At 50.3% G+C, this 243,793-nt stretch overlaps 52 non-coding genes and 4 pseudogenes across 52 annotated transcripts; all 56 read right to left on the reverse strand.

Annotated features, from left to right (window-relative positions):
• Positions 1-50,721: 50,721 nt before the first annotated feature.
• On the reverse strand, positions 50,722-50,862 carry LOC138496611 (U4 spliceosomal RNA). The gene has a single exon (XR_011278107.1). It is a non-coding gene; the product is annotated as a U4 spliceosomal RNA (small nuclear RNA).
• A 3,508-nt stretch (positions 50,863-54,370) lies between these two features.
• On the reverse strand, positions 54,371-54,511 carry LOC138496293 (U4 spliceosomal RNA). The gene has a single exon (XR_011277819.1). It is a non-coding gene; the product is annotated as a U4 spliceosomal RNA (small nuclear RNA).
• Positions 54,512-58,019: 3,508 nt separating this feature from the next.
• On the reverse strand, positions 58,020-58,160 carry LOC138496295 (U4 spliceosomal RNA). The gene has a single exon (XR_011277820.1). It is a non-coding gene; the product is annotated as a U4 spliceosomal RNA (small nuclear RNA).
• A 3,508-nt stretch (positions 58,161-61,668) lies between these two features.
• LOC138496296 (U4 spliceosomal RNA) lies at positions 61,669-61,809 on the reverse strand. The gene has a single exon (XR_011277821.1). It is a non-coding gene; the product is annotated as a U4 spliceosomal RNA (small nuclear RNA).
• Positions 61,810-65,317: 3,508 nt separating this feature from the next.
• Positions 65,318-65,458, reverse strand: LOC138496612 (U4 spliceosomal RNA). The gene has a single exon (XR_011278108.1). It is a non-coding gene; the product is annotated as a U4 spliceosomal RNA (small nuclear RNA).
• Positions 65,459-68,966: 3,508 nt separating this feature from the next.
• LOC138496297 (U4 spliceosomal RNA) lies at positions 68,967-69,107 on the reverse strand. The gene has a single exon (XR_011277822.1). It is a non-coding gene; the product is annotated as a U4 spliceosomal RNA (small nuclear RNA).
• A 3,508-nt stretch (positions 69,108-72,615) lies between these two features.
• LOC138496298 (U4 spliceosomal RNA) lies at positions 72,616-72,756 on the reverse strand. The gene has a single exon (XR_011277823.1). It is a non-coding gene; the product is annotated as a U4 spliceosomal RNA (small nuclear RNA).
• A 3,508-nt stretch (positions 72,757-76,264) lies between these two features.
• LOC138496299 (U4 spliceosomal RNA) lies at positions 76,265-76,405 on the reverse strand. Its single transcript, XR_011277824.1, has one exon. It is a non-coding gene; the product is annotated as a U4 spliceosomal RNA (small nuclear RNA).
• A 3,508-nt stretch (positions 76,406-79,913) lies between these two features.
• Positions 79,914-80,054, reverse strand: LOC138496301 (U4 spliceosomal RNA). The gene has a single exon (XR_011277826.1). It is a non-coding gene; the product is annotated as a U4 spliceosomal RNA (small nuclear RNA).
• A 3,900-nt stretch (positions 80,055-83,954) lies between these two features.
• On the reverse strand, positions 83,955-84,095 carry LOC138496653 (U4 spliceosomal RNA). The gene has a single exon (XR_011278145.1). It is a non-coding gene; the product is annotated as a U4 spliceosomal RNA (small nuclear RNA).
• A 3,508-nt stretch (positions 84,096-87,603) lies between these two features.
• LOC138496682 (U4 spliceosomal RNA) lies at positions 87,604-87,744 on the reverse strand. The gene has a single exon (XR_011278171.1). It is a non-coding gene; the product is annotated as a U4 spliceosomal RNA (small nuclear RNA).
• A 3,508-nt stretch (positions 87,745-91,252) lies between these two features.
• On the reverse strand, positions 91,253-91,393 carry LOC138496302 (U4 spliceosomal RNA). Its single transcript, XR_011277827.1, has one exon. It is a non-coding gene; the product is annotated as a U4 spliceosomal RNA (small nuclear RNA).
• A 3,508-nt stretch (positions 91,394-94,901) lies between these two features.
• LOC138496749 (U4 spliceosomal RNA) lies at positions 94,902-95,042 on the reverse strand. The gene has a single exon (XR_011278232.1). It is a non-coding gene; the product is annotated as a U4 spliceosomal RNA (small nuclear RNA).
• Positions 95,043-98,550: 3,508 nt separating this feature from the next.
• On the reverse strand, positions 98,551-98,691 carry LOC138496303 (U4 spliceosomal RNA). The gene has a single exon (XR_011277828.1). It is a non-coding gene; the product is annotated as a U4 spliceosomal RNA (small nuclear RNA).
• A 3,508-nt stretch (positions 98,692-102,199) lies between these two features.
• Positions 102,200-102,340, reverse strand: LOC138496304 (U4 spliceosomal RNA). Its single transcript, XR_011277829.1, has one exon. It is a non-coding gene; the product is annotated as a U4 spliceosomal RNA (small nuclear RNA).
• Positions 102,341-105,846: 3,506 nt separating this feature from the next.
• On the reverse strand, positions 105,847-105,987 carry LOC138496307 (U4 spliceosomal RNA). Its single transcript, XR_011277830.1, has one exon. It is a non-coding gene; the product is annotated as a U4 spliceosomal RNA (small nuclear RNA).
• Positions 105,988-109,495: 3,508 nt separating this feature from the next.
• LOC138496308 (U4 spliceosomal RNA) lies at positions 109,496-109,636 on the reverse strand. The gene has a single exon (XR_011277831.1). It is a non-coding gene; the product is annotated as a U4 spliceosomal RNA (small nuclear RNA).
• A 3,508-nt stretch (positions 109,637-113,144) lies between these two features.
• On the reverse strand, positions 113,145-113,285 carry LOC138496309 (U4 spliceosomal RNA). The gene has a single exon (XR_011277832.1). It is a non-coding gene; the product is annotated as a U4 spliceosomal RNA (small nuclear RNA).
• A 3,507-nt stretch (positions 113,286-116,792) lies between these two features.
• On the reverse strand, positions 116,793-116,917 carry LOC138496822 (U4 spliceosomal RNA; annotated as a pseudogene).
• Positions 116,918-120,425: 3,508 nt separating this feature from the next.
• LOC138496716 (U4 spliceosomal RNA) lies at positions 120,426-120,566 on the reverse strand. The gene has a single exon (XR_011278202.1). It is a non-coding gene; the product is annotated as a U4 spliceosomal RNA (small nuclear RNA).
• Positions 120,567-124,074: 3,508 nt separating this feature from the next.
• On the reverse strand, positions 124,075-124,215 carry LOC138496718 (U4 spliceosomal RNA). The gene has a single exon (XR_011278204.1). It is a non-coding gene; the product is annotated as a U4 spliceosomal RNA (small nuclear RNA).
• A 3,508-nt stretch (positions 124,216-127,723) lies between these two features.
• On the reverse strand, positions 127,724-127,864 carry LOC138496633 (U4 spliceosomal RNA). The gene has a single exon (XR_011278127.1). It is a non-coding gene; the product is annotated as a U4 spliceosomal RNA (small nuclear RNA).
• A 3,508-nt stretch (positions 127,865-131,372) lies between these two features.
• Positions 131,373-131,513, reverse strand: LOC138496310 (U4 spliceosomal RNA). The gene has a single exon (XR_011277833.1). It is a non-coding gene; the product is annotated as a U4 spliceosomal RNA (small nuclear RNA).
• Positions 131,514-135,021: 3,508 nt separating this feature from the next.
• LOC138496311 (U4 spliceosomal RNA) lies at positions 135,022-135,162 on the reverse strand. The gene has a single exon (XR_011277834.1). It is a non-coding gene; the product is annotated as a U4 spliceosomal RNA (small nuclear RNA).
• Positions 135,163-138,670: 3,508 nt separating this feature from the next.
• LOC138496634 (U4 spliceosomal RNA) lies at positions 138,671-138,811 on the reverse strand. Its single transcript, XR_011278128.1, has one exon. It is a non-coding gene; the product is annotated as a U4 spliceosomal RNA (small nuclear RNA).
• Positions 138,812-142,319: 3,508 nt separating this feature from the next.
• LOC138496312 (U4 spliceosomal RNA) lies at positions 142,320-142,460 on the reverse strand. Its single transcript, XR_011277835.1, has one exon. It is a non-coding gene; the product is annotated as a U4 spliceosomal RNA (small nuclear RNA).
• Positions 142,461-145,968: 3,508 nt separating this feature from the next.
• Positions 145,969-146,109, reverse strand: LOC138496314 (U4 spliceosomal RNA). The gene has a single exon (XR_011277837.1). It is a non-coding gene; the product is annotated as a U4 spliceosomal RNA (small nuclear RNA).
• Positions 146,110-149,617: 3,508 nt separating this feature from the next.
• LOC138496315 (U4 spliceosomal RNA) lies at positions 149,618-149,758 on the reverse strand. The gene has a single exon (XR_011277838.1). It is a non-coding gene; the product is annotated as a U4 spliceosomal RNA (small nuclear RNA).
• A 3,508-nt stretch (positions 149,759-153,266) lies between these two features.
• Positions 153,267-153,407, reverse strand: LOC138496623 (U4 spliceosomal RNA). The gene has a single exon (XR_011278118.1). It is a non-coding gene; the product is annotated as a U4 spliceosomal RNA (small nuclear RNA).
• Positions 153,408-156,914: 3,507 nt separating this feature from the next.
• Positions 156,915-157,055, reverse strand: LOC138496316 (U4 spliceosomal RNA). Its single transcript, XR_011277839.1, has one exon. It is a non-coding gene; the product is annotated as a U4 spliceosomal RNA (small nuclear RNA).
• A 3,505-nt stretch (positions 157,056-160,560) lies between these two features.
• LOC138496645 (U4 spliceosomal RNA) lies at positions 160,561-160,701 on the reverse strand. The gene has a single exon (XR_011278138.1). It is a non-coding gene; the product is annotated as a U4 spliceosomal RNA (small nuclear RNA).
• A 3,508-nt stretch (positions 160,702-164,209) lies between these two features.
• Positions 164,210-164,350, reverse strand: LOC138496318 (U4 spliceosomal RNA). Its single transcript, XR_011277840.1, has one exon. It is a non-coding gene; the product is annotated as a U4 spliceosomal RNA (small nuclear RNA).
• Positions 164,351-167,855: 3,505 nt separating this feature from the next.
• Positions 167,856-167,996, reverse strand: LOC138496319 (U4 spliceosomal RNA). Its single transcript, XR_011277841.1, has one exon. It is a non-coding gene; the product is annotated as a U4 spliceosomal RNA (small nuclear RNA).
• Positions 167,997-171,504: 3,508 nt separating this feature from the next.
• On the reverse strand, positions 171,505-171,645 carry LOC138496320 (U4 spliceosomal RNA). Its single transcript, XR_011277842.1, has one exon. It is a non-coding gene; the product is annotated as a U4 spliceosomal RNA (small nuclear RNA).
• A 3,508-nt stretch (positions 171,646-175,153) lies between these two features.
• Positions 175,154-175,294, reverse strand: LOC138496286 (U4 spliceosomal RNA). The gene has a single exon (XR_011277812.1). It is a non-coding gene; the product is annotated as a U4 spliceosomal RNA (small nuclear RNA).
• Positions 175,295-178,813: 3,519 nt separating this feature from the next.
• On the reverse strand, positions 178,814-178,954 carry LOC138496736 (U4 spliceosomal RNA). Its single transcript, XR_011278220.1, has one exon. It is a non-coding gene; the product is annotated as a U4 spliceosomal RNA (small nuclear RNA).
• Positions 178,955-182,462: 3,508 nt separating this feature from the next.
• On the reverse strand, positions 182,463-182,603 carry LOC138496626 (U4 spliceosomal RNA). Its single transcript, XR_011278120.1, has one exon. It is a non-coding gene; the product is annotated as a U4 spliceosomal RNA (small nuclear RNA).
• Positions 182,604-186,111: 3,508 nt separating this feature from the next.
• On the reverse strand, positions 186,112-186,252 carry LOC138496659 (U4 spliceosomal RNA). The gene has a single exon (XR_011278150.1). It is a non-coding gene; the product is annotated as a U4 spliceosomal RNA (small nuclear RNA).
• Positions 186,253-189,731: 3,479 nt separating this feature from the next.
• LOC138496613 (U4 spliceosomal RNA) lies at positions 189,732-189,872 on the reverse strand. Its single transcript, XR_011278109.1, has one exon. It is a non-coding gene; the product is annotated as a U4 spliceosomal RNA (small nuclear RNA).
• Positions 189,873-193,379: 3,507 nt separating this feature from the next.
• LOC138496321 (U4 spliceosomal RNA) lies at positions 193,380-193,520 on the reverse strand. Its single transcript, XR_011277843.1, has one exon. It is a non-coding gene; the product is annotated as a U4 spliceosomal RNA (small nuclear RNA).
• A 3,508-nt stretch (positions 193,521-197,028) lies between these two features.
• Positions 197,029-197,169, reverse strand: LOC138496322 (U4 spliceosomal RNA). Its single transcript, XR_011277844.1, has one exon. It is a non-coding gene; the product is annotated as a U4 spliceosomal RNA (small nuclear RNA).
• A 3,508-nt stretch (positions 197,170-200,677) lies between these two features.
• On the reverse strand, positions 200,678-200,818 carry LOC138496267 (U4 spliceosomal RNA). The gene has a single exon (XR_011277795.1). It is a non-coding gene; the product is annotated as a U4 spliceosomal RNA (small nuclear RNA).
• Positions 200,819-204,325: 3,507 nt separating this feature from the next.
• Positions 204,326-204,466, reverse strand: LOC138496731 (U4 spliceosomal RNA). Its single transcript, XR_011278216.1, has one exon. It is a non-coding gene; the product is annotated as a U4 spliceosomal RNA (small nuclear RNA).
• A 3,508-nt stretch (positions 204,467-207,974) lies between these two features.
• On the reverse strand, positions 207,975-208,115 carry LOC138496323 (U4 spliceosomal RNA). Its single transcript, XR_011277845.1, has one exon. It is a non-coding gene; the product is annotated as a U4 spliceosomal RNA (small nuclear RNA).
• Positions 208,116-211,623: 3,508 nt separating this feature from the next.
• LOC138496324 (U4 spliceosomal RNA) lies at positions 211,624-211,764 on the reverse strand. The gene has a single exon (XR_011277846.1). It is a non-coding gene; the product is annotated as a U4 spliceosomal RNA (small nuclear RNA).
• A 3,508-nt stretch (positions 211,765-215,272) lies between these two features.
• Positions 215,273-215,413, reverse strand: LOC138496800 (U4 spliceosomal RNA). The gene has a single exon (XR_011278279.1). It is a non-coding gene; the product is annotated as a U4 spliceosomal RNA (small nuclear RNA).
• A 297-nt stretch (positions 215,414-215,710) lies between these two features.
• Positions 215,711-215,862, reverse strand: LOC138496817 (U4 spliceosomal RNA; annotated as a pseudogene).
• A 3,508-nt stretch (positions 215,863-219,370) lies between these two features.
• Positions 219,371-219,511, reverse strand: LOC138496704 (U4 spliceosomal RNA). Its single transcript, XR_011278191.1, has one exon. It is a non-coding gene; the product is annotated as a U4 spliceosomal RNA (small nuclear RNA).
• A 3,508-nt stretch (positions 219,512-223,019) lies between these two features.
• On the reverse strand, positions 223,020-223,160 carry LOC138496743 (U4 spliceosomal RNA). Its single transcript, XR_011278227.1, has one exon. It is a non-coding gene; the product is annotated as a U4 spliceosomal RNA (small nuclear RNA).
• A 3,508-nt stretch (positions 223,161-226,668) lies between these two features.
• On the reverse strand, positions 226,669-226,809 carry LOC138496750 (U4 spliceosomal RNA). Its single transcript, XR_011278233.1, has one exon. It is a non-coding gene; the product is annotated as a U4 spliceosomal RNA (small nuclear RNA).
• Positions 226,810-227,106: 297 nt separating this feature from the next.
• LOC138496818 (U4 spliceosomal RNA) lies at positions 227,107-227,258 on the reverse strand (annotated as a pseudogene).
• A 3,507-nt stretch (positions 227,259-230,765) lies between these two features.
• On the reverse strand, positions 230,766-230,906 carry LOC138496326 (U4 spliceosomal RNA). Its single transcript, XR_011277848.1, has one exon. It is a non-coding gene; the product is annotated as a U4 spliceosomal RNA (small nuclear RNA).
• Positions 230,907-234,414: 3,508 nt separating this feature from the next.
• On the reverse strand, positions 234,415-234,555 carry LOC138496327 (U4 spliceosomal RNA). Its single transcript, XR_011277849.1, has one exon. It is a non-coding gene; the product is annotated as a U4 spliceosomal RNA (small nuclear RNA).
• Positions 234,556-238,063: 3,508 nt separating this feature from the next.
• On the reverse strand, positions 238,064-238,204 carry LOC138496802 (U4 spliceosomal RNA). The gene has a single exon (XR_011278280.1). It is a non-coding gene; the product is annotated as a U4 spliceosomal RNA (small nuclear RNA).
• Positions 238,205-238,501: 297 nt separating this feature from the next.
• Positions 238,502-238,653, reverse strand: LOC138496819 (U4 spliceosomal RNA; annotated as a pseudogene).
• Positions 238,654-242,161: 3,508 nt separating this feature from the next.
• LOC138496287 (U4 spliceosomal RNA) lies at positions 242,162-242,302 on the reverse strand. Its single transcript, XR_011277813.1, has one exon. It is a non-coding gene; the product is annotated as a U4 spliceosomal RNA (small nuclear RNA).
• Positions 242,303-243,793: the final 1,491 nt, after the last annotated feature.

Raw genomic sequence — 243,793 nt, forward strand, 5'->3', positions numbered from 1 at the left:
TGCTACCACGCTTTGTGGGACCGTACAAGATCGCCAAGGTGTTGAATCCAGTGGCTGTACGTTTGAATCTACCCTCGCATTGGAGAGTACATCCAGTGTTTCACGTCTCCTTAGTGAAACCATTCATAGCCGGAACTCGGCTACCTGTTCGGCCTGTGGCTCTTTCTGTGAGAGGTTCCGAAGAGTACGAAGTACAGGCGATACTAGACATGAGAATGCGTGCAGGGGTTCCACATTACCTCATCGATTGGAATGGTTACGGTCCAGAGGACCGCTCCTGGGAACCACTCGCTAACATCCATGCTCCCGCTCTTCTGCGCCGGTTCCACGATTCCAGGGGGGTGGCGCGCCCTTTGGGGGATGGCACTGTCATGCCTGCCAGGTCCTCCCATGCTCGTGCTCAGCACCCTACACGTACAGCCCAGAGATCAGCCAGACCATTTTATACTCGGTGGCGACTCTGGGGGAAGATTCCTGGCAAACGCCTTCATTCCCGCTAATTCATTGTCAGACTTCCTTATCTTCTGCCTTTTTGCGAACGGGCGGACATTCCTTATCAAGCATACCGCGCATACCATTTACCTTACCAGTTGCATTCCACAGGTATGCGCGAGTATCACATGACTGGACGTCATCGCGCTACTCACGCATTCTCGTCAGCTGACTCGTATTTAAACGGAAGCCTCCCGCTAATCGGCGCTTCTGATCGTTGTTCTTTGATCTTCATTCCGGAGCTCGGTTTCTACCTTGCTTCTAAGCAGTTTCCAAACTGCTTTTTCCTTTTGCTACCAGCCGGACCCGCGCTGCTATTTTTGGCGGTTTCCTGAACTGCTCTTTCCTTACTGCCAGCCAGATCTGCGCTGTTATACACGGCAGTTTTCAGACTGCTTTTCCCTTGCTACCAGCCGGACCCGCGTTGCAAGTCTCGGCTAGAACCCCAGCTAACCTGACGCCACGTTCCTCTGGCTCCTCGCAGCAACACCCTGCGGTTCATACCGCTATCTTCAGCTGGTTTTTCTATTCTCCACATCTGGATTTCGGATCCATCTCAAACCTCTAAAGGGCTCTGCCAGTCCCAGCCTATCCTGGACCTTCCTGTTCTAGGAATACCTTTTCCCATCCAGACCTCCATCCAACTACTTTCTACAAGGATAGTGCACGGAACTTTATGGACGCTATCCGGTGTGCACAAACCCGTCCCTAGTGCGGCCCTCGTTCCGTTCGGGTTAGTTACCTTACTATCTTCCCTTTTTCCCTTCGTTGGTTTTTACTTTCGGATTTGTATTCCTGGAACTCAGTCTTCAGTCCACACAAACTACAGGTTAGTGTGTCCTTAATCTTAATCTAACCCATACATAGTAATTAGGTCATTTGACTAGTGACTAAAACTTATTATTCTTTATCCAGCAGACTGGTGGTATCCATCCCATATCTGGCCCTTTCCACTAATTACTCTCTCAGGCTGTGTTTTGTTTATCAATAGTCTGAGAGTGGCATTGGTTGGAAGGTTTTCAATCATCAAACTCATCTCCTTAGAAGTCACCCGGAATAGCCGATTGTGAGAAGTCCTCCGGGAACTCAACTTGTATCCTTTTTTGTACATCTGAGTATCCTTTTGGTGTTGTGCTAGCGTTCTAACTCTGTGATTGTAACAGACCCTTTTGGTGTTGTGCTAGCGTTCTAAGTCTGTAACTGTAACAGAATATCTAAGTCTGTGATTGTAACACAGAAGATGTTATGACATTACACCTGATGTGAGTGAAAGTATGGTGGTGATGATGAGTGTGTCTGATAGTTATAACAAACTGTCTAAAACTTAGTTAATGGAGATTCAAGGGGAAGCGCCGCAGGATGAGAAAGACCTGTGGACGTGGAGAGGGTGTTCTTTAAACCCTTCCGAAGCACTGTGGCAACAAGACAGCACTGGTAAACCGGTGATGGCTGTAGCCTTATTAAAGGTGGCGTTGTAACAGCTACACTACCATGCGCATGTCACTAGAGAGATCCTCGCTGCAACAATTGAAGCGGAATGGTTTGTACCGAATTTGGTAGAACACGTTGCATTTTACATAGTAAACTTTATCATATGTCAAAAGTTTACTGCTGGGCACACGCTGCATACAGTTACAGGAGTTATCCCAAGACCTAATGGTCCTTTTCAGCATTTACATATCGACTATGTCAACATGCTGCAACTCTGTAATGGATATAGATATATGATTGTGGTAGGTAGTATGTCCCTTTTCACGGTGGATTGAAGCTGGTCCGTGTACACACCCAGATTCCACCTGTGCAACAACATTTCTAGTACGAGAAGTGTTTCCTAGAAGGGGAATTTGTGAAGTATTGAGATCAGATAATGGCCCTCATTTTGTTGATGAATCTTTGAACAGATAAGCTTGTTGCTTATCATAAAGCACACATTTTCATCAACTTATCACCCGCAAGTGAACCAGGTCTGTTAGAGACTCAATGGCTTGCTTAAGGAAAGAATAGCCAAATTGAAGTTCACCTTGAAAAAAGGATGGGTGCATTACCTACCACTGGCATTGTATGCGTTGAGAAATCAGCCAGGTTCCTACCACCATCTTAAACCCCTCACACCTCCATCTAGAACTAGAAGTGATGCGGAGTCGACAGCAGAATTGTTAGGAAAGGAGTTACGTGATTACTTAACATGTTTGAATACAAGTATCTCTGTCATTTCAGATCAGCTCAAACGGACCAGGTGTAGGGCTCAGAACACAGATAGAGACAATTCAACAACCGGATCTGAAGAACTTCGTCTTCCCAAACTTTTCCCTGGTGATGCGATCTTGATCCGGAACTTTACGCGCAAATGGCAAAAAACACGCTTTAATGGCCCGTTCATTGTGGAAGATGTAACACTGTCAGCAGTAAAGGTTATCGGAAGACGTGTGTGGATATTTCTCAGAGATGTGAAGATCTATGCTGGAGAAACCCCTTCATCCCCACCCCTGTTGGAAGCAAGCATTGGGGAAGAACCTCAGCATGTGCAGACTAGATCTATGACGAGGGAGAAGGATACAGAAGCTATTGAATAAATAGATAAAGAGTACTTTGGACTGTGGCTTGTTTCGGGACACTCTTTTCAGCTACTAAAAAAGGAGTGATAGAAAGCTATTTGTTCTTGTGCCAAAGGAGCTTGCTAACATTGGACTGAGACATGTTTAAGTCTTGATCCGGAAGGAAAGAATGCCAGATTTGGATTTCCTTTTTGATGGCTGGAAGAGGGAACAGTTCCCGATTCCTTTCTCACTGAGTGCCTTTTCGGAGGTGCCCCTTGTGGTGCCTAATGACAACATTCATCGGATCACCCTTGCTGTTTTTATCTACATTCTTCATTCTTGCTCTGCATTGGTGGGGAGAACTTTTGACATTCCTAATTTCCTGCAAGATCCTAAGTCTGGTCCAATCGTGAGGAGATTGCTTGCAGCCATAATAGAGCAAGTTCTCCAGCTTCCTGAGTACAGTGAGGAAAACACACATGCATAAATCTGATGATAATGCGCATAGACTGGTCGGCATGGTATTTTACTACCCGATTGAGGAAGGCCCGTATCTTGCGAGCCCATGGATAAGGGAAGCAGGAGTGACATATGTGAGTCAAGGACCCCAAGCAGCAAACACATACACAAGACAAGCTTGAAGGGCCCAGCTGGAACAGACACTGGATGCTTTCAAAAGCCACAAAGCACCACACCGTCACATGAAAGCACAATAGACTAGCAATTTTAAACTATATTAACTAATTACACTAACTATGAAAAACCTACTTTACCTATTTAAACTAACTATCAAACAGAAACTTAACTAACTCAACTAAAAGAAAAATCAAAAATGGCCACATACGACCCAGGGGGGGGGGGCACCCAGGAGGGGGGAGGTACAGGGTGCTGCTCAACACCCACATGCGATGATGCTGAAGAAAAAAAAACCCTCCATGGGCTCAACGCCTGCACAGCCCGACCTATGTGGGAGATAGATTGTCGCCCGAGTCTGGCTCTTCCTGGAAAGGAGGACGTGGCACAGGAGCATGACCACGCCTAGCCGCAGCTTGCCCCTCGTCGGCAGCAGGTCTGCCAGACGGGTGAGCCTGGTTCTGTGTGGTGATGACATGTAGGTCTGCATGCAGAACCTCCCGTGATACACGTGCTTCCTCTTGCAAGGTAGCACGTGTAACACGGAGTTCCTCCTGCAAGGCCTGGCTTGACAACTGCTGCACCTCCCGGCAAGCATGTAGCTCAGCCGAGATGGTACGCTCAAGCTGTGCAAACATCTCCTCTGCCCGCTCCCTCTGGGACATCAGAAGGACACCCAGGGTGGATCTGAGGGAAGCATACTCCTCCCTCAGGGCCTTCATGTGTGCCTCTGCGTGAGCAGCAATTGCTTGACGCAGAGACAACATTTCAGCCTGGCGTGCCCTGTCTGAGGCTGCCATGCCCAGCCTGAGCAAGCGGGCCGTGGACCGTGCCGCCTGCTGCTGGAGAAGCACCTGCCTAGCAGGGGGAGCACAGATTGGGCCACACGCTCCATGCTCTCAGCGATGTTTTCCATTGCTGCCCCCTGCCGTTCAGAATGGGCACTCATGTCTTGCTCCCACTCAGTATACTGTGGTTGCGCGCGGCGACCACATTGCTGGGCTTGACCCCTGCGGACCCAAGGACTGTGTGTCCTCGTTGTGTTGGCACCGCCCGCGGCTGCACGACTACATGCCCCCGTCGACGTGATTTCCCAGGCACATCAGTGACTGGTGTGGAGGGTGACCCTGCGTCCCGATCCACCACGGGCGGAGGTACCAAGACTTTCTGACCCCTCAGTGCAGGTGTCACGGACAGAGGAGTGTCCACATCAGAATCACTCACCCCTGACATATGGACCTGATGCTCATCCAACTCGACATGGTCGTCAGAGTGTTCTTCAGGGCTGGACTCATAGGCAGCCAGAGACAAGATGGACTGTAGCACTTGGGGGTTTTCTTGGCCTACCACCCCATGACCCCAACTTGTGCCGGGTTGTTGTAGTGAGAACAACCCTGTGCCTGGCATGACAACACCATCCTCCGGCTCCATTGCGTCATCATCTGAAAAATAGAGAGAAAAAAGGTCACTACACATGTTAGAAGCACACAACACATACACACACTGACAACAAACACATCAGGCAGACATGTGACACACAAAATAGAACCTGGCATGCATGCTGGGTCAACTTGAATTTGCTTCTGTGATTAGACCTGTTGAAAGGTGGCAGTTTGCACTGAAGTGGGTCTATGCAGTGCAGCGAATATGTATGTTACTCACTACCTACATGTACAAGGACTCCGCGGTGTGTGTCAGAAAATGTGAAGGCAGTGCAAGGTCAACTTCAGGCATCACCTGCAATGTGCATTCAATGGGTAGCATATCTACAAGCAAAGCACCCCTCCACCCAAGTGCAAAAGCAGGGATGCCTAGCATGGTATCAAAAGGCTGAGCCTAGACCTGTGTATTGACAGACAGTGTTGACTAGCATCAACAGCTTCATGTGAGTCAAGTGACAACACTGCAAATGATGATGGGACAGTAAGCAGGACACATGATGAAACCTGTGGAGTCCACCCACGTGTGAAGAAGACACTACACCCGTTGGACAGAGTCATTGGCCTTTAAACAGGCTGAGGCCTGTGACCCTCACAGATTGTCAGACCCTAAACATGTGTGCAACGCAGTACTGAGACACAGTTGACATGGGAAGGCAGATGAAATGCCATGCAATTTAGGTCATCCTGGACTTGTATTACAGTCATCATCCAGTCATGGACACATATGGGCATGCGTGGAATGCACATGGGGCATGAATGGGCACTCATGTCCCTACGGGGCATCTGACCTCTGCACAGTCCAAGTGAGACACCCTGATTCAAGTACTAAGGATGTACCACAATGGATATGTCTGGCAGATTGGCCGCTGGATGTTAGCATGTACACAGGAGGCATGAACAGGGAAGTACCCAACGGCAATATTGTAGCAGACCAGTGCTAAGGTGGAATTGGGGTGCAGAGCAGGGGGTTGAGGGGCAAGGGAGCATGCCTACATTGGGTACCCCTTTGCAGGCAGAGTACACATGCATGTCAGTCATGCTATGCATAGTTCCTGGGCTGAGAGGAAGCTCACCCCACGCTACATGCAGAAGTGCCAGTGAGCTGGAACATGTACCGGAGGGGCAAACTGGTAACCAGCATGTGAGTAGGATGCAAAAGTGGTGATGTGGACAGTCCCCGTCTGCTCCACATGTCCACCTTCCAGCAGAGTAGACATGCATCAGAGAAGCATTGCATTACTCACACATCATAACCATGTACACGTGACATGTAGTGGCAGTCATGCACATCACATCACACAAGTAAAACACACACGTCCTCCACAAACACACATCAACACTCACTGGACTGTGCATCAAAGTCCGGCATCTCTCCCACTCCTTCGACCGATTCTGATGGTATGAACTCCGCAACGAGTGACTCATGCGGAGTGAGGTCTTCCTCCTCCGGTGCAGAGTCAAGTTGTAATTTGAGGCACGCTTAGCCTTAGCGCTGCGTTTGAGGTCATTCCAACGCTTTTTGCACTCTTGCGCCGTGCGCACCTCATGGCCGAATGCACTCACATGTTCCGCAACTTGCTTCCAGTGGGTATCACGGTGGGCAGCAGTAGTATGACAATTGGCACCCACTAGCATGTCACTGCTGTGGTCCCGCACGTAGTCCATGAGGTAGTCCAGTTCCTGGCTGCAGAAAGGCTTCTTCCTTGACGTGCAGGAGGTTGTGGCTTTGTGTGGGGTCCCAGCCTGTGCTGCAGGTGCAACCTTCCTCCTCTTGGATTGTGGCGCAGACCCTGGCAGGCTGATGCCGCCCTGATCAGCATGGCCAGTGGGACCGGTGGATTGAGCCAACGGAGTGGCAGGTGGAGGGACGACCAAAGGCCTGACTTGCGTCAGTGGCAGCTGGGTGCCCTCTAATGGACCCTGCGCAGCAACATCCGCTGTGGCAGGGTCATTGACCGCGACTGTCCTGGTTGGCAGACTCACAACCGGGGTGTTGTTGGGTGCATCTTCCGCTGCACTTGCCAACACCTGGCTGTTCGGTGCAGCAGATGACATTACTGCCCCACGGACACGTGTCTTGGTAAAGGGCAGTGCTGCGTGCCCCTACGTTTTCCCTCCGGGCCTGTTGGAAATCTTCCAAGGGCTCTTCAATTGCCAATGCAGCCTGCGCTTGCAGACCCTGAGCCTGGGTGGTGGTGTCCACAGCTGCACCTGCAGCTACCACTACCCTTGGGCCCGTGGCAGTCGATGAAGCGGACTGCCGGGTCACACGGGCGCCAGTGCCAGATGCAGAAGCTGCATCTCCCAGAACCACAGGGGGTGGTGGCATGACTGCACCGACACATGGCACAACATCGTGCTCAAGTGGCGCACCCCTGCCTCTTCCCCCTCTGCGGCCACCCTGGACACCCTGGAGTCCCCCTACTCCCTGGTCACCCCTGCCATGTCCCTGACCACGCCTGCCACGAGGAGTACGCCCAGCTGATGCGCCCCTCACCTTTGGTGGCCTCCCAACCATGGCACAGATGGAGTAGTGCCGGCACAGATGGAGTAGTGCCAATGGGAGGTGTACACCACAATTGCCCTGGGCAATTGGGTGAAGGGGGTGTGATGCAAGATGTTAACAGCCCCCCTGCACCTGCAAGGCTGTAGGTGACCCCGGTGATGTAGTGACGGGTCACGCTACGCTCAGGCACCCCAAAACTGCAGTAAAACCGTGCACGCAACCCTGCAGCCTACGTGCGTGGAATCAACCTCCCACAGTACGCGGTGGCACCCAGTAACACGAAAAACGCGTACGCGTGGGACACGCAGGCTACTACGACCTCGAAAACGGGTGCGATACACAGGGGCACCCGCAGTGGGAAAAATAGCGTGCGCGACTCACCGTCTGACTAGCGCGATGCAGAAAAACACGCGTAGCCAATACCCCCGCCAAAAGAAGAGATACGTCCTCGATCGCTGTGAAGATGTGATGGCGCGCGAAACTACACGAAGCAGCTACACACGTCGGTCTCCATGAAAGGCACGTACAGTGAACTGCTGGCCCCGCTCACCTTTAATCCGTGCTGAGGGAAACGCCCACGCGCGTCACGTCACTTACGCGCGTAGGCCCTTTCCTCGGATTACACGCATTCACACGCGGACGTGCATTTTTTTCACGCGCGCTGAACCACTATGCCCACGTCACGAGGGAAACGCCCGTGCGCGTACACGCTTACGCGCTAAGGGCCTTTGGTCCAATGAAAACGTGTACATGTGCTGACGCGCTTACGCGCTAAAGGCCTTTCCTCCAATTACACACTGACGTGCAATTTTTTCACGTGCCAAATCACTCCGTATCAAGCTGGCCACGCAAAAACACACGGAAGACCACGCTCCTGCCCAGAAGGCCGAATTACTGCCCGCCAGAGCCCCGAGCACGTTCCCACCTGCAATCTGCTGCTGGCTGACTGCCTGCTGCCCACGTGCCCTGCCATTTGCTGCCTGCACGTCAGCCAGGGGTGCAGTTGCTGTGACCATCCCTGCTGGAACTGAAGACTCCCGACTGGGATTCCATCGCTCCACAGCCCAGCCCCAGGACCCAGTTGCCCACCCACTCCTGCCTCTGGGGTTGCCATGTCCAGCAGAACACCATCGGGCAGCACTGGCAAACCCCAGCCAGAGAGGCAGACAGCCAGCAGTTTCAGTGCCAGGGAAGTTGGTGTCCTGGTGGAGAAAGTCCTGGGGTAGTATGATGCCCTCTTTGGAAGTTCCCGCACTGACAATGAAGGACGGACCAATATCTGGATGGACATTGTGACTGCCATCAATGCGGAGGGGGTGGCAGTCCGCGACTTACATCATGTCAAGAAGCGCTGGGAGGACTTCAGGTCCAGGACCCGCAACAAGGCTCGGCGCCTCGCAAAGGCAACGGATGCCGAGGGGCGCCGGGGCCAGCTGTCGGACCACCAAATGAGGGTCCTGGACCGCATATGCCCAGCGCTCTACGTCCAGATCCTTGAGAGGCAGACCCGTCTGGAGTCGAGCGGTAACTGTACATGCAGAGTGATTGGACGCTGTGCGTGTCGTGGTGTGCCAGTAGTGTGCAGGTTGCACATGTGTTTTCGTAGGGCCATGTAGGGATGTGTATGAACATGGGCGTGAGGCTGCCACATGTGTGTCCTCTCATGTGTGAGACACATTGATGGTGTATGTGTTGGTAAGCATGCTGGACAAATGCAGGTGTGGGAGCACGCATGTTTGAATTTCTGTGTATGTACATTGGCATGGTTGTGGCATGGATGGTGGTTCCTAATGCATGTATCTGCACTGTGTACATGTGCATGTGTGTGTACTTGACAAGTGTGCAACTGTGATGCAACATGGATGCATGCGACACTGATATGTAGAAGGCTGAATGGCGGATCTGACATGTATGGCGATCTCATCACTGCAACAGTTGGACGAGATGTAGACATGCATGTAAGTGTGGTGGCCTGTGTGCATGTCTACTGCACTCCCTGTGTTTCATGTGATGTCTGGCTCACCTTTGGATGCTCATGCTGTTGTATGTGTATGGATGGTGCTGCCTGTTGTGATATGGCTGTGGAATTGCTCATGTGTGTGAGTTGAAATGACATGTGTGTTGGGGATTGTGATACCATGTCTGAAGTTTGACACTGCCACTCATGTGCAACTGTCATGTGTGTTTCAGTCCATTGTACAGTGCCCTGATGCCTGTGTCCTATCTCTCCCTGTCTGCAGCGTCAACTGATGAAGAGGGCGGAGAGGGTGCTGTGGAGCACAGCGGCAGGGATCACACAGCCAGCCAGAGACGCAGGCCTGGCTCCCCTCCCAGGTTGTCATCTCGTCAGGGAGTGAGGAGTTTGGTGCCGCGTCCCAGGCTGCAGCTGCCGAGGGTAGGTCCAAGAGGCGGAGGTCGGAGTTGGACTCCTCGGCAGCAGAAGGGGCAGCTGAGACCTCACAGGGTCCGACGGAGGAAGATGGCACGGAGTCATCCAGGTTGGTGGGGGGTTTGGTGGAGGAGGAGGCGTGCAAGGGATAGACACGGGGTCTGGAGGTGGGGATTCCACTGGTGCTAGTGGTGCAGTGCAGGGTCAGGGACAGGAGGCAGCACAGGCCACCGCGGAGGTGCCTGTGTGTAATCCTGTGACTGCATCATCCTGCACCAGCAGGGATGCCTACGTCCAGACCCGTTTTCAGGGAGGGGATCCACTTACAACAACTGGCCTTCCTCTCCCTGCGGACGTGGCTATCCGGGATTGGGTTGAGCCTGTCCTGAGTGGGATGGCGTTGTGTCAACGGGGCATGCAAGGTGACCTACAGTGTTTTCGTGAGGACACTGCATGTCATCTTGAATGCCTCGTTGAACGCGTAGACCTACTGGGACAGCTCACCAGGGCCGGATTCCTCCGTTTGCTGGACCTTGTTCCGACCCCCTCCTCACCTGAACCCCCTATGCATCAGTCGTCCTCCATGCCATCTTCCCATCCATGTATCACCTGGGTATCCTGTGGAGCTGCCTCTGACCCTGCGGCCAGGCTGGTGGAGGACAAATCCCTGCCACAGTCGGGAGTCGGACGTCCAGCAGGGATGGCCACATCAACAACTGCACCCCAGCTGGAGGAGGATGTGCAGGCAGCAAGAGCCAGGGCACAGGCAGAGGCACAGCAGCAGCAGCAACAAGGTGGGAGCCATGATGGCTCGGCCCTTCAACATCGGAGGGGCAGGCATCGGCCAGAGGGCAGGAGGACCCAGGACTGGAAGTGTCTTCCGTGTGGCAGCGGTTAGGCCATGCTATAGATGCGGAGCGGCGGCGGGCGGAAGAGGCGCGGCTCACCATGGTCAGGGCGGAATTCTCCATGCGTCGGGCGTTGAGGCAGGCAGAGTGCCTCGAGGCAACTCGCAGGGAGTTGGAACAGGCCATGAGTGCCTCCCTGCGAGACCTCGGGGCCAGGGCAGAGTCCCGCCTCCGGGACATGGGGTTCGATGATGCCCTGGCCCAGGACACCACAGAGTGAGCTGCAGGACTTGCCCGCCGCCATTGTATATAGTTAGATAGTGTTAGGTTTCCTTTCCTTTTCTTTTTTATTTTGGTTGCGCTTGGACAATGCACCACGTTTTTGTATATAGCTTTTTATTAGGTAGTATTTTTGGTAGGTTTCATTTCATCAGTTGGGCTCATGGACCCTGGATTGTTCATTTGTACATAGTTCACCATTGGATTTTTCACATTTTTTTTATTTTCACCATGGAGCAATGGATTTCACTTTCTTTTTTCCCTTGGATTTGCTTTGTTGGACTGTGACTTTGGACACCATTTCTTTTGGATTTCTTTGGATTATGATTTCTTGTTTTTTATTCTTTTACGGACATGCAGCATTACTTTAATTATTCCCATTGTTGTGTGTTTTTTTTAAATTACATTCATGTTGTGTTTAATACATTTTTTTCTTCATACTCCAATGTGTGGTATTATCTCATTGGTTTCATGCATGTCATGATATGGGTTTTCACATTCACTTGCACCCATTGTGTGTGTGTGACGGACATGTGTTCATTTACATACTTGCCTTTGGGGTTGTATCACGTAATGCCTTTTCTATGAGGGTGGATGCAATACTTGGTTGGGTCTTTGGGCTGGGGAGGCTGGCCAAAAGGGCCATGATTGAGGATTGTCATGACGTGGTGGCAGGGGGACATGAGTGGGACATGAGTGGGGGCCTGCTGGCAGGTGCCCCGCACTGCTGGGGGGTGGGGGTGCAGGGGGACATGAGATGGACATGAGTAGGGGCCTGCTGGCAGGTGCCCCGCACTGCTGGGGGGTGGGGGTGCAGGGGGACATGTGTGGGACAGGAGTGGGGGCCTGCTGGCAGGAGCCCTGCACTGCTGGGGGGTGGGGGTGCAGGGGAACATGAGTGGGGGCCTGCTGGCAGGTGCCCCGCACTGCTGGGGGTTGGGGATGCAGGGGGACATGAGTGGGACATGAGTGGGGGCCTGCTGGCAGGTGCCCCGCACTGCTGGGGGGTGGGGGTGCAGGGGGACATGGGTGGGACATGGGTGGGGGCCTGCTGGCAGGTGCCCGCACTGCTGAGGTGTGGGGGTGCAGGGGGACATGAGTGGGGGCCTGCTGGCAGGTGCCCCGCACTGCTGGGGGGTGGGGGTGCGGGGGGCATGTGTGGGAAATGAGTGGGGGCCTGCTGGCAGGTGCCCTGCACTGCTGGGGGGTGGGGGTGCAGGGGGACATGAGTGGGGGCCTGCTGGCAGGTGCCCCGGAGTGCTGGGGGGTGGGGTTGCAGGGGGACATGAGTGGGATATGAGTGGGGGCCTGCTGGCAGGTGCCCCGTACTGCTGGGGGATGGGGGTGCAGGGGACATGTGTGGGACATGAGTGTGGGCCTGTTGGCAGGTGCCCCGCACTGCTGGGGGGTGGGGGTGCAGGGGGACATGTGTGGGACATGAGTGGGGGCCTGCTGGCAGGTGCCCTGCACTTCTGGGGGGTGGGGGTGCAGGGGGACATGTGTGGGACATGAGTGGGGGCATGCTGGCAGTTGCCCCACACTGCTGGGGGGTGGGGGTGCAGGGGGACATGTGTGGGACATGAGTGGGGGCCTGCTGGCAGTTGCCCCACACTGCTGGGGGGTGGGGGTGCAGGGGGACATGAGTGGGGGCCTGCTGGCAGGTGCCCCACACTGCTGGGGGGTGGGGGTGCAGGGGGACATGAGTGGGGGCCTGCTGGCAGGTGCCCCGCACTGCTGGGGGGTGGGGGTGCAGGGGGACATGTGTGGGACATGAGTGGGGGCCTGCTGGCAGGTGCCCTGCACTTCTGGGGGGTGGGGGTGCAGGGGGACATGTGTGGGACATGAGTGGGGGCATGCTGGCAGTTGCCCCACACTGCTGGGGGGTGGGGGTGCAGGGGGACATGTGTGGGACATGAGTGGGGGCCTGCTGGCAGTTGCCCCACACTGCTGGGGGGTGGGGGTGCAGGGGGACATGAGTGGGGGCCTGCTGGCAGGTGCCCCACACTGCTGGGGGGTGGGGGTGCAGGGGGACATGTGTGGGACATGAGTGGGGGCCTGCTGGCAGTTGCCCCACACTGCTGGGGGGTGGGGGTGCAGGGGGACATGAGTTGGTGGTCAGTAGTGCAAGCTGACATGTGGCTTGGCTGGGGGGCATGCCCATAGTGGATGGGCTGCCTGCGGGACATGACCAGGGGTGCAGGGCAGTTTCCTGTGGTGTGGGCTGCCTGCAGGGGCCGTGCAGGTTGTAGAGGGTACACCTGGGAGGACCCACACTGCCAATTCACGTGTGAAACTTCCCGCGAACCCCAGTAATACACGTACCCCACTCACACAGGCCCTTTCGCGTGTGAAACTTCCCGCGAACCCCAGTAATACACGTACCCCACTCGCACAGGGCCAATCGCATGTGAAACTTCCTGCGAACCCCAGTAATACACGTACCCCACTCGCACAGGGCCAATCGCGTGTGAAACTTCCCACGCACCCCAGTAATACACGTACCCCACTCGCACAGGCCTTTTCGCGTGTGAAACTTCCCGCGAACCCCAGTAATACACGTACCCCACTCGCACAGGCCCTTTCGTGTGTGGAACTTCCCGTGAACCCCAGTAATACACGTACCCCACTCACACAGGGCCAATCACGTGTGAAACTTCCTGCAAACCCCAGTAATACACGTACCCCACTCGCACAGGCCCTTTCGGGTGTGGAACTTCCCGCGAACCCCAATAATACACGTACCCCACACGCACAGACCCTTTCGCGTGTGGAACTTCCCGTGAACCCCAGTAATACACATACCCCACTCGCACAGGCCCTTTCACGTGTGGAACGTCCCGCGAACCCCAGTAATACACGTACCCCACTCGCACAGGGCCAATCGCGTGTGAAACTTCCCGCGAACCCCAGTGATACACGTACCCCAGTCGCACAGGCCCTTACGCGTGTGGAACTTCCCGCAAACCCCAGTAATACACTTACCCCACTCGCACAGGGCCAATCGCGTGTGAAACTTTCCGCGAACCCCAGTAATTCATGTACCCCACTCGCTCAGGCCCTTTCGTGTGTGAAACTTCCCGCAAAACCCAGTAATACACATACCCCACTCGCACAGGGCCAATCGCGTGTGTAACTTCCTGCGAACCCCAGTAATACACGTTCCCCGCTTGCCGTGCTGGTACAGGGTTAGCGCAGCCCTTTGCGCTGGATTGGGGATTTTGATGGCTTTTCCCTGCGCAAGGGGAGTTCTTGGGGGCGTAACTGGCACTGCTGCAGGGTCGCTGCGCCACTGTGCACCACAGCTGGTTTTGGTAGCTAAAATCCATGAATACGCTGAGCGCGGAAATGGATTTTAGCTCACGCGGCTGGCGCAGACAAGTCGCACGCGCACACTGTGCGCCAGCCGCGTGCGCCACTTGTGCGCTAAATTCTATGAATTACCCCCACTGAGTCTACTGACAAATGTTTCTATGGTTGCTCCAGAAAGAAAGAAGTATGCTGACATACATCATGAAATGATTATAGAGGCTCATAAGAAAAGGATGAGACAAGAGAAGTGCTAGGGAGGATGATCCTGAGTTAAATGATTACTTGGACAGTACAGCACATTTGGGGAATAACTTATGGTATCAGCATATGAAAGAAATCAGCATATGAAAGAAGTGGGTAGGAGAAAGAAGTGGGTAGGAGACCTCAAAGGAGGAATGTTTTGTATCTCCACTCCTGCCTTATAGCATGGGGAAGTCTAAATCTTCATAGCTATTGAAATAGATGTCCACACAGCACATTGTCTATCACACATAGCACTCTGCTGTACAAGAGGTCAGTTCATGGGTCGAATAGCCTATTTCAAATAGGCAACTGAATGGACAGATCTAGATGAACATGATTATGTGCAAGACACAAAGACAAGAGACAGGGCGCATACCAAGAATTATGTGATCATATATGAACAGCCTGGTGTGAAAGGAGCTGGAATCAGATGGGAAGTAAACAGAAGACGTGAGAGTCCAGGAAAATCAGCAGAAGAAATTCATAATTGGAAGAACAGAGGTCAGATGCAGATTTGGGGATCAGTGTTTTCACCAGACGGATGTGAAGAAGGAGTGGTCATTTACAGAGCCTGGGTGATAATTGGTCGCCCTGAACTGACTATTGGCATCGTTTAACATGGATGCAAGCCTCTATGGCCGAGACTTGCCAAGCTACTGACATGGGTAGAGAATAGAGGAGGACCTTTGCAGATAGTACCTTTGGAAAGTGCAAAGCTGTGCTTCAGAAACAACGGCACAAGAAAAGTTGCAGAGAATCAGAACTGTGGGCGAATCTTTGACATACCAGAAATGAAAATTGGAACAGCAGTGATAATGGATTACTACTGGGCTTGTGGATCCAGAGTTTATATGAAGCTACCACAGAATTGGGGAGGACTTTGCTCAATAGTAAATGTCCATGTTCCAGCATTGGTGATTCCTAAGAGTGACTTCAACCTTGACAGTTTCCCGAAAGAAGATGCTCACCTGAAGAAGAAGAGATCTGTGGAGCTGATAAGTAGAATGAAGAGAGAGAACTATTTCTCAGCAAAGTCAATAGAAGCGTTTGATTCTATTCCATATGAACACAGGCTATTCAGCCAGACCAGATTACCAGATGGGAATTGCTGCAAACAATCAACACTACCATAAAGGGATTCAATGCTATCAGGGAAGAGCTGAGAGCCATACGACTGATGACTCTTCAGAACAGATACGTCTTGGATATGATCAGAGCTATGGATGGAGGTGTTTGGGCAAAAATCGGGGAATCATGTTGCACATTCATACCTTCTCATGATGACGAGAATGGCACCTTGACAGAGGCCATAGAGATGCTGACGAAGCTACATGTCCAGATTTTAGATGAAGTGGAAGACATTGCTGATGACAGTTGGTTTGGGTTGCTCTTTTCCTGGGTTCCACAATGGATGGCAGATATTTTCAAGTTTCTTGGAGCCCCGATACTGCTGGTGTTGCTTGGATTTTGTGTGATTAGGATAATAATATCACAATGTAAGAAGACTGTGAAGAAAGCTATAGGGATGAAAATCATGATTGATGTTGAATCAGTGTGGAAAGCCAAATATCTAACAGATGACGAAATCAGAGATTTCTTGAAAAGCAGTGTTCATGCACTTGAGGGAACGAAGTTCCTGTATCCGAAGAACCATAAGAAATATTTGGGAAGATGGATCTATTGCAGTCCAAGGGGACAATGCATGCTCATGACGTGCAATAAAGATGAGCATGTGAAATCAGCTGGATGCCTAAAAGGAGTAATCAAGATATGGGTCCCGAAGAAGCAGTTCTTCAGACAAGGATATCTAGATGTGAAAGACTAGGGGAGAGTGGTTGATAGATCACTCAGCGGGGGGAGTGTAGAGAAGGAACCAAGTGCCCCCACCTCAACCATCTCGCCCATATTGCCTATATGTTGGGGACCAGAGTGTGAAACACTTGGAGTACCAGTGAGAATACTGATACCAAGGAGAATCCTGGAAGCAAGGTTCCCATTAAGAAAGCCATACCAGCATACGAGACAGTATGATGACCATTTGAATGAAATCCCAGAAGAAGCAGAACAGATGAATGGAAAAGCAGATTGGTGATGCCACACGAAGCCTAGAGAGATGCAGACAAGAGAATGTATATGTTCTACAAGGCATCAAGAAAGCATCAAAGATAAGTGACATCTCGGGCACGAGATGAAGAAACTTATGCTACAGAAAAGATAAAGATATTAAGTTATTTTACACATGTACAGATGCAAAGAAACGCAAGCAGACAAAGTATTCTTGAGGCTAGCTATGTAGTGAATAGATTGCGGCATGCGCCAACATATACATAAATAGGAGCAAGTAAAGTGTGGATGATTTCACTACATGTTATAGCAGTGCTAGACCAGAGAAGGAAGGCCTTTTCCAGTGTGTCGCAGTTGAAAAGCAATAGAAATACAGAAGTGAATCTCAGAAGGGCAAGGTTGGATCAACCCCAAGAAGCCAAGGTCGTATCGAGCTAAGAGGAGCAGAAAGTAGTTACAATTGTGTGAAAGAATGAAACTCCTGTTCAGAAGACATGGACGAAAGCAAGGAAGACGTCAGAGGTCTATAAAACAATAGTATTTTAAATGCTCCAGAGCTTGAATTTGTGGTCTTCAGTCACGTGGAGGGATGAAACTGGACAAACATGACAAACCACACCTACGCAGGGAGGCACAGCGTGCCTCCACTCCCCTGGATTCTCCAGAGAAAAGAACATTTCCAAGGCTGAGTTCAAAGCCTCAGGCTACTGAGGTGATGATAGATGATATCCTTATTGGTGGGAAACAAGGGTTATGACCAGCTCACCGGCATCTGTAAGTCCAGCCTGCGTGCTGCTAACGTAGGTGGAAAAGTACTGACGGATGTAAGAAAGCCAACCAATTGTAGGGGGCCGCATAATTAAGGGTCCTATAGTTTGTGTAACCAATGGGACAACGTACATTTAGTGACGTTCATAGTGATATATTTGAGGGGAGGGTTTAGTTGCCCCACCTGATGTTAAGGAACATATCACTGTCTTATACTAGTATGGAACGTATGCCTAGATGTTCCCTCTTATCCAATCACTCTTTTCAATACTTTTTTGTAGTTTGCCACGTAGGATGACATTAGTAAATGCGTAGGTCAATGTCATCAATCACGAGTTTTCACTATAAATATGATGTTTTTATGAAAATCATTGAGACTATGCGGTGGGACTTCTGTTGATGATGTCCATTGTACTCCCTGTTTTAGCCAATTGCATTAAAACAGTCAACTTTGCAAACTTCTTGAATCGTTTCGGGTTTGCATGGTTGGGCGGCTATGGTAATTAAAATTGTTGGACCTGGGGGATTGGCTCGAACCCCCAACCTTGCAGGTACAAGTCACAATACTTACTGACTGTGTCACAGAGACTGGCTTGGAAATGAGTGTACAGCAAGCTATGTTATATCAATTAGAGCAAACGCCTGTTTTGAATTAACATGGCAAGATTCACAGACAAAACTGCACAAATGAGATCATGTACACTTTATAGAAAGGAGAAGTGCTGGAAATATGATTGGGTGGTGGTTGTGGGGGCATGTTGGGGGTTGGGCGGTAATTGGTGGGCTGCGATGGGGTAGTCCCTCTTTTATGTTGTTGGTCTTCCCGGTTTTTCGTTTTGGAAATCTGGTCACCCTATGTTTGAGTATCTTCTGCATGCCCTTTCACCTCATAGTATTGCCACCTCGTCTCAGAGGGCTGGGTCGGCTGTCCCAGTTAAAATGTTTGGTCAGAAAGAAACAAATCTCCGATATAGTTCAAGCAATTCAAACAGTAGCTGCGCCACACTTTCCGCGTGCATTTTCCACCGAAGTGCGTCCCAGTGCGGCACGCCACCTTTACCACGGCCTAATGCGGCTCTGGCTCATCTTTGGAAACCAAACCTTGCCAACGCAAAATAAAGCCTCCTGATATCACTATCCAATCCAGCGAAGTCGTCATCTGAATGAGCGGCCAAACGCCAACATTTGAAAGGCTGGTTCATCTTCCTCAAATGTTGAGTGATACCTCCGGGTCTCCAGCATGTGACTGGAGTGACGCAATGCCAATACCAAATACATACAAAGTTAGCTGTTTCATATATTGTATTAGAAAATGCTCGAGGTTATTATTGTCCCTGGAGGCTAACTCAGGAGCAACGTGCTCACCTTAGAAGCAAAACAACAGGAAGCAACACAGGTTCGATCACCAGGTTCGGGTATTTAAATGCATTATAAATACGCAGCTAAGACAAAATTATGCAACTAAAAATAATCATAACGTAACAAATAACACTAAATTGTTTTGTGGGATTAACATATGCAAGTAAGGTCTGGCTTATCATCACAAAACAGAAAGACTGTGGGCCTCATCACGAGTTGGGCGGTAACGCCAGCGCTAATACCCCTACTGCCAAACCCCCTAGCGCTATTAGTGCCGGATGACGGGTTTGGCGGAACGGTTATTGCCTATTCCCCATTGGGCCCATTCGGGAATTCCTCATTCCCCATTGGGCCCAATTGGGAAAATTTACGCTATTACTGCGGCCGGATTTCCCGCCGTCGGTAAACGTGCCGAAAATTGACAAATTTGCGGCAGATTTCTCCCCAGCTCACAGCTGAGGGGAAATCCGCCAAGGTCATGATCTGGCAGACCCTTAAATGCTGCCGTAATAGCGCTACCGCCGCATTTAAGGGTTACCGCCAAACTCGTGATGAGGTCCTGTGTTTCCCTTTCCAAGATGCGTTAAAATGGGCACGAAAGAAGACATTTACATAAAACCGCTTGTGTTTACGTGACGTCTCTCTTATTTTATGAACCGCCAGGCTGGAGGATTTCTGGTGCTTTAGGGGGCTGTGGAATTTAGAGGATAACAAAACACCAGCTAACTTGGGGCACCAGTGGTCATTAACCAGCTCCATGGGGGGGCACACCTCCTCCACATTAGCAATTGTAATGTCTTAATAGATAAGCATTTGCAGGGCTGGTGTGAACTCTGTGCTGCAAATGGTCCTGAAGGGGTTGGAGTGTTCACGCCCTTGCATAGCCTTTGCGTTTGCCTTAAGGCAGTGCCTCTCGGTCATCCGATTTAACCAGTTTCATAGTTTGTGCTGTTGCGACCAATGAAATGGAATTCCTTTAAATTTACCTTATTTTCGTTACTTGCCAATGTGTGTTCAAAGCATGCGCTTTGAGGGATGTCTCCAGCAAATCCCTGCACCTACGCATGTGAATCTATAGATTCCTTAGTAGTTCTAGAGGCCGGTGTCACACATGTTTCCCAGTGGCCCCTGTGTTGCTTGACCTGGGAATCAGGGGCGTTGCTAGGGGGGGGCTAACGGGGCTATAGCCCCTGATCTTTTGGTTGTAGCCCCGGATAGAATCTCAGGAGCTACAGCCAAAAGACTAGCTAGCCCCCAGTCCCTACTGTTCCGACATCAGCGTAGCCCCGGGTCTTTTCCAGACCTAGCAACTCCCCTGCTGGGAATTGAGGGCCAGGATCACACAGTGTTATGAAGTGCAGCAGCTGGGAGTGGGTCACTGGTCACATGGGTCACTCAGGTGTACTTTGCACAGGTCTCCCTGACTTTATGGAGTGACTCACTAGTCTGTGGATCTCTACCATCGCCCTCCTGCTGCATGGAGCGGTTGCGCCTCCCCCTCAAACCTGAGCCGCTCACAGCTCGGCATGTCACAAGCACATAATTACCAGTAACAATGGGGCCAGAAGACTGCCAGTGCGGGGACACGGGTTTCAGGGCCGAGGGAGAGGCCCGAAACAAAATCTGGTGTTTACACCCTCCCGAGTGCCACACAACACTCAGAGTGATGTACCTATCCCATTTAGACAAACAACTTGGAAGTGTATATTTAAACAGCTGTCGCTTAAATAAACAGATAGCGTGACAAGACTTTAGTGGAAGGGTCAATGCTTTAATATATGTGTAATGGGTTAATGGTCAGATTATCTTCCAGGGCACATAGAAAGTCTCAAGGCTGGTCTCAACAATACATGCCTGGATTGCCACTGTGAAAATATTTTCATTTTTGGTGTGCCTAAAGCCGGACTTGTGGCTTCTAAACACACTGGCCCTCATTACGACCCTGGCGGAGTGGGTTTACGCCAGCGGTATTCGCGGCGGACCCTTCCGCCCTACTACGAGTTCCCGTAGCGCCATGGAGCGGTTTCCGCCTGGTTTTTCCGGGCGGAGAAATCCATGGCGCTACGGGACCTTGTTGTTAATTACGCCACCGTATTTTACGGTGGCGTAATTAACGCCTTCCCCACTCCCATTATACCCTATGGGGCAAAAATGGGAATGGGGAAGGGTAAAATGGGGAATGGGGATTTACCGCCCCGCCAAGGTCGGAATGGGGCGGTAAATCCGCCAACCCCCATGGCGGTATCGGCAGCTTTCCGCCGTGCTCCATGGTGCATATTGCACCACGATCTCCGCCAGGGTCGTAATGAGGGCCACTGTATTGTAGCATAAAAATGCATTTATAATAGTGTTGTGATTGCTCCTTTTGTGTTTCAGTGCATTGCTAGAGCGAGAAGGCTAAAGACAGGGAACTACCAAAAGGAACACTTGAAAGTACAAGTAGACACTTCCCACTTTCTTCTCAAAGTGTGTTTTTCATTTACAAAGTGTTTTCTTGGCTACATAACTTTATTTATTAAGAAGGCAACTATTCGGTTCTATATTCAGCTTCGGCCGAATACTTGTCCAACTATTCAGTATTCGGCCGAATACTTAAATCTACTATTGGGAACACCCCTACTTCTGTGGCACCTCCCTGTAGGCGAACATAAGGCATGGCAGGAGAATATCCCATTTTCTCCTCAGGTGCTTTTCCAAACCACCTAACCTACCATGCCTTTCGGGGTCTTGTTGAACTGTTAAACAAGCCCATTTGTTTGTGGACAGAAGGATGTAGAGAACCGGTAGGTGACTCCACACTCTTCCCACATAGCCTTCATATACGCAGATGTGAAGTTTGATCCCCTGTCAGAAACAACTTTCTTAGGGAACTCAACACAAGAGAATATCCCAATCAGAGCCTTTACAACCGTGAGGGCTTTGATGCTCCTCAAAGGGACATCCTCAGGGTACCTTGTGGCGTGGTCTACCACCACCAGGATTATCTGTTCCATGAGCTGGTTTGAGGATCTAAAGGACACACAACATCCAAGCCTATTCTCTTGAAAGGCCACATAACCACGGGTAGTGGATATAAGGGGGCACCACCTGACTTGCCATAAGCAGGACCGGACAGGACTGGACAAATTCCTTAACTTTTACGCTGAACTGTGGCCAGTAAAAGTGTGCAGACAACCGGTCCGATGTACTTAGTCACTCCCAGGTGACCTGCTAAAGAAATGTGTTGAGCCAAATCCAAAAATAACTTTCTGTGGTCTTGGGGAATCACTGACTTTCTGGTGACCTCGCAATCAGAGTCTTTCCGCTCACTGTAAAGGTGTCCATCCTCTCAGTACACTTGGAACAGGCCAGTGGCCTCCCCTTGACCTGCTCCTCCGCCTACTTCTGCAGGCCCACCAGAGTGGGGCACTCTTTCTGGGCGTTTAAGAAGTCAGTCTGATCTGAGACCCAGCTGATGCAAACTCATCTAGCTTGGGCAGACCCTTTAGATCTGTGCTCACCTGGTCCTCCACCTCAGGTTCTTACGCTGCGCCAGGCAACTCTGAAGTCACTGAGTCCTCTACTAACAAAGTAGGGTCCTCAGGAGAAGGTGACTCAGCAGTCTGTGGAACTGGACCATGGGCAACCGGCCACGCTGGTACCTCCAACAAGCCCTTCTGAAGCACTTGAGGCCTTTAGGCTCTGAGAGTGTTCAATCTGGTGACGTCTATGGCCCTCGATCGGGTAGCTGCTGCAAATATCTTGGTATCAGGAAGGTCATTACCCAGAAAATATGGAACAGGGATGGAGTCTTTCACCGCTACACTTTACTTTACTTTACTTTATAGCATTTGTAATGTGCAACCAAGGGACCCAGGGGCCTACGGGCGAACAATCGGGAAACAAACAAATACAAATGAACGGAACTTATAGCAAAAGCCTAAACCAACAAAGTGTTTGTTTAGATGGATTGAAGAGGAGAACTAATAGAATAACAATGTTTTCTAATTTTATTCTGAAGACTTCTGTTGATTTAGTTTTTCTTAGGTCAAGCGGAAGGGCATTCCAAGCCCTTGCAGCCGCTTTAACAAATGCCCCTTTCATTGCTTTACTGGAGTTACATGCAGGTATCTTCAATTGATGCGTGTTGTTAGGTCTAAGAGATCTGGCATTAGATTTCTCAGAGAGCAGCTCCTTCAAGTAAGCCGGCATGGGTCCAACACGACATTTGTGAGTGACTAGAAGCAAGCGAAACTGTACCCTGGATTCCGCCAGTAACCAATGCAAACTCTGTCTAGCCTCCGACACGTGATCTCTCCATTAAAGGCATTTAACCACTCTGACAGCACTGTTCTGGATCACCTATAGACAGTTACATTCACATTTCGAAATGCCAATCAGAAAACTACTACAATAATCAATCTTCGATGCTACAATGGCCCCTGCGATTATATCGGCATTCTTATGAGAAGTAAATGGCCGGAGGTGGGCTAGCAATTTTATGTAGTAGGCTGAAGAGGAGACCAGACTACTAACCTGCGCCTTCATATTTAGATTCTGGTCAAGTACTATGCCGAGGGTTTTCACTTTCTTTTTAGTGGCAATGTTGCAATCTGCAATCGAAAAGCATTCATAAGTTGGTCCTAACTTCTTTATCTTATTCTGTGTGCCAACTATCATAAGTTCCGTCTTTTCTTTATTTAATGCCAGGACATTCTGCAGCATCCAAGTTTGTATATGGTCATATACCTTATTTATGGTTAATTCATCCTCTCCATGTAATCCTGTCAGAGGGATGACACATTGAGTGTCATCCGCAAAATTTGTGAAAGCAACGCCATTCTGCTCCAAGAGATCAAAGAAGGGCACCGTAAAAATATTATTGAGGGGGTGGAGGGGACATGCAAGCACCCAGGGGGATGCCATAAGCCCAAATGTTTGCCATTGCCTCCGCCTGTACACTATACACTCTGCACTGTCCATCACTCAGTGGAGGTGATCCACTGTGCGGTGCTACCTGAAAAATGTGCCACTTCCTTCAACCTAGTGATTTGAATGGAGTGATCAACCAGATCGGAAGCCGCGGATAGATCTAATAACATGAGGAGCGAGGTCTGGCCTTTGTCCATAGAGTCAAGTAACTTCGATTTCAGTTCTAGAAGCGCTGTTTCTGTCCTGTGACCCTGTCTAAACCCAGATTGGTATTTATTTAGGATCGGATGTCTATTCACGCGGGCCGAAATTTGAACATAGGCCACACGATCCTAGATATTTAGAAAGAAAGGTGTATTCGTAATGGAGAGTAGTTCATAGCTCTTTTAGGACATAATCCTGGTTTCTTCAGAGGAGGGGTTATCGAAGCCCTATTAATCCCCACCGGGACATGATTTTCTAAAAAACAACGTGCTGGGTCATTTGACCTCACCAGTTGAACTCTGCTATCAACAAGTGGCACTTACTGTTTCCGTCAAACCCACTGATGCTATAAGTCTGGCCCATCAATATACTGGGCTGGCTGTACCCACTGACGGGTGACAGCAGTGAGTCTAGCCGCGGTGCCTCGGACTGCAGGAGTTTTGTGTCCATTGATATACACATGTTCTAAATAGAGATGAGTATTATTTGGTACTGGCATCTCTTCTGGAGACCCGGTACCGTTCCCACTCAGTGTGAACAATCTATATTCGGCCACTCCTTGGTCTAGTGGGTAGTCTTACTTTAGGAGGGGCACAGTAATGATGGCCTACTACACGAGTCCAACATTCACTATGCCTTGCTGGGTGATACCTTGCGAGCAGGATCCCCTTTCCTATGTCCCAGCTCCTTACACACGAAACAACCTTTGGGTGGTGAGAACGCAGGCGTCTCAGTGTTAGGGGTGCCTGCTCTCTTCATTTCGGGGTGTACGGCTGAACTAAAGTATTGGGATTTCCCTTCTTTCTTTGGGGGGCCTGACTTCGAAGAGGATTTGGTTGGACCTTTGGACTTCCCATTCTTATTAACATTTTTGTCTGAAGATTTCTCTTCCAGTTTGGGTGCGCTCACCTGACCCTTTTTCTGGACTTGAGTACTCACAAACCTGTCGGCAGCCTTTGCAAGCTCCATAGGGTCTGGGATAGTCTTGTTCACAAGATGCTGGTGTAGGTCAACCTCACAATTCTTCAATACATGCTCATACAAAATCAAACTGTACATCCCATTAAAGGTGTCAATTTTGTTACCAGCCACCCACCCACCCACCCGCTCAGATATTTCAATGACAAGTGTGTGAACGCTTCAAATGTCTGCCCACTTTTCCTTCCTAGCTCTCAGAATCTCTTGAGATACTGTTCAGGGGCTTTACAGAACTTCCTGAGGAGAGCCACCTTCATGCTCTCATATACGGGCCTTTCCTCAAGAATTAATTGAAGAATTGCATCAGTCCCTGGTGTCGGTAAGCGACTCATCAGGGCTGCACCCCACAGTACCTCGTCCATCTCCTGTAGCTAAAAAGCAAGCTTGAGCATTTCAAACCAGTCAAATATATCCTTCCCCATTTCATGATCCTGCACTACATTTCTGGGGATGTGGCGCCAGGGTTTATGCCAGGCATCTTGGTTAGAGAAAATACTGCTGATTTTGCTAGAGGTGGATCTGTTGGCCTCCTTCTTCTCGTCGAGTGCCAGTCTGCGCAGCTCTATGGCGCCCTGTCCTGCTACATTGGGACCTTGTCCTGCTGTTTTTGTTGCTCCAGCACTAGTCTCCTCTCTTGCAACAGGAGCTTTCTAGAAGCTATACTATTAACAGCCGGGACAAGTACTAAGCCACTTAGAGACTGTGCCGAGACCTAGCACCTGTGAGGTGCTGCAGTAGCCCCTGACTTCCATGACACTCTTGAGTGTTGAGAAACCATGCTTGCCCCCCATCAGGATGTTTGGTGAGAAACACTACTCATGATGTCTTCCTCGTCATCTTCCACTACCCTTCCCGGAAGGTCTTCTTCATTCTTTAACAAGTAGTCTAACCTGTCCCCTGGGATCTTCTCCCTTAACTTTAGTGCTGTTTGGAAGTCCCCTCTCTTGACGTAGGATGCGCAGGATATCCTTGCTTATGCCTTTCACAGTCCCTATGGCAAGATCCATGATTATTTAACAATACCTAGTATAAAAACAAAGAAATATCTAGGCTGAGTACCACAAAAGGAAATACACCAATCACGGGCTAAAAAGATTCACAGATCTTTATTCTGTACAGTTACAAAGAAACACAGATAGCTATCTGGCTGTCGACACCCCACAATGAGTGCCAGTCTGTCAAAGAGAGGAGAGAGAGTGCTGGACATTAGAAACATTTGTGCTTTTATACAATTCTGAGTAATATTGTCCAACCTCTCTACTTGTTAATAATTCGTGGTCTAGAATTCGTGCCTAGTTCACATACAGCTTATACAATAATATGCAAAGGATTACATAGGTTTGCATTTCCATGAAGACACAATGACGATGTATGTTCTCAAATCCTGCAGCAAGCACTGTTTGTTGTCTCCTCACAATTGCATTCAGCCTGTGTCCACGCTCAAGGTTTGCTTTATATTGTCCCAATGTTTATACAAGGATGAGGATTGTGTGTGCAGACAATACTTAGATGACAGTTCATATGGAGTGCAAGGTCTCTTTACCCAGTCTAAACAGCCGGGTCTTGGACAGACTAAACATTAACAGAACTCAAAGGTCAGGAGGCTTGGTTGCAAGCTGAAAACATAGTCCACCATTTTAGAATGAAGAACACATGAGTAGAAATCAAAATGGCGGCTGAATCTTTAAATGGCTGCGAAGTTAACCCAAAAATCGGACCTTTGCAATGCTGTTTTCCATGTAAAGCGATTGGGTTTAGGCCAATATAAATTCTAAGGAGGCACTATATAATTACCGTTTGACACTAGCTGTGTCTAAACATTGCCTGCAACAGTGCCTTTATCGTTGAGTGATGAATCTGTGCACAAGGCTCCAACTCGATCCGATCGCCTGCTCCAATGTGACGAATCAACTTCAGGGGCACCAGTGGTCCACTGATGAATATCGGTTTCTAAAGGATCAATCAGCCCCACACCTCTAGTACACCAGAATGAATCCGAACAGATTGGAAACACCAGCACATTTTAAACCTCCTTGTCCAGTTTTGGTAGCGTAGACAGAACGGCAGGCTTATCTCTGAAAGGTTGTGGATTGTTGGTTAGCTGCAACACAGCAAAAATACAATTACCCAGTGATAAAAGGGACTGTCCAGTCAAGGTTGTATACAAATACGTATTTTATTATTATCAAAACAGACAGTTCTAGCACACTATAAAATACAACCTTCCCTGTAAAGGAATGCAGAGGACAGACAGTTTCAACGAAGGAAAAGGGATGCACTCTGGATACTGACAGGAGATCAGTCATTATAGTAATTAATCACAATAGTTCAAGGATACTTGGTTTCAACAATAAGGGAGCAAATGGGTCGTAAAATGTCACTAGGGGCCTTCAGAGAAGGACGAGGGGGACAGAACTACAATGTACCTTGTGCTGTATGTGTTTTTGGTGCTCGACAGGGTAGAGTCAGTTTCAGGGTGCTTTGCACCTTCTGTGACAGAGTTCAAGACAGGAGGGCCCCTTTGGTTAATGAAGCTCTCTGTTGTTCTTGATTAAAGCGCCAGGTCTCCTTTGTAGCTGCGGCAAGACCAGACTTTCTGGCTCCACCACACCCCATACTCATACCTTCTGAGGGTTCCACCTCCAGGGATGACTACTGTAAACATGCAGTCCCAGACATCACATTTCACCGTCAATCGATACTGAGTGCGGGAGCTGGCATCAGGTTGACACAGTTGCATATGAAAGGTGTTGAGGTTTCATGTCTCCATTGTTAGTCCCTGCAGCCAGGCCCCATGTGGGCATGTTTGAATTAAACTCTGATTAGTATACACATGCTGCCACCAGCTACAGGGCTCAACAAAAGGACAGGGTGGATCTATGGAACCTTTGTTAGTTAATTAGGTTGGCCTTGGTAGGGGGTAGGTTTGGCCCTCCCACTTCTGGAGAGGTATTATGTACTCCACCTGTCAGATCCCAACTAATTATGACAGGGGGGCCTGCGTCTGTACGCTGTGTCCACCCAGAGTACACAGGTCTGTGCGTATGTTGTGCGGTGAACATAGGAAAATGTGTGCAGATTAGCCCCACACATTTTCCTGAGGCTGATCTACCATCATTCAATTTCATTTAAAAAAATTTAAAAAAGCCCAGACGAGCACACACCCACCGTGTGGATGGTTGAATTCTTCACACTCGCTTCATACAACTCCAAAAAATTCTACACCACCAACCTGGACCCTCCTCGGTCCACACCAATACAATAACAAAGTCAAAAAATAACAACAAAAACTACTCTCTCGTTCCCACAACCCTCTTATGTCGGGCAGGGAGATCCCAGGCCCACTTAACTTAATATACAGAGCCTTTGCCCTTCTTCCTTTTTCTCTTTAAAGATATAGCTCTATCTTCTTCCCCCAAATGTTAAGGATCATGTTACTCCATCAGCCTCTTAATCCATATATTAATAAAAAAGATATTAAAAAACCAAACCGCCATGTGGTCTTTCTACTACACACTCAACACTCCATTGCTGCGTCACCTCATCCTTCCACACTCCTCAATAATAACGCTTATTCCCTTGTACCCCTCCCCATGTTGTTTTCTCCTGCAAAAGGTGTACTTACATCTGCCTGTTCTCCCGAGCTCCTCCGTCATGGGTTCCCATCAACGGCCTGTACAATCTGGGAGCAGGCCCTTGCTCCAAAGAAAAGACAGGCAGTCTGTCAACATGGCTCCTGTAAACCACTCCAGGTTGTGCACATAGGGATTGGTCACTGCAGGTGGTGCGGCCCGTCCGGAGGTGTGGCCAGGAATCTTCCGTCTCTACAGAAAATCTGGATTCACGTTGGGGTCAACAAATTCTGTAGGGCAGACCGCCAGGTTCCTCCACAGGGTTAGGTGCTACTGATAGGATGGGGCACAATAAGGTAGTCTGTGGGCTGTCCTATTGTGGTTATAGTGATTGTCCATTGCCAGTATAAGGGTTCCCATAATGGTCAGCCCTCCCATTCGTGTTACCGGTACCACCGCTGTCGTGTCATTGGCTGTTGTATGTCATCTTGTAATTGTGTCAGTTGTTGTACTGTCTGGATGTGTTGTTGTAGTTGGATGCCCCTTGTTCTTGTTGATGTTGTATCTGTGGCTGGGGCATGCCTTGTGGTTGTACCATGGGTGGTTGTCCTAGCTGTGTCATGATCTCTGCTTCCAAAAGGCCAGGACTTACTCAACTCCCTTGGAAGCAGACCCATAACCCAGGTTCCGAGTGCCAGCCAGTCCCAATTGGGACCTTTTGGACCCTGTCCTGGCGCCAGTGGCGCCAGGCTCATAAATATGCCCAGTCCCAGCGCTGCAAGCGCCGGGCTCATAATGCTTGGGTGGACTTACCTGCAGCAGACCATGCTGCTTACTTACCTGCCAGTTGAACCCCTGATCCTCTTCTGTTTGGGACTACTTTTCCTGTTGGGTGGGGCAGGAGCCACTCCCTAGGTTCAGAACACTGGAACTCTTCTGGAAAGCAGGAACTCTTTTCTTACCTAGGCGTGGCTGTGGAAGGAGACACCTAAGCACTACAGGAGGCTATTTAAACCACACCCGATGGATGAATCTTGCTTTGCGTTATTCTGCATCCTCTGCAGCAGAACGCTCATCGTGTCTTCTGCATCTGATCCTGGGCCTAAAGGAAAAAGGCTTACCATCCTGAATCCAGTCTTCAGCAACATCTATAAAGACAAGAAAGAACAGGTTAGCACTACGGTCTTCAGTGACAGCGCATCTCTTACCTGGTCCATCGGCTGTCATCAACGCCTCGCGCAGTATTCCTGCATCTGAAAGACAAAAGCTTACCAACTCTTCGCACGCTCCGGAGGCCTTCGGCGCTGCATCCCGCATCTGTAAGACAAAAGAAGGTGCGTTTAAAGACATTGGGTAACGTTCAATACTCACGTGCCATTACTCCATCCACGCCGAACTTAGTGGGCATTCCGGCATCCTTCAGCAGCTCCGAACTGGTACCTGCAAAATAAAAGGACAGTTAGTGCGCATCGTGAAGCAAGCAACAAGCGCTTACTTACGCGCTTCCAGGCGCTTCTATTCCGCATACGGGTCCATCCTCAACTCACTTCAGCCAGTCAACCGCCATCGCCGGAACCCTGCAAAATAAGAGACAGCATTACAAAAGACTTTTAAAGACATTTGAAATATTCGGAACTCACCGTTCGTGAAGTAAACGACGGACAGCAGTCCTCTGAAGTCAAGAGGCCTGCGCTACCTATCCAGTGAAGAAACTGGTTACAGCACCCTGCCCCGAGGCAGATGGAGAGCTTGGCGTTCACTTACCTAAGGTGAGAGCGTTAACCTTTGGGGTTCTACAGGAGAGGAGAAAAGGAAAGAGATAGGGACACCCCAATAACCCCAGTTCATTAATCCCATATTTTCTATCTGCAGACATCTTACTCTTCGAGTCAGGCATACAGTGCACAGAGGTCCAGCCCAAAGAGCCAACCGGGTGGTGCACATCACTTTTGAAGATACGGAAGTCGCCCAGTCAAGACCGGCGCCTCTGCGAGAATCAGATGAGCATTACAGAACGCAAAACCTACCGCAAAACTCTTGCCCAGGCGCTATGGAAACCTCGGATACCGACCACCTAGGCCGGTTACTTGGGGAACTAAGGGCAGAAGTGCATGCAGCTCGTCAGGAAACGAATGCTCTAAGAAGGGAACTAATTATTTCCAAGGAGCGAACAGACGATCTTGCTAGACAATTGCTACAGTCACAAGCCGGACAGACCCCGTTACCCACATTAGGGGCAAATCTTCCTTCAACATCCCCTATGAATCCAGTGCAGATCAACCTACCTGGGAATGTACCTCTGGCTCCGCCCGAACGATTTTCTGGTGACCCAAAGAGGTTTGCAGTATTTATCAATCAGTGCCGGTTGCATTTCTTATGCCGGCCAGCAGCCTTTCCAACTGATCAAGCTAAAGTAGCTTTTGTGCTTTCGTACCTTAGTGGCAATGCGGCAGACTGGTCCATCCCTCTAGTTAATCAAGATGATCCGGTTCTCCATGATTTTCAAGCCTTTCAGCTTAGTATGGAAAAACTGTTCGCAAGACATTCACAGGGGCAGGCCTTGGACAATGAGCTTCTTTCGTTGCAACAGGGTAATCAAGACCTTTTGGCTTATATTGCATCTTTCAACAGACTAATAGTGGAAACTCAATGGCCTGAGGACAAAAGGATTACGCTGTTTTATAGAGGTCTACGTGGAGAGCTCAAAGACGTTTTAGCCCAAGTAGTGAATCCCCCACAAGACTGTTCGGATTATATAGACTTAGTCGTTCAAATAGATCACAGACTGCAGAACAGGAAGGCCGATCGTTCCAAGTTTGATGCTCGAGTATTTTCCAAACCACCAACTCCTTCCAAAGGAGTAGACTCCGGGGAACCCATACAAATAGGGGGCCTGAAAGGACCACTAACACAAAAGGAGCGGGAAAGGAGAAAACAGTTGCAATTATGCCTCTATTGCGGAAACTCAGGGCACTTTCTTCGAGACTGTCCGGTGAAACCTGCCAAGAAGGCGGTAGGAGCTGCAGTTACCCAGGTCACAAACTCTGAGCAGGGAAACAACCTTGCCCGACAAGAATAGAGGTCCTCTTGCCGAGCGTTAAAACCAGGTCCGTGACCTCGCATTTCGTGATACCTATGGTCCTCATTAGCCCTGATCATCCAGATCGATTACATGCGATTGAAGCTTACGTCGACAGCGGTGCCATCGGCAATTATGTGGATCAGGAAATGGTTTTGAGGATGAATCTAACTCTTTGTCCCAAGGCTGTAAAGGACGTCATTACTACGGTGGATGGTACGGAGATAGCCTCCGGACCAGTAACGCATACCACTCAAGAAGTGACGCTAGTAAGTCAAGATGGACACCATGGGCCTCATTACAACTCAGGCGTTAAGGGTTAACGCCACCGTTAACCCTTAATGCCTGATTCTGATTTTAACGCCTGCTTTTAGCAGGCGTTAAAATCCATGGCGCTAACCTGCCATGGTGCTAATTACGCCGCCGTAATTTACGGCAGCGTAATTAGCGCCTTCCCCACTCCCATTATGCCCTATGGGGCAGAAATGGGAATGGGGAAGGGAAAATGGGAAATGGGGATTTACCGCCCCACTCACCTTGGAATGGGGCGGTAAATCCGCCATCCACCATGGTGTAAACAGAGTTTACACCATGGTGGTAAAGTTGGTGCACTTAGCACCAAGGTTGTAATGAGGCCCCATGAGAAGATCGTGTTCGATGTGATCAAGGCCCCTCAGTTCCAGATTATTCTAGGGATACCTTGGTTAGAAAAACACAATCCTCGGATCGATTGGCGAGCAAGAACGGTTCAGTTCCCAGAATGTGTCTCTACTTGTCACCCTCCACCTGGTGTTGCTCTAGCAGCAATTTCTTCGGAGACTCTCCAGTTACCTCCCGAATACCTAGAATTCCAAGATGTTTTCCGGAAGGATCAGGCTAACTCTCTACCTCCTCATAGGTCCTATGACTGCCAGATAGACCTGATACCTGGATCTACTCCTCCGTGTAGCAGAATTTATGCCCTCACCGAGCCTGAGAACCTTCACCTCCGACAATACCTGGATCAATACCTAGCGAATGGGTTTATTCGTCCTTCTAAGTCCCCTGCTTCTTCAGCTTTGTTCTTCGTTCCAAAAAAGAAGGGGACCTTAGAACTTGTATAGATTACCGCACCCTGAACCAGATCACCGTTAAGAATAGATATCCGTTACCTTTAATCCCTGAACTCCTGGACCAAGTCAGAAGAGCATGCATATATACAAAGCTGGATCTTAGAGGAGCCTACCACTTGGTACGAGTAAAAGAGGGCGATGAATGGAAGACGGCCTTCCGCACCAAGTATGGGCTATTTGAATATCAGGTCATGCCCTTCGGGCTTTGCAATGCCCCGACCGCCTTTCAATATTTTATGAACGATGTCCTCAGAGAACTCATAGATGTATGTGTTGTCGTTTACATTGACGACATCCTCGTTTATTCTTCATCGGAATCTGAACATCGGAAACACGTGAAAATGGTCCTCGAGAGGTTGCGTCAACACAGACTTTTCGCTAAGTTGGAAAAATGTGTTTTCAACGTGACTGAAGTTGAATTCTTGGGATTCATATTATCACCTAGCGGAGTGCGTATGGATTCAAGGAAGGTCGATGCAATTCTCAAATGGCCATCACCATCCTCCGTAAAAGGGGTTCAAAGCATGTTAGGCTTCGCCAACTTTTACCGCAGGTTTATCCCCGAATTCTCTCGAATAGTCCAGCCCATCACCGCCTTGTTAAAGAAAAACAAACGTTTTGAATGGTCTACTGAGGCGGAACAAGCTTTCCAGAATTTGAAGACAAAGTTTATCTCTGCACCAATTCTAAAACATCCTCGCCCCGAACTCCCCTACATCGTTGAAACTGATGCTTCGAGCCTTGCCATGGGGGCAGTTCTATCACAGAAGGACCCAGTAACCAATCAGTTACATCCCGTGGCATTCTGGTCTCGCAAATTCTCGCCTCCTGAGATCAATTACACTATTACTGATAAGGAACTTCTGGCTATCAAGTCTGCCTTTAAGGCTTGGTGGCATTATCTTCTGGGGGCCCGACACACCGTTACTGTGATTACGGATCACCGAAACCTGCAATATCTGAAGACCGCAAAAGCCCAATCCTCTAGACAACTCCGTTGGGCACTATTCTTTGCCGAGTTTGACTTCATAATTACCTATCGACCTGGTACAAAAAACGGTAAAGCTGATGCCCTTTCTCGGATGGGAGTGGAGGAACACTTGACCAACCCTAAACTTGTACCTATCATTCCCGAACAAAGAATTCTGGGTGTAATAACCACACAATCCATAGAGGAAATTAAGGATAAAACCAGGCAACTTATAACTCCAGCAGAAATACAGAATTGGCATCTGCAGGGAAAGGACTTTGCAGTAAAGGACAACTTATTGTATTTCCAAGAACGATTATACCTGCCCAGCACAGATTTACAGAAAAAGGTGATCTCTTGTTATCACGAGTCTCTAATGGAAGGACATCCCGGTATGGCCAAAACCTCAGAAAAGATCAAGCGCTACTTCTGGTGGCCGTCTTGGAAAAAAGATATCAGAGACTTTATAATGTCCTGTGGAGTATGCGCCCAAAACAAAAGTCAAAAGGAAAGACCAGCCAGCCTCTTACGCCCTATTGACATACCACCTCGCCCTTGGCATACGCTTTCTATGGACTTCATCACCGACCTACCTCCATGCTCCGGATACAATACGATCCTGGTAATCGTGGACTTATTCTCCAAGATGGCGCATTTCATTCCACTCAAAGGCTTGCCAACAGCAACAACTCTGGCCCGAGAATTTCTCGAAAACATTGTCCGACTGCACGGTTTTCCTTCAGTGCTAATTTCGGATCGAGGTAGTCAATTCATTTCTCATTTTTGGCGAAGTTGTTGTCGGTCGGCTCAAATTGATGTGAGATTATCGACCAGTCACCACCCTCAAACCGACGGACAAACCGAGAGGACCAATCAAACTCTGGAACAGTATTTACGCTGCATGCTGCAACAAACTGAAAAAACTTGGAAAGATATCCTTTGGATAGCCGAATATGCCTACAACAACTCTGTCCACTCAGGAACTGGGAAAACCCTGTTTTTTCTTTTATATGGCTGTCACCCTCAAACCTCAGAGTTGGATCCACCCCAAGATCTTGGAACACCAGCAGTAGACTACCTGCACTCTACAATCACCCAAGCTTTTAAGGAAGCCGTTTCTCACCTTCAAAGGGCTAAGGAACAATACAAGAAAGGAGCAGATCAACATCGGAAGGAAGCCCCCCAATATCAAGTAGGAGATCAAGTCTGGTTATCCACCAAATATCTACCTCTAAAAGGACCACACACATTCAACCCAAGATACCTTGGTCCCTATTCCATCACTACCATAGTAAACCCAGTAGCGGTCAAGTTGGACTTGCCCCCTCACATGAAGATACATCCGGTCTTCCACGTCTCTCTTTTAAAACCCGTGCAACCTCAAACCCGACTAACTAAATCCCCAAAACCTTTCCTAGTTGATGGAGAACTCGAGTTTGAAGTCAAAAGCATCCTGGACTCCAAGATCTCCAAATCTAAGCTATTTTACCTAATTGACTGGAAAGGCTACGGCCCTCAAGAAAGATCCTGGGAACCTGCAGAATATGTCCACGCTCCTCGTCTAATCAAAAGATTTCATCAAACATTTCCTGACAAGCCAAAACCCCCGGGGAAGTCCGGTTTGGGAGGGGCCTTGAGGGGGGGTACTGTCATGATCTCTGCTTCCAAAAGGCCAGGACTACCTCAACTCCCTTGGAAGCAGACCCATAACCCAGGTTCCGAGTGCCAGCCAGTCCCAATTGGGACCTTTTGGACCCTGTCCTGGCGCCAGTGGCGCCAGGCTCATAAATATGCCCAGTCCCAGCACTGCAAGCGCCAGGCTCATAATGCTTGGGTGGACTTACCTGCAGCAGACCATGCTGCTTACTTACCTGTCAGTTGAACCCCTGATCCTCTTCTGTTTGGGACTACTTTTCCTGTTGGGTGGGGCAGGAGCCACTCCCTAGGTTCAGAACACTGGAACTCTTCTGGAAAGCAGGAACTCTTTTCTTACCTAGGCGTGGCTGTGGAAGGAGACACCTAAGCACTACAGGAGGCTATTTAAACCACACCCGATGGATGAATCTTGCTTTACGTTATTCTGCATCCTCTGCAGCAGAACGCTCATCGTGTCTTCCGCATCTGATCCTGGGCCTAAAGGAAAAAGGCTTAACATCCTGAATCCAGTCTTCAGCAACATCTATAAAGACAAGAAAGAACAGGTTAGCACTACGGTCTTCAGTGACAGCGCATCTCTTACCTGGTCCATCGGCTGTCATCAACGCCTTGCGCAGCATTCCTGCATCTGAAAGACAAAAGCTTACCAACTCTTCGCACGCTCCGGAGGCCTTCGGCGCTGCATCCCGCATCTGTAAGACAAAAGAAGGTGCGTTTAAAGACATTGGGTAACGTTCAATACTCACGTGCCATTACTCCATCCACGCTGAACTCAGTGGGCATTCCGGCATCCTTCAGCAGCTCCGAACTGGTACCTGCAAAATAAAAGGACAGTTAGTGCGCATCGTGAAGCAAGCAACAAGCGCTTACTTTCGCGCTTCCAGGCGCTTCTATTCCGCATACGGGTCCATCCTCAACTCACTTCAGCCAGTCAACCGCCATCGCCGGAACCCTGCAAAATAAGAGACAGCATTACAAAAGACTTTTAAAGACATTTGAAATATTCGGAACTCACCGTTCGTGAAGTAAACGACGGACAGCAGTCCTCTGAAGTCAAGAGGCCTGCGCTACCTATCCAGTGAAGAAACTGGTTACAGCACCCTGCCCCGAGGCAGATGGAGAGCTCGGCGTTCACTTACCTAAGGCGAGAGCGTTAACCTTTGGGGTTCTACAGGAGAGGAGAAAAGGAAAGAGATAGGGACACCCCAATAACCCCAGTTCATTAATCCCATATTTTCTATCTGCAGACATCTTACTCTTCGAGTCAGGCATACAGTGCACAGAGGTCCAGCCCAAAGAGCCAACCGGGTGGTGCACATCACTTTTGAAGATACGGTAGTCGCCCAGTCAAGACCGGCGCCTCTGCGAGAATCAGGTGAGCGTTACAGCTGCTGGTAATACCCATTCTGACCACCTTGGTAGTTCTGTGGCCCTTGCTTTCCCCACCTTTGTTGTGCTGCTCTGTACCTGCACGTGCGGGACATGTGAACTATTAATCCCCATGTCCAACATTGGGGTGGTTCTCGTGCTTGCTATGGGAATCATCCTCCTCCCTCTCCTTGGCTTTGCCATCCCTGTTGTGGGTAACCCCGGAACCCTCCTCCTGGGTAGTGTGCTGGTGGCCCAAATCCCTGCCCCCTTTTTCCCCCTCCTCTTCCTCTGCAGTTCTGTTGGTACCCATCCATACCCATATACCCCCCCCCCATCTGTGGTTGGTACTGCTATGCTGTGTTGTATTGTGGCAACTGCTGTGACCATTGCTGTTGTAGTTGTGGTTGTGGTAATTGTTGTTGTATTTGCAGTTGCAGTAGTTTTTGGGGTTGGGACACTGCTGTTTGGGTTGGTGGTGCAGGGCTTGTTATTAGTGCTCCTTCTAGGGCGTATTTTTACAGTTTCTTCTGTACTAATTTGGTCTCATCTGCTTTCCTGTCTTCCGCCTTCTGTTTCATCTTTTCCTGCCATAACCTACAATGGTGTACTATTGTTAGTTGTATTTCTGACCATGCTTTGGCCTCCATTCCCACTAATTTCTTGAGTTGCCTTTGCAAAGATTCAGGCAACCCTTGGATCAGGATGTGATAGAAGATAGCCAGTGTTCTGTCCCACGGCTCCTGAGTTTCAAGGCACCAAAGCTCTTGAATCTCTTGAATGTAATTGACGGGATCTTCGTCATCACGCATCTTGCGTGACGTATTTGCCCCTATGTCTGATGTGTCAGGTTATTGTATCCTTAGGGCCTGCCATACCACGTGCCTGCAATTCTAAAATGGGGATTCGTCATGTGTAGTGTTCTGTGTTGTTACCCCGGGAATACTGCCCTCTTCCAAATGTCAACTGCTGCGTCACCCAGTATGGACACTAGTAGCCCATTCATGTCCCCCACTGCCAGTCTGTGTCCTGCTGTCTGCTTTTCCATTTCATATATCCATTTTCATGCCCCTCCACTCAGTGAAGGCAACCTATTCTTAACGTTCTCCCTGTCTGCGTGCTTCTGTTGTTGTCGCTTCCTCTGTAGTTGTGTCAGTGTGTGGTCCCCGGTTCTTTTCATCTTGAGTCCTGCACTCCCATGACATAGCTGTGCCTGTTCATGTAATGTACAATTTGCTTAGCCATTCCTTACCTATACCATTGCTAGCTTTGCCTTCCTCACTGTAAAATCCATCTGAGAACATTAGTTTGCGTGGTATTGGGTATCACACTGCTACACTTTCAAAATCAATGTTTGTAAGGTTTGCCTCTTTCATATCTTGTTTTCCTTTTGCGCTCTGCTGTACGGACCCTGCCTGAGGCACTCCAGCGGTTCCCACGCTACTCCCTGTGTGTCCTGTCGGTATTCATCTAGGTTGGTGCTCTTCCCCTTCGTCTTCCCTACCCTGTGTCCTATCTATTTCTTCCATTACTTCTTTGTGTATCCTCCGTAGCGCTTACTCGTCCTCTTCTCTCTTACTTCGCGCTTCCTCTGTCATTGCTAACCTTAACTCCTTCAGCCTGCTTTCCTCGTATTTCCGGGTGCTGTCCAGCAATATCTTCCGTCTTCAGAATACCATTTCTCATTCAACCTCAACCCTTTCTTTCTCTAATGTTCTACGCCCCTTTGCTTCCGTACTTACCTTACTCGAATCTCTCGTTGTTATCCTCTCCATCACCTCCCGTTCCCTCCTTTCGTTTTCCACTTTTCTCACCTTTCTAATGCTAGCTGCTCCTCCCGTTCCCATTTCTTCTGTTCCAACTGGTTCACCAACGCGTTCCTTTTCTCCTTCAGCTCCGCTATCCTCGCTTCCAGTTTTGCCTACTCCTCCTCCCGTAATTGCTCTTTTCCCATGTCTTTCGTCTGCCTGCATTCACATCCTTTCCCCAATTCTAATTCCTTTATTGCTACTGTTGTCCCTTCTGGTTCTCCCGTGGTGGTCCCTTGTAACTTCAATAGCACTTGCGCTGCTATCCACTCATCTGGGCCTATCCCTGCGAATTCGCTGTTCGCCTGCCTCAGCCCTTCTTCTTAGACGTCTGGGCTACCTACTTCTACCCGTGTGGCGTGTGCCTTCGGGGCGTACAGGGGTGGTTTGTATGTGTGCTTTGAGTAGCCTTCGGCTGCAGTTAATTCTCAGGGTTCCGTAGCTTCTTTTAGTTCCCTAATCGGCTATAATCCCTGTTCCTCCTCCTCATCCACATCATCCGTCCCCTTCCTCCTTTTTTGCCTCCTGTAAATTCAACATTCCGTGGTAATGCCCCTGGAACATTCTCCATAGTTCAAATATTTCCAGGCAGCTTGCTAATTTCTTTCCCTTGTATGTGTTGTGTACGTATGTCTGTAGTGATTGCAAGGTACCCCTTCAGAAACTGCCGTTAGGCGGCCATGGTATTGATGATTTCCCTTCCATACCCTTAGTCCATTCTACACTGTACTTCACTATTTTATCTCGATAATTAGGCAATGTTTTGCAAAGGTGTTGGATTGGGGTCAGTACCATCCCGGGCACCCCGTATGATGCTCCTCCCCAGTGGTACATCATTGTCATTTACTCATATGTTTTACCTGACCTCGAAATGAGGTTTTCGATTTTCTGCTGTGGAGAGAAAAAAAATCTTTGTTATGCAGTTCAATGTTCAATTAGTGCTGTGTGTGGCTTTTAACAGCCACACATCTTGCGAGGCGTACTCTTGTACCGCCCTACTTCTTAATGAGCTGTCGCTGACAGGCATGCTCCCCCAAAGTCTATATCTTATGCAGTATAATCCACTGTCATGGGCATTGTCGCCTCCCGGCAAGCCCCTTCAATGTGTCCGGCCCCCTGCGTCTGTACACCAGTGCATCGTATCCTGGTACCACACCACCTTTACTGGGCTGCTGCTGATCGGCACGCTCCTTGACTACGTGCCAGAGCTGTCCGTGCTGTTGGCAATCCACATGCTTTGTAATTTGAGTGCTGAGTCGCGAGTTCTGCATCTGCTAATCACGCACTGTCCTATGCAATGGCATATGGATGAGGTCACCAAGCTAAATCTTCATGCTAACATTTCATGCACGTATCATACACATACGCCCACCCTTTCAATTTTACATCCAAAAATCCCCACAGCTGTCTTCCCACCTCCCCTGGAGTGGAGTATGCATCATCAATCCCCTCTTATTTTTATAGGTGTACTGCACCCGTTGCGTTGCCTGATGTGTGATACGCTTCCTATACCGGAAACTTAACCAGTCACCTATCTTCTGCAATCTTTAAGATAGTCACAACTAATTTATACAGGAATTCGACATCTATTGACCGAGCTAAACCACTCAATTAATAGGAAAACCCTCTATTGACTGAGCTGAAATACTCAATTAATAGGAAAGCCACATCTATTCACCAAACTACAATGTTGGTTCATACGAAAGCCATACTTCTCCCCCTACACATGTGTTCACTGTCCAGACCTGTCGGCGCAACAACCTTTCTATTTCCTGGGGATCCAATGTCCCGCCCCCAAGATGCTATCCTGAACAAGAAGGAACTACCTCCGCTACGTTCCCTTTACTTGTACACATGACAATCACCATCTTGGTTCCGAACATTATGATAATGTGATAGCACCCTCTAACCTACACACACATTCTCCCCCCACACAATATGTTGTTGCTCGTTGTGCGGACCACACTTACATTTAGGTGCACATCTACAGGCGCTGGGTCCCCTCCCACTTGGCTCGCATCGCTTCTTCTGGACCCCGTGCGGACACTCGACAACCGCGGGCGGAATACATTTTAAAATTCGGCTCCCGACGGCCAATCTCTGGTTGCGCTGTCCGGTGGTGTCGCAATTATGTGAGGGTCCAGCAGTCCGCCGAGGTCCAACGGCAGAGGGGGCCGCACCTTGCCAGGCTGGTGTTGCAAGCGATCTTGCCGGAGTCTCAGGAGCGCATCTCAGCAGTGCTTCCAACTTGTTAGGGTAGATTCTGGGGTCGGCAGAGCCATACCTAGGGTCTGCGGACCTCCAGCTCGCGGAGGGCCCTAACTCCCTCCAACGTCCCAAATAAGTCGAGGTCCACACAAGGATAACTGCCGTTTTATTATATCAAACGTGCAGGGGGAACATACTAGGCATCAAGTTTCATCCAAGCACGTCTCAACAATTTCAGGATCGCAGGCCCTTTTTGTACACTTGTGATGTCACAATTGTCGTCACTTACCAAAATCCTTCCCCGAACCTAACGCCACACTGGGTTGGCTCCCAGAGTGGTAGGTCCAGTATGGAGACGTATAAGGTGCCGTGTTATTGGTGGGCACGCTGTCAGGTTGTATACTTGGTTCATCCCTAAAAATTGCTACCTGAGAATTGTTACATTGGAACCCCTGATGATTGGCTGGAGATTCCGTCCGCCAGCCCCTGTCCCCCAGTGTACTGATTGGTCAGGCTGCGGGCCCCCAAGCCTGGGACCAATGTCGTTCCAGCCAGCGAGACACCTGCTCTCGTATACTATGTATCAACACGATGCAACTATGTGACAGTGTGTAACAATGAGGTCTTTGCTAATGCCATGAGAGCAGTCCAGTCCCAGCGCATATTGTAGGTGGATTGTTGCAGTTATGTGGCAAGGTTCAATCTCAGATGTGGGATGGCTGCATCTTCCCAGCTTCCAGGTCTGGCATCATGTTAGGTCGGCCGGATCACGTGTGAGGAGACCGCTAGGGAAGTCAAATTACTTCTATTTGATTTGTATTTTAGCTGGAGGTGTCCTGTTCTGTAGCTGGGCTCATCGTGGCACTGTGAGTGAGTAATGTTAATTGCAACATTATGGCCTTGGCGGTGACAGTCCCTGCCAGGACTATTCTGCTCGCTCAGTAGCTTGCAGGGTCGAGATCTCTGCAAGAGGAGTTTGAGTGTGCTGGATTGATCTGAGGCCTACATAAACTCTGGTTATACTTCCAATATGATTGCTGAAGTTTAAAAGCATGCAGTGGGTGGTCAGGTTCCTTGAGTGTTCCTGTCTATCCATAGAGTAAATAGAGAATAGCATCTGCAAGCATATACACAAGCTCTTCTGGCATCTTGCGTTTCTGCAGTGCGATAACGGCCTATGTGAAAAATAAACGTGCAGACAGGATGTGTGTCACTGTCCTCTAGCTCATAGAACTGTACGCATATGTTCTTCGTGTGGATTGGTGTGTGAGTGTCCTGATTGTGCCTATTGCACATGTGCTTCCTATCTAATGCGGCTACGTCGTCATGGAGTCTCTAACGACCTGCAACATGGTCTGTGGGGACGTCAATCGAGTTGGTCCATGTAATCGTCTCCATCTCGGTCTTGGTTGTCGTTGGTTGTGTTGGCCAGGGGGCAAAGCACATTCATATTTTCCCTCTTCAGACCCCTGGGGGAACCCCATAGGTAGAGAGTGAGATAGAGGAAAGGAAGGACCCAAGTTGGACCTCCTGGGAGCGTCGATCAGAGAGGAATGAGGTCAGCCAGGCCAGGGCCTGATCGGTGATACCCAGGTCATCACGGAGATGATTAAGCAGGTTGGCATGGTTGACCGTGTCAAAGGCAGAAGTGAGATCGAGTAAGATGAGGACAGAGGGGTGATTAGCATCAAGTTTAGAGGGCAGGTCTTCACAAATGTTCAGGAGAGCAGTTTCAGTGCTTCTGGCTGCTCTGAAGCCAGACTGATGGTCATGGAGACAACCAACAGATTCCGTGTGGAAATTAAGCGGGGAGATAATTGTATCGGGCCGGACAGGAATCATGGGCAGGTAGCAGGCCTTCATATTTGGCCGGCTTTGCCTACCAGCAGATGAATAAAGCTGGATAAAAGATATCTTCTGGCCAATAACATAGGCCATTGGTGAGGGCTTGGCAAGAGACTGCGCTTCAGTCTAGTTATCCCAGCACAGCATCAGATCTGGTTATAGAAGAGGTTGTTGTTGCAGTGGGGGAAGGGTGCATCCTTGCCCCTCGGAGCAGCAGCAAACCAGATGTCATCTGGGAGGCTCTGATGATGTTGGTAGCTCTTTGGGTGTAAAGAAAGGATTATGGGAGTAAACATGCGAATGAGCAGGCTGCATTCTGTCCTCTCTTCCCGTTAGCATGATAGGTGGCCTATTGGCAAGTGACCCCGCCTTCCTGAGAGATGTCTGGGCCGACCGTTGCCAAGGCAACATGGGAGAGGCTTGAGAATGCAAAGAGCCATTGGAGGATTGCACAGGAGCCAGGACAGCATCGAGAAATGGGCTCCTTTGGGGACAGGTGAAGTGATGCTCCACCAGGACGACCAGCTGTTTCTGCAGTGCAGCCAGGGCATTGACAAGAAGTGAATCCATTTGTCTCTGAGCGTTCCAACTGTTGCCCAAACCATTAAAATTTCGATACATTTCCATGCCATCACGCACCCAGTGGTAGAAATGGAAAAAATGTAAAGGGGATCCCACAAGGGCCAGGGGTGGGGGTGGAGGTCCGAGGGGGCGGAGTTCTGAGGAGGTGGAGTTAGCAGTGGGACTCCGCTCAAAGGAAATGTTCAAAATAATAGTTTTAAAATGATGCAGTTTCTTTCATGTTGCTTCTTTCCAAACTCCCCACTGAAAATCAATTCCACTTTAAATCACTTCTTTGGCAGTGGTGCACCTAAATTAATGTAGGTCATGCAGTTATTTTTTGCATATTAAGGGATACATAACCCGCTCTACAGTAGAAGGCTACCAGGGTAGCTCAGCAGGTTGATAGACAGTTGCTAAAATGTTATATATTCAAAACGTGTTAATCGTGTGACATTTTGGAAGTCCTTATAAAAAACAAAACAAGTGCTATCAAATTATAAAATGTGTTTGGCCATGGGATGGGCTGGGCTGGTCGATGGGTTTGACTGGGGATGGGATGGGTTGCTTATATTTAGGGAAGAAGTAGGGGATATTTTTGCCCATGTAGTGGAAATCAAAATGTGGCACCAGTGAACCCACAGTTGAATTTCCTAATAACTGTCAGCACAACCGAAGCATTGTCTTTATATATTTATTTGTTGTTCGCTTGTTAGGCGCTTATAACAGGAAGTTTTTGAGGGGGTCTCAAACCCTCCCCCAAGATGACGTATGCCACCCACTGAAGCAGCCTCACAGACCATACCTGGATGGCATCACCAAAGTAATCATGAAAAGGCAACATGGCTGAACACACCCGCAGAGACATTAGCCAGGTGCAAAACAACACATATGAACTGCTTGCTGACACTGCAAAAGCTGTACCGTATACCTAGGGCACCAGTCTTGGGAGGATAGCTCAGTGGCAACATGCTTGCCTTGGAAGCAAGACGACACGGAGCAACACAGGTTCGAACCTATTAAGCACGTTATAAATAACCCATCATACCATATCATATCAAGGGCCTTTTAAGATGAGGTAGTAATACTTTGTGATGGATGGGGATGCAGAATTTACTCAAACATCAATAATCAGACCGACTCAGGAAGTTGGCAAAAGTTAGTCTGATTTATTTGCAATTGTCTAAAACAGGAAATTACAACGGACATCAACAGACGTTGGCTTGATTTCTCTTAGTCAACACATTGTATGGAAAACACGGCTTTTATAGTGAAAACTTGTCAGCACTGATGTCACCCTACGTGGCAAAGTACAAAAACGTATTTGGCAAAGTGATAGGCTTAAAGGGAACATCTAAGTATACATTCCATAGTTGACAGGTATAGTGATTGGGTCTCTAACATCAGGTGGGCAACTAAGCCCTCCTCTAGTACATGTCATCTATATTGTCACAAATGACATGACGTCTTATTGGTTATACAAACTATAGGGCTCTCTGTTACATGGCACTCTATAATTGGTTGTCACTCTCGTACCCCTATGTAATATACCAAACACGCTAGCAGCACGCAGGCTGGTACTCCAGGTGCTCTTGGGCTGGTCTTGACCATAGCTTCCCATCCAATTAGTCTGACATCCATCAACACTCTTGCAGTCTGCCAGTCAATTGAGCTTTGAACTTGGCCTTGTACATGTCCTCTGTGCCTGAGAATAAAAGGGAGTATAGGCATAGTGTGTCTCTTGGTTGCGGTGTAGCTCGACCCAATGTCTATTTTCATATGACCATGTGACTGGAGACCACGTTTCGGAGCTTTTTGCTGTATTAAGTACTAATAAATGATGAACCTCTAACGTCTTCAGTGTTTTTCCACCCCACCTCAGACAGGGGTTTGTTCTCTTCTCACGTTTGTAACAACTGAATGAACACCCAGGCTCACGGTGGCCTTGACTTCTTTGTGCTGGGCCAGCCAAGCCTTTCTTGACTTCTCCTCCGCCATTAGCTATATTCTAACTGTGCCACACTGAAATACTGTCTTTTTCATGGGGTCAGGCTCTGCTAAAGCGCGTTGTGGAACATCCATATCACATACATTCCTATGTGTATACATTAGTGCATCGCCACAATCTATTCACTACGTAGCCAGCCTTAAGATTACTTTGTCTGCTTGCGTTACTGCGTCTGTAAAATTGTAAAATGACTTAGCATTTTCTTCATCATTTCTGTAGCATGAGCATCTTCATCTGGAGGCCGAAATGTTGCTCATCTTCAACACCTTCTCTTCAAATCCTATACAATGTCTATGTGCTTCAGCCTCTTGCCTCTTTTCTGGGTGAGTCAGCTCTGCTTTTCATGACATCACCAGTCTTCTTTTTCATTAATTTTCACACTTCTTCCGGGACTTTGTCCAAGAAGCCATCATATATTCGTGAATGCATATAAGGTTTCCTCAGTGGATACCTTGTTTCCATGATTTTCTGTGGTACAGGCATCTTCACTGGTACTGCACGTGTCTCCATTTCCGATTCCCAACATATAGGCAACATGGTGGCAGAGATTTTGGTGGGTATATTTGGCTCCTTTTCTACAAAGCTATTATCAGCAAAATGGAAGCCACAGCTGCATTGAAAAGAATTGGGAAGGATCAAAACACAGGGCTGAGACCTGATACACTGACTTTTCTGAGAGATGCGAAACAGGTCTGGCAGCATGTTCAGCCCTACCAAGGACACTCAGGAGGAGGGCTTGAGTCATATGAAAAGATACAGCACCTGCAAGGACAAAACGGCTGAAATCCCTCATAAATGCCAGCAAAGAAAATCATGTTTAAGGTTCCTGGACACGTGACCTGGAGCTGGGAAACAAAGCCCATTCAGACAGATAAGGTCGTTCCCATCAACTTGAAGACAGAAGATGAAAAAAAGCAACACAACATGAAGGTGGAGAATTAAGTGTCCTTGCTCAAGGTCTGGGAGGTCAGAGGGGTGAAACAATAGTGTGAAGCAGGCAGTGCTCTGAGCTCACCTTCCCCACCCATAATTTTTGCTCACATGCTGGTAAACTTCCTAAACTGACAAGGCTTGCACTGACTTGGGGTGGTGCCAGGTGGAGCTCCCAGATCCAGCCTGACCAATCAAATTATCGGTCCCTTATAGACTATAATTATGCCTACACTGTTCACCCAATCCCATTTTGCCTAACAGCAAGAAATGTATATTTTGGCTGTGAGGTCAGAGCAGCTTAAAATCTCACTGCCAGCCTGTAATGAGCTGAGAGTACATTTGGAGCTGTGGAATCTGTGACCGTATCCCTGCTTGTACTAAATAAAGCAGCAATTTCTCACATTTCTGGACTCCTCCATTTCTGGCCATGAAGGGATTTCCCTTGAGCCTATTTCTGTTTATCTAACTACAATTCAAGGTAAATACTGTTTCAACGTGCCCACAGGGCAACAGAGAGGGAACATGGTAGAGAAATACTGTAGAAAACACAGGAATATAACATACATTTGGAAGAAAAAAAACTACTATGCCTTGTGAGTATTCAACAAGTGCAAGTGCAGCAAGGAAGAGGGCAGTGGGGGACAGTGCTGGGGTGTCCGTGCTCGTGGGAGAGTCAACGATGAAGTGCAGGGTATGGTAAGTGCTACACAGCATGGCGCGGCAAAAGGTGTAGGAGTGCAAGCCTCCAGGGAGGAGGGAGTCAAAGGCAGTGGCTGAGCTGGCATGGACCAAAGTCTTGGTGAGAGCGAGAATGTCATGCTCAGTGTCTTGAAGAAGGCGGCAGGTGACAGCAGAGTGTTTTTTGGCTCAGCGGGCGATAAGGGTCGCCAGGTGGAGGAGCTCTCTCTCTTGGAAGGTTTTCTAAGGTGGAGTACAGGGGCTTGGTATGTCAGTCAGGGGGGGCAGAGAGAGTGGTAAGGGGCGAGGCAGGAGAAGTAAGGAAGTTAATGATTGTTGGCAGAAGCCGGTCAGAGAGAAGGAGGTTGGGTTGAGGACCCAGAACCAGGATGGTGCCAATGTGGCAGACATTAATGATGCAACTTGAGGATGAGAAGTCGGCCAAGAGGACTTCCCACTTTGTGCCACCGTAAATGCGAGAGGAAATGAAGGGGGAGAGAGTATAGATGAGATGGGTAGTCCATAGATCTGGTGAGGGGACAGACAAGAGGATATCAGTGAAGACCTCTCTGGAAGATGGACTGACATAGGTGACTAAAATGGGAAGGGCAGTGTTTGCAGTCAGGATGTTTTTTTTGTGCGTTTTCCTTCCAGATTTTGTGGGAGAAGGAGGATAGGTGATAGTGTAGCAGTTTGAGAAGATAGGAGAGATTGAGAGTGCCATAGCAGTGGCAGAGGAAAAAAGAGAGAAAGGAGAGTAAGAAGAGGAGGCTGCATTGCACAATCCTGGCTGTATTCAAAGGCCTATTAGTTAAGGGGCAGAATGCAAGGCAATAGGTGGCTACAGGATACCCTGTTTTTTTTAAGTAAGTTGAAATGAATACAGTGCACACAGGGATGAAGCTGCAAAGCAAACCACCTAGATCTGATTTTAAAATTGAGTCCAGTGGATGCAGTGCACTGCACACAGGGATGCAGATGTAGAGCACAGTATGGAGGAACACAGAATGTTATGTGTTAGTAGGCAGGCTAAGGGTGAGTGCAAGAGAGGATCGGAAAAGTTAGACAATAGGTGATAGGAAGACCAGTCTATGGATTATCAGCCATCAATCATGAGAGGAGCAGAAAGAAGTGTGCAGATGACGCCGACCAAGTTTCAGAGGATGCAGGTTGATTGGCAGAAAGTTGCATTGTGGCATGTAAGGAGGCAAGGGTGTGGGGGCCCTCCCATGCCCTGTCAGGCCCGGACAGGCACAGACAGGGCCTTCGTCGTGGGGCCGGCTTACAGCCTGCCGGCAACAGATTGGCTCCTTAAAGGAATTTTGCACCAATCAGAAATGGTGCATCAGCATCGTCATAGAAAACCCTGGAGGCTTGTTGTAGCTGAAGAAAGGGGCATCCATGAAAGCGAGGGTGTTGTGAGGAATTGGACCATCCGCACGGGGAGTGTGCGCTCCGCCTGGGCTGGTTTGATACTTTTAAAAAAGAAATGGAATGTTGGTAGGTAAACCTCCTGGAAATGTGTGGGGCTATCCCGCACACATTTCCCAATGGACACTGCACAACAAACACATAGTCAAGTGCACTCTGGGGGACACAGTCTACCGGTGCGGTCCTCCTGTCACATTTAGCTGCAATGTGACAGCCATGGGTACATCAAAGCATCTCTGAAGGGGGAAGGCAACGCCTTCCTCCGGCCCTGGTCAGCCTACTTAAAATAGCAAAGGCTCCATCGATATGCCCTGCCTATTGTTAGGTTCTCTCTGATGGCAGCGCATACTGATGAGAGTTAAGTGAAGCAGGCCTGCCAAGAGGCCTGTTCACAGAACTAACACAGGGCAGGAAACCCCAACACCTTTTTCATATGCAATGTGTCAGCTTGAAGCTAGCTCCCACCCCTCTGTATGAAGGCCATTGAATGTCATGTGTGGAACAACTGTTTACAGTAGGCAACCGCTGCAGGGCCACCCCCTTTCAGAGGGAAGATATATGTGATTTGATGCAGACAGTCTGTTCTCGAGCTCAATTAACCAGAGAGCCACTTTGATCCACAGGAGACAGGAAGATGGGTGCGGCTTAGTAGTACATGTTGTCACCCCTTACCTTTCCTGTTGCAAAGCACTCTGGTCATGACCTTACGCATGACAGAAGATTGGTGGTGGGGACCCAGGATTGGGTCTTTAAGGTAGGCTTAGCATGCTCCAATCACTGGGGCCCATTTGGCTTTAAAAGAGGGCTGAGCCCCTCACTGAGCAGATCATCCGACGACTTCAAAAGGAGTACGAAGAAGGACTCATTCAGACCCTCGGTGATGGTACAGTCTGCCTCACAGCTTCCGCCAGTGAAGGAAGTCCAGGATTTCCAAGAGGGAAGCAAAATACCTCCCAAAACATCTCCCAGGGAACAGAGGGAGATACCCGACTCAGAGGATCCATCAAGCAGCACCAGAACCGGTACCCAGCCAGCACACAGCGTGCCCTGCTAGGTTAAGCCAGCAAGCTTCCTAGGTGGGAAGTGCCAGAGAGTCTCTGAACAAAGGACAAGGCCGTTGCCGGCAAACACTCTTCTCAGCTTTGGGTCGGCCGCCTTAAACGTCGACCCAAGCATTGAGAAGAAGCTCGGAGGAGTGCCACAACAAGCATCAACCAGCGTCCATCTTTTAAGGACTTTTTCGAAGCAGTCGAGCTCTCAAACTGCGACCGGCTGCACCACTGTGGCTGTTCTCACGCTGCAGTCACTAAAGCCGTCTGAGAACCCTCGACCAGCGTTCCAGATCCACCAACCAGCACACAGACAACGATTCTTCACCCCGAGCCGCCGGGTAGGGCAGCCTGCAGCCGTCCGCCCAGCCTCGCTTACCAAACTGCCTGCCAACTGATATCCGCATCTGTCGTCCCTCTTGAACTCTGTCGCCGGAGCTACAAAGCATGCTGGAAGCCACTCGATGCTGTCGAGTACCAAGATCATCTCAAACACCAGTTACATTGTGGTTCTGTCCCCCTGGTCCTTCTCCGAAGGCCCTTAGTGACATTTACGACCTCTTGCTCCCTTGCTGCTGCAACCAAATAACCTTGAACAGTTCAGACTGATTGCTTTACCGACTGCACTCCTGTCAGTATCCAGAGTGCATCCCTCTCCTTTGTGAAACTGTCTGTCCCCTGTTTTCCTTTATAGGGTGGGTTGTATTTTGTAGTGTGTTAGAACTGTCTGTTGTATTAATACTAAAGTAGATATTTGTATACAACCTTGACTGGACAGTCCCTTTTATCAGTGGGTCACAATAGTTTTTTCGCTCTGTTGCAACTAACCAGCCTGACGTTCCGTCCACTGTTCGGACCCCTTCCGGTGTACTAGAGGTGTGGGACTGATTGATGGTCTAGAAAGCGATATTCCTCCCTGGACCACTAGTGCCCCGGAAGTTGATGCGTCACACCAAGAGAGGTCGGGTTGTTGACTCCACGTGAATATGTGTCTATAGAATGCATGGGGACAGAAATGCCCTTTTGCCTCTCTTGGGAAGACTGAGATGGTGAGCGAAGGCCAAAGGTAAAGCGACCCCTCTGCTGCGGTTGGCTTCAGTGGCAGCCAGACCTCCCTGAGTAACCATCCAACAATCTGATGACTTTCGCAAGAGCAGATGTGGCAAAGAGGATCGAAGGCAGACAGGTCACTGTCTGCTAGGTTCTGAAAGCTCATGGTTTTCATGTCGTGAGATCAGGAAGGCAGCGAGACAACTGAGGCGCTTAATGCACCTGCTGCATGGTCACGGTTCCATAGACTTCGCTGCGCCGCTTGGAGTTTACGAATGCGCTAGCTTCTGGAAGTAAACCCCTTTGTTGAGGGTAGGCCACGAGAGAACAAAGAATAGAAGGGATGGGTTCCGAAAAACACACCCCTCTTGCTAGGTCTTCTCCAGTGGAGTAAAAGCGTCATTGTCTCCTTTTCAAACAAATCGGTTCAGCCTCCGTAGAGACTGTCAAAAATTACCAATTCCAGCTATATTTCAAGCTGTTATGGCGGGGTATTGGGTAAAGTTTTCAATAAGCAATAATCGCGCCTCGGTTAAACCTCATGAGCTACGATACTGCCACTGCGCAAAGCTAAAGCACCTGACCCAGAGGCCCGTGCGCCCCGGGAATGGATTCACATTTAACTTGCACTGATCCCAGCAAGCTCCATCCTGAGCATCCTTTGTCAAACTCATAAAACCGCCTGGATTCCAGTGCCGAGATTTGTTGAGGTGAACACCTGTATCATCTTGCGCTCACCAAACTGACAGCAAATATAGTAGCAAGGTATGCATAGGATTCTGGGAGTAAACATGCAAATGAGCAGGCTGCTACCTGTGCGCTCTTTCCCTTAGCATGATCGGTGGCCTGTTGGCAAGTGACCCCGCCCTCCTGAGAGATTATTGGGCAGGCCGCTGCCAAGGCAACATGGGAGAGGCTTGAGAATGCAACGAGCCATTGGAGGATTGCACAGGAGCGAGGACAGCATCGAGAAATTGGCTCCTTTGGGGACAGGTGAAGTCATGCTCCACCAGGACGACCATCTGTTTCTGCAGTGCAGCCAGGACATTGACAAGAAGTGAATCAATTTGTCTCTGAGCGTTCCAACTGTTGACCAAACCATTACAATTTCGATACATTTCCATGCCATCACATACCTACCTGTTTGTGATAATTGCACTTGTCCTTGAAAATAGACCCGATTTTGCAGGGGACTCTGGGAAAAGTGAAAAGGTCCTATGTAATTCACGTCTTGTACCCTGTCTCATAGGGCGGACCCTGCAATTCTACTTCCACTCCACTGCCAAAAATGAAGCGGCCTTGCCCTGTTCAGGCTTTTTGCTGTAGCCCCTGGGCCTTTGCAGAGCCATCTGCTTAGTGTGGCTCTGCCACTGAGGTCAGAAGAGAACATTTAGCCTGAGAAACGGCTGTCTGTGTGTGCAGCTTGGAGAAGACACTGTTGCCATGGGAAAGACATGCCTGTTTGCTGTGCAAATGAAGTGCAGACACAGACAGAAGAGACCACTTGACTGGTAGGAATTGAAGAACCTGACCAAGAGTGAGGAATTAGACCATCCGCACGGGGGGTGTGCGCTCCGCCTGGGCTGGTTTGATACTTTTAAAAAAGAAATGGAATGTTGGTAGGTAAACCTCCTGGAAATGTGTGGGGCTATCCCGCACACATTTCCCAATGGACACTGCACAACAAACACATAGTCAAGTGCACTCTGGGGGACACAGTCTACCGGTGCGGTCCTCCTGTCACATTTAGCTGCAATGTGACAGCCATGGGTACATCAAAGCATCTCTGAAGGGGGAAGGCAACGCCTTCCTCCAGCCCTGGTCAGCCTACTTAAAATAGCAAAGGCTCCATCGATATGCCCTGCCTATTGTTAGGTTCTCTCTGATGGCAGCGCATACTGATGAGAGTTAAGTGAAGCAGGCCTGCCAAGAGGCCTGTTCACAGAACTAACACAGGGCAGGAAACCCCAACACCTTTTTCATATGCAATGTGTCAGCTTGAAGCTAGCTCCCACCCCTCTGTATGAAGGCCATTGAATGTCATGTGTGGAACAACTGTTTACAGTAGGCAACCGCTGCAGGGCCACCCCCTTTCAGAGGGAAGATATATGTGATTTGATGCAGACAGTCTGTTCTCGAGCTCAATTAACCAGAGAGCCACTTTGATCCACAGGAGACAGGAAGATGGGTGCGGCTTAGTAGTACATGTTGTCACCCCTTACCTTTCCTGTTGCAAAGCACTCTGGTCATGACCTTACGCATGACAGAAGATTGGTGGTGGGGACCCAAGATTGGGTCTTTAAGGTAGGCTTAGCATGCTCCAATCACTGGGGCCCATTTGGCTTTAAAAGAGGGCTGAGCCCCTCACTGAGCAGATCATCCGACGACTTCAAAAGGAGTACGAAGAAGGACTCATTCGGACCCTCGGTGATGGTACAGTCTGCCTCACGGCTTCCGCCAGTGAAGGAAGTCCAGGATTTCCAAGAGGGAAGCAAAATACCTCCCAAAACATCTCCCAGGGAACAGAGGGAGATACCCGACTCAGAGGATCCATGAAGCAGCACCAGAACCGGTACCCAGCCAGCACACAGCGTGCCCTGCTAGGTTAAGCCAGCAAGCTTCCTAGGTGGGAAGTGCCAGAGAGTCTCTGAACAAAGGACAAGGCAGTTGCCGGCAAACACTCTTCTCAGCTTTGGGTCGGCCGCCTTAAACGTCGACCCAAGCATTGAGAAGAAGCTCGGAGGAGTGCCACAACAAGCATCAACCAGCGTCCATCTTTTAAGGACTTTTTCGAAGCAGTCGAGCTCTCAAACTGCGACCGGCTGCACCACTGTGGCTGTTCTCACGCTGCAGTCACTAAAGCCGTCTGAGAACCCTCGACCAGCATTCCAGATCCACCAACCAGCACACAGACAACGATTCTTCACCCCGAGCCGCCGGGTAGGGCAGCCTGCAGCGGTCCGCCCAGCCTTGCTTACCAAACTGCCTGCCAACTGATATCCGCATCTGTCGTCCCTCTTGAACTCTGTCGCCGGAGCTACAAAGCATGCTGGAAGCCACTCGATGCTGTCGAGTACCAAGATCATCTCAAACACCAGTTACATTGTGGTTCTGTCCCCCTGGTCCTTCTCCGAAGGCCCTTAGTGACATTTACGACCTCTTGCTCCCTTGCTGCTGCAACCAAATAACCTTGAACAGTTCAGACTGATTGCTTTACCGACTGCACTCCTGTCAGTATCCAGAGTGCATCCCTCTCCTTTGTGAAACTGTCTGTCCCCTGTTTTCCTTTATAGGGTGGGTTGTATTTTGTAGTGTGTTAGAACTGTCTGTTGTATTAATACTAAAGTAGATATTTGTATACAACCTTGACTGGACAGTCCCTTTTATCAGTGGGTCACAATTGTTTTTTCGCTCTGTTGCAACTAACCAGCCTGACGTTCCGTCCACTGTTCGGACCCCTTCCGGTGTACTAGAGGTGTGGGACTGATTGATGGTCTAGAAAGCGATATTCCTCCCTGGACCACTAGTGCCCCGGAAGTTGATTCGTCACACCAAGAGAGGTCGGGTTGTTGACTCCACGTGAATATGTGTCTATAGAATGCATGGGGACAGAAATGCCCTTTTGCCTCTCTTGGGAAGACTGAGATGGTGAGCGAAGGCCAAAGGTAAAGCGACCCCTCTGCTGCGGTTGGCTTCAGTGGCAGCCAGACCTCCCTGAGTAACCATCCAACAATCTGATGACTTTCGCAAGAGCAGATGTGGCAACGAGGATCGAAGGCAGACAGGTCACTGTCTGCTAGGTTCTGAAAGCTCATGGTTTTCATGTCGTGAGATCAGGAAGGCAGCGAGACAACTGAGGCGCTTAATGCACCTGCTGCATGGTCACGGTTCCATAGACTTCGCTGCGCCGCTTGGAGTTTACGAATGCGCTAGCTTCTGGAAGTAAACCCCTTTGTTGAGGGTAGGCCACGAGAGAACAAAGAATAGAAGGGATGGGTTCCGAAAAACACACCCCTCTTGCTAGGTCTTCTCCAGTGGAGTAAAAGCGTCATTGTCTCCTTTTCAAACAAATCGGTTCAGCCTCCGTAGAGACTGTCAAAAATTACCAATTCCAGCTATATTTCAAGCTGTCATGGCGGGGTATTGGGTAAAGTTTTCAATAAGCAATAATCGCGCCTCGGTTAAACCTCATGAGCTACGATACTGCCACTGCGCAAAGCTAAAGCACCTGACCCAGAGGCCCGTGCGCCCCGGGAATGGATTCCCATTTAACTTGCACTGATCCCAGCAAGCTCCATCCTGAGCATCCTTTGTCAAACTCATAAAACCGCCTGGATTCCAGTGCCGAGATTTGTTGAGGTGAACACCTGTATCATCTTGCGCTCACCAAACTGACAGCAAATATAGTAGCAAGGTATGCATAGGATTCTGGGAGTAAACATGCAAATGAGCAGGCTGCTACCTGTGCGCTCTTTCCCTTAGCATGATCGGTGGCCTGTTGGCAAGTGACCCCGCCCTCCTGAGAGATTATTGGGCAGGCCGCTGCCAAGGCAACATGGGAGAGGCTTGAGAATGCAAAGAGCCATTGGAGGATTGCACAGGAGCGAGGACAGCATCGAGAAATGGGCTCCTTTGGGGACAGGTGAAGTGATGCTCCACCAGGACGACCAGCTGTTTCTGCAGTGCAGCCAGGACATTGACAAGAAGTGAATCAATTTGTCTCTGAGCGTTCCAACTGTTGACCAAACCATTACAATTTCGATACATTTCCATGCCATCACATACCTACCTGTTTGTGATAATTGCACTTGTCCTTGAAAATAGACCCGATTTTGCAGGGGACTCTGGGAAAAGTGAAAAGGTCCTATGTAATTCACGTCTTGTACCCTGTCTCATAGGGCGGACCCTGCAATTCTACTTCCACTCCACTGCCAAAAATGAAGCGGCCTTGCCCTGTTCAGGCTTTTTGCTGTAGCCCCTGGGCCTTTGCAGAGCCATCTGCTTAGTGTGGCTCTGCCACTGAGGTCAGAAGAGAACATTTAGCCTGAGAAACGGCTGTCTGTGTGTGCAGCTTGGAGAAGACACTGTTGCCATGGGAAAGACATGCCTGTTTGCTGTGCAAATGAAGTGCAGACACAGACAGAAGAGACCACTTGACTGGTAGGAATTGAAGAACCTGACCAAGAGTGAGGAATTAGACCATCCGCACGGGGAGTGTGCGCTCCGCCTGGGCTGGTTTGATACTTTTAAAAAAGAAATTGAATGTTGGTAGGTAAACCTCCTGGAAATGTGTGGGGCTATCCCGCACACATTTCCCAATGGACACTGCACAACAAACACATAGTCAAGTGCACTCTGGGGGACACAGTCTACCGGTGCGGTCCTCCTGTCACATTTAGCTGCAATGTGACAGCCATGGGTACATCAAAGCATCTCTGAAGGGGGAAGGCAACGCCTTCCTCCGGCCCTGGTCAGCCTACTTAAAATAGCAAAGGCTCCATCGATATGCCCTGCCTATTGTTAGGTTCTCTCTGATGGCAGCGCATACTGATGAGAGTTAAGTGAAGCAGGCCTGCCAAGAGGCCTGTTCACAGAACTAACACAGGGCAGGAAACCCCAACACCTTTTTCATATGCAATGTGTCAGCTTGAAGCTAGCTCCCACCCCTCTGTATGAAGGCCATTGAATGTCATGTGTGGAACAACTGTTTACAGTAGGCAACCGCTGCAGGGCCACCCCCTTTCAGAGGGAAGATATATGTGATTTGATGCAGACAGTCTGTTCTCGAGCTCAATTAACCAGAGAGCCACTTTGATCCACAGGAGACAGGAAGATGGGTGCGGCTTAGTAGTACATGTTGTCACCCCTTACCTTTCCTGTTGCAAAGCACTCTGGTCATGACCTTACGCATGACAGAAGATTGGTGGTGGGGACCCAGGATTGGGTCTTTAAGGTAGGCTTAGCATGCTCCAATCACTGGGGCCCATTTGGCTTTAAAAGAGGGCTGAGCCCCTCACTGAGCAGATCATCCGATGACTTCAAAAGGAGTACGAAGAAGGACTCATTCGGACCCTCGGTGATGGTACAGTCTGCCTCACGGCTTCCGCCAGTGAAGGAAGTCCAGGATTTCCAAGAGGGAAGCAAAATACCTCCCAAAACATCTCCCAGGGAACAGAGGGAGATACCCGACTCAGAGGATCCATCAAGCAGCACCAGAACCGGTACCCAGCCAGCACACAGCGTGCCCTGCTAGGTTAAGCCAGCAAGCTTCCTAGGTGGGAAGTGCCAGAGAGTCTCTGAACAAAGGACAAGGCCGTTGCCGGCAAACACTCTTCTCAGCTTTGGGTCGGCCGCCTTAAACGTCGACCCAAGCATTGAGAAGAAGCTCGGAGGAGTGCCACAACAAGCATCAACCAGCGTCCATCTTTTAAGGACTTTTTCGAAGCAGTCGAGCTCTCAAACTGCGACCGGCTGCACCACTGTGGCTGTTCTCACGCTGCAGTCACTAAAGCCGTCTGAGAACCCTCGACCAGCGTTCCAGATCCACCAACCAGCACACAGACAACGATTCTTCACCCCGAGCCGCCGGGTAGGGCAGCCTGCAGCCGTCCGCCCAGCCTCGCTTACCAAACTGCCTGCCAACTGATATCCGCATCTGTCGTCCCTCTTGAACTCTGTCGCCGGAGCTACAAAGCATGCTGGAAGCCACTCGATGCTGTCGAATACCAAGATCATCTCAAACACCAGTTACATTGTGGTTCTGTCCCCCTGGTCCTTCTCCGAAGGCCCTTAGTGACATTTACGACCTCTTGCTCCCTTGCTGCTGCAACCAAATAACCTTGAACAGTTCAGACTGATTGCTTTACCGACTGCACTCCTGTCAGTATCCAGAGTGCATCCCTCTCCTTTGTGAAACTGTCTGTCCCCTGTTTTCCTTTATAGGGTGGGTTGTATTTTGTAGTGTGTTAGAACTGTCTGTTGTATTAATACTAAAGTAGATATTTGTATACAACCTTGACTGGACAGTCCCTTTTATCAGTGGGTCACAATTGTTTTTTCGCTCTGTTGCAACTAACCAGCCTGACGTTCCGTCCACTGTTCGGACCCCTTCCGGTGTACTAGAGGTGTGGGACGGATTGATGGTCTAGAAAGCGATATTCCTCCCTGGACCACTAGTGCCCCGGAAGTTGATTCGTCACACCAAGAGAGGTCGGGTTGTTGACTCCACGTGAATATGTGTCTATAGAATGCATGGGGACAGAAATGCCCTTTTGCCTCTCTTGGGAAGACTGAGATGGTGAGCGAAGGCCAAAGGTAAAGCGACCCCTCTGCTGCCGTTGGCTTCAGTGGCAGCCAGACCTCCCTGAGTAACCATCCAACAATCTGATGACTTTCGCAAGAGCAGATGTGGCAAAGAGGATCGAAGGCAGACAGGTCACTGTCTGCTAGGTTCTGAAAGCTCATGGTTTTCATGTCGTGAGATCAGGAAGGCAGCGAGACAACTGAGGCGCTTAATGCACCTGCTGCATGGTCACGGTTCCATAGACTTCGCTGCGCCGCTTGGAGTTTACGAATGCGCTAGCTTCTGGAAGTAAACCCCTTTGTTGAGGGTAGGCCACGAGAGAACAAAGAATAGAAGGGATGGGTTCCGAAAAACACACCCCTCTTGCTAGGTCTTCTCCAGTGGAGTAAAAGCGTCATTGTCTCCTTTTCAAACAAATCGGTTCAGCCTCCGTAGAGACTGTCAAAAATTACCAATTCCAGCTATATTTCAAGCTGTCATGGCGGGGTATTGGGTAAAGTTTTCAATAAGCAATAATCGCGCCTCGGTTAAACCTCATGAGCTACGATACTGCCACTGCGCAAAGCTAAAGCACCTGACCCAGAGGCCCGTGCGCCCCGGGAATGGATTCCCATTTAACTTGCACTGATCCCAGCAAGCTCCATCCTGAGCATCCTTTGTCAAACTCATAAAACCGCCTGGATTCCAGTGCCGAGATTTGTTGAGGTGAACACCTGTATCATCTTGCGCTCACCAAACTGACAGCAAATATAGTAGCAAGGTATGCATAGGATTCTGGGAGTAAACATGCAAATGAGCAGGCTGCTACCTGTGCGCTCTTTCCCTTAGCATGATCGGTGGCCTGTTGGCAAGTGACCCCGCCCTCCTGAGAGATTATTGGGCAGGCCGCTGCCAAGGCAACATGGGAGAGGCTTGAGAATGCAAAGAGCCATTGGAGGATTGCACAGGAGCGAGGACAGCATCGAGAAATGGGCTCCTTTGGGGACAGGTGAAGTGATGCTCCACCAGGACGACCAGCTGTTTCTGCAGTGCAGCCAGGACATTGACAAGAAGTGAATCAATTTGTCTCTGAGCGTTCCAACTGTTGACCAAACCATTACAATTTCGATACATTTCCATGCCATCACATACCTACCTGTTTGTGATAATTGCACTTGTCCTTGAAAATAGACCCGATTTTGCAGGGGACTCTGGGAAAAGTGAAAAGGTCCTATGTAATTCACGTCTTGTACCCTGTCTCATAGGGCGGACCCTGCAATTCTACTTCCACTCCACTGCCAAAAATGAAGCGGCCTTGCCCTGTTCAGGCTTTTTGCTGTAGCCCCTGGGCCTTTGCAGAGCCATCTGCTTAGTGTGGCTCTGCCACTGAGGTCAGAAGAGAACATTTAGCCTGAGAAACGGCTGTCTGTGTGTGCAGCTTGGAGAAGACACTGTTGCCATGGGAAAGACATGCCTGTTTGCTGTGCAAATGAAGTGCAGACACAGACAGAAGAGACCACTTGACTGGTAGGAATTGAAGAACCTGACCAAGAGTGAGGAATTAGACCATCCGCACGGGGAGTGTGCGCTCCGCCTGGGCTGGTTTGATACTTTTAAAAAAGAAATGGAATGTTGGTAGGTAAACCTCCTGGAAATGTGTGGGGCTATCCCGCACACATTTCCCAATGGACACTGCACAACAAACACATAGTCAAGTGCACTCTGGGGGACACAGTCTACCGGTGCGGTCCTCCTGTCACATTTAGCTGCAATGTGACAGCCATGGGTACATCAAAGCATCTCTGAAGGGGGAAGGCAACGCCTTCCTCCGGCCCTGGTCAGCCTACTTAAAATAGCAAAGGCTCCATCGATATGCCCTGCCTATTGTTAGGTTCTCTCTGATGGCAGCGCATACTGATGAGAGTTAAGTGAAGCAGGCCTGCCAAGAGGCCTGTTCACAGAACTAACACAGGGCAGGAAACCCCAACACCTTTTTCATATGCAATGTGTCAGCTTGAAGCTAGCTCCCACCCCTCTGTATGAAGGCCATTGAATGTCATGTGTGGAACAACTGTTTACAGTAGGCAACCGCTGCAGGGCCACCCCCTTTCAGAGGGAAGATATATGTGATTTGATGCAGACAGTCTGTTCTCGAGCTCAATTAACCAGAGAGCCACTTTGATCCACAGGAGACAGGAAGATGGGTGCGGCTTAGTAGTACATGTTGTCACCCCTTACCTTTCCTGTTGCAAAGCACTCTGGTCATGACCTTACGCATGACAGAAGATTGGTGGTGGGGACCCAGGATTGGGTCTTTAAGGTAGGCTTAGCATGCTCCAATCACTGGGGCCCATTTGGCTTTAAAAGAGGGCTGAGCCCCTCACTGAGCAGATCATCCGACGACTTCAAAAGGAGTACGAAGAAGGACTCATTCGGACCCTCGGTGATGGTACAGTCTGCCTCACAGCTTCCGCCAGTGAAGGAAGTCCAGGATTTCCAAGAGGGAAGCAAAATACCTCCCAAAACATCTCCCAGGGAACAGAGGGAGATACCCGACTCAGAGGATCCATCAAGCAGCACCAGAACCGGTACCCAGCCAGCACACAGCGTGCCCTGCTAGGTTAAGCCAGCAAGCTTCCTAGGTGGGAAGTGCCAGAGAGTCTCTGAACAAAGGACAAGGCCGTTGCCGGCAAACACTCTTCTCAGCTTTGGGTCGGCCGCCTTAAACGTCGACCCAAGCATTGAGAAGAAGCTCGGAGGAGTGCCACAACAAGCATCAACCAGCGTCCATCTTTTAAGGACTTTTTCGAAGCAGTCGAGCTCTCAAACTGCGACCGGCTGCACCACTGTGGCTGTTCTCACGCTGCAGTCACTAAAGCCGTCTGAGAACCCTCGACCAGCGTTCCAGATCCACCAACCAGCACACAGACAACGATTCTTCACCCCGAGCCGCCGGGTAGGGCAGCCTGCAGCCGTCCGCCCAGCCTCGCTTACCAAACTGCCTGCCAACTGATATCCGCATCTGTCGTCCCTCTTGAACTCTGTCGCCGGAGCTACAAAGCATGCTGGAAGCCACTCGATGCTGTCGAGTACCAAGATCATCTCAAACACCAGTTACATTGTGGTTCTGTCCCCCTGGTCCTTCTCCGAAGGCCCTTAGTGACATTTACGACCTCTTGCTCCCTTGCTGCTGCAACCAAATAACCTTGAACAGTTCAGACTGATTGCTTTACCGACTGCACTCCTGTCAGTATCCAGAGTGCATCCCTCTCCTTTGTGAAACTGTCTGTCCCCTGTTTTCCTTTATAGGGTGGGTTGTATTTTGTAGTGTGTTAGAACTGTCTGTTGTATTAATACTAAAGTAGATATTTGTATACAACCTTGACTGGACAGTCCCTTTTATCAGTGGGTCACAATTGTTTTTTCGCTCTGTTGCAACTAACCAGCCTGACGTTCCGTCCACTGTTCGGACCCCTTCCGGTGTACTAGAGGTGTGGGACTGATTGATGGTCTAGAAAGCGATATTCCTCCCTGGACCACTAGTGCCCCGGAAGTTGATTCGTCACACCAAGAGAGGTCGGGTTGTTGACTCCACGTGAATATGTGTCTATAGAATGCATGGGGACAGAAATGCCCTTTTGCCTCTCTTGGGAAGACTGAGATGGTGAGCGAAGGCCAAAGGTAAAGCGACCCCTCTGCTGCGGTTGGCTTCAGTGGCAGCCAGACCTCCCTGAGTAACCATCCAACAATCTGATGACTTTCGCAAGAGCAGATGTGGCAAAGAGGATCGAAGGCAGACAGGTCACTGTCTGCTAGGTTCTGAAAGCTCATGGTTTTCATGTCGTGAGATCAGGAAGGCAGCGAGACAACTGAGGCGCTTAATGCACCTGCTGCATGGTCACGGTTCCATAGACTTCGCTGCGCCGCTTGGAGTTTACGAATGCGCTAGCTTCTGGAAGTAAACCCCTTTGTTGAGGGTAGGCCACGAGAGAACAAAGAATAGAAGGGATGGGTTCCGAAAAACACACCCCTCTTGCTAGGTCTTCTCCAGTGGAGTAAAAGCGTCATTGTCTCCTTTTCAAACAAATCGGTTCAGCCTCCGTAGAGACTGTCAAAAATTACCAATTCCAGCTATATTTCAAGCTGTCATGGCGGGGTATTGGGTAAAGTTTTCAATAAGCAATAATCGCGCCTCGGTTAAACCTCATGAGCTACGATACTGCCACTGCGCAAAGCTAAAGCACCTGACCCAGAGGCCCGTGCGCCCCGGGAATGGATTCCCATTTAACTTGCACTGATCCCAGCAAGCTCCATCCTGAGCATCCTTTGTCAAACTCATAAAACCGCCTGGATTCCAGTGCCGAGATTTGTTGAGGTGAACACCTGTATCATCTTGCGCTCACCAAACTGACAGCAAATATAGTAGCAAGGTATGCATAGGATTCTGGGAGTAAACATGCAAATGAGCAGGCTGCTACCTGTGCGCTCTTTCCCTTAGCATGATCGGTGGCCTGTTGGCAAGTGACCCCGCCCTCCTGAGAGATTATTGGGCAGGCCGCTGCCAAGGCAACATGGGAGAGGCTTGAGAATGCAAAGAGCCATTGGAGGATTGCACAGGAGCGAGGACAGCATCGAGAAATGGGCTCCTTTGGGGACAGGTGAAGTGATGCTCCACCAGGACGACCAGCTGTTTCTGCAGTGCAGCCAGGACATTGACAAGAAGTGAATCAATTTGTCTCTGAGCGTTCCAACTGTTGACCAAACCATTACAATTTCGATACATTTCCATGCCATCACATACCTACCTGTTTGTGATAATTGCACTTGTCCTTGAAAATAGACCCGATTTTGCAGGGGACTCTGGGAAAAGTGAAAAGGTCCTATGTAATTCACGTCTTGTACCCTGTCTCATAGGGCGGACCCTGCAATTCTACTTCCACTCCACTGCCAAAAATGAAGCGGCCTTGCCCTGTTCAGGCTTTTTGCTGTAGCCCCTGGGCCTTTGCAGAGCCATCTGCTTAGTGTGGCTCTGCCACTGAGGTCAGAAGAGAACATTTAGCCTGAGAAACGGCTGTCTGTGTGTGCAGCTTGGAGAAGACACTGTTGCCATGGGAAAGACATGCCTGTTTGCTGTGCAAATGAAGTGCAGACACAGACAGAAGAGACCACTTGACTGGTAGGAATTGAAGAACCTGACCAAGAGTGAGGAATTAGACCATCCGCACGGGGAGTGTGCGCTCCGCCTGGGCTGGTTTGATACTTTTAAAAAAGAAATGGAATGTTGGTAGGTAAACCTCCTGGAAATGTGTGGGGCTATCCCGCACACATTTCCCAATGGACACTGCACAACAAACACATAGTCAAGTGCACTCTGGGGGACACAGTCTACCGGTGCGGTCCTCCTGTCACATTTAGCTGCAATGTGACAGCCATGGGTACATCAAAGCATCTCTGAAGGGGGAAGGCAACGCCTTCCTCCGGCCCTGGTCAGCCTACTTAAAATAGCAAAGGCTCCATCGATATGCCCTGCCTATTGTTAGGTTCTCTCTGATGGCAGCGCATACTGATGAGAGTTAAGTGAAGCAGGCCTGCCAAGAGGCCTGTTCACAGAACTAACACAGGGCAGGAAACCCCAACACCTTTTTCATATGCAATGTGTCAGCTTGAAGCTAGCTCCCACCCCTCTGTATGAAGGCCATTGAATGTCATGTGTGGAACAACTGTTTACAGTAGGCAACCGCTGCAGGGCCACCCCCTTTCAGAGGGAAGATATATGTGATTTGATGCAGACAGTCTGTTCTCGAGCTCAATTAACCAGAGAGCCACTTTGATCCACAGGAGACAGGAAGATGGGTGCGGCTTAGTAGTGCATGTTGTCACCCCTTACCTTTCCTGTTGCAAATCACTCTGGTCATGACCTTACGCATGACAGAAGATTGGTGGTGGGGACCCAGGATTGGGTCTTTAAGGTAGGCTTAGCATGCTCCAATCACTGGGGCCCATTTGGCTTTAAAAGAGGGCTGAGCCCCTCACTGAGCAGATCATCCGACGACTTCAAAAGGAGTACGAAGAAGGACTCATTCGGACCCTCGGTGATGGTACAGTCTGCCTCACGGCTTCCGCCAGTGAAGGAAGTCCAGGATTTCCAAGAGGGAAGCAAAATACCTCCCAAAACATCTCCCAGGGAACAGAGGGAGATACCCGACTCAGAGGATCCATCAAGCAGCACCAGAACCGGTACCCAGCCAGCACACAGCGTGCCCTGCTAGGTTAAGCCAGCAAGCTTCCTAGGTGGGAAGTGCCAGAGAGTCTCTGAACAAAGGACAAGGCCGTTGCCGGCAAACACTCTTCTCAGCTTTGGGTCGGCCGCCTTAAACGTCGACCCAAGCATTGAGAAGAAGCTCGGAGGAGTGCCACAACAAGCATCAACCAGCGTCCATCTTTTAAGGACTTTTTCGAAGCAGTCGAGCTCTCAAACTGCGACCGGCTGCACCACTGTGGCTGTTCTCACGCTGCAGTCACTAAAGCCGTCTGAGAACCCTCGACCAGCGTTCCAGATCCACCAACCAGCACACAGACAACGATTCTTCACCCCGAGCCGCCGGGTAGGGCAGCCTGCAGCCGTCCGCCCAGCCTCGCTTACCAAACTGCCTGCCAACTGATATCCGCATCTGTCGTCCCTCTTGAACTCTGTCGCCGGAGCTACAAAGCATGCTGGAAGCCACTCGATGCTGTCGAGTACCAAGATCATCTCAAACACCAGTTACATTGTGGTTCTGTCCCCCTGGTCCTTCTCCGAAGGCCCTTAGTGACATTTACGACCTCTTGCTCCCTTGCTGCTGCAACCAAATAACCTTGAACAGTTCAGACTGATTGCTTTACCGACTGCACTCCTGTCAGTATCCAGAGTGCATCCCTCTCCTTTGTGAAACTGTCTGTCCCCTGTTTTCCTTTATAGGGTGGGTTGTATTTTGTAGTGTGTTAGAACTGTCTGTTGTATTAATACTAAAGTAGATATTTGTATACAACCTTGACTGGACAGTCCCTTTTATCAGTGGGTCACAATAGTTTTTTCGCTCTGTTGCAACTAACCAGCCTGACGTTCCGTCCACTGTTCGGACCCCTTCCGGTGTACTAGAGGTGTGGGACTGATTGATGGTCTAGAAAGCGATATTCCTCCCTGGACCACTAGTGCCCCGGAAGTTGATGCGTCACACCAAGAGAGGTCGGGTTGTTGACTCCACGTGAATATGTGTCTATAGAATGCATGGGGACAGAAATGCCCTTTTGCCTCTCTTGGGAAGACTGAGATGGTGAGCGAAGGCCAAAGGTAAAGCGACCCCTCTGCTGCGGTTGGCTTCAGTGGCAGCCAGACCTCCCTGAGTAACCATCCAACAATCTGATGACTTTCGCAAGAGCAGATGTGGCAAAGAGGATCGAAGGCAGACAGGTCACTGTCTGCTAGGTTCTGAAAGCTCATGGTTTTCATGTCGTGAGATCAGGAAGGCAGCGAGACAACTGAGGCGCTTAATGCACCTGCTGCATGGTCACGGTTCCATAGACTTCGCTGCGCCGCTTGGAGTTTACGAATGCGCTAGCTTCTGGAAGTAAACCCCTTTGTTGAGGGTAGGCCACGAGAGAACAAAGAATAGAAGGGATGGGTTCCGAAAAACACACCCCTCTTGCTAGGTCTTCTCCAGTGGAGTAAAAGCGTCATTGTCTCCTTTTCAAACAAATCGGTTCAGCCTCCGTAGAGACTGTCAAAAATTACCAATTCCAGCTATATTTCAAGCTGTTATGGCGGGGTATTGGGTAAAGTTTTCAATAAGCAATAATCGCGCCTCGGTTAAACCTCATGAGCTACGATACTGCCACTGCGCAAAGCTAAAGCACCTGACCCAGAGGCCCGTGCGCCCCGGGAATGGATTCACATTTAACTTGCACTGATCCCAGCAAGCTCCATCCTGAGCATCCTTTGTCAAACTCATAAAACCGCCTGGATTCCAGTGCCGAGATTTGTTGAGGTGAACACCTGTATCATCTTGCGCTCACCAAACTGACAGCAAATATAGTAGCAAGGTATGCATAGGATTCTGGGAGTAAACATGCAAATGAGCAGGCTGCTACCTGTGCGCTCTTTCCCTTAGCATGATCGGTGGCCTGTTGGCAAGTGACCCCGCCCTCCTGAGAGATTATTGGGCAGGCCGCTGCCAAGGCAACATGGGAGAGGCTTGAGAATGCAACGAGCCATTGGAGGATTGCACAGGAGCGAGGACAGCATCGAGAAATTGGCTCCTTTGGGGACAGGTGAAGTCATGCTCCACCAGGACGACCATCTGTTTCTGCAGTGCAGCCAGGACATTGACAAGAAGTGAATCAATTTGTCTCTGAGCGTTCCAACTGTTGACCAAACCATTACAATTTCGATACATTTCCATGCCATCACATACCTACCTGTTTGTGATAATTGCACTTGTCCTTGAAAATAGACCCGATTTTGCAGGGGACTCTGGGAAAAGTGAAAAGGTCCTATGTAATTCACGTCTTGTACCCTGTCTCATAGGGCGGACCCTGCAATTCTACTTCCACTCCACTGCCAAAAATGAAGCGGCCTTGCCCTGTTCAGGCTTTTTGCTGTAGCCCCTGGGCCTTTGCAGAGCCATCTGCTTAGTGTGGCTCTGCCACTGAGGTCAGAAGAGAACATTTAGCCTGAGAAACGGCTGTCTGTGTGTGCAGCTTGGAGAAGACACTGTTGCCATGGGAAAGACATGCCTGTTTGCTGTGCAAATGAAGTGCAGACACAGACAGAAGAGACCACTTGACTGGTAGGAATTGAAGAACCTGACCAAGAGTGAGGAATTAGACCATCCGCACGGGGGGTGTGCGCTCCGCCTGGGCTGGTTTGATACTTTTAAAAAAGAAATGGAATGTTGGTAGGTAAACCTCCTGGAAATGTGTGGGGCTATCCCGCACACATTTCCCAATGGACACTGCACAACAAACACATAGTCAAGTGCACTCTGGGGGACACAGTCTACCGGTGCGGTCCTCCTGTCACATTTAGCTGCAATGTGACAGCCATGGGTACATCAAAGCATCTCTGAAGGGGGAAGGCAACGCCTTCCTCCAGCCCTGGTCAGCCTACTTAAAATAGCAAAGGCTCCATCGATATGCCCTGCCTATTGTTAGGTTCTCTCTGATGGCAGCGCATACTGATGAGAGTTAAGTGAAGCAGGCCTGCCAAGAGGCCTGTTCACAGAACTAACACAGGGCAGGAAACCCCAACACCTTTTTCATATGCAATGTGTCAGCTTGAAGCTAGCTCCTACCCCTCTGTATGAAGGCCATTGAATGTCATGTGTGGAACAACTGTTTACAGTAGGCAACCGCTGCAGGGCCACCCCCTTTCAGAGGGAAGATATATGTGATTTGATGCAGACAGTCTGTTCTCGAGCTCAATTAACCAGAGAGCCACTTTGATCCACAGGAGACAGGAAGATGGGTGCGGCTTAGTAGTACATGTTGTCACCCCTTACCTTTCCTGTTGCAAAGCACTCTGGTCATGACCTTACGCATGACAGAAGATTGGTGGTGGGGACCCAAGATTGGGTCTTTAAGGTAGGCTTAGCATGCTCCAATCACTGGGGCCCATTTGGCTTTAAAAGAGGGCTGAGCCCCTCACTGAGCAGATCATCCGACGACTTCAAAAGGAGTACGAAGAAGGACTCATTCGGACCCTCGGTGATGGTACAGTCTGCCTCACGGCTTCCGCCAGTGAAGGAAGTCCAGGATTTCCAAGAGGGAAGCAAAATACCTCCCAAAACATCTCCCAGGGAACAGAGGGAGATACCCGACTCAGAGGATCCATGAAGCAGCACCAGAACCGGTACCCAGCCAGCACACAGCGTGCCCTGCTAGGTTAAGCCAGCAAGCTTCCTAGGTGGGAAGTGCCAGAGAGTCTCTGAACAAAGGACAAGGCAGTTGCCGGCAAACACTCTTCTCAGCTTTGGGTCGGCCGCCTTAAACGTCGACCCAAGCATTGAGAAGAAGCTCGGAGGAGTGCCACAACAAGCATCAACCAGCGTCCATCTTTTAAGGACTTTTTCGAAGCAGTCGAGCTCTCAAACTGCGACCGGCTGCACCACTGTGGCTGTTCTCACGCTGCAGTCACTAAAGCCGTCTGAGAACCCTCGACCAGCATTCCAGATCCACCAACCAGCACACAGACAACGATTCTTCACCCCGAGCCGCCGGGTAGGGCAGCCTGCAGCGGTCCGCCCAGCCTTGCTTACCAAACTGCCTGCCAACTGATATCCGCATCTGTCGTCCCTCTTGAACTCTGTCGCCGGAGCTACAAAGCATGCTGGAAGCCACTCGATGCTGTCGAGTACCAAGATCATCTCAAACACCAGTTACATTGTGGTTCTGTCCCCCTGGTCCTTCTCCGAAGGCCCTTAGTGACATTTACGACCTCTTGCTCCCTTGCTGCTGCAACCAAATAACCTTGAACAGTTCAGACTGATTGCTTTACCGACTGCACTCCTGTCAGTATCCAGAGTGCATCCCTCTCCTTTGTGAAACTGTCTGTCCCCTGTTTTCCTTTATAGGGTGGGTTGTATTTTGTAGTGTGTTAGAACTGTCTGTTGTATTAATACTAAAGTAGATATTTGTATACAACCTTGACTGGACAGTCCCTTTTATCAGTGGGTCACAATTGTTTTTTCGCTCTGTTGCAACTAACCAGCCTGACGTTCCGTCCACTGTTCGGACCCCTTCCGGTGTACTAGAGGTGTGGGACTGATTGATGGTCTAGAAAGCGATATTCCTCCCTGGACCACTAGTGCCCCGGAAGTTGATTCGTCACACCAAGAGAGGTCGGGTTGTTGACTCCACGTGAATATGTGTCTATAGAATGCATGGGGACAGAAATGCCCTTTTGCCTCTCTTGGGAAGACTGAGATGGTGAGCGAAGGCCAAAGGTAAAGCGACCCCTCTGCTGCGGTTGGCTTCAGTGGCAGCCAGACCTCCCTGAGTAACCATCCAACAATCTGATGACTTTCGCAAGAGCAGATGTGGCAACGAGGATCGAAGGCAGACAGGTCACTGTCTGCTAGGTTCTGAAAGCTCATGGTTTTCATGTCGTGAGATCAGGAAGGCAGCGAGACAACTGAGGCGCTTAATGCACCTGCTGCATGGTCACGGTTCCATAGACTTCGCTGCGCCGCTTGGAGTTTACGAATGCGCTAGCTTCTGGAAGTAAACCCCTTTGTTGAGGGTAGGCCACGAGAGAACAAAGAATAGAAGGGATGGGTTCCGAAAAACACACCCCTCTTGCTAGGTCTTCTCCAGTGGAGTAAAAGCGTCATTGTCTCCTTTTCAAACAAATCGGTTCAGCCTCCGTAGAGACTGTCAAAAATTACCAATTCCAGCTATATTTCAAGCTGTCATGGCGGGGTATTGGGTAAAGTTTTCAATAAGCAATAATCGCGCCTCGGTTAAACCTCATGAGCTACGATACTGCCACTGCGCAAAGCTAAAGCACCTGACCCAGAGGCCCGTGCGCCCCGGGAATGGATTCCCATTTAACTTGCACTGATCCCAGCAAGCTCCATCCTGAGCATCCTTTGTCAAACTCATAAAACCGCCTGGATTCCAGTGCCGAGATTTGTTGAGGTGAACACCTGTATCATCTTGCGCTCACCAAACTGACAGCAAATATAGTAGCAAGGTATGCATAGGATTCTGGGAGTAAACATGCAAATGAGCAGGCTGCTACCTGTGCGCTCTTTCCCTTAGCATGATCGGTGGCCTGTTGGCAAGTGACCCCGCCCTCCTGAGAGATTATTGGGCAGGCCGCTGCCAAGGCAACATGGGAGAGGCTTGAGAATGCAAAGAGCCATTGGAGGATTGCACAGGAGCGAGGACAGCATCGAGAAATGGGCTCCTTTGGGGACAGGTGAAGTGATGCTCCACCAGGACGACCAGCTGTTTCTGCAGTGCAGCCAGGACATTGACAAGAAGTGAATCAATTTGTCTCTGAGCGTTCCAACTGTTGACCAAACCATTACAATTTCGATACATTTCCATGCCATCACATACCTACCTGTTTGTGATAATTGCACTTGTCCTTGAAAATAGACCCGATTTTGCAGGGGACTCTGGGAAAAGTGAAAAGGTCCTATGTAATTCACGTCTTGTACCCTGTCTCATAGGGCGGACCCTGCAATTCTACTTCCACTCCACTGCCAAAAATGAAGCGGCCTTGCCCTGTTCAGGCTTTTTGCTGTAGCCCCTGGGCCTTTGCAGAGCCATCTGCTTAGTGTGGCTCTGCCACTGAGGTCAGAAGAGAACATTTAGCCTGAGAAACGGCTGTCTGTGTGTGCAGCTTGGAGAAGACACTGTTGCCATGGGAAAGACATGCCTGTTTGCTGTGCAAATGAAGTGCAGACACAGACAGAAGAGACCACTTGACTGGTAGGAATTGAAGAACCTGACCAAGAGTGAGGAATTAGACCATCCGCACGGGGAGTGTGCGCTCCGCCTGGGCTGGTTTGATACTTTTAAAAAAGAAATTGAATGTTGGTAGGTAAACCTCCTGGAAATGTGTGGGGCTATCCCGCACACATTTCCCAATGGACACTGCACAACAAACACATAGTCAAGTGCACTCTGGGGGACACAGTCTACCGGTGCGGTCCTCCTGTCACATTTAGCTGCAATGTGACAGCCATGGGTACATCAAAGCATCTCTGAAGGGGGAAGGCAACGCCTTCCTCCGGCCCTGGTCAGCCTACTTAAAATAGCAAAGGCTCCATCGATATGCCCTGCCTATTGTTAGGTTCTCTCTGATGGCAGCGCATACTGATGAGAGTTAAGTGAAGCAGGCCTGCCAAGAGGCCTGTTCACAGAACTAACACAGGGCAGGAAACCCCAACACCTTTTTCATATGCAATGTGTCAGCTTGAAGCTAGCTCCCACCCCTCTGTATGAAGGCCATTGAATGTCATGTGTGGAACAACTGTTTACAGTAGGCAACCGCTGCAGGGCCACCCCCTTTCAGAGGGAAGATATATGTGATTTGATGCAGACAGTCTGTTCTCGAGCTCAATTAACCAGAGAGCCACTTTGATCCACAGGAGACAGGAAGATGGGTGCGGCTTAGTAGTACATGTTGTCACCCCTTACCTTTCCTGTTGCAAAGCACTCTGGTCATGACCTTACGCATGACAGAAGATTGGTGGTGGGGACCCAGGATTGGGTCTTTAAGGTAGGCTTAGCATGCTCCAATCACTGGGGCCCATTTGGCTTTAAAAGAGGGCTGAGCCCCTCACTGAGCAGATCATCCGATGACTTCAAAAGGAGTACGAAGAAGGACTCATTCGGACCCTCGGTGATGGTACAGTCTGCCTCACGGCTTCCGCCAGTGAAGGAAGTCCAGGATTTCCAAGAGGGAAGCAAAATACCTCCCAAAACATCTCCCAGGGAACAGAGGGAGATACCCGACTCAGAGGATCCATCAAGCAGCACCAGAACCGGTACCCAGCCAGCACACAGCGTGCCCTGCTAGGTTAAGCCAGCAAGCTTCCTAGGTGGGAAGTGCCAGAGAGTCTCTGAACAAAGGACAAGGCCGTTGCCGGCAAACACTCTTCTCAGCTTTGGGTCGGCCGCCTTAAACGTCGACCCAAGCATTGAGAAGAAGCTCGGAGGAGTGCCACAACAAGCATCAACCAGCGTCCATCTTTTAAGGACTTTTTCGAAGCAGTCGAGCTCTCAAACTGCGACCGGCTGCACCACTGTGGCTGTTCTCACGCTGCAGTCACTAAAGCCGTCTGAGAACCCTCGACCAGCGTTCCAGATCCACCAACCAGCACACAGACAACGATTCTTCACCCCGAGCCGCCGGGTAGGGCAGCCTGCAGCCGTCCGCCCAGCCTCGCTTACCAAACTGCCTGCCAACTGATATCCGCATCTGTCGTCCCTCTTGAACTCTGTCGCCGGAGCTACAAAGCATGCTGGAAGCCACTCGATGCTGTCGAATACCAAGATCATCTCAAACACCAGTTACATTGTGGTTCTGTCCCCCTGGTCCTTCTCCGAAGGCCCTTAGTGACATTTACGACCTCTTGCTCCCTTGCTGCTGCAACCAAATAACCTTGAACAGTTCAGACTGATTGCTTTACCGACTGCACTCCTGTCAGTATCCAGAGTGCATCCCTCTCCTTTGTGAAACTGTCTGTCCCCTGTTTTCCTTTATAGGGTGGGTTGTATTTTGTAGTGTGTTAGAACTGTCTGTTGTATTAATACTAAAGTAGATATTTGTATACAACCTTGACTGGACAGTCCCTTTTATCAGTGGGTCACAATTGTTTTTTCGCTCTGTTGCAACTAACCAGCCTGACGTTCCGTCCACTGTTCGGACCCCTTCCGGTGTACTAGAGGTGTGGGACGGATTGATGGTCTAGAAAGCGATATTCCTCCCTGGACCACTAGTGCCCCGGAAGTTGATTCGTCACACCAAGAGAGGTCGGGTTGTTGACTCCACGTGAATATGTGTCTATAGAATGCATGGGGACAGAAATGCCCTTTTGCCTCTCTTGGGAAGACTGAGATGGTGAGCGAAGGCCAAAGGTAAAGCGACCCCTCTGCTGCCGTTGGCTTCAGTGGCAGCCAGACCTCCCTGAGTAACCATCCAACAATCTGATGACTTTCGCAAGAGCAGATGTGGCAAAGAGGATCGAAGGCAGACAGGTCACTGTCTGCTAGGTTCTGAAAGCTCATGGTTTTCATGTCGTGAGATCAGGAAGGCAGCGAGACAACTGAGGCGCTTAATGCACCTGCTGCATGGTCACGGTTCCATAGACTTCGCTGCGCCGCTTGGAGTTTACGAATGCGCTAGCTTCTGGAAGTAAACCCCTTTGTTGAGGGTAGGCCACGAGAGAACAAAGAATAGAAGGGATGGGTTCCGAAAAACACACCCCTCTTGCTAGGTCTTCTCCAGTGGAGTAAAAGCGTCATTGTCTCCTTTTCAAACAAATCGGTTCAGCCTCCGTAGAGACTGTCAAAAATTACCAATTCCAGCTATATTTCAAGCTGTCATGGCGGGGTATTGGGTAAAGTTTTCAATAAGCAATAATCGCGCCTCGGTTAAACCTCATGAGCTACGATACTGCCACTGCGCAAAGCTAAAGCACCTGACCCAGAGGCCCGTGCGCCCCGGGAATGGATTCCCATTTAACTTGCACTGATCCCAGCAAGCTCCATCCTGAGCATCCTTTGTCAAACTCATAAAACCGCCTGGATTCCAGTGCCGAGATTTGTTGAGGTGAACACCTGTATCATCTTGCGCTCACCAAACTGACAGCAAATATAGTAGCAAGGTATGCATAGGATTCTGGGAGTAAACATGCAAATGAGCAGGCTGCTACCTGTGCGCTCTTTCCCTTAGCATGATCGGTGGCCTGTTGGCAAGTGACCCCGCCCTCCTGAGAGATTATTGGGCAGGCCGCTGCCAAGGCAACATGGGAGAGGCTTGAGAATGCAAAGAGCCATTGGAGGATTGCACAGGAGCGAGGACAGCATCGAGAAATGGGCTCCTTTGGGGACAGGTGAAGTGATGCTCCACCAGGACGACCAGCTGTTTCTGCAGTGCAGCCAGGACATTGACAAGAAGTGAATCAATTTGTCTCTGAGCGTTCCAACTGTTGACCAAACCATTACAATTTCGATACATTTCCATGCCATCACATACCTACCTGTTTGTGATAATTGCACTTGTCCTTGAAAATAGACCCGATTTTGCAGGGGACTCTGGGAAAAGTGAAAAGGTCCTATGTAATTCACGTCTTGTACCCTGTCTCATAGGGCGGACCCTGCAATTCTACTTCCACTCCACTGCCAAAAATGAAGCGGCCTTGCCCTGTTCAGGCTTTTTGCTGTAGCCCCTGGGCCTTTGCAGAGCCATCTGCTTAGTGTGGCTCTGCCACTGAGGTCAGAAGAGAACATTTAGCCTGAGAAACGGCTGTCTGTGTGTGCAGCTTGGAGAAGACACTGTTGCCATGGGAAAGACATGCCTGTTTGCTGTGCAAATGAAGTGCAGACACAGACAGAAGAGACCACTTGACTGGTAGGAATTGAAGAACCTGACCAAGAGTGAGGAATTAGACCATCCGCACGGGGAGTGTGCGCTCCGCCTGGGCTGGTTTGATACTTTTAAAAAAGAAATGGAATGTTGGTAGGTAAACCTCCTGGAAATGTGTGGGGCTATCCCGCACACATTTCCCAATGGACACTGCACAACAAACACATAGTCAAGTGCACTCTGGGGGACACAGTCTACCGGTGCGGTCCTCCTGTCACATTTAGCTGCAATGTGACAGCCATGGGTACATCAAAGCATCTCTGAAGGGGGAAGGCAACGCCTTCCTCCGGCCCTGGTCAGCCTACTTAAAATAGCAAAGGCTCCATCGATATGCCCTGCCTATTGTTAGGTTCTCTCTGATGGCAGCGCATACTGATGAGAGTTAAGTGAAGCAGGCCTGCCAAGAGGCCTGTTCACAGAACTAACACAGGGCAGGAAACCCCAACACCTTTTTCATATGCAATGTGTCAGCTTGAAGCTAGCTCCCACCCCTCTGTATGAAGGCCATTGAATGTCATGTGTGGAACAACTGTTTACAGTAGGCAACCGCTGCAGGGCCACCCCCTTTCAGAGGGAAGATATATGTGATTTGATGCAGACAGTCTGTTCTCGAGCTCAATTAACCAGAGAGCCACTTTGATCCACAGGAGACAGGAAGATGGGTGCGGCTTAGTAGTACATGTTGTCACCCCTTACCTTTCCTGTTGCAAAGCACTCTGGTCATGACCTTACGCATGACAGAAGATTGGTGGTGGGGACCCAGGATTGGGTCTTTAAGGTAGGCTTAGCATGCTCCAATCACTGGGGCCCATTTGGCTTTAAAAGAGGGCTGAGCCCCTCACTGAGCAGATCATCCGACGACTTCAAAAGGAGTACGAAGAAGGACTCATTCGGACCCTCGGTGATGGTACAGTCTGCCTCACAGCTTCCGCCAGTGAAGGAAGTCCAGGATTTCCAAGAGGGAAGCAAAATACCTCCCAAAACATCTCCCAGGGAACAGAGGGAGATACCCGACTCAGAGGATCCATCAAGCAGCACCAGAACCGGTACCCAGCCAGCACACAGCGTGCCCTGCTAGGTTAAGCCAGCAAGCTTCCTAGGTGGGAAGTGCCAGAGAGTCTCTGAACAAAGGACAAGGCCGTTGCCGGCAAACACTCTTCTCAGCTTTGGGTCGGCCGCCTTAAACGTCGACCCAAGCATTGAGAAGAAGCTCGGAGGAGTGCCACAACAAGCATCAACCAGCGTCCATCTTTTAAGGACTTTTTCGAAGCAGTCGAGCTCTCAAACTGCGACCGGCTGCACCACTGTGGCTGTTCTCACGCTGCAGTCACTAAAGCCGTCTGAGAACCCTCGACCAGCGTTCCAGATCCACCAACCAGCACACAGACAACGATTCTTCACCCCGAGCCGCCGGGTAGGGCAGCCTGCAGCCGTCCGCCCAGCCTCGCTTACCAAACTGCCTGCCAACTGATATCCGCATCTGTCGTCCCTCTTGAACTCTGTCGCCGGAGCTACAAAGCATGCTGGAAGCCACTCGATGCTGTCGAGTACCAAGATCATCTCAAACACCAGTTACATTGTGGTTCTGTCCCCCTGGTCCTTCTCCGAAGGCCCTTAGTGACATTTACGACCTCTTGCTCCCTTGCTGCTGCAACCAAATAACCTTGAACAGTTCAGACTGATTGCTTTACCGACTGCACTCCTGTCAGTATCCAGAGTGCATCCCTCTCCTTTGTGAAACTGTCTGTCCCCTGTTTTCCTTTATAGGGTGGGTTGTATTTTGTAGTGTGTTAGAACTGTCTGTTGTATTAATACTAAAGTAGATATTTGTATACAACCTTGACTGGACAGTCCCTTTTATCAGTGGGTCACAATTGTTTTTTCGCTCTGTTGCAACTAACCAGCCTGACGTTCCGTCCACTGTTCGGACCCCTTCCGGTGTACTAGAGGTGTGGGACTGATTGATGGTCTAGAAAGCGATATTCCTCCCTGGACCACTAGTGCCCCGGAAGTTGATTCGTCACACCAAGAGAGGTCGGGTTGTTGACTCCACGTGAATATGTGTCTATAGAATGCATGGGGACAGAAATGCCCTTTTGCCTCTCTTGGGAAGACTGAGATGGTGAGCGAAGGCCAAAGGTAAAGCGACCCCTCTGCTGCGGTTGGCTTCAGTGGCAGCCAGACCTCCCTGAGTAACCATCCAACAATCTGATGACTTTCGCAAGAGCAGATGTGGCAAAGAGGATCGAAGGCAGACAGGTCACTGTCTGCTAGGTTCTGAAAGCTCATGGTTTTCATGTCGTGAGATCAGGAAGGCAGCGAGACAACTGAGGCGCTTAATGCACCTGCTGCATGGTCACGGTTCCATAGACTTCGCTGCGCCGCTTGGAGTTTACGAATGCGCTAGCTTCTGGAAGTAAACCCCTTTGTTGAGGGTAGGCCACGAGAGAACAAAGAATAGAAGGGATGGGTTCCGAAAAACACACCCCTCTTGCTAGGTCTTCTCCAGTGGAGTAAAAGCGTCATTGTCTCCTTTTCAAACAAATCGGTTCAGCCTCCGTAGAGACTGTCAAAAATTACCAATTCCAGCTATATTTCAAGCTGTCATGGCGGGGTATTGGGTAAAGTTTTCAATAAGCAATAATCGCGCCTCGGTTAAACCTCATGAGCTACGATACTGCCACTGCGCAAAGCTAAAGCACCTGACCCAGAGGCCCGTGCGCCCCGGGAATGGATTCCCATTTAACTTGCACTGATCCCAGCAAGCTCCATCCTGAGCATCCTTTGTCAAACTCATAAAACCGCCTGGATTCCAGTGCCGAGATTTGTTGAGGTGAACACCTGTATCATCTTGCGCTCACCAAACTGACAGCAAATATAGTAGCAAGGTATGCATAGGATTCTGGGAGTAAACATGCAAATGAGCAGGCTGCTACCTGTGCGCTCTTTCCCTTAGCATGATCGGTGGCCTGTTGGCAAGTGACCCCGCCCTCCTGAGAGATTATTGGGCAGGCCGCTGCCAAGGCAACATGGGAGAGGCTTGAGAATGCAAAGAGCCATTGGAGGATTGCACAGGAGCGAGGACAGCATCGAGAAATGGGCTCCTTTGGGGACAGGTGAAGTGATGCTCCACCAGGACGACCAGCTGTTTCTGCAGTGCAGCCAGGACATTGACAAGAAGTGAATCAATTTGTCTCTGAGCGTTCCAACTGTTGACCAAACCATTACAATTTCGATACATTTCCATGCCATCACATACCTACCTGTTTGTGATAATTGCACTTGTCCTTGAAAATAGACCCGATTTTGCAGGGGACTCTGGGAAAAGTGAAAAGGTCCTATGTAATTCACGTCTTGTACCCTGTCTCATAGGGCGGACCCTGCAATTCTACTTCCACTCCACTGCCAAAAATGAAGCGGCCTTGCCCTGTTCAGGCTTTTTGCTGTAGCCCCTGGGCCTTTGCAGAGCCATCTGCTTAGTGTGGCTCTGCCACTGAGGTCAGAAGAGAACATTTAGCCTGAGAAACGGCTGTCTGTGTGTGCAGCTTGGAGAAGACACTGTTGCCATGGGAAAGACATGCCTGTTTGCTGTGCAAATGAAGTGCAGACACAGACAGAAGAGACCACTTGACTGGTAGGAATTGAAGAACCTGACCAAGAGTGAGGAATTAGACCATCCGCACGGGGAGTGTGCGCTCCGCCTGGGCTGGTTTGATACTTTTAAAAAAGAAATGGAATGTTGGTAGGTAAACCTCCTGGAAATGTGTGGGGCTATCCCGCACACATTTCCCAATGGACACTGCACAACAAACACATAGTCAAGTGCACTCTGGGGGACACAGTCTACCGGTGCGGTCCTCCTGTCACATTTAGCTGCAATGTGACAGCCATGGGTACATCAAAGCATCTCTGAAGGGGGAAGGCAACGCCTTCCTCCGGCCCTGGTCAGCCTACTTAAAATAGCAAAGGCTCCATCGATATGCCCTGCCTATTGTTAGGTTCTCTCTGATGGCAGCGCATACTGATGAGAGTTAAGTGAAGCAGGCCTGCCAAGAGGCCTGTTCACAGAACTAACACAGGGCAGGAAACCCCAACACCTTTTTCATATGCAATGTGTCAGCTTGAAGCTAGCTCCCACCCCTCTGTATGAAGGCCATTGAATGTCATGTGTGGAACAACTGTTTACAGTAGGCAACCGCTGCAGGGCCACCCCCTTTCAGAGGGAAGATATATGTGATTTGATGCAGACAGTCTGTTCTCGAGCTCAATTAACCAGAGAGCCACTTTGATCCACAGGAGACAGGAAGATGGGTGCGGCTTAGTAGTACATGTTGTCACCCCTTACCTTTCCTGTTGCAAAGCACTCTGGTCATGACCTTACGCATGACAGAAGATTGGTGGTGGGGACCCAGGATTGGGTCTTTAAGGTAGGCTTAGCATGCTCCAATCACTGGGGCCCATTTGGCTTTAAAAGAGGGCTGAGCCCCTCACTGAGCAGATCATCCGACGACTTCAAAAGGAGTACGAAGAAGGACTCATTCGGACCCTCGGTGATGGTACAGTCTGCCTCACAGCTTCCGCCAGTGAAGGAAGTCCAGGATTTCCAAGAGGGAAGCAAAATACCTCCCAAAACATCTCCCAGGGAACAGAGGGAGATACCCGACTCAGAGGATCCATCAAGCAGCACCAGAACCGGTACCCAGCCAGCACACAGCGTGCCCTGCTAGGTTAAGCCAGCAAGCTTCCTAGGTGGGAAGTGCCAGAGAGTCTCTGAACAAAGGACAAGGCCGTTGCCGGCAAACACTCTTCTCAGCTTTGGGTCGGCCGCCTTAAACGTCGACCCAAGCATTGAGAAGAAGCTCGGAGGAGTGCCACAACAAGCATCAACCAGCGTCCATCTTTTAAGGACTTTTTCGAAGCAGTCGAGCTCTCAAACTGCGACCGGCTGCACCACTGTGGCTGTTCTCACGCTGCAGTCACTAAAGCCGTCTGAGAACCCTCGACCAGCGTTCCAGATCCACCAACCAGCACACAGACAACGATTCTTCACCCCGAGCCGCCGGGTAGGGCAGCCTGCAGCCGTCCGCCCAGCCTCGCTTACCAAACTGCCTGCCAACTGATATCCGCATCTGTCGTCCCTCTTGAACTCTGTCGCCGGAGCTACAAAGCATGCTGGAAGCCACTCGATGCTGTCGAGTACCAAGATCATCTCAAACACCAGTTACATTGTGGTTCTGTCCCCCTGGTCCTTCTCCGAAGGCCCTTAGTGACATTTACGACCTCTTGCTCCCTTGCTGCTGCAACCAAATAACCTTGAACAGTTCAGACTGATTGCTTTACCGACTGCACTCCTGTCAGTATCCAGAGTGCATCCCTCTCCTTTGTGAAACTGTCTGTCCCCTGTTTTCCTTTATAGGGTGGGTTGTATTTTGTAGTGTGTTAGAACTGTCTGTTGTATTAATACTAAAGTAGATATTTGTATACAACCTTGACTGGACAGTCCCTTTTATCAGTGGGTCACAATTGTTTTTTCGCTCTGTTGCAACTAACCAGCCTGACGTTCCGTCCACTGTTCGGACCCCTTCCGGTGTACTAGAGGTGTGGGACTGATTGATGGTCTAGAAAGCGATATTCCTCCCTGGACCACTAGTGCCCCGGAAGTTGATTCGTCACACCAAGAGAGGTCGGGTTGTTGACTCCACGTGAATATGTGTCTATAGAATGCATGGGGACAGAAATGCCCTTTTGCCTCTCTTGGGAAGACTGAGATGGTGAGCGAAGGCCAAAGGTAAAGCGACCCCTCTGCTGCGGTTGGCTTCAGTGGCAGCCAGACCTCCCTGAGTAACCATCCAACAATCTGATGACTTTCGCAAGAGCAGATGTGGCAAAGAGGATCGAAGGCAGACAGGTCACTGTCTGCTAGGTTCTGAAAGCTCATGGTTTTCATGTCGTGAGATCAGGAAGGCAGCGAGACAACTGAGGCGCTTAATGCACCTGCTGCATGGTCACGGTTCCATAGACTTCGCTGCGCCGCTTGGAGTTTACGAATGCGCTAGCTTCTGGAAGTAAACCCCTTTGTTGAGGGTAGGCCACGAGAGAACAAAGAATAGAAGGGATGGGTTCCGAAAAACACACCCCTCTTGCTAGGTCTTCTCCAGTGGAGTAAAAGCGTCATTGTCTCCTTTTCAAACAAATCGGTTCAGCCTCCGTAGAGACTGTCAAAAATTACCAATTCCAGCTATATTTCAAGCTGTCATGGCGGGGTATTGGGTAAAGTTTTCAATAAGCAATAATCGCGCCTCGGTTAAACCTCATGAGCTACGATACTGCCACTGCGCAAAGCTAAAGCACCTGACCCAGAGGCCCGTGCGCCCCGGGAATGGATTCCCATTTAACTTGCACTGATCCCAGCAAGCTCCATCCTGAGCATCCTTTGTCAAACTCATAAAACCGCCTGGATTCCAGTGCCGAGATTTGTTGAGGTGAACACCTGTATCATCTTGCGCTCACCAAACTGACAGCAAATATAGTAGCAAGGTATGCATAGGATTCTGGGAGTAAACATGCAAATGAGCAGGCTGCTACCTGTGCGCTCTTTCCCTTAGCATGATCGGTGGCCTGTTGGCAAGTGACCCCGCCCTCCTGAGAGATTATTGGGCAGGCCGCTGCCAAGGCAACATGGGAGAGGCTTGAGAATGCAAAGAGCCATTGGAGGATTGCACAGGAGCGAGGACAGCATCGAGAAATGGGCTCCTTTGGGGACAGGTGAAGTGATGCTCCACCAGGACGACCAGCTGTTTCTGCAGTGCAGCCAGGACATTGACAAGAAGTGAATCAATTTGTCTCTGAGCGTTCCAACTGTTGACCAAACCATTACAATTTCGATACATTTCCATGCCATCACATACCTACCTGTTTGTGATAATTGCACTTGTCCTTGAAAATAGACCCGATTTTGCAGGGGACTCTGGGAAAAGTGAAAAGGTCCTATGTAATTCACGTCTTGTACCCTGTCTCATAGGGCGGACCCTGCAATTCTACTTCCACTCCACTGCCAAAAATGAAGCGGCCTTGCCCTGTTCAGGCTTTTTGCTGTAGCCCCTGGGCCTTTGCAGAGCCATCTGCTTAGTGTGGCTCTGCCACTGAGGTCAGAAGAGAACATTTAGCCTGAGAAACGGCTGTCTGTGTGTGCAGCTTGGAGAAGACACTGTTGCCATGGGAAAGACATGCCTGTTTGCTGTGCAAATGAAGTGCAGACACAGACAGAAGAGACCACTTGACTGGTAGGAATTGAAGAACCTGACCAAGAGTGAGGAATTAGACCATCCGCACGGGGAGTGTGCGCTCCGCCTGGGCTGGTTTGATACTTTTAAAAAAGAAATGGAATGTTGGTAGGTAAACCTCCTGGAAATGTGTGGGGCTATCCCGCACACATTTCCCAATGGACACTGCACAACAAACACATAGTCAAGTGCACTCTGGGGGACACAGTCTACCGGTGCGGTCCTCCTGTCACATTTAGCTGCAATGTGACAGCCATGGGTACATCAAAGCATCTCTGAAGGGGGAAGGCAACGCCTTCCTCCGGCCCTGGTCAGCCTACTTAAAATAGCAAAGGCTCCATCGATATGCCCTGCCTATTGTTAGGTTCTCTCTGATGGCAGCGCATACTGATGAGAGTTAAGTGAAGCAGGCCTGCCAAGAGGCCTGTTCACAGAACTAACACAGGGCAGGAAACCCCAACACCTTTTTCATATGCAATGTGTCAGCTTGAAGCTAGCTCCCACCCCTCTGTATGAAGGCCATTGAATGTCATGTGTGGAACAACTGTTTACAGTAGGCAACCGCTGCAGGGCCACCCCCTTTCAGAGGGAAGATATATGTGATTTGATGCAGACAGTCTGTTCTCGAGCTCAATTAACCAGAGAGCCACTTTGATCCACAGGAGACAGGAAGATGGGTGCGGCTTAGTAGTACATGTTGTCACCCCTTACCTTTCCTGTTGCAAAGCACTCTGGTCATGACCTTACGCATGACAGAAGATTGGTGGTGGGGACCCAGGATTGGGTCTTTAAGGTAGGCTTAGCATGCTCCAATCACTGGGGCCCATTTGGCTTTAAAAGAGGGCTGAGCCCCTCACTGAGCAGATCATCCGACGACTTCAAAAGGAGTACGAAGAAGGACTCATTCGGACCCTCGGTGATGGTACAGTCTGCCTCACGGCTTCCGCCAGTGAAGGAAGTCCAGGATTTCCAAGAGGGAAGCAAAATACCTCCCAAAACATCTCCCCGGGAACAGAGGGAGATACCTGACTCAGAGGATCCATCAAGCAGCACCAGAACCGGTACCCAGCCAGCACACAGCGTGCCCTGCTAGGTTAAGCCAGCAAGCTTCCTAGGTGGGAAGTGCCAGAGAGTCTCTGAACAAAGGACAAGGCCGTTGCCGGCAAACACTCTTCTCAGCTTTGGGTCGGCCGCCTTAAACATCGACCCAAGCATTGAGAAGAAGCTCGGAGGAGTGCCACAACAAGCATCAACCAGCGTCCATCTTTTAAGGACTTTTTCGAAGCAGTCGAGCTCTCAAACTGCGACCGGCTGCACCACTGTGGCTGTTCTCACGCTGCAGTCACTAAAGCCGTCTGAGAACCCTCGACCAGCGTTCCAGATCCACCAACCAGCACACAGACAACGATTCTTCACCCCGAGCCGCCGGGTAGGGCAGCCTGCAGCCGTCCGCCCAGCCTCGCTTACCAAACTTCCTGCCAACTGATATCCGCATCTGTCGTCCCTCTTGAACTCTGTCGCCGGAGCTACAAAGCATGCTGGAAGCCACTCGATGCTGTCGAGTACCAAGATCATCTCAAACACCAGTTACATTGTGGTTCTGTCCCCCTGGTCCTTCTCCGAAGGCCCTTAGTGACATTTACGACCTCTTGCTCCCTTGCTGCTGCAACCAAATAACCTTGAACAGTTCAGACTGATTGCTTTACCGACTGCACTCCTGTCAGTATCCAGAGTGCATCCCTCTCCTTTGTGAAACTGTCTGTCCCCTGTTTTCCTTTATAGGGTGGGTTGTATTTTGTAGTGTGTTAGAACTGTCTGTTGTATTAATACTAAAGTAGATATTTGTATACAACCTTGACTGGACAGTCCCTTTTATCAGTGGGTCACAATTGTTTTTTCGCTCTGTTGCAACTAACCAGCCTGACGTTCCGTCCACTGTTCGGACCCCTTCCGGTGTACTAGAGGTGTGGGACTGATTGATGGTCTAGAAAGCGATATTCCTCCCTGGACCACTAGTGCCCCGGAAGTTGATTCGTCACACCAAGAGAGGTCGGGTTGTTGACTCCACGTGAATATGTGTCTATAGAATGCATGGGGACAGAAATGCCCTTTTGCCTCTCTTGGGAAGACTGAGATGGTGAGCGAAGGCCAAAGGTAAAGCGACCCCTCTGCTGCGGTTGGCTTCAGTGGCAGCCAGACCTCCCTGAGTAACCATCCAACAATCTGATGACTTTCGCAAGAGCAGATGTGGCAAAGAGGATCGAAGGCAGACAGGTCACTGTCTGCTAGGTTCTGAAAGCTCATGGTTTTCATGTCGTGAGATCAGGAAGGCAGCGAGACAACTGAGGCGCTTAATGCACCTGCTGCATGGTCACGGTTCCATAGACTTCGCTGCGCCGCTTGGAGTTTACGAATGCGCTAGCTTCTGGAAGTAAACCCCTTTGTTGAGGGTAGGCCACGAGAGAACAAAGAATAGAAGGGATGGGTTCCGAAAAACACACCCCTCTTGCTAGGTCTTCTCCGGTGGAGTAAAAGCGTCATTGGGCCTCATTACGACCCTGGCGCTAAGGGGTCTGCGCCAGCGTTAGCTGCGCGGACCCCTTACCGCCAACTACGAGTTCCTGGAGCGCCATGGTCATTTTTCCGCCCGCTTTTTGCGGGCGGAAAAATCCATGGCGCTCTGGGACCTTGGTGTTAATTACGCCACCGTATTTTACGGTGGCGTAATTAACTCCTTCCCCACTCCCATTGAGCCCTATGGGGCCGAAATGGGAATGGGGAAGGGTAAATGGGTCAATGGGGACTTACCGCCCCGCCGACCTCGGAATGGGGCGGTAAGTCCGCCATCCGCCATGGCGTAAAGGGACTTTGCGCCATGGCCGGAAAGTCCGTCGATGGCGGAAAAAATCCGCCAGGGTCGTAATGAGGGCCATTGTCTCCTTTTCAAACAAATCGGTTCAGCCTCCGTAGAAACTGTCAAAAATTACCAATTCCAGCTATATTTCAAGCTGTCATGGCGGGGTATTGGGTAAAGTTTTCAATAAGCAATAATCGCGCCTCGGTTAAACCTCATGAGCTACGATACTGCCACTGCGCAAAGCTAAAGCACCTGACCCAGAGGCCCGTGCGCCCCGGGAATGGATTCCCATTTAACTTGCAGTGATCCAAGCAAGCTTCATCCTGAGCATCCTTTGTCAAACTCATAAAACCGCCTGGATTCCAGTGCCGAGATTTGTTGAGGTGAACACCTGTATCATCTTGCGCTCACCAAACTGACAGCAAATATAGTAGCAATGTATGCATAGGATTCTGGGAGTAAACATGCAAATGAGCAGGCTGCTACCTGTGCGCTCTTTCCCTTAGCATGATCGGTGGCCTGTTGGCAAGTGACCCCGCCCTCCTGAGAGATTATTGGGCAGGCCGCTGCCAAGGCAACATGGGAGAGGCTTGAGAATGCAAAGAGCCATTGGAGGATTGCACAGGAGCGAGGACAGCATCGAGAAATGGGCTCCTTTGGGGACAGGTGAAGTGATGCTCCACCAGGACGACCAGCTGTTTCTGCAGTGCAGCCAGGACATTGACAAGAAGTGAATCAATTTGTCTCTGAGCGTTCCAACTGTTGACCAAACCATTACAATTTCGATACATTTCCATGCCATCACATACCTACCTGTTTGTGATAATTGCACTTGTCCTTGAAAATAGACCCGATTTTGCAGGGGACTCTGGGAAAAGTGAAAAGGTCCTATGTAATTCACGTCTTGTACCCTGTCTCATAGGGCGGACCCTGCAATTCTACTTCCACTCCACTGCCAAAAATGAAGCGGCCTTGCCCTGTTCAGGCTTTTTGCTGTAGCCCCTGGGCCTTTGCAGAGCCATCTGCTTAGTGTGGCTCTGCCACTGAGGTCAGAAGAGAACATTTAGCCTGAGAAACGGCTGTCTGTGTGTGCAGCTTGGAGAAGACACTGTTGCCATGGGAAAGACATGCCTGTTTGCTGTGCAAATGAAGTGCAGACACAGACAGAAGAGACCACTTGACTGGTAGGAATTGAAGAACCTGACCAAGAGTGAGGAATTAGACCATCCGCACGGGGAGTGTGCGCTCCGCCTGGGCTGGTTTGATACTTTTAAAAAAGAAATGGAATGTTGGTAGGTAAACCTCCTGGAAATGTGTGGGGCTATCCCGCACACATTTCCCAATGGACACTGCACAACAAACACATAGTCAAGTGCACTCTGGGGGACACAGTCTACCGGTGCGGTCCTCCTGTCACATTTAGCTGCAATGTGACAGCCATGGGTACATCAAAGCATCTCTGAAGGGGGAAGGCAACGCCTTCCTCCGGCCCTGGTCAGCCTACTTAAAATAGCAAAGGCTCCATCGATATGCCCTGCCTATTGTTAGGTTCTCTCTGATGGCAGCGCATACTGATGAGAGTTAAGTGAAGCAGGCCTGCCAAGAGGCCTGTTCACAGAACTAACACAGGGCAGGAAACCCCAACACCTTTTTCATATGCAATGTGTCAGCTTGAAGCTAGCTCCCACCCCTCTGTATGAAGGCCATTGAATGTCATGTGTGGAACAACTGTTTACAGTAGGCAACCGCTGCAGGGCCACCCCCTTTCAGAGGGAAGATATATGTGATTTGATGCAGACAGTCTGTTCTCGAGCTCAATTAACCAGAGAGCCACTTTGATCCACAGGAGACAGGAAGATGGGTGCGGCTTAGTAGTAAATGTTGTCACCCCTTACCTTTCCTGTTGCAAAGCACTCTGGTCATGACCTTACGCATGACAGAAGATTGGTGGTGGGGACCCAGGATTGGGTCTTTAAGGTAGGCTTAGCATGCTCCAATCACTGGGGCCCATTTGGCTTTAAAAGAGGGCTGAGCCCCTCACTGAGCAGATCATCCGACGACTTCAAAAGGAGTACGAAGAAGGACTCATTCGGACCCTCGGTGATGGTACAGTCTGCCTCACGGCTTCCGCCAGTGAAGGAAGTCCAGGATTTCCAAGAGGGAAGCAAAATACCTCCCAAAACATCTCCCAGGGAACAGAGGGAGATACCCGACTCAGAGGATCCATCAAGCAGCACCAGAACCGGTACCCAGCCAGCACACAGCGTGCCCTGCTAGGTTAAGCCAGCAAGCTTCCTAGGTGGGAAGTGCCAGAGAGTCTCTGAACAAAGGACAAGGCCGTTGCCGGCAAACACTCTTCTCAGCTTTGGGTCGGCCGCCTTAAACGTCGACCCAAGCATTGAGAAGAAGCTCGGAGGAGTGCCACAACAAGCATCAACCAGCGTCCATCTTTTAAGGACTTTTTCGAAGCAGTCGAGCTCTCAAACTGCGACCGGCTGCACCACTGTGGCTGTTCTCACGCTGCAGTCACTAAAGCCGTCTGAGAACCCTCGACCAGCGTTCCAGATCCACCAACCAGCACAGAGACAACGATTCTTCACCCCGAGCCGCCGGGTAGGGCAGCCTGCAGCCGTCCGCCCAGCCTCGCTTACCAAACTGCCTGCCAACTGATATCCGCATCTGTCGTCCCTCTTGAACTCTGTCGCCGGAGCTACAAAGCATGCTGGAAGCCACTCGATGCTGTCGAGTACCAAGATCATCTCAAACACCAGTTACATTGTGGTTCTGTCCCCCTGGTCCTTCTCCGAAGGCCCTTAGTGACATTTACGACCTCTTGCTCCCTTGCTGCTGCAACCAAATAACCTTGAACAGTTCAGACTGATTGCTTTACCGACTGCACTCCTGTCAGTATCCAGAGTGCATCCCTCTCCTTTGTGAAACTGTCTGTCCCCTGTTTTCCTTTATAGGGTGGGTTGTATTTTGTAGTGTGTTAGAACTGTCTGTTGTATTAATACTAAAGTAGATATTTGTATACAACCTTGACTGGACAGTCCCTTTTATCAGTGGGTCACAATTGTTTTTTCGCTCTGTTGCAACTAACCAGCCTGACGTTCCGTCCACTGTTCGGACCCCTTCCGGTGTACTAGAGGTGTGGGACTGATTGATGGTCTAGAAAGCGATATTCCTCCCTGGACCACTAGTGCCCCGGAAGTTGATTCGTCACACCAAGAGAGGTCGGGTTGTTGACTCCACGTGAATATGTGTCTATAGAATGCATGGGGACAGAAATGCCCTTTTGCCTCTCTTGGGAAGACTGAGATGGTGAGCGAAGGCCAAAGGTAAAGCGACCCCTCTGCTGCGGTTGGCTTCAGTGGCAGCCAGACCTCCCTGAGTAACCATCCAACAATCTGATGACTTTCGCAAGAGCAGATGTGGCAAAGAGGATCGAAGGCAGACAGGTCACTGTCTGCTAGGTTCTGAAAGCTCATGGTTTTCATGTCGTGAGATCAGGAAGGCAGCGAGACAACTGAGGCGCTTAATGCACCTGCTGCATGGTCACGGTTCCATAGACTTCGCTGCGCCGCTTGGAGTTTACGAATGCGCTAGCTTCTGGAAGTAAACCCCTTTGTTGAGGGTAGGCCACGAGAGAACAAAGAATAGAAGGGATGGGTTCCGAAAAACACACCCCTCTTGCTAGGTCTTCTCCAGTGGAGTAAAAGCGTCATTGTCTCCTTTTCAAACAAATCGGTTCAGCCTCCGTAGAGACTGTCAAAAATTACCAATTCCAGCTATATTTCAAGCTGTCATGGCGGGGTATTGGGTAAAGTTTTCAATAAGCAATAATCGCGCCTCGGTTAAACCTCATGAGCTACGATACTGCCACTGTGCAAAGCTAAAGCACCTGACCCAGAGGCCCGTGCGCCCCGGGAATGGATTCCCATTTAACTTGCAGTGATCCCAGCAAGCTTCATCCTGAGCATCCTTTGTCAAACTCATAAAACCGCCTGGATTCCAGTGCCGAGATTTGTTGAGGTGAACACCTGTATCATCTTGCGCTCACCAAACTGACAGCAAATATAGTAACAAGGTATGCATAGGATTCTGGGAGTAAACATGCAAATGAGCAGGCTGCTACCTGTGCGCTCTTTCCCTTAGCATGATCGGTGGCCTGTTGGCAAGTGACCCCGCCCTCCTGAGAGATTATTGGGCAGGCCGCTGCCAAGGCAACATGGGAGAGGCTTGAGAATGCAAAGAGCCATTGGAGGATTGCACAGGAGCGAGGACAGCATCGAGAAATGGGCTCCTTTGGGGACAGGTGAAGTGATGCTCCACCAGGACGACCAGCTGTTTCTGCAGTGCAGCCAGGACATTGACAAGAAGTGAATCAATTTGTCTCTGAGCGTTCCAACTGTTGACCAAACCATTACAATTTCGATACATTTCCATGCCATCACATACCTACCTGTTTGTGATAATTGCACTTGTCCTTGAAAATAGACCCGATTTTGCAGGGGACTCTGGGAAAAGTGAAAAGGTCCTATGTAATTCACGTCTTGTACCCTGTCTCATAGGGCGGACCCTGCAATTCTACTTCCACTCCACTGCCAAAAATGAAGCGGCCTTGCCCTGTTCAGGCTTTTTGCTGTAGCCCCTGGGCCTTTGCAGAGCCATCTGCTTAGTGTGGCTCTGCCACTGAGGTCAGAAGAGAACATTTAGCCTGAGAAACGGCTGTCTGTGTGTGCAGCTTGGAGAAGACACTGTTGCCATGGGAAAGACATGCCTGTTTGCTGTGCAAATGAAGTGCAGACACAGACAGAAGAGACCACTTGACTGGTAGGAATTGAAGAACCTGACCAAGAGTGAGGAATTAGACCATCCGCACGGGGAGTGTGCGCTCCGCCTGGGCTGGTTTGATACTTTTAAAAAAGAAATGGAATGTTGGTAGGTAAACCTCCTGGAAATGTGTGGGGCTATCCCGCACACATTTCCCAACGGACACTGCACAACAAACACATAGTCAAGTGCACTCTGGGGGACACAGTCTACCGGTGCGGTCCTCCTGTCACATTTAGCTGCAATGTGACAGCCATGGGTACATCAAAGCATCTCTGAAGGGGGAAGGCAACGCCTTCCTCCGGCCCTGGTCAGCCTACTTAAAATAGCAAAGGCTCCATCGATATGCCCTGCCTATTGTTAGGTTCTCTCTGATGGCAGCGCATACTGATGAGAGTTAAGTGAAGCAGGCCTGCCAAGAGGCCTGTTCACAGAACTAACACAGGGCAGGAAACCCCAACACCTTTTTCATATGCAATGTGTCAGCTTGAAGCTAGCTCCCACCCCTCTGTATGAAGGCCATTGAATGTCATGTGTGGAACAACTGTTTACAGTAGGCAACCGCTGCAGGGCCACCCCCTTTCAGAGGGAAGATATATGTGATTTGATGCAGACAGTCTGTTCTCGAGCTCAATTAACCAGAGAGCCACTTTGATCCACAGGAGACAGGAAGATGGGTGCGGCTTAGTAGTACATGTTGTCACCCCTTACCTTTCCTGTTGCAAAGCACTCTGGTCATGACCTTACGCATGACAGAAGATTGGTGGTGGGGACCCAGGATTGGGTCTTTAAGGTAGGCTTAGCATGCTCCAATCACTGGGGCCCATTTGGCTTTAAAAGAGGGCTGAGCCCCTCACTGAGCAGATCATCCGACGACTTCAAAAGGAGTACGAAGAAGGACTCATTCGGACCCTCGGTGATGGTACAGTCTGCCTCACGGCTTCCGCCAGTGAAGGAAGTCCAGGATTTCCAAGAGGGAAGCAAAATACCTCCCAAAACATCTCCCAGGGAACAGAGGGAGATACCCGACTCAGAGGATCCATCAAGCAGCACCAGAACCGGTACCCAGCCAGCACACAGCGTGCCCTGCTAGGTTAAGCCAGCAAGCTTCCTAGGTGGGAAGTGCCAGAGAGTCTCTGAACAAAGGACAAGGCCGTTGCCGGCAAACACTCTTCTCAGCTTTGGGTCGGCCGCCTTAAACGTCGACCCAAGCATTGAGAAGAAGCTCGGAGGAGTGCCACAACAAGCATCAACCAGCGTCCATCTTTTAAGGACTTTTTCGAAGCAGTCGAGCTCTCAAACTGCGACCGGCTGCACCACTGTGGCTGTTCTCACGCTGCAGTCACTAAAGCCGTCTGAGAACCCTCGACCAGCGTTCCAGATCCACCAACCAGCACAGAGACAACGATTCTTCACCCCGAGCCGCCGGGTAGGGCAGCCTGCAGCCGTCCGCCCAGCCTCGCTTACCAAACTGCCTGCCAACTGATATCCGCATCTGTCGTCCCTCTTGAACTCTGTCGCCGGAGCTACAAAGCATGCTGGAAGCCACTCGATGCTGTCGAGTACCAAGATCATCTCAAACACCAGTTACATTGTGGTTCTGTCCCCCTGGTCCTTCTCCGAAGGCCCTTAGTGACATTTACGACCTCTTGCTCCCTTGCTGCTGCAACCAAATAACCTTGAACAGTTCAGACTGATTGCTTTACCGACTGCACTCCTGTCAGTATCCAGAGTGCATCCCTCTCCTTTGTGAAACTGTCTGTCCCCTGTTTTCCTTTATAGGGTGGGTTGTATTTTGTAGTGTGTTAGAACTGTCTGTTGTATTAATACTAAAGTAGATATTTGTATACAACCTTGACTGGACAGTCCCTTTTATCAGTGGGTCACAATTGTTTTTTCGCTCTGTTGCAACTAACCAGCCTGACGTTCCGTCCACTGTTCGGACCCCTTCCGGTGTACTAGAGGTGTGGGACTGATTGATGGTCTAGAAAGCGATATTCCTCCCTGGACCACTAGTGCCCCGGAAGTTGATTCGTCACACCAAGAGAGGTCGGGTTGTTGACTCCACGTGAATATGTGTCTATAGAATGCATGGGGACAGAAATGCCCTTTTGCCTCTCTTGGGAAGACTGAGATGGTGAGCGAAGGCCAAAGGTAAAGCGACCCCTCTGCTGCGGTTGGCTTCAGTGGCAGCCAGACCTCCCTGAGTAACCATCCAACAATCTGATGACTTTCGCAAGAGCAGATGTGGCAAAGAGGATCGAAGGCAGACAGGTCACTGTCTGCTAGGTTCTGAAAGCTCATGGTTTTCATGTCGTGAGATCAGGAAGGCAGCGAGACAACTGAGGCGCTTAATGCACCTGCTGCATGGTCACGGTTCCATAGACTTCGCTGCGCCGCTTGGAGTTTACGAATGCGCTAGCTTCTGGAAGTAAACCCCTTTGTTGAGGGTAGGCCACGAGAGAACAAAGAATAGAAGGGATGGGTTCCGAAAAACACACCCCTCTTGCTAGGTCTTCTCCAGTGGAGTAAAAGCGTCATTGTCTCCTTTTCAAACAAATCGGTTCAGCCTCCGTAGAGACTGTCAAAAATTACCAATTCCAGCTATATTTCAAGCTGTCATGGCGGGGTATTGGGTAAAGTTTTCAATAAGCAATAATCGCGCCTCGGTTAAACCTCATGAGCTACGATACTGCCACTGCGCAAAGCTAAAGCACCTGACCCAGAGGCCCGTGCGCCCCGGGAATGGATTCCCATTTAACTTGCACTGATCCCAGCAAGCTCCATCCTGAGCATCCTTTGTCAAACTCATAAAACCGCCTGGATTCCAGTGCCGAGATTTGTTGAGGTGAACACCTGTATCATCTTGCGCTCACCAAACTGACAGCAAATATAGTAGCAAGGTATGCATAGGATTCTGGGAGTAAACATGCAAATGAGCAGGCTGCTACCTGTGCGCTCTTTCCCTTAGCATGATCGGTGGCCTGTTGGCAAGTGACCCCGCCCTCCTGAGAGATTATTGGGCAGGCCGCTGCCAAGGCAACATGGGAGAGGCTTGAGAATGCAAAGAGCCATTGGAGGATTGCACAGGAGCGAGGACAGCATCGAGAAATGGGCTCCTTTGGGGACAGGTGAAGTGATGCTCCACCAGGACGACCAGCTGTTTCTGCAGTGCAGCCAGGACATTGACAAGAAGTGAATCAATTTGTCTCTGAGCGTTCCAACTGTTGACCAAACCATTACAATTTCGATACATTTCCATGCCATCACATACCTACCTGTTTGTGATAATTGCACTTGTCCTTGAAAATAGACCCGATTTTGCAGGGGACTCTGGGAAAAGTGAAAAGGTCCTATGTAATTCACGTCTTGTACCCTGTCTCATAGGGCGGACCCTGCAATTCTACTTCCACTCCACTGCCAAAAATGAAGCGGCCTTGCCCTGTTCAGGCTTTTTGCTGTAGCCCCTGGGCCTTTGCAGAGCCATCTGCTTAGTGTGGCTCTGCCACTGAGGTCAGAAGAGAACATTTAGCCTGAGAAACGGCTGTCTGTGTGTGCAGCTTGGAGAAGACACTGTTGCCATGGGAAAGACATGCCTGTTTGCTGTGCAAATGAAGTGCAGACACAGACAGAAGAGACCACTTGACTGGTAGGAATTGAAGAACCTGACCAAGAGTGAGGAATTAGACCATCCGCACGGGGAGTGTGCGCTCCGCCTGGGCTGGTTTGATACTTTTAAAAAAGAAATGGAATGTTGGTAGGTAAACCTCCTGGAAATGTGTGGGGCTATCCCGCACACATTTCCCAATGGACACTGCACAACAAACACATAGTCAAGTGCACTCTGGGGGACACAGTCTACCGGTGCGGTCTTCCTGTCACATTTAGCTGCAATGTGACAGCCATGGGTACATCAAAGCATCTCTGAAGGGGGAAGGCAACGCCTTCCTCCGGCCCTGGTCAGCCTACTTAAAATAGCAAAGGCTCCATCGATATGCCCTGCCTATTGTTAGGTTCTCTCTGATGGCAGCGCATACTGATGAGAGTTAAGTGAAGCAGGCCTGCCAAGAGGCCTGTTCACAGAACTAACACAGGGCAGGAAACCCCAACACCTTTTTCATATGCAATGTGTCAGCTTGAAGCTAGCTCCCACCCCTCTGTATGAAGGCCATTGAATGTCATGTGTGGAACAACTGTTTACAGTAGGCAACCGCTGCAGGGCCACCCCCTTTCAGAGGGAAGATATATGTGATTTGATGCAGACAGTCTGTTCTCGAGCTCAATTAACCAGAGAGCCACTTTGATCCACAGGAGACAGGAAGATGGGTGCGGCTTAGTAGTACATGTTGTCACCCCTTACCTTTCCTGTTGCAAAGCACTCTGGTCATGACCTTACGCATGACAGAAGATTGGTGGTGGGGACCCAGGATTGGGTCTTTAAGGTAGGCTTAGCATGCTCCAATCACTGGGGCCCATTTGGCTTTAAAAGAGGGCTGAGCCCCTCACTGAGCAGATCATCCGACGACTTCAAAAGGAGTACGAAGAAGGACTCATTCGGACCCTCGGTGATGGTACAGTCTGCCTCACGGCTTCCGCCAGTGAAGGAAGTCCAGGATTTCCAAGAGGGAAGCAAAATACCTCCCAAAACATCTCCCAGGGAACAGAGGGAGATACCCGACTCAGAGGATCCATGAAGCAGCACCAGAACCGGTACCCAGCCAGCACACAGCGTGCCCTGCTAGGTTAAGCCAGCAAGCTTCCTAGGTGGGAAGTGCCAGAGAGTCTCTGAACAAAGGACAAGGCCGTTGCCGGCAAACACTCTTCTCAGCTTTGGGTCGGCCGCCTTAAACGTCGACCCAAGCATTGAGAAGAAGCTCGGAGGAGTGCCACAACAAGCATCAACCAGCGTCCATCTTTTAAGGACTTTTTCGAAGCAGTCGAGCTCTCAAACTGCGACCGGCTGCACCACTGTGGCTGTTCTCACGCTGCAGTCACTAAAGCCGTCTGAGAACCCTCGACCAGCGTTCCAGATCCACCAACCAGCACACAGACAACGATTCTTCACCCCGAGCCGCCGGGTAGGGCAGCCTGCAGCCGTCCGCCCAGCCTCGCTTACCAAACTGCCTGCCAACTGATATCCGCATCTGTCGTCCCTCTTGAACTCTGTCGCCGGAGCAACAAAGCATGCTGGAAGCCACTCGATGCTGTCGAGTACCAAGATCATCTCAAACACTAGTTACATTGTGGTTCTGTCCCCCTGGTCCTTCTCCGAAGGCCCTTAGTGACATTTACGACCTCTTGCTCCCTTGCTGCTGCAACCAAATAACCTTGAACAGTTCAGACTGATTGCTTTACCGACTCCACTCCTGTCAGTATCCAGAGTGCATCCCTCTCCTTTGTGAAACTGTCTGTCCCCTGTTTTCCTTTATAGGGTGGGTTGTATTTTGTAGTGTGTTAGAACTGTCTGTTGTATTAATACTAAAGTAGATATTTGTATACAACCTTGACTGGACAGTCCCTTTTATCAGTGGGTCACAATTGTTTTTTCGCTCTGTTGCAACTAACCAGCCTGACGTTCCGTCCACTGTTCGGACCCCTTCCGGTGTACTAGAGGTGTGGGACTGATTGATGGTCTAGAAAGCGATATTCCTCCCTGGACCACTAGTGCCCCGGAAGTTGATTCGTCACACCAAGAGAGGTCGGGTTGTTGACTCCACGTGAATATGTGTCTATAGAATGCATGGGGACAGAAATGCCCTTTTGCCTCTCTTGGGAAGACTGAGATGGTGAGCGAAGGCCAAAGGTAAAGCGACCCCTCTGCTGCGGTTGGCTTCAGTGGCAGCCAGACCTCCCTGAGTAACCATCCAACAATCTGATGACTTTCGCAAGAGCAGATGTGGCAAAGAGGATCGAAGGCAGACAGGTCACTGTCTGCTAGGTTCTGAAAGCTCATGGTTTTCATGTTGTGAGATCAGGAAGGCAGCGAGACAACTGAGGCGCTTAATGCACCTGCTGCATGGTCACGGTTCCATAGACTTCGCTGCGCCGCTTGGAGTTTACGAATGCGCTAGCTTCTGGAAGTAAACCCCTTTGTTGAGGGTAGGCCACGAGAGAACAAAGAATAGAAGGGATGGGTTCCGAAAAACACACCCCTCTTGCTAGGTCTTCTCCAGTGGAGTAAAAGCGTCATTGTCTCCTTTTCAAACAAATCGGTTCAGCCTCCGTAGAGACTGTCAAAAATTACCAATTCCAGCTATATTTCAAGCTGTCATGGCGGGGTATTGGGTAAAGTGTTCAATAAGCAATAATCGCGCCTCGGTTAAACCTCATGAGCTACGATACTGCCACTGCGCAAAGCTAAAGCACCTGACCCAGAGGCCCGTGCGCCCCGGGAATGGATTCCCATTTAACTTGCACTGATCCCAGCAAGCTCCATCCTGAGCATCCTTTGTCAAACTCATAAAACCGCCTGGATTCCAGTGCCGAGATTTGTTGAGGTGAACACCTGTATCATCTTGCGCTCACCAAACTGACAGCAAATATAGTAGCAAGGTATGCATAGGATTCTGGGAGTAAACATGCAAATGAGCAGGCTGCTACCTGTGCGCTCTTTCCCTTAGCATGATCGGTGGCCTGTTGGCAAGTGACCCCGCCCTCCTGAGAGACTATTGGGCAGGCCGCTGCCAAGGCAACATGGGAGAGGCTTGAGAATGCAAAGAGCCATTGGAGGATTGCACAGGAGCGAGGACAGCATCGAGAAATGGGCTCCTTTGGGGACAGGTGAAGTGATGCTCCACCAGGACGACCAGCTGTTTCTGCAGTGCAGCCAGGACATTGACAAGAAGTGAATCAATTTGTCTCTGAGCGTTCCAACTGTTGACCAAACCATTACAATTTCGATACATTTCCATGCCATCACATACCTACCTGTTTGTGATAATTGCACTTGTCCTTGAAAATAGACCCGATTTTGCAGGGGACTCTGGGAAAAGTGAAAAGGTCCTATGTAATTCACGTCTTGTACCCTGTCTCATAGGGCGGACCCTGCAATTCTACTTCAACTCCACTGCCAAAAATGAAGCGGCCTTGCCCTGTTCAGGCTTTTTGCTGTAGCCCCTGGGCCTTTGCAGAGCCATCTGCTTAGTGTGGCTCTGCCACTGAGGTCAGAAGAGAACATTTAGCCTGAGAAACGGCTGTCTGTGTGTGCAGCTTGGAGAAGACACTGTTGCCATGGGAAAGACATGCCTGTTTGCTGTGCAAATGAAGTGCAGACACAGACAGAAGAGACCACTTGACTGGTAGGAATTGAAGAACCTGACCAAGAGTGAGGAATTAGACCATCCGCACGGGGAGTGTGCGCTCCGCCTGGGCTGGTTTGATACTTTTAAAAAAGAAATGGAATGTTGGTAGGTAAACCTCCTGGAAATGTGTGGGGCTATCCCGCACACATTTCCCAATGGACACTGCACAACAAACACATAGTCAAGTGCACTCTGGGGGACACAGTCTACCGGTGCGGTCCTCCTGTCACATTTAGCTGCAATGTGACAGCCATGGGTACATCAAAGCATCTCTGAAGGGGGAAGGCAACGCCTTCCTCCGGCCCTGGTCAGCCTACTTAAAATAGCAAAGGCTCCATCGATATGCCCTGCCTATTGTTAGGTTCTCTCTGATGGCAGCGCATACTGATGAGAGTTAAGTGAAGCAGGCATGCCAAGAGGCCTGTTCACAGAACTAACACAGGGCAGGAAACCCCAACACCTTTTTCATATGCAATGTGTCAGCTTGAAGCTAGCTCCCACCCCTCTGTATGAAGGCCATTGAATGTCATGTGTGGAACAACTGTTTACAGTAGGCAACCGCTGCAGGGCCACCCCCTTTCAGAAGGAAGATATATGTGATTTGATGCAGACAGTCTGTTCTCGAGCTCAATTAACCAGAGAGCCACTTTGATCCACAGGAGACAGGAAGATGGGTGCGGCTTAGTAGTACATGTTGTCACCCCTTACCTTTCCTGTTGCAAAGCACTCTGGTCATGACCTTACGCATGACAGAAGATTGGTGGTGGGGACCCAGGATTGGGTCTTTAAGGTAGGCTTAGCATGCTCCAATCACTGGGGCCCATTTGGCTTTAAAAGAGGGCTGAGCCCCTCACTGAGCAGATCATCCGACGACTTCAAAAGGAGTACGAAGAAGGACTCATTCGGACCCTCGGTGATGGTACAGTCTGCCTCACGGCTTCCGCCAGTGAAGGAAGTCCAGGATTTCCAAGAGGGAAGCAAAATACCTCCCAAAACATCTCCCAGGGAACAGAGGGAGATACCCGACTCAGAGGATCCATCAAGCAGCACCAGAACCGGTACCCAGCCAGCACACAGCGTGCCCTGCTAGGTTAAGCCAGCAAGCTTCCTAGGTGGGAAGTGCCAGAGAGTCTCTGAACAAAGGACAAGGCCGTTGCCGGCAAACACTCTTCTCAGCTTTGGGTCGGCCGCCTTAAACGTCGACCCAAGCATTGAGAAGAAGCTCGGAGGAGTGCCACAACAAGCATCAACCAGCGTCCATCTTTTAAGGACTTTTTCGAAGCAGTCGAGCTCTCAAACTGCGACCGGCTGCACCACTGTGGCTGTTCTCACGCTGCAGTCACTAAAGCCGTCTGAGAACCCTCGACCAGCGTTCCAGATCCACCAACCAGCACACAGACAACGATTCTTCACCCCGAGCCGCCGGGTAGGGCAGCCTGCAGCCGTCCGCCCAGCCTCGCTTACCAAACTGCCTGCCAACTGATATCCGCATCTGTCGTCCCTCTTGAACTCTGTCGCCGGAGCTACAAAGCATGCTGGAAGCCACTCGATGCTGTCGAGTACCAAGATCATCTCAAACACCAGTTACATTGTGGTTCTGTCCCCCTGGTCCTTCTCCGAAGGCCCTTAGTGACATTTACGACCTCTTGCTCCCTTGCTGCTGCAACCAAATAACCTTGAACAGTTCAGACTGATTGCTTTACCGACTGCACTCCTGTCAGTATCCAGAGTGCATCCCTCTCCTTTGTGAAACTGTCTGTCCCCTGTTTTCCTTTATAGGGTGGGTTGTATTTTGTAGTGTGTTAGAACTGTCTGTTGTATTAATACTAAAGTAGATATTTGTATACAACCTTGACTGGACAGTCCCTTTTATCAGTGGGTCACAATTGTTTTTTCGCTCTGTTGCAACTAACCAGCCTGACGTTCCGTCCACTGTTCGGACCCCTTCCGGTGTACTAGAGGTGTGGGACGGATTGATGGTCTAGAAAGCGATATTCCTCCCTGGACCACTAGTGCCCCGGAAGTTGATTCGTCACACCAAGAGAGGTCGGGTTGTTGACTCCACGTGAATATGTGTCTATAGAATGCATGGGGACCTAAATGCCCTTTTGCCTCTCTTGGGAAGACTGAGATGGTGAGCGAAGGCCAAAGGTAAAGCGACCCCTCTGCTGCGGTTGGCTTCAGTGGCAGCCAGACCTCCCTGAGTAACCATCCAACAATCTGATGACTTTCGCAAGAGCAGATGTGGCAAAGAGGATCGAAGGCAGACAGGTCACTGTCTGCTAGGTTCTGAAAGCTCATGGTTTTCATGTCGTGAGATCAGGAAGGCAGCGAGACAACTGAGGCGCTTAATGCACCTGCTGCATGGTCACGGTTCCATAGACTTCGCTGCGCCGCTTGGAGTTTACGAATGCGCTAGCTTCTGGAAGTAAACCCCTTTGTTGAGGGTAGGCCACGAGAGAACAAAGAATAGAAGGGATGGGTTCCGAAAAACACACCCCTCTTGCTAGGTCTTCTCCAGTGGAGTAAAAGCGTCATTGTCTCCTTTTCAAACAAATCGGTTCAGCCTCCGTAGAGACTGTCAAAAATTACCAATTCCAGCTATATTTCAAGCTGTCATGGCGGGGTATTGGGTAAAGTTTTCAATAAGCAATAATCGCGCCTCGGTTAAACCTCATGAGCTACGATACTGCCACTGCGCAAAGCTAAAGCACCTGACCCAGAGGCCCGTGCGCCCCGGGAATGGATTTCCATTTAACTTGCACTGATCCCAGCAAGCTCCATCTTGAGCATCCTTTGTCAAACTCATAAAACCGCCTGGATTCCAGTGCCGAGATTTGTTGAGGTGAACACCTGTATCATCTTGCGCTCACCAAACTGACAGCAAATATAGTAGCAAGGTATGCATAGGATTCTGGGAGTAAACATGCAAATGAGCAGGCTGCTACCTGTGCGCTCTTTCCCTTAGCATGATCGGTGGCCTGTTGGCAAGTGACCCCGCCCTCCTGAGAGATTATTGGGCAGGCCGCTGCCAAGGCAACATGGGAGAGGCTTGAGAATGCAAAGAGCCATTGGAGGATTGCACAGGAGCGAGGACAGCATCGAGAAATGGGCTCCTTTGGGGACAGGTGAAGTGATGCTCCACCAGGACGACCAGCTGTTTCTGCAGTGCAGCCAGGACATTGACAAGAAGTGAATCAATTTGTCTCTGAGCGTTCCAACTGTTGACCAAACCATTACAATTTCGATACATTTCCATGCCATCACATACCTACCTGTTTGTGATAATTGCACTTGTCCTTGAAAATAGACCCGATTTTGCAGGGGACTCTGGGAAAAGTGAAAAGGTCCTATGTAATTCACGTCTTGTACCCTGTCTCATAGGGCGGACCCTGCAATTCTACTTCCACTCCACTGCCAAAAATGAAGCGGCCTTGCCCTGTTCAGGCTTTTTGCTGTAGCCCCTGGGCCTTTGCAGAGCCATCTGCTTAGTGTGGCTCTGCCACTGAGGTCAGAAGAGAACATTTAGCCTGAGAAACGGCTGTCTGTGTGTGCAGCTTGGAGAAGACACTGTTGCCATGGGAAAGACATGCCTGTTTGCTGTGCAAATGAAGTGCAGACACAGACAGAAGAGACCACTTGACTGGTAGGAATTGAAGAACCTGACCAAGAGTGAGGAATTAGACCATCCGCACGGGGAGTGTGCGCTCCGCCTGGGCTGGTTTGATACTTTTAAAAAAGAAATGGAATGTTGGTAGGTAAACCTCCTGGAAATGTGTGGGGCTATCCCGCACACATTTCCCAATGGACACTGCACAACAAACACATAGTCAAGTGCACTCTGGGGGACACAGTCTACCGGTGCGGTCCTCCTGTCACATTTAGCTGCAATGTGACAGCCATGGGTACATCAAAGCATCTCTGAAGGGGGAAGGCAACGCCTTCCTCCGGCCCTGGTCAGCCTACTTAAAATAGCAAAGGCTCCATCGATATGCCCTGCCTATTGTTAGGTTCTCTCTGATGGCAGCGCATACTGATGAGAGTTAAGTGAAGCAGGCCTGCCAAGAGGCCTGTTCACAGAACTAACACAGGGCAGGAAACCCCAACACCTTTTTCATATGCAATGTGTCAGCTTGAAGCTAGCTCCCACCCCTCTGTATGAAGGCCATTGAATGTCATGTGTGGAACAACTGTTTACAGTAGGCAACCGCTGCAGGGCCACCCCCTTTCAGAGGGAAGATATATGTGATTTGATGCAGACAGTCTGTTCTCGAGCTCAATTAACCAGAGAGCCACTTTGATCCACAGGAGACAGGAAGATGGGTGCGGCTTAGTAGTACATGTTGTCACCCCTTACCTTTCCTGTTGCAAAGCACTCTGGTCATGACCTTACGCATGACAGAAGATTGGTGGTGGGGACCCAGGATTGGGTCTTTAAGGTAGGCTTAGCATGCTCCAATCACTGGGGCCCATTTGGCTTTAAAAGAGGGCTGAGCCCCTCACTGAGCAGATCATCCGACGACTTCAAAAGGAGTACGAAGAAGGACTCATTCGGACCCTCGGTGATGGTACAGTCTGCCTCACGGCTTCCGCCAGTGAAGGAAGTCCAGGATTTCCAAGAGGGAAGCAAAATACCTCCCAAAACATCTCCCAGGGAACAGAGGGAGATACCCGACTCAGAGGATCCATCAAGCAGCACCAGAACCGGTACCCAGCCAGCACACAGCGTGCCCTGCTAGGTTAAGCCAGCAAGCTTCCTAGGTGGGAAGTGCCAGAGAGTCTCTGAACAAAGGACAAGGCCGTTGCCGGCAAACACTCTTCTCAGCTTTGGGTCGGCCGCCTTAAACGTCGACCCAAGCATTGAGAAGAAGCTCGGAGGAGTGCCACAACAAGCATCAACCAGCGTCCATCTTTTAAGGACTTTTTCGAAGCAGTCGAGCTCTCAAACTGCGACCGGCTGCACCACTGTGGCTGTTCTCACGCTGCAGTCACTAAAGCCGTCTGAGAACCCTCGACCAGCGTTCCAGATCCACCAACCAGCACACAGACAACGATTCTTCACCCCGAGCCGCCGGGTAGGGCAGCCTGCAGCCGTCCGCCCAGCCTCGCTTACCAAACTGCCTGCCAACTGATATCCGCATCTGTCGTCCCTCTTGAACTCTGTCGCCGGAGCTACAAAGCATGCTGGAAGCCACTCGATGCTGTCGAGTACCAAGATCATCTCAAACACCAGTTACATTGTGGTTCTGTCCCCCTGGTCCTTCTCCGAAGGCCCTTAGTGACATTTACGACCTCTTGCTCCCTTGCTGCTGCAACCAAATAACCTTGAACAGTTCAGACTGATTGCTTTACCGACTGCACTCCTGTCAGTATCCAGAGTGCATCCCTCTCCTTTGTGAAACTGTCTGTCCCCTGTTTTCCTTTATAGGGTGGGTTGTATTTTGTAGTGTGTTAGAACTGTCTCTTGTATTAATACTAAAGTAGATATTTGTATACAACCTTGACTGGACAGTCCCTTTTATCAGTGGGTCACAATTGTTTTTTCGCTCTGTTGCAACTAACCAGCCTGACGTTCCGTCCACTGTTCGGACCCCTTCCGGTGTACTAGAGGTGTGGGACTGATTGATGGTCTAGAAAGCGATATTCCTCCCTGGACCACTAGTGCCCCGGAAGTTGATTCGTCACACCAACAGAGGTCGGGTTGTTGACTCCACGTGAATATGTGTCTATAGAATGCATGGGGACAGAAATGCCCTTTTGCCTCTCTTGGGAAGACTGAGATGGTGAGCGAAGGCCAAAGGTAAAGCGACCCCTCTGCTGCGGTTGGCTTCAGTGGCAGCCAGACCTCCCTGAGTAACCATCCAACAATCTGATGACTTTCGCAAGAGCAGATGTGGCAAAGAGGATCGAAGGCAGACAGGTCACTGTCTGCTAGGTTCTGAAAGCTCATGGTTTTCATGTCGTGAGATCAGGAAGGCAGCGAGACAACTGAGGCGCTTAATGCACCTGCTGCATGGTCACGGTTCCATAGACTTCGCTGCGCCGCTTGGAGTTGACGAATGCGCTATCTTCTGGAAGTAAACCCCTTTGTTGAGGGTAGGCCACGAGAGAACAAAGAATAGAAGGGATGGGTTCCGAAAAACACACCCCTCTTGCTAGGTCTTCTCCAGTGGAATAAAAGCGTCACTGTCTCCTTTTCAAACAAATCGGTTCAGCCTCCGTAGAGACTGTCAAAAATTACCAATTCCAGCTATATTTCAAGCTGTCATGGCGGGGTATTGGGTAAAGTTTTCAATAAGCAATAATCGCGCCTCGGTTAAACCTCATGAGCTACGATACTGCCACTGCGCAAAGCTAAAGCACCTGACCCAGAGGCCCGTGCGCCCCGGGAATGGATTCCCATTTAACTTGCACTGATCCCAGCAAGCTCCATCCTGAGCATCCTTTGTCAAACTCATAAAACCGCCTGGATTCCAGTGCCGAGATTTGTTGAGGTGAACACCTGTATCATCTTGCGCTCACCAAACTGACAGCAAATATAGTAGCAAGGTATGCATAGGATTCTGGGAGTAAACATGCAAATGAGCAGGCTGCTACCTGTGCGCTCTTTCCCTTAGCATGATCGGTGGCCTGTTGGCAAGTGACCCCGCCCTCCTGAGAGATTATTGGGCAGGCCGCTGCCAAGGCAACATGGGAGAGGCTTGAGAATGCAAAGAGCCATTGGAGGATTGCACAGGAGCGAGGACAGCATCGAGAAATGGGCTCCTTTGGGGACAGGTGAAGTCATGCTCCACCAGGACGACCAGCTGTTTCTGCAGTGCAGCCAGGACATTGACAAGAAGTGAATCAATTTGTCTGAGCGTTCCAACTGTTGACCAAACCATTACAATTTCGATACATTTCCATGCCATCACATACCTACCTGTTTGTGATAATTGCACTTGTCCTTGAAAATAGACCCGATTTTGCAGGGGACTCTGGGAAAAGTGAAAAGGTCCTATGTAATTCACGTCTTGTACCCTGTCTCATAGGGCGGACCCTGCAATTCTACTTCCACTCCACTGCCAAAAATGAAGCGGCCTTGCCCTGTTCAGGCTTTTTGCTGTAGCCCCTGGGCCTTTGCAGAGCCATCTGCTTAGTGTGGCTCTGCCACTGAGGTCAGAAGAGAACATTTAGCCTGAGAAACGGCTGTCTGTGTGTGCAGCTTGGAGAAGACACTGTTGCCATGGGAAAGACATGCCTGTTTGCTGTGCAAATGAAGTGCAGACACAGACAGAAGAGACCACTTGACTGGTAGGAATTGAAGAACCTGACCAAGAGTGAGGAATTAGACCATCCGCACGGGGAGTGTGCGCTCCGCCTGGGCTGGTTTGATACTTTTAAAAAAGAAATGGAATGTTGGTAGGTAAACCTCCTGGAAATGTGTGGGGCTATCCCGCACACATTTCCCAATGGACACTGCACAACAAACACATAGTCAAGTGCACTCTGGGGGACACAGTCTACCGGTGCGGTCCTCCTGTCACATTTAGCTGCAATGTGACAGCCATGGGTACATCAAAGCATCTCTGAAGGGGGAAGGCAACGCCTTCCTCCGGCCCTGGTCAGCCTACTTAAAATAGCAAAGGCTCCATCGATATGCCCTGCCTATTGTTAGGTTCTCTCTGATGGCAGCGCATACTGATGAGAGTTAAGTGAAGCAGGCCTGCCAAGAGGCCTGTTCACAGAACTAACACAGGGCAGGAAACCCCAACATCTTTTTCATATGCAATGTGTCAGCTTGAAGCTAGCTCCCACCCCTCTGTATGAAGGCCATTGAATGTCATGTGTGGAACAACTGTTTACAGTAGGCAACCGCTGCAGGGCCACCCCCTTTCAGAGGGAAGATATATGTGATTTGATGCAGACAGTCTGTTCTCGAGCTCAATTAACCAGAGAGCCACTTTGATCCACAGGAGACAGGAAGATGGGTGCGGCTTAGTAGTACATGTTGTCACCCCTTACCTTTCCTGTTGCAAAGCACTCTGGTCATGACCTTACGCATGACAGAAGATTGGTGGTGGGGACCCAGGATTGGGTCTTTAAGGTAGGCTTAGCATGCTCCAATCACTGGGGCCCATTTGGCTTTAAAAGAGGGCTGAGCCCCTCACTGAGCAGATCATCCGACGACTTCAAAAGGAGTACGAAGAAGGACTCATTCGGACCCTCGGTGATGGTACAGTCTGCCTCACAGCTTCCGCCAGTGAAGGAAGTCCAGGATTTCCAAGAGGGAAGCAAAATACCTCCCAAAACATCTCCCAGGGAACAGAGGGAGATACCCGACTCAGAGGATCCATCAAGCAGCACCAGAACCGGTACCCAGCCAGCACACAGCGTGCCCTGCTAGGTTAAGCCAGCAAGCTTCCTAGGTGGGAAGTGCCAGAGAGTCTCTGAACAAAGGACAAGGCCGTTGCCGGCAAACACTCTTCTCAGCTTTGGGTCGGCCGCCTTAAACGTCGACCCAAGCATTGAGAAGAAGCTCGGAGGAGTGCCACAACAAGCATCAACCAGCGTCCATCTTTTAAGGACTTTTTCGAAGCAGTCGAGCTCTCAAACTGCGACCGGCTGCACCACTGTGGCTGTTCTCACGCTGCAGTCACTAAAGCCGTCTGAGAACCCTCGACCAGCGTTCCAGATCCACCAACCAGCACACAGACAACGATTCTTCACCCCGAGCCGCCGGGTAGGGCAGCCTGCAGCCGTCCGCCCAGCCTCGCTTACCAAACTGCCTGCCAACTGATATCCGCATCTGTCGTCCCTCTTGAACTCTGTCGCCGGAGCTACAAAGCATGCTGGAAGCCACTCGATGCTGTCGAGTACCAAGATCATCTCAAACACCAGTTACATTGTGGTTCTGTCCCCCTGGTCCTTCTCCGAAGGCCCTTAGTGACATTTACGACCTCTTGCTCCCTTGCTGCTGCAACCAAATAACCTTGAACAGTTCAGACTGATTGCTTTACCGACTGCACTCCTGTCAGTATCCAGAGTGCATCCCTCTCCTTTGTGAAACTGTCTGTCCCCTGTTTTCCTTTATAGGGTGGGTTGTATTTTGTAGTGTGTTAGAACTGTCTGTTGTATTAATACTAAAGTAGATATTTGTATACAACCTTGACTGGACAGTCCCTTTTATCAGTGGGTCACAATTGTTTTTTCGCTCTGTTGCAACTAACCAGCCTGACGTTCCGTCCACTGTTCGGACCCCTTCCGGTGTACTAGAGGTGTGGGACTGATTGATGGTCTAGAAAGCGATATTCCTCCCTGGACCACTAGTGCCCCGGAAGTTGATTCGTCACACCAAGAGAGGTCGGGTTGTTGACTCCACGTGAATATGTGTCTATAGAATGCATGGGGACAGAAATGCCCTTTTGCCTCTCTTGGGAAGACTGAGATGGTGAGCGAAGGCCAAAGGTAAAGCGACCCCTCTGCTGCGGTTGGCTTCAGTGGCAGCCAGACCTCCCTGAGTAACCATCCAACAATCTGATGACTTTCGCAAGAGCAGATGTGGCAACGAGGATCGAAGGCAGACAGGTCACTGTCTGCTAGGTTCTGAAAGCTCATGGTTTTCATGTCGTGAGATCAGGAAGGCAGCGAGACAACTGAGGCGCTTAATGCACCTGCTGCATGGTCACGGTTCCATAGACTTCGCTGCGCCGCTTGGAGTTTACGAATGCGCTAGCTTCTGGAAGTAAACCCCTTTGTTGAGGGTAGGCCACGAGAGAACAAAGAATAGAAGGGATGGGTTCCGAAAAACACACCCCTCTTGCTAGGTCTTCTCCAGTGGAGTAAAAGCGTCATTGTCTCCTTTTCAAACAAATCGGTTCAGCCTCCGTAGAGACTGTCAAAAATTACCAATTCCAGCTATATTTCAAGCTGTCATGGCGGGGTATTGGGTAAAGTTTTCAATAAGCAATAATCGCGCCTCGGTTAAACCTCATGAGCTACGATACTGCCACTGCGCAAAGCTAAAGCACCTGACCCAGAGGCCCGTGCGCCCCGGGAATGGATTCCCATTTAACTTGCACTGATCCCAGCAAGCTCCATCCTGAGCATCCTTTGTCAAACTCATAAAACCGCCTGGATTCCAGTGCCGAGATTTGTTGAGGTGAACACCTGTATCATCTTGCGCTCACCAAACTGACAGCAAATATAGTAGCAAGGTATGCATAGGATTCTGGGAGTAAACATGCAAATGAGCAGGCTGCTACCTGTGCGCTCTTTCCCTTAGCATGATCGGTGGCCTGTTGGCAAGTGACCCCGCCCTCCTGAGAGATTATTGGGCAGGCCGCTGCCAAGGCAACATGGGAGAGGCTTGAGAATGCAAAGAGCCATTGGAGGATTGCACAGGAGCGAGGACAGCATCGAGAAATGGGCTCCTTTGGGGACAGGTGAAGTGATGCTCCACCAGGACGACCAGCTGTTTCTGCAGTGCAGCCAGGACATTGACAAGAAGTGAATCAATTTGTCTCTGAGCGTTCCAACTGTTGACCAAACCATTACAATTTCGATACATTTCCATGCCATCACATACCTACCTGTTTGTGATAATTGCACTTGTCCTTGAAAATAGACCCGATTTTGCAGGGGACTCTGGGAAAAGTGAAAAGGTCCTATGTAATTCACGTCTTGTACCCTGTCTCATAGGGCGGACCCTGCAATTCTACTTCCACTCCACTGCCAAAAATGAAGCGGCCTTGCCCTGTTCAGGCTTTTTGCTGTAGCCCCTGGGCCTTTGCAGAGCCATCTGCTTAGTGTGGCTCTGCCACTGAGGTCAGAAGAGAACATTTAGCCTGAGAAACGGCTGTCTGTGTGTGCAGCTTGGAGAAGACACTGTTGCCATGGGAAAGACATGCCTGTTTGCTGTGCAAATGAAGTGCAGACACAGACAGAAGAGACCACTTGACTGGTAGGAATTGAAGAACCTGACCAAGAGTGAGGAATTAGACCATCCGCACGGGGAGTGTGCGCTCCGCCTGGGCTGGTTTGATACTTTTAAAAAAGAAATGGAATGTTGGTAGGTAAACCTCCTGGAAATGTGTGGGGCTATCCCGCACACATTTCCCAATGGACACTGCACAACAAACACATAGTCAAGTGCACTCTGGGGGACACAGTCTACCGGTGCGGTCCTCCTGTCACATTTAGCTGCAATGTGACAGCCATGGGTACATCAAAGCATCTCTGAAGGGGGAAGGCAACGCCTTCCTCCGGCCCTGGTCAGCCTACTTAAAATAGCAAAGGCTCCATCGATATGCCCTGCCTATTGTTAGGTTCTCTCTGATGGCAGCGCATACTGATGAGAGTTAAGTGAAGCAGGCCTGCCAAGAGGCCTGTTCACAGAACTAACACAGGGCAGGAAACCCCAACACCTTTTTCATATGCAATGTGTCAGCTTGAAGCTAGCTCCCACCCCTCTGTATGAAGGCCATTGAATGTCATGTGTGGAACAACTGTTTACAGTAGGCAACCGCTGCAGGGCCACCCCCTTTCAGAGGGAAGATATATGTGATTTGATGCAGACAGTCTGTTCTCGAGCTCAATTAACCAGAGAGCCACTTTGATCCACAGGAGACAGGAAGATGGGTGCGGCTTAGTAGTACATGTTGTCACCCCTTACCTTTCCTGTTGCAAAGCACTCTGGTCATGACCTTACGCATGACAGAAGATTGGTGGTGGGGACCCAGGATTGGGTCTTTAAGGTAGGCTTAGCATGCTCCAATCACTGGGGCCCATTTGGCTTTAAAAGAGGGCTGAGCCCCTCACTAAGCAGATCATCCGACGACTTCAAAAGGAGTACGAAGAAGGACTCATTCGGACCCTCGGTGATGGTACAGTCTGCCTCACGGCTTCCGCCAGTGAAGGAAGTCCAGGATTTCCAAGAGGGAAGCAAAATACCTCCCAAAACATCTCCCAGGGAACAGAGGGAGATACCCGACTCAGAGGATCCATCAAGCAGCACCAGAACCGGTACCCAGCCAGCACACAGCGTGCCCTGCTAGGTTAAGCCAGCAAGCTTCATAGGTGGGAAGTGCCAGAGAGTCTCTGAACAAAGGACAAGGCCGTTGCCGGCAAACACTCTTCTCAGCTTTGGGTTGGCCGCCTTAAACGTCGACCCAAGCATTGAGAAGAAGCTCGGAGGAGTGCCACAACAAGCATCAACCAGCGTCCATCTTTTAAGGACTTTTTCGAAGCAGTCGAGCTCTCAAACTGCGACCGGCTGCACCACTGTGGCTGTTCTCACGCTGCAGTCACTAAAGCCGTCTGAGAACCCTCGACCAGCGTTCCAGATCCACCAACCAGCACACAGACAACGATTCTTCACCCCGAGCCGCCGGGTAGGGCAGCCTGCAGCCGTCCGCCCAGCCTCGTTTACCAAACTGCCTGCCAACTGATATCCGCATCTGTCGTCCCTCTTGAACTCTGTCGCCGGAGCTACAAAGCATGCTGGAAGCCACTCGATGCTGTCGAGTACCAAGATCATCTCAAACACCAGTTACATTGTGGTTCTGTCCCCCTGGTCCTTCTCCGAAGGCCTTTAGTGACATTTACGACCTCTTGCTCCCTTGCTGCTGCAACCAAATAACCTTGAACAGTTCAGACTGATTGCTTTACCGACTGCACTCCTGTCAGTATCCAGAGTGCATCCCTCTCCTTTGTGAAACTGTCTGTCCCCTGTTTTCCTTTATAGGGTGGGTTGTATTTTGTAGTGTGTTAGAACTGTCTGTTGTATTAATACTAAAGTAGATATTTGTATACAACCTTGACTGGACAGTCCCTTTTATCAGTGGGTCACAATTGTTTTTTCGCTCTGTTGCAACTAACCAGCCTGACGTTCCGTCCACTGTTCGGACCCCTTCCGGTGTACTAGAGGTGTGGGACTGATTGATGGTCTAGAAAGCGATATTCCTCCCTGGACCACTAGTGCCCCGGAAGTTGATTCGTCACACCAAGAGAGGTCGGGTTGTTGACTCCACGTGAATATGTGTCTATAGAATGCATGGGGACAGAAATGCCCTTTTGCCTCTCTTGGGAAGACTGAGATGGTGAGCGAAGGCCAAAGGTAAAGCGACCCCTCTGCTGCGGTTGGCTTCAGTGGCAGCCAGACCTCCCTGAGTAACCATCCAACAATCTGATGACTTTCGCAAGAGCAGATGTGGCAAAGAGGATCGAAGGCAGACAGGTCACTGTCTGCTAGGTTCTGAAAGCTCATGGTTTTCATGTCGTGAGATCAGGAAGGCAGCGAGACAACTGAGGCGCTTAATGCACCTGCTGCATGGTCACGGTTCCATAGACTTCGCTGCGCCGCTTGGAGTTTACGAATGCGCTAGCTTCTGGAAGTAAACCCCTTTGTTGAGGGTAGGCCACGAGAGAACAAAGAATAGAAGGGATGGGTTCCGAAAAACACACCCCTCTTGCTAGGTCTTCTCCAGTGGAGTAAAAGCGTCATTGTCTCCTTTTCAAACAAATCGGTTCAGCCTCCGTAGAGACTGTCAAAAATTACCAATTCCAGCTATATTTCAAGCTGTCATGGCGGGGTATTGGGTAAAGTTTTCAATAAGCAATAATCGCGCCTCGGTTAAACCTCATGAGCTACGATACTGCCACTGCGCAAAGCTAAAGCACCTGACCCAGAGGCCCGTGCGCCCCGGGAATGGATTCCCATTTAACTTGCAGTGATCCCAGCAAGCTCCATCCTGAGCATCCTTTGTCAAACTCATAAAACCGCCTGGATTCCAGTGCCGAGATTTGTTGAGGTGAACACCTGTATCATCTTGCGCTCACCAAACTGACATCAAATATAGTAGCAAGGTATGCATAGGATTCTGGGAGTAAACATGCAAATGAGCAGGCTGCTACCTGTGCGCTCTTTCCCTTAGCATGATCGGTGGCCTGTTGGCAAGTGACCCCGCCCTCCTGAGAGATTATTGGGCAGGCCGCTGCCAAGGCAACATGGGAGAGGCTTGAGAATGCAAAGAGCCATTGGAGGATTGCACAGGAGCGAGGACAGCATCGAGAAATGGGCTCCTTTGGGGACAGGTGAAGTGATGCTCCACCAGGACGACCAGCTGTTTCTGCAGTGCAGCCAGGACATTGACAAGAAGTGAATCAATTTGTCTCTGAGCGTTCCAACTGTTGACCAAACCATTACAATTTCGATACATTTCCATGCCATCACATACCTACCTGTTTGTGATAATTGCACTTGTCCTTGAAAATAGACCCGATTTTGCAGGGGACTCTGGGAAAAGTGAAAAGGTCCTATGTAATTCACGTCTTGTACCCTGTCTCATAGGGCGGACCCTGCAATTCTACTTCCACTCCACTGCCAAAAATGAAGCGGCCTTGCCCTGTTCAGGCTTTTTGCTGTAGCCCCTGGGCCTTTGCAGAGCCATCTGCTTAGTGTGGCTCTGCCACTGAGGTCAGAAGAGAACATTTAGCCTGAGAAACGGCTGTCTGTGTGTGCAGCTTGGAGAAGACACTGTTGCCATGGGAAAGACATGCCTGTTTGCTGTGCAAATGAAGTGCAGACACAGACAGAAGAGACCACTTGACTGGTAGGAATTGAAGAACCTGACCAAGAGTGAGGAATTAGACCATCCGCACGGGGAGTGTGCGCTCCGCCTGGGCTGGTTTGATACTTTTAAAAAAGAAATGGAATGTTGGTAGGTAAACCTCCTGGAAATGTGTGGGGCTATCCCGCACACATTTCCCAATGGACACTGCACAACAAACACATAGTCAAGTGCACTCTGGGGGACACAGTCTACCGGTGCGGTCCTCCTGTCACATTTAGCTGCAATGTGACAGCCATGGGTACATCAAAGCATCTCTGAAGGGGGAAGGCAACGCCTTCCTCCGGCCCTGGTCAGCCTACTTAAAATAGCAAAGGCTCCATCGATATGCCCTGCCTATTGTTAGGTTCTCTCTGATGGCAGCGCATACTGATGAGAGTTAAGTGAAGCAGGCCTGCCAAGAGGCCTGTTCACAGAACTAACACAGGGCAGGAAACCCCAACACCTTTTTCATATGCAATGTGTCAGCTTGAAGCTAGCTCCCACCCCTCTGTATGAAGGCCATTGAATGTCATGTGTGGAACAACTGTTTACAGTAGGCAACCGCTGCAGGGCCACCCCCTTTCAGAGGGAAGATATATGTGATTTGATGCAGACAGTCTGTTCTCGAGCTCAATTAACCAGAGAGCCACTTTGATCCACAGGAGACAGGAAGATGGGTGCGGCTTAGTAGTACATGTTGTCACCCCTTACCTTTCCTGTTGCAAAGCACTCTGGTCATGACCTTACGCATGACAGAAGATTGGTGGTGGGGACCCAGGATTGGGTCTTTAAGGTAGGCTTAGCATGCTCCAATCACTGGGGCCCATTTAGCTTTAAAAGAGGGCTGAGCCCCTCACTGAGCAGATCATCCGACGACTTCAAAAGGAGTACGAAGAAGGACTCATTCGGACCCTCGGTGATGGTACAGTCTGCCTCACAGCTTCCGCCAGTGAAGGAAGTCCAGGATTTCCAAGAGGGAAGCAAAATACCTCCCAAAACATCTCCCAGGGAACAGAGGGAGATACCCGACTCAGAGGATCCATCAAGCAGCACCAGAACCGGTACCCAGCCAGCACACAGCGTGCCCTGCTAGGTTAAGCCAGCAAGCTTCCTAGGTGGGAAGTGCCAGAGAGTCTCTGAACAAAGGACAAGGCCGTTGCCGGCAAACACTCTTCTCAGCTTTGGGTCGGCCGCCTTAAACGTCGACCCAAGCATTGAGAAGAAGCTCGGAGGAGTGCCACAACAAGCATCAACCAGCGTCCATCTTTTAAGGACTTTTTCGAAGCAGTCGAGCTCTCAAACTGCGACCGGCTGCACCACTGTGGCTGTTCTCACGCTGCAGTCACTAAAGCCGTCTGAGAACCCTCGACCAGCGTTCCAGATCCACCAACCAGCACACAGACAACGATTCTTCACCCCGAGCCGCCGGGTAGGGCAGCCTGCAGCCGTCCGCCCAGCCTCGCTTACCAAACTGCCTGCCAACTGATATCCGCATCTGTCGTCCCTCTTGAACTCTGTCGCCGGAGCTACAAAGCATGCTGGAAGCCACTCGATGCTGTCGAGTACCAAGATCATCTCAAACACCAGTTACATTGTGGTTCTGTCCCCCTGGTCCTTCTCCGAAGGCCCTTAGTGACATTTACGACCTCTTGCTCCCTTGCTGCTGCAACCAAATAACCTTGAACAGTTCAGACTGATTGCTTTACCGACTGCACTCCTGTCAGTATCCAGAGTGCATCCCTCTCCTTTGTGAAACTGTCTGTCCCCTGTTTTCCTTTATAGGGTGGGTTGTATTTTGTAGTGTGTTAGAACTGTCTGTTGTATTAATACTAAAGTAGATATTTGTATACAACCTTGACTGGACAGTCCCTTTTATCAGTGGGTCACAATTGTTTTTTCGCTCTGTTGCAACTAACCAGCCTGACGTTCCGTCCACTGTTCGGACCCCTTCCGGTGTACTAGAGGTGTGGGACTGATTGATGGTCTAGAAAGCGATATTCCTCCCTGGACCACTAGTGCCCCGGAAGTTGATTCGTCACACCAAGAGAGGTCGGGTTGTTGACTCCACGTGAATATGTGTCTATAGAATGCATGGGGACAGAAATGCCCTTTTGCCTCTCTTGGGAAGACTGAGATGGTGAGCGAAGGCCAAAGGTAAAGCGACCCCTCTGCTGCGGTTGGCTTCAGTGGCAGCCAGACCTCCCTGAGTAACCATCCAACAATCTGATGACTTTCGCAAGAGCAGATGTGGCAAAGAGGATCGAAGGCAGACAGGTCACTGTCTGCTAGGTTCTGAAAGCTCATGGTTTTCATGTCGTGAGATCAGGAAGGCAGCGAGACAACTGAGGCGCTTAATGCACCTGCTGCATGGTCACGGTTCCATAGACTTCGCTGCGCCGCTTGGAGTTTACGAATGCGCTAGCTTCTGGAAGTAAACCCCTTTGTTGAGGGTAGGCCACGAGAGAACAAAGAATAGAAGGGATGGGTTCCGAAAAACACACCCCTCTTGCTAGGTCTTCTCCAGTGGAGTAAAAGCGTCATTGTCTCCTTTTCAAACAAATCGGTTCAGCCTCCGTAGAGACTGTCAAAAATTACCAATTCCAGCTATATTTCAAGCTGTCATGGCGGGGTATTGGGTAAAGTTTTCAATAAGCAATAATCGCGCCTCGGTTAAACCTCATGAGCTACGATACTGCCACTGCGCAAAGCTAAAGCACCTGACCCAGAGGCCCGTGCGCCCCGGGAATGGATTCCCATTTAACTTGCAGTGATCCCAGCAAGCTCCATCCTGAGCATCCTTTGTCAAACTCATAAAACCGCCTGGATTCCAGTGCCGAGATTTGTTGAGGTGAACACCTGTATCATCTTGCGCTCACCAAACTGACATCAAATATAGTAGCAAGGTATGCATAGGATTCTGGGAGTAAACATGCAAATGAGCAGGCTGCTACCTGTGCGCTCTTTCCCTTAGCATGATCGGTGGCCTGTTGGCAAGTGACCCCGCCCTCCTGAGAGATTATTGGGCAGGCCGCTGCCAAGGCAACATGGGAGAGGCTTGAGAATGCAAAGAGCCATTGGAGGATTGCACAGGAGCGAGGACAGCATCGAGAAATGGGCTCCTTTGGGGACAGGTGAAGTGATGCTCCACCAGGACGACCAGCTGTTTCTGCAGTGCAGCCAGGACATTGACAAGAAGTGAATCAATTTGTCTCTGAGCGTTCCAACTGTTGACCAAACCATTACAATTTCGATACATTTCCATGCCATCACATACCTACCTGTTTGTGATAATTGCACTTGTCCTTGAAAATAGACCCGATTTTGCAGGGGACTCTGGGAAAAGTGAAAAGGTCCTATGTAATTCACGTCTTGTACCCTGTCTCATAGGGCGGACCCTGCAATTCTACTTCCACTCCACTGCCAAAAATGAAGCGGCCTTGCCCTGTTCAGGCTTTTTGCTGTAGCCCCTGGGCCTTTGCAGAGCCATCTGCTTAGTGTGGCTCTGCCACTGAGGTCAGAAGAGAACATTTAGCCTGAGAAACGGCTGTCTGTGTGTGCAGCTTGGAGAAGACACTGTTGCCATGGGAAAGACATGCCTGTTTGCTGTGCAAATGAAGTGCAGACACAGACAGAAGAGACCACTTGACTGGTAGGAATTGAAGAACCTGACCAAGAGTGAGGAATTAGACCATCCGCACGGGGAGTGTGCGCTCCGCCTGGGCTGGTTTGATACTTTTAAAAAAGAAATGGAATGTTGGTAGGTAAACCTCCTGGAAATGTGTGGGGCTATCCCGCACACATTTCCCAATGGACACTGCACAACAAACACATAGTCAAGTGCACTCTGGGGGACACAGTCTACCGGTGCGGTCCTCCTGTCACATTTAGCTGCAATGTGACAGCCATGGGTATATCAAAGCATCTCTGAAGGGGGAAGGCAACGCCTTCCTCCGGCCCTGGTCAGCCTACTTAAAATAGCAAAGGCTCCATCGATATGCCCTGCCTATTGTTAGGTTCTCTCTGATGGCAGCGCATACTGATGAGAGTTAAGTGAAGCAGGCCTGCCAAGAGGCCTGTTCACAGAACTAACACAGGGCAGGAAACCCCAACACCTTTTTCATATGCAATGTGTCAGCTTGAAGCTAGCTCCCACCCCTCTGTATGAAGGCCATTGAATGTCATGTGTGGAACAACTGTTTACAGTAGGCAACCGCTGCAGGGCCACCCCCTTTCAGAGGGAAGATATATGTGATTTGATGCAGACAGTCTGTTCTCGAGCTCAATTAACCAGAGAGCCACTTTGATCCACAGGAGACAGGAAGATGGGTGCGGCTTAGTAGTACATGTTGTCACCCCTTACCTTTCCTGTTGCAAAGCACTCTGGTCATGACCTTACGCATGACAGAAGATTGGTGGTGGGGACCCAGGATTGGGTCTTTAAGGTAGGCTTAGCATGCTCCAATCACTGGGGCCCATTTGGCTTTAAAAGAGGGCTGAGCCCCTCACTGAGCAGATCATCCGACGACTTCAAAAGGAGTACGAAGAAGGACTCATTCGGACCCTCGGTGATGGTACAGTCTGCCTCACGGCTTCCGCCAGTGAAGGAAGTCCAGGATTTCCAAGAGGGAAGCAAAATACCTCCCAAAACATCTCCCCGGGAACAGAGGGAGATACCCGACTCAGAGGATCCATCAAGCAGCACCAGAACCGGTACCCAGCCAGCACACAGCGTGCCCTGCTAGGTTAAGCCAGCAAGCTTCCTAGGTGGGAAGTGCCAGAGAGTCTCTGAACAAAGGACAAGGCCGTTGCCGGCAAACACTCTTCTCAGCTTTGGGTCGGCCGCCTTAAACGTCGACCCAAGCATTGAGAAGAAGCTCGGAGGAGTGCCACAACAAGCATCAACCAGCGTCCATCTTTTAAGGACTTTTTCGAAGCAGTCGAGCTCTCAAACTGCGACCGGCTGCACCACTGTGGCTGTTCTCACGCTGCAGTCACTAAAGCCGTCTGAGAACCCTCGACCAGCGTTCCAGATCCACCAACCAGCACACAGACAACGATTCTTCACCCCGAGCCGCCGGGTAGGGCAGCCTGCAGCCGTCCGCCCAGCCTCGCTTACCAAACTGCCTGCCAACTGATATCCGCATCTGTCGTCCCTCTTGAACTCTGTCGCCGGAGCTACAAAGCATGCTGGAAGCCACTCGATGCTGTCGAGTACCAAGATCATCTCAAACACCAGTTACATTGTGGTTCTGTCCCCCTGGTCCTTCTCCGAAGGCCCTTAGTGACATTTACGACCTCTTGCTCCCTTGCTGCTGCAACCAAATAACCTTGAACAGTTCAGACTGATTGCTTTACCGACTGCACTCCTGTCAGTATCCAGAGTGCATCCCTCTCCTTTGTGAAACTGTCTGTCCCCTGTTTTCCTTTATAGGGTGGGTTGTATTTTGTAGTGTGTTAGAACTGTCTGTTGTATTAATACTAAAGTAGATATTTGTATACAACCTTGACTGGACAGTCCCTTTTATCAGTGGGTCACAATTGTTTTTTCGCTCTGTTGCAACTAACCAGCCTGACGTTCCGTCCACTGTTCGGACCCCTTCCGGTGTACTAGAGGTGTGGGACTGATTGATGGTCTAGAAAGCGATATTCCTCCCTGGACCACTAGTGCCCCGGAAGTTGATTCGTCACACCAAGAGAGGTCGGGTTGTTGACTCCACGTGAATATGTGTCTATAGAATGCATGGGGACAGAAATGCCCTTTTGCCTCTCTTGGGAAGACTGAGATGGTGAGCGAAGGCCAAAGGTAAAGCGACCCCTCTGCTGCGGTTGGCTTCAGTGGCAGCCAGACCTCCCTGAGTAACCATCCAACAATCTGATGACTTTCGCAAGAGCAGATGTGGCAAAGAGGATCGAAGGCAGACAGGTCACTGTCTGCTAGGTTCTGAAAGCTCATGGTTTTCATGTCGTGAGATCAGGAAAGCAGCGAGACAACTGAGGCGCTTAATGCACCTGCTGCATGGTCACGGTTCCATAGACTTCGCTGCGCCGCTTGGAGTTTAGGATGCGCTAGCTTCTGGAAGTAAACCCCTTTGTTGAGGGTAGGCCACGAGAGAACAAAGAATAGAAGGGATGGGTTCCGAAAAACACACCCCTCTTGCTAGGTCTTCTCCAGTGGAGCAAAAGCGTCATTGTCTCCTTTTCAAACAAATCGGTTCAGCCTCCGTAGAGACTGTCAAAAATTACCAATTCCAGCTATATTTCAAGCTGTCGTGGCGGGGTATTGGGCAATAATCGCGCCTCGGTTAAACCTCATGAGCTACGATACTGCCACTGCGCAAAGCTAAAGCACCTGACCCAGAGGCCCGTGCGCCCCGGGAATGGATTCCCATTTAACTTGCACTGATCCCAGCAAGCTCCATCCTGAGCATCCTTTGTCAAACTCATAAAACCGCCTGGATTCCAGTGCCGAGATTTGTTGAGGTGAACACCTGTATCATCTTGCGCTCACCAAACTGACAGCAAATATAGTAGCAAGGTATGCATAGGATTCTGGGAGTAAACATGCAAATGAGCAGGCTGCTACCTGTGCGCTCTTTCCCTTAGCATGATCGGTGGCCTGTTGGCAAGTGACCCCGCCCTCCTGAGAGATTATTGGGCAGGCCGCTGCCAAGGCAACATGGGAGAGGCTTGAGAATGCAAAGAGCCACTGGAGGATTGCACAGGAGCGAGGACAGCATCGAGAAATGGGCTCCTTTGGGGACAGGTGAAGTGATGCTCCACCAGGACGACCAGCTGTTTCTGCAGTGCAGCCAGGACATTGACAAGAAGTGAATCAATTTGTCTCTGAGCGTTCCAACTGTTGACCAAACCATTACAATTTCGATACATTTCCATGCCATCACATACCTACCTGTTTGTGATAATTGCACTTGTCCTTGAAAATAGACCCGATTTTGCAGGGGACTCTGGGAAAAGTGAAAAGGTCCTATGTAATTCACGTCTTGTACCCTGTCTCATAGGGCGGACCCTGCAATTCTACTTCCACTCCACTGCCAAAAATGAAGCGGCCTTGCCCTGTTCAGGCTTTTTGCTGTAGCCCCTGGGCCTTTGCAGAGCCATCTGCTTAGTGTGGCTCTGCCACTGAGGTCAGAAGAGAACATTTAGCCTGAGAAACGGCTGTCTGTGTGTGCAGCTTGGAGAAGACACTGTTGCCATGGGAAATACATGCCTGTTTGCTGTGCAAATGAAGTGCAGACACAGACAGAAGAGACCACTTGACTGGTAGGAATTGAAGAACCTGACCAAGAGTGAGGAATTAGACCATCCGCACGGGGAGTGTGCGCTCCGCCTGGGCTGATTTGATACTTTTAAAAAAGAAATGGAATGTTGGTAGGTAAACCTCCTGGAAATGTGTGGGGCTATTCCGCACACATTTCCCAATGGACACTGCACAACAAACACATAGTCAAGTGCACTCTGGGGGACACAGTCTACCGGTGCGGTCCTCCTGTCACATTTAGCTGCAATGTGACAGCCATGGGTACATCAAAGCATCTCTGAAGGGGGAAGGCAACGCCTTCCTCCGGCCCTGGTCAGCCTACTTAAAATAGCAAAGGCTCCATCGATATGCCCTGCCTATTGTTAGGTTCTCTCTGATGGCAGCGCATACTGATGAGAGTTAAGTGAAGCAGGCCTGCCAAGAGGCCTGTTCACAGAACTAACACAGGACAGGAAACCCCAACACCTTTTTCATATGCAATGTGTCAGCTTGAAGCTAGCTCCCACCCCTCTGTATGAAGGCCATTGAATGTCATGTGTGGAACAACTGTTTACAGTAGGCAACCGCTGCAGGGCCACCCCCTTTCAGAGGGAAGATATATGTGATTTGATGCAGACAGTCTGTTCTCGAGCTCAATTAACCAGAGAGCCACTTTGATCCACAGGAGACAGGAAGATGGGTGCGGCTTAGTAGTACATGTTGTCACCCCTTACCTTTCCTGTTGCAAAGCACTCTGGTCATGACCTTACGCATGACAGAAGATTGGTGGTGGGGACCCAGGATTGGGTCTTTAAGGTAGGCTTAGCATGCTCCAATCACTGGGGCCCATTTGGCTTTAAAAGAGGGCTGAGCCCCTCACTAAGCAGATCATCCGACGACTTCAAAAGGAGTACGAAGAAGGACTCATTCGGACCCTCGGTGATGGTACAGTCTGCCTCACGGCTTCCGCCAGTGAAGGAAGTCCAGGATTTCCAAGAGGGAAGCAAAATACCTCCCAAAACATCTCCCAGGGAACAGAGGGAGATACCCGACTCAGAGGATCCATCAAGCAGCACAAGAACCGGTACCCAGCCAGCACACAGCGTGCCCTGCTAGGTTAAGCCAGCAAGCTTCCTAGGTGGGAAGTGCCAGAGAGTCTCTGAACAAAGGACAAGGCCGTTGCCGGCAAACACTCTTCTCAGCTTTGGGTCGGCCGCCTTAAACGTCGACCCAAGCATTGAGAAGAAGCTCTGAGGAGTGCCACAACAAGCATCAACCAGCGTCCATCTTTTAAGGACTTTTTCGAAGCAGTCGAGCTCTCAAACTGCGACCGGCTGCACCACTGTGGCTGTTCTCACGCTGCAGTCACTAAAGCCGTCTGAGAACCCTCGACCAGCGTTCCAGATCCACCAACCAGCACACAGACAACGATTCTTCACCCCGAGCCGCCGGGTAGGGCAGCCTGCAGCCGTCCGCCCAGCCTCGCTTACCAAACTGCCCGCCAACTGATATCCGCATCTGTCGTCCCTCTTGAACTCTCTCGCCGGAGCTACAAAGCATGCTGGAAGCCACTCGATGCTGTCGAGTACCAAGATCATCTCAAACACCAGTTACATTGTGGTTCTGTCCCCCTGGTCCTTCTCCGAAGGCCCTTAGTGACATTTACGACCTCTTGCTCCCTTGCTGCTGCAACCAAATAACCTTGAACAGTTCAGACTGATTGCTTTACCGACTGCACTCCTGTCAGTATCCAGAGTGCATCCCTCTCCTTTGTGAAACTGTCTGTCCCCTGTTTTCCTTTATAGGGTGGGTTGTATTTTGTAGTGTGTTAGAACTGTCTGTTGTATTAATACTAAAGTAGATATTTGTATACAACCTTGACTGGACAGTCCCTTTTATCAGTGGGTCACAATTGTTTTTTCGCTCTGTTGCAACTAACCAGCCTGACGTTCCGTCCACTGTTCGGACCCCTTCCGGTGTACTAGAGGTGTGGGACTGATTGATGGTCTAGAAAGCGATATTCCTCCCTGGACCACTAGTGCCCCGGAAGTTGATTCGTCACACCAAGAGAGGTCGGGTTGTTGACTCCACGTGAATATGTGTCTATAGAATGCATGGGGACAGAAATGCCCTTTTGCCTCTCTTGGGAAGACTGAGATGGTGAGCGAAGGCCAAAGGTAAAGCGACCCCTCTGCTGCGGTTGGCTTCAGTGGCAGCCAGACCTCCCTGAGTAACCATCCAACAATCTGATGACTTTCGCAAGAGCAGATGTGGCAAAGAGGATCGAAGGCAGACAGGTCACTGTCTGCTAGGTTCTGAAAGCTCATGGTTTTCATGTCGTGAGATAAGGAAGGCAGCGAGACAACTGAGGCGCTTAATGCACCTGCTGCATGGTCACGGTTCCATAGACTTCGCTGCGCCGCTTGGAGTTTACGAATGCGCTAGCTTCTGGAAGTAAACCCCTTTGTTGAGGGTAGGCCACGAGAGAACAAAGAATAGAAGGGATGGGTTCCGAAAAACACACCCCTCTTGCTAGGTCTTCTCCAGTGGAATAAAAGCGTCACTGTCTCCTTTTCAAACAAATCGGTTCAGCCTCCGTAGAGACTGTCAAAAATTACCAATTCCAGCTATATTTCAAGCTGTCATGGCGGGGTATTGGGTAAAGTTTTCAATAAGCAATAATCGCGCCTCGGTTAAACCTCATGAGCTACGATACTGCCACTGCGCAAACCTAAAGCACCTGACCCAGAGGCCCGTGCGCCCCGGAAATGGATTCCCATTTAACTTGCACTGATCCCAGCAAGCTCCATCCTGAGCATCCTTTGTCAAACTCATAAAACCGCCTGGATTCCAGTGCCGAGATTTGTTGAGGTGAACACCTGTATCATCTTGCGCTCACCAAACTGACAGCAAATATAGTAGCAAGGTATGCATAGGATTCTGGGAGTAAACATGCAAATGAGCAGGCTGCTACCTGTGCGCTCTTTCCCTTAGCATGATCGGTGGCCTGTTGGCAAGTGACCCCGCCCTCCTGAGAGATTATTGGGCAGGCCGCTGCCAAGGCAACATGGGAGAGGCTTGAGAATGCAAAGAGCCATTGGAGGATTGCACAGGAACGAGGACAGCATCGAGAAATGGGCTCCTTTGGGGACAGGTGAAGTGATGCTCCACCAGGACGACCAGCTGTTTCTGCAGTGCAGCCAGGACATTGACAAGAAGTGAATCAATTTGTCTCTGAGCGTTCCAACTGTTGACCAAACCATTACAATTTCGATACATTTCCATGCCATCACATACCTACCTGTTTGTGATAATTGCACTTGTCCTTGAAAATAGACCCGATTTTGCAGGGGACTCTGGGAAAAGTGAAAAGGTCCTATGTAATTCACGTCTTGTACCCTGTCTCATAGGGCGGACCCTGCAATTCTACTTCCACTCCACTGCCAAAAATGAAGCGGCCTTGCCCTGTTCAGGCTTTTTGCTGTAGCCCCTGGGCCTTTGCAGAGCCATCTGCTTAGTGTGGCTCTGCCACTGAGGTCAGAAGAGAACATTTAGCCTGAGAAACGGCTGTCTGTGTGTGCAGCTTGGAGAAGACACTGTTGCCATGGGAAAGACATGCCTGTTTGCTGTGCAAATGAAGTGCAGACACAGACAGAAGAGACCACTTGACTGGTAGGAATTGAAGAACCTGACCAAGAGTGAGGAATTAGACCATCCGCACGGGGAGTGTGCGCTCCGCCTGGGCTGGTTTGATACTTTTAAAAAAGAAATGGAATGTTGGTAGGTAAACCTCCTGGAAATGTGTGGGGCTATTCCGCACACATTTCCCAATGGACACTGCACAACAAACACATAGTCAAGTGCACTCTGGGGGACACAGTCTACCGGTGCGGTCCTCCTGTCACATTTAGCTGCAATGTGACAGCCATGGGTACATCAAAGCATCTCTGAAGGGGGAAGGCAACGCCTTCCTCCGTCCCTGGTCAGCCTACTTAAAATAGCAAAGGCTCCATCGATATGCCCTGCCTATTGTTAGGTTCTCTCTGATGGCAGCGCATACTGATGAGAGTTAAGTGAAGCAGGCCTGCCAAGAGGCCTGTTCACAGAACTAACACAGGGCAGGAAACCCCAACACCTTTTTCATATGCAATGTGTCAGCTTGAAGCTAGCTCCCACCCCTCTGTATGAAGGCCATTGAATGTCATGTGTGGAACAACTGTTTACAGTAGGCAACCGCTGCAGGGCCACCCCCTTTCAGAGGGAAGATATATGTGATTTGATGCAGACAGTCTGTTCTCGAGCTCAATTAACCAGAGAGCCACTTTGATCCACAGGAGACAGGAAGATGGGTGCGGCTTAGTAGTACATGTTGTCACCCCTTACCTTTCCTGTTGCAAAGCACTCTGGTCATGACCTTACGCATGACAGAAGATTGGTGGTGGGGACCCAGGATTGGGTCTTTAAGGTAGGCTTAGCATGCTCCAATCACTGGGGCCCATTTGGCTTTAAAAGAGGGCTGAGCCCCTCACTAAGCAGATCATCCGACGACTTCAAAAGGAGTACGAAGAAGGACTCATTCGGACCCTCGGTGATGGTATAGTCTGCCTCACGGCTTCCGCCAGTGAAGGAAGTCCAGGATTTCCAAGAGGGAAGCAAAATACCTCCCAAAACATCTCCCAGGGAACAGAGGGAGATACCCGACTCAGAGGATCCATCAAGCAGCACCAGAACCGGTACCCAGCCAGCACACAGCGTGCCCTGCTAGGTTAAGCCAGCAAGCTTCCTAGGTGGGAAGTGCCAGAGAGTCTCTGAACAAAGGACAAGGCCGTTGCCGGCAAACACTCTTCTCAGCTTTGGGTCGGCCGCCTTAAACGTCGACCCAAGCATTGAGAAGAAGCTCGGAGGAGTGCCACAACAAGCATCAACCAGCGTCCATCTTTTAAGGACTTTTTCGAAGCAGTCGAGCTCTCAAACTGCGACCGGCTGCACCACTGTGGCTGTTCTCACGCTGCAGTCACTAAAGCCGTCTGAGAACCCTCGACCAGCGTTCCAGATCCACCAACCAGCACACAGACAACGATTCTTCACCCCGAGCCGCCGGGTAGGGCAGCCTGCAGCCGTCCGCCCAGCCTCGCTTACCAAACTGCCTGCCAACTGATATCCGCATCTGTCGTCCCTCTTGAACTCTGTCGCCGGAGCTACAAAGCAGGCTGGAAGCCACTCGATGCTGTCGAGTACCAAGATCATCTCAAACACCAGTTACATTGTGGTTCTGTCCCCCTGGTCCTTCTCCGAAGGCCCTTAGTGACATTTACGACCTCTTGCTCCCTTGCTGCTGCAACCAAATAACCTTGAACAGTTCAGACTGATTGCTTTACCGACTGCACTCCTGTCAGTATCCAGAGTGCATCCCTCTCCTTTGTGAAACTGTCTGTCCCCTGTTTTCCTTTATAGGGTGGGTTGTATTTTGTAGTGTGTTAGAACTGTCTGTTGTATTAATACTAAAGTAGAAATTTGTATACAACCTTGACTGGACAGTCCCTTTTATCAGTGGGTCACAATTGTTTTTTCGCTCTGTTGCAACTAACCAGCCTGACGTTCCGTCCACTGTTCGGACCCCTTCCGGTGTACTAGAGGTGTGGGACTGATTGATGGTCTAGAAAGCGATATTCCTCCCTGGACCACTAGTGCCCCGGAAGTTGATTCGTCACACCAAGAGAGGTCGGGTTGTTGACTCCACGTGAATATGTGTCTATAGAATGCATGGGGACAGAAATGCCCTTTTGCCTCTCTTGGGAAGACTGAGATGGTGAGCGAAGGCCAAAGGTAAAGCGACCCCTCTGCTGCGGTTGGCTTCAGTGGCAGCCAGACCTCCCTGAGTAACCATCCAACAATCTGATGACTTTCGCAAGAGCAGATGTGGCAAAGAGGATCGAAGGCAGACAGGTCACTGTCTGCTAGGTTCTGAAAGCTCATGGTTTTCATGTCGTGAGATCAGGAAGGCAGCGAGACAACTGAGGCGCTTAATGCACCTGCTGCATGGTCACGGTTCCATAGACTTCGCTGCGCCGCTTGGAGTTTACGAATGCGCTAGCTTCTGGAAGTAAACCCCTTTGTTGAGGGTAGGCCACGAGAGAACAAAGAATAGAAGGGATGGGTTCCGAAAAACACACCCCTCTTGCTAGGTCTTCTCCAGTGGAATAAAAGCGTCACTGTCTCCTTTTCAAACAAATCGGTTCAGCCTCCGTAGAGACTGTCAAAAATTACCAATTCCAGCTATATTTCAAGCTGTCATGGCGGGGTATTGGGTAAAGTTTTCAATAAGCAATAATCGCGCCTCGGTTAAACCTCATGAGCTACGATACTGCCACTGCGCAAACCTAAAGCACCTGACCCAGAGGCCCGTGCGCCCCGGAAATGGATTCCCATTTAACTTGCACTGATCCCAGCAAGCTCCATCCTGAGCATCCTTTGTCAAACTCATAAAACCGCCTGGATTCCAGTGCCGAGATTTGTTGAGGTGAACACCTGTATCATCTTGCGCTCACCAAACTGACAGCAAATATAGTAGCAAGGTATGCATAGGATTCTGGGAGTAAACATGCAAATGAGCAGGCTGCTACCTGTGCGCTCTTTCCCTTAGCATGATCGGTGGCCTGTTGGCAAGTGACCCCGCCCTCCTGAGAGATTATTGGGCAGGCCGCTGCCAAGGCAACATGGGAGAGGCTTGAGAATGCAAAGAGCCATTGGAGGATTGCACAGGAACGAGGACAGCATCGAGAAATGGGCTCCTTTGGGGACAGGTGAAGTGATGCTCCACCAGGACGACCAGCTGTTTCTGCAGTGCAGCCAGGACATTGACAAGAAGTGAATCAATTTGTCTCTGAGCGTTCCAACTGTTGACCAAACCATTACAATTTCGATACATTTCCATGCCATCACATACCTACCTGTTTGTGATAATTGCACTTGTCCTTGAAAATAGACCCGATTTTGCAGGGGACTCTGGGAAAAGTGAAAAGGTCCTATGTAATTCACGTCTTGTACCCTGTCTCATAGGGCGGACCCTGCAATTCTACTTCCACTCCACTGCCAAAAATGAAGCGGCCTTGCCCTGTTCAGGCTTTTTGCTGTAGCCCCTGGGCCTTTGCAGAGCCATCTGCTTAGTGTGGCTCTGCCACTGAGGTCAGAAGAGAACATTTAGCCTGAGAAACGGCTGTCTGTGTGTGCAGCTTGGAGAAGACACTGTTGCCATGGGAAAGACATGCCTGTTTGCTGTGCAAATGAAGTGCAGACACAGACAGAAGAGACCACTTGACTGGTAGGAATTGAAGAACCTGACCAAGAGTGAGGAATTAGACCATCCGCACGGGGAGTGTGCGCTCCGCCTGGGCTGGTTTGATACTTTTAAAAAAGAAATGGAATGTTGGTAGGTAAACCTCCTGGAAATGTGTGGGGCTATTCCGCACACATTTCCCAATGGACACTGCACAACAAACACATAGTCAAGTGCACTCTGGGGGACACAGTCTACCGGTGCGGTCCTCCTGTCACATTTAGCTGCAATGTGACAGCCATGGGTACATCAAAGCATCTCTGAAGGGGGAAGGCAACGCCTTCCTCCGTCCCTGGTCAGCCTACTTAAAATAGCAAAGGCTCCATCGATATGCCCTGCCTATTGTTAGGTTCTCTCTGATGGCAGCGCATACTGATGAGAGTTAAGTGAAGCAGGCCTGCCAAGAGGCCTGTTCACAGAACTAACACAGGGCAGGAAACCCCAACACCTTTTTCATATGCAATGTGTCAGCTTGAAGCTAGCTCCCACCCCTCTGTATGAAGGCCATTGAATGTCATGTGTGGAACAACTGTTTACAGTAGGCAACCGCTGCAGGGCCACCCCCTTTCAGAGGGAAGATATATGTGATTTGATGCAGACAGTCTGTTCTCGAGCTCAATTAACCAGAGAGCCACTTTGATCCACAGGAGACAGGAAGATGGGTGCGGCTTAGTAGTACATGTTGTCACCCCTTACCTTTCCTGTTGCAAAGCACTCTGGTCATGACCTTACGCATGACAGAAGATTGGTGGTGGGGACCCAGGATTGGGTCTTTAAGGTAGGCTTAGCATGCTCCAATCACTGGGGCCCATTTGGCTTTAAAAGAGGGCTGAGCCCCTCACTAAGCAGATCATCCAACGACTTCAAAAGGAGTACGAAGAAGGACTCATTCGGACCCTCGGTGATGGTACAGTCTGCCTCACGGCTTCCGCCAGTGAAGGAAGTCCAGGATTTCCAAGAGGGAAGCAAAATACCTCCCAAAACATCTCCCAGGGAACAGAGGGAGATACCCGACTCAGAGGATCCATCAAGCAGCACCAGAACCGGTACCCAGCCAGCACACAGCGTGCCCTGCTAGGTTAAGCCAGCAAGCTTCCTAGGTGGGAAGTGCCAGAGAGTCTCTGAACAAAGGACAAGGCCGTTGCCGGCAAACACTCTTCTCAGCTTTGGGTCGGCCGCCTTAAACGTCGACCCAAGCATTGAGAAGAAGCTCGGAGGAGTGCCACAACAAGCATCAACCAGCGTCCATCTTTTAAGGACTTTTTCGAAGCAGTCGAGCTCTCAAACTGCGACCGGCTGCACCACTGTGGCTGTTCTCACGCTGCAGTCACTAAAGCCGTCTGAGAACCCTCGACCAGCGTTCCAGATCCACCAACCAGCACACAGACAACGATTCTTCACCCCGAGCCGCCGGGTAGGGCAGCCTGCAGCCGTCCGCCCAGCCTCGCTTACCAAACTGCCTGCCAACTGATATCCGCATCTGTCGTCCCTCTTGAACTCTGTCGCCGGAGCTACAAAGCAGGCTGGAAGCCACTCGATGCTGTCGAGTACCAAGATCATCTCAAACACCAGTTACATTGTGGTTCTGTCCCCCTGGTCCTTCTCCGAAGGCCCTTAGTGACATTTACGACCTCTTGCTCCCTTGCTGCTGCAACCAAATAACCTTGAACAGTTCAGACTGATTGCTTTACCGACTGCACTCCTGTCAGTATCCAGAGTGCATCCCTCTCCTTTGTGAAACTGTCTGTCCCCTGTTTTCCTTTATAGGGTGGGTTGTATTTTGTAGTGTGTTAGAACTGTCTGTTGTATTAATACTAAAGTAGATATTTGTATACAACCTTGACTGGACAGTCCCTTTTATCAGTGGGTCACAATTGTTTTTTCGCTCTGTTGCAACTAACCAGCCTGACGTTCTGTCCACTGTTCGGACCCCTTCCGGTGTACTAGAGGTGTGGGACTGATTGATGGTCTAGAAAGCGATATTCCTCCCTGGACCACTAGTGCCCCGGAAGTTGATTCGTCACACCAAGAGAGGTCGGGTTGTTGACTCCACGTGAATATGTGTCTATAGAATGCATGGGGACAGAAATGCCCTTTTGCCTCTCTTGGGAAGACTGAGATGGTGAGCGAAGGCCAAAGGTAAAGCGACCCCTCTGCTGCGGTTGGCTTCAGTGGCAGCCAGACCTCCCTGAGTAACCATCCAACAATCTGATGACTTTCGCAAGAGCAGATGTGGCAAAGAGGATCGAAGGCAGACAGGTCACTGTCTGCTAGGTTCTGAAAGCTCATGGTTTTCATGTCGTGAGATCAGGAAGGCAGCGAGACAACTGAGGCGCTTAATGCACCTGCTGCATGGTCACGGTTCCATAGACTTCGCTGCGCCGCTTGGAGTTTACGAATGCGCTAGCTTCTGGAAGTAAACCCCTTTGTTGAGGGTAGGCCACGAGAGAACAAAGAATAGAAGGGATGGGTTCCGAAAAACACACCCCTCTTGCTAGGTCTTCTCCAGTGGAGTAAAAGCGTCATTGTCTCCTTTTCAAACAAATCGGTTCAGCCTCCGTAGAGACTGTCAAAAATTACCAATTCCAGCTATATTTCAAGCTGTCATGGCGGGGTATTGGGTAAAGTTTTCAATAAGCAATAATCGCGCCTCGGTTAGACCTCATGAGCTACGATACTGCCACTGCGCAAAGCTAAAGCACCTGACCCAGAGGCCCGTGCGCCCCGGGAATGGATTCCCATTTAACTTGCACTGATCCCAGCAAGCTCCATCCTGAGCATCCTTTGTCAAACTCATAAAACCGCCTGGATTCCAGTGCCGAGATTTGTTGAGGTGAACACCTGTATCATCTTGCGCTCACCAAACTGACAGCAAATATAGTAGCAAGGTATGCATAGGATTCTGGGAGTAAACATGCAAATGAGCAGGCTGCTACCTGTGCGCTCTTTCCCTTAGCATGATCGGTGGCCTGTTGGCAAGTGACCACGCCCTCCTGAGAGATTATTGGGCAGGCCGCTGCCAAGGCAACATGGGAGAGGCTTGAGAATGCAAAGAGCCATTGGAGGATTGCACAGGAGCGAGGACAGCATCGAGAAATGGGCTCCTTTGGGGACAGGTGAAGTGATGCTCCACCAGGACGACCAGCTGTTTCTGCAGTGCAGCCAGGACATTGACAAGAAGTGAATCAATTTGTCTCTGAGCGTTCCAACTGTTGACCAAACCATTACAATTTCGATACATTTCCATGCCATCACATACCTACCTGTTTGTGATAATTGCACTTGTCCTTGAAAATAGACCCGATTTTGCAGGGGACTCTGGGAAAAGTGAAAAGGTCCTATGTAATTCACGTCTTGTACCCTGTCTCATAGGGCGGACCCTGCAATTCTACTTCCACTCCACTGCCAAAAATGAAGCGGCCTTGCCCTGTTCAGGCTTTTTGCTGTAGCCCCTCGGCCTTTGCAGAGCCATCTGCTTAGTGTGGCTCTGCCACTGAGGTCAGAAGAGAACATTTATCCTGAGAAACGGCTGTCTGTGTGTGCAGCTTGGAGAAGACACTGTTGCCATGGGAAAGACATGCCTGTTTGCTGTGCAAATGAAGTGCAGACACAGACAGAAGAGACCACTTGACTGGTAGGAATTGAAGAACCTGACCAAGAGTGAGGAATTAGACCATCCGCACGGGGAGTGTGCGCTCCGCCTGGGCTGGTTTGATACTTTTAAAAAAGAAATGGAATGTTGGTAGGTAAAGCTCCTGGAAATGTGTGGGGCTATTCCGCACACATTTCCCAATGGACACTGCACAACAAACACATAGTCAAGTGCACTCTGGGGGACACAGTCTACCGGTGCGGTCCTCCTGTCACATTTAGCTGCAATGTGACAGCCATGGGTACATCAAAGCATCTCTGAAGGGGGAAGGCAACGCCTTCCTCCGTCCCTGGTCAGCCTACTTAAAATAGCAAAGGCTCCATCGATATGCCCTGCCTATTGTTAGGTTCTCTCTGATGGCAGCGCATACTGATGAGAGTTAAGTGAAGCAGGCCTGCCAAGAGGCCTGTTCACAGAACTAACACAGGGCAGGAAACCCCAACACCTTTTTCATATGCAATGTGTCAGCTTGAAGCTAGCTCCCACCCCTCTGTATGAAGGCCATTGAATGTCATGTGTGGAACAACTGTTTACAGTAGGCAACCGCTGCAGGGCCACCCCCTTTCAGAGGGAAGATATATGTGATTTGATGCAGACAGTCTGTTCTCGAGCTCAATTAACCAGAGAGCCACTTTGATCCACAGGAGACAGGAAGATGGGTGCGGCTTAGTAGTACATGTTGTCACCCCTTACCTTTCCTGTTGCAAAGCACTCTGGTCATGACCTTAAGCATGACAGAAGATTGGTGGTGGGGACCCAGGATTGGGTCTTTAAGGTAGGCTTAGCATGCTCCAATCACTGGGGCCCATTTGGCTTTAAAAGAGGGCTGAGCCCCTCACTAAGCAGATCATCCGACGACTTCAAAAGGAGTACGAAGAAGGACTCCTTCGGACCCTCGGTGATGGTACAGTCTGCCTCACGGCTTCCGCCAGTGAAGGAAGTCCAGGATTTCCAAGAGAGAAGCAAAATACCTCCCAAAACATCTCCCAGGGAACAGAGGGAGATACCCGACTCAGAGGATCCATCAAGCAGCACCAGAACCGGTACCCAGCCAGCACACAGCGTGCCCTGCTAAGTTAAGCCAGCAAGCTTCCTAGGTGGGAAGTGCCAGAGAGTCTCTGAACAAAGGACAAGGCCGTTGCCGGCAAACACTCTTCTCAGCTTTGGGTCGGCCGCCTTAAACGTCGACCCAAGCATTGAGAAGAAGCTCGGAGGAGTGCCACAACAAGCATCAACCAGCGTCCATCTTTTAAGGACTTTTTCGAAGCAGTCGAGCTCTCAAACTGCGACCGGCTGCACCACTGTGGCTGTTCTCACGCTGCAGTCACTAAAGCCGTCTGAGAACCCTCGACCAGCGTTCCAGATCCACCAACCAGCACACAGACAACGATTCTTCACCCCGAGCCGCTGGGTAGGGCAGCCTGCAGCCGTCCGCCCAGCCTCGCTTACCAAACTGCCTGCCAACTGATATCCGCATCTGTCGTCCCTCTTGAACTCTGTCGCCGGAGCTACAAAGCATGCTGGAAGCCACTCGATGCTGTCGAGTACCAAGATCATCTCAAACACCAGTTACATTGTGGTTCTGTCCCCCTGGTCCTTCTCCGAAGGCCCTTAGTGACATTTACGACCTCTTGCTCCCTTGCTGCTGCAACCAAATAACCTTGAACAGTTCAGACTGATTGCTTTACCGACTGCACTCCTGTCAGTATCCAGAGTGCATCCCTCTCCTTTGTGAAACTGTCTGTCCCCTGTTTTCCTTTATAGGGTGGGTTGTATTTTGTAGTGTGTTAGAACTGTCTGTTGTATTAATACTAAAGTAGATATTTGTATACAACCTTGACTGGACAGTCCCTTTTATCAGTGGGTCACAATTGTTTTTTCGCTCTGTTGCAACTAACCAGCCTGACGTTCCGTCCACTGTTCGGACCCCTTCCGGTGTACTAGAGGTGTGGGACTGATTGATGGTCTAGAAAGCGATATTCCTCCCTGGACCACTAGTGCCCCGGAAGTTGATTCGTCACACCAAGAGAGGTCGGGTTGTTGACTCCACGTGAATATGTGTCTATAGAATGCATGGGGACAGAAATGCCCTTTTGCCTCTCTTGGGAAGACTGAGATGGTGAGCGAAGGCCAAAGGTAAAGCGACCCCTCTGCTGCGGTTGGCTTCAGTGGCAGCCAGACCTCCCTGAGTAACCATCCAACAATCTGATGACTTTCGCAAGAGCAGATGTGGCAAAGAGGATCGAAGGCAGACAGGTCACTGTCTGCTAGGTTCTGAAAGCTCATGGTTTTCATGTCGTGAGATCAGGAAGGCAGCGAGACAACTGAGGCGCTTAATGCACCTGCTGCATGGTCACGGTTCCATAGACTTCGCTGCGCCGCTTGGAGTTTACGAATGCGCTAGCTTCTGGAAGTAAACCCCTTTGTTGAGGGTAGGCCACGAGAGAACAAAGAATAGAAGGGATGGGTTCCGAAAAACACACCCCTCTTGCTAGGTCTTCTCCAGTGGAGTAAAAGCGTCATTGTCTCCTTTTCAAACAAATCGGTTCAGCCTCCGTAGAGACTGTCAAAAATTACCAATTCCAGCTATATTTCAAGCTGTCATGGCGGGGTATTGGGTAAAGTTTTCAATAAGCAATAATCGCGCCTCGGTTAAACCTCATGAGCTACGATACTGCCACTGCGCAAAGCTAAAGCACCTGACCCAGAGGCCCTTGCGCCCCGGGAATGGATTCCCATTTAACTTGCACTGATCCCAGCAAGCTCCATCCTGAGCATCCTTTGTCAAACTCATAAAACCGCCTGGATTCCAGTGCCGAGATTTGTTGACGTGAACACCTGTATCATCTTGCGCTCACCAAACTGACAGCAAATATAGTAGCAAGGTATGCATAGGATTCTGGGAGTAAACATGCAAATGAGCAGGCTGCTACCTGTGCGCTCTTTCCCTTAGCATGATCGGTGGCCTGTTGGCAAGTGACCCCGCCCTCCTGAGAGATTATTGGGCAGGCCGCTGCCAAGGCAACATGGGAGAGGCTTGAGAATGCAAAGAGCCATTGGACGATTGCACAGAAGCGAGGACAGCATCGAGAAATGGGCTCCTTTGGGGACAGGTGAAGTGATGCTCCACCAGGACGACCAGCTGTTTCTGCAGTGCAGCCAGGACATTGACAAGAAGTGAATCAATTTGTCTCTGAGCGTTCCAACTGTTGACCAAACCATTACAATTTCGATACATTTCCATGCCATCACATACCTACCTGTTTGTGATAATTGCACTTGTCCTTGAAAATAGACCCGATTTTGCAGGGGACTCTGGGAAAAGTGAAAAGGTCCTATGTAATTCAGGTCTTGTACCCTGTCTCATAGGGCGGACCCTGCAATTCTACTTCCACTCCACTGCCAAAAATGAAGCGGCCTTGCCCTGTTCAGGCTTTTTGCTGTAGCCCCTGGGCCTTTGCAGAGCCATCTGCTTAGTGTGGCTCTGCCACGGAGGTCAGAAGAGAACATTTAGCCTGAGAAACGGCTGTCTGTGTGTGCAGCTTGGAGAAGACACTGTTGCCATGGGAAATACATGCCTGTTTGCTGTGCAAATGAAGTGCAGACACAGACAGAAGAGACCACTTGACTGGTAGGAATTGAAGAACCTGACCAAGAGTGAGGAATTAGACCATCCGCACGGGGAGTGTGCGCTCCGCCTGGGCTGGTTTGATACTTTTAAAAAAGAAATGGAATGTTGGTAGGTAAACCTCCTGGAAATGTGTGGGGCTATTCCGCACACATTTCCCAATGGACACTGCACAACAAACACATAGTCAAGTGCACTCTGGGGGACACAGTCTACCGGTGCGGTCCTCCTGTCACATTTAGCTGCAATGTGACAGCCATGGGTACATCAAAGCATCTCTGAAGGGGGAAGGCAACGCCTTCCTCCGGCCCTGGTCAGCCTACTTAAAATAGCAAAGGCTCCATCGATATGCCCTGCCTATTGTTAGGTTCTCTCTGATGGCAGCGCATACTGATGAGAGTTAAGTGAAGCAGGCCTGCCAAGAGGCTTGTTCACAGAACTAACACAGGGCAGGAAACCCCAACACCTTTTTCATATGCAATGTGTCAGCTTGAAGCTAGCTCCCACCCCTCTGTATGAAGGCCATTGAATGTCATGTGTGGAACAACTGTTTACAGTAGGCAACCGCTGCAGGGCCACCCCCTTTCAGAGGGAAGATATATGTGATTTGATGCAGACAGTCTGTTCTCGAGCTCAATTAACCAGAGAGCCACTTTGATCCACAGGAGACAGGAAGATGGGTGCGGCTTAGTAGTACATGTTGTCACCCCTTACCTTTCCTGTTGCAAAGCACTCTGGTCATGACCTTACGCTTGACAGAAGATTGGTGGTGGGGACCCAGGATTGGGTCTTTAAGGTAGGCTTAGCATGCTCCAATCACTGGGGCCCATTTGGCTTTAAAAGAGGGCTGAGCCCCTCACTAAGCAGATCATCCGACGACTTCAAAAGGAGTACGAAGAAGGACTCATTCGGACCCTCGGTGATGGTACAGTCTGCCTCACGGCTTCCGCCAGTGAAGGAAGTCCAGGATTTCCAAGAGGGAAGCAAAATACCTCCCAAAACATCTCCCAGGGAACAGAGGGAGATACCCGACTCAGAGGATCCATCAAGCAGCACCAGAACTGGTACCCAGCCAGCACACAGCGTGCCCTGCTAGGTTCAGCCAGCAAGCTTCCTAGGTGGGAAGTGCCAGAGAGTCTCTGAACAAAGGACAAGGCCGTTGCCGGCAAACACTCTTCTCAGCTTTGGGTCGGCCGCCTTAAACGTCGACCCAAGCATTGAGAAGAAGCTCGGAGGAGTGCCACAACAAGCATCAACCAGCGTCCATCTTTTAAGGACTTTTTCGAAGCAGTCGAGCTCTCAAACTGCGACCGGCTGCACCACTGTGGCTGTTCTCACGCTGCAGTCACTAAAGCCGCCTGAGAACCCTCGACCAGCGTTCCAGATCCACCAACCAGCACACAGACAACGATTCTTCACCCCGAGCCGCCGGGTAGGGCAGCCTGCAGCCGTCCGCCCAGCCTCGCTTACCAAACTGCCTGCCAACTGATATCCGCATCTGTCGTCCCTCTTGAACTCTGTCGCCGGAGCTACAAAGCAGGCTGGAAGCCACTCGATGCTGTCGAGTACCAAGATCATCTCAAACACCAGTTACATTGTGGTTCTGTCCCCCTGGTCCTTCTCCAAAGGCCCTTAGTGACATTTACGACCTCTTGCTCCCTTGCTGCTGCAACCAAATAACCTTGAACAGTTCAGACTGATTGCTTTACCGACTGCACTCCTGTCAGTATCCAGAGTGCATCCCTCTCCTTTGTGAAACTGTCTGTCCCCTGTTTTCCTTTATAGGGTGGGTTGTATTTTGTAGTGTGTTAGAACTGTCTGTTGTATTAATACTAAAGTAGATATTTGTATACAACCTTGACTGGACAGTCCCTTTTATCAGTGGGTCACAATTGTTTTTTCGCTCTGTTGCAACTAACCAGCCTGACGTTCCGTCCACTGTTCGGACCCCTTCCGGTGTACTAGAGGTGTGGGACTGATTGATGGTCTAGAAAGCGATATTCCTCCCTGGACCACTAGTGCCCCGGAAGTTGATTCGTCACACCAAGAGAGGTCGGGTTGTTGACTCCACGTGAATATGTGTCTATAGAATGCATGGGGACAGAAATGCCCTTTTGCCTCTCTTGGGAAGACTGAGATGGTGAGCGAAGGCCAAAGGTAAAGCGACCCCTCTGCTGCGGTTGGCTTCAGTGGCAGCCAGACCTCCCTGAGTAACCATCCAACAATCTGATGACTTTCGCAAGAGCAGATGTGGCAAAGAGGATCGAAGGCAGACAGGTCACTGTCTGCTAGGTTCTGAAAGCTCATGGTTTTCATGTCGTGAGATCAGGAAGGCAGCGAGACAACTGAGGCGCTTAATGCACCTGCTGCATGGTCACGGTTCCATAGACTTTGCTGCGCCGCTTGGAGTTTACGAATGCGCTAGCTTCTCGAAGTAAACCCCTTTGTTGAGGGTAGGCCACGAGAGAACAAAGAATAGAAGGGATGGGTTCCGAAAAACACACCCCTCTTGCTAGGTCTTCTCCAGTGGAGTAAAAGCGTCATTGTCTCCTTTTCAAACAAATCGGTTCAGCCTCCGTAGAGACTGTCAAAAATTACCAATTCCAGCTATATTTCAAGCTGTCATGGCGGGGTATTGGGTAAAGTTTTCAATAAGCAATAATCGCGCCTCGGTTAAACCTCATGAGCTACGATACTGCCACTGCGCAAAGCTAAAGCACCTGACCCAGAGGCCCGTGCGCCCCGGGAATGGATTCCCATTTAACTTGCACTGATCCCAGCAAGCTCCATCCTGAGCATCCTTTGTCAAACTCATAAAACCGCCTGGATTCCAGTGCCGAGATTTGTTGAGGTGAACACCTGTATCATCTTGCGCTCACCAAACTGACAGCAAATATAATAGCAAGGTATGCATAGGATTCTGGGAGTAAACATGCAAATGAGCAGGCTGCTACCTGTGCGCTCTTTCCCTTAGCATGATCGGTGGCCTGTTGGCAAGTGACCCCGCCCTCCTGAGAGATTATTGGGCAGGCCGCTGCCAAGGCAACATGGGAGAGGCTTGAGAATGCAAAGAGCCATTGGAGGATTGCACAGGAGCGAGGACAGCATCGAGAAATGGGCTCCTTTGGGGACAGGTGAAGTGATGCTCCACCAGGACGACCAGCTGTTTCTGCAGTGCAGCCAGGACATTGACAAGAAGTGAATCAATTTGTCTCTGAGCGTTCCAACTGTTGACCAAACCATTACAATTTCGATACATTTCCATGCCATCACATACCTACCTGTTTGTGATAATTGCACTTGTCCTTGAAAATAGACCCGATTTTGCAGGGGACTCTGGGAAAAGTGAAAAGGTCCTATGTAATTCACGTCTTGTACCCTGTCTCATAGGGCGGACCCTGCAATTCTACTTCCACTCCACTGCCAAAAATGAAGCGGCCTTGCCCTGTTCAGGCTTTTTGCTGTAGCCCCTGGGCCTTTGCAGAGCCATCTGCTTAGTGTGGCTCTGCCACTGAGGTCAGAAGAGAACATTTAGCCTGAGAAACGGCTGTCTGTGTGTGCAGCTTGGAGAAGACACTGTTGCCATGGGAAAGACATGCCTGTTTGCTGTGCAAATGAAGTGCAGACACAGACAGAAGAGACCACTTGACTGGTAGGAATTGAAGAACCTGACCAAGAGTGAGGAATTCGACCATCCGCACGGGGAGTGTGCGCTCCACCTGGGCTGGTTTGATACTTTTAAAAAAGAAATGGAATGTTGGTAGGTAAACCTCCTGGAAATGTGTGGGGCTATTCCGCACACATTTCCCAATGGACACTGCACAACAAACACATAGTCAAGTGCACTCTGGGGGACACAGTCTACCGGTGCGGTCCTCCTGTCACATTTAGCTGCAATGTGACAGCCATGGGTACATCAAAGCATCTCTGAAGGGGGAAGGCAACGCCTTCCTCCGGCCCTGGTCAGCCTACTTAAAATAGCAAAGGCTCCATCGATATGCCCTGCCTATTGTTAGGTTCTCTCTGATGGCAGCGCATACTGATGAGAGTTAAGTGAAGCAGGCCTGCCAAGAGGCCTGTTCACAGAACTAACACAGGGCAGGAAACCCCAACATCTTTTTCATATGCAATGTGTCAGCTTGAAGCTAGCTCCCACCCCTCTGTATGAAGGCCATTGAATGTCATGTGTGGAACAACTGTTTACAGTAGGCAACCGCTGCAGGGCCACCCCCTTTCAGAGGGAAGATATATGTGATTTGATGCAGACAGTCTGTTCTCGAGCTCAATTAACCAGAGAGCCACTTTGATCCACAGGAGACAGGAAGATGGGTGCGGCTTAGTAGTACATGTTGTCACCCCTTACCTTTCCTGTTGCAAAGCACTCTGGTCATGACCTTACGCATGACAGAAGATTGGTGGTGGGGACCCAGGATTGGGTCTTTAAGGTAGGCTTAGCATGCTCGAATCACTGGGGCCCATTTGGCTTTAAAAGAGGGCTGAGCCCCTCACTAAGCAGATCATCCAACGACTTCAAAAGGAGTACGAAGAAGGACTCATTCGGACCCTCGGTGATGGTACAGTCTGCCTCACGGCTTCCGCCAGTGAAGGAAGTCCAGGATTTCCAAGAGGGAAGCAAAATACCTCCCAAAACATCTCCCAGGGAACAGAGGGAGATACCCGACTCAGAGGATCCATCAAGCAGCACCAGAACCGGTACCCAGCCAGCACACAGCGTGCCCTGCTAGGTTAAGCCAGCAAGCTTCCTAGGTGGGAAGTGCCAGAGAGTCTCTGAACAAAGGACAAGGCCGTTGCCGGCAAACACTCTTCTCAGCTTTGGGTCGGCCGCCTTAAACGTCGACCCAAGCATTGAGAAGAAGCTCGGAGGAGTGCCACAACAAGCATCAACCAGCGTCCATCTTTTAAGGACTTTTTCGAAGCAGTCGAGCTCTCAAACTGCGACCGGCTGCACCACTGTGGCTGTTCTCACGCTGCAGTCACTAAAGCCGTCTGAGAACCTTCGACCAGCGTTCCAGATCCACCAACCAGCACACAGACAACGATTCTTCACCCCGAGCCGCCGGGTAGGGCAGCCTGCAGCCGTCCGCCCAGCCTCGCTTACCAAACTGCCTGCCAACTGATATCCGCATCTGTCGTCCCTCTTGAACTCTGTCGCCGGAGCTACAAAGCAGGCTGGAAGCCACTCGATGCTGTCGAGTACCAAGATCATCTCAAACACCAGTTACATTGTGGTTCTGTCCCCCTGGTCCTTCTCCGAAGGCCCTTAGTGACATTTACGACCTCTTGCTCCCTTGCTGCTGCAACCAAATAACCTTGAACAGTTCAGACTGATTGCTTTACCGACTGCACTCCTGTCAGTATCCAGAGTGCATCCCTCTCCTTTGTGAAACTGTCTGTCCCCTGTTTTCCTTTATAGGGTGGGTTGTATTTTGTAGTGTGTTAGAACTGTCTGTTGTATTAATACTAAAGTAGATATTTGTATACAACCTTGACTGGACAGTCCCTTTTATCAGTGGGTCACAATTGTTTTTTCGCTCTGTTGCAACTAACCAGCCTGACGTTCCGTCCACTGTTCGGACCCCTTCCGGTGTACTAGAGGTGTGGGACTGATTGATGGTCTAGAAAGCGATATTCCTCCCTGGACCACTAGTGCCCCGGAAGTTGATTCGTCACACCAAGAGAGGTCGGGTTGTTGACTCCACGTGAATATGTGTCTATAGAATGCATGGGGACAGAAATGCCCTTTTGCCTCTCTTGGGAAGACTGAGATGGTGAGCGAAGGCCAAAGGTAAAGCGACCCCTCTGCTGCGGTTGGCTTCAGTGGCAGCCAGACCTCCCTGAGTAACCATCCAACAATCTGATGACTTTCGCAAGAGCAGATGTGGCAAAGAGGATCGAAGGCAGACAGGTCACTGTCTGCTAGGTTCTGAAAGCTCATGGTTTTCATGTCGTGAGATCAGGAAGGCAGCGAGACAACTGAGGCGCTTAATGCACCTGCTGCATGGTCACGGTTCCATAGACTTCGCTGCGCCGCTTGGAGTTTACGAATGCGCTAGCTTCTGGAAGTAAACCCCTTTGTTGAGGGTAGGCCACGAGAGAACAAAGAATAGAAGGGATGGGTTCCGAAAAACACACCCCTCTTGCTAGGTCTTCTCCAGTGGAGTAAAAGCGTCATTGTCTCCTTTTCAAACAAATCGGTTCAGCCTCCGTAGAGACTGTCAAAAATTACCAATTCCAGCTATATTTCAAGCTGTCATGGCGGGGTATTGGGTAAAGTTTTCAATAAGCAATAATCGCGCCTCGGTTAGACCTCATGAGCTACGATACTGCCACTGCGCAAAGCTAAAGCACCTGACCCAGAGGCCCGTGCGCCCCGGGAATGGATTCCCATTTAACTTGCACTGATCCCAGCAAGCTCCATCCTGAGCATCCTTTGTCAAACTCATAAAACCGCCTGGATTCCAGTGCCGAGATTTGTTGAGGTGAACACCTGTATCATCTTGCGCTCACCAAACTGACAGCAAATATAGTAGCAAGGTATGCATAGGATTCTGGGAGTAAACATGCAAATGAGCAGGCTGCTACCTGTGCGCTCTTTCCCTTAGCATGATCGGTGGCCTGTTGGCAAGTGACCACGCCCTCCTGAGAGATTATTGGGCAGGCCGCTGCCAAGGCAACATGGGAGAGGCTTGAGAATGCAAAGAGCCATTGGAGGATTGCACAGGAGCGAGGACAGCATCGAGAAATGGGCTCCTTTGGGGACAGGTGAAGTGATGCTCCACCAGGACGACCAGCTGTTTCTGCAGTGCAGCCAGGACATTGACAAGAAGTGAATCAATTTGTCTCTGAGCGTTCCAACTGTTGACCAAACCATTACAATTTCGATACATTTCCATGCCATCACATACCTACCTGTTTGTGATAATTGCACTTGTCCTTGAAAATAGACCCGATTTTGCAGGGGACTCTGGGAAAAGTGAAAAGGTCCTATGTAATTCACGTCTTGTACCCTGTCTCATAGGGCGGACCCTGCAATTCTACTTCCACTCCACTGCCAAAAATGAAGCGGCCTTGCCCTGTTCAGGCTTTTTGCTGTAGCCCCTCGGCCTTTGCAGAGCCATCTGCTTAGTGTGGCTCTGCCACTGAGGTCAGAAGAGAACATTTATCCTGAGAAACGGCTGTCTGTGTGTGCAGCTTGGAGAAGACACTGTTGCCATGGGAAAGACATGCCTGTTTGCTGTGCAAATGAAGTGCAGACACAGACAGAAGAGACCACTTGACTGGTAGGAATTGAAGAACCTGACCAAGAGTGAGGAATTAGACCATCCGCACGGGGAGTGTGCGCTCCGCCTGGGCTGGTTTGATACTTTTAAAAAAGAAATGGAATGTTGGTAGGTAAAGCTCCTGGAAATGTGTGGGGCTATTCCGCACACATTTCCCAATGGACACTGCACAACAAACACATAGTCAAGTGCACTCTGGGGGACACAGTCTACCGGTGCGGTCCTCCTGTCACATTTAGCTGCAATGTGACAGCCATGGGTACATCAAAGCATCTCTGAAGGGGGAAGGCAACGCCTTCCTCCGTCCCTGGTCAGCCTACTTAAAATAGCAAAGGCTCCATCGATATGCCCTGCCTATTGTTAGGTTCTCTCTGATGGCAGCGCATACTGATGAGAGTTAAGTGAAGCAGGCCTGCCAAGAGGCCTGTTCACAGAACTAACACAGGGCAGGAAACCCCAACACCTTTTTCATATGCAATGTGTCAGCTTGAAGCTAGCTCCCACCCCTCTGTATGAAGGCCATTGAATGTCATGTGTGGAACAACTGTTTACAGTAGGCAACCGCTGCAGGGCCACCCCCTTTCAGAGGGAAGATATATGTGATTTGATGCAGACAGTCTGTTCTCGAGCTCAATTAACCAGAGAGCCACTTTGATCCACAGGAGACAGGAAGATGGGTGCGGCTTAGTAGTACATGTTGTCACCCCTTACCTTTCCTGTTGCAAAGCACTCTGGTCATGACCTTAAGCATGACAGAAGATTGGTGGTGGGGACCCAGGATTGGGTCTTTAAGGTAGGCTTAGCATGCTCCAATCACTGGGGCCCATTTGGCTTTAAAAGAGGGCTGAGCCCCTCACTAAGCAGATCATCCGACGACTTCAAAAGGAGTACGAAGAAGGACTCCTTCGGACCCTCGGTGATGGTACAGTCTGCCTCACGGCTTCCGCCAGTGAAGGAAGTCCAGGATTTCCAAGAGAGAAGCAAAATACCTCCCAAAACATCTCCCAGGGAACAGAGGGAGATACCCGACTCAGAGGATCCATCAAGCAGCACCAGAACCGGTACCCAGCCAGCACACAGCGTGCCCTGCTAAGTTAAGCCAGCAAGCTTCCTAGGTGGGAAGTGCCAGAGAGTCTCTGAACAAAGGACAAGGCCGTTGCCGGCAAACACTCTTCTCAGCTTTGGGTCGGCCGCCTTAAACGTCGACCCAAGCATTGAGAAGAAGCTCGGAGGAGTGCCACAACAAGCATCAACCAGCGTCCATCTTTTAAGGACTTTTTCGAAGCAGTCGAGCTCTCAAACTGCGACCGGCTGCACCACTGTGGCTGTTCTCACGCTGCAGTCACTAAAGCCGTCTGAGAACCCTCGACCAGCGTTCCAGATCCACCAACCAGCACACAGACAACGATTCTTCACCCCGAGCCGCTGGGTAGGGCAGCCTGCAGCCGTCCGCCCAGCCTCGCTTACCAAACTGCCTGCCAACTGATATCCGCATCTGTCGTCCCTCTTGAACTCTGTCGCCGGAGCTACAAAGCATGCTGGAAGCCACTCGATGCTGTCGAGTACCAAGATCATCTCAAACACCAGTTACATTGTGGTTCTGTCCCCCTGGTCCTTCTCCGAAGGCCCTTAGTGACATTTACGACCTCTTGCTCCCTTGCTGCTGCAACCAAATAACCTTGAACAGTTCAGACTGATTGCTTTACCGACTGCACTCCTGTCAGTATCCAGAGTGCATCCCTCTCCTTTGTGAAACTGTCTGTCCCCTGTTTTCCTTTATAGGGTGGGTTGTATTTTGTAGTGTGTTAGAACTGTCTGTTGTATTAATACTAAAGTAGATATTTGTATACAACCTTGACTGGACAGTCCCTTTTATCAGTGGGTCACAATTGTTTTTTCGCTCTGTTGCAACTAACCAGCCTGACGTTCCGTCCACTGTTCGGACCCCTTCCGGTGTACTAGAGGTGTGGGACTGATTGATGGTCTAGAAAGCGATATTCCTCCCTGGACCACTAGTGCCCCGGAAGTTGATTCGTCACACCAAGAGAGGTCGGGTTGTTGACTCCACGTGAATATGTGTCTATAGAATGCATGGGGACAGAAATGCCCTTTTGCCTCTCTTGGGAAGACTGAGATGGTGAGCGAAGGCCAAAGGTAAAGCGACCCCTCTGCTGCGGTTGGCTTCAGTGGCAGCCAGACCTCCCTGAGTAACCATCCAACAATCTGATGACTTTCGCAAGAGCAGATGTGGCAAAGAGGATCGAAGGCAGACAGGTCACTGTCTGCTAGGTTCTGAAAGCTCATGGTTTTCATGTCGTGAGATCAGGAAGGCAGCGAGACAACTGAGGCGCTTAATGCACCTGCTGCATGGTCACGGTTCCATAGACTTCGCTGCGCCGCTTGGAGTTTACGAATGCGCTAGCTTCTGGAAGTAAACCCCTTTGTTGAGGGTAGGCCACGAGAGAACAAAGAATAGAAGGGATGGGTTCCGAAAAACACACCCCTCTTGCTAGGTCTTCTCCAGTGGAGTAAAAGCGTCATTGTCTCCTTTTCAAACAAATCGGTTCAGCCTCCGTAGAGACTGTCAAAAATTACCAATTCCAGCTATATTTCAAGCTGTCATGGCGGGGTATTGGGTAAAGTTTTCAATAAGCAATAATCGCGCCTCGGTTAAACCTCATGAGCTACGATACTGCCACTGCGCAAAGCTAAAGCACCTGACCCAGAGGCCCTTGCGCCCCGGGAATGGATTCCCATTTAACTTGCACTGATCCCAGCAAGCTCCATCCTGAGCATCCTTTGTCAAACTCATAAAACCGCCTGGATTCCAGTGCCGAGATTTGTTGACGTGAACACCTGTATCATCTTGCGCTCACCAAACTGACAGCAAATATAGTAGCAAGGTATGCATAGGATTCTGGGAGTAAACATGCAAATGAGCAGGCTGCTACCTGTGCGCTCTTTCCCTTAGCATGATCGGTGGCCTGTTGGCAAGTGACCCCGCCCTCCTGAGAGATTATTGGGCAGGCCGCTGCCAAGGCAACATGGGAGAGGCTTGAGAATGCAAAGAGCCATTGGACGATTGCACAGAAGCGAGGACAGCATCGAGAAATGGGCTCCTTTGGGGACAGGTGAAGTGATGCTCCACCAGGACGACCAGCTGTTTCTGCAGTGCAGCCAGGACATTGACAAGAAGTGAATCAATTTGTCTCTGAGCGTTCCAACTGTTGACCAAACCATTACAATTTCGATACATTTCCATGCCATCACATACCTACCTGTTTGTGATAATTGCACTTGTCCTTGAAAATAGACCCGATTTTGCAGGGGACTCTGGGAAAAGTGAAAAGGTCCTATGTAATTCAGGTCTTGTACCCTGTCTCATAGGGCGGACCCTGCAATTCTACTTCCACTCCACTGCCAAAAATGAAGCGGCCTTGCCCTGTTCAGGCTTTTTGCTGTAGCCCCTGGGCCTTTGCAGAGCCATCTGCTTAGTGTGGCTCTGCCACGGAGGTCAGAAGAGAACATTTAGCCTGAGAAACGGCTGTCTGTGTGTGCAGCTTGGAGAAGACACTGTTGCCATGGGAAATACATGCCTGTTTGCTGTGCAAATGAAGTGCAGACACAGACAGAAGAGACCACTTGACTGGTAGGAATTGAAGAACCTGACCAAGAGTGAGGAATTAGACCATCCGCACGGGGAGTGTGCGCTCCGCCTGGGCTGGTTTGATACTTTTAAAAAAGAAATGGAATGTTGGTAGGTAAACCTCCTGGAAATGTGTGGGGCTATTCCGCACACATTTCCCAATGGACACTGCACAACAAACACATAGTCAAGTGCACTCTGGGGGACACAGTCTACCGGTGCGGTCCTCCTGTCACATTTAGCTGCAATGTGACAGCCATGGGTACATCAAAGCATCTCTGAAGGGGGAAGGCAACGCCTTCCTCCGGCCCTGGTCAGCCTACTTAAAATAGCAAAGGCTCCATCGATATGCCCTGCCTATTGTTAGGTTCTCTCTGATGGCAGCGCATACTGATGAGAGTTAAGTGAAGCAGGCCTGCCAAGAGGCCTGTTCACAGAACTAACACAGGGCAGGAAACCCCAACACCTTTTTCATATGCAATGTGTCAGCTTGAAGCTAGCTCCCACCCCTCTGTATGAAGGCCATTGAATGTCATGTGTGGAACAACTGTTTACAGTAGGCAACCGCTGCAGGGCCACCCCCTTTCAGAGGGAAGATATATGTGATTTGATGCAGACAGTCTGTTCTCGAGCTCAATTAACCAGAGAGCCACTTTGATCCACAGGAGACAGGAAGATGGGTGCGGCTTAGTAGTACATGTTGTCACCCCTTACCTTTCCTGTTGCAAAGCACTCTGGTCATGACCTTACGCATGACAGAAGATTGGTGGTGGGGACCCAGGATTGGGTCTTTAAGGTAGGCTTAGCATGCTCCAATCACTGGGGCCCATTTGGCTTTAAAAGAGGGCTGAGCCCCTCACTAAGCAGATCATCCGACGACTTCAAAAGGAGTACGAAGAAGGACTCATTCGGACCCTCGGTGATGGTACAGTCTGCCTCACGGCTTCCGCCAGTGAAGGAAGTCCAGGATTTCCAAGAGGGAAGCAAAATACCTCCCAAAACATCTCCCAGGGAACAGAGGGAGATACCCGACTCAGAGGATCCATCAAGCAGCACCAGAACTGGTACCCAGCCAGCACACAGCGTGCCCTGCTAGGTTCAGCCAGCAAGCTTCCTAGGTGGGAAGTGCCAGAGAGTCTCTGAACAAAGGACAAGGCCGTTGCCGGCAAACACTCTTCTCAGCTTTGGGTCGGCCGCCTTAAACGTCGACCCAAGCATTGAGAAGAAGCTCGGAGGAGTGCCACAACAAGCATCAACCAGCGTCCATCTTTTAAGGACTTTTTCGAAGCAGTCGAGCTCTCAAACTGCGACCGGCTGCACCACTGTGGCTGTTCTCACGCTGCAGTCACTAAAGCCGCCTGAGAACCCTCGACCAGCGTTCCAGATCCACCAACCAGCACACAGACAACGATTCTTCACCCCGAGCCGCCGGGTAGGGCAGCCTGCAGCCGTCCGCCCAGCCTCGCTTACCAAACTGCCTGCCAACTGATATCCGCATCTGTCGTCCCTCTTGAACTCTGTCGCCGGAGCTACAAAGCAGGCTGGAAGCCACTCGATGCTGTCGAGTACCAAGATCATCTCAAACACCAGTTACATTGTGGTTCTGTCCCCCTGGTCCTTCTCCAAAGGCCCTTAGTGACATTTACGACCTCTTGCTCCCTTGCTGCTGCAACCAAATAACCTTGAACAGTTCAGACTGATTGCTTTACCGACTGCACTCCTGTCAGTATCCAGAGTGCATCCCTCTCCTTTGTGAAACTGTCTGTCCCCTGTTTTCCTTTATAGGGTGGGTTGTATTTTGTAGTGTGTTAGAACTGTCTGTTGTATTAATACTAAAGTAGATATTTGTATACAACCTTGACTGGACAGTCCCTTTTATCAGTGGGTCACAATTGTTTTTTCGCTCTGTTGCAACTAACCAGCCTGACGTTCCGTCCACTGTTCGGACCCCTTCCGGTGTACTAGAGGTGTGGGACTGATTGATGGTCTAGAAAGCGATATTCCTCCCTGGACCACTAGTGCCCCGGAAGTTGATTCGTCACACCAAGAGAGGTCGGGTTGTTGACTCCACGTGAATATGTGTCTATAGAATGCATGGGGACAGAAATGCCCTTTTGCCTCTCTTGGGAAGACTGAGATGGTGAGCGAAGGCCAAAGGTAAAGCGACCCCTCTGCTGCGGTTGGCTTCAGTGGCAGCCAGACCTCCCTGAGTAACCATCCAACAATCTGATGACTTTCGCAAGAGCAGATGTGGCAAAGAGGATCGAAGGCAGACAGGTCACTGTCTGCTAGGTTCTGAAAGCTCATGGTTTTCATGTCGTGAGATCAGGAAGGCAGCGAGACAACTGAGGCGCTTAATGCACCTGCTGCATGGTCACGGTTCCATAGACTTCGCTGCGCCGCTTGGAGTTTACGAATGCGCTAGCTTCTCGAAGTAAACCCCTTTGTTGAGGGTAGGCCACGAGAGAACAAAGAATAGAAGGGATGGGTTCCGAAAAACACACCCCTCTTGCTAGGTCTTCTCCAGTGGAGTAAAAGCGTCATTGTCTCCTTTTCAAACAAATCGGTTCAGCCTCCGTAGAGACTGTCAAAAATTACCAATTCCAGCTATATTTCAAGCTGTCATGGCGGGGTATTGGGTAAAGTTTTCAATAAGCAATAATCGCGCCTCGGTTAAACCTCATGAGCTACGATACTGCCACTGCGCAAAGCTAAAGCACCTGACCCAGAGGCCCGTGCGCCCCGGGAATGGATTCCCATTTAACTTGCACTGATCCCAGCAAGCTCCATCCTGAGCATCCTTTGTCAAACTCATAAAACCGCCTGGATTCCAGTGCCGAGATTTGTTGAGGTGAACACCTGTATCATCTTGCGCTCACCAAACTGACAGCAAATATAATAGCAAGGTATGCATAGGATTCTGGGAGTAAACATGCAAATGAGCAGGCTGCTACCTGTGCGCTCTTTCCCTTAGCATGATCGGTGGCCTGTTGGCAAGTGACCCCGCCCTCCTGAGAGATTATTGGGCAGGCCGCTGCCAAGGCAACATGGGAGAGGCTTGAGAATGCAAAGAGCCATTGGAGGATTGCACAGGAGCGAGGACAGCATCGAGAAATGGGCTCCTTTGGGGACAGGTGAAGTGATGCTCCACCAGGACGACCAGCTGTTTCTGCAGTGCAGCCAGGACATTGACAAGAAGTGAATCAATTTGTCTCTGAGCGTTCCAACTGTTGACCAAACCATTACAATTTCGATACATTTCCATGCCATCACATACCTACCTGTTTGTGATAATTGCACTTGTCCTTGAAAATAGACCCGATTTTGCAGGGGACTCTGGGAAAAGTGAAAAGGTCCTATGTAATTCACGTCTTGTACCCTGTCTCATAGGGCGGACCCTGCAATTCTACTTCCACTCCACTGCCAAAAATGAAGCGGCCTTGCCCTGTTCAGGCTTTTTGCTGTAGCCCCTGGGCCTTTGCAGAGCCACCTGCTTAGTGTGGCTCTGCCACTGAGGTCAGAAGAGAACATTTAGCCTGAGAAACGGCTGTCTGTGTGTGCAGCTTGGAGAAGACACTGTTGCCATGGGAAAGACATGCCTGTTTGCTGTGCAAATGAAGTGCAGACACAGACAGAAGAGACCACTTGACTGGTAGGAATTGAAGAACCTGACCAAGAGTGAGGAATTAGACCATCCGCACGGGGAGTGTGCGCTCCACCTGGGCTGGTTTGATACTTTTAAAAAAGAAATGGAATGTTGGTAGGTAAACCTCCTGGAAATGTGTGGGGCTATTCCGCACACATTTCCCAATGGACACTGCACAACAAACACATAGTCAAGTGCACTCTGGGGGACACAGTCTACCGGTGCGGTCCTCCTGTCACATTTAGCTGCAATGTGACAGCCATGGGTACATCAAAGCATCTCTGAAGGGGGAAGGCAACGCCTTCCTCCGGCCCTGGTCAGCCTACTTAAAATAGCAAAGGCTCCATCGATATGCCCTGCCTATTGTTAGGTTCTCTCTGATGGCAGCGCATACTGATGAGAGTTAAGTGAAGCAGGCCTGCCAAGAGGCCTGTTCACAGAACTAACACAGGGCAGGAAACCCCAACATCTTTTTCATATGCAATGTGTCAGCTTGAAGCTAGCTCCCACCCCTCTGTATGAAGGCCATTGAATGTCATGTGTGGAACAACTGTTTACAGTAGGCAACCGCTGCAGGGCCACCCCCTTTCAGAGGGAAGATATATGTGATTTGATGCAGACAGTCTGTTCTCGAGCTCAATTAACCAGAGAGCCACTTTGATCCACAGGAGACAGGAAGATGGGTGCGGCTTAGTAGTACATGTTGTCACCCCTTACCTTTCCTGTTGCAAAGCACTCTGGTCATGACCTTACGCATGACAGAAGATTGGTGGTGGGGACCCATGATTGGGTCTTTAAGGTAGGCTTAGCATGCTCGAATCACTGGGGCCCATTTGGCTTTAAAAGAGGGCTGAGCCCCTCACTAAGCAGATCATCCGACGACTTCAAAAGGAGTACGAAGAAGGACTCATTCGGACCCTCGGTGATGGTACAGTCTGCCTCACGGCTTCCGCCAGTGAAGGAAGTCCAGGATTTCCAAGAGGGAAGCAAAATACCTCCCAAAACATCTCCCAGGGAACAGAGGGAGATACCCGACTCAGAGGATCCATCAAGCAGCACCAGAACCGGTACCCAGCCAGCACACAGCGTGCCCTGCTAAGTTAAGCCAGCAAGCTTCCTAGGTGGGAAGTGCCAGAGAGTCTCTGAACAAAGGACAAGGCCGTTGCCGGCAAACACTCTTCTCAGCTTTGGGTCGGCCGCCTTAAACGTCGACCCAAGCATTGAGAAGAAGCTCGGAGGAGTGCCACAACAAGCATCAACCAGCGTCCATCTTTTAAGGACTTTTTCGAAGCAGTCGAGCTCTCAAACTGCGACCGGCTGCACCACTGTGGCTGTTCTCACGCTGCAGTCACTAAAGCCGTCTGAGAACCTTCGACCAGCGTTCCAGATCCACCAACCAGCACACAGACAACGATTCTTCACCCCGAGCCGCCGGGTAGGGCAGCCTGCAGCCGTCCGCCCAGCCTCGCTTACCAAACTGCCTGCCAACTGATATCCGCATCTGTCGTCCCTCTTGAACTCTGTCGCCGGAGCTACAAAGCATGCTGGAAGCCACTCGATGCTGTCGAGTACCAAGATCATCTCAAACACCAGTTACATTGTGGTTCTGTCCCCCTGGTCCTTCTCCGAAGGCCCTTAGTGACATTTACGACCTCTTGCTCCCTTGCTGCTGCAACCAAATAACCTTGAACAGTTCAGACTGATTGCTTTACCGACTGCACTCCTGTCAGTATCCAGAGTGCATCCCTCTCCTTTGTGAAACTGTCTGTCCCCTGTTTTCCTTTATAGGGTGGGTTGTATTTTGTAGTGTGTTAGAACTGTCTGTTGTATTAATACTAAAGTAGATATTTGTATACAACCTTGACTGGAAAGTCCCTTTTATCAGTGGGTCACAATTGTTTTTTCGCTCTGTTGCAACTAACCAGCCTGACGTTCCGTCCACTGTTCGGACCCCTTCCGGTGTACTAGAGGTGTGGGACTGATTGATGGTCTAGAAAGCGATATTCCTCCCTGGACCACTAGTGCCCCGGAAGTTGATTCGTCACACCAAGAGAGGTCGGGTTGTTGACTCCACGTGAATATGTGTCTATAGAATGCATGGGGACAGAAATGCCCTTTTGCCTCTCTTGGGAAGACTGAGATGGTGAGCGAAGGCCAAAGGTAAAGCGACCCCTCTGCTGCGGTTGGCTTCAGTGGCAGCCAGACCTCCCTGAGTAACCATCCAACAATCTGATGACTTTCGCAAGAGCAGATGTGGCAAAGAGGATCGAAGGCAGACAGGTCACTGTCTGCTAGGTTCTGAAAGCTCATGGTTTTCATGTCGTGAGATCAGGAAGGCAGCGAGACAACTGAGGCGCTTAATGCACCTGCTGCATGGTCACGGTTCCATAGACTTCGCTGCGCCGCTTGGAGTTTACGAATGCGCTAGCTTCTGGAAGTAAACCCCTTTGTTGAGGGTAGGCCACGAGAGAACAAAGAATAGAAGGGATGGGTTCCGAAAAACACACCCCTCTTGCTAGGTCTTCTCCAGTGGAGTAAAAGCGTCATTGTCTCCTTTTCAAACAAATCGGTTCAGCCTCCGTAGAGACTGTCAAAAATTACCAATTCCAGCTATATTTCAAGCTGTCATGGCGGGGTATTGGGTAAAGTTTTCAATAAGCAATAATCGCGCCTCGGTTAAACCTCATGAGCTACGATACTGCCACTGCGCAAAGCTAAAGCACCTGACCCAGAGGCCCGTGTGCCGCGGGAATGGATTCCCATTTAACTTGCACTGATCCCAGCAAGCTCCATCCTGAGCATCCTTTGTCAAACTCATAAAACCGCCTGGATTCCAGTGCCGAGATTTGTTGAGGTGAACACCTGTATCATCTTGCGCTCACCAAACTGACAGCAAATATAGTAGCAAGGTATGCATAGGATTCTGGGAGTAAACATGCAAATGAGCAGGCTGCTACCTGTGCGCTCTTTCCCTTAGCATGATCGGTGGCCTGTTGGCAAGTGACCCCGCCCTCCTGAGAGATTATTGGGCAGGCCGCTGCCAAGGCAACATGGGAGAGGCTTGAGAATGCAAAGAGCCATTGGAGGATTGCACAGGAGCGAGGACAGCATCGAGAAATGGGCTCCTTTGGGGACAGGTGAAGTGATGCTCCACCAGGACGACCAGCTGTTTCTGCAGTGCAGCCAGGACATTGACAAGAATTGAATCAATTTGTCTCTGAGCGTTCCAACTGTTGACTAAACCATTACAATTTCGATACATTTCCATGCCATCACATACCTACCTGTTTGTGATAATTGCACTTGTCCTTGAAAATAGACCCGATTTTGCAGGGGACTCTGGGAAAAGTGAAAAGGTCTTATGTAATTCACGTCTTGTACCCTGTCTCATAGGGCGGACCCTGCAATTCTACTTCCACTCCACTGCCAAAAATGAAGCGGCCTTGCCCTGTTCAGGCTTTTTGCTGTAGCCCCTGGGCCTTTGCAGAGCCATCTGCTTAGTGTGGCTCTGCCACTGAGGTCAGAAGAGAACATTTAGCCTGAGAAACGGCTGTCTGTATGTGCAGCTTGGAGAAGACACTGTTGCCATGGGAAAGACATGCCTGTTTGCTGTGCAAATGAAGTGCAGACACAGACAGAAGAGACCACTTGACTGGTAGGAATTGAAGAACCTGACCAAGAGTGAGGAATTAGACCATCCGCACGGGGAGTGTGCGCTCCGCCTGGGCTGGTTTGATACTTTTAAAAAAGAAATGGAATGTTGGTAGGTAAACCTCCTGGAAATGTGTGGGGCTATTCCGCACACATTTCCCAATGGACACTGCACAACAAACACATAGTCAAGTGCACTCTGGGGGACACAGTCTACCGGTGCGGTCCTCCTGTCACATTTAGCTGCAATGTGACAGCCATGGGTACATCAAAGCATCTCTGAAGGGGGAAGGCAACGCCTTCCTCCGGCCCTGGTCAGCCTACTTAAAATAGCAAAGGCTCCATCGATATGCCCTGCCTATTGTTAGGTTCTCTCTGATGGCAGCGCATACTGATGAGAGTTAAGTGAAGCAGGCCTGCCAAGAGGCCTGTTCACAGAACTAACACAGGGCAGGAAACCCCAACACCTTTTTCATATGCAATGTGTCAGCTTGAAGCTAGCTCCCACCCCTCTGTATGAAGGCCATTGAATGTCATGTGTGGAACAACTGTTTACAGTAGGCAACCGCTGCAGGGCCACCCCCTTTCAGAGGGAAGATATATGTGATTTGATGCAGACAGTCTGTTCTCGAGCTCAATTAACCAGAGAGCCACTTTGATCCACAGGAGACAGGAAGATGGGTGCGGCTTAGTAGTACATGTTGTCACCCCTTACCTTTCCTGTTGCAAAGCACTCTGGTCATGACCTTACGCATGACAGAAGATTGGTGGTGGGGACCCAGGATTGGGTCTTTAAGGTAGGCTTAGCATGCTCCAATCACTGGGGCCCATTTGGCTTTAAAAGAGGGCTGAGCCCCTCACTAAGCAGATCATCCGACGACTTCAAAAGGAGTACGAAGAAGGACTCATTCGGACCCTCGGTGATGGTACAGTCTGCCTCACGCCTTCCGCCAGTGAAGGAAGTCCAGGATTTCCAAGAGGGAAGCAAAATACCTCCCAAAACATCTCCCAGGGAACAGAGGGAGATACCCGACTCAGAGGATCCATCAAGCAGCACCAGAACCGGTACCCAGCCAGCACACAGCGTGCCCTGCTAGGTTAAGCCAGCAAGCTTCCTAGGTGGGAAGTGCCAGAGAGTCTCTGAACAAAGGACAAGGCCGTTGCCGGCAAACACTCTTCTCAGCTTTGGGTCGGCCGCCTTAAACGTCGACCCAAGCATTGAGAAGAAGCTCGGAGGAGTGCCACAACAAGCATCAACCAGCGTCCATCTTTTAAGGACTTTTTCGAAGCAGTCGAGCTCTCAAACTGCGACCGGCTGCACCACTGTGGCTGTTCTCACGCTGCAGTCACTAAAGCCGTCTGAGAACCCTCGACCAGCGTTCCAGATCCACCAACCAGCACACAGACAACGATTCTTCACCCCGAGCCGCCGGGTAGGGCAGCCTGCAGCCGTCCGCCCAGCCTCGCTTACCAAACTGCCTGCCAACTGATATCCGCATCTGTCGTCCCTCTTGAACTCTGTCGCCGGAGCTACAAAGCATGCTGGAAGCCACTCGATGCTGTCGAGTACCAAGATCATCTCAAACACCAGTTACATTGTGGTTCTGTCCCCCTGGTCCTTCTCTGAAGGCCCTTAGTGACATTTACGACCTCTTGCTCCCTTGCTGCTGCAACCAAATAACCTTGAACAGTTCAGACTGATTGCTTTACCGACTGCACTCCTGTCAGTATCCAGAGTGCATCCCTCTCCTTTGTGAAACTGTCTGTCCCCTGTTTTCCTTTATAGGGTGGGTTGTATTTTGTAGTGTGTTAGAACTGTCTGTTGTATTAATACTGAAGTAGATATTTGTATACAACCTTGACTGGACAGTCCCTTTTATCAGTGGGTCACAATTGTTTTTTCGCTCTGTTGCAACTAACCAGCCTGACGTTCCGTCCACTGTTCGGACCCCTTCCGGTGTACTAGAGGTGTGGGACTGATTGATGGTCTAGAAAGCGATATTCCTCCCTGGACCACTAGTGCCCCGGAAGTTGATTCGTCACACCAAGAGAGGTCGGGTTGTTGACTCCACGTGAATATGTGTCTATAGAATGCATGGGGACAGAAATGCCCTTTTGCCTCTCTTGGGAAGACTGAGATGGTGAGCGAAGGCCAAAGGTAAAGCGACCCCTCTGCTGCGGTTGGCTTCAGTGGCAGCCAGACCTCCCTGAGTAACCATCCAACAATCTGATGACTTTCGCAAGAGCAGATGTGGCAAAGAGGATCGAAGGCAGACAGGTCACTGTCTGCTAGGTTCTGAAAGCTCATGGTTTTCATGTCGTGAGATCAGGAAGGCAGCGAGACAACTGAGGCGCTTAATGCACCTGCTGCATGGTCACGGTTCCATAGACTTCGCTGCGCCGCTTGGAGTTTACGAATGCGCTAGCTTCTGGAAGTAAACCCCTTTGTTGAGGGTAGGCCACGAGAGAACAAAGAATAGAAGGGATGGGTTCCGAAAAACACACCCCTCTTGCTAGGTCTTCTCCAGTGGAGTAAAAGCGTCATTGTCTCCTTTTCAAACAAATCGGTTCAGCCTCCGTAGAGACTGTCAAAAATTACCAATTCCAGCTATATTTCAAGCTGTCATGGCGGGGTATTGGGGAAAGTTTTCAATAAGCAATAATCGCGCCTCGGTTAAACCTCATGAGCTACGATACTGCCACTGCGCAAAGCTAAAGCACCTGACCCAGAGGCCCGTGCGCCCCGGGAATGGATTCCCATTTAACTTGCACTGATCCCAGCAAGCTCCATCCTGAGCATCCTTTGTCAAACTCATAAAACCGCCTGGATTCCAGTGCCGAGATTTGTTGAGGTGAACACCTGTATCATCTTGCGCTCACCAAACTGACAGCAAATATAGTAGCAAGGTATGCATAGGATTCTGGGAGTAAACATGCAAATGAGCAGGCTGCTACCTGTGCGCTCTTTCCCTTAGCATGATCGGTGGCCTGTTGGCAAGTGACCCCGCCCTCCTGAGAGATTATTGGGCAGGCCGCTGCCAAGGCAACATGGGAGAGGCTTGAGAATGCAAAGAGCCATTGGAGGATTGCACAGGAGCGAGGACAGCATCGAAAAATGGGCTCCTTTGGGGACAGGTGAAGTGATGCTCCACCAGGACGACCAGCTGTTTCTGCAGTGCAGCCAGGACATTGACAAGAAGTGAATCAATTTGTCTCTGAGCGTTCCAACTGTTGACCAAACCATTACAATTTCGATACATTTCCATGCCATCACATACCTACCTGTTTGTGATAATTGCACTTGTCCTTGAAAATAGACCCGATTTTGCAGGGGACTCTGGGAAAAGTGAAAAGGTCCTATGTAATTCACGTCTTGTACCCTGTCTCATAGGGCGGACCCTGCAATTCTACTTCCACTCCACTGCCAAAAATGAAGCGGCCTTGCCCTGTTCAGGCTTTTTGCTGTAGCCCCTGGGCCTTTGCAGAGCCATCTGCTTAGTGTGGCTCTGCCACTGAGGTCAGAAGAGAACATTTAGCCTGAGAAACGGCTGTCTGTGTGTGCAGCTTGGAGAAGACACTGTTGCCATGGGAAAGACATGCCTGTTTGCTGTGCAAATGAAGTGCAGACACAGACAGAAGAGACCACTTGACTGGTAGGAATTGAAGAACCTGACCAAGAGTGAGGAATTAGACCATCCGCACGGGGAGTGTGCGCTCCGCCTGGGCTGGTTTGATACTTTTAAAAAAGAAATGGAATGTTGGTAGGTAAACCTCCTGGAAATGTGTGGGGCTATTCCGCACACATTTCCCAATGGACACTGCACAACAAACACATAGTCAAGTGCACTCTGGGGGACACAGTCTACCGGTGCGGTCCTCCTGTCACATTTAGCTGCAATGTGACAGCCATGGGTACATCAAAGCATCTCTGAAGGGGGAAGGCAACGCCTTCCTCCGGCCCTGGTCAGCCTACTTAAAATAGCAAAGGCTCCATCGATATGCCCTGCCTATTGTTAGGTTCTCTCTGATGGCAGCGCATACTGGTGAGAGTTAAGTGAAGCAGGCCTGCCAAGAGGCCTGTTCACAGAACTAACACAGGGCAGGAAACCCCAACACCTTTTTCATATGCAATGTGTCAGCTTGAAGCTAGCTCCCACCCCTCTGTATGAAGGCCATTGAATGTCATGTGTGGAACAACTGTTTACAGTAGGCAACCGCTGCAGGGCCACCCCCTTTCAGAGGGAAGATATATGTGATTTGATGCAGACAGTCTGTTCTCGAGCTCAATTAACCAGAGAGCCACTTTGATCCACAGGAGACAGGAAGATGGGTGCGGCTTAGTAGTACATGTTGTCACCCCTTACCTTTCCTGTTGCAAAGCACTCTGGTCATGACCTTACGCATGACAGAAGATTGGTGGTGGGGACCCAGGATTGGGTCTTTAAGGTAGGCTTAGCATGCTCCAATCACTGGGGCCCATTTGGCTTTAAAAGAGGGCTGAGCCCCTCACTAAGCAGATCATCCGACGACTTCAAAAGGAGTACGAAGAAGGACTCATTCGGACCCTCGGTGATGGTACAGTCTGCCTCACGGCTTCCGCCAGTGAAGGAAGTCCAGGATTTCCAAGAGGGAAGCAAAATACCTCCCAAAACATCTCCCAGGGAACAGAGGGAGATACCCGACTCAGAGGATCCATCAAGCAGCACCAGAACCGGTACCCAGCCAGCACACAGCGTGCCCTGCTAGGTTAAGCCAGCAAGCTTCCTAGGTGGGAAGTGCCAGAGAGTCTCTGAACAAAGGACAAGGCCGTTGCCGGCAAACACTCTTCTCAGCTTTGGGTCGGCCGCCTTAAACGTCGACCCAAGCATTGAGAAGAAGCTCGGAGGAGTGCCACAACAAGCATCAACCAGCGTCCATCTTTTAAGGACTTTTTCGAAGCAGTCGCGCTCTCAAACTGCGACCGGCTGCACCACTGTGGCTGTTCTCACGCTGCAGTCACTAAAGCCGTCTGAGAACCCTCGACCAGCGTTCCAGATCCACCACCAGCACACAGACAACGATTCTTCACCCCGAGCCGCCGGGTAGGGCAGCCTGCAGCCGTCCGCCCAGCCTCGCTTACCAAACTGCCTGCCAACTGATATCCGCATCTGTCGTCCCTCTTGAACTCTGTCGCCGGAGCTACAAAGCATGCTGGAAGCCACTCGATGCTGTCGAGTACCAAGATCATCTCAAACACCAGTTACATTGTGGTTCTGTCCCCCTGGTCCTTCTCCGAAGGCCCTTAGTGACATTTACGACCTCTTGCTCCCTTGCTGCTGCAACCAAATAACCTTGAACAGTTCAGACTGATTGCTTTACCGACTGCACTCCTGTCAGTATCCAGAGTGCATCCCTCTCCTTTGTGAAACTGTCTGTCCCCTGTTTTCCTTTATAGGGTGGGTTGTATTTTGTAGTGTGTTAGAACTGTCTGTTGTATTAATACTAAAGTAGATATTTGTATACAACCTTGACTGGACAGTCCCTTTTATCAGTGGGTCACAATTGTTTTTTCGCTCTGTTGCAACTAACCAGCCTGACGTTCCGTCCACTGTTCGGACCCCTTCCGGTGTACTAGAGGTGTGGGACTGATTGATGGTCTAGAAAGCGATATTCCTCCCTGGACCACTAGTGCCCCGGAAGTTGATTCGTCACACCAAGAGAGGTCGGGTTGTTGACTCCACGTGAATATGTGTCTATAGAATGCATGGGGACAGAAATGCCCTTTTGCCTCTCTTGGGAAGACTGAGATGGTGAGCGAAGGCCAAAGGTAAAGCGACCCCTCTGCTGCGGTTGGCTTCAGTGGCAGCCAGACCTCCCTGAGTAACCATCCAACAATCTGATGACTTTCGCAAGAGCAGATGTGGCAAAGAGGATCGAAGGCAGACAGGTCACTGTCTGCTAGGTTCTGAAAGCTCATGGTTTTCATGTCGTGAGATCAGGAAGGCAGCGAGACAACTGAGGCGCTTAATGCACCTGCTGCATGGTCACGGTTCCATAGACTTCGCTGCGCCGCTTGGAGTTTACGAATGCGCTAGCTTCTGGAAGTAAACCCCTTTGTTGAGGGTAGGCCACGAGAGAACAAAGAATAGAAGGGATGGGTTCCGAAAAACACACCCCTCTTGCTAGGTCTTCTCCAGTGGAGTAAAAGCGTCATTGTCTCCTTTTCAAACAAATCGGTTCAGCCTCCGTAGAGACTGTCAAAAATTACCAATTCCAGCTATATTTCAAGCTGTCATGGCGGGGTATTGGGTAAAGTTTTCAATAAGCAATAATCGCGCCTCGGTTAAACCTCATGAGCTACGATACTGCCACTGCGCAAAGCTAAAGCACCTGACCCAGAGGCCCGTGCGCCCCGGGAATGGATTCCCATTTAACTTGCACTGATCCCAGCAAGCTCCATCCTGAGCATCCTTTGTCAAACTCATAAAACCGCCTGGATTCCAGTGCCGAGATTTGTTGAGGTGAACACCTGTATCATCTTGCGCTCACCAAACTGACAGCAAATATAGTAGCAAGGTATGCATAGGATTCTGGGAGTAAACATGCAAATGAGCAGGCTGCTACCTGTGCGCTCTTTCCCTTAGCATGATCGGTGGCCTGTTGGCAAGTGACCCCGCCCTCCTGAGAGATTATTGGGCAGGCCGCTGCCAAGGCAACATGGGAGAGGCTTGAGAATGCAAAGAGCCATTGGAGGATTGCACAGGAGCGAGGACAGCATCGAGAAATGGGCTCCTTTGGGGACAGGTGAAGTGATGCTCCACCAGGACGACCAGCTGTTTCTGCAGTGCAGCCAGGACATTGACAAGAAGTGAATCAATTTGTCTCTGAGCGTTCCAACTGTTGACCAAACCATTACAATTTCGATACATTTCCATGCCATCACATACCTACCTGTTTGTGATAATTGCACTTGTCCTTGAAAATAGACCCGATTTTGCAGGGGACTCTGGGAAAAGTGAAAAGGTCCTATGTAATTCACGTCTTGTACCCTGTCTCATAGGGCGGACCCTGCAATTCTACTTCCACTCCACTGCCAAAAATGAAGCGGCCTTGCCCTGTTCAGGCTTTTTGCTGTAGCCCCTGGGCCTTTGCAGAGCCATCTGCTTAGTGTGGCTCTGCCACTGAGGTCAGAAGAGAACATTTAGCCTGAGAAACGGCTGTCTGTGTGTGCAGCTTGGAGAAGACACTGTTGCCATGGGAAAGACATGCCTGTTTGCTGTGCAAATGAAGTGCAGACACAGACAGAAGAGACCACTTGACTGGTAGGAATTGAAGAACCTGACCAAGAGTGAGGAATTAGACCATCCGCACGGGGAGTGTGCGCTCCGCCTGGGCTGGTTTGATACTTTTAAAAAAGAAATGGAATGTTGGTAGGTAAACCTCCTGGAAATGTGTGGGGCTATTCCGCACACATTTCCCAATGGACACTGCACAACAAACACATAGTCAAGTGCACTCTGGGGGACACAGTCTACCGGTGCGGTCCTCCTGTCACATTTAGCTGCAATGTGACAGCCATGGGTACATCAAAGCATCTCTGAAGGGGGAAGGCAACGTCTTCCTCCGGCCCTGGTCAGCCTACTTAAAATAGCAAAGGCTCCATCGATATGCCCTGCCTATTGTTAGGTTCTCTCTGATGGCAGCGCATACTGATGAGAGTTAAGTGAAGCAGGCCTGCCAAGAGGCCTGTTCACAGAACTAACACAGGGCAGGAAACCCCAACACCTTTTTCATATGCAATGTGTCAGCTTGAAGCTAGCTCCCACCCCTCTGTATGAAGGCCATTGAATGTCATGTGTGGAACAACTGTTTACAGTAGGCAACCGCTGCAGGGCCACCCCCTTTCAGAGGGAAGATATATGTGATTTGATGCAGACAGTCTGTTCTCGAGCTCAATTAACCAGAGAGCCACTTTGATCCACAGGAGACAGGAAGATGGGTGCGGCTTAGTAGTACATGTTGTCACCCCTTACCTTTCCTGTTGCAAAGCACTCTGGTCATGACCTTACGCATGACAGAAGATTGGTGGTGGGGACCCAGGATTGGGTCTTTAAGGTAGGCTTAGCATGCTCCAATCACTGGGGCCCATTTGGCTTTAAAAGAGGGCTGAGCCCCTCACTAAGCAGATCATCCGACGACTTCAAAAGGAGTACGAAGAAGGACTCATTCGGACCCTCGGTGATGGTACAGTCTGCCTCACGGCTTCCGCCAGTGAAGGAAGTCCAGGATTTCCAAGAGGGAAGCAAAATACCTCCCAAAACATCTCCCAGGGAACAGAGGGAGATACCCGACTCAGAGGATCCATCAAGCAGCACCAGAACCGGTACCCAGCCAGCACACAGCGTGCCCTGCTAGGTTAAGCCAGCAAGCTTCCTAGGTGGGAAGTGCCAGAGAGTCTCTGAACAAAGGACAAGGCCTTTGCCGGCAAACACTCTTCTCAGCTTTGGGTCAGCCGCCTTAAACGTCGACCCAAGCATTGAGAAGAAGCTCGGAGGAGTGCCACAACAAGCATCAACCAGCGTCCATCTTTTAAGGACTTTTTCGAAGCAGTCGAGCTCTCAAACTGCGACCGGCTGCACCACTGTGGCTGTTCTCACGCTGCAGTCACTAAAGCCGTCTGAGAACCCTCGACCAGCGTTCCAGATCCACCAACCAGCACACAGACGATTCTTCACCCCGAGCCGCCGGGTAGGGCAGCCTGCAGCCGTCCGCCCAGCCTCGCTTACCAAACTGCCTGCCAACTGATATCCGCATCTGTCGTCCCTCTTGAACTCTGTCGCCGGAGCTACAAAGCATGCTGGAAGCCACTCGATGCTGTCGAGTACCAAGATCATCTCAAACACCAGTTACATTGTGGTTCTGTCCCCCTGGTCCTTCTCCGAAGGCCCTTAGTGACATTTACGACCTCTTGCTCCCTTGCTGCTGCAACCAAATAACCTTGAACAGTTCAGACTGATTGCTTTACCGACTGCACTCCTGTCAGTATCCAGAGTGCATCCCTCTCCTTTGTGAAACTGTCTGTCCCCTGTTTTCCTTTATAGGGTGGGTTGTATTTTGTAGTGTGTTAGAACTGTCTGTTGTATTAATACTAAAGTAGATATTTGTATACAACCTTGACTGGACAGTCCCTTTTATCAGTGGGTCACAATTGTTTTTTCGCTCTGTTGCAACTAACCAGCCTGACGTTCCGTCCACTGTTCGGACCCCTTCCGGTGTACTAGAGGTGTGGGACTGATTGATGGTCTAGAAAGCGATATTCCTCCCTGGACCACTAGTGCCCCGGAAGTTGATTCGTCACACCAAGAGAGGTCGGGTTGTTGACTCCACGTGAATATGTGTCTATAGAATGCATGGGGACAGAAATGCCCTTTTGCCTCTCTTGGGAAGACTGAGATGGTGAGCGAAGGCCAAAGGTAAAGCGACCCCTCTGCTGCGGTTGGCTTCAGTGGCAGCCAGACCTCCCTGAGTAACCATCCAACAATCTGATGACTTTCGCAAGAGCAGATGTGGCAAAGAGGATCGAAGGCAGACAGGTCACTGTCTGCTAGGTTCTGAAAGCTCATGGTTTTCATGTCGTGAGATCAGGAAGGCAGCGAGACAACTGAGGCGCTTAATGCACCTGCTGCATGGTCACGGTTCCATAGACTTCGCTGCGCCGCTTGGAGTTTACGAATGCGCTAGCTTCTGGAAGTAAACCCCTTTGTTGAGGGTAGGCCACGAGAGAACAAAGAATAGAAGGGATGGGTTCCGAAAAACACACCCCTCTTGATAGGTCTTCTCCAGTGGAGTAAAAGCGTCATTGTCTCCTTTTCAAACAAAACGGTTCAGCCTCCGTAGAGACTGTCAAAAATTACCAATTCCAGCTATATTTCAAGCTGTCATGACGGGGTATTGGGTAAAGTTTTCAATAAGCAATAATCGCGCCTCGGTTAAACCTCATGAGCTACGATACTGCCACTGCGCAAAGCTAAAGCACCTGACCCAGAGGCCCGTGCGCCCCGGGAATGGATTCCCATTTAACTTGCACTGATCCCAGCAAGCTCCATCCTGAGCATCCTTTGTCAAACTCATAAAACCGCCTGGATTCCAGTGCCGAGATTTGTTGAGGTGAACACCTGTATCATCTTGCGCTCACCAAACTGACAGCAAATATAGTAGCAAGGTATGCATAGGATTCTGGGAGTAAACATGCAAATGAGCAGGCTGCTACCTGTGCGCTCTTTCCCTTAGCATGATCGGTGGCCTGTTGGCAAGTGACCCCGCCCTCCTGAGAGATTATTGGGCAGGCCGCTGCCAAGGCAACATGGGAGAGGCTTGAGAATGCAAAGAGCCATTGGAGGATTGCACAGGAGCGAGGACAGCATCGAGAAATGGGCTCCTTTGGGGACAGGTGAAGTGATGCTCCACCAGGACGACCAGCTGTTTCTGCAGTGCAGCCAGGACATTGACAAGAAGTGAATCAATTTGTCTCTGAGCGGTCCAACTGTTGACCAAACCATTACAATTTCGATACATTTCCATGCCATCACATACCTACCTGTTTGTGATAATTGCACTTGTCCTTGAAAATAGACCCGATTTTGCAGGGGACTCTGGGAAAAGTGAAAAGGTCCTATGTAATTCACGTCTTGTACCCTGTCTCATAGGGCGGACCCTGCAATTCTACTTCCACTCCACTGCCAAAAATGAAGCGGCCTTGCCCTGTTCAGGCTTTTTGCTGTAGCCCCTGGGCCTTTGCAGAGCCATCTGCTTAGTGTGGCTCTGCCACTGAGGTCAGAAGAGAACATTTAGCCTGAGAAACGGCTGTCTGTGTGTGCAGCTTGGAGAAGACACTGTTGCCATGGGAAAGACATGCCTGTTTGCTGTGCAAATGAAGTGCAGACACAGACAGAAGAGACCACTTGACTGGTAGGAATTGAAGAACCTGACCAAGAGTGAGGAATTAGACCATCCGCACGGGGAGTGTGCGCTCCGCCTGGGCTGGTTTGATACTTTTAAAAAAGAAATGGAATGTTGGTAGGTAAACCTCCTGGAAATGTGTGGGGCTATTCCGCACACATTTCCCAATGGACACTGCACAACAAACACATAGTCAAGTGCACTCTGGGGGACACAGTCTACCGGTGCGGTCCTCCTGTCACATTTAGCTGCAATGTGACAGCCATGGGTACATCAAAGCATCTCTGAAGGGGGAAGGCAACGCCTTCCTCCGGCCCTGGTCAGCCTACTTAAAATAGCAAAGGCTCCATCGATATGCCCTGCCTATTGTTAGGTTCTCTCTGATGGCAGCGCATACTGATGAGAGTTAAGTGAAGCAGGCCTGCCAAGAGGCCTGTTCACAGAACTAACACAGGGCAGGAAACCCCAACACCTTTTTCATATGCAATGTGTCAGCTTGAAGCTAGCTCCCACCCCTCTGTATGAAGGCCATTGAATGTCATGTGTGGAACAACTGTTTACAGTAGGCAACCGCTGCAGGGCCACCCCCTTTCAGAGGGAAGATATATGTGATTTGATGCAGACAGTCTGTTCTCGAGCTCAATTAACCAGAGAGCCACTTTGATCCACAGGAGACAGGAAGATGGGTGCGGCTTAGTAGTACATGTTGTCACCCCTTACCTTTCCTGTTGCAAAGCACTCTGGTCATGACCTTACGCATGACAGAAGATTGGTGGTGGGGACCCAGGATTGGGTCTTTAAGGTAGGCTTAGCATGCTCCAATCACTGGGGCCCATTTGGCTTTAAAAGAGGGCTGAGCCCCTCACTAAGCAGATCATCCGACGACTTCAAAAGGAGTACGAAGAAGGACTCATTCGGACCCTCGGTGATGGTACAGTCTGCCTCACGGCTTCCGCCAGTGAAGGAAGTCCAGGATTTCCAAGAGGGAAGCAAAATACCTCCCAAAACATCTCCCAGGGAACAGAGGGAGATACCCGACTCAGAGGATCCATCAAGCAGCACCAGAACCGGTACCCAGCCAGCACACAGTGTGCCCTGCTAGGTTAAGCCAGCAAGCTTCCTAGGTGGGAAGTGCCAGAGAGTCTCTGAACAAAGGACAAGGCCGTTGCCGGCAAACACTCTTCTCAGCTTTGGGTCGGCCGCCTTAAACGTCGACCCAAGCATTGAGAAGAAGCTCGGAGGAGTGCCACAACAAGCATCAACCAGCGTCCATCTTTTAAGGACTTTTTCGAAGCAGTCGAGCTCTCAAACTGCGACCGGCTGCACCACTGTGGCTGTTCTCACGCTGCAGTCACTAAAGCCGTCTGAGAACCCTCGACCAGCGTTCCAGATCCACCAACCAGCACACAGACAACGATTCTTCACCCCGAGCCGCCGGGTAGGGCAGCCTGCAGCCGTCCGCCCAGCCTCGCTTACCAAACTGCCTGCCAACTGATATCCGCATCTGTCGTCCCTCTTGAACTCTGTCGCCGGAGCTACAAAGCATGCTGGAAGCCACTCGATGCTGTCGAGTACCAAGATCATCTCAAACACCAGTTACATTGTGGTTCTGTCCCCCTGGTCCTTCTCCGAAGGCCCTTAGTGACATTTACGACCTCTTGCTCCCTTGCTGCTGCAACCAAATAACCTTGAACAGTTCAGACTGATTGCTTTACCGACTGCACTCCTGTCAGTATCCAGAGTGCATCCCTCTCCTTTGTGAAACTGTCTGTCCCCTGTTTTCCTTTATAGGGTGGGTTGTATTTTGTAGTGTGTTAGAACTGTCTGTTGTATTAATACTAAAGTAGATATTTGTATACAACCTTGACTGGACAGTCCCTTTTATCAGTGGGTCACAATTGTTTTTTCGCTCTGTTGCAACTAACCAGCCTGACGTTCCGTCCACTGTTCGGACCCCTTCCGGTGTACTAGAGGTGTGGGACTGATTGATGGTCTAGAAAGCGATATTCCTCCCTGGACCACTAGTGCCCCGGAAGTTGATTCGTCACACCAAGAGAGGTCGGGTTGTTGACTCCACGTGAATATGTGTCTATAGAATGCATGGGGACAGAAATGCCCTTTTGCCTCTCTTGGGAAGACTGAGATGGTGAGCGAAGGCCAAAGGTAAAGCGACCCCTCTGCTGCGGTTGGCTTCAGTGGCAGCCAGACCTCCCTGAGTAACCATCCAACAATCTGATGACTTTCGCAAGAGCAGATGTGGCAAAGAGGATCGAAGGCAGACAGGTCACTGTCTGCTAGGTTCTGAAAGCTCATGGTTTTCATGTCGTGAGATCAGGAAGGCAGCGAGACAACTGAGGCGCTTAATGCACCTGCTGCATGGTCACGGTTCCATAGACTTCGCTGCGCCGCTTGGAGTTTACGAATGCGCTAGCTTCTGGAAGTAAACCCCTTTGTTGAGGGTAGGCCACGAGAGAACAAAGAATAGAAGGGATGGGTTCCGAAAAACACACCCCTCTTGCTAGGTCTTCTCCAGTGGAGTAAAAGCGTCATTGTCTCCTTTTCAAACAAATCGGTTCAGCCTCCGTAGAGACTGTCAAAAATTACCAATTCCAGCTATATTTCAAGCTGTCATGGCGGGGTATTGGGTAAAGTTTTCAATAAGCAATAATCGCGCCTCGGTTAAACCTCATGAGCTACGATACTGCCACTGCGCAAAGCTAAAGCACCTGACCCAGAGGCCCGTGCGCCCCGGGAATGGATTCCCATTTAACTTGCACTGATCCCAGCAAGCTCCATCCTGAGCATCCTTTGTCAAACTCATAAAACCGCCTGGATTCCAGTGCCGAGATTTGTTGAGGTGAACACCTGTATCATCTTGCGCTCACCAAACTGACAGCAAATATAGTAGCAAGGTATGCATAGGATTCTGGGAGTAAACATGCAAATGAGCAGGCTGCTACCTGTGCGCTCTTTCCCTTAGCATGATCGGTGGCCTGTTGGCAAGTGACCCCGCCCTCCTGAGAGATTATTGGGCAGGCCGCTGCCAAGGCAACATGGGAGAGGCTTGAGAATGCAAAGAGCCATTGGAGGATTGCACAGGAGCGAGGACAGCATCGAGAAATGGGCTCCTTTGGGGACAGGTGAAGTGATGCTCCACCAGGACGACCAGCTGTTTCTGCAGTGCAGCCAGGACATTGACAAGAAGTGAATCAATTTGTCTCTGAGCGTTCCAACTGTTGACCAAACCATTACAATTTCGATACATTTCCATGCCATCACATACCTACCTGTTTGTGATAATTGCACTTGTCCTTGAAAATAGACCCGATTTTGCAGGGGACTCTGGGAAAAGTGAAAAGGTCCTATGTAATTCACGTCTTGTACCCTGTCTCATAGGGCGGACCCTGCAATTCTACTTCCACTCCACTGCCAAAAATGAAGCGGCCTTGCCCTGTTCAGGCTTTTTGCTGTAGCCCCTGGGCCTTTGCAGAGCCATCTGCTTAGTGTGGCTCTGCCACTGAGGTCAGAAGAGAACATTTAGCCTGAGAAACGGCTGTCTGTGTGTGCAGCTTGGAGAAGACACTGTTGCCATGGGAAAGACATGCCTGTTTGCTGTGCAAATGAAGTGCAGACACAGACAGAAGAGACCACTTGACTGGTAGGAATTGAAGAACCTGACCAAGAGTGAGGAATTAGACCATCCGCACGGGGAGTGTGCGCTCCGCCTGGGCTGGTTTGATACTTTTAAAAAAGAAATGGAATGTTGGTAGGTAAACCTCCTGGAAATGTGTGGGGCTATTCCGCACACATTTCCCAATGGACACTGCACAACAAACACATAGTCAAGTGCACTCTGGGGGACACAGTCTACCGGTGCGGTCCTCCTGTCACATTTAGCTGCAATGTGACAGCCATGGGTACATCAAAGCATCTCTGAAGGGGGAAGGCAACGTCTTCCTCCGGCCCTGGTCAGCCTACTTAAAATAGCAAAGGCTCCATCGATATGCCCTGCCTATTGTTAGGTTCTCTCTGATGGCAGCGCATACTGATGAGAGTTAAGTGAAGCAGGCCTGCCAAGAGGCCTGTTCACAGAACTAACACAGGGCAGGAAACCCCAACACCTTTTTCATATGCAATGTGTCAGCTTGAAGCTAGCTCCCACCCCTCTGTATGAAGGCCATTGAATGTCATGTGTGGAACAACTGTTTACAGTAGGCAACCGCTGCAGGGCCACCCCCTTTCAGAGGGAAGATATATGTGATTTGATGCAGACAGTCTGTTCTCGAGCTCAATTAACCAGAGAGCCACTTTGATCCACAGGAGACAGGAAGATGGGTGCGGCTTAGTAGTACATGTTGTCACCCCTTACCTTTCCTGTTGCAAAGCACTCTGGTCATGACCTTACGCATGACAGAAGATTGGTGGTGGGGACCCAGGATTGGGTCTTTAAGGTAGGCTTAGCATGCTCCAATCACTGGGGCCCATTTGGCTTTAAAAGAGGGCTGAGCCCCTCACTAAGCAGATCATCCGACGACTTCAAAAGGAGTACGAAGAAGGACTCATTCGGACCCTCGGTGATGGTACAGTCTGCCTCACGGCTTCCGCCAGTGAAGGAAGTCCAGGATTTCCAAGAGGGAAGCAAAATACCTCCCAAAACATCTCCCAGGGAACAGAGGGAGATACCCGACTCAGAGGATCCATCAAGCAGCACCAGAACCGGTACCCAGCCAGCACACAGCGTGCCCTGCTAGGTTAAGCCAGCAAGCTTCCTAGGTGGGAAGTGCCAGAGAGTCTCTGAACAAAGGACAAGGCCTTTGCCGGCAAACACTCTTCTCAGCTTTGGGTCAGCCGCCTTAAACGTCGACCCAAGCATTGAGAAGAAGCTCGGAGGAGTGCCACAACAAGCATCAACCAGCGTCCATCTTTTAAGGACTTTTTCGAAGCAGTCGAGCTCTCAAACTGCGACCGGCTGCACCACTGTGGCTGTTCTCACGCTGCAGTCACTAAAGCCGTCTGAGAACCCTCGACCAGCGTTCCAGATCCACCAACCAGCACACAGACGATTCTTCACCCCGAGCCGCCGGGTAGGGCAGCCTGCAGCCGTCCGCCCAGCCTCGCTTACCAAACTGCCTGCCAACTGATATCCGCATCTGTCGTCCCTCTTGAACTCTGTCGCCGGAGCTACAAAGCATGCTGGAAGCCACTCGATGCTGTCGAGTACCAAGATCATCTCAAACACCAGTTACATTGTGGTTCTGTCCCCCTGGTCCTTCTCCGAAGGCCCTTAGTGACATTTACGACCTCTTGCTCCCTTGCTGCTGCAACCAAATAACCTTGAACAGTTCAGACTGATTGCTTTACCGACTGCACTCCTGTCAGTATCCAGAGTGCATCCCTCTCCTTTGTGAAACTGTCTGTCCCCTGTTTTCCTTTATAGGGTGGGTTGTATTTTGTAGTGTGTTAGAACTGTCTGTTGTATTAATACTAAAGTAGATATTTGTATACAACCTTGACTGGACAGTCCCTTTTATCAGTGGGTCACAATTGTTTTTTCGCTCTGTTGCAACTAACCAGCCTGACGTTCCGTCCACTGTTCGGACCCCTTCCGGTGTACTAGAGGTGTGGGACTGATTGATGGTCTAGAAAGCGATATTCCTCCCTGGACCACTAGTGCCCCGGAAGTTGATTCGTCACACCAAGAGAGGTCGGGTTGTTGACTCCACGTGAATATGTGTCTATAGAATGCATGGGGACAGAAATGCCCTTTTGCCTCTCTTGGGAAGACTGAGATGGTGAGCGAAGGCCAAAGGTAAAGCGACCCCTCTGCTGCGGTTGGCTTCAGTGGCAGCCAGACCTCCCTGAGTAACCATCCAACAATCTGATGACTTTCGCAAGAGCAGATGTGGCAAAGAGGATCGAAGGCAGACAGGTCACTGTCTGCTAGGTTCTGAAAGCTCATGGTTTTCATGTCGTGAGATCAGGAAGGCAGCGAGACAACTGAGGCGCTTAATGCACCTGCTGCATGGTCACGGTTCCATAGACTTCGCTGCGCCGCTTGGAGTTTACGAATGCGCTAGCTTCTGGAAGTAAACCCCTTTGTTGAGGGTAGGCCACGAGAGAACAAAGAATAGAAGGGATGGGTTCCGAAAAACACACCCCTCTTGATAGGTCTTCTCCAGTGGAGTAAAAGCGTCATTGTCTCCTTTTCAAACAAAACGGTTCAGCCTCCGTAGAGACTGTCAAAAATTACCAATTCCAGCTATATTTCAAGCTGTCATGGCGGGGTATTGGGTAAAGTTTTCAATAAGCAATAATCGCGCCTCGGTTAAACCTCATGAGCTACGATACTGCCACTGCGCAAAGCTAAAGCACCTGACCCAGAGGCCCGTGCGCCCCGGGAATGGATTCCCATTTAACTTGCACTGATCCCAGCAAGCTCCATCCTGAGCATCCTTTGTCAAACTCATAAAACCGCCTGGATTCCAGTGCCGAGATTTGTTGAGGTGAACACCTGTATCATCTTGCGCTCACCAAACTGACAGCAAATATAGTAGCAAGGTATGCATAGGATTCTGGGAGTAAACATGCAAATGAGCAGGCTGCTACCTGTGCGCTCTTTCCCTTAGCATGATCGGTGGCCTGTTGGCAAGTGACCCCGCCCTCCTGAGAGATTATTGGGCAGGCCGCTGCCAAGGCAACATGGGAGAGGCTTGAGAATGCAAAGAGCCATTGGAGGATTGCACAGGAGCGAGGACAGCATCGAGAAATGGGCTCCTTTGGGGACAGGTGAAGTGATGCTCCACCAGGACGACCAGCTGTTTCTGCAGTGCAGCCAGGACATTGACAAGAAGTGAATCAATTTGTCTCTGAGCGGTCCAACTGTTGACCAAACCATTACAATTTCGATACATTTCCATGCCATCACATACCTACCTGTTTGTGATAATTGCACTTGTCCTTGAAAATAGACCCGATTTTGCAGGGGACTCTGGGAAAAGTGAAAAGGTCCTATGTAATTCACGTCTTGTACCCTGTCTCATAGGGCGGACCCTGCAATTCTACTTCCACTCCACTGCCAAAAATGAAGCGGCCTTGCCCTGTTCAGGCTTTTTGCTGTAGCCCCTGGGCCTTTGCAGAGCCATCTGCTTAGTGTGGCTCTGCCACTGAGGTCAGAAGAGAACATTTAGCCTGAGAAACGGCTGTCTGTGTGTGCAGCTTGGAGAAGACACTGTTGCCATGGGAAAGACATGCCTGTTTGCTGTGCAAATGAAGTGCAGACACAGACAGAAGAGACCACTTGACTGGTAGGAATTGAAGAACCTGACCAAGAGTGAGGAATTAGACCATCCGCACGGGGAGTGTGCGCTCCGCCTGGGCTGGTTTGATACTTTTAAAAAAGAAATGGAATGTTGGTAGGTAAACCTCCTGGAAATGTGTGGGGCTATTCCGCACACATTTCCCAATGGACACTGCACAACAAACACATAGTCAAGTGCACTCTGGGGGACACAGTCTACCGGTGCGGTCCTCCTGTCACATTTAGCTGCAATGTGACAGCCATGGGTACATCAAAGCATCTCTGAAGGGGGAAGGCAACGCCTTCCTCCGGCCCTGGTCAGCCTACTTAAAATAGCAAAGGCTCCATCGATATGCCCTGCCTATTGTTAGGTTCTCTCTGATGGCAGCGCATACTGATGAGAGTTAAGTGAAGCAGGCCTGCCAAGAGGCCTGTTCACAGAACTAACACAGGGCAGGAAACCCCAAGACCTTTTTCATATGCAATGTGTCAGCTTGAAGCTAGCTCCCACCCCTCTGTATGAAGGCCATTGAATGTCATGTGTGGAACAACTGTTTACAGTAGGCAACCGCTGCAGGGCCACCCCCTTTCAGAGGGAAGATATATGTGATTTGATGCAGACAGTCTGTTCTCGAGCTCAATTAACCAGAGAGCCACTTTGATCCACAGGAGACAGGAAGATGGGTGCGGCTTAGTAGTACATGTTGTCACCCCTTACCTTTCCTGTTGCAAAGCACTCTGGTCATGACCTTACGCATGACAGAAGATTGGTGGTGGGGACCCAGGATTGGGTCTTTAAGGTAGGCTTAGCATGCTCCAATCACTGGGGCCCATTTGGCTTTAAAAGAGGGCTGAGCCCCTCACTAAGCAGATCATCCGACGACTTCAAAAGGAGTACGAAGAAGGACTCATTCGGACCCTCGGTGATGGTACAGTCTGCCTCACGGCTTCCGCCAGTGAAGGAAGTCCAGGATTTCCAAGAGGGAAGCAAAATACCTCCCAAAACATCTCCCAGGGAACAGAGGGAGATACCCGACTCAGAGGATCCATCAAGCAGCACCAGAACCGGTACCCAGCCAGCACACAGCGTGCCCTGCTAGGTTAAGCCAGCAAGCTTCCTAGGTGGGAAGTGCCAGAGAGTCTCTGAACAAAGGACAAGGCCGTTGCCGGCAAACACTCTTCTCAGCTTTGGGTCGGCCGCCTTAAACGTCGACCCAAGCATTGAGAAGAAGCTCGGAGGAGTGCCACAACAAGCATCAACCAGCGTCCATCTTTTAAGGACTTTTTCGAAGCAGTCGAGCTCTCAAACTGCGACCGGCTGCACCACTGTGGCTGTTCTCACGCTGCAGTCACTAAAGCCGTCTGAGAACCCTCGACCAGCGTTCCAGATCCACCAACCAGCACACAGACAACGATTCTTCACCCCGAGCCGCCGGGTAGGGCAGCCTGCAGCCGTCCGCCCAGCCTCGCTTACCAAACTGCCTGCCAACTGATATCCGCATCTGTCGTCCCTCTTGAACTCTGTCGCCGGAGCTACAAAGCATGCTGGAAGCCACTCGATGCTGTCGAGTACCAAGATCATCTCAAACACCAGTTACATTGTGGTTCTGTCCCCCTGGTCCTTCTCCGAAGGCCCTTAGTGACATTTACGACCTCTTGCTCCCTTGCTGCTGCAACCAAATAACCTTGAACAGTTCAGACTGATTGCTTTACCGACTGCACTCCTGTCAGTATCCAGAGTGCATCCCTCTCCTTTGTGAAACTGTCTGTCCCCTGTTTTCCTTTATAGGGTGGGTTGTATTTTGTAGTGTGTTAGAACTGTCTGTTGTATTAATACTAAAGTAGATATTTGTATACAACCTTGACTGGACAGTCCCTTTTATCAGTGGGTCACAATTGTTTTTTCGCTCTGTTGCAACTAACCAGCCTGACGTTCCGTCCACTGTTCGGACCCCTTCCGGTGTACTAGAGGTGTGGGACTGATTGATGGTCTAGAAAGCGATATTCCTCCCTGGACCACTAGTGCCCCGGAAGTTGATTCGTCACACCAAGAGAGGTCGGGTTGTTGACTCCACGTGAATATGTGTCTATAGAATGCATGGGGACAGAAATGCCCTTTTGCCTCTCTTGGGAAGACTGAGATGGTGAGCGAAGGCCAAAGGTAAAGCGACCCCTCTGCTGCGGTTGGCTTCAGTGGCAGCCAGACCTCCCTGAGTAACCATCCAACAATCTGATGACTTTCGCAAGAGCAAATGTGGCAAAGAGGATCGAAGGCAGACAGGTCACTGTCTGCTAGGTTCTGAAAGCTCATGGTTTTCATGTCGTGAGATCAGGAAGGCAGCGAGACAACTGAGGCGCTTAATGCACCTGCTGCATGGTCAAGGTTCCATAGACTTCGCTGCGCCGCTTGGAGTTTACGAATGCGCTAGCTTCTGGAAGTAAACCCCTTTGTTGAGGGTAGGCCACGAGAGAACAAAGAATAGAATGGATGGGTTCCGAAAAACACACCCCTCTTGCTAGGTCTTCTCCAGTGGAGTAAAAGCGTCATTGTCTCCTTTTCAAACAAATCGGTTCAGCCTCCGTAGAGACTGTCAAAAATTACCAATTCCAGCTATATTTCAAGCTGTCATGGCGGGGTATTGGGTAAAGTTTTCAATAAGCAATAATCGCGCCTCGGTTAAACCTCATGAGCTACGATACTGCCACTGCGCAAAGCTAAAGCACCTGACCCAGAGGCCCGTGCGCCCCGGGAATGGATTCCCATTTAACTTGCACTGATCCCAGCAAGCTCCATCCTGAGCATCCTTTGTCAAACTCATAAAACCGCCTGGATTCCAGTGCCGAGATTTGTTGAGGTGAACACCTGTATCATCTGGCGCTCACCAAACTGACAGCAAATATAGTAGCAAGGTATGCATAGGATTCTGGGAGTAAACATGCAAATGAGCAGGCTGCTACCTGTGCGCTCTTTCCCTTAGCATGATCGGTGGCCTGTTGGCAAGTGACCCCGCCCTCCTGAGAGATTATTGGGCAGGCCGCTGCCAAGGCAACATGGGAGAGGCTTGAGAATGCAAAGAGCCATTGGAGGATTGCACAGGAGCGAGGACAGCATCGAGAAATGGGCTCCTTTGGGGACAGGTGAAGTGATGCTCCACCAGGACGACCAGCTGTTTCTGCAGTGCAGCCAGGACATTGACAAGAAGTGAATCAATTTGTCTCTGAGCGTTCCAACTGTTGACCAAACCATTACAATTTCGATACATTTCCATGCCATCACATACCTACCTGTTTGTGATAATTGCACTTGTCCTTGAAAATAGACCCGATTTTGCAGGGGACTCTGGGAAAAGTGAAAAGGTCCTATGTAATTCACGTCTTGTACCCTGTCTCATAGGGCGGACCCTGCAATTCTACTTCCACTCCACTGCCAAAAATGAAGCGGCCTTGCCCTGTTCAGGCTTTTTGCTGTAGCCCCTGGGCCTTTGCAGAGCCATCTGCTTAGTGTGGCTCTGCCACTGAGGTCAGAAGAGAACATTTAGCCTGAGAAACGGCTGTCTGTGTGTGCAGCTTGGAGAAGACACTGTTGCCATGGGAAAGACATGCCTGTTTGCTGTGCAAATGAAGTGCAGACACAGACAGAAGAGACCACTTGACTGGTAGGAATTGAAGAACCTGACCAAGAGTGAGGAATTAGACCATCCGCACGGGGAGTGTGCGCTCCGCCTGGGCTGGTTTGATACTTTTAAAAAAGAAATGGAATGTTGGTAGGTAAACCTCCTGGAAATGTGTGGGGCTATTCCGCACACATTTCCCAATGGACACTGCACAACAAACACATAGTCAAGTGCACTCTGGGGGACACAGTCTACCGGTGCGGTCCTCCTGTCACATTTAGCTGCAATGTGACAGCCATGGGTACATCAAAGCATCTCTGAAGGGGGAAGGCAACGCCTTCCTCCGGCCCTGGTCAGCCTACTTAAAATAGCAAAGGCTCCATCGATATGCCCTGCCTATTGTTAGGTTCTCTCTGATGGCAGCGCATACTGATGAGAGTTAAGTGAAGCAGGCCTGCCAAGAGGCCTGTTCACAGAACTAACACAGGGCAGGAAACCCCAACACCTTTTTCATATGCAATGTGTCAGCTTGAAGCTAGCTCCCACCCCTCTGTATGAAGGCCATTGAATGTCATGTGTGGAACAACTGTTTACAGTAGGCAACCGCTGCAGGGCCACCCCCTTTCAGAGGGAAGATATATGTGATTTGATGCAGACAGTCTGTTCTCGAGCTCAATTAACCAGAGAGCCACTTTGATCCACAGGAGACAGGAAGATGGGTGCGGCTTAGTAGTACATGTTGTCACCCCTTACCTTTCCTGTTGCAAAGCACTCTGGTCATGACCTTACGCATGACAGAAGATTGGTGGTGGGGACCCAGGATTGGGTCTTTAAGGTAGGCTTAGCATGCTCCAATCACTGGGGCCCATTTGGCTTTAAAAGAGGGCTGAGCCCCTCACTAAGCAGATCATCCGACGACTTCAAAAGGAGTACGAAGAAGGACTCATTCGGACCCTCGGTGATGGTACAGTCTGCCTCACGGCTTCCGCCAGTGAAGGAAGTCCAGGATTTCCAAGAGGGAAGCAAAATACCTCCCAAAACATCTCCCAGGGAACAGAGGGAGATACCCGACTCAGAGGATCCATCAAGCAGCACCAGAACCGGTACCCAGCCAGCACACAGCGTGCCCTGCTAGGTTAAGCCAGCAAGCTTCCTAGGTGGGAAGTGCCAGAGAGTCTCTGAACAAAGGACAAGGCCGTTGCCGGCAAACACTCTTCTCAGCTTTGGGTCGGCCGCCTTAAACGTCGACCCAAGCATTGAGAAGAAGCTCGGAGGAGTGCCACAACAAGCATCAACCAGCGTCCATCTTTTAAGGACTTTTTCGAAGCAGTCGAGCTCTCAAACTGCGACCGGCTGCACCACTGTGGCTGTTCTCACGCTGCAGTCACTAAAGCCGTCTGAGAACCCTCGACCAGCGTTCCAGATCCACCAACCAGCACACAGACAACGATTCTTCACCCCGAGCCGCCGGGTAGGGCAGCCTGCAGCCGTCCGCCCAGCCTCGCTTACCAAACTGCCTGCCAACTGATATCCGCATCTGTCGTCCCTCTTGAACTCTGTCGCCGGAGCTACAAAGCATGCTGGAAGCCACTCGATGCTGTCGAGTACCAAGATCATCTCAAACACCAGTTACATTGTGGTTCTGTCCCCCTGGTCCTTCTCCGAAGGCCCTTAGTGACATTTACGACCTCTTGCTCCCTTGCTGCTGCAACCAAATAACCTTGAACAGTTCAGACTGATTGCTTTACCGACTGCACTCCTGTCAGTATCCAGAGTGCATCCCTCTCCTTTGTGAAACTGTCTGTCCCCTGTTTTCCTTTATAGGGTGGGTTGTATTTTGTAGTGTGTTAGAACTGTCTGTTGTATTAATACTAAAGTAGATATTTGTATACAACCTTGACTGGACAGTCCCTTTTATCAGTGGGTCACAATTGTTTTTTCGCTCTGTTGCAACTAACCAGCCTGACGTTCCGTCCACTGTTCGGACCCCTTCCGGTGTACTAGAGGTGTGGGACTGATTGATGGTCTAGAAAGCGATATTCCTCCCTGGACCACTAGTGCCCCGGAAGTTGATTCGTCACACCAAGAGAGGTCGGGTTGTTGACTCCACGTGAATATGTGTCTATAGAATGCATGCGGACAGAAATGCCCTTTTGCCTCTCTTGGGAAGACTGAGATGGTGAGCGAAGGCCAAAGGTAAAGCGACCCCTCTGCTGCGGTTGGCTTCAGTGGCAGCCAGACCTCCCTGAGTAACCATCCAACAATCTGATGACTTTCGCAAGAGCAGATGTGGCAAAGAGGATCGAAGGCAGACAGGTCACTGTCTGCTAGGTTCTGAAAGCTCATGGTTTTCATGTCGTGAGATCAGGAAGGCAGCGAGACAACTGAGGCGTTTAATGCACCTGCTGCATGGTCACGGTTCCATAGACTTCGCTGCGCCGCTTGGAGTTTACGAATGCGCTAGCTTCTGGAAGTAAACCCCTTTGTTGAGGGTAGGCCACGAGAGAACAAAGAATAGAAGGGATGGGTTCCGAAAAACACACCCCTCTTGCTAGGTCTTCTCCAGTGGAGTAAAAGCGTCATTGTCTCCTTTTCAAACAAATCGGTTCAGCCTCCGTAGAGACTGTCAAAAATTACCAATTCCAGCTCTATTTCAAGCTGTCATGGCGGGGTATTGGGTAAAGTTTTCAATAAGCAATAATCGCGCCTCGGTTAAACCTCATGAGCTACGATACTGCCACTGCGCAAAGCTAAAGCACCTGACCCAGAGGCCCGTGCGCCCCGGGAATGGATTCCCATTTAACTTGCACTGATCCCAGCAAGCTCCATCCTGAGCATCCTTTGTCAAACTCATAAAACCGCCTGGATTCCAGTGCCGAGATTTGTTGAGGTGAACACCTGTATCATCTTGCGCTCACCAAACTGACAGCAAATATAGTAGCAAGGTATGCATAGGATTCTGGGAGTAAACATGCAAATGAGCAGGCTGCTACCTGTGCGCTCTTTCCCTTAGCATGATCGGTGGCCTGTTGGCAAGTGACCCCGCCCTCCTGAGAGATTATTGGGCAGGCCGCTGCCAAGGCAACATGGGAGAGGCTTGAGAATGCAAAGAGCCATTGGAGGATTGCACAGGAGCGAGGACAGCATCGAGAAATGGGCTCCTTTGGGGACAGGTGAAGTGATGCTCCACCAGGACGACCAGCTGTTTCTGCAGTGCAGCCAGGACATTGACAAGAAGTGAATCAATTTGTCTCTGAGCGTTCCAACTGTTGACCAAACCATTACAATTTCGATACATTTCCATGCCATCACATACCTACCTGTTTGTGATAATTGCACTTGTCCTTGAAAATAGACCCGATTTTGCAGGGGACTCTGGGAAAAGTGAAAAGGTCCTATGTAATTCACGTCTTGTACCCTGTCTCATAGGGCGGACCCTGCAATTCTACTTCCACTCCACTGCCAAAAATGAAGCGGCCTTGCCCTGTTCAGGCTTTTTGCTGTAGCCCCTGGGCCTTTGCAGAGCCATCTGCTTAGTGTGGCTCTGCCACGGAGGTCAGAAGAGAACATTTAGCCTGAGAAACGGCTGTCTGTGTGTGCAGCTTGGAGAAGACACTGTTGCCATGGGAAAGACATGCCTGTTTGCTGTGCAAATGAAGTGCAGACACAGACAGAAGAGACCACTTGACTGGTAGGAATTGAAGAACCTGACCAAGAGTGAGGAATTAGACCATCCGCACGGGGAGTGTGCGCTCCGCCTGGGCTGGTTTGATACTTTTAAAAAAGAAATGGAATGTTGGTAGGTAAACCTCCTGGAAATGTGTGGGGCTATTCCGCACACATTTCCCAATGGACACTGCACAACAAACACATAGTCAAGTGCACTCTGGGGGACACAGTCTACCGGTGCGGTCCTCCTGTCACATTTAGCTGCAATGTGACAGCCATGGGTACATCAAAGCATCTCTGAAGGGGGAAGGCAACGCCTTCCTCCGGCCCTGGTCAGCCTACTTAAAATAGCAAAGGCTCCATCGATATGCCCTGCCTATTGTTAGGTTCTCTCTGATGGCAGCGCATACTGATGAGAGTTAAGTGAAGCAGGCCTGCCAAGAGGCCTGTTCACAGAACTAACACAGGGCAGGAAACCCCAACACCTTTTTCATATGCAATGTGTCAGCTTGAAGCTAGCTCCCACCCCTCTGTATGAAGGCCATTGAATGTCATGTGTGGAACAACTGTTTACAGTAGGCAACCGCTGCAGGGCCACCCCCTTTCAGAGGGAAGATATATGTGATTTGATGCAGACAGTCTGTTCTCGAGCTCAATTACCCAGAGAGCCACTTTGATCCACAGGAGACAGGAAGATGGGTGCGGCTTAGTAGTACATGTTGTCACCCCTTACCTTTCCTGTTGCAAAGCACTCTGGTCATGACCTTACGCATGACAGAAGATTGGTGGTGGGGACCCAGGATTGGGTCTTTAAGGTAGGCTTAGCATGCTCCAATCACTGGGGCCCATTTGGCTTTAAAAGAGGGCTGAGCCCCTCACTAAGCAGATCATCCGACGACTTCAAAAGGAGTACGAAGAAGGACTCATTCGGACCCTCGGTGATGGTACAGTCTGCCTCACGGCTTCCGCCAGTGAAGGAAGTCCAGGATTTCCAAGAGGGAAGCAAAATACCTCCCAAAACATCTCCCAGGGAACAGAGGGAGATACCCGACTCAGAGGATCCATCAAGCAGCACCAGAACTGGTACCCAGCCAGCACACAGCGTGCCCTGCTAGGTTAAGCCAGCAAGCTTCCTAGGTGGGAAGTGCCAGAGAGTCTCTGAACAAAGGACAAGGCCGTTGCCGGCAAACACTCTTCTCAGCTTTGGGTCGGCCGCCTTAAACGTCGACCCAAGCATTGAGAAGAAGCTCGGAGGAGTGCCACAACAAGCATCAACCAGCGTCCATCTTTTAAGGACTTTTTCGAAGCAGTCGAGCTCTCAAACTGCGACCGGCTGCACCACTGTGGCTGTTCTCACGCTGCAGTCACTAAAGCCGTCTGAGAACCCTCGACCAGCGTTCCAGATCCACCAACCAGCACACAGACAACGATTCTTCACCCCGAGCCGCCGGGTAGGGCAGCCTGCAGCCGTCCGCCCAGCCTCGCTTACCAAACTGCCTGCCAACTGATATCCGCATCTGTCGTCCCTCTTGAACTCTGTCGCCGGAGCTACAAAGCATGCTGGAAGCCACTCGATGCTGTCGAGTACCAAGATCATCTCAAACACCAGTTACATTGTGGTTCTGTCCCCCTGGTCCTTCTCCGAAGGCCCTTAGTGACATTTACGACCTCTTGCTCCCTTGCTGCTGCAACCAAATAACCTTGAACAGTTCAGACTGATTGCTTTACCGACTGCACTCCTGTCAGTATCCAGAGTGCATCCCTCTCCTTTGTGAAACTGTCTGTCCCCTGTTTTCCTTTATAGGGTGGGTTGTATTTTGTAGTGTGTTAGAACTGTCTGTTGTATTAATACTAAAGTAGATATTTGTATACAACCTTGACTGGACAGTCCCTTTTATCAGTGGGTCACAATTGTTTTTTCGCTCTGTTGCAACTAACCAGCCTGACGTTCCGTCCACTGTTCGGACCCCTTCCGGTGTACTAGAGGTGTGGGACTGATTGATGGTCTAGAAAGCGATATTCCTCCCTGGACCACTAGTGCCCCGGAAGTTGATTCGTCACACCAAGAGAGGTCGGGTTGTTGACTCCACGTGAATATGTGTCTATAGAATGCATGGGGACAGAAATGCCCTTTTGCCTCTCTTGGGAAGACTGAGATGGTGAGCGAAGGCCAAAGGTAAAGCGACCCCTCTGCTGCGGTTGGCTTCAGTGGCAGCCAGACCTCCCTGAGTAACCATCCAACAATCTGATGACTTTCGCAAGAGCAGAGGTTGAACAGATGTGGCAAAGAGGATCGAAGGCAGACAGGTCACTGTCTGCTAGGTTCTGAAAGCTCATGGTTTTCATGTCGTGAGATCAGGAAGGCAGCGAGACAACTGAGGCGCTTAATGCACCTGCTGCATGGTCACGGTTCCATAGACTTCGCTGCGCCGCTTGGAGTTTACGAATGCGCTAGCTTCTGGAAGTAAACCCCTTTGTTGAGGGTAGGCCACGAGAGAACAAAGAATAGAAGGGATGGGTTCCGAAAAACACACCCCTCTTGCTAGGTCTTCTCCAGTGGAGTAAAAGCGTCATTGTCTCCTTTTCAAACAAATCGGTTCAGCCTCCGTAGAGACTGTCAAAAATTACCAATTCCAGCTATATTTCAAGCTGTCATGGCGGGGTATTGGGTAAAGTTTTCAATAAGCAATAATCGCGTCTCGGTTAAACCTCATGAGCTACGATACTGCCACTGCGCAAAGCTAAAGCACCTGACCCAGAGGCCCGTGCGCCCCGGGAATGGATTCCCATTTAACTTGCACTGATCCCAGCAAGCTCCATCCTGAGCATCCTTTGTCAAACTCATAAAACCGCCTGGATTCCAGTGCCGAGATTTGTTGAGGTGAACACCTGTATCATCTTGCGCTCACCAAACTGACAGCAAATATAGTAGCAAGGTATGCATAGGATTCTGGGAGTAAACATGCAAATGAGCAGGCTGCTACCTGTGCGCTCTTTCCCTTAGCATGATCGGTGGCCTGTTGGCAAGTGACCCCGCCCTCCTGAGAGATTATTGGGCAGGCCGCTGCCAAGGCAACATGGGAGAGGCTTGAGAATGCAAAGAGCCATTGGAGGATTGCACAGGAGCGAGGACAGCATCGAGAAATGGGCTCCTTTGGGGACAGGTGAAGTGATGCTCCACCAGGACGACCAGCTGTTTCTGCAGTGCAGCCAGGACATTGACAAGAATTGAATCAATTTGTCTCTGAGCGTTCCAACTGTTGACCAAACCATTACAATTTCGATACATTTCCATGCCATCACATACCTACCTGTTTGTGATAATTGCACTTGTCCTTGAAAATAGACCCGATTTTGCAGGGGACTCTGGGAAAAGTGAAAAGGTCTTATGTAATTCACGTCTTGTACCCTGTCTCATAGGGCGGCCCCTGCAATTCTACTTCCACTCCACTGCCAAAAATGAAGCGGCCTTGCCCTGTTCAGGCTTTTTGCTGTAGCCCCTGGGCCTTTGCAGAGCCATCTGCTTAGTGTGGCTCTGCCACTGAGGTCAGAAGAGAACATTTAGCCTGAGAAACGGCTGTCTATATGTGCAGCTTGGAGAAGACACTGTTGCCATGGGAAATACATGCCTGTTTGCTGTGCAAATGAAGTGCAGACACAGACAGAAGAGACCACTTGACTGGTAGGAATTGAAGAACCTGACCAAGAGTGAGGAATTAGACCATCCGCACGGGGAGTGTGCGCTCCGCCTGGGCTGGTTTGATACTTTTAAAAAAGAAATGGAATGTTGGTAGGTAAACCTCCTGGAAATGTGTGGGGCTATTCCGCACACATTTCCCAATGGACACTGCACAACAAACACATAGTCAAGTGCACTCTGGGGGACACAGTCTACCGGTGCGGTCCTCCTGTCACATTTAGCTGCAATGTGACAGCCATGGGTACATCAAAGCATCTCTGAAGGGGGAAGGCAACGCCTTCCTCCGGCCCTGGTCAGCCTACTTAAAATAGCAAAGGCTCCATCGATATGCCCTGCCTATTGTTAGGTTCTCTCTGATGGCAGCGCATACTGATGAGAGTTAAGTGAAGCAGGCCTGCCAAGAGGCCTGTTCACAGAACTAACACAGGGCAGGAAACCCCAACACCTTTTTCATATGCAATGTGTCAGCTTGAAGCTAGCTCCCACCCCTCTGTATGAAGGCCATTGAATGTCATGTGTGGAACAACTGTTTACAGTAGGCAACCGCTGCAGGGCCACCCCCTTTCAGAGGGAAGATATATGTGATTTGATGCAGACAGTCTGTTCTCGAGCTCAATTAACCAGAGAGCCACTTTGATCCACAGGAGACAGGAAGATGGGTGCGGCTTAGTAGTACATGTTGTCACCCCTTACCTTTCCTGTTGTCAAGCACTCTGGTCATGACCTTACGCATGACAGAAGATTGGTGGTGGGGACCCAGGATTGGGTCTTTAAGGTAGGCTTAGCATGCTCCAATCACTGGGGCCCATTTGGCTTTAAAAGAGGGCTGAGCCCCTCACTAAGCAGATCATCCGACGACTTCAAAAGGAGTACGAAGAAGGACTCATTCGGACCCTCGGTGATGGTACAGTCTGCCTCACGGCTTCCGCCAGTGAAGGAAGTCCAGGATTTCCAAGAGGGAAGCAAAATACCTCCCAAAACATCTCCCAGGGAACAGAGGGAGATACCCGACTCAGAGGATCCATCAAGCAGCACCAGAACCGGTACCCAGCCAGCACACAGCGTGCCCTGCTAGGTTAAGCCAGCAAGCTTCCTAGGTGGGAAGTGCCAGAGAGTCTCTGAACAAAGGACAAGGCCGTTGCCGGCAAACACTCTTCTCAGCTTTGGGTCGGCCGCCTTAAACGTCGACCCAAGCATTGAGAAGAAGCTCGGAGGAGTGCCACAACAAGCATCAACCAGCGTCCATCTTTTAAGGACTTTTTCGAAGCAGTCGAGCTCTCAAACTGCGACCGGCTGCACCACTGTGGCTGTTCTCACGCTGCAGTCACTAAAGCCGTCTGAGAACCCTCGACCAGCGTTCCAGATCCACCAACCAGCACACAGACAACGATTCTTCACCCCGAGCCGCCGGGTAGGGCAGCCTGCAGCCGTCCGCCCAGCCTCGCTTACCAAACTGCCTGCCAACTGATATCCGCATCTGTCGTCCCTCTTGAACTCTGTCGCCGGAGCTACAAAGCATGCTGGAAGCCACTCGATGCTGTCGAGTACCAAGATCATCTCAAACACCAGTTACATTGTGGTTCTGTCCCCCTGGTCCTTCTCCGAAGGCCCTTAGTGACATTTACGACCTCTTGCTCCCTTGCTGCTGCAACCAAATAACCTTGAACAGTTCAGACTGATTGCTTTACCGACTGCACTCCTGTCAGTATCCAGAGTGCATCCCTCTCCTTTGTGAAACTGTCTGTCCCCTGTTTTCCTTTATAGGGTGGGTTGTATTTTGTAGTGTGTTAGAACTGTCTGTTGTATTAATACTAAAGTAGATATTTGTATACAACCTTGACTGGACAGTCCCTTTTATCAGTGGGTCACAATTGTTTTTTCGCTCTGTTGCAACTAACCAGCCTGACGTACCGTCCACTGTTCGGACCCCTTCCGGTGTACTAGAGGTGTGGGACTGATTGATGGTCTAGAAAGCGATATTCCTCCCTGGACCACTAGTGCCCCGGAAGTTGATTCGTCACACCAAGAGAGGTCGGGTTGTTGACTCCACGTGAATATGTGTCTATAGAATGCATGGGGACAGAAATGCCCTTTTGCCTCTCTTGGGAAGACTGAGATGGTGAGCGAAGGCCAAAGGTAAAGCGACCCCTCTGCTGCGGTTGGCTTCAGTGGCAGCCAGACCTCCCTGAGTAACCATCCAACAATCTGATGACTTTCGCAAGAGCAGATGTGGCAAAGAGGGTCGAAGGCAGACAGGTCACTGTCTGCTAGGTTCTGAAAGCTCATGGTTTTCATGTCGTGAGATCAGGAAGGCAGCGAGACAACTGAGGCGCTTAATGCACCTGCTGCATGGTCACGGTTCCATAGACTTCGCTGCGCCGCTTGGAGTTTACGAATGCGCTAGCTTCTGGAAGTAAACCCCTTTGTTGAGGGTAGGCCACGAGAGAACAAAGAATAGAAGGGATGGGTTCCGAAATACACACCCCTCTTGCTAGGTCTTCTCCAGTGGAGTAAAAGCGTCATTGTCTCCTTTTCAAACAAATCAGTTCAGCCTCCGTAGAGACTGTCAAAAATTACCAATTCCAGCTATATTTCAAGCTGTCATGGCGGGGTATTGGGGAAAGTTTTCAATAAGCAATAATCGCGCCTCGGTTAAACCTCATGAGCTACGATACTGCCACTGCGCAAAGCTAAAGCACCTGACCCAGAGGCCCGTGCGCCCCGGGAATGGATTCCCATTTAACTTGCACTGATCCCAGCACGCTCCATCCTGAGCATCCTTTGTCAAACTCATAAAACCGCCTGGATTCCAGTGCCGAGATTTGTTGAGGTGAACACCTGTATCATCTTGCGCTCACCAAACTGACAGCAAATATAGTAGCAAGGTATGCATAGGATTCTGGGAGTAAACATGCAAATGAGCAGGCTGCTACCTGTGCGCTCTTTCCCTTAGCATGATCGGTGGCCTGTTGGCAAGTGACCCCGCCCTCCTGAGAGATTATTGGGCAGGCCGCTGCCAAGGCAACATGGGAGAGGCTTGAGAATGCAAAGAGCCATTGGAGGATTGCACAGGAGCGAGGACAGCATCGAGAAATGGGCTCCTTTGGGGACAGGTGAAGTGATGCTCCACCAGGACGACCAGCTGTTTCTGCAGTGCAGCCAGGACATTGACAAGAAGTGAATCAATTTGTCTCTGAGCGTTCCAACTGTTGACCAAACCATTACAATTTCGATACATTTCCATGCCATCACATACCTACCTGTTTGTGATAATTGCACTTGTCCTTGAAAATAGACCCGATTTTGCAGGGGACTCTGGGAAAAGTGAAAAGGTCCTATGTAATTCACGTCTTGTACCCTGTCTCATAGGGCGGACCCTGCAATTCTACTTCCACTCCACTGCCAAAAATGAAGCGGCCTTGCCCTGTTCAGGCTTTTTGCTGTAGCCCCTGGGCCTTTGCAGAGCCATCTGCTTAGTGTGGCTCTGCCACTGAGGTCAGAAGAGAACATTTAGCCTGAGAAACGGCTGTCTGTGTGTGCAGCTTGGAGAAGACACTGTTGCCATGGGAAAGACATGCCTGTTTGGTGTGCAAATGAAGTGCAGACACAGACAGAAGAGACCACTTGACTGGTAGGAATTGAAGAACCTGACCAAGAGTGAGGAATTAGACCATCCGCACGGGGAGTGTGCGCTCCGCCTGGGCTGGTTTGATACTTTTAAAAAAGAAATGGAATGTTGGTAGGTAAACCTCCTGGAAATGTGTGGGGCTATTCCGCACACATTTCCCAATGGACACTGCACAACAAACACATAGTCAAGTGCACTCTGGGGGACACAGTCTACCGGTGCGGTCCTCCTGTCACATTTAGCTGCAATGTGACAGCCATGGGTACATCAAAGCATCTCTGAAGGGGGAAGGCAACGCCTTCCTCCGGCCCTGGTCAGCCTACTTAAAATAGCAAAGGCTCCATCGATATGCCCTGCCTATTGTTAGGTTCTCTCTGATGGCAGCGCATACTGATGAGAGTTAAGTGAAGCAGGCCTGCCAAGAGGCCTGTTCACAGAACTAACACAGGGCAGGAAACCCCAACACCTTTTTCATATGCAATGTGTCAGCTTGAAGCTAGCTCCCACCCCTCTGTATGAAGGCCATTGAATGTCATGTGTGGAACAACTGTTTACAGTAGGCAACCGCTGCAGGGCCACCCCCTTTCAGAGGGAAGATATATGTGATTTGATGCAGACAGTCTGTTCTCGAGCTCAATTAACCAGAGAGCCACTTTGATCCACAGGAGACAGGAAGATGGGTGCGGCTTAGTAGTACATGTTGTCACCCCTTACCTTTCCTGTTGCAAAGCACTCTGGTCATGACCTTACGCATGACAGAAGATTGGTGGTGGGGACCCAGGATTGGGTCTTTAAGGTAGGCTTAGCATGCTCCAATCACTGGGGCCCATTTGGCTTTAAAAGAGGGCTGAGCCCCTCACTAAGCAGATCATCCGACGACTTCAAAAGGAGTACGAAGAAGGACTCATTCGGACCCTCGGTGATGGTACAGTCTGCCTCACGGCTTCCGCCAGTGAAGGAAGTCCAGGATTTCCAAGAGGGAAGCAAAATACCTCCCAAAACATCTCCCAGGGAACAGAGGGAGATACCCGACTCAGAGGATCCATCAAGCAGCACCAGAACCGGTACCCAGCCAGCACACAGCGTGCCCTGCTAGGTTAAGCCAGCAAGCTTCCTAGGTGGGAAGTGCCAGAGAGTCTCTGAACAAAGGACAAGGCCGTTGCCGGCAAACACTCTTCTCAGCTTTGGGTCGGCCGCCTTAAACGTCGACCCAAGCATTGAGAAGAAGCTCGGAGGAGTGCCACAACAAGCATCAACCAGCGTCCATCTTTTAAGGACTTTTTCGAAGCAGTCGAGCTCTCAAACTGCGACCGGCTGCACCACTGTGGCTGTTCTCACGCTGCAGTCACTAAAGCCGTCTGAGAACCCTCGACCAGCGTTCCAGATCCACCAACCAGCACACAGACAACGATTCTTCACCCCGAGCCGCCGGGTAGGGCAGCCTGCAGCCGTCCGCCCAGCCTCGCTTACCAAACTGCCTGCCAACTGATATCCGCATCTGTCGTCCCTCTTGAACTCTGTCGCCGGAGCTACAAAGCATGCTGGAAGCCACTCGATGCTGTCGAGTACCAAGATCATCTCAAACACCAGTTACATTGTGGTTCTGTCCCCCTGGTCCTTCTCCGAAGGCCCTTAGTGACATTTACGACCTCTTGCTCCCTTGCTGCTGCAACCAAATAACCTTGAACAGTTCAGACTGATTGCTTTACCGACTGCACTCCTGTCAGTATCCAGAGTGCATCCCTCTCCTTTGTGAAACTGTCTGTCCCCTGTTTTCCTTTATAGGGTGGGTTGTATTTTGTAGTGTGTTAGAACTGTCTGTTGTATTAATACTAAAGTAGATATTTGTATACAACCTTGACTGGAAAGTCCCTTTTATCAGTGGGTCACAATTGTTTTTTCGCTCTGTTGCAACTAACCAGCCTGACGTTCTGTCCACTGTTCGGACCCCTTCCGGTGTACTAGAGGTGTGGGACTGATTGATGGTCTAGAAAGCGATATTCCTCCCTGGACCACTAGTGCCCCGGAAGTTGATTCGTCACACCAAGAGAGGTCGGGTTGTTGACTCCACGTGAATATGTGTCTATAGAATGCATGGGGACAGAAATGCCCTTTTGCCTCTCTTGGGAAGACTGAGATGGTGAGCGAAGGCCAAAGGTAAAGCGACCCCTCTGCTGCGGTTGGCTTCAGTGGCAGCCAGACCTCCCTGAGTAACCATCCAACAATCTGATGACTTTCGCAAGAGCAGATGTGGCAAAGAGGATCGAAGGCAGACAGGTCACTGTCTGCTAGGTTCTGAAAGCTCATGGTTTTCATGTCGTGAGATCAGGAAGGCAGCGAGACAACTGAGGCGCTTAATGCACCTGCTGCATGGTCACGGTTCCATAGACTTCGCTGCGCCGCTTGGAGTTTACGAATGCGCTAGCTTCTGGAAGTAAACCCCTTTGTTGAGGGTAGGCCACGAGAGAACAAAGAATAGAAGGGATGGGTTCCGAAAAACACACCCCTCTTGCTAGGTCTTCTCCAGTGGAGTAAAAGCGTCATTGTCTCCTTTTCAAACAAATCGGTTCAGCCTCCGTAGAGACTGTCAAAAATTACCAATTCCAGCTATATTTCAAGCTGTCATGGCGGGGTATTGGGTAAAGTTTTCAATAAGCAATAATCGCGCCTCGGTTAAACCTCATGAACTACGATACTGCCACTGCGCAAAGCTAAAGCACCTGACCCAGAGGCCCGTGCGCCCCGGGAATGGATTCCCATTTAACTTGCACTGATCCCAGCAAGCTCCATCCTGAGCATCCTTTGTCAAACTCATAAAACCGCCTGGATTCCAGTGCCGAGATTTGTTGAGGTGAACACCTGTATCATCTTGCGCTCACCAAACTGACAGCAAATATAGTAGCAAGGTATGCATAGGATTCTGGGAGTAAACATGCAAATGAGCAGGCTGCTACCTGTGCGCTCTTTCCCTTAGCATGATCGGTGGCCTGTTGGCAAGTGACCCCGCCCTCCTGAGAGATTATTGGGCAGGCCGCTGCCAAGGCAACATGGGAGAGGCTTGAGAATGCAAAGAGCCATTGGAGGATTGCACAGGAGCGAGGACAGCATCGAGAAATGGGCTCCTTTGGGGACAGGTGAAGTGATGCTCCACCAGGACGACCAGCTGTTTCTGCAGTGCAGCCAGGACATTGACAAGAAGTGAATCAATTTGTCTCTGAGCGTTCCAACTGTTGACCAAACCATTACAATTTCGATACATTTCCATGCCATCACATACCTACCTGTTTGTGATAATTGCACTTGTCCTTGAAAATAGACCCGATTTTGCAGGGGACTCTGGGAAAAGTGAAAAGGTCCTATGTAATTCACGTCTTGTACCCTGTCTCATAGGGCGGACCCTGCAATTCTACTTCCACTCCACTGCCAAAAATGAAGCGGCCTTGCCCTTTTCAGGCTTTTTGCTGTAGCCCCTGGGCCTTTGCAGAGCCATCTGCTTAGTGTGGCTCTGCCACTGAGGTCAGAAGAGAACATTTAGCCTGAGAAACGGCTGTCTGTGTGTGCAGCTTGGAGAAGACACTGTTGCCATGGGAAAGACATGCCTGTTTGCTGTGCAAATGAAGTGCAGACACAGACAGAAGAGACCACTTGACTGGTAGGAATTGAAGAACCTGACCAAGAGTGAGGAATTAGACCATCCGCACGGGGAGTGTGCGCTCCGCCTGGGCTGGTTTGATACTTTAAAAAAAGAAATGGAATGTTGGTAGGTAAACCTCCTGGAAATGTGTGGGGCTATTCCGCACACATTTCCCAATGGACACTGCACAACAAACACATAGTCAAGTGCACTCTGGGGGACACAGTCTACCGGTGCGGTCCTCCTGTCACATTTAGCTGCAATGTGACAGCCATGGGTACATCAAAGCATCTCTGAAGGGGGAAGGCAACGCCTTCCTCCGGCCCTGGTCAGCCTACTTAAAATAGCAAAGGCTCCATCGATATGCCCTGCCTATTGTTAGGTTCTCTCTGATGGCAGCGCATACTGATGAGAGTTAAGTGAAGCAGGCCTGCCAAGAGGCCTGTTCACAGAACTAACACAGGGCAGGAAACCCCAACACCTTTTTCATATGCAATGTGTCAGCTTGAAGCTAGCTCCCACCCCTCTGTATGAAGGCCATTGAATGTCATGTGTGGAACAACTGTTTACAGTAGGCAACCGCTGCAGGGCCACCCCCTTTCAGAGGGAAGATATATGTGATTTGATGCAGACAGTCTGTTCTCGAGCTCAATTAACCAGAGAGCCACTATGATCCACAGGAGACAGGAAGATGGGTGCGGCTTAGTAGTACATGTTGTCACCCCTTACCTTTCCTGTTGCAAAGCACTCTGGTCATGACCTTACGCATGACAGAAGATTGGTGGTGGGGACCCAGGATTGGGTCTTTAAGGTAGGCTTAGCATGCTCCAATCACTGGGGCCCATTTGGCTTTAAAAGAGGGCTGAGCCCCTCACTAAGCAGATCATCCGACGACTTCAAAAGGAGTACGAAGAAGGACTCATTCGGACCCTCGGTGATGGTATAGTCTGCCTCACGGCTTCCGCCAGTGAAGGAAGTCCAGGATTTCCAAGAGGGAAGCAAAATACCTCCCAAAACATCTCCCAGGGAACAGAGGGAGATACCCGACTCAGAGGATCCATCAAGCAGCACCAGAACCGGTACCCAGCCAGCACACAGCGTGCCCTGCTAGGTTAAGCCAGCAAGCTTCCTAGGTGGGAAGTGCCAGAGAGTCTCTGAACAAAGGACAAGGCCGTTGCCGGCAAACACTCTTCTCAGCTTTGGGTCGGCCGCCTTAAACGTCGACCCAAGCATTGAGAAGAAGCTCGGAGGAGTGCCACAACAAGCATCAACCAGCGTCCATCTTTTAAGGACTTTTTCGAAGCAGTCGAGCTCTCAAACTGCGACCGGCTGCACCACTGTGGCTGTTCTCACGCTGCAGTCACTAAAGCCGTCTGAGAACCCTCGACCAGCGTTCCAGATCCACCAACCAGCACACAGACAACGATTCTTCACCCCGAGCCGCCGGGTAGGGCAGCCTGCAGCCGTCCGCCCAGCCTCGCTTACCAAACTGCCTGCCAACTGATATCCGCATCTGTCGTCCCTCTTGAACTCTGTCGCCGGAGCTACAAAGCATGCTGGAAGCCACTCGATGCTGTCGAGTACCAAGATCATCTCAAACACCAGTTACATTGTGGTTCTGTCCCCCTGGTCCTTCTCCGAAGGCCCTTAGTGACATTTACGACCTCTTGCTCCCTTGCTGCTGCAACCAAATAACCTTGAACAGTTCAGACTGATTGCTTTACCGACTACACTCCTGTCAGTATCCAGAGTGCATCCCTCTCCTTTGTGAAACTGTCTGTCCCCTGTTTTCCTTTATAGGGTGGGTTGTATTTTGTAGTGTGTTAGAACTGTCTGTTGTATTAATACTAAAGTAGATATTTGTATACAACCTTGACTGGACAGTCCCTTTTATCAGTGGGTCACAATTGTTTTTTCGCTCTGTTGCAACTAACCAGCCTGACGTTCCGTCCACTGTTCGGACACCTTCCGGTGTACTAGAGGTGTGGGACTGATTGATGGTCTAGAAAGCAATATTCCTCCCTGGACCACTAGTGCCCCGGAAGTTGATTCGTCACACCAAGAGAGGTCGGGTTGTTGACTCCACGTGAATATGTGTCTATAGAATGCATGGGGACAGAAATGCCCTTTTGCCTCTCTTGGGAAGACTGAGATGGTGAGCGAAGGCCAAAGGTAAAGCGACCCCTCTGCTGCGGTTGGCTTCAGTGGCAGCCAGACCTCCCTGAGTAACCATCCAACAATCTGATGACTTTCGCAAGAGCAGATGTGGCAAAGAGGATCGAAGGCAGACAGGTCACTGTCTGCTAGGTTCTGAAAGCTCATGGTTTTCATGTCGTGAGATCAGGAAGGCAGCGAGACAACTGAGGCGCTTAATGCACCTGCTGCATGGTCACGGTTCCATAGACTTCGCTGCGCCGCTTGGAGTTTACGAATGCGCTAGCTTCTGGAAGTAAACCCCTTTGTTGAGGGTAGGCCACGAGAGAACAAAGAATAGAAGGGATGGGTTCCGAAAAACACACCCCTCTTGATAGGTCTCCTTTTCAAACAAATCGGTTCAGCCTCCGTAGAGACTGTCAAAAATTACCAATTCCAGCTATATTTCAAGCTGTCATGGCGGGGTATTGGGTAAAGTTTTCAATAAGCAATAATCGCGCCTCGGTTAAACCTCATGAGCTACGATACTGCCACTGCACAAAGCTAAAGCACCTGACCCAGAGGCCCGTGCGCCCCGGGAATGGATTCCCATTTAACTTGCACTGATCCCAGCAAGCTCCATCCTGAGGATCCTTTGTCAAACTCATAAAACCGCCTGGATTCCAGTGCCGAGATTTGTTGAGGTGAACACCTGTATCATCTTGCGCTCACCAAACTGACAGCAAATATAGTAGCAAGGTATGCATAGGATTCTGGGAGTAAACATGCAAATGAGCAGGCTGCTACCTGTGGCTCTTTCCCTTAGCATGATCGGTGGCCTGTTGGCAAGTGACCCCGCCCTCCTGAGAGATTATTGGGCAGGCCGCTGCCAAGGCAACATGGGAGAGGCTTGAGAATGCAAAGAGCCATTGGAGGATTGCACAGGAGCGAGGACAGCATCGAGAAATGGGCTCCTTTGGGGACAGGTGAAGTGATGCTCCACCAGGACGACCAGCTGTTTCTGCAGTGCAGCCAGGACATTGACAAGAAGTGAATCAATTTGTCTCTGAGCGTTCCAACTGTTGACCAAACCATTACAATTTCGATACATTTCCATGCCATCACATACCTACCTGTTTGTGATAATTGCACTTGTCCTTGAAAATAGACCCGATTTTGCAGGGGACTCTGGGAAAAGTGAAAAGTTCCTATGTAATTCACGTCTTGTACCCTGTCTCATAGGGCGGACCCTGCAATTCTACTTCCACTCCACTGCCAAAAATGAAGCGGCCTTGCCCTGTTCAGGCTTTTTGCTGTAGCCCCTGGGCCTTTGCAGAGCCATCTGCTTAGTGTGGCTCTGCCACTGAGGTCAGAAGAGAACATTTAGCCTGAGAAACGGCTGTCTGTGTGTGCAGCTTGGAGAAGACACTGTTGCCATGGGAAAGACATGCCTGTTTGCTGTGCAAATGAAGTGCAGACACAGACAGAAGAGACCACTTGACTGGTAGGAATTGAAGAACCTGACCAAGAGTGAGGAATTAGACCATCCGCACGGGGAGTGTGCGCTCCGCCTGGGCTGGTTTGATACTTTTAAAAAAGAAATGGAATGTTGGTAGGTAAACCTCCTGGAAATGTGTGGGGCTATTCCGCACACATTTCCCAATGGACACTGCACAACAAACACATAGTCAAGTGCACTCTGGGGGACACAGTCTACCGGTGCGGTCCTCCTGTCACATTTAGCTGCAATGTGACAGCCATGGGTACATCAAAGCATCTCTGAAGGGGGAAGGCAACGCCTTCCTCCGGCCCTGGTCAGCCTACTTAAAATAGCAAAGGCTCCATCGATATGCCCTGCCTATTGTTAGGTTCTCTCTGATGGCAGCGCATACTGATGAGAGTTAAGTGAAGCAGGCCTGCCAAGAGGCCTGTTCACAGAACTAACACAGGGCAGGAAACCCCAACACCTTTTTCATATGCAATGTGTCAGCTTGAAGCTAGCTCCCACCCCTCTGTATGAAGGCCATTGAATGTCATGTGTGGAACAACTGTTTACAGTAGGCAACCGCTGCAGGGCCACCCCCTTTCAGAGGGAAGATATATGTGATTTGATGCAGACAGTCTGTTCTCGAGCTCAATTAACCAGAGAGCCACTTTGATCCACAGGAGACAGGAAGATGGGTGCGGCTTAGTAGTACATGTTGTCACCCCTTACCTTTCCTGTTGCAAAGCACTCTGGTCATGACCTTACGCATGACAGAAGATTGGTGGTGGGGACCCAGGATTGGGTCTTTAAGGTAGGCTTAGCATGCTCCAATCACTGGGGCCCATTTGGCTTTAAAAGAGGGCTGAGCCCCTCACTAAGCAGATCATCCGACGACTTCAAAAGGAGTACGAAGAAGGACTCATTCGGACCCTCGGTGATGGTACAGTCTGCCTCACGGCTTCCGCCAGTGAAGGAAGTCCAGGATTTCCAAGAGGGAAGCAAAATACCTCCCAAAACATCTCCCAGGGAACAGAGGGAGATACCCGACTCAGAGGATCCATCAAGCAGCACCAGAACCGGTACCCAGCCAGCACACAGCGTGCCCTGCTAGGTTAAGCCAGCAAGCTTCATAGGTGGGAAGTGCCAGAGAGTCTCTGAACAAAGGACAAGGCCGTTGCCGGCAAACACTCTTCTCAGCTTTGGGACGGCCGCCTTAAACGTCGACCCAAGCATTGAGAAGAAGCTCGGAGGAGTGCCACAACAAGCATCAACCAGCGTCCATCTTTTAAGGACTTTTTCGAAGCAGTCGAGCTCTCAAACTGCGACCGGCTGCACCACTGTGGCTGTTCTCACGCTGCAGTCACTAAAGCCGTCTGAGAACCCTCGACCAGCGTTCCAGATCCACCAACCAGCACACAGACAACGATTCTTCACCCCGAGCCGCCGGGTAGGGCAGCCTGCAGCCGTCCGCCCAGCCTCGCTTACCAAACTGCCTGCCAACTGATATCCGCATCTGTCGTCCCTCTTGAACTCTGTCGCCGGAGCTACAAAGCATGCTGGAAGCCACTCGATGCTGTCGAGTACCAAGATCATCTCAAACACCAGTTACATTGTGGTTCTGTCCCCCTGGTCCTTCTCCGAAGGCCCTTAGTGACATTTACGACCTCTGGCTCCCTTGCTGCTGCAACCAAATAACCTTGAACAGTTCAGACTGATTGCTTTACCGACTGCACTCCTGTCAGTATCCAGAGTGCATCCCTCTCCTTTGTGAAACTGTCTGTCCCCTGTTTTCCTTTATAGGGTGGGTTGTATTTTGTAGTGTGTTAGAACTGTCTGTTGTATTAATACTAAAGTAGATATTTGTATACAACCTTGACTGGACAGTCCCTTTTATCAGTGGGTCACAATTGTTTTTTCGCTCTGTTGCAAATAACCAGCCTGACGTTCCGTCCACTGTTCGGACCCCTTCCGGTGTACTAGAGGTGTGGGACTGATTGATGGTCTAGAAAGCGATATTCCTCCCTGGACCACTAGTGCCCCGGAAGTTGATTCGTCACACCAAGAGAGGTCGGGTTGTTGACTCCACGTGAATATGTGTCTATAGAATGCATGGGGACAGAAATGCCCTTTTGCCTCTCTTGGGAAGACTGAGATGGTGAGCGAAGGCCAAAGGTAAAGCGACCCCTCTGCTGCGGTTGGCTTCAGTGGCAGCCAGACCTCCCTGAGTAACCATCCAACAATCTGATGACTTTCGCAAGAGCAGATGTGGCAAAGAGGATCGAAGGCAGACAGGTCACTGTCTGCTAGGTTCTGAAAGCTCATGGTTTTCATGTCGTGAGATCAGGAAGGCAGCGAGACAACTGAGGCGCTTAATGCACCTGCTGCATGGTCACGGTTCCATAGACTTCGCTGCGCCGCTTGGAGTTTACGAATGCGCTAGCTTCTGGAAGTAAACCCCTTTGTTGAGGGTAGGCCACGAGAGAACAAAGAATAGAAGGAATGGGTTCCGAAAAACACACCCCTCTTGCTAGGTCTTCTCCAGTGGAGTAAAAGCGTCATTGTCTCCTTTTCAAACAAATCGGTTCAGCCTCCGTAGAGACTGTCAAAAATTACCAATTCCAGCTATATTTCAAGCTGTCATGGCGGGGTATTGGGTAAAGTTTTCAATAAGCAATAATCGCGCCTCGGTTAAACCTCATGAGCTACGATACTGCCACTGCGCAAAGCTAAAGCACCTGACCCAGAGGCCCGTGCGCCCCGGGAATGGATTCCCATTTAACTTGCACTGATCCCAGCAAGCTCCATCCTGAGCATCCTTTGTCAAACTCATAAAACCGCCTGGATTCCAGTGCCGAGATTTGTTGAGGTGAACACCTGTATCATCTTGCGCTCACCAAACTGACAGCAAATATAGTAGCAAGGTATGCATAGGATTCTGGGAGTGAACATGCAAATGAGCAGGCTGCTACCTGTGCGCTCTTTCCCTTAGCATGATCGGTGGCCTGTTGGCAAGTGACCCCGCCCTCCTGAGAGATTATTGGGCAGGCCGCTGCCAAGGCAACATGGGAGAGGCTTGAGAATGCAAAGAACCATTGGAGGATTGCACAGGAGCGAGGACAGCATCGAGAAATGGGCTCCTTTGGGGACAGGTGAAGTGATGCTCCACCAGGACGACCAGCTGTTTCTGCAGTGCAGCCAGGACATTGACAAGAAGTGAATCAATTTGTCTCTGAGCGTTCCAACTGTTGACCAAACCATTACAATTTCGATACATTTCCATGCCATCACATACCTACCTGTTTGTGATAATTGCACTTGTCCTTGAAAATAGACCCGATTTTGCAGGGGACTCTGGGAAAAGTGAAAAGGTCCTATGTAATTCACGTCTTGTACCCTGTCTCATAGGGCGGACCCTGCAATTGTACTTCCACTCCACTGCCAAAAATAAAGCGGCCTTGCCCTGTTCAGGCTTTTTGCTGTAGCCCCTGGGCCTTTGCAGAGCCATCTGCTTAGTGTGGCTCTGCCACTGAGGTCAGAAGAGAACATTTAGCCTGAGAAACGGCTGTCTGTGTGTGCAGCTTGGAGAAGACACTGTTGCCATGGGAAAGACATGCCTGTTTGCTGTGCAAATGAAGTGCAGACACAGACAGAAGAGACCACTTGACTGGTAGGAATTGAAGAACCTGACCAAGAGTGAGGAATTAGACCATCCGCACGGGGAGTGTGCGCTCCGCCTGGGCTGGTTTGATACTTTTAAAAAAGAAATGGAATGTTGGTAGGTAAACCTCCTGGAAATGTGTGGGGCTATTCCGCACACATTTCCCAATGGACACTGCACAACAAACACATAGTCAAGTGCACTCTGGGGGACACAGTCTACCGGTGCGGTCCTCCTGTCACATTTAGCTGCAATGTGACAGCCATGGGTACATCAAAGCATCTCTGAAGGGGGAAGGCAACGCCTTCCTCCGGCCCTGGTCAGCCTACTTAAAATAGCAAAGGCTCCATCGATATGCCCTGCCTATTGTTAGGTTCTCTCTGATGGCAGCGCATACTGATGAGAGTTAAGTGAAGCAGGCCTGCCAAGAGGCCTGTTCACAGAACTAACACAGGGCAGGAAACCCCAACACCTTTTTCATATGCAATGTGTCAGCTTGAAGCTAGCTCCCACCCCTCTGTATGAAGGCCATTGAATGTCATGTGTGGAACAACTGTTTACAGTAGGCAACCGCTGCAGGGCCACCCCCTTTCAGAGGGAAGATATATGTGATTTGATGCAGACAGTCTGTTCTCGAGCTCAATTAACCAGAGAGCCACTTTGATCCACAGGAGACAGGAAGATGGGTGCGGCTTAGTAGTACATGTTGTCACCCCTTACCTTTCCTGTTGCAAAGCACTCTGGTCATGACCTTACGCATGACAGAAGATTGGTGGTGGGGACCCAGGATTGGGTCTTTAAGGTAGGCTTAGCATGCTCCAATCACTGGGGCCCATTTGGCTTTAAAAGAGGGCTGAGCCCCTCACTAAGCAGATCATCCGACGACTTCAAAAGGAGTACGAAGAAGGACTCATTCGGACCCTCGGTGATGGTACAGTCTGCCTCACGGCTTCCGCCAGTGAAGGAAGTCCAGGATTTCCAAGAGGGAAGCAAAATACCTCCCAAAACATCTCCCAGGGAACAGAGGGAGATACCCGACTCAGAGGATCCATCAAGCAGCACCAGAACCGGTACCCAGCCAGCACACAGCGTGCCCTGCTAGGTTAAGCCAGCAAGCTTCCTAGGTGGGAAGTGCCAGAGAGTCTCTGAACAAAGGACAAGGCCGTTGCCGGCAAACACTCTTCTCAGCTTTGGGCCGGCCGCCTTAAACGTCGACCCAAGCATTGAGAAGAAGCTCGGAGGAGTGCCACAACAAGCATCAACCAGCGTCCATCTTTTAAGGACTTTTTCGAAGCAGTCGAGCTCTCAAACTGCGACCGGCTGCACCACTGTGGCTGTTCTCACGCTGCAGTCACTAAAGCCGTCTGAGAACCCTCGACCAGCGTTCCAGATCCACCAACCAGCACACAGACAACGATTCTTCACCCCGAGCCGCCGGGTAGGGCAGCCTGCAGCCGTCCGCCCAGCCTCGCTTACCAAACTGCCTGCCAACTGATATCCGCATCTGTCGTCCCTCTTGAACTCTGTCGCCGGAGCTACAAAGCATGCTGGAAGCCACTCGATGCTGTCGAGTACCAAGATCATCTCAAACACCAGTTACATTGTGGTTCTGTCCCCCTGGTCCTTCTCCGAAGGCCCTTAGTGACATTTACGACCTCTTGCTCCCTTGCTGCTGCAACCAAATAACCTTGAACAGTTCAGACTGATTGCTTTACCGACTGCACTCCTGTCAGTATCCAGAGTGCATCCCTCTCCTTTGTGAAACTGTCTGTCCCCTGTTTTCCTTTATAGGGTGGGTTGTATTTTGTAGTGTGTTAGAACTGTCTGTTGTATTAATACTAAAGTAGATATTTGTATACAACCTTGACTGGACAGTCCCTTTTATCAGTGGGTCACAATTGTTTTTTCGCTCTGTTGCAAATAACCAGCCTGACGTTCCGTCCACTGTTCGGACCCCTTCCGGTGTACTAGAGGTGTGGGACTGATTGATGGTCTAGAAAGCGATATTCCTCCCTGGACCACTAGTGCCCCGGAAGTTGATTCGTCACACCAAGAGAGGTCGGGTTGTTGACTCCACGTGAATATGTGTCTATAGAATGCATGGGGACAGAAATGCCCTTTTGCCTCTCTTGGGAAGACTGAGATGGTGAGCGAAGGCCAAAGGTAAAGCGACCCCTCTGCTGCGGTTGGCTTCAGTGGCAGCCAGACCTCCCTGAGTAACCATCCAACAATCTGATGACTTTCGCAAGAGCAGATGTGGCAAAGAGGATCGAAGGCAGACAGGTCACTGTCTGCTAGGTTCTGAAAGCTCATGGTTTTCATGTCGTGAGATCAGGAAGGCAGCGAGACAACTGAGGCGCTTAATGCACCTGCTGCATGGTCACGGTTCCATAGACTTCGCTGCGCCGCTTGGAGTTTACGAATGCGCTAGCTTCTGGAAGTAAACCCCTTTGTTGAGGATAGGCCACGAGAGAACAAAGAATAGAAGGAATGGGTTCCGAAAAACACACCCCTCTTGCTAGGTCTTCTCCAGTGGAGTAAAAGCGTCATTGTCTCCTTTTCAAACAAATCGGTTCAGCCTCCGTAGAGACTGTCAAAAATTACCAATTCCAGCTATATTTCAAGCTGTCATGGCGGGGTATTGGGTAAAGTTTTCAATAAGCAATAATCGCGCCTCGGTTAAACCTCATGAGCTACGATACTGCCACTGCGCAAAGCTAAAGCACCTGACCCAGAGGCCCGTGCGCCCCGGGAATGGATTCCCATTTAACTTGCACTGATCCCAGCAAGCTCCATCCTGAGCATCCTTTGTCAAACTCATAAAACCGCCTGGATTCCAGTGCCGAGATTTGTTGAGGTGAACACCTGTATCATCTTGCGCTCACCAAACTGACAGCAAATATAGTAGCAAGGTATGCATAGGATTCTGGGAGTGAACATGCAAATGAGCAGGCTGCTACCTGTGCGCTCTTTCCCTTAGCATGATCGGTGGCCTGTTGGCAAGTGACCCCGCCCTCCTGAGAGATTATTGGGCAGGCCGCTGCCAAGGCAACATGGGAGAGGCTTGAGAATGCAAAGAGCCATTGGAGGATTGCACAGGAGCGAGGACAGCATCGAGAAATGGGCTCCTTTGGGGACAGGTGAAGTGATGCTCCACCAGGACGACCAGCTGTTTCTGCAGTGCAGCCAGGACATTGACAAGAAGTGAATCAATTTGTCTCTGAGCGTTCCAACTGTTGACCAAACCATTACAATTTCGATACATTTCCATGCCATCACATACCTACCTGTTTGTGATAATTGCACTTGTCCTTGAAAATAGACCCGATTTTGCAGGGGACTCTGGGAAAAGTGAAAATGTCCTATGTAATTCACGTCTTGTACCCTGTCTCATAGGGCGGACCCTGCAATTCTACTTCCACTCCACTGCCAAAAATAAAGCGGCCTTGCCCTGTTCAGGCTTTTTGCTGTAGCCCCTGGGCCTTTGCAGAGCCATCTGCTTAGTGTGGCTCTGCCACTGAGGTCAGAAGAGAACATTTAGCCTGAGAAACGGCTGTCTGTGTGTGCAGCTTGGAGAAGACACTGTTGCCATGGGAAAGACATGCCTGTTTGCTGTGCAAATGAAGTGCAGACACAGACAGAAGAGACCACTTGACTGGTAGGAATTGAAGAACCTGACCAAGAGTGAGGAATTAGACCATCCGCACGGGGAGTGTGCGCTCCGCCTGGGCTGGTTTGATACTTTTAAAAAAGAAATGGAATGTTGGTAGGTAAACCTCCTGGAAATGTGTGGGGCTATTCCGCACACATTTCCCAATGGACACTGCACAACAAACACATAGTCAAGTGCACTCTGGGGGACACAGTCTACCGGTGCGGTCCTCCTGTCACATTTAGCTGCAATGTGACAGCCATGGGTACATCAAAGCATCTCTGAAGGGGGAAGGCAACGCCTTCCTCCGGCCCTGGTCAGCCTACTTAAAATAGCAAAGGCTCCATCGATATGCCCTGCCTATTGTTAGGTTCTCTCTGATGGCAGCGCATACTGATGAGAGTTAAGTGAAGCAGGCCTGCCAAGAGGCCTGTTCACAGAACTAACACAGGGCAGGAAACCCCAACACCTTTTTCATATGCAATGTGTCAGCTTGAAGCTAGCTCCCACCCCTCTGTATGAAGGCCATTGAATGTCATGTGTGGAACAACTGTTTACAGTAGGCAACCGCTGCAGGGCCACCCCCTTTCAGAGGGAAGATATATGTGATTTGATGCAGACAGTCTGTTCTCGAGCTCAATTAACCAGAGAGCCACTTTGATCCACAGGAGACAGGAAGATGGGTGCGGCTTAGTAGTACATGTTGTCACCCCTTACCTTTCCTGTTGCAAAGCACTCTGGTCATGACCTTACGCATGACAGAAGATTGGTGGTGGGGACCCAGGATTGGGTCTTTAAGGTAGGCTTAGCATGCTCCAATCACTGGGGCCCATTTGGCTTTAAAAGAGGGCTGAGCCCCTCACTAAGCAGATCATCCGACGACTTCAAAAGGAGTACGAAGAAGGACTCATTCGGACCCTCGGTGATGGTACAGTCTGCCTCACGGCTTCCGCCAGTGAAGGAAGTCCAGGATTTCCAAGAGGGAAGCAAAATACCTCCCAAAACATCTCCCAGGGAACAGAGGGAGATACCCGACTCAGAGGATCCATCAAGCAGCACCAGAACCGGTACCCAGCCAGCACACAGCGTGCCCTGCTAGGTTAAGCCAGCAAGCTTCCTAGGTGGGAAGTGCCAGAGAGTCTCTGAACAAAGGACAAGGCCGTTGCCGGCAAACACTCTTCTCAGCTTTGGGTCGGCCGCCTTAAACGTCGACCCAAGCATTGAGAAGAAGCTCGGAGGAGTGCCACAACAAGCATCAACCAGCGTCCATCTTTTAAGGACTTTTTCGAAGCAGTCGAGCTCTCAAACTGCGACCGGCTGCACCACTGTGGCTGTTCTCACGCTGCAGTCACTAAAGCCGTCTGAGAACCCTCGACCAGCGTTCCAGATCCACCAACCAGCACACAGACAACGATTCTTCACCCCGAGCCGCCGGGTAGGGCAGCCTGCAGCCGTCCGCCCAGCCTCGCTTACCAAACTGCCTGCCAACTGATATCCGCATCTGTCGTCCCTCTTGAACTCTGTCGCCGGAGCTACAAAGCATGCTGGAAGCCACTCGATGCTGTCGAGTACCAAGATCATCTCAAACACCAGTTACATTGTGGTTCTGTCCCCCTGGTCCTTCTCCGAAGGCCCTTAGTGACATTTACGACCTCTTGCTCCCTTGCTGCTGCAACCAAATAACCTTGAACAGTTCAGACTGATTGCTTTACCGACTGCACTCCTGTCAGTATCCAGAGTGCATCCCTCTCCTTTGTGAAACTGTCTGTCCCCTGTTTTCCTTTATAGGGTGGGTTGTATTTTGTAGTGTGTTAGAACTGTCTGTTGTATTAATACTAAAGTAGATATTTGTATACAACCTTGACTGGACAGTCCCTTTTATCAGTGGGTCACAATTGTTTTTTCGCTCTGTTGCAACTAACCAGCCTGACGTTCCGTCCACTGTTCGGACCCCTTCCGGTGTACTAGAGGTGTGGGACTGATTGATGGTCTAGAAAGCGATATTCCTCCCTGGACCACTAGTGCCCCGGAAGTTGATTCGTCACACCAAGAGAGGTCGGGTTGTTGACTCCACGTGAATATGTGTCTATAGAATGCATGGGGACAGAAATGCCCTTTTGCCTCTCTTGGGAAGACTGAGATGGTGAGCGAAGGCCAAAGGTAAAGCGACCCCTCTGCTGCGGTTGGCTTCAGTGGCAGCCAGACCTCCCTGAGTAACCATCCAACAATCTGATGACTTTCGCAAGAGCAGATGTGGCAAAGAGGATCGAAGGCAGACAGGTCACTGTCTGCTAGGTTCTGAAAGCTCATGGTTTTCATGTCGTGAGATCAGGAAGGCAGCGAGACAACTGAGGCGCTTAATGCACCTGCTGCATGGTCAAGGTTCCATAGACTTCGCTGCGCCGCTTGGAGTTTACGAATGCGCTAGCTTCTGGAAGTAAACCCCTTTGTTGAGGGTAGGCCACGAGAGAACAAAGAATAGAAGGGATGGGTTCCGAAAAACACACCCCTCTTGCTAGGTCTTCTCCAGTGGAGTAAAAGCGTCATTGTCTCCTTTTCAAACAAATCGGTTCAGTCTCCGTAGAGACTGTCAAAAATTACCAATTCCAGCTATATTTCAAGCTGTCATGGCGGGGTATTGGGTAAAGTTTTCAATAAGCAATAATCGCGCCTCGGTTAAACCTCATAAGCTACGATACTGCCACTGCGCAAAGCTAAAGCACCTGACCCAGAGGCCCGTGCGCCCCGGGAATGGATTCCCATTTAACTTGCACTGATCCCAGCAAGCTCCATCCTGAGCATCCTTTGTCAAACTCATAAAACCGCCTGGATTCCAGTGCCGAGATTTGTTGAGGTGAACACCTGTATCATCTTGCGCTCACCAAACTGACAGCAAATATAGTAGCAAGGTATGCATAGGATTCTGGGAGTAAACATGCAAATGAGCAGGCTGCTACCTGTGCGCTCTTTCCCTTAGCATGATCGGTGGCCTGTTGGCAAGTGACCCCGCCCTCCTGAGAGATTATTGGGCAGGCCGCTGCCAAGGCAACATGGGAGAGGCTTGAGAATGCAAAGAGCCATTGGAGGATTGCACAGGAGCGAGGACAGCATCGAGAAATGGGCTCCTTTGGGGACAGGTGAAGTGATGCTCCACCAGGACGACCAGCTGTTTCTGCAGTGCAGCCAGGACATTGACAAGAAGTGAATCAATTTGTCTCTGAGCGTTCCAACTGTTGACCAAACCATTACAATTTCGATACATTTCCATGCCATCACATACCTACCTGTTTGTGATAATTGCACTTGTCCTTGAAAATAGACCCGATTTTGCAGGGGACTCTGGGAAAAGTGAAAAGGTCCTATGTAATTCACGTCTTGTACCCTGTCTCATAGGGCGGACCCTGCAATTCTACTTCCACTCCACTGCCAAAAATGAAGCGGCCTTGCCCTGTTCAGGCTTTTTGCTGTAGCCCCTGGGCCTTTGCAGAGCCATCTGCTTAGTGTGGCTCTGCCACTGAGGTCAGAAGAGAACATTTAGCCTGAGAAACGGCTGTCTGTGTGTGCAGCTTGGAGAAGACACTGTTGCCATGGGAAAGACATGCCTGTTTGGTGTGCAAATGAAGTGCAGACACAGACAGAAGAGACCACTTGACTGGTAGGAATTGAAGAACCTGACCAAGAGTGAGGAATTAGACCATCCGCACGGGGAGTGTGCGCTCCGCCTGGGCTGGTTTGATACTTTTAAAAAAGAAATGGAATGTTGGTAGGTAAACCTCCTGGAAATGTGTGGGGCTATTCCGCACACATTTCCCAATGGACACTGCACAACAAACACATAGTCAAGTGCACTCTGGGGGACACAGTCTACCGGTGCGGTCCTCCTGTCACATTTAGCTGCAATGTGACAGCCATGGGTACATCAAAGCATCTCTGAAGGGGGAAGGCAACGCCTTCCTCCGGCCCTGGTCAGCCTACTTAAAATAGCAAAGGCTCCATCGATATGCCCTGCCTATTGTTAGGTTCTCTCTGATGGCAGCGCATACTGATGAGAGTTAAGTGAAGCAGGCCTGCCAAGAGGCCTGTTCACAGAACTAACACAGGGCAGGAAACCCCAACACCTTTTTCATATGCAATGTGTCAGCTTGAAGCTAGCTCCCACCCCTCTGTATGAAGGCCATTGAATGTCATGTGTGGAACAACTGTTTACAGTAGGCAACCGCTGCAGGGCCACCCCCTTTCAGAGGGAAGATATATGTGATTTGATGCAGACAGTCTGTTCTCGAGCTCAATTAACCAGAGAGCCACTTTGATCCACAGGAGACAGGAAGATGGGTGCGGCTTAGTAGTACATGTTGTCACCCCTTACCTTTCCTGTTGCAAAGCACTCTGGTCATGACCTTACGCATGACAGAAGATTGGTGGTGGGGACCCAGGATTGGGTCTTTAAGGTAGGCTTAGCATGCTCCAATCACTGGGGCCCATTTGGCTTTAAAAGAGGGCTGAGCCCCTCACTAAGCAGATCATCCGACGACTTCAAAAGGAGTACGAAGAAGGACTCATTCGGACCCTCGGTGATGGTACAGTCTGCCTCACGGCTTCCGCCAGTGAAGGAAGTCCAGGATTTCCAAGAGGGAAGCAAAATACCTCCCAAAACATCTCCCAGGGAACAGAGGGAGATACCCGACTCAGAGGATCCATCAAGCAGCACCAGAACCGGTACCCAGCCAGCACACAGCGTGCCCTGCTAGGTTAAGCCAGCAAGCTTCCTAGGTGGGAAGTGCCAGAGAGTCTCTGAACAAAGGACAAGGCCGTTGCCGGCAAACACTCTTCTCAGCTTTGGGTCGGCCGCCTTAAACGTCGACCCAAGCATTGAGAAGAAGCTCGGAGGAGTGCCACAACAAGCATCAACCAGCGTCCATCTTTTAAGGACTTTTTCGAAGCAGTCGAGCTCTCAAACTGCGACCGGCTGCACCACTGTGGCTGTTCTCACGCTGCAGTCACTAAAGCCGTCTGAGAACCCTCGACCAGCGTTCCAGATCCACCAACCAGCACACAGACAACGATTCTTCACCCCGAGCCGCCGGGTAGGGCAGCCTGCAGCCGTCCGCCCAGCCTCGCTTACCAAACTGCCTGCCAACTGATATCCGCATCTGTCGTCCCTCTTGAACTCTGTCGCCGGAGCTACAAAGCATGCTGGAAGCCACTCGATGCTGTCGAGTACCAAGATCATCTCAAACACCAGTTACATTGTGGTTCTGTCCCCCTGGTCCTTCTCCGAAGGCCCTTAGTGACATTTACGACCTCGTGCTCCCTTGCTGCTGCAACCAAATAACCTTGAACAGTTCAGACTGATTGCTTTACCGACTGCACTCCTGTCAGTATCCAGAGTGCATCCCTCTCCTTTGTGAAACTGTCTGTCCCCTGTTTTCCTTTATAGGGTGGGTTGTATTTTGTAGTGTGTTAGAACTGTCTGTTGTATTAATACTAAAGTAGATATTTGTATACAACCTTGACTGGACAGTCCCTTTTATCAGTGGGTCACAATTGTTTTTTCGCTCTGTTGCAACTAACCTGCCTGACGTTCCGTCCACTGTTCGGACCCCTTCCGGTGTACTAGAGGTGTGGGACTGATTGATGGTCTAGAAAGCGATATTCCTCCCTGGACCACTAGTGCCCCGGAAGTTGATTCGTCACACCAAGAGAGGTCGGGTTGTTGACTCCACGTGAATATGTGTCTATAGAATGCATGGGGACAGAAATGCCCTTTTGCCTCTCTTGGGAAGACTGAGATGGTGAGCGAAGGCCAAAGGTAAAGCGACCCCTCTGCTGCGGTTGGCTTCAGTGGCAGCCAGAACTCCCTGAGTAACCATCCAACAATCTGATGACTTTCGCAAGAGTTTTTTGGCAAAGAGGATCGAAGGCAGACAGGTCACTGTCTGCTAGGTTCTGAAAGCTCATGGTTTTCATGTCGTGAGATCAGGAAGGCAGCGAGACAACTGAGGCGCTTAATGCACCTGCTGCATGGTCACGGTTCCATAGACTTCGCTGCGCCGCTTGGAGTTTACGAATGCGCTAGCTTCTGGAAGTAAACCCCTTTGTTGAGGGTAGGCCACGAGAGAACAAAGAATAGAAGGGATGGGTTCCGAAAAACACACCCCTCTTGCTAGGTCTTCTCCAGTGGAGTAAAAGCGTCATTGTCTCCTTTTCAAACAAATCGGTTCAGCCTCCGTAGAGACTGTCAAAAAATACCAATTCCAGCTATATTTCAAGCTGTCATGGCGGGGTATTGGGTAAAGTTTTCAATAAGCAATAATCGCGCCTCGGTTAAACCTCATGAGCTACGATACTGCCACTGCGCAAAGCTAAAGCACCTGACCCAGAGGCCCGTGCGCCCCGGGAATGGATTCCCATTTAACTTGCAGTGATCCCAGCAAGCTCCATCCTGAGCATCCTTTGTCAAACTCATAAAACCGCCTGGATTCCAGTGCCGAGATTTGTTGAGGTGAACACCTGTATCATCTTGCGCTCACCAAACTGACAGCAAATATAGTAGCAAGGTATGCATAGGATTCTGGGAGTAAACATGCAAATGAGCAGGCTGCTACCTGTGCGCTCTTTCCCTTAGCATGATCGGTGGCCTGTTGGCAAGTGACCCCGCCCTCCTGAGAGATTATTGGGCAGGCCGCTGCCAAGGCAACATGGGAGAGGCTTGAGAATGCAAAGAGCCATTGGAGGATTGCACAGGAGCGAGGACAGCATCGAGAAATGGGCTCCTTTGGGGACAGGTGAAGTGATGCTCCACCAGGACGACCAGCTGTTTCTGCAGTGCAGCCAGGACATTGACAAGAAGTGAATCAATTTGTCTCTGAGCGTTCCAACTGTTGACCAAACCATTACAATTTCGATACATTTCCATGCCATCACATACCTCCCTTTTTGTGATAATTGCACTTGTCCTTGAAAATAGACCCGATTTTGCAGGGGACTCTGGGAAAAGTGAAAAGGTCCTATGTAATTCACGTCTTGTACCCTGTCTCATAGGGCGGACCCTGCAATTCTACTTCCACTCCACTGCCAAAAATGAAGCGGCCTTGCCCTGTTCAGGCTTTTTGCTGTAGCCCCTGGGCCTTTGCAGAGCCATCTGCTTAGTGTGGCTCTGCCACTGAGGTCAGAAGAGAACATTTAGCCTGAGAAACGGCTGTCTGTGTGTGCAGCTTGGAGAAGACACTGTTGCCATGGGAAAGACATGCCTGTTTGCTGTGCAAATGAAGTGCAGACACAGACAGAAGAGACCACTTGACTGGTAGGAATTGAAGAACCTGACCAAGAGTGAGGAATTAGACCATCCGCACGGGGAGTGTGCGCTCCGCCTGGGCTGGTTTGATACTTTTAAAAAAGAAATGGAATGTTGGTAGGTAAACCTCCTGGAAATGTGTGGGGCTATTCCGCACACATTTCCCAATGGACACTGCACAACAAACACATAGTCAAGTGCACTCTGGGGGACACAGTCTACCGGTGCGGTCCTCCTGTCACATTTAGCTGCAATGTGACAGCCATGGGTACATCAAAGCATCTCTGAAGGGGGAAGGCAACGCCTTCCTCCGGCCCTGGTCAGCCTACTTAAAATAGCAAAGGCTCCATCGATATGCCCTGCCTATTGTTAGGTTCTCTCTGATGGCAGCGCATACTGATGAGAGTTAAGTGAAGCAGGCCTGCCAAGAGGCCTGTTCACAGAACTAACACAGGGCAGGAAACCCCAACACCTTTTTCATATGCAATGTGTCAGCTTGAAGCTAGCTCCCACCCCTCTGTATGAAGGCCATTGAATGTCATGTGTGGAACAACTGTTTACAGTAGGCAACCGCTGCAGGGCCACCCCCTTTCAGAGGGAAGATATATGTGATTTGATGCAGACAGTCTGTTCTCGAGCTCAATTAACCAGAGAGCCACTTTGATCCACAGGAGACAGGAAGATGGGTGCGGCTTAGTAGTATATGTTGTCACCCCTTACCTTTCCTGTTGCAAAGCACTCTGGTCATGACCTTACGCATGACAGAAGATTGGTGGTGGGGACCCAGGATTGGGTCTTTAAGGTAGGCTTAGCATGCTCCAATCACTGGGGCCCATTTGGCTTTAAAAGAGGGCTGAGCCCCTCACTAAGCAGATCATCCGACGACTTCAAAAGGAGTACGAAGAAGGACTCATTCGGACCCTCGGTGATGGTACAGTCTGCCTCACGGCTTCCGCCAGTGAAGGAAGTCCAGGATTTCCAAGAGGGAAGCAAAATACCTCCCAAAACATCTCCCAGGGAACAGAGGGAGATACCCGACTCAGAGGATCCATCAAGCAGCACCAGAACCGGTACCCAGCCAGCACACAGCGTGCCCTGCTAGGTTAAGCCAGCAAGCTTCCTAGGTGGGAAGTGCCAGAGAGTCTCTGAACAAAGGACAAGGCCGTTGCCGGCAAACACTCTTCTCAGCTTTGGGTCGGCCGCCTTAAACGTCGACCCAAGCATTGAGAAGAAGCTCGGAGGAGTGCCACAACAAGCATCAACCAGCGTCCATCTTTTAAGGACTTTTTCGAAGCAGTCGAGCTCTCAAACTGCGACCGGCTGCACCACTGTGGCTGTTCTCACGCTGCAGTCACTAAAGCCGTCTGAGAACCCTCGACCAGCGTTCCAGATCCACCAACCAGCACACAGACAACGATTCTTCACCCCGAGCCGCCGGGTAGGGCAGCCTGCAGCCGTCCGCCCAGCCTCGCTTACCAAACTGCCTGCCAACTGATATCCGCATCTGTCGTCCCTCTTGAACTCTGTCGCCGGAGCTACAAAGCATGCTGGAAGCCACTCGATGCTGTCGAGTACCAAGATCATCTCAAACACCAGTTACATTGTGGTTCTGTCCCCCTGGTCCTTCTCCGAAGGCCCTTAGTGACATTTACGACCTCTTGCTCCCTTGCTGCTGCAACCAAATAACCTTGAACAGTTCAGACTGATTGCTTTACCGACTGCACTCCTGTCAGTATCCAGAGTGCATCCCTCTCCTTTGTGAAACTGTCTGTCCCCTGTTTTCCTTTATAGGGTGGGTTGTATTTTGTAGTGTGTTAGAACTGTCTGTTGTATTAATACTAAAGTAGATATTTGTATACAACCTTGACTGGACAGTCCCTTTTATCAGTGGGTCACAATTGTTTTTTCGCTCTGTTGCAACTAACCAGCCTGACGTTCCGTCCACTGTTCGGACCCCTTCCGGTGTACTAGAGGTGTGGGACTGATTGATGGTCTAGAAAGCGATATTCCTCCCTGGACCACTAGTGCCCCGGAAGTTGATTCGTCACACCAAGAGAGGTCGGGTTGTTGACTCCACGTGAATATGTGTCTATAGAATGCATGGGGACAGAAATGCCCTTTTGCCTCTCTTGGGAAGACTGAGATGGTGAGCGAAGGCCAAAGGTAAAGCGACCCCTCTGCTGCGGTTGGCTTCAGTGGCAGCCAGACCTCCCTGAGTAACCATCCAACAATCTGATGACTTTCGCAAGAGCAGATGTGGCAAAGAGGATCGAAGGCAGACAGGTCACTGTCTGCTAGGTTCTGAAAGCTCATGGTCTTCATGTCGTGAGATCAGGAAGGCAGCGAGACAACTGAGGCGCTTAATGCACCTGCTGCATGGTCACGGTTCCATAGACTTCGCTGCGCCGCTTGGAGTTTACGAATGCGCTAGCTTCTGGAAGTAAACCCCTTTGTTGAGGGTAGGCCACGAGAGAACAAAGAATAGAAGGGATGGGTTCCGAAAAACACACCCCTCTTGCTAGGTCTTCTCCAGTGGAGTAAAAGCGTCATTGTCTCCTTTTCAAACAAATCGGTTCAGCCTCCGTAGAGACTGTCAAAAATTACCAATTCCAGCTATATTTCAAGCTGTCATGGCGGGGTATTGGGTAAAGTTTTCAATAAGCAATAATCGCGCCTCGGTTAAACCTCATGAGCTACGATACTGCCACTGCGCAAAGCTAAAGCACCTGACCCAGAGGCCCGTGCGCCCCGGGAATGGATTCCCATTTAACTTGCACTGATCCCAGCAAGCTCCATCCTGAGCATCCTTTGTCAAACTCATAAAACCGCCTGGATTCCAGTGCCGAGATTTGTTGAGGTGAACACCTGTATCATCTTGCGCTCACCAAACTGACAGCAAATATAGTAGCAAGGTATGCATAGGATTCTGGGAGTAAACATGCAAATGAGCAGGCTGCTACCTGTGCGCTCTTTCCCTTAGAATGATCGGTGGCCTGTTGGCAAGTGACCCCGCCCTCCTGAGAGATTATTGGGCAGGCCGCTGCCAAGGCAACATGGGAGAGGCTTGAGAATGCAAAGAGCCATTGGAGGATTGCACAGGAGCGAGGACAGCATCGAGAAATGGGCTCCTTTGGGGACAGGTGAAGTGATGCTCCACCAGGACGACCAGCTGCTTCTGCAGTGCAGCCAGGACATTGACAAGAAGTGAATCAATTTGTCTCTGAGCGTTCCAACTGTTGACCAAACCATTACAATTTCGATACATTTCCATGCCATCACATACCTACCTGTTTGTGATAATTGCACTTGTCCTTGAAAATAGACCCGATTTTGCAGGGGACTCTGGGAAAAGTGAAAAGGTCCTATGTAATTCACGTCTTGTACCCTGTCTCATAGGGCGGACCCTGCAATTCTACTTCCACTCCACTGCCAAAAATGAAGCGGCCTTGCCCTGTTCAGGCTTTTTGCTGTAGCCCCTGGGCCTTTGCAGAGCCATCTGCTTAGTGTGGCTCTGCCACTGAGGTCAGAAGAGAACATTTAGCCTGAGAAACGGCTGTCTGTGTGTGCAGCTTGGAGAAGACACTGTTGCCATGGGAAAGACATGCCTGTTTGCTGTGCAAATGAAGTGCAGACACAGACAGAAGAGACCACTTGACTGGTAGGAATTGAAGAACCTGACCAAGAGTGAGGAATTAGACCATCCGCACGGGGAGTGTGCGCTCCGCCTGGGCTGGTTTGATACTTTTAAAAAAGAAATGGAATGTTGGTAGGTAAACCTCCTGGAAATGTGTGGGGCTATTCCGCACACATTTCCCAATGGACACTGCACAACAAACACATAGTCAAGTGCACTCTGGGGGACACAGTCTACCGGTGCGGTCCTCCTGTCACATTTAGCTGCAATGTGACAGCCATGGGTACATCAAAGCATCTCTGAAGGGGGAAGGCAACGCCTTCCTCCGGCCCTGGTCAGCCTACTTAAAATAGCAAAGGCTCCATCGATATGCCCTGCCTATTGTTAGGTTCTCTCTGATGGCAGCGCATACTGATGAGAGTTAAGTGAAGCAGGCCTGCCAAGAGGCCTGTTCACAGAACTAACACAGGGCAGGAAACCCCAACACCTTTTTCATATGCAATGTGTCAGCTTGAAGCTAGCTCCCACCCCTCTGTATGAAGGCCATTGAATGTCATGTGTGGAACAACTGTTTACAGTAGGCAACCGCTGCAGGGCCACCCCCTTTCAGAGGGAAGATAAATGTGATTTGATGCAGACAGTCTGTTCTCGAGCTCAATTAACCAGAGAGCCACTTTGATCCACAGGAGACAGGAAGATGGGTGCGGCTTAGTAGTACATGTTGTCACCCCTTACCTTTCCTGTTGCAAAGCACTCTGGTCATGACCTTACGCATGACAGAAGATTGGTGGTGGGGACCCAGGATTGGGTCTTTAAGGTAGGCTTAGCATGCTCCAATCACTGGGGCCCATTTGGCTTTAAAAGAGGGCTGAGCCCCTCACTGAGCAGATCATCCGACGACTTCAAAAGGAGTACGAAGAAGGACTCATTCGGACCCTCGGTGATGGTACAGTCTGCCTCACGGCTTCCGCCAGTGAAGGAAGTCCAGGATTTCCAAGAGGGAAGCAAAATACCTCCCAAAACATCTCCCAGGGAACAGAGGGAGATACCCGACTCAGAGGATCCATCAAGCAGCACCAGAACCGGTACCCAGCCAGCACACAGCGTGCCCTGCTAGGTTAAGCCAGCAAGCTTCCTAGGTGGGAAGTGCCAGAGAGTCTCTGAACAAAGGACAAGGCCGTTGCCGGCAAACACTCTTCTCAGCTTTGGGTCGGCCGCCTTAAACGTCGACCCAAGCATTGAGAAGAAGCTCGGAGGAGTGCCACAACAAGCATCAACCAGCGTCCATCTTTTAAGGACTTTTTCGAAGCAGTCGAGCTCTCAAACTGCGACCGGCTGCACCACTGTGGCTGTTCTCACGCTGCAGTCACTAAAGCCGTCTGAGAACCCTCGACCAGCGTTCCAGATCCACCAACCAGCACACAGACAACGATTCTTCACCCCGAGCCGCCGGGTAGGGCAGCCTGCAGCCGTCCGCCCAGCCTCGCTTACCAAACTGCCTGCCAACTGATATCCGCATCTGTCGTCCCTCTTGAACTCTGTCGCCGGAGCTACAAAGCATGCTGGAAGCCACTCGATGCTGTCGAGTACCAAGATCATCTCAAACACCAGTTACATTGTGGTTCTGTCCCCCTGGTCCTTCTCCGAAGGCCCTTAGTGACATTTACGACCTCTTGCTCCCTTGCTGCTGCAACCAAATAACCTTGAACAGTTCAGACTGATTGCTTTACCGACTGCACTCCTGTCAGTATCCAGAGTGCATCCCTCTCCTTTGTGAAACTGTCTGTCCCCTGTTTTCCTTTATAGGGTGGGTTGTATTTTGTAGTGTGTTAGAACTGTCTGTTGTATTAATACTAAAGTAGATATTTGTATACAACCTTGACTGGACAGTCCCTTTTATCAGTGGGTCACAATTGTTTTTTCGCTCTGTTGCAACTAACCAGCCTGACGTTCCGTCCACTGTTCGGACCCCTTCCGGTGTACTAGAGGTGTGGGACTGATTGATGGTCTAGAAAGCGATATTCCTCCCTGGACCACTAGTGCCCCGGAAGTTGATTCGTCACACCAAGAGAGGTCGGGTTGTTGACTCCACGTGAATATGTGTCTATAGAATGCATGGGGACAGAAATGCCCTTTTGCCTCTCTTGGGAAGACTGAGATGGTGAGCGAAGGCCAAAGGTAAAGCGACCCCTCTGCTGCGGTTGGCTTCAGTGGCAGCCAGACCTCCCTGAGTAACCATCCAACAATCTGATGACTTTCGCAAGAGCAGATGTGGCAAAGAGGATCGAAGGCAGACAGGTCACTGTCTGCTAGGTTCTGAAAGCTCATGGTTTTCATGTCGTGAGATCAGGAAGGCAGCGAGACAACTGAGGCGCTTAATGCACCTGCTGCATGGTCACGGTTCCATAGACTTCGCTGCGCCGCTTGGAGTTTACGAATGCGCTAGCTTCTGGAAGTAAACCCCTTTGTTGAGGGTAGGCCACGAGAGAACAAAGAATAGAAGGGATGGGTTCCGAAAAACACACCCCTCTTGCTAGGTCTTCTCCAGTGGAGTAAAAGCGTCATTGTCTCCTTTTCAAACAAATCGGTTCAGCCTCCGTAGAGACTGTCAAAAATTACCAATTCCAGCTATATTTCAAGCTGTCATGGCGGGGTATTGGGTAAAGTTTTCAATAAGCAATAATCGCGCCTCGGTTAAACCTCATGAGCTACGATACTGCCACTGCGCAAAGCTAAAGCACCTGACCCAGAGGCCCGTGCGCCCCGGGAATGGATTCCCATTTAACTTGCACTGATCCCAGCAAGCTCCATCCTGAGCATCCTTTGTCAAACTCATAAAACCGCCTGGATTCCAGTGCCGAGATTTGTTGAGGTGAACACCTGTATCATCTTGCGCTCACCAAACTGACAGCAAATATAGTAGCAAGGTATGCATAGGATTCTGGGAGTAAACATGCAAATGAGCAGGCTGCTACCTGTGCGCTCTTTCCCTTAGCATGATCGGTGGCCTGTTGGCAAGTGACCCCGCCCTCCTGAGAGATTATTGGGCAGGCCGCTGCCAAGGCAACATGGGAGAGGCTTGAGAATGCAAAGAGCCATTGGAGGATTGCACAGGAGCGAGGACAGCATCGAGAAATGGGCTCCTTTGGGGACAGGTGAAGTGATGCTCCACCAGGACGACCAGCTGTTTCTGCAGTGCAGCCAGGACATTGACAAGAAGTGAATCAATTTGTCTCTGAGCGTTCCAACTGTTGACCAAACCATTACAATTTCGATACATTTCCATGCCATCACATACCTACCTGTTTGTGATAATTGCACTTGTCCTTGAAAATAGACCCGATTTTGCAGGGGACTCTGGGAAAAGTGAAAAGGTCCTATGTAATTCACGTCTTGTACCCTGTCTCATAGGGCGGACCCTGCAATTCTACTTCCACTCCACTGCCAAAAATGAAGCGGCCTTGCCCTGTTCAGGCTTTTTGCTGTAGCCCCTGGGCCTTTGCAGAGCCATCTGCTTAGTGTGGCTCTGCCACGGAGGTCAGAAGAGAACATTTAGCCTGAGAAACGGCTGTCTGTGTGTGCAGCTTGGAGAAGACACTGTTGCCATGGGAAAGACATGCCTGTTTGCTGTGCAAATGAAGTGCAGACACAGACAGAAGAGACCACTTGACTGGTAGGAATTGAAGAACCTGACCAAGAGTGAGGAATTAGACCATCCGCACGGGGAGTGTGCGCTCCGCCTGGGCTGGTTTGATACTTTTAAAAAAGAAATGGAATGTTGGTAGGTAAACCTCCTGGAAATGTGTGGGGCTATTCCACACACATTTCCCAATGGACACTGCACAACAAACACATAGTCAAGTGCACTCTGGGGGACACAGTCTACCGGTGCGGTCCTCCTGTCACATTTAGCTGCAATGTGACAGCCATGGGTACATCAAAGCATCTCTGAAGGGGGAAGGCAACGCCTTCCTCCGGCCCTGGTCAGCCTACTTAAAATAGCAAAGGCTCCATCGATATGCCCTGCCTATTGTTAGGTTCTCTCTGATGGCAGCGCATACTGATGAGAGTTAAGTGAAGCAGGCCTGCCAAGAGGCCTGTTCACAGAACTAACACAGGGCAGGAAACCCCAACACCTTTTTCATATGCAATGTGTCAGCTTGAAGCTAGCTCCCACCCCTCTGTATGAAGGCCATTGAATGTCATGTGTGGAACAACTGTTTACAGTAGGCAACCGCTGCAGGGCCACCCCCTTTCAGAGGGAAGATATATGTGATTTGATGCAGACAGTCTGTTCTCGAGCTCAATTAACCAGAGAGCCACTTTGATCCACAGGAGACAGGAAGATGGGTGCGGCTTAGTAGTACATGTTGTCACCCCTTACCTTTCCTGTTGCAAAGCACTCTGGTCATGACCTTACGCATGACAGAAGATTGGTGGTGGGGACCCAGGATTGGGTCTTTAAGGTAGGCTTAGCATGCTCCAATCACTGGGGCCCATTTGGCTTTAAAAGAGGGCTGAGCCCCTCACTGAGCAGATCATCCGACGACTTCAAAAGGAGTACGAAGAAGGACTCATTCGGACCCTCGGTGATGGTACAGTCTGCCTCACGGCTTCCGCCAGTGAAGGAAGTCCAGGATTTCCAAGAGGGAAGCAAAATACCTCCCAAAACATCTCCCAGGGAACAGAGGGAGATACCCGACTCAGAGGATCCATCAAGCAGCACCAGAACCGGTACCCAGCCAGCACACAGCGTGCCCTGCTAGGTTAAGCCAGCAAGCTTCCTAGGTGGGAAGTGCCAGAGAGTCTCTGAACAAAGGACAAGGCCGTTGCCGGCAAACACTCTTCTCAGCTTTGGGTCGGCCGCCTTAAACGTTGACCCAAGCATTGAGAAGAAGCTCGGAGGAGTGCCACAACAAGCATCAACCAGCGTCCATCTTTTAAGGACTTTTTCGAAGCAGTCGAGCTCTCAAACTGCGACCGGCTGCACCACTGTGGCTGTTCTCACGCTGCAGTCACTAAAGCCGTCTGAGAACCCTCGACCAGCGTTCCAGATCCACCAACCAGCACACAGACAACGAATCTTCACCCCGAGCCGCCGGGTAGGGCAGCCTGCAGCCGTCCGCCCAGCCTCGCTTACCAAACTGCCTGCCAACTGATATCCGCATCTGTCGTCCCTCTTGAACTCTGTCGCCGGAGCTACAAAGCATGCTGGAAGCCACTCGATGCTGTCGAGTACCAAGATCATCTCAAACACCAGTTACATTGTGGTTCTGTCCCCCTGGTCCTTCTCCGAAGGCCCTTAGTGACATTTACGACCTCTTGCTCCCTTGCTGCTGCAACCAAATAACCTTGAACAGTTCAGACTGATTGCTTTACCGACTGCACTCCTGTCAGTATCCAGAGTGCATCCCTCTCCTTTGTGAAACTGTCTGTCCCCTGTTTTCCTTTATAGGGTGGGTTGTATTTTGTAGTGTGTTAGAACTGTCTGTTGTATTAATACTAAAGTAGATATTTGTATACAACCTTGACTGGACAGTCCCTTTTATCAGTGGGTCACAATTGTTTTTTCGCTCTGTTGCAACTAACCAGCCTGACGTTCCGTCCACTGTTCGGACCCCTTCCGGTGTACTAGAGGTGTGGGACTGATTGATGGTCTAGAAAGCGATATTCCTCCCTGGACCACTAGTGCCCCGGAAGTTGATTCGTCACACCAAGAGAGGTCGGGTTGTTGACTCCACTTGAATATGTGTCTATAGAATGCATGGGGACAGAAATGCCCTTTTGCCTCTCTTGGGAAGACTGAGATGGTGAGCGAAGGCCAAAGGTAAAGCGACCCCTCTGCTGCGGTTGGCTTCAGTGGCAGCCAGACCTCCCTGAGTAACCATCCAACAATCTGATGACTTTCGCAAGAGCAGATGTGGCAAAGAGGATCGAAGGCAGACAGGTCACTGTCTGCTAGGTTCTGAAAGCTCATGGTTTTCATGTCGTGAGATCAGGAAGGCAGGGAGACAACTGAGGCGCTTAATGCACCTGCTGCATGGTCACGGTTCCATAGACTTCGCTGCGCCGCTTGGAGTTTACGAATGCGCTAGCTTCTGGAAGTAAACCCCTTTGTTGAGGGTAGGCCACGAGAGAACAAAGAATAGAAGGGATGGGTTCCGAAAAACACACCCCTCTTGCTAGGTCTTCTCCAGTGGAGTAAAAGCGTCATTGTCTCCTTTTCAAACAAATCGGTTCTGCCTCCGTAGATACTGTCAAAAATTATCAATTCCAGCTATATTTCAAGCTGTCATGGCGGGGTATTGGGTAAAGTTTTCAATAAGCAATAATCGCGCCTCGGTTAAACCTCATGAGCTACGATACTGCCACTGCGCAAAGCTAAAGCACCTGACCCAGAGGCCCGTGCGCCCCGGGAATGGATTCCCATTTAACTTGCACTGATCCCAGCAAGCTCCATCCTGAGCATCCTTTGTCAAACTCATAAAACCGCCTGGATTCCAGTGCCGAGATTTGTTGAGGTGAACACCTGTATTATCTTGCGCTCACCAAACTGACAGCAAATATAGTAGCAAGGTATGCATAGGATTCTGGGAGTAAACATGCAAATGAGCAGGCTGCTACCTGTGCGCTCTTTCCCTTAGCATGATCGGTGGCCTGTTGGCAAGTGACCCCGCCCTCCTGAGAGATTATTGGGCAGGCCGCTGCCAAGGCAACATGGGAGAGCTATATTTCAAGCTGTCATGGCGGGGTATTGGGTAAAGTTTTCAATAAGCAATAATCGCGCCTCGGTTAAACCTCATGAGCTACGATACTGCCACTGCGCAAAGCTAAAGCACCTGACCCAGAGGCCCGTGCGCCCCGGGAATGGATTCCCATTTAACTTGCACTGATCCCAGCAAGCTCCATCCTGAGCATCCTTTGTCAAACTCATAAAACCGCCTGGATTCCAGTGCCGAGATTTGTTGAGGTGAACACCTGTATCATCTTGCGCTCACCAAACTGACAGCAAATATAGTAGCAAGGTATGCATAGGATTCTGGGAGTAAACATGCAAATGAGCAGGCTGCTACCTGTGCGCTCTTTCCCTTAGCATGATCGGTGGCCTGTTGGCAAGTGACCCCGCCCTCCTGAGAGATTATTGGGCAGGCCGCTGCCAAGGCAACATGGGAGAGGCTTGAGAATGCAAAGAGCCATTGGAGGATTGCACAGGAGCGAGGACAGCATCGAGAAATGGGCTCCTTTGGGGACAGGTGAAGTGATGCTCCACCAGGACGACCAGCTGTTTCTGCAGTGCAGCCAGGACATTGACAAGAAGTGAATCAATTTGTCTCTGAGCGTTCCAACTGTTGACCAAACCATTACAATTTCGATACATTTCCATGCCATCACATACCTACCTGTTTGTGATAATTGCACTTGTCCTTGAAAATAGACCCGATTTTGCAGGGGACTCTGGGAAAAGTGAAAAGGTCCTATGTAATTCACGTCTTGTACCCTGTCTCATAGGGCGGACCCTGCAATTCTACTTCCACTCCACTGCCAAAAATGAAGCGGCCTTGCCCTGTTCAGGCTTTTTGCTGTAGCCCCTGGGCCTTTGCAGAGCCATCTGCTTAGTGTGGCTCTGCCACTGAGGTCAGAAGAGAACATTTAGCCTGAGAAACGGCTGTCTGTGTGTGCAGCTTGGAGAAGACACTGTTGCCATGGGAAAGACATGCCTGTTTGCTGTGCAAATGAAGTGCAGACACAGACAGAAGAGACCACTTGACTGGTAGGAATTGAAGAACCTGACCAAGAGTGAGGAATTAGACCATCCGCACGGGGAGTGTGCGCTCCGCCTGGGCTGGTTTGATACTTTTAAAAAAGAAATGGAATGTTGGTAGGTAAACCTCCTGGAAATGTGTGGGGCTATTCCGCACACATTTCCCAATGGACACTGCACAACAAACACATAGTCAAGTGCACTCTGGGGGACACAGTCTACCGGTGCGGTCCTCCTGTCACATTTAGCTGCAATGTGACAGCCATGGGTACATCAAAGCATCTCTGAAGGGGGAAGGCAACGCCTTCCTCCGGCCCTGGTCAGCCTACTTAAAATAGCAAAGGCTCCATCGATATGCCCTGCCTATTGTTAGGTTCTATCTGATGGCAGCGCATACTGATGAGAGTTAAGTGAAGCAGGCCTGCCAAGAGGCCTGTTCACAGAACTAACACAGGGCAGGAAACCCCAACACCTTTTTCATATGCAATGTGTCAGCTTGAAGCTAGCTCCCACCCCTCTGTATGAAGGCCATTGAATGTCATGTGTGGAACAACTGTTTACAGTAGGCAACCGCTGCAGGGCCACCCCCTTTCAGAGGGAAGATATATGTGATTTGATGCAGACAGTCTGTTCTCGAGCTCAATTAACCAGAGAGCCACTTTGATCCACAGGAGACAGGAAGATGGGTGCGGCTTAGTAGTACATGTTGTCACCCCTTACCTTTCCTGTTGCAAAGCACTCTGGTCATGACCTTACGCATGACAGAAGATTGGTGGTGGGGACCCAGGATTGGGTCTTTAAGGTAGGCTTAGCATGCTCCAATCACTGGGGCCCATTTGGCTTTAAAAGAGGGCTGAGCCCCTCACTGAGCAGATCATCCGACGACTTCAAAAGGAGTACGAAGAAGGACTCATTCGGACCCTCGGTGATGGTACAGTCTGCCTCACGGCTTCCGCCAGTGAAGGAAGTCCAGGATTTCCAAGAGGGAAGCAAAATACCTCCCAAAACATCTCCCAGGGAACAGAGGGAGATACCCGACTCAGAGGATCCATCAAGCAGCACCAGAACCGGTACCCAGCCAGCACACAGCGTGCCCTGCTAGGTTAAGCCAGCAAGCTTCCTAGGTGGGAAGTGCCAGAGAGTCTCTGAACAAAGGACAAGGCCGTTGCCGGCAAACACTCTTCTCAGCTTTGGGTCGGCCGCCTTAAACGTCGACCCAAGCATTGAGAAGAAGCTCGGAGGAGTGCCACAACAAGCATCAACCAGCGTCCATCTTTTAAGGACTTTTTCGAAGCAGTCGAGCTCTCAAACTGCGACCGGCTGCACCACTGTGGCTGTTCTCACGCTGCAGTCACTAAAGCCGTCTGAGAACCCTCGACCAGCGTTCCAGATCCACCAACCAGCACACAGACAACGATTCTTCACCCCGAGCCGCCGGGTAGGGCAGCCTGCAGCCGTCCGCCCAGCCTCGCTTACCAAACTGCCTGCCAACTGATATCCGCATCTGTCGTCCCTCTTGAACTCTGTCGCCGGAGCTACAAAGCATGCTGGAAGCCACTCGATGCTGTCGAGTACCAAGATCATCTCAAACACCAGTTACATTGTGGTTCTGTCCCCCTGGTCCTTCTCCGAAGGCCCTTAGTGACATTTACGACCTCTTGCTCCCTTGCTGCTGCAACCAAATAACCTTGAACAGTTCAGACTGATTGCTTTACCGACTGCACTCCTGTCAGTATCCAGAGTGCATCCCTCTCCTTTGTGAAACTGTCTGTCCCCTGTTTTCCTTTATAGGGTGGGTTGTATTTTGTAGTGTGTTAGAACTGTCTGTTGTATTAATACTAAAGTAGATATTTGTATACAACCTTGACTGGACAGTCCCTTTTATCAGTGGGTCACAATTGTTTTTTCGCTCTATTGCAACTAACCAGCCTGACGTTGCGTCCACTGTTCGGACCCCTTCCGGTGTACTAGAGGTGTGGGACTGATTGATGGTCTAGAAAGCGATATTCCTCCCTGGACCACTAGTGCCCCGGAAGTTGATTCGTCACACCAAGAGAGGTCGGGTTGTTGACTCCACGTGAATATGTGTCTATAGAATGCATGGGGACAGAAATGCCCTTTTGCCTCTCTTGGGAAGACTGAGATGGTGAGCGAAGGCCAAAGGTAAAGCGACCCCTCTGCTGCGGTTGGCTTCAGTGGCAGCCAGACCTCCCTGAGTAACCATCCAACAATCTGATGACTTTCGCAAGAGCAGATGTGGCAAAGAGGATCGAAGGCAGACAGGTCACTGTCTGCTAGGTTCTGAAAGCTCATGGTTTTCATGTCGTGAGATCAGGAAGGCAGCGAGACAACTGAGGCGCTTAATGCACCTGCTGCATGGTCACGGTTCCATAGACTTCGCTGCGCCGCTTGGAGTTTACGAATGCGCTAGCTTCTGGAAGTAAACCCCTTTGTTGAGGGTAGGCCACGAGAGAACAAAGAATAGAAGGGATGGGTTCCGAAAAACACACCCCTCTTGCTAGGTCTTCTCCAGTGGAGTAAAAGCGTCATTGTCTCCTTTTCAAACAAATCGGTTCAGCCTCCGTAGAGACTGTCAAAAATTACCAATTCCAGCTATATTTCAAGCTGTCATGGCGGGGTATTGGGTAAAGTTTTCAATAAGCAATAATCGCGCCTTGGTTAAACCTCATGAGCTACGATACTGCCACTGCGCAAAGCTAAAGCACCTGACCCAGAGGCCCGTGCGCCCCGGGAATGGATTCCCATTTAACTTGCACTGATCCCAGCAAGCTCCATCCTGAGCATCCTTTGTCAAACTCATAAAACCGCCTGGATTCCAGTGCCGAGATTTGTTGAGGTGAACACCTGTATCATCTTGCGCTCACCAAACTGACAGCAAATATAGTAGCAAGGTATGCATAGGATTCTGGGAGTAAACATGCAAATGAGCAGGCTGCTACCTGTGCGCTCTTTCCCTTAGCATGATCGGTGGCCTGTTGGCAAGTGACCCCGCCCTCCTGAGAGATTATTGGGCAGGCCGCTGCCAAGGCAACATGGGAGAGGCTTGAGAATGCAAAGAGCCATTGGAGGATTGCACAGGAGCGAGGACAGCATCGAGAAATGGGCTCCTTTGGGGACAGGTGAAGTGATGCTCCACCACGACGACCAGCTGTTTCTGCAGTGCAGCCAGGACATTGACAAGAAGTGAATCAATTTGTCTCTGAGCGTTCCAACTGTTGACCAAACCATTACAATTTCGATACATTTCCATGCCATCACATACCTACCTGTTTGTGATAATTGCACTTGTCCTTGAAAATAGACCCGATTTTGCAGGGGACTCTGGGAAAAGTGAAAAGGTCCTATGTAATTCACGTCTTGTACCCTGTCTCATAGGGCGGACCCTGCAATTCTACTTCCACTCCACTGCCAAAAATGAAGCGGCCTTGCCCTGTTCAGGCTTTTTGCTGTAGCCCCTGGGCCTTTGCAGAGCCATCTGCTTAGTGTGGCTCTGCCACTGAGGTCAGAAGAGAACATTTAGCCTGAGAAACGGCTGTCTGTGTGTGCAGCTTGGAGAAGACACTGTTGCCATGGGAAAGACATGCCTGTTTGCTGTGCAAATGAAGTGCAGACACAGACAGAAGAGACCACTTGACTGGTAGGAATTGAAGAACCTGACCAAGAGTGAGGAATTAGACCATCCGCACGGGGAGTGTGCGCTCCGCCTGGGCTGGTTTGATACTTTTAAAAAATAAATGGAATGTTGGTAGGTAAACCTCCTGGAAATGTGTGGGGCTATTCCGCACACATTTCCCAATGGACACTGCACAACAAACACATAGTCAAGTGCACTCTGGGGGACACAGTCTACCGGTGCGGTCCTCCTGTCACATTTAGCTGCAATGTGACAGCCATGGGTACATCAAAGCATCTCTGAAGGGGGAAGGCAACGCCTTCCTCCGGCCCTGGTCAGCCTACTTAAAATAGCAAAGGCTCCATCGATATGCCCTGCCTATTGTTAGGTTCTCTCTGATGGCAGCGCATACTGATGAGAGTTAAGTGAAGCAGGCCTGCCAAGAGGCCTGTTCACAGAACTAACACAGGGCAGGAAACCCCAACACCTTTTTCATATGCAATGTGTCAGCTTGAAGCTAGCTCCCACCCCTCTGTATGAAGGCCATTGAATGTCATGTGTGGAACAACTGTTTACAGTAGGCAACCGCTGCAGGGCCACCCCCTTTCAGAGGGAAGATATATGTGATTTGATGCAGACAGTCTGTTCTCGAGCTCAATTAACCAGAGAGCCACTTTGATCCACAGGAGACAGGAAGATGGGTGCGGCTTAGTAGTACATGTTGTCACCCCTTACCTTTCCTGTTGCAAAGCACTCTGGTCATGACCTTACGCATGACAGAAGATTGGTGGTGGGGACCCAGGATTGGGTCTTTAAGGTAGGCTTAGCATGCTCCAATCACTGGGGCCCATTTGGCTTTAAAAGAGGGCTGAGCCCCTCACTGAGCAGATCATCCGACGACTTCAAAAGGAGTACGAAGAAGGACTCATTCGGACCCTCGGTGATGGTACAGTCTGCCTCACGGCTTCCGCCAGTGAAGGAAGTCCAGGATTTCCAAGAGGGAAGCAAAATACCTCCCAAAACATCTCCCAGGGAACAGAGGGAGATACCCGACTCAGAGGATCCATCAAGCAGCACCAGAACCGGTACCCAGCCAGCACACAGCGTGCCCTGCTAGGTTAAGCCAGCAAGCTTCCTAGGTGGGAAGTGCCAGAGAGTCTCTGAACAAAGGACAAGGCCGTTGCCGGCAAACACTCTTCTCAGCTTTGGGTCGGCCGCCTTAAACGTCGACCCAAGCATTGAGAAGAAGCTCGGAGGAGTGCCACAACAAGCATCAACCAGCGTCCATCTTTTAAGGACTTTTTCGAAGCAGTCGAGCTCTCAAACTGCGACCGGCTGCACCACTGTGGCTGTTCTCACGCTGCAGTCACTAAAGCCGTCTGAGAACCCTCGACCAGCGTTCCAGATCCACCAACCAGCACACAGACAACGATTCTTCACCCCGAGCCGCCGGGTAGGGCAGCCTGCAGCCGTCCGCCCAGCCTCGCTTACCAAACTGCCTGCCAACTGATATCCGCATCTGTCGTCCCTCTTGAACTCTGTCGCCGGAGCTACAAAGCATGCTGGAAGCCACTCGATGCTGTCGAGTACCAAGATCATCTCAAACACCAGTTACATTGTGGTTCTGTCCCCCTGGTCCTTCTCCGAAGGCCCTTAGTGACATTTACGACCTCTTGCTCCCTTGCTGCTGCAACCAAATAACCTTGAACAGTTCAGACTGATTGCTTTACCGACTGCACTCCTGTCAGTATCCAGAGTGCATCCCTCTCCTTTGTGAAACTGTCTGTCCCCTGTTTTCCTTTATAGGGTGGGTTGTATTTTGTAGTGTGTTAGAACTGTCTGTTGTATTAATACTAAAGTAGATATTTGTATACAACCTTGACTGGACAGTCCCTTTTATCAGTGGGTCACAATTGTTTTTTCGCTCTGTTGCAACTAACCAGCCTGACGTTCCGTCCACTGTTCGGACCCCTTCCGGTGTACTAGAGGTGTGGGACTGATTGATGGTCTAGAAAGCGATATTCCTCCCTGGACCACTAGTGCCCCGGAAGTTGATTCGTCACACCAAGAGAGGTCGGGTTGTTGACTCCACGTGAATATGTGTCTATAGAATGCATGGGGACAGAAATGCCCTTTTGCCTCTCTTGGGAAGACTGAGATGGTGAGCGAAGGCCAAAGGTAAAGCGACCCCTCTGCTGCGGTTGGCTTCAGTGGCAGCCAGACCTCCCTGAGTAACCATCCAACAATCTGATGACTTTCGCAAGAGCAGATGTGGCAAAGAGGATCGAAGGCAGACAGGTCACTGTCTGCTAGGTTCTGAAAGCTCATGGTTTTCATGTCGTGAGATCAGGAAGGCAGCGAGACAACTGAGGCGCTTAATGCACCTGCTGCATGGTCACGGTTCCATAGACTTCGCAGCGCCGCTTGGAGTTTACGAATGCGCTAGCTTCTGGAAGTAAACCCCTTTGTTGAGGGTAGGCCACGAGAGAACAAAGAATAGAAGGGATGGGTTCCGAAAAACACACCCCTCTTGCTAGGTCTTCTCCAGTGGAGTAAAAGCGTCATTGTCTCCTTTTCAAACAAATCGGTTCAGCCTCCGTAGAGACTGTCAAAAATTACCAATTCCAGCTATATTTCAAGCTGTCATGGCGGGGTATTGGGTAAAGTTTTCAATAAGCAATACTCGCGCCTCGGTTAAACCTCATGAGCTACGATACTGCCACTGCGCAAAGCTAAAGCACCTGACCCAGAGGCCCGTGCGCCCCGGGAATGGATTCCCATTTAACTTGCACTGATCCCAGCAAGCTCCATCCTGAGCATCCTTTGTCAAACTCATAAAACCGCCTGGATTCCAGTGCCGAGATTTGTTGAGGTGAACACCTGTATCATCTTGCGCTCACCAAACTGACAGCAAATATAGTAGCAAGGTATGCATAGGATTCTGGGAGTAAACATGCAAATGAGCAGGCTGCTACCTGTGCGCTCTTTCCCTTAGCATGATCGGTGGCCTGTTGGCAAGTGACCCCGCCCTCCTGAGAGATTATTGGGCAGGCCGCTGCCAAGGCAACATGGGAGAGGCTTGAGAATGCAAAGAGCCATTGGAGGATTGCACAGGAGCGAGGACAGCATCGAGAAATGGGCTCCTTTGGGGACAGGTGAAGTGATGCTCCACCAGGACGACCAGCTGTTTCTGCAGTGCAGCCAGGACATTGACAAGAAGTGAATCAATTTGTCTCTGAGCGTTCCAACTGTTGACCAAACCATTACAATTTCGATACATTTCCATGCCATCACATACCTACCTGTTTGTGATAATTGCACTTGTCCTTGAAAATAGACCCGATTTTGCAGGGGACTCTGGGAAAAGTGAAAAGGTCCTATGTAATTCACGTCTTGTACCCTGTCTCATAGGGCGGACCCTGCAATTCTACTTCCACTCCACTGCCAAAAATGAAGCGGCCTTGCCCTGTTCAGGCTTTTTGCTGTAGCCCCTGGGCCTTTGCAGAGCCATCTGCTTAGTGTGGCTCTGCCACGGAGGTCAGAAGAGAACATTTAGCCTGAGAAACGGCTGTCTGTGTGTGCAGCTTGGAGAAGACACTGTTGCCATGGGAAAGACATGCCTGTTTGCTGTGCAAATGAAGTGCAGACACAGACAGAAGAGACCACTTGACTGGTAGGAATTGAAGAACCTGACCAAGAGTGAGGAATTAGACCATCCGCACGGGGAGTGTGCGCTCCGCCTGGGCTGGTTTGATACTTTTAAAAAAGAAATGGAATGTTGGTAGGTAAACCTCCTGGAAATGTGTGGGGCTATTCCACACACATTTCCCAATGGACACTGCACAACAAACACATAGTCAAGTGCACTCTGGGGGACACAGTCTACCGGTGCGGTCCTCCTGTCACATTTAGCTGCAATGTGACAGCCATGGGTACATCAAAGCATCTCTGAAGGGGGAAGGCAACGCCTTCCTCCGGCCCTGGTCAGCCTACTTAAAATAGCAAAGGCTCCATCGATATGCCCTGCCTATTGTTAGGTTCTCTCTGATGGCAGCGCATACTGATGAGAGTTAAGTGAAGCAGGCCTGCCAAGAGGCCTGTTCACAGAACTAACACAGGGCAGGAAACCCCAACACCTTTTTCATATGCAATGTGTCAGCTTGAAGCTAGCTCCCACCCCTCTGTATGAAGGCCATTGAATGTCATGTGTGGAACAACTGTTTACAGTAGGCAACCGCTGCAGGGCCACCCCCTTTCAGAGGGAAGATATATGTGATTTGATGCAGACAGTCTGTTCTCGAGCTCAATTAACCAGAGAGCCACTTTGATCCACAGGAGACAGGAAGATGGGTGCGGCTTAGTAGTACATGTTGTCACCCCTTACCTTTCCTGTTGCAAAGCACTCTGGTCATGACCTTACGCATGACAGAAGATTGGTGGTGGGGACCCAGGATTGGGTCTTTAAGGTAGGCTTAGCATGCTCCAATCACTGGGGCCCATTTGGCTTTAAAAGAGGGCTGAGCCCCTCACTGAGCAGATCATCCGACGACTTCAAAAGGAGTACGAAGAAGGACTCATTCGGACCCTCGGTGATGGTACAGTCTGCCTCACGGCTTCCGCCAGTGAAGGAAGTCCAGGATTTCCAAGAGGGAAGCAAAATACCTCCCAAAACATCTCCCAGGGAACAGAGGGAGATACCCGACTCAGAGGATCCATCAAGCAGCACCAGAACCGGTACCCAGCCAGCACACAGCGTGCCCTGCTAGGTTAAGCCAGCAAGCTTCCTAGGTGGGAAGTGCCAGAGAGTCTCTGAACAAAGGACAAGGCCGTTGCCGGCAAACACTCTTCTCAGCTTTGGGTCGGCCGCCTTAAACGTTGACCCAAGCATTGAGAAGAAGCTCGGAGGAGTGCCACAACAAGCATCAACCAGCGTCCATCTTTTAAGGACTTTTTCGAAGCAGTCGAGCTCTCAAACTGCGACCGGCTGCACCACTGTGGCTGTTCTCACGCTGCAGTCACTAAAGCCGTCTGAGAACCCTCGACCAGCGTTCCAGATCCACCAACCAGCACACAGACAACGAATCTTCACCCCGAGCCGCCGGGTAGGGCAGCCTGCAGCCGTCCGCCCAGCCTCGCTTACCAAACTGCCTGCCAACTGATATCCGCATCTGTCGTCCCTCTTGAACTCTGTCGCCGGAGCTACAAAGCATGCTGGAAGCCACTCGATGCTGTCGAGTACCAAGATCATCTCAAACACCAGTTACATTGTGGTTCTGTCCCCCTGGTCCTTCTCCGAAGGCCCTTAGTGACATTTACGACCTCTTGCTCCCTTGCTGCTGCAACCAAATAACCTTGAACAGTTCAGACTGATTGCTTTACCGACTGCACTCCTGTCAGTATCCAGAGTGCATCCCTCTCCTTTGTGAAACTGTCTGTCCCCTGTTTTCCTTTATAGGGTGGGTTGTATTTTGTAGTGTGTTAGAACTGTCTGTTGTATTAATACTAAAGTAGATATTTGTATACAACCTTGACTGGACAGTCCCTTTTATCAGTGGGTCACAATTGTTTTTTCGCTCTGTTGCAACTAACCAGCCTGACGTTCCGTCCACTGTTCGGACCCCTTCCGGTGTACTAGAGGTGTGGGACTGATTGATGGTCTAGAAAGCGATATTCCTCCCTGGACCACTAGTGCCCCGGAAGTTGATTCGTCACACCAAGAGAGGTCGGGTTGTTGACTCCACGTGAATATGTGTCTATAGAATGCATGGGGACAGAAATGCCCTTTTGCCTCTCTTGGGAAGACTGAGATGGTGAGCGAAGGCCAAAGGTAAAGCGACCCCTCTGCTGCGGTTGGCTTCAGTGGCAGCCAGACCTCCCTGAGTAACCATCCAACAATCTGATGACTTTCGCAAGAGCAGATGTGGCAAAGAGGATCGAAGGCAGACAGGTCACTGTCTGCTAGGTTCTGAAAGCTCATGGTTTTCATGTCGTGAGATCAGGAAGGCAGCGAGACAACTGAGGCGCTTAATGCACCTGCTGCATGGTCACGGTTCCATAGACTTCGCTGCGCCGCTTGGAGTTTACGAATGCGCTAGCTTCTGGAAGTAAACCCCTTTGTTGAGGGTAGGCCACGAGAGAACAAAGAATAGAAGGGATGGGTTCCGAAAAACACACCCCTCTTGCTAGGTCTTCTCCAGTGGAGTAAAAGCGTCATTGTCTCCTTTTCAAACAAATCGGTTCTGCCTCCGTAGAGACTGTCAAAAATTATCAATTCCAGCTATATTTCAAGCTGTCATGGCGGGGTATTGGGTAAAGTTTTCAATAAGCAATAATCGCGCCTCGGTTAAACCTCATGAGCTACGATACTGCCACTGCGCAAAGCTAAAGCACCTGACCCAGAGGCCCGTGCGCCCCGGGAATGGATTCCCATTTAACTTGCACTGATCCCAGCAAGCTCCATCCTGAGCATCCTTTGTCAAACTCATAAAACCGCCTGGATTCCAGTGCCGAGATTTGTTGAGGTGAACACCTGTATCATCTTGCGCTCACCAAACTGACAGCAAATATAGTAGCAAGGTATGCATAGGATTCTGGGAGTAAACATGCAAATGAGCAGGCTGCTACCTGTGCGCTCTTTCCCTTAGCATGATCGGTGGCCTGTTGGCAAGTGACCCCGCCCTCCTGAGAGATTATTGGGCAGGCCGCTGCCAAGGCAACATGGGAGAGCTATATTTCAAGCTGTCATGGCGGGGTATTGGGTAAAGTTTTCAATAAGCAATAATCGCGCCTCGGTTAAACCTCATGAGCTACGATACTGCCACTGCGCAAAGCTAAAGCACCTGACCCAGAGGCCCGTGCGCCCCGGGAATGGATTCCCATTTAACTTGCACTGATCCCAGCAAGCTCCATCCTGAGCATCCTTTGTCAAACTCATAAAACCGCCTGGATTCCAGTGCCGAGATTTGTTGAGGTGAACACCTGTATCATCTTGCGCTCACCAAACTGACAGCAAATATAGTAGCAAGGTATGCATAGGATTCTGGGAGTAAACATGCAAATGAGCAGGCTGCTACCTGTGCGCTCTTTCCCTTAGCATGATCGGTGGCCTGTTGGCAAGTGACCCCGCCCTCCTGAGAGATTATTGGGCAGGCCGCTGCCAAGGCAACATGGGAGAGGCTTGAGAATGCAAAGAGCCATTGGAGGATTGCACAGGAGCGAGGACAGCATCGAGAAATGGGCTCCTTTGGGGACAGGTGAAGTGATGCTCCACCACGACGACCAGCTGTTTCTGCAGTGCAGCCAGGACATTGACAAGAAGTGAATCAATTTGTCTCTGAGCGTTCCAACTGTTGACCAAACCATTACAATTTCGATACATTTCCATGCCATCACATACCTACCTGTTTGTGATAATTGCACTTGTCCTTGAAAATAGACCCGATTTTGCAGGGGACTCTGGGAAAAGTGAAAAGGTCCTATGTAATTCACGTCTTGTACCCTGTCTCATAGGGCGGACCCTGCAATTCTACTTCCACTCCACTGCCAAAAATGAAGCGGCCTTGCCCTGTTCAGGCTTTTTGCTGTAGCCCCTGGGCCTTTGCAGAGCCATCTGCTTAGTGTGGCTCTGCCACTGAGGTCAGAAGAGAACATTTAGCCTGAGAAACGGCTGTCTGTGTGTGCAGCTTGGAGAAGACACTGTTGCCATGGGAAAGACATGCCTGTTTGCTGTGCAAATGAAGTGCAGACACAGACAGAAGAGACCACTTGACTGGTAGGAATTGAAGAACCTGACCAAGAGTGAGGAATTAGACCATCCGCACGGGGAGTGTGCGCTCCGCCTGGGCTGGTTTGATACTTTTAAAAAAGAAATGGAATGTTGGTAGGTAAACCTCCTGGAAATGTGTGGGGCTATTCCGCACACATTTCCCAATGGACACTGCACAACAAACACATAGTCAAGTGCACTCTGGGGGACACAGTCTACCGGTGCGGTCCTCCTGTCACATTTAGCTGCAATGTGACAGCCATGGGTACATCAAAGCATCTCTGAAGGGGGAAGGCAACGCCTTCCTCCGGCCCTGGTCAGCCTACTTAAAATAGCAAAGGCTCCATCGATATGCCCTGCCTATTGTTAGGTTCTCTCTGATGGCAGCGCATACTGATGAGAGTTAAGTGAAGCAGGCCTGCCAAGAGGCCTGTTCACAGAACTAACACAGGGCAGGAAACCCCAACACCTTTTTCATATGCAATGTGTCAGCTTGAAGCTAGCTCCCACCCCTCTGTATGAAGGCCATTGAATGTCATGTGTGGAACAACTGTTTACAGTAGGCAACCGCTGCAGGGCCACCCCCTTTCAGAGGGAAGATATATGTGATTTGATGCAGACAGTCTGTTCTCGAGCTCAATTAACCAGAGAGCCACTTTGATCCACAGGAGACAGGAAGATGGGTGCGGCTTAGTAGTACATGTTGTCACCCCTTACCTTTCCTGTTGCAAAGCACTCTGGTCATGACCTTACGCATGACAGAAGATTGGTGGTGGGGACCCAGGATTGGGTCTTTAAGGTAGGCTTAGCATGCTCCAATCACTGGGGCCCATTTGGCTTTAAAAGAGGGCTGAGCCCCTCACTGAGCAGATCATCCGACGACTTCAAAAGGAGTACGAAGAAGGACTCATTCGGACCCTCTGTGATGGTACAGTCTGCCTCACGGCTTCCGCCAGTGAAGGAAGTCCAGGATTTCCAAGAGGGAAGCAAAATACCTCCCAAAACATCTCCCAGGGAACAGAGGGAGATACCCGACTCAGAGGATCCATCAAGCAGCACCAGAACCGGTACCCAGCCAGCACACAGCGTGCCCTGCTAGGTTAAGCCAGCAAGCTTCCTAGGTGGGAAGTGCCAGAGAGTCTCTGAACAAAGGACAAGGCCGTTGCCGGCAAACACTCTTCTCAGCTTTGGGTCGGCCGCCTTAAACGTCGACCCAAGCATTGAGAAGAAGCTCGGAGGAGTGCCACAACAAGCATCAACCAGCGTCCATCTTTTAAGGACTTTTTCGAAGCAGTCGAGCTCTCAAACTGCGACCGGCTGCACCACTGTGGCTGTTCTCACGCTGCAGTCACTAAAGCCGTCTGAGAACCCTCGACCAGCGTTCCAGATCCACCAACCAGCACACAGACAACGATTCTTCACCCCGAGCTGCCGGGTAGGGCAGCCTGCAGCCGTCCGCCCAGCCTCGCTTACCAAACTGCCTGCCAACTGATATCCGCATCTGTCGTCCCTCTTGAACTCTGTCGCCGGAGCTACAAAGCATGCTGGAAGCCACTCGATGCTGTCGAGTACCAAGATCATCTCAAACACCAGTTACATTGTGGTTATGTCCCCCTGGTCCTTCTCCGAAGGCCCTTAGTGACATTTACGACCTCTTGCTCCCTTGCTGCTGCAACCAAATAACCTTGAACAGTTCAGACTGATTGCTTTACCGACTGCACTCCTGTCAGTATCCAGAGTGCATCCCTCTCCTTTGTGAAACTGTCTGTCCCCTGTTTTCCTTTATAGGGTGGGTTGTATTTTGTAGTGTGTTAGAACTGTCTGTTGTATTAATACTAAAGTAGATATTTGTATACAACCTTGACTGGACAGTCCCTTTTATCAGTGGGTCACAATTGTTTTTCGCTCTGTTGCAACTAACCAGCCTGACGTTCCGTCCACTGTTCGGACCCCTTCGGGTGTACTAGAGGTGTGGGACTGATTGATGGTCTAGAAAGCGATATTCCTCCCTGGACCACTAGTGCCCCGGAAGTTGATTCGTCACACCAAGAGAGGTCGGGTTGTTGACTCCACGTGAATATGTGTCTATAGAATGCATGGGGACAGAAATGCCCTTTTGCCTCTCTTGGGAAGACTGAGATGGTGAGCGAAGGCCAAAGGTAAAGCGACCCCTCTGCTGCGGTTGGCTTCAGTGGCAGCCAGACCTCCCTGAGTAACCATCCAACAATCTGATGACTTTCGCAAGAGCAGATGTGGCAAAGAGGATCGAAGGCAGACAGGTCACTGTCTGCTAGGTTCTGAAAGCTCATGGTTTTCATGTCGTGAGATCAGGAAGGCAGCGAGACAACTGAGGCGCTTAATGCACCTGCTGCATGGTCACGGTTCCATAGACTTCGCTGCGCCGCTTGGAGTTTACGAATGCGCTAGCTTCTGGAAGTAAACCCCTTTGTTGAGGGCAGGCCACGAGAGAACAAAGAATAGAAAGGATGGGTTCCGAAAAACACACCCCTCTTGCTAGGTCTTCTCCAGTGGAGTAAAAGCGTCATTGTCTCCTTTTCAAACAAATTGGTTCAGCCTCCGTAGAGACTGTCAAAAATTACCAATTCCAGCTATATTTCAAGCTGTCATGGCGGGGTATTGGGTAAAGTTTTCAATAAGCAATAATCGCGCCTCGGTTAAACCTCATGAGCTACGATACTGCCACTGCGCAAAGCTAAAGCACCTGACCCAGAGGCCCGTGCGCCCCGGGAATGGATTCCCATTTAACTTGCACTGATCCCAGCAAGCTCCATCCTGAGCATCCTTTGTCAAACTCTTAAAACCGCCTGGATTCCAGTGCCGAGATTTGTTGAGGTGAACACCTGTATCATCTTGCGCTCACCAAACTGACAGCAAATATAGTAGCAAGGTATGCATAGGATTCTGGGAGTAAACATGCAAATGAGCAGGCTGCTACCTGTGCGCTCTTTCCCTTAGCATGATCGGTGGCCTGTTGGCAAGTGACCCCGCCCTCCTGAGAGATTATTGGGCAGGCCGCTGCCAAGGCAACATGGGAGAGGCTTGAGAATGCAAAGAGCCATTGGAGGATTGCACAGGAGCGAGGACAGCATCGAGAAATGGGCTCCTTTGGGGACAGGTGAAGTGATGCTCCACCAGGACGACCAGCTGTTTCTGCAGTGCAGCCAGGACATTGACAAGAAGTGAATCAATTTGTCTCTGAGCGTTCCAACTGTTGACCAAACCATTACAATTTCGATACATGTCCATGCCATCACATACCTACCTGTTTGTGATAATTGCACTTGTCCTTGAAAATAGACCCGATTTTGCAGGGGACTCTGGGAAAAGTGAAAAGGTCCTATGTAATTCACGTCTTGTACCCTGTCTCATAGGGCGGACCCTGCAATTCTACTTCCACTCCACTGCCAAAAATGAAGCGGCCTTGCCCTGTTCAGGCTTTTTGCTGTAGCCCCTGGGCCTTTGCAGAGCCATCTGCTTAGTGTGGCTCTGCCACTGAGGTCAGAAGAGAACATTTAGCCTGAGAAACGGCTGTCTGTGTGTGCAGCTTGGAGAAGACACTGTTGCCATGGGAAAGACATGCCTGTTTGCTGTGCAAATGAAGTGCAGACACAGACAGAAGAGACCACTTGACTGGTAGGAATTGAAGAACCTGACCAAGAGTGAGGAATTAGACCATCCGCACGGGGAGTGTGCGCTCCGCCTGGGCTGGTTTGATACTTTTAAAAAAGAAATGGAATGTTGGTAGGTAAACCTCCTGGAAATGTGTGGGGCTATCCCGCACACATTTCCCAATGGACACTGCACAACAAACACATAGTCAAGTGCACTCTGGGGGACACAGTCTACCGGTGCGGTCCTCCTGTCACATTTAGCTGCAATGTGACAGCCATGGGTACATCAAAGCATCTCTGAAGGGGGAAGGCAACGCCTTCCTCCGGCCCTGGTCAGCCTACTTAAAATAGCAAAGGCTCCATCGATATGCCCTGCCTATTGTTAGGTTCTCTCTGATGGCAGCGCATACTGATGAGAGTTAAGTGAAGCAGGCCTGCCAAGAGGCCTGTTCACAGAACTAACACAGGGCAGGAAACCCCAACACCTTTTTCATATGCAATGTGTCAGCTTGAAGCTAGCTCCCACCCCTCTGTATGAAGGCCATTGAATGTCATGTGTGGAACAACTGTTTACAGTAGGCAACCGCTGCAGGGCCACCCCCTTTCAGGGGGAAGATATATGTGATTTGATGCAGACAGTCTGTTCTCAAGCTCAATTAACCAGAGAGCCACTTTGATCCACAGGAGACAGGAAGATGGGTGCGGCTTAGTAGTACATGTTGTCACCCCTTACCTTTCCTGTTGCAAAGCACTCTGGTCATGACCTTACGCATGACAGAAGATTGGTGGTGGGGACCCAGGATTGGGTCTTTAAGGTAGGCTTAGCATGCTCCAATCACTGGGGCCCATTTGGCTTTAAAAGAGGGCTGAGCCCCTCACTGAGCAGATCATCCGACGACTTCAAAAGGAGTACGAAGAAGGACTCATTCGGACCCTTGGTGATGGTACAGTCTGCCTCACGGCTTCCGCCAGTGAAGGAAGTCCAGGATTTCCAAGAGGGAAGCAAAATACCTCCCAAAACATCTCCCAGGGAACAGAGGGAGATACCCGACTCAGAGGATCCATCAAGCAGCACCAGAACCGGTACCCAGCCAGCACACAGCGTGCCCTGCTAGGTTAAGCCAGCAAGCTTCCTAGGTGGGAAGTGCCAGAGAGTCTCTGAACAAAGGACAAGGCCGTTGCCGGCAAACACTCTTCTCAGCTTTGGGTCGGCCGCCTTAAACGTCGACCCAAGCATTGAGAAGAAGCTCGGAGGAGTGCCACAACAAGCATCAACCAGCGTCCATCTTTTAAGGACTTTTTCGAAGCAGTCGAGCTCTCAAACTGCGACCGGCTGCACCACTGTGGCTGTTCTCACGCTGCAGTCACTAAAGCCGTCTGAGAACCCTCGACCAGCGTTCCAGATCCACCAACCAGCACACAGACAACGATTCTTCACCCCGAGCTGCCGGGTAGGGCAGCCTGCAGCCGTCCGCCCAGCCTCGCTTACCAAACTGCCTGCCAATTGATATCCGCATCTGTCGTCCCTCTTGAACTCTGTCACCGGAGCTACAATGCATGCTGGAAGCCACTTGATGCTGTCGAGTACCAAGATCATCTCAAACACCAGTTACATTGTGGTTCTGTCCCCCTGGTCCTTCTCCGAAGGCCCTTAGTGGCATTTACGACCTCTTGCTCCCTTGCTGCTGCAACCAAATAACCTTGAACAGTTCAGACTGATTGCTTTACCGACTGCACTCCTGTCAGTATCCAGAGTGCATCCCACTCCTTTGTGAAACTGTCTGTCCCCTGTTTTCCTTTATAGGGTGGGTTGTATTTTGTAGTGTGTTAGAACTGTCTGTTGTATTAATACTAAAGTAGATATTTGTATACAACCTTGACTGGACAGTCCCTTTTATCAGTGGGTCACAATTGTTTTTTCGCTCTGTTGCAACTAACCAGCCTGACGTTCCGTCCACTGTTCGGACCCCTTCCGGTGTACTAGAGGTGTGGGACTGATTGATGGTCTAGAAAGCGATATTCCTCCCTGGACCACTAGTGCCCCGGAAGTTGATTCGTCACACCAAGAGAGGTCGGGTTGTTGACTCCACGTGAATATGTGTCTATAGAATGCATGGGGACAGAAATGCCCTTTTGCCTCTCTTGGGAAGACTGAGATGGTGAGCGAAGGCCAAAGGTAAAGCGACCCCTCTGCTGCGGTTGGCTTCAGTGGCAGCCAGACCTCCCTGAGTAACCATCCAACAATCTGATGACTTTCGCAAGAGCAGATGTGGCAAAGAGGATCGAAGGCAGACAGGTCACTGTCTGCTAGGTTCTGAAAGCTCATGGTTTTCATGTCGTGAGATCAGGAAGGCAGCGAGACAACTGAGGCGCTTAATGCACCTGCTGCATGGTCACGGTTCCATAGACTTCGCTGCGCCGCTTGGAGTTTACGAATGCGCTAGCTTCTGGAAGTAAACCCCTTTGTTGAGGGTAGGCCACGAGAGAACAAAGAATAGAAGGGATGGGTTCCGAAAAACACACCCCTCTTGCTAGGTCTTCTCCAGTGGAGTAAAAGCGTCATTGTCTCCTTTTCAAACAAATCGGTTCAGCCTCCGTAGAGACTGTCAAAAATTACCAATTCCAGCTATATTTCAAGCTGTCATGGCGGGGTATTGGGTAAAGTTTTCAATAAGCAATAATCGCGCCTCGGTTAAACCTCATGAGCTACGATACTGCCACTGCGCAAAGCTAAAGCACCTGACCCAGAGGCCCGTGCGCCCCGGGAATGGATTCCCATTTAACTTGCACTGATCCCAGCAAGCTCCATCCTGAGCATCCTTTGTCAAACTCATAAAAACGCCTGGATTCCAGTGCCGAGATTTGTTGAGGTGAACACCTGTATCATCTTGCGCTCACCAAACTGACAGCAAATATAGTAGCAAGGTATGCATAGGATTCTGGGAGTAAACATGCAAATGAGCAGGCTGCTACCTGTGCGCTCTTTCCCTTAGCATGATCGGTGGCCTGTTGGCAAGTGACCCCGCCCTCCTGAGAGATTATTGGGCAGGCCGCTGCCAAGGCAACATGGGAGAGGCTTGAGAATGCAAAGAGCCATTGGAGGATTGCACAGGAGCGAGGACAGCATCGAGAAATGGGCTCCTTTGGGGACAGGTGAAGTGATGCTCCACCAGGACGACCAGCTGTTTCTGCAGTGCAGCCAGGACATTGACAAGAAGTGAATCAATTTGTCTCTGAGCGTTCCAACTGTTGACCAAACCATTACAATTTCGATACATTTCCATGCCATCACATACCTACCTGTTTGTGATAATTGCACTTGTCCTTGAAAATAGACCCGATTTTGCAGGGGACTCTGGGAAAAGTGAAAAGGTCCTATGTAATTCACGTCTTGTACCCTGTCTCATAGGGCGGACCCTGCAATTCTACTTCCACTCCACTGCCAAAAATGAAGCGGCCTTGCCCTGTTCAGGCTTTTTGCTGTAGCCCCTGGGCCTTTGCAGAGCCATCTGCTTAGTGTGGCTCTGCCACGGAGGTCAGAAGAGAACATTTAGCCTGAGAAACGGCTGTCTGTGTGTGCAGCTTGGAGAAGACACTGTTGCCATGGGAAAGACATGCCTGTTTGCTGTGCAAATGAAGTGCAGACACAGACAGAAGAGACCACTTGACTGGTAGGAATTGAAGAACCTGACCAAGAGTGAGGAATTAGACCATCCGCACGGGGAGTGTGCGCTCCGCCTGGGCTGGTTTGATACTTTTAAAAAAGAAATGGAATGTTGGTAGGTAAACCTCCTGGAAATGTGTGGGGCTATTCCACACACATTTCCCAATGGACACTGCACAACAAACACATAGTCAAGTGCACTCTGGGGGACACAGTCTACCGGTGCGGTCCTCCTGTCACATTTAGCTGCAATGTGACAGCCATGGGTACATCAAAGCATCTCTGAAGGGGGAAGGCAACGCCTTCCTCCGGCCCTGGTCAGCCTACTTAAAATAGCAAAGGCTCCATCGATATGCCCTGCCTATTGTTAGGTTCTCTCTGATGGCAGCGCATACTGATGAGAGTTAAGTGAAGCAGGCCTGCCAAGAGGCCTGTTCACAGAACTAACACAGGGCAGGAAACCCCAACACCTTTTTCATATGCAATGTGTCAGCTTGAAGCTAGCTCCCACCCCTCTGTATGAAGGCCATTGAATGTCATGTGTGGAACAACTGTTTACAGTAGGCAACCGCTGCAGGGCCACCCCCTTTCAGAGGGAAGATATATGTGATTTGATGCAGACAGTCTGTTCTCGAGCTCAATTAACCAGAGAGCCACTTTGATCCACAGGAGACAGGAAGATGGGTGCGGCTTAGTAGTACATGTTGTCACCCCTTACCTTTCCTGTTGCAAAGCACTCTGGTCATGACCTTACGCATGACAGAAGATTGGTGGTGGGGACCCAGGATTGGGTCTTTAAGGTAGGCTTAGCATGCTCCAATCACTGGGGCCCATTTGGCTTTAAAAGAGGGCTGAGCCCCTCACTGAGCAGATCATCCGACGACTTCAAAAGGAGTACGAAGAAGGACTCATTCGGACCCTCGGTGATGGTACAGTCTGCCTCACGGCTTCCGCCAGTGAAGGAAGTCCAGGATTTCCAAGAGGGAAGCAAAATACCTCCCAAAACATCTCCCAGGGAACAGAGGGAGATACCCGACTCAGAGGATCCATCAAGCAGCACCAGAACCGGTACCCAGCCAGCACACAGCGTGCCCTGCTAGGTTAAGCCAGCAAGCTTCCTAGGTGGGAAGTGCCAGAGAGTCTCTGAACAAAGGACAAGGCCGTTGCCGGCAAACACTCTTCTCAGCTTTGGGTCGGCCGCCTTAAACGTTGACCCAAGCATTGAGAAGAAGCTCGGAGGAGTGCCACAACAAGCATCAACCAGCGTCCATCTTTTAAGGACTTTTTCGAAGCAGTCGAGCTCTCAAACTGCGACCGGCTGCACCACTGTGGCTGTTCTCACGCTGCAGTCACTAAAGCCGTCTGAGAACCCTCGACCAGCGTTCCAGATCCACCAACCAGCACACAGACAACGAATCTTCACCCCGAGCCGCCGGGTAGGGCAGCCTGCAGCCGTCCGCCCAGCCTCGCTTACCAAACTGCCTGCCAACTGATATCCGCATCTGTCGTCCCTCTTGAACTCTGTCGCCGGAGCTACAAAGCATGCTGGAAGCCACTCGATGCTGTCGAGTACCAAGATCATCTCAAACACCAGTTACATTGTGGTTCTGTCCCCCTGGTCCTTCTCCGAAGGCCCTTAGTGACATTTACGACCTCTTGCTCCCTTGCTGCTGCAACCAAATAACCTTGAACAGTTCAGACTGATTGCTTTACCGACTGCACTCCTGTCAGTATCCAGAGTGCATCCCTCTCCTTTGTGAAACTGTCTGTCCCCTGTTTTCCTTTATAGGGTGGGTTGTATTTTGTAGTGTGTTAGAACTGTCTGTTGTATTAATACTAAAGTAGATATTTGTATACAACATTGACTGGACAGTCCCTTTTATCAGTGGGTCACAATTGTTTTTTCGCTCTGTTGCAACTAACCAGCCTGACGTTCCGTCCACTGTTCGGACCCCTTCCGGTGTACTAGAGGTGTGGGACTGATTGATGGTCTAGAAAGCGATATTCCTCCCTGGACCACTAGTGCCCCGGAAGTTGATTCGTCACACCAAGAGAGGTCGGGTTGTTGACTCCACGTGAATATGTGTCTATAGAATGCATGGGGACAGAAATGCCCTTTTGCCTCTCTTGGGAAGACTGAGATGGTGAGCGAAGGCCAAAGGTAAAGCGACCCCTCTGCTGCGGTTGGCTTCAGTGGCAGCCAGACCTCCCTGAGTAACCATCCAACAATCTGATGACTTTCGCAAGAGCAGATGTGGCAAAGAGGATCGAAGGCAGACAGGTCACTGTCTGCTAGGTTCTGAAAGCTCATGGTTTTCATGTCGTGAGATCAGGAAGGCAGGGAGACAACTGAGGCGCTTAATGCACCTGCTGCATGGTCACGGTTCCATAGACTTCGCTGCGCCGCTTGGAGTTTACGAATGCGCTAGCTTCTGGTAGTAAACCCCTTTGTTGAGGGTAGGCCACGAGAGAACAAAGAATAGAAGGGATGGGTTCCGAAAAACACACCCCTCTTGCTAGGTCTTCTCCAGTGGAGTAAAAGCGTCATTGTCTCCTTTTCAAACAAATCGGTTCTGCCTCCGTAGATACTGTCAAAAATTATCAATTCCAGCTATATTTCAAGCTGTCATGGCGGGGTATTGGGTAAAGTTTTCAATAAGCAATAATCGCGCCTCGGTTAAACCTCATGAGCTACGATACTGCCACTGCGCAAAGCTAAAGCACCTGACCCAGAGGCCCGTGCGCCCCGGGAATGGATTCCCATTTAACTTGCACTGATCCCAGCAAGCTCCATCCTGAGCATCCTTTGTCAAACTCATAAAACCGCCTGGATTCCAGTGCCGAGATTTGTTGAGGTGAACACCTGTATCATCTTGCGCTCACCAAACTGACAGCAAATATAGTAGCAAGGTATGCATAGGATTCTGGGAGTAAACATGCAAATGAGCAGGCTGCTACCTGTGCGCTCTTTCCCTTAGCATGATCGGTGGCCTGTTGGCAAGTGACCCCGCCCTCCTGAGAGATTATTGGGCAGGCCGCTGCCAAGGCAACATGGGAGAGCTATATTTCAAGCTGTCATGGCGGGGTATTGGGTAAAGTTTTCAATAAGCAATAATCGCGCCTCGGTTAAACCTCATGAGCTACGATACTGCCACTGCGCAAAGCTAAAGCACCTGACCCAGAGGCCCGTGCGCCCCGGGAATGGATTCCCATTTAACTTGCACTGATCCCAGCAAGCTCCATCCTGAGCATCCTTTGTCAAACTCATAAAACCGCCTGGATTCCAGTGCCGAGATTTGTTGAGGTGAACACCTGTATCATCTTGCGCTCACCAAACTGACAGCAAATATAGTAGCAAGGTATGCATAGGATTCTGGGAGTAAACATGCAAATGAGCAGGCTGCTACCTGTGCGCTCTTTCCCTTAGCATGATCGGTGGCCTGTTGGCAAGTGACCCCGCCCTCCTGAGAGATTATTGGGCAGGCCGCTGCCAAGGCAACATGGGAGAGGCTTGAGAATGCAAAGAGCCATTGGAGGATTGCACAGGAGCGAGGACAGCATCGAGAAATGGGCTCCTTTGGGGACAGGTGAAGTGATGCTCCACCACGACGACCAGCTGTTTCTGCAGTGCAGCCAGGACATTGACAAGAAGTGAATCAATTTGTCTCTGAGCGTTCCAACTGTTGACCAAACCATTACAATTTCGATACATTTCCATGCCATCACATACCTACCTGTTTGTGATAATTGCACTTGTCCTTGAAAATAGACCCGATTTTGCAGGGGACTCTGGGAAAAGTGAAAAGGTCCTATGTAATTCACGTCTTGTACCCTGTCTCATAGGGCGAACCCTGCAATTCTACTTCCACTCCACTGCCAAAAATGAAGCGGCCTTGCCCTGTTCAGGCTTTTTGCTGTAGCCCCTGGGCCTTTGCAGAGCCATCTGCTTAGTGTGGCTCTGCCACTGAGGTCAGAAGAGAACATTTAGCCTGAGAAACGGCTGTCTGTGTGTGCAGCTTGGAGAAGACACTGTTGCCATGGGAAAGACATGCCTGTTTGCTGTGCAAATGAAGTGCAGACACAGACAGAAGAGACCACTTGACTGGTAGGAATTGAAGAACCTGACCAAGAGTGAGGAATTAGACCATCCGCACGGGGAGTGTGCGCTCCGCCTGGGCTGGTTTGATACTTTTAAAAAAGAAATGGAATGTTGGTAGGTAAACCTCCTGGAAATGTGTGGGGCTATTCCGCACACATTTCCCAATGGACACTGCACAACAAACACATAGTCAAGTGCACTCTGGGGGACACAGTCTACCGGTGCGGTCCTCCTGTCACATTTAGCTGCAATGTGACAGCCATGGGTACATCAAAGCATCTCTGAAGGGGGAAGGCAACGCCTTCCTCCGGCCCTGGTCAGCCTACTTAAAATAGCAAAGGCTCCATCGATATGCCCTGCCTATTGTTAGGTTCTCTCTGATGGCAGCGCATACTGATGAGAGTTAAGTGAAGCAGGCCTGCCAAGAGGCCTGTTCACAGAACTAACACAGGGCAGGAAACCCCAACACCTTTTTCATATGCAATGTGTCAGCTTGAAGCTAGCTCCCACCCCTCTGTATGAAGGCCATTGAATGTCATGTGTGGAACAACTGTTTACAGTAGGCAACCGCTGCAGGGCCACCCCCTTTCAGAGGGAAGATATATGTGATTTGATGCAGACAGTCTGTTCTCGAGCTCAATTAACCAGAGAGCCACTTTGATCCACAGGAGACAGGAAGATGGGTGCGGCTTAGTAGTACATGTTGTCACCCCTTACCTTTCCTGTTGCAAAGCACTCTGGTCATGACCTTACGCATGACAGAAGATTGGTGGTGGGGACCCAGGATTGGGTCTTTAAGGTAGGCTTAGCATGCTCCAATCACTGGGGCCCATTTGGCTTTAAAAGAGGGCTGAGCCCCTCACTAAGCAGATCATCCGACGACTTCAAAAGGAGTACGAAGAAGGACTCATTCGGACCCTCGGTGATGGTACAGTCTGCCTCACGGCTTCCGCCAGTGAAGGAAGTCCAGGATTTCCAAGAGGGAAGCAAAATACCTCCCAAAACATCTCCCAGGGAACAGAGGGAGATACCCGACTCAGAGGATCCATCAAGCAGCACCAGAACCGGTACCCAGCCAGCACACAGCGTGCCCTGCTAGGTTAAGCCAGCAAGCTTCCTAGGTGGGAAGTGCCAGAGAGTCTCTGAACAAAGGACAAGGCCGTTGCCGGCAAACACTCTTCTCAGCTTTGGGTCGGCCGCCTTAAACGTCGACCCAAGCATTGAGAAGAAGCTCGGAGGAGTGCCACAACAAGCATCAACCAGCGTCCATCTTTTAAGGACTTTTTCGAAGCAGTCGAGCTCTCAAACTGCGACCGGCTGCACCACTGTGGCTGTTCTCACGCTGCAGTCACTAAAGCCGTCTGAGAACCCTCGACCAGCGTTCCAGATCCACCAACCAGCACACAGACAACGATTCTTCACCCCGAGCCGCCGGGTAGGGCAGCCTGCAGCCGTCCGCCCAGCCTCGCTTACCAAACTGCCTGCCAACTGATATCCGCATCTGTCGTCCCTCTTGAACTCTGTCGCCGGAGCTACAAAGCATGCTGGAAGCCACTCGATGCTGTCGAGTACCAAGATCATCTCAAACACCAGTTACATTGTGGTTCTGTCCCCCTGGTCCTTCTCCGAAGGCCCTTAGTGACATTTACGACCTCTTGCTCCCTTGCTGCTGCAACCAAATAACCTTGAACAGTTCAGACTGATTGCTTTACCGACTGCACTCCTGTCAGTATCCAGAGTGCATCCCTCTCCTTTGTGAAACTGTCTGTCCCCTGTTTTCCTTTATAGGGTGGGTTGTATTTTGTAGTGTGTTAGAACTGTCTGTTGTATTAATACTAAAGTAGATATTTGTATACAACCTTGACTGGACAGTCCCTTTTATCAGTGGGTCACAATTGTTTTTTCGCTCTGTTGCAACTAACCAGCCTGACGTTCCGTCCACTGTTCGGACCCCTTCCGGTGTACTAGAGGTGTGGGACTGATTGATGGTCTAGAAAGCGATATTCCTCCCTGGACCACTAGTGCCCCGGAAGTTGATTCGTCACACCAAGAGAGGTCGGGTTGTTGACTCCACGTGAATATGTGTCTATAGAATGCATGCGGACAGAAATGCCCTTTTGCCTCTCTTGGGAAGACTGAGATGGTGAGCGAAGGCCAAAGGTAAAGCGACCCCTCTGCTGCGGTTGGCTTCAGTGGCAGCCAGACCTCCCTGAGTAACCATCCAACAATCTGATGACTTTCGCAAGAGCAGATGTGGCAAAGAGGATCGAAGGCAGACAGGTCACTGTCTGCTAGGTTCTGAAAGCTCATGGTTTTCATGTCGTGAGATCAGGAAGGCAGCGAGACAACTGAGGCGTTTAATGCACCTGCTGCATGGTCACGGTTCCATAGACTTCGCTGCGCCGCTTGGAGTTTACGAATGCGCTAGCTTCTGGAAGTAAACCCCTTTGTTGAGGGTAGGCCACGAGAGAACAAAGAATAGAAGGGATGGGTTCCGAAAAACACACCCCTCTTGCTAGGTCTTCTCCAGTGGAGTAAAAGCGTCATTGTCTCCTTTTCAAACAAATCGGTTCAGCCTCCGTAGAGACTGTCAAAAATTACCAATTCCAGCTCTATTTCAAGCTGTCATGGCGGGGTATTGGGTAAAGTTTTCAATAAGCAATAATCGCGCCTCGGTTAAACCTCATGAGCTACGATACTGCCACTGCGCAAAGCTAAAGCACCTGACCCAGAGGCCCGTGCGCCCCGGGAATGGATTCCCATTTAACTTGCACTGATCCCAGCAAGCTCCATCCTGAGCATCCTTTGTCAAACTCATAAAACCGCCTGGATTCCAGTGCCGAGATTTGTTGAGGTGAACACCTGTATCATCTTGCGCTCACCAAACTGACAGCAAATATAGTAGCAAGGTATGCATAGGATTCTGGGAGTAAACATGCAAATGAGCAGGCTGCTACCTGTGCGCTCTTTCCCTTAGCATGATCGGTGGCCTGTTGGCAAGTGACCCCGCCCTCCTGAGAGATTATTGGGCAGGCCGCTGCCAAGGCAACATGGGAGAGGCTTGAGAATGCAAAGAGCCATTGGAGGATTGCACAGGAGCGAGGACAGCATCGAGAAATGGGCTCCTTTGGGGACAGGTGAAGTGATGCTCCACCAGGACGACCAGCTGTTTCTGCAGTGCAGCCAGGACATTGACAAGAAGTGAATCAATTTGTCTCTGAGCGTTCCAACTGTTGACCAAACCATTACAATTTCGATACATTTCCATGCCATCACATACCTACCTGTTTGTGATAATTGCACTTGTCCTTGAAAATAGACCCGATTTTGCAGGGGACTCTGGGAAAAGTGAAAAGGTCCTATGTAATTCACGTCTTGTACCCTGTCTCATAGGGCGGACCCTGCAATTCTACTTCCACTCCACTGCCAAAAATGAAGCGGCCTTGCCCTGTTCAGGCTTTTTGCTGTAGCCCCTGGGCCTTTGCAGAGCCATCTGCTTAGTGTGGCTCTGCCACGGAGGTCAGAAGAGAACATTTAGCCTGAGAAACGGCTGTCTGTGTGTGCAGCTTGGAGAAGACACTGTTGCCATGGGAAAGACATGCCTGTTTGCTGTGCAAATGAAGTGCAGACACAGACAGAAGAGACCACTTGACTGGTAGGAATTGAAGAACCTGACCAAGAGTGAGGAATTAGACCATCCGCACGGGGAGTGTGCGCTCCGCCTGGGCTGGTTTGATACTTTTAAAAAAGAAATGGAATGTTGGTAGGTAAACCTCCTGGAAATGTGTGGGGCTATTCCGCACACATTTCCCAATGGACACTGCACAACAAACACATAGTCAAGTGCACTCTGGGGGACACAGTCTACCGGTGCGGTCCTCCTGTCACATTTAGCTGCAATGTGACAGCCATGGGTACATCAAAGCATCTCTGAAGGGGGAAGGCAACGCCTTCCTCCGGCCCTGGTCAGCCTACTTAAAATAGCAAAGGCTCCATCGATATGCCCTGCCTATTGTTAGGTTCTCTCTGATGGCAGCGCATACTGATGAGAGTTAAGTGAAGCAGGCCTGCCAAGAGGCCTGTTCACAGAACTAACACAGGGCAGGAAACCCCAACACCTTTTTCATATGCAATGTGTCAGCTTGAAGCTAGCTCCCACCCCTCTGTATGAAGGCCATTGAATGTCATGTGTGGAACAACTGTTTAC

This window comes from Ambystoma mexicanum, chromosome 10 (assembly GCF_040938575.1).
Source record: "Ambystoma mexicanum isolate Mex_15411 chromosome 10, UKY_AmexF1_1, whole genome shotgun sequence".
NCBI lineage: Eukaryota > Metazoa > Chordata > Amphibia > Caudata > Ambystomatidae > Ambystoma > Ambystoma mexicanum.